General features: G+C 38.5%; 1 long non-coding RNA gene and 1 pseudogene across 1 annotated transcript; one reads left to right on the top strand and one right to left on the bottom strand.

Moving 5' to 3' along the window:
• Positions 1-31,170: 31,170 nt before the first annotated feature.
• On the top strand, positions 31,171-188,979 carry LOC134732496 (uncharacterized). Its single transcript, XR_010115735.1, has 4 exons — positions 31,171-31,345; positions 32,321-32,467; positions 33,509-33,615; positions 188,901-188,979. It is a non-coding gene; the product is annotated as an uncharacterized lncRNA (long non-coding RNA).
• Positions 169,151-186,065, bottom strand: LOC129466400 (14-3-3 protein zeta/delta-like; annotated as a pseudogene).
• Positions 188,980-288,358: the final 99,379 nt, after the last annotated feature.

Below are 288,358 nucleotides of genomic sequence, written 5' to 3' on the forward strand. Positions count from 1 at the left end.
GATTGACTTGGCAATGTGGGCTATTTTTGGTTCCATATGAACTTTAAAGTAGTTTTTTCCAATCCTGTGAAGAAAGTCACTGGGAGCTTGATGGGAATGGCATTGAATCTATAAATTACCTTGGGCAGTATGGCCATTTTCATGATATTGGTTCTTCCTATGCATGAGCATGAAATCTTCTTCCATTTGTTTGTGTCCTCTTTTATTTTGTTGAGCAGTGTTGTAGTTCTTCTTGAAGAGGTCCTTCACGTCCCTTGTAAGTTGGATTCCTAGGTATTTTATTCTTTTTGAAGCAATTGTGAATGGGAGTTCACTCATGATTTGGCTCTCTGTTTGTCTGTTATTGGTGTATAGGAATGCTTGTGATTTATGCACATTGATTTTGTATGCTGTACTCTTTTTTTTCTCTAAACTTCTCACTTTATTTCATTAATTTGATCTTCAATCACTGATACCCTTTCTTCTACTTGATCAAATCAGCTATTGAAGCTTGTGCATGCGTCACAAAATTCTCATACCATGGTTTTCAGCTCCATCAGGTCATTTAAGATCTTCTCTACACTGTTTATTCTAGTTAGCCATGTGTCTAACCTTTTTTCAAGATTTTTAGCTTCTTTGCAATGAGTTCGAACATGCTCTTTTACCTGAGAGTAGTTTGTTATTACCGACCTTCTGAAGCCTACTTCTGTCAACTTGTCAAAGTCATTCTCTGTCCAGCTTTGTTCTGTTGCTGGCAAGGTGCTGTGATCCTTTGGAGGAGAAGAGGTGCTCTGGTTTTTAGGATTTTCAGCTTTTCTGCTCTGGTTTCTCCCCATTTTTGTTGTTTTATCTACCTTTGGTCTTTGATGTTGGTGACCTACACATGGGGTTTTGGTGTAGATGTCCTTTTTGTTGGTATTGATGCTATTCCTTTCTGTTAGTTTTCCTCCTAAGAGTCAGGTCCCTCAGCTGCAGGTCTGTTGGAGTTTGCTGGAGGTTCACTCCAGACAGTTTGCCTGGGTATCACCAATGGAGGCTGCAGAACAGCAAATATTGCTGCCTGGTCCTTCCTCTGGAAGCTTCGACCCAGAGGGGCACCTGCCTGTAGGAGGTGTCTGTCTGCCCCTACTGGGAGGTATCTCCCAGTTAGGCTACATGAGGGTCAGGGACCCACTGGAGGAGGCCATCTGTCCATTCTCAGAGCTCAAACGCCACACTGGGAGAACCACTGCTCGCTTCAGAGCTGTCAGACAGGGGTATTTAAGTCTGCAGAAGTTTCTCTGCCTTTTGTTCAGATATGCCCTGCCCACAGAGGTGGAGTCTATAGAGGCAGTAGGCCTTGCTAAGCTGTAGTGGGCTCTGCCCAGTTTGAGCTGCCTGGCCTCTTTGTTTGCCTACTCAAGCCCCAGCAGTGGCAGACGCCCTGCCCCTAGCCAGGCTCCAGCCTGGCAGGTGATCTCAGACTGCTGTGCTAGCAGTGAGCAAGGCTCCTTGGGTGTGGGACCCACCAAGCCAGGCATGAGAGAGAATCTCCTGGTCTGCTGGTTGCTAAGACCATGGGAGAAGCACAGTATTTGGGCGGGAATGTCCTGTTTTTCCAGGTACAGTCTGTCCAGCTTTCCTTGGCTAGGAAAGGGAAATCCCCCAACTCCTGGCACTTCCCGGGTGAGGCAATGCCCCACCCTCTTTCAGCTCACCCTCCATGGACTGCGCCCACTGTCCAACCAGTTCCAGTGAGATGAACCAGGTACCTCACTTGGAAATGCAGAAATCACCCATTTTCTGCATCGATCACGCTGGGAGCTTTAGATCAGAGCTGTTCCTTTTCGACCATCTTGGAATGGAGCTCCTCACATGGTTTTTGAAGCAACTTCGAAGTGGATTTTCTGTCACACATGAGATACATTCTGAGGGGAACTAGAAGTCCCACCCTTTCAAAATATCTCTGTAGCTGCTTTCCTGATACATGTGCTCAGTATCACTGATGGACATTGGGATCTGTCACATTGTTAAACTGCTTCCTTTATGATGCAGTTATTTTGCATGTAAGGGCTAAGGACAGGAATCAGTATAAAGTATACTGGACTTGATCCATGTAATTTTTTATTACCATTTCTGAAATTTCCAGGCTATGGGGCTTGAGACAAGTTGCTTTGGAGGCAAAGTTTCCCACCTCATCACATAGGTGTGGCAAGTCCTGGCAGGGCAACATGCCTGATGTAGTGACCCAATTCAACTTGTTCTTCAAGGTCAGTGCCTGCATGACACTTTCGCCAGGTGTTGCAGTGATCTCTCCTTGCTCTGAATTCTGAAATTTAGATAGCTTTATCCAAATATATAGGACTCAATTCCAAACCAGCTTCTCCCAAATTGTTTGTATTCTGGAATAGTATTCAGCAGAATGTTAATAGATACTGAAAAAAAGCTGTGGGGTGTGGGTGTGTGTTGTAAATATGTTTCCACCTCATACCAGTCCAAGTAATACAGAGTTGAATAAGTTGCCTTTATTTACTGCAAGACTTCTTAGAGGGTTTGATGTGTTAATATGCCATGTGGACTTCCAAAAGGAGGCTATATACCAAGTGTTCCACTCGGCACTAGAATTAGGGGAGGGCAGACGTGGCATATCCACTATGATTTCTTAGAACACTATTCCTTAAAACATAGTTTGGGAAATGTCAGTCAAGATACTTTCATTTTTTATTCAAATTATAAGTAGTCATATTATCTAAAAAGTTTAGGAAAATAATCAAAGTTACCTAATCCCTTAATATTCTGTTGTGTGAGTTACCTAGAAAACATGCTTTCTAGAAAAGGCCTTTTTAGGAAAAGTCTTCAAGAATCATGGAATTGAGGAACTTTTGGGGATCTTAGAGAATTATTACTGTTGTTTTTACAAATGATGAATTGTAGAATAACTTATTGAGTCTAGAAATATTAAGCAACTTGACCAGGATTATTCAGGTAGCTAGTGACTGAGCCAGGGTGTGAATCCAGCCCACAACACCAGCAGTTCATTGTCTTTCTGTCACTGCCCCAGGACAGCTCATACAGGATCACCTAGGAAGGAATTGCCTTCTGAAACTAGGGTCCTTTACAGATCTCCAGAACGCTGGCCACATGGCTGGAAAAAACTGAACGATGCAAGCATGGGGTCATCTTCTCTCCATGCTCTTCCAGGAATAAGAGAAAGCCTTAGTGCTTTTCCACATGGATGTCAACAAATTCAAATTATGACTGACAAATGAAGAAATCAGATTGGTACTTGGGGACAATAGAATTCATTTACAAAACAATTATTTCTATGTATTGGCTTCATTAAAACACACACACACACACACACACACACACACACAAAGAAAAAAAACCCAAGGCTTATAGGATATAGATTAGAAATAGGGAAGAGTAGGCTTCTGAATTGATAAATGTCTTGGAAATAAATTCCAAAACCCAATAAAATTTATTGTATGTGATAAAGATGGAAAAAAAGTTGGAGGAGGAGGAACTACCTTGGTGCATGATCCTCCAAACAAATAAATAAAAATAACAGCAATACAAAGAGTTTTAGAAAAAGTTGAAAGAAATTAAGAGTTTAAAGAAATCAGGAGGTAGAAAAAGAGTTACAACAAAACTTCTCAATGCTACGGTAATCAAAACAGTGTGTTACTGGTACAAAAACAGACACATAAGCCAATGGAACAGAATAAAGAACTCAGAAATAAAACCACACATCTATGACTAGCTGAGGTTTGACAAACCTGACAAAAACAAGCAATAGGGAAAGAATTCCCTATTCAATAAATGTTGCTGGGATAATTGGCTAGCCATATGTATAAGATTGAAACTGGACCCCTTCCTCACACCTTATACAAAAATTACCTCAAGACGGCTTACAGACTTAAATGTAAAACCTAAAACTATAAAAACCTTGGAAGACAACCTAGGCAATACCATTCAGGACATAGGCATGGACAAAGATTTTAAAATGAAGACACCAAAAGCAATTAAAACTAAAGCAAAAATTGACAAATGAGATCTAATTTAACTAAGCTTCTTCTGCACAGCGAAAGAAACTATCATCAGAGTGAACAGACAACCTACAGAATAAGAGAAAATTGTTGCAAACTATGCATCTGACAAAGGTCTAACTTTCCAGCAACTATAAGGGACTTAACTTTATAAAGAGAAAAAAACAAACAACCCCATTAAAAATTGGGCAAAGAAAGAAGATATACATACTTCTCAAAAAAAGATATACATACGGACAACAATCATATGAAAAAAAATCTCGGCTGGGTGTGGTGGCTCATGCCTGTAATCCCAGCACTTTGGGAGGCTGAGGCAGGTGGATCACCTGAGGTTAGGAGTTCGAGACCAGGCTGACTAACATGGTGAAATCCCCATCTCTACTAAAAATACAAAAAAATTAGCCAGGCATGGTGGCATACACCTGTAGTCCCAGCTACTCAGGAGGCTGAGGCAGGAGAATTGCTTGAACCTGGGAGGCAGAGATTGCCATGAGCTGAGATCACACCATTGCACTCCAGCCTGGGCAACATGAGCGAAACTCTGCCTCAAAAAAAAAAAAAAAAAAAAAAGCAAGCTCAACAGCATTCATTGATCATTAGAGAAATGCAAATCAAAATCATAATGATATACCATCTCACACCAGTCAAAATGGCCTTATTAAGAAGTCAAAAACTCACACATGCTGGCAACGTTGTGGAGAAAAATGAATGCTTATACACTGTTGGTGGGAGTGTAAATTAGTTTAGCCATTGTGGAAGATACTGTGGCAATTCCTCAAAGACCTAAAGACAGAAATACCATTTGACCCAGCAATCCCATTACTGAGTATATACCCAAAGGAATATAAATTGTTCTATTATAAAGACACATCCACGTGTATGTTTATTGCAGCACTATTCACAGTAGCAAAGACATGGAATCAACCTAAATGCCCATGAATGATAGATAGGATAAAGAAAATGTGGTACATAAACACCATGGAAAACTATGCAGCCATAAAAAAGAATGAGATCATGTTCTTTGCAGGGACATGAATGGAACTAGAGGCCATCATCCTTAGCCAACTAATACAGGAATAGAAAACCAAATACTGCATGTTCTCACTTATAAGTGGGAACTAAATGATGAGAACATATGGACACATGGAGGAAAACAACACACACTGGGGCCTATCAGATGGTGGAGAGTGGGAGGAGGGAGTAGATCAGGAAAAATAACTAATGGTTACCAGGCTAAATACCTGAGTGTTGAAACAATCTATACAACAAACCCCCATGATACCAGTTTACCTATGTAACAAACCTGAACCTGTACCCCTGAACTTAAAAGTTAAAAAAAAAAAAAACAAGAAAAAAGATGGTGTATTTACACAGACATATATTATATTGATTGATAGCTAAGTGGCAGCACCATATGAAGTAAAGTTTTTTTTTTTGTTTGTCTGTTTGTTTTTTTGTTTGAGACAGAGTCTTGCTCTGTCTCCCAGGCTGGAGTGCAATGGCAGGATCTCAGCTCACTGCAACCTCTGCCTCCCAGGCTCAAGGGATCCACCCATCTCAGCCTCCCAAATAGCTGGGATTATGGGTGCACACCACTATGCCCAGGTAATTTTTGTATTTTTAGAAGATTCAGGGTTTGGCCATGTTGCTCAGGCAGGTCTCCAACTCCTGAGCTCAAGCAATCTACTGGCCTGGGCCTCCCAAAGTGAACTAAAGATTGTGAATACATTATCTTATCTAATCCTCACAATATCACTATACTGTAGTAGAACACAGTGTGGCCCCCACCCAGACCAGCACAATCAGAAACATGTGATAATGTTTTAAAAATGCAAATTTGCAGTCATCAACTCAGAATTTCTGAATCAGAAGCCCTGGGGTGTGACTCTGCGATTGCCTGGCGCACTGATCCAAATTCCCCAGGTGATTCTGATGCATTCTTAAGTTTGAGTATTCCTGCATTATGTTCATCTTAAAGATGTGAAAATTAAGGATAAAGGAACTTAGACAATTTCCCTTAAAGTCATCCAGCTCAAATGCGGGAGAGAGGGCACTTAGACATGTGTTCCTCTACATCTAATGCCCATGCTCTGAATCAACATAATGTATTGCCCGTCTCTGATAACAGTATTCTTTTGTATTGAAGGCCTTCTCAGAGCTTTGGCGCATAAGCAAATAAGGTATTAGGATAGAAAATGAATTCTCCCAGGGAAAGAAACAAGGGAAAGAAGGTAATAAAGCCTTCCTACCAGGCCACAGAAAGAGACAGCTGCAGAATCTATTCACCTCCATGTAAACAGCTCACCAAGAGGGAGGCGTTCAGCAAGGCAATTGGGGTGAAAGCCCTGAAAAATGCCCCAGTCTTTCCCTGCAGGGTTTATGAACCACTTTGGCAGGCTAACAGCAGCACATTATATGTAATTGCTGGTTTACTCTACCTTGTCTGCCTTTTATTTTCACAAGGAATCCTTGTTATTCAGTGGAATTAGCAGAGGAATCCATTAAGTGGCGGCTACAAAGACTGCACAGTATTTATTCCAGTAATAAAAAGTCTAATTTTGCAACAACATGGCAATCTTTGGGAAATGCTGGCTGATGGAATCCAAGTCTGGCAAAATTAGCCTCTTTTGGTGGTGCTTATTATTATGGTGCCTGTGAGAAGGGAGAGGAGGGGGAGGTTATTTGCCAAGTAAGCCCTTTTGCAAAACAAAACAAATTCTCTTTCACACAATTCTAACATGGAAAAATGGGGAATCAGCCATCAGGCTCAGAGAGCAAAAACAGCAAGGGGGCAGGCTCTTAATTAATGTAGGCTAAGGCTAAGTGCATTTAGAGGCAGGGATGTGTTCTTGGCAAACGTGTGGAGTAGTTTGCCACCTGGTCCTGTTCCTCCCTTCCTGAGCCATTGGCAGGTGCCTGGTGCCATCAACATGCCGGTGGGCTCTCAGTACCATTTATGATTCAGTGAAAATCAAACTTCACTTAGCGATTCACAGAATTTCAGAGCTTAAAGGGACTTTAGACCTTACAGATAGTTAATAGGTTATGTTATTATTAAAGACAAAGCACCAGGACTTTAAATCATGTCTCTTAGGTGTCGTTTCCCCTTTCTTTTCCCACAGTTTCATCAATTAGTGTTGATTTCACATCATTGTTTCTTCATTGTACCATTCACAAGGAAGCTCTAGACCACAGGAAAGTGGAACCATAAATTCAGAACTGCTTATTTCAGAAGCGGAAATCCCCTTGGTATTTACTGATTAGGATGGCAGTTGCTTCTTTCTTGATCCAAAAGATGTTTTAAAATTCAAATTCCAGCCTGAAAAATATTAGCTGTGCATCTCCAGAGTCTGCCAAGTCTAGATTCAGGACAACCTTTTGTTCTCATTCTACATGCCTCAAGAGGCATAAACTACAAACTTACTTGCTTTTGTTTCTTAAACAATGGCTTTGGCTGCTGGAATAATTTAATAAGCTTGCTGCAAAGCCTTAGTTCTTATTGCAAAAAAAAAAAAATGAGACCGATACGTTGTGACTGCATATATAACTAACATTCCAATTAACCCAGAGACTCTAGGATCTCTGAGAGACAGCTTCTTTTAATACACATAGTCTCGCTAAAACACAAACTCAAGTTGCTATCAGTGGGAGTGGTTATCATAAAAATTAGCCAGAGATTACTAGCTGCAGTCCAAAATGGAAAGAACAAACATTTTAAAGCACCTGACATAGTAATTGAAACACATGTAGAAATTTAAATCATTTCTACTTAAGGTTATGTCTTCTATTTATCCTACATACTCCTAATTTAACACCCATCCTTAATATCAACAATGATTAATGTTTCGTATACCATTACTTAGTAAAATGGAGAGTAGGTTCATATTATTTTAGCATAACTAAATATCCCATTTATACAATTTATATTGAAATTGATGAGCCAAAAATTAACTTAGATTTTAGCCAGAAACCATCAAGGGGAAAGACTGACTCCTGGTTTGTGTTTATGATGAAGGATAAATGATGCTTCAGTTTTTGTCCCCAGTGACAAAGCTATTATGTGAGTTTTGCTTGTAAAAGCTTCTTCCTAGGTTATAGTCACTAGTGGTCATTAGGAATTGTTAGTAAATGAACATGTGTTTGAAATTAATAAGTATATTTGTAACATCTAAGTTCATTCAGCAGTTTCACACGTGGATGCCTCTGATAAAGCACGTTTCAGATAAAGAACAGTTTAGTTAACTTGATTTGTGGCTTTGCTTGTTCTTATTCTTATGCCATTGCCTACATCTTTCACAGCCTGGGCCTTAACCCTTTCTCTCCTTTTTGACTTTCCCTGTCACCTTTGGTGGAACAGTATGGCCTTCAATGAAAATTCTAAAATAAAAGGGACATATTGATTATCTAAATTCTACTCAGATTCTTTTGTACATTGCCAGGTCCATGGACTCTGTGTAAGTGCTTATAATAACATAGTGGCAATAGGAAATAAAAAACAAGTGTTGTATTTTCAGGACAAGCTTTTAGCTGTCACTTGGCAGCAACAGTTCAGAATGTAAGTAACATTTAATGGAAAAGACATGGAAAGAAACGTGATGTATGTTTTTTGGTAACTAGTGTCCCTCTAATCCTATCCAATCCTCCTCTACCACACAGACACACACATGCACACAGACACACACACACACACTAAACATCTTAGACTCATAAAGGATTGGGTCACTTTTGTTATTGTCACTGATATTATAATTATTAATATTTCACATGGATTCCAGGGGCTCTATAAGAGATCCAACAAGGATTTAACACCTCTGTGTAGTAAACGCTAAGGAATAGCTTCTTTATTTCTCTTAATTGAGACAGGATAAAAGTACTATTGGTCAGAAAGATGAATGTAAGCTTGGTTTGGGTATTTTGCAAACAACTGATTCTGAAAAGAGGAGATCCTTCCACTCCACAAATCTTCCTGGACAAGATTTTAAAATTTCTTTAAGGATGGAAGAAATGCAATTGTGGATAAACAAGCATTATCATAATGCTTTTCAGATCTTGCTCTAATGTAACCACAACAGAAAGACATTTAAGAGAGCATAAAGTTTTTAAGTCATTGTGCTGTTCTATTTCCCACATTCCTCTTCTGCAACAGCAGTGCTCTTTAACTGTTCATCCTGCCACCCACACAGCGACTTATTCATGTGTAAAGGTTAAAGCTGCATAATTATGGTAGAAACACATAAAAGCTACACAGCCTTACAGCCTGATGTGTTCAGCACATAATATTGGAGACAGTAAGGGACCAAGCACATATATATACACACATACACACACACATATATATGTGTGTGTGTATATGTGTGTGTGTGTGTATATATATATACACACACACACACACGCATTCATGCATATATATATGCAAAACGGGAATAGACAGAGACAGACAGAAACAAACAGATTAAGAGAAATAGGGGTGGGGGGGATTTTTTCCTTTTTGGATAGAATTTTTTCCTGCAGAAAAACAAAAGTTTGCAGCTCTGCATTAGAAAATGGCCACATGTTACCAACTAGACTAAAAGCAAATCTGTCTCTAGGTTTGGAAAGAATCTTTGCTTCCCAGACAACCAACTACTATTTCTCTAAGGACAACTCATGATAATACCTGTGATAGTTTTAACTTACCAATGTGTGCATACTGATTCTATCAAAGATCCAGGTGGTCTAGTTTAGGATTTCTTTTTAGAAAAGGCACTCATTTAGGCACATAGTAGTCACAAAGTACATGCTGGTTGAATGAAATAAATTTTATCTGGGAAATTATGTTACAGATGCATAGTTGCATTAGTTTGAACTAAAATATGTTTCTGGGGAGAGTTCCTGAAAAGTCATTAAACCCTATAAAAGACTTTGCTGCCAATGAATTGGGAATTAATTCTGGAAGATGTAATCTGACAGAAAAGGAACATAGATTGGTAAAAGAGGGAAAATCACTTGTAGAGCAGAAATTTTAGTGGCCGTGATTGCCTTCCTTACAAACAAACAGGAAATTAGTGCCTTGAGTGTAACTTACACATTGTAACTAAAAGAAGACCCCGATGAGATGTTCAGTACTTACATTATACATCCTTATGTTAGATTCTTTTTGCTTTTTAATGCAAGAGGCCTTTAATGGCAAAGTTTCAGATAATTCCTACAAGCATGATCCCAGCAGCACCATTGTGTTTCATGGAATAGCATAATTCGCTTGACAGAAACTGAATAATAATTTTCAACACTTTGACATGACATTTATTGATTTCTTATAACTAGTCCAAGTTGAGAGAGAAAGGAAGGAGAAAACCTATAACCCCAAGGCATTTAATGTTAGAACTGCACGTGATCTTTTGATTTATTTAATATAAAATGCCTATATTATGAATGACATGAAAAAAGCCCTCAGTGATTGCCTAATTTTGTAAGTGAGGAAATGAATGCTCACAAAAGAATCAGACCTGTCTCTTCTGGCTTATCTTTCAGAGCTTCTTTGCCATGTTCATTCCTGAACTAGAAAATCGCAGGCAAAGTTAGTAGCATCCACAAGTCCTAGTGTTTATCAGCGTTACTGCTCATTCTTGCCTAACTGCTAGTCAGTTTTCTTCCTAACTTAAGCCACAGAAATTCATGAGATTCTATCTCCTGGTAAAAGTTATGTGCCGCCTCTAAAAACCGGAAGTGTGGCCGGGCGCGGTGGCTCACGCTTGTAATCCCAGCACTTTGGGAGGCCGAGGCGGGCGGATCACGAGGTCAGGAGATCGAGACCACGGTGAAACCCCGTCTCTACTAAAACTACAAAAAATTAGCCGGGCGTGGTGGCGGGCGCCTGTAGTCCCAGCTACTCGGAGAGGCTGAGACGGGAGAATGGCGTGAACCCGGGAGGCGGAGCTTGCAGTGAGCCGAGACTGCGCCACTGCACTCCAGCCTGGGCGACAGAGCGAGACTCCGTCTCAAAAAAAAAAAAAAAAAAAAAAAACCGGAAGTGTAGGGTTACTTATAGACAGAGACATCCTGGGCTTAGGAACAGTTTTTGATGATTTGTTCATTTATAAAGCAGTGGCAACCAGCTTGAGTGTACAGATCTAAATGAAGACAGGATAATGCTGATGAAGATAGTGATGATGGCTGTAACAGCTCACATATGTTCCTGTCACTGTGCTAGCCACTGAGTCATTACAACTCTATCAGCGCTCTCCATTTATAGTGAAAACCAAGATGTAGAGAGAGATTAAGGATGTGCATGGCAGAATCCAAATCTAAATCTGGGTCTCACTGATTCAAAGCACACAGCCTTAACCACTATAAAATATTGCCACCCACATGGAGAAATCATAGAAATAATCCTCATCCCAAATCCAGCTGGATCACTGGAAATTTCCCCAGAAATCCTCTTCCTGATGCTCTTTCTCCAGAGGAGTTAGAGATGTTCTTATTTATCAATAACAGTTTTCTTGAAAGCCACACAGGGTAGTATGTTATTGGTCTTATTTATTGGCTGAGGAACTAGAAAGAGAAAAACATAGTACGGTCAGTGATGAAGTCTATCATTGAATCACTCAAATCCCCATTCACTTTCCTAATTTAGATATCTTCTCGCTAAGAATTATTTATACCACATTTAAAATATGTGCACATAAAAATATACTTTACTGTTTAAATTTGATTTTAGTTCTAAATTCTTCCATTCTAAAAGTTATTATCAATAAATTGCCATGCGGTTGCTTTTCTTAAACATGCTGATGAGTAACGTATGGCTACGGAGAAAATGAAAGTATAAAAATCACTTAGACAATGTGAGTATGGAGCCATGACAGTGGAAATAAAATATTCAATTCTTATTTATAAAAGTGGAAGTATTACAAAACCCTCTGGACTTTCAGCCTGATCCAATTATAATGAAAATCCAGTAAGTTCCTAGAAATTTGGAATTCTTCATCTTGTTTTAGAAATCTTCTGGATTAACTTTGCCAGTCTATTTTTTTTTCCTTGGCATTATTGCTTAAATGTAAGACTCTATTGGTCTAAAGTTGAGGCAGAGAGAGAAAGCATGGAGTCATCATCCTTTACCAACCCCACCTGGATGGGCTTACAGCAGCACAAGATCCTAGTTTCTGTTCAGCGAGAAACTCTGACATTCAATGGAATGAAAAAAAAAGTATTTTTTAAAATATTAACTTTTATGGCTACTAAAAAACATAAATGTTTCTGTCCTACAGGGGTGGAGTTAGGATAATTCTGAGGTTTGAATGAAGATATTCACTTTTGACTTTTCAATTTTATTAGTATACTTAGTATTGTTGAACACATAACCACAATAAAACATTTAAAAAATGCAAAATTACTGGGAAAACCAAACCCAAAAATAATAACAAGAATGTATTTATTTGACATTTATTTTATATAATTCACTTGTCTATGCACTGTACATGGATTATGTCACTTAATCTTTGCAACAACTTCAGGAGACAGTATTTTTAGTGTTTTCATTTTATAGATCAGAAAATCAAGAATTAGCAAGGTTTAAATGATTCATCCAATATCACCCATCAAATAAATTGCAATTAAGCCCTAATTTCATATTTACATGCTTCCAAAATGAATGCTACCACCATCTTATCCTGTGTAGCTATTTCATGGGAAGAGATGAAGCCTTTATTTTAAAGAGATTCATCAGATTTTCACTGAAGAAAGAAATACAGGCTATTCTAGTCTCCAAAAAAATAATAATTCAACTAGAAGAAATCAAACATAAGAAATTCCAGTCCTAACGTAATATTTAGAAGAAAGTTAAAATGCAGAAATAGAGGCTGTGTGTGTAATAGCCACCTCAGTCTTAACTGTGCTGCCTTTACTTCCTGACTCTAATTTTGTCTCGGGTTCATATTTCACATATACGGAAAATACCAGCTATTCCCAGAAACATGTAATAAATGGATAGGAAAAGCTATGATTTCTTCTTCCCTTAAAGTTTATGCCCCTTTGGACAAAACTACCATTAATTTCCCTACTGCTCTTCTTTTGCTGAATTTCAAGATTGTATGAGATTTTGTGACTTGCTTCCAGAGCAACTGAAAATGGAAAATGTTAAAATAAGTGCACATTTTCAACTTGATCATTTTTCTTTGCTTCCTTCTCTGTATAAGAAAGAGTTTTTTACCTCAAATCTTTTCTACATCTCAAAGACTTTCAGAAAGGTGTGGGGTTGAGAGAAAGAGAAAGTTTTTTTTTTTTTTTTTTTTTTTTTTTGCCACTCTACACTGGTATAAACAGAGAGAAAGTATAGTACTTTCACTTTCATTACAGACACTGCCTCTTTAAGGCAAAACTAATGAATTTGACAGATCTTGCTCACTCCACTACATCTATGAGAGGTTGCTTAGCAACCACAGGACATTGGAGAGAGGGCAATGTTAGAGCAGGTTGCAGAAAGAAGGAACTATCATTAACTCTGCAGATGTTAGATATGATCCATCCGCTATCTCCCTTTCTTTCATGTTATCTATCGGTCATTTCAAATGGCAGGTCCTACTGCTACCTAGAACTCAAGATTTACAATTTCATCCTTTACCTTCCAAGCCAATGATCTGACCCAACCAAAGATCCTGTGAAAAGCCTTCTTTCACAGAGTTGAGGGAGTGTTACAGTTAAAAATAACAATGACCTGTTTCAATCTTATGCCTCCGATCTTTCTCACATTTTTCGGGTGAGAAAAAAAAATTAACTAAAAGCAAAATATTTTCAATGGTTTCATTGGCTAATTTTTGTTTTGCACATTTCACTTTGCTATAGGATATTGGACCTATTCTCTTGCTCATAAGATGGACTTGACCTTATTAGAAACTGATTTATATGAGGTTTTTTAGTCCATTTATATAAGCTCCTGATTCCCTTGAGAGCTTGCTGCCACAGGGTTCTTTCATTATTGGTTTATACATTTAATCCTCTATGTACATAAATAATTCTTATTAACCTTTATTTGACTGATATATCTTAGTAATTTCCAAAAATTCCACTTTTTAGTCCTAGAAATAGATATTCAACTTTTAAAAACAATTCTAAGATCATAAAGTATGGGAGATCAAATTTACTTCCTGAGATAAATAGTGGCAAATAAGAGCAAATATTTTATTCTGTGTTTACTATGTGCCAGGCTCAGAGCTAATTCCGTTAACAAAATATGGCATTTATTTCTCATAGCAACACTATAACGTAAGTACTATTGTTATCAGCCATTTTAAGAAAAAGGAAACCAAGGTTTACTATCTTGTTCAAGATCAGAGTAATGTTAGTCATGAAAGCAGTGACTGAGCCTAAGTCTACCTACACCCAGAAGCCAAACTGGGAACCCAAACGCCATTCTGTCTCTCTAAATGTTAAAGGCTCCACAACTGGTTCTTCAAAAATAATAACAAAAAAGGCAGAAAGAAAGAAAGGAGGGAGGGGGAGAAAGGAAGAAAAGAAAGAGCAAAAAATATTACCACTTAGTATTAGGATCTTAAAAAAGAAGAAAATGGTAAAAATAATAATAATAATAAATGTCCTCACCTTTCAATAGGTGTCAGAGAAAAAGCATCAGATCACTTCTACATGACGAAATCCAGGAAATGTAAAGATTAAAACATAAATCTGAGATATTTATGGTATGGTGAAAGCATTCATGTTTTTTAATCCAACAGAACTGAATTCAAATCCAATTTCTATTCCTGGTTCTGCAGTTAACCTCTAAACCTCTCCTAACCTCTCTAGACTTCAGATTCACAATCTATAAAATAGATATAGCAATACTAGATTTGTTATGAGAAAGTGAGATTACATACCAAAATTGCCTTGTTCACTTCCTATAAGTAAAAGGCACTCGATAAATATTAGTTAATATTTTTAGAAAAATGAAATACATGTGGGTAAATAAGGATCTATAAAACTAAATGAGAAGAGTAGATCTCTGATGTTGTTATGGGAAATCCCACAAGACTGTCCATTATTGATTTCCACGATTTCCTAATTATTTACACCTATTTAATTGTTCTAGAAGTGATACTAACCTATTCTTTAAATCCAAAATTCATCTATACACACTGTAACATCCCTTCTTTTTTTTATTACACTTTAAGTTCTAGGGTACATATGCACAACGTGCAGATCTGTTACATAGGTATACATGTGCCATGTTGGTTTGCTGCACCCTTCAACTCGTCATTTACATTAGGTGTTTATCCTAGTGCTATCCCTCCCCCCGCCCCTCACCCCAGGACAGGCCCTGGTGTGTGATGTTCCCCTCCCTGTGTCCAAGTGTTCTCATTGTTCAGTTTCCCACCTATGAGTGAGAACATGCGGTGTAACACCCCTTCTTAATGACACACTTTCTGTATGCAACATGCTGTGCTATATTTTGTGTTCAATTCAGGTGCAAGCAAAGTCCCTTTCATCAAGGATTATAAAAGGAGAAGGAAGGCACACACACAAATAAATACAACAAGGCAAACAAAACTGCTTAGCAGAGTTTAGAGAGAAAGTTTTCACTTCTGGCTGGGATGTCAGAAAATAGTTCCTAAACGAAAGAAAATATAAACAAGGTCTCCTCAGTAGGCATTTGTAGTTTGGTGGTGGATTTTTCTTTTTTTCATATAGCAACCACTTATCCCATCTGCTACAACAGATTCTTATGATCTCCCTTTCATGTGAGGAATTCCTTCTCTAGAACCCACTCTCGGCTCTTGTGATTTGGTGCTGCTAATTCTATCTAGTGATACTTGAGCACCCAGCAAGATCTGGGCCAGTCAACAGAGTCCATGGCCCTGGCCACAATATTTGGCTCAGTGGTGAAAACATAATCCACAACAAGTCAATCAACCTAGTTCTATCTTTGACCCAATAGGAAAGCTTCTTTTCTCTTCCACAGGATAAATGCCTTTCTATGGTATGGCTGTGTTTCTACACCTAAGCTCTATTCTCACATTACTGTTGATATCATTTAAGCATTGAACTCAGCTATACTCAAAGCTGAACCTACACCTCTGGTCTTGCCTGTGTATTTTAATTATCTAAGTCCATGTATATTTTGTCCTACCTGTTGATTTTGTTTTACTTTTTGTGGGAAACGAAACATAGTTTATATTCCCCATTGATACAGCTTTGAAGAACAACTAAAATTTCAGCAGGTGGAGTGGGTGGAAAAGGGCATACAAATAGGAAAAACACAAGTGAGGGCATAGGCTGGAGAACCTGTTCAGGGAGAGGGAGCCCAATGTCCAGTCACCCTCCTGCTGTCCTCCTGCCTATACCCACTAATCCATGTCCCCTTCTACTGGTGTCACTGAGCTAAGTGAAACCCACTGCCTTGCAGTTTAGGGTCAGGGACTTTTTGACCATCTCTGGGACACTGGCATCAAGCTTTTCATGTGGTTTGTGTCCTCTCCTGTGTAGCCATCTGGACTTCAGTGAAGAAGAGAATACACTGAGTGTCACCACATAAAGAAGCAGCTTTAGCCCTATCAAACAACCCCATAAAGTTAATTAGATGTGATGAGTTCTTTTTGTTCACGTTTATCTACTAAACCTGAAAAGAATGTTGGAGAGACTTGCTTAGCAGAGCTCATCACTCACCCCACAACTCCCATAGATGGGAGGAATGACACATACTGCTGGAAAGTGCGCTCAAATTCTTCTCTTTTCTTATCAAGATATCTCCTCTTGCATACTTTTCTGGAGAGTTTAGTGAGTAAAGGAATGTGTGCAGCAGTTAATTAGACAGAAAAGTGACCCACACTTCTTTCTCCCAAATGTCAGCGCACTGTCTTTCATTCTATTTCATACAATCAGTGTTAGGGTCTGGAGAGAGTGGCATGTTCAACATCTGGCCATTAATGGGATGGCTTTATCCTCTCTTTTCTGACCCACTCATTAAAGGCTTGGTTCAGACCTCACCTGCTCCATATTGCCTTCCCAGAACACTCCAGCCACAACCTGCAGCTATGGGACTCAGACCCTGCTGTGGAATCACACTAAGGTGGCAGGGGTGGCAGTGAAGTGTCACGAGTAATCCATTACTAGTAAGTCACTTGTGAATAATTTATATTTTCACAATTTAGGTCAAATTCAAGCTTATCCCTATGGAAACAATATTCTCACTCTTTTAGATACTGTCAGAAAATTCTCTCATTTCTACATTATATATCTCAAATCCCACACAGCTCTTACCTCCACCATTCATCCTCCCAAGTCCCAGCTTTCATTTGAACTGCAAGAAGTCCTTGTCATTTTGCTTCTACTATCGGTCTGATGCCTACCATGGACTGTAAGCCACACATTTACCTCTGGAATACTTCTAAAATGTAGATGAGATCATTCCGTGTCACGGCCCATAATCCTCCAATAACTTGCCTACACATTGAGACTAAAACCCTTGTCTATCAGCTTCTATGGGATCTGGCCCCTAGCCTTCTCAATATACTCATTTCCCTCACTCTGTCTTTGTTTATTCCACATCAAACCAACTGACCTCCTCACTCATCCTTGAAAACACCAAGTACATTCCAATCTCAGGAACTTTGCACTCACCATTCCTTTGACAGGAATGTTTATCCCCCAGATAGTAACATAGCCTTTCTCCTTCACTAAACCCAGGACTCTGCTCATAGACAAACTCCTCAGAATTATTTCCTGATGGTGCTATTTAAAATGGCACCTGCTCCATTCACTATACCTTTACGATCAGAGCAGGCATTATCGTTTGACATCATCAAACCACATATCTGTTTTTCTGCCTCTCAACAAGATTATAAGTTCCATGATGGCAAAGACTTTGTAATAATTACTACACATAACAGTATCTTGAACAATGATTAAACAAAGTAAGTACTCGGTACTTATTATTGAACCAAATAAATAGCCTATATTATATCTTCCCTATTTCAAAGCCAGTAATGTGTTTAGCATGTAAAGGACAATTGTTACGTGTTTCCTGTACAAACTATGGTACCTGGTTATGCCACTGTCTACTTATACTAACACTTAGAACATAGTAAACACTATGTAAGTATATGCCGAGTATTTTAATACATAATATGAATCTAATTATCACAGCTCTGTCAGATAGGCACTGTAATTGTCCACATGTTAAATATGTGGAATCTGAAGCACATATAGTTTAAAGGTCTTGACTAAGGTCATGCAGTTAGTATATAGCAGAACTAGGATTTGAACCCAAGTAGGCTGGCTCCAGATTCTGTCATCTTAACTAGCAGGCTATATACTATGGTATTACTAAATTGTTTGGAATGATATGATGTAAGACAGTGATTTTATCAGTAGTACTTAATCGGGTATGATTTTTATTTTATTACTCTTTGTACCATATTTTATCTACTTAATGAAGATAATACACTCTGAGCAAGACCTAGGTCTTCTGTAACTCCACTGTGCCACACATACAAGATATACACAGTGAGGATTTGTTGATTGATTGTTTTAAATGCATATACCCTGGAGGGACTAGATCGTAACCTTTTTTTCTTTTTTTTTTGATGGAGTCTTGCTCTGTCGCCCAGGCTGGAGTGCAGTGGTGTGATCTCGGTTCACTGCAACCTCCGTCTCCTGAGTTCAAGCAATTCTCCTGCCTCAGCCTCCTGAGTAGCTAGGACTACAGGCACGTGCCACCACACCCGGCTGATTTCTGTATTTTTAGTAGAGAAGGGGTTTCACCTTGTTGGCCAGGATGGTCTCGATCTCGACCTTGTGATCTGCCTGCCTTGGCCTCCCAAAGTGCTGGGATTACTGGCGTGAGCCACTGCGCCCATCCAGCCTACACCTTTATTGACTCCTGGTTGAGAATAAAATTTTTAAAAATCAGAACTCAATATAAACACCTAGTTGTGAGAAAACAATAAGGAATATGTGAACATAGAAGGGAAGAGAGAATAATTATGTTTAACTTGGTCTTCTTTGTAATTATGTTAATGGAGTTACTGTTTTTTTATCTTTTTTTTTTTTTTTGCTCTTTGGAGTAAACACAAAATGAAGGAACTTCCCTTTTAAGACGTGTATCTAAAGTCACAGTTTCTGAAACAGAACATACTAGGGCCAGTTCATATTTGTACCTTCTCATGCTTCTGTGAGCCAGGAGTATGCCTCCATTCACGGGCTTTCTTAATTAAATGAATTGTCCTGCAACATCACCATGTCAGACATTAACATTACATATATTTTTCAAAATCTATTTTAAGAAGGAGTAATTTTCCATAAAAAATATTTGCAATAACAAATATTCAAAATCATTACTGTTCTTCCATGGTGAAATAATCTAAAATGGTGACATCAATTGAATCAGTCATTTATAATAATGGGATTCATACTGCGTTCTTTGGCCTTTTCCTATTCAGCATACGCTGTTTTATTTGAAAGCAGTCACAATGACATTTATTGGACAATTCAAAGGTCTTTTACAGCTAAATTTAGCCCTTCCTCCTGTTTAAATAGAAAGGATAAAAATGTTTCTTCCTGGGAGCTACTTAAAACATTCCCCTAGATTAACTTACCTTCCTTCTTCTGAAAGAAAATGATATATTCTGTTTAGGAGGTCGTGAGTCAGAGATCTAGAGATTTAAACTAATCCTGATTTGAAAATTTTAGCTGTGACCCCAGAAATCTTTCAAAATGTCTTCCCTTGTTATTTGGAATAGATATCCAAGATAAGAACTGAATCCATCAGCAAGAATTTCCTAACTTGCCCTTAGCTTCCTTCTGACTGGCAAAAGCAATGCTCCCCCAACTCCAGATTTCCTGTCTGTCTTTATTTTTTACACTATTAATATCTCAAGTCCTTAGCACTTTTCCTTCTTTCTTCCTTCCCCTCACTTTCTGCCATTTTAAATAGAAGGAACTTTATGAGTATTGACTCAGTTTCTTCTGACTTAATAGTGCTAGGCAATAACACAATACACAAAATTATCCCCCTGAGAATGCTAAATATCAAGAAAAAATTTAAAACTTAAAAAATGTCATCTGGACAGCTAAATGCAGTAGGAAGATTGTATATGTGCATATGTGTTTGCCTGTGTGCATACACACACACACACACACACACACACACACTGCCTTTCTGGATGAGTAAATTCTAGTCATGTAGTACAATTTAGGTAAGCAATGCTCTCTTTAAACACCTAGGGTCTTATCTAAATGATGACACCGCAGATGTTTGAGTCAATTTAGTGAGAAAATCAGTCAAAGCAGATATTTGGCACCATGCAGACAAAATGATGAGCTGATTAACTAAGTTTTCCCACTTAACTCATGGTTGTTGGGTATCACATAGGCTTGGTCCCATAGCAACAAGCTGAAAGTATAGCCTTTCTGATATTTACCAAGTAGTTATTTTAGTGTTAATCCCCTGAAATTCTGTACATTATCACAATAGCTTTAAACTATTTTGCAATGAAACCTTTATTCCACATAATTGATTTACAGACTACCACAAGATGAAATGTGCAAAATATTTAGTTATAACCTAAAAAATTCATAGACTCCCTTGATACATACCAAGGACGATTACTGTGTTCCTGTTCTCAGCTCGGTCAGGCTATGAGCTCCATTTACCTGACAACATATTGAAACAGTTATCTACATTCCCTGCCTCATATTTTTCACTTCCCTTTTATTCCTTAACCAAATGAAATTTTGCATTGTCATCTCTCCAAGGCTGCTCTCTCAATGGTTAGCAATAATCTTGGCATTGTCAGATGCAGTGACTTTTTCTCAGCCTTTATCTGGTTTCAAGTCTATGTAACTTGACTCAAGTGCCTCCTTTTTGAAACGTTATACTTTGGCTTTTATGGAACAATTCTCTTCTCTTATTCTAGTGCCTTGGCCTGTCTCTCTCAGTATCTTCCACTGGCTCCTTTACCTTAAGCTGCTCCTTAAGAGTTAGTATCAACAGAAAGACAAAAATAGCATTTTATCACTTCTGTGTGAAATCTAAAAAAGTCAAACTTAGAAAACTGGAAGTAAAATGATGGCTGACTGAGGCTATGGGGTGGGGAAAATGGGAAGATATTGGTCAAAGGAGTATAAAATTTCAGCTATAAGATGAATAAATCCTAGAAGATCTAATGCACAGTAATGATAACTATAGCTAACAATGACAGAATGCACACAGAAAATTTGCTAAGTAAATTTTAAGTGTCCTCACCATACATACACACATACATATATACATACACACACGTACGTGCTGACATAGTTTGTATATTTGTCCCTGCCCAAATCTCATGTTGAATTGCAATCCCCAGTATTCGAGGAGGGGCCTGTGAGAGGTGACTGGATCATGGACCTGGAGTGTGGATTTCTCACGAACAGTTTAGCACCATCCTCTTGGTGCTGTCCTCAGTGGCTTCTCTCGAGATCTGGCTGTTTATAACTGTGTGGCACCTCGCTCTCTCTCTTGCTCTTGCTCTCACCATGTGAGAAGCCTGCTTCCCCTTCACTTTCCACTGTGATCGGAGGCTTCCTGAGGCTTCCTCAAAAGCAGATGCTGGCACTGTGCTTCCTGTGCAGCCTGCAGAACCATGAGCCAATGAAACTCCTTTTCTTCAAAATTACCAAGCCTCATTATTTCTTTATAACAGTGTAAGAATGGCCTAACACACACACACACACACACACACACACACACACACACACACACACACACACACACAAAGGTAACTTACGTGAGGTGGTGGGTATGTGACAGCTTGATAGTGGGTATCATCACACAAGGTCTACTTATCCAAAGACTGCATTGTATGCCTTAAATATACACAACTATTATTTATCAATTACAGCTCAATAAAACTGAATAAAAAAGAGTAGATACCAAAAGAAAAGAATGTACTGTTTTTTGACCTCTTCCCTCTTCGCACACACAATTTTTGTTCATGGCTAATCTCAGTCTTTTCTAGATGTAAAATCTATATAGGTAGCCTGTCAAATAGAAACCTCTAGCGTAGATCTCCCTCTAGACTGGATTTGAAAATTTGAACTGCCTGCCCGACATTGATAGTGTATATCCTATGGGCACTTAACACTCAACACACTCCATATCGAATTTTTTATCTTTTCCTCCAGATTTCATCACCCACCTGTAAAGAGTACATAGATATTAATGTACTACCTATTAATTACATCTGAAGATTTAACACATACAAGTTCTTCCCGTGTTCAAAGGATTTTACAAATAATGCCGTTAAATCCTGATAACTACCCTTTAAGATAAGTACTACCATTATAATTGTTTTTAATGAGACACAGAACAGTTAAATAACTGTCTAAATTCATACAACTAGATAGTAGCAGACCTTTACTTTGAACTCAATCTGGCTAACTGTGTGTTCTTAAAATATATACTAAACTAGAGAAAGGAGGGAAAGGCAGAAGAAAAAAAGGAAACAGAAAGCACTTCTTAAGCAAAAAGTTGACAGAAATATACTATTCATTGCATTCTTCACTTTACTGCAGCCTAATTCAAACTGTATTTAGTAAAACCTGTGTTGACTTATACACTAGGAGGGATTCAGTTTTGAGTGATATGTCTTGTAAACATTTGGTTTATTGTTGAACCATCCCTTTGATATAGATGTCTATGTATGTATATGTGTGCATGTTTATAGAGAGATATATATGTAGATCTTTTCCTCATTATTTTTATTCTTGTTCTTAAATAGCAATAGATCTTCAGGAGTTAAAGGTGTTAGGAATCATCTAGGATTTCTTTGTTTTATAAAGGGGCCTAGGGAGTTTAAGTGATTTGTCCACGGTCACAGAGCAAGTTAGTGGCTGAGCCAAGAATAGGATCCAGCTCTTGAACCATTTCATACTGTGTTTATTCAAATACTGAATATATATACATATATATGTGTATGTGTTTCATAACATATGGTACATAAGAAGAATAGTGTCTTCTGTGTTTAAAGTACTAATTCACGATTTGAATCTTATGTTAACTTTGTAGAGTTCTAACCCTTCTTAGCCAGTAGATTGATTAAAGATCTGATTGGCCACCTGTTATGTGCAGAGACTTGTTTTATTCACATCCCAAGCAGCTTTTAGTAGGCTTCTTGCTCCTGAAGAGCCTGTAGAGGATTAGAGAAGCTCAGTGTGGATTCTTCTAAAAGCTGGGCCTGAACTGCCCCTGGCTGTGTCCAGGAAATAGGACCTAGTTGAAGAGAACAGAGTTAAGTATCAACGGAGACAGTGTGTGCAGCACAGCTGAAAAAATGAGGGTAGGAGAAGATAGAGTTCACGTTGGCAGCTCTACCTTTTTCCTGTCTGAATCACTCCCAGGTGGTAAAGGAACAAAGAATGGGCCCTGTCATGCCTGAAGAAAGACAACCATGCATCAGCGCATCTAGCTGATCCGCCACTATTCTGGCTAAGGTGCCCATTCCTCAGAATCAATCATGGGACCAGCCAACAGGCTGCGTCTCCTGTAATAGGAGATAATGACCCTCTCTGCAAGAGTTTATACCCTTGACCTATGCAGATGGTAAATCAGGCAAAAACCATCTCACTTGACTTTTTAAATTTTTTATGTTTTATTTTTATGGATACATAGTAGGCATATATATATTTGGGGTACATGAGATATTTTGATACAGGCATATGATATGTAATAATCATATCAAGGTAAATGGAGCATCAATCACCTCTAGCATCTATCATTCTTTGTGACTTAAAAAAATATTCTACATTGGGAGCTGAACGTGGTAGCTCATGCTTGTAATTCCAGGTACTTGGGAAGCTGAGGCGGGAGGATTGCTTGAGCCAGGAGTTTGAGACCAGACTGGGCAAAATATCAGAATCATATCTCTAAAAAAAAATAATGATGGTACACAGCTACTACAGAGGTTGAAGCAGGAGGATCGCTTGAGCTCAGGAGTTCCAGGCTGCGGTGAGCTAGGATCATACCGCTGCACTCCAGCCAGGGCAACAAGAAAGACCCCATTTCCGTTAAAATAAGTAAAGTCTACATTGCTTTACCGTGGACTGGGTTTGCAATGTACAGAGCCCCTTCGTGAGTCTCCTTTTATTTGATTCCTACAGAAGCCAAAGGATTGCAGCAGGGCAAGGGTTATTACTCCATTTTCACTTAAGGAAATTGGTTAAGCGCTACACTAATGATCAGAAAACCAGAGATGATTCTGGCTTTACCACGAATTAACTTTAGCAAGTCACTTTAGTTCTTCAGAATCAGTTCCTCTATTTCTGTGTACCTTTCAGTCCTAACATTCTGAATCTAGGATTCTCAAGTTAATAGTATAGTAATGATATTCTTATCAATTCCTTCTGTTCTTATTGAGAGGGAGAAATAAAGCAAATGTCTAATAATTTTTATAATTATTTGACTTTCTCTTAGTCTTTAAGTTATTGCCAAAGAAACATGCTCAGAAAAAAGCTGAGTAGTGTGTTCCTTTCCCAAGAAGAAAGCCAGGCTGACAGACTGAGTATTTGTTCCTCCACTATACTTAATACTAGGACAGATTTGTGGGCAAGTCCTCAGGCATTAAAGAAAAGAGTTGTATTTAAAAAATAGTATACCTTCAACAGCATTCTTTGCTTCTCATATCTGATTTTGGTGCCACATCTATTTGGACAGATTAGAGGTTAACTTAGCTAGTTCTGTTCTAGGTCTTGTCCATATGCAAATATTATATTTATATAATAACCATAACACAAATACAACTTTCCTTCTTTTTTTATTTACAATCATAGCAAAACCATGAATGTTAGCGCCATCTCATCTAGCTGCCTAATTATGCAACTAGTTAAGGCAGCAAAATCTAATTGTTGAACATTTAGATTATTTTCAAGCTTTTGAAATGTGTTATTGTAAGCAATCCTGAAATAATACATCGTTTTATGCCTGTAGCATGTATACCTTTGGTGATATAAATTTCCCTTAAGTAAATTCCCACAAGTGGAATTAATGGGCCAAAGGCTATGATTGTTGTTACTGTTTTTTAAATATATTAACAAATTACTTTATAAAAGTACTATAATAATTCGAAAGTTTGGATTCCCACTAAGTCAAGACACTTGACCATCAGCAAATTTAAAAATCTCCTCTAGTTCTTGGAAACCTCAAAAACAAGGAACACAATTTTATTTTCAGGTTCTAATGAAGTGCTAGAATGAGGTCTATCATGTATCACTTAATAGTTCTAAATGGAGGCTTATTCACTAAAAGTGGGATGTGGTTGATTGACTCAACACCTAACACCATGAGTTCAGCCTTATAAAACATCAGAAGTAGGGAGCTTTGCTTTAATACATCATAGATATGGTGTTTTCTTAGGTTCTACACAAGTATACCCTGAGATAAAGACTTAGGTACAATTTGAGAGTAGATCCCAGGAAACTCAAACAAATGGAGTGGGAAAAGTCTGACAGGGAACAGAGGGAGCCAATAAAAGGTGTGCTAATGAGTGAGTGATGCCTTGGGAACTGTTAGTTGCCTTGTAAAATGTTCTACATAATTACCTGTCATAGAAGTTGGGGAAGCTGAGTATTTTTCTATCAACTTTAATCAGGTTGTCCTAGGTGTGTCATATTCCAGTATTTTCAGGATGTTCTGCTCTCCTGGCATTGGAGAAATTTGTCAGGCAGGGAAACAAAAATACAACCCTGTGTGGTGAGAGGCTGTTAGGGTGTTTAGGATGTGTCCACTGAAGCTATAAGTGAGTTGGGAGGTGGCCAAGTGAATACGTAGCATCTGCTGCACCTGGGAACGAGGGCCTCTTGCTAATAGTGTTTAATCCAAAGGAAGAATGAAACAAAGAACTCAGGACCTTCCTGTAGGAATTTGCCAAGCCTACAGCAAGCTCTGGCCATTGTACTATGATCAAAAGTATATAAGCTATTATTATATTATAGATTTGGTATAAATGTGAATATATCAACTGGTCAGAAGACTTGGGAATAGGAGAATCTGGTAAACTGAATTTTCAAGTTAAACAAAAAAAATTTAAAATAAAATTTAAATATCTGGTTTTAATACTTGATAAAAATAGTTTTCCACAGTCAGAGTTATTTTACCTGTGTTTTTAAGTTAAATTTTTTATTTTGGAATAATTGCAGATTCATATGTAATCATAAAAATACAGAAAGAGTCTATGTATCTTTTACCCAGTTTCCCCTAATAATAACTTTTGCAAAACTATCGTAGAGTATCAAAACCAGAATATCAAGAGTAATACAGTCAAGGCACAGCATTTCCATCACCACAAATATCCTTTAATGTTGCCCCTTTATAGCCACACCCACTTCACACTAGCCCCTCCTCCTCCTTAACCCAAGGCAAGTTGACAAGGTTTACAAGGTTTACAAGGTTCTACAGCAATACCACTGTCTAATTCAAGCACATTTTCATCACCCCAGAAAGAAATATCATACCCATTAGCAGTCACTCTTCTTTCCTCCCTTTCCCCAGCATGTGGCAATCACTAATCCCCTTTCTGTTTTGTTTCTATGGATTTGCCTATTACAAGGGACATACAATGTGTGCTCATTTGTATCTAGCTTCTTCATTTAGCATAATGTCTTCACCCATGTTGTAGTATGTGTCAGAATTTAGTTCCTTTATATAGCTGCATAATATTTCATTGTACAGATATACCACATTTAGTGTACCCATTCATCAGCTGGTGGACATTTAGGTTGTTTTGGCTATTATGAATAATGATGCTGTGAACATTTGTGCACAAGTTTTTGTGTGAATGTTTTCTTTTCTTTTCTTTTGTGTTTTACCTGTTTTAAAAAGGACAGTTTGATACATGTGAGTAAATAGTTGTTTGATGTTTAGGACCTGATAAATTATTGAGATTATCTTTCTGAGAATCAATTGTTTTAGTGCACAGACTAGCTATGAAAAACTGTATGGAAGTTTGAGTTGAACATGAGTTAAGTCTAGGATATACCCTCAGGTTTTATAATTTCTTTAACAAATCTTCATTTATTGATATTTGTTAATGTTTTTAATAAGCAAAGTGTACAGATGTAAGTGAATATACACACGAAGTCATACTTTTTATGTTCTAGTTCTTCAAGATTTTTACATTACTGAGTTAATAACACATGGAAATGCTTGGAACTTGAACTGCTCTCTGAGCAGGAATCTAAAGATCAATTACAAAAGTTAGTAGAAATCATTTCACAGAAATAGAGATTTAGGTTCAAGTAAAGCTAAACTAAAAATGTTCAACATACTATCAAAAAATAAGATAATTCTGTTTAACATAAGCAAGATTGGTCTGAAAACAACTAGAGAAAAATCATAATCACAAGAAAAAAGTTGGCTGTGTCTCTTCAAGCTCCACTGGGGCAGACAGAATTAGGTCAGTGAAATTTGAGTATTATATTTCCATTTGAAAGGCTATCCCTGCTGTGGAGATGGACACATCAGGCTGTTTTTGTCTCACACCATTAAGCCTAAAATCATCTAATTCACTCTCCTTATTCTAATTCTATACTAATCAAGCAAGCTTCTGATTATAATTTGGTTTCCAGCACTGGTCTGTCTACAGGGTGAAAATGTGCTGGCCATTCTAATGTGAGTATTCCAGGCCACAGGGTGACTGCATTTCTCATTGTAAGTTAATGAATCATCATCCTGATCTACACTATTCTTGTAAGACATAGTGCTTGTCTTGTGGTGATGTGATCTGGTTTGTATGCCCAGAAGACTGAGGTCCACAGATATCTTTTCACCACGATGCTTCTCAGTGGGGCTTCTCAAGGCATCCCCATTGAGGCCCAAGCCCCAAACTCCAACATCACCCTTCACTGACAATTTCCTATTCAAACATCTATTTGCTGTTGGTCATGACCATTAGGCTGAAAACGCCCACAGGTAAAACTTTTACTGTAAAAATTCAAAAGGTCTTGGTCTCTCATTACCATCTATTTCAATATTTCTTTACTGATGAGACAGAAACAAGAGAAATTAGATTTTTAAAAAATTATTTCTGGACACCATTTCTGAAATCATTTGACAACTTTATACAAACTCAGTTCCCAAACTTCCTGAAAAGAGGAAAGGTCAGAGAGGGAGAGGACAAGAGACTATGTGGCAGCTCAGGGGACTATGTGAGATCAGAGACCCTGGAATCTCGCTGCCCAGATTTGAATTCTGGCCTCACCACATGTGATCTTTACCAAGATACATGAGCTTTTCTATGCTATAATTTCCACATCTGTATTAATAAAATGGAGCATTGATACCATCTGACTTGTAGAGTTGTTATGAGCATTAAATTCAATAAAAAGTGTTAGTTAAATGAACACATAGTGAGTCTTGGCATTTTTTTAAAAACTTATTGTACCTACCAAATATGTTAAACTAGTAGCTTAACCTACCAAGATTTGACCTACCAGTTTTACAGGCCTTGAGTACCAATGTGCAACATTACTTTTCTGGGTGGCTGTTGTAAAGCAGTGTTAACTTTGACTCTCTGTTAAACTCACATTAGAAGCCTCTTTGATTCATTCTCTGGGATTTCAGCTAAAGCAAGGTTACTATGCGGAGGCAAAGGATTTATCTCTGTGCAGTGTTGTTGGACTGTACTCTCAGATCTGCCAAGGGGAGCTTTCTAACTTGGTCTTTATCCGAAACCCTAGTCTACGCTCCCAGATTCAGTGGAAGAACCAAGATTCCTTCCAACTCTGGCCTCTAGGAGCCATGTCTGTTCACATCCATGCAATTTCTTTTCCCTTTTACTGTCAGTGGTCTCAGATCAAGCTGAATCCATGTGCAAACCAGTGGAGATTCTTCGGAGAATGAGAAAACTGATGGCCTGCTATTGCTCTAGGTTATGATGTAGGTTCCTCCAATTTTGGAACACAGAGACCTAAGGTTTGCATTAATGTTGTGTAAGCATTTTATTTTCCTGTAGTCAAAAAAAAAAAAAAAAAAAAAAACTTGTGGTAATTTTTATCTTAATCTGTTGACTGTTGTTGCCACTGTCCTGCAGTGTAGACAACACTAGAAGTGGGCATATTAAAAAACAATAATTTCCATAGCATTCTCTGGACTTATTTGTATTAGAATTTGAAGCAACAATTATTCTATAGGTCTTAAATGCAATAGATAGCCTGCTTGGACATTTTCGAGGTGATAGTGAAATGACTCAAAATAGAAATTTTGTGTCTTCCCACATTCCTATACCTTGCTTATTGTCGGTGGAGTTGCTCCAGGTAGAATCTCAAGTATTAAAATTGGAAGAATGTCAGCTTCACTAGATGTTTGCCAGATTCAGTGTGATGTAAAGTATTTTAAAATCTGCAGTGATGACTCTTTGTGTAATGCACTATTCTATCTCAGTTGAAGGAAACAATTACATTTTAGTGTTAGGTAGATAATTATCTTTTTATGTTAACATGATTCAGACTTATGCACCTACCTTTGCAATTCAGAATATTACTTTTGTGTAGCAAAAGGGAATCCCTTTAGGATTTCTTAATATACAGGCAGCATTGGAAACTTCACTTTAAAAATATATGCAACGTATGCTAGAAATATTGTGATAGAGATATTACTCTTACTACTCAGCTTACAGAAAAGCAATGTATTTGCTTCCTAAGTGCCTAGTTCTTACACTCAATGAACCTAAATCATTCTGTAGCATTCACAGGAAATGAAAATTTATTTTTGGAAAAGCAGTACATTAAAAGTAAGAAGAAGATGAGCCAGAAGGTGTTATCTCTTCATCCTGAGCATCTGTGTATCCAATGTCTTCCAAACTTCTGCCAAGTTCTCAAATTTTTGGCCTTCCAGGTTGTCTTTACTGCATAAATGGAAATAATCTTGAGGATAAAATGTCTCAGCAATTCAGTTTCTATATAAAAAGCATAGTTTTTGTTTTTAAATCGGTGGCTTCTGCAAACAGCACTGGAATACACCTGTGGTCCCCAAACTTCATTCCAAATAGCAGCTTGTAAGTCTACCATTAAAATAGATGCATTTTGTTAACCACTTGCTGTTTCCCATCAAAAACACAGGTCACTAGAGAGACCAAACCCTGCTATTAACATTTTGATGACTTTATTAGTTTATTCAGCAACATTTATTGAGTACTTACTGTGTTCCAATCATTGAGCTGGGGGAAGACTTGGCACTCTCAGTGAGTATGTGATGCCTTTACCTAAAAACATCCTGTTTATTTTGCCTGTGTAGAAGAAGGATCCATATGCAAAGCTTTTATGCAGAAATGTACTCTGGTGTAGTGGCAGAGCAGGCCTTATTTAAATCCACTCCATGAACTGTTTTAACAACTGGCAGTTCCACAGTCTTACCTCCTTGTCTCCCTTGGTTCATTTATAAATAATTTGCATGCTGCTTCAGTTCTGTCTTTGTGGAGTAAACTGAAATCTATTTACCAAAATGATTAATATCCACTCCTACTCAGTGGTATATATAAAAAAAATATTTTTTGCAAATAACTCATTTACTTGAAAAATCGAGTATATTAAAAAGGGTGAAAAGATCTGTTTTTTGTTATCTGTGTTCCATGAATCTTTGAAGTAGAAGAACTCTTGGGGATCCTCAATTCACCCCCCTTATACTACCCATGAGGGATGAAGGGACTGGGAGCTGACACTGCCAAGTTCTCTTTCTATATCCTTAGACAGTTCCTTTGAGATGTGAAAATATTTTCTCCTTAGATTGTTCAATCCTGATTTTAGCAAAGAAGAAGAAAAAAAAAAAAACATAAGGATGTCAAACTATAATAGAATGCCCTTTTTCTTTGGGTATAGTTGTTTGGAAAAGATGCATAGCCCAAACTATCATAAATTTAGAGTGTAAAAATGACTAACATTTACACTGTTAATTATTTGTTTTGTGTGTCTGTGTTCTGTGTCCCACTTTGTGGACTGACTGGGTTAGTTCCTCTTTTTCTTCAGAGATAGGGAATTCCACAACTATAATTCTGATATTCTTTAAGTTTTTTCCTACCTTAATAAGTAGTGTGTTTAGCCCTTGTACTAATTAAAAAACTAATTTTCTTGGGATCTGGGTCCTGCCTGTTCTACCACTGCCTTGCTGTGTGATCCTAGGTACGTTGTTTGTCCTCTCTGGGCCTCCGTTTTCTCTTTAGTATAAAGAGTGACAGGCAATGGCCAATCGCTTCTACAATCCGTTTCGTCTTGGACAGTCCAGTGTTGTGATACCCTGACACCAAGACCCTTCCTTGGTTGTCTGGCACAGTGCTGCCATGTATCATCTCATGAACTTTCATTTATTTCCTTTTGTGTTCAAACACCAGAAAGGCTTTCTGAGTTGCTTGGTAAGGTCAAATCTCTGGGTAAAGGATTTTAACTTGTGTTTTTTTTTTTTTTTTTTTTGCCCCCAGGTATACCATTGCCAATTCGTTTTTAAACATAAAATTTGGATGCTATTTTTATCCCGCTTTAAAACTGTTTTTTTTTTTTTTTTTTTTTTTTTTTTTGAGACGAAGTCTCGCTGTCACCCAGCCTGGAGTGCAGTGGCGCGATCTCGGCTTACTGCAGGATCTGCCTCCTGGGTTCACGTCATTCTCCTGCCTCAGCTTCCTACAGGCGCCTGCCACCATGCCTGGCTAATTTTTTTGTATTTTTAGTAGAGTCGGGGTTTCACTGCGTTAGCCAGGATGGTCTCAATCTCCTGACCTTGTGATCTGCCCACCTCAACCTCCCAAGGTGCTGGGATTACAGGTGTGAGGCACCGCGCCTGGCCCTTTGAAACTTTTTTGAGGACTCCTTAACAAGGCCTCTAAGCCCACAGAATGTCATTCTTGAGTACCTTTCTCCACTCACTTCTCACCAACTTCCTCCTCTCCTTTCACACTCTAGGCATAATTAAATGTTCTCAGCTCTCATATCAGCACCAACATGCTGTCTTCCACCTTATCCCAGGAACCCCCTTGTCCTCTGTGCTTGGCCTGACTCCTACCGATCATCCACATTACAGCTTAAATGTTGCTTCGGGGACATATTTCCTGAATACCTAACACTGCAGAGACAGGTCCAGGTGCTCACTGTAGGTGCTCCCACATCTCCCTGGATCACTTTCTAATATTTTTTACCCATTATTGCAAATATCACTTGTATTTTTCCACTTCCATTTTATTTTCTGTTGCATGCTGTACTAACTATAGGGCAGGATGTAGAACAGGTGCTTTACTAATATTTGTGGCATAAATGAAAGAAGAAAAAAATGGAATTAGAAAGAAACTTATAATTCTTAAGAGTCCAAAAGGTATCTCTCTCTAACTCCCAACTAGCCAAGGTGTTCTTCAGCCTTCCCTAGGCTAAACTTTCTCCACTGGATCAATAGCAGGTGGTCTACAAAGACAAAAACATCATCTTCAGAATGACCCATATCATCCTCTTGGGCAGCCCTTTTTGGATATCTCTATGAAATTCTGCAGGTATTGTACCATTCTCCCGCTTCAATACCCTGATTGTCTCCCTATTTCCAATTATTTCTATTCATAATTTTTCCTCTGGCTGGCACGGAATATCTTCCATGATCACAACCCATGCAGCCTATTTAATATCTATTTCCCTTTCCTCCCCAGTTGGTACCATATACTCCAAATATTGGGACATCTCACTGTCACATCCCCATGTTCATCTTCAGACATGGTTATTTGTTCTACTTGAGATGTTCCCATTTCCTTCCGGAAATCCTAACCCTACTTACTCTTCAAGGAGCATTGTGAGTTTCTGTTACATTATTTGAATTGTGCAGCTTACCGGACTCACCATGTGGCATTGAGGGAACCTCTACATCTGGGGCGGGTCTCAATTTACCTTTGTCCAAGTTCAATCCACAGAAAGATTTTGTGGTACTCAGATTAGGTTTTTAAAAACGTAATTAATTGCCAAAGTTCAAAAAACAAGAGGGCATGCACAAAAATAAGAACTTATTGGGAATTTCTTGTAAAACATCACATCTGGCAATAGCAGGTGAGGCTAAACTTTCACAGAGCAACATTTGATGCTGAGTTGCACCCTTCCCCTTAAATGGACCATGACCTATTGAGTTGCCATCGTCTCACCTAACCCAAGTATGTTACTTGCTAGGCCCCATATGCGTTTGAGTTTGAAGACCCTGTTTTCCCTTTCCCAGTTTGGGAAGGGCATAAAACAATTACCCCCTGAATAAGGAGCAGTGCTTACTATGCACACATAAATTTATCTTTCGACTGATTTTTTTCTCTTAACGTTATTCAGGTAACATGAGTACAGAAAGAAGTCATTGTCTCCATCTTCCTTGTACAGAATGTTCACAGATTCTTGGTGGCCACTGAGATAATAGGGAGGTGCAGACAGAGAGTGATTTCAAAGGCTTCAAGCTATTGCTTAACAGCATATGCTCCTTTAAAAATACAGAAATTCATAAAAATGCCAACTGTTGGAAATTCAATTTTCTTTTATAAATCATTCTCTCTCACTTTTTTTGACAGCTGAAAGCTAACACACATAATTATTTCCTGTTAGATACTGAAGAAAAAAAAGCCCAGGAGATACTGTCAGGGCTGTTTCTGGGATGGGATTGAGGGATAGGAGATGAGTAAGTAATGAAGACTTTCCTGCATAATAGCAATATTGTTATTCATACTGGATGACAATTACTAGTTATTAGTTACTTACATTTTCTCAAAACACAATATCATTCTAATCCATCTGTGCCCAATTTAGAGAGAAGCTCTAACTTCTTCCATAATATTATTGCTGCAATTTTTTGTGAATACCTCCTAGACCATTCAGTGGACAGCAGACAGTGGCCAGCTCAGGAGACACTGACAAGGACAGAGAAGCCACAAAAGATTTACACTTGAAAGCAAGATTTAGTTTATTCTAGAGGTGGCCAGAATCAGGGAAATAGATAGAAATTGAGAGGTTGGAGATTTAGACTTAACATATTAAAGCATTTTAAACTACATCAAGTTATCTGAAAATAGTCTGGGCTTTCTTGGGAGTTGATGAGTTACCTGTCAAAAGAGATGTTCTAGAAGACATTGGGACAGGGGGGTGGGACAGAGGTGGATGAGGAGAAATTACTTTTTTTTTTTTTTTTTTTGAGACAGAGTCTTGCTCCGTCACCCAGGCTGGAGTGCAATGACGCGATCTCGGCTCACTGCAACCTCCTCCTCCCGTGTTCAAGTGATTCTCCTGCCTCAGCCTCCCGAGTAGCTGGGATTACAGGCACCCGCCACTACGCCCAGCTAATTTTTGTATTTTTAGTAGAGACGGAGTTTCACCATATTGGTCAAGCTGGTCTCAAACTCCCGAGCTCAAGTGATCTCCCTGCCTCAGCCTCCCAAAGTGTTGGGACTACAGGTGTGAGGCACCGTGTGCTGCTGATGAGAAATTAGTTAATGGGGACAATGTACTCTTTTTCTGGTGATGGATACCCTAAAAGCCTGACTTCACTGCTAGGCAATCTATACATGTAACAAAATTGCACTTGTACACCACAGATTTATACAAAACAAAATACATAAATGTATTTTTTAAAAAAGAATACATTGAATTATCATCTATAGGTAGTCGGTACTGAAACAACTTCTATAGGTTGGTCCATAACCTCCCAGGTCACAGGTCACTTCTAGCCTAGCGACATAAGGCAATTTTATGCCTCTCAAACTCTAAAAAGAAATCTATTCATATTTATTAAAATTTTAATAATGGTTTACACTGGTTGTTAGAGTTATGGGTCCTTTTAAATTTCTTCTTTAGACCTTCTGAATATTCTAAAAATGAGCACACGTAATTTCTCAAATGGAAAAAATAACAAGTTTCAAAGAGAAAGTATTTCCTTTGGGTTGCCTAAGGAAGCCAGCACTGCTACTTCAGCTTAGACTATCGAAAATATAACTTTGAATCTTTGCAATAGCTAGGTATTACATAAGAATAGCTGAGCTATAATGCAGCTTCAAAACCTAATTTAAAGACCACCTTCTCCATAAAATGTGTCCTGGTTATCTCAAGAGGTCAGGATCTCTTCCTCCAGAATTCCTTATAACTAGCACGTATTTAACTACTTATGGCCTGAAATTAATTGTCATCATCTCCTGTGTGCTTATTCTGTGTACCCAACTAGACTGTAAACCTGGAGAAAGTAAAGTGTCCCATGGCAGCAATTAGCAGAGTATTTAGGGGACTTGTAGATATATAATTTAAATGCCTCTAGAGTATCCATTGCCATTTTCAAACAAAGATAACCAGGTCTCTCTGGCAGGTTTATTTTTGTTCATCTTTATGATATTATAGATTTCATTCCATTACAAACAATAACTAAAAATAAATAATTAAAAACATATGCATGACGTTTTGCACAGATATAATTATAGGGTTTTTCACAAACAAAAATTATTTGATATATGTGTGTCTGTGTGTATGTGAGTATTCCCTCAATACATGGGGGAATTATGGTGCAATAACCTCACACAATAATCAGAAAGTTATTTGCATTGGCTTTTAGAATGGAATATATTTCTTTATAATATATTATTCACTTGCCATTCTCAAGCCATAATATAATATTCACTTGCCATTCTCAAGCTAAACTACTTGTCTTTAAGATAATGTTCTCCCATCCTTGCTATTCTTATTATCATTTTCACTTTTCCTGAGCACAAACAAACTAATGAGAAGAGAGGACAGGAGACATACTTCAAGTGTATATTGTAGATACTTCAAGTGTATATTGTAGATCAGGGCTGTTACTATTCTAAAACACATTAATATATGTTCCCATTGTGGAGAAAAATACAAATTTAAGAGATGTTTTGTGAAATTATGCTTGGGAGCATAGTTATAGTCAAAGGGCACTTAGAAATGTCACTAATTTAGTTTCCATTAAAACATCTTTTTCCAAAATACTGTACTTTAAATAGATGGGTTTTGTGTGCTAAACCAGGGTAATGCAGATATTGGTCATTTTTGGTGTGCTTCTGTTTTCATGATGATAATTGTCTCCAGATAAAACATATTAAGCCAATCAGGCGCATCCAATTTTTCTTTTGAAGAAATAGTATACCAACTGTTTTTGGTGCAGCTCAATGTAGGCAATTTTCAACCCTCCCTACAGTGGCTGTTAGATAATAATTGTTCAATCTGAGGTAGAAAAGCATGGTTCTGTTGCCTCAAAGCTGGGCAAATTCCATGGTGTGATTTACATGTTGGTGCTTCTCAAGGGAGCAGCCTGAGGATAGACCTCATCTGAATCCATGTGTTTGCTGCTCTTTTCTCAAATCGGCTTCTTGCACTCACAGATTTCTCCATGGAACACTCCTTTGACAAATGGCTTGCACACAAATCCCTCTCTCTGGCTCTTCTTTTCAGGAATAAAACCTAAGACAAATAACCTTAAAATTAGAGTGAAGGAAATAAATTATGTGCTTTGACAATAAATATTTGAAAATAATACTTATAGTAGGTAAGTGATATAGTTTGAATGTGTGTCCCCACCAAATCTCATGTTGAAATGTAATTCCCAGTATTGGAGATGGGGTCTGGTGGGAGATGTTTGGATTATGAGGGCAGATTCCTCATGAATGGCTTGGACCATCCCCTTGGTGATAAATGAGCTCTCTCTCTTTGTTCTCAGGAAATCTGGTGGTTTAAAAATGTGTGGCACCCCTCCCTCTCACTCTCTCTTGTTTGCTCCTTTTCTTGACATGTGACATGCCTGTTCCCCCTTTGCCTTCTGCCATGATTGGAAGCTTCCTAAAACTGCTATGCTTCCTGTGTAGTCTAAGAACCCTGAGCCAATTAAACTTCTTTTCTTACAAATTACCCAGTCTCATGTATTTACGTATAACAGCGCAAGAAAGCCCTAATACAATAAGAATGTCTGGGATAGCCAAAATAGAGAAGTAACAAGGGTTTTGACTTTAGAGCAGTGGTTCTCAACCAGGAGAAATTTACCCAACACAGGACATTTGGCAGCATCTGGAGACATTTTGGTTGTTATGAGCCTGGGGATGGAAGTAGATGCTACCAAGCATCTAATGCATCGAAGTGAGGGATGCTACTAAATATTCTACAATGCGCAGGACATCCACCTACAGCAAAAGTTATCAGGCTCAACATGTCCATAGCACTGCTGTTGAGAAACACTGCTTCAGACCCAGCATCCTTGTTAATTCTTGGCATGTGTGTGAATGTGCCATATATAGTCCTTTAGTCACACTACTTTGGCCCCACTTCAGATTTAAAGGGAGTTTATCTACTTTTGTGCCTCTGACTTCATAGAATTTTATGAAAGACATATAATTTAGAGTTCAAAAAAACCTACTCAGCTGGGCGTGGTGGCTCACGCCTGTAATCCCAGCACTTTGGGAGGCTGAGGTGGGCGGATCAGCCGAGGTCAGGAGTTTGAGACCAGCCTGACTGACATAGAGAAACCCTATCTCTACTAAAAATACAAAATTAGCTGGGCGTGGTGACACCTGCCTGTAATCCCAGCTTTTCAGGAGGCTGAGGCAGGAGAATCGCTTGAACCCAGAAGGCGGAGGTTGCGATGAGCCAAGATCACGCCATTGCACTCCAGCCTGGGCAACAAGAGTGAAACTCCGTCTCAAAAAAATCTACCCAGACATAGGTTGGAATGCACTCAGAAAATAGCTATAGGGGACACCTGATGGACCAAATCAAACTTTTCTTTTTGAGAAACCAAACTTTCCTTTTTGATATTTAATTTTCTTCAGTAAGTTAATTGCCCCTTTCTTCTTACTCCGCACCTCCAATGCCTAGCACCATTCTTGTTTGAGAAAAGGACCAACTCAGATCTAGCTTGATTTGTGTCATGTACCTGCAAAGCAATTAACTGGGGTAAATTTTGTTTTGTTTTATTGTATTTTTTAGATTTTTCTGACACAGTGAAGTTAGAATCTTTTGTTCTGAATGCATTTGTGTATCATATCTGTGTAAATATATGTGTGTGTGTATGTATTAATATACATACTCATATCTCTGTATGTGTCATTTCTATAATAATTATTCATATTAATATTCTCAAAGATATGTATCCTTCTTCTCTTTAGGGAAAAAAAGTAAAATTAAGTATGAAATTCTATTTGCGAACTCTAGAATTGGTACATCTGTTATGAACATCCTTGGTAATCTCAGGTATTCTGACCACACACCCAGAAGCAACAGTGAATATGATTTCTGCTACCTTATTTCTTTTCTGGGACAATACACAGTCTCACTGTGTTTGAAATATATTATTCAAATCATCCGATGTGCAGGGGCATTTTGAGTTGGCTGACTCTCTTTTGTGTTGGTTCTGAATCCATCCGGTGCTCCAGTGCGATGGATTTCCTAAGATTATATGATAGAAGTGGAGCTATTAGACCAGCGGCTAACAGCTCCCCTCTAGCTCATCGTGGGGTCAAATGGAATTCAGGAGGCGGCTGGCACACAGGAAGTGGGGCACTGCAGTGGTGACTTAGGCAAATTTGTGAAAAATCCAGGTTTACACAAATGCTAAATAATGGATTATTGAAAATAATTCTTCGCTTTGTGGATTTAATAATAGAGTTTCTTTAAATTGTATTACTCCAAGAACATTTACAATATAACTTAATTTTCTACAAAAAAATTATACAGAATGTTCCAGGAAATGGTTCATTTCAGCACTAAAATTATAAATCACAGACAGTGTTAGGAGAGATCTTATTAATTACATAGCTTAAATTATAACAGTTTAGCTCTGAGGAGAAGCTCTTGAAGGATAATACCCAATATTTGAGATATCGTGGAAACTGATTGGGAAGTTTCCGTTTTATAAATAAGTGACCATATACCTAGAGGGACTTGGCCTGGGCTAACGATGACTTTTCTGCACAGAGCGTTTCTTGGTTTTTTTTGGAGAATTTCCACAGATATTGTCCAATCTGGGAATCACAATTCCCTAAGGACTCTCAAAACTCCTAAGTCTGTTACTAACCTCAATACCAAAATTATCAGCCTTTCTAGGGAGATAATCTGTCAACCTGATGGTTCAATAAATGCTTGTTAAATTGCATTGAACCAGGTTTGTTCACCCATCCATCCCACTGTGATAGACTCTGGGGATACCATGGCGAAAACATACAGAGGTTTAAGTAGACCAGCTACTCTCTGACGGGTAATTGTGGCACAATTCTAAGACAAAGACTGGGAAAGGCTTTAGCACTTCAAAACACTTTCCTCATCTGCTCTCTGAAGCTTGAAATTCTTTAAACAGTAATGGGCTTCTTTAGGAAGAAATGAATTCTATGGAAAGCAAAGTTGCTTAAGCATTTAACTGAAATAGAGAGTGAAAGTGATTCAAGTATTAGGCAAAAGTGCTAGGTTAGTTGTCCGTTGTCCCGGACCTCAATGGTACTTGTCTGCCCTACAGCCCTTCTTCCCTCTTTCTAGCAACAGACACAGGCTACTTGGTGATAGGGGCTGGCCAGAGCCTCCTCTGAGTAAGTGGAATATCTCTACACCTTGACTACGTTTATTTATCCAAGGATGGACTCATGACCTATATTGGGCCAGTCAAGGCATTTCCTGAGATTTTTAAACTGGGATCTGGGATTTTCTCAGAGGCCAGATGTGCCAGTGACCTTACTTCTTGCCAAAAGTAGGAAACAGAGCTGCAAGTCAGCCTTCAGAGAAGGAGCCTTCATGCATGATAATGTCTATATCCAGAAAGAATTAAGGGTGGTTAAGTGGTTAAAAATGCAGGTTATAAAACACCAAAAGCAATGGCAACAAAAGCCCAAATTGACAAATGGGATCTAATTGAACTAAAGGGCTTCTGCACAGCAAAAGAAACTACCATCAGAGTGAACAGGCAACCTACGGAATGGGAGAAAATTTTTGCAATCTACTCATCTGACGAAAGGCTAATATCCAGAATCTACAAAGAACTCAAACAAATTTACAAGAAAAAAACAACTCCATCAACAAGTGGGCGAAGAATATGAACAGAAAATTCTCAAAAAAGACATTTATGCAGCCAACAGACACATGAGAAAATGCTCATCATCACTGGCCATCAGAAAAATGCAAATCAAAACCACAATGAGATACCATCTCACACCAGTTAGAATGGTGATCATTAAAAAGTAAGGAAACAACAGGTGCTGGAGAGGATTTGGAGAAATAGGAACACTTTTACACTGTTGGTGGGACTGTAAACTAGCTCAACGATTGTGGAAGACAGTGGTGATTCCTCAAGGATCTAGAACTGGAAATACCATTTGACCCAGCCATCCCATTACTGGGTGTATACCCAAAGGATTATAAATCATGCTGCTATAAAGACACATGCACACATATGTTTATTGCAGCACTATTCACAATAGCAAAGACTTGGAACCAACCCAAATGACCGTCAACGATAGACTGGATTAAGAAAATGTGGCACATATACACGATGGAATACTATGCAGGCATAAAAAATGATGAGTTCATGTCCTTTGTAAGGAAATGGATGAATCTGGAAACCATCATTCTGAGCAAACTATTGCAAGGACAAAAAGCCAAACACCACATGTTCTCACTCATAGGTGGGAATTGAACAATGAGAACACCTGGATACAGGAAGGGGAACATCACACACTAGGACCTGTCATGGGGTGGGGAAGGGGAGAGGGAAAGCATTAGGAGAAATACCTAATGTTAAATGACGAGATAATGGGTGCAGCACACCAACATGGGACACGTATACATATGTAACAAACCTGCACGTTGTACACATATACCCTAGAACTTAAAGTATAATTAAAAAAAAAAATGCAGGTTTTAGGGCCAGATGGCCCGAGGTCAGACCCATAGCTTTCTATTAATTCTGTGGCCTTAATAAAGTTATATGTTTTCTTTTTAGCTCAGTTTCACCTTCAGTAACATGGGAATAACAGTGTTTTACCCCATGGGGCTGTAGCAGATTAAAGATGTCTCAAAAGCTTTGATACTCCTCCTATGGAGAGTTGGGGTCTATGCCTCCTCTTGAATCTTGGAGGGCTCTGTGACTGCTTTAGAATACAGGTTCTTCTGGCCCAGGCCTGAAGCACAGATTTGTGTGACTTGTGTTATAGACCATCCACATAGAGTTAGAATCTCAGGGTTGATACGCATTGTAAACATCATATTAGCATGAAGCTGAACCCAGTTGAAGACAAGTGGCAGCACCCTGACTCTAAAGAGATTAAAAGGAAACTTAGGAATTTATTAGTGATATAGTTTGGATATTTGTCCCCACACAAATCTCATGTTGAAATGTAATCCCCAGTGTTGGAGGTGGGGACTAGTGGGAGGTATTTTGGTCATAGAGGCCAATGTTTCATGGCTGGGTGCTGTCCTTGCAATAGTGAGTACCTACGAGATCTAGTTGTTTAGGTGTGTGGCACCTCCCACGCCACTCTCTCTTGCTCCAGTTCTCGCCATGTGAGGTACCTGCTCCCACGTTGTCTTCTGCCATGACTGTGTGACTTGTGTTACAGAATTTTCTCTTTCATCTTTGTTGTCTCTTTTTAAATCTGTAATTTTATTATCATGTGCCACCAATCTGTAACCTCGTAATAAAACCAAACATAAAAGGAAACCTCTTTTTTTTTTTTTTTTTTTTGAGAGGGAGTCTTGCTCTGTTGCCCAGGCTGGAGTGCAGTGGCACAATCTCAGCTCACTGCAACCTCCGCCTCCCAGGTTTAAGCGATTCTCCTGCCTCAGTCTCTCTAGTAGTTGAGATTATAGGTGCCCGCCACCATGCTGGGCTAATTTTTGTATTTTTAGTAGAGGCGGGGTTTCACCATGTTGGCCAGGCTGTTCTTGAACTCCTGACCTCGGGTGATCCACCTGCCTCGGCCTCCCAAAGTGCTGGGATTACAGGTGCGAGCCACTGCGCCCAGCCCAAAAAGAAACTTTTTATATCCAAAACTTACATAGGTGCAAGTTCTGCCTTTTGGCTTTTTTTCACTAGTATATAATTTGTAGGGAACAGTACTCTCCATGTTAGCAAACATAGCAATGAAGAATTCACTGCTTACGGTCCTGTGCACTGAAGCAATAAAATAGAGAAATGAAGACAGAGATGGAGAGAGAAGAAAAATTAACTCAAGAGAGAACCAGTAGTGGTGATGGAGATAAGCTGACAGAACCAAATAGATGTCTGCAAGTTTGTGAGGAAGCTAAGTGAAGTGGGTACATAAGTATGTATTGTTAACAAATCCAGATGCTGTCTCCAAACTTAGCCTTGTTTGCAAAGAGAAGTAGGAATGGCAGAGCTTTTATCTCATATTTTTGGAAAATTTAGATGCCATTTGTTTCTGAGGTTTTGAAAAATATTTTCCTAAAAATGCATCAACCTGTTGGCTTTTGGTTGCCCTCTTTTTTAAAAGTCACTCTGAGAGATTTGGGGAAGGGACATCTAAATTGCTCAGACTCTGATTTGGGGATTTAGGAGTCTGGGACAAAATTAAAGGTAATTCTGGTTAAGGGATCAGCAGAAAATACATGTACACCTTTTTTCCTATGTTCGCAGCCATCCAGACCCACAGGAAATGGGCATTCTTGCTGAAAGTCATGAAAGCAACTGATTATCTGCTAAGTGGAACTCCAGGGAGCATGTTCATCCTTACATCTTACAGAGGAGGCAACTTTGCCATCCAATTAGTCCTGTTACCTTCTCACTGGATCACAAAGGCATTTATGAGAACAAGTCATTTTTTAAAGGAAGAGAGAAGTGCATTTAACATGAATAGTTGTCTAATAGCATCATTTCCCCATTTCTCCCATTTCTCCTTCCCAACAAAGAACCCCAGGTAGCCTTTGTGCCTGGAGGTGAGGTGGGTTATTTCATTCACAGTTCCAAAGATAGGGCTGACTGACCTGGGAGGGAGCCGGAGGAGGGGGATGGCGGTGTGGAGGTAATACTCTCAAACAGTGCATGGTCTGGAATTGAGCATTTTATTAGATCTAATAGGCTGATCACTTACTCTGTAATTTTGAGAATTTTTTTGCTTTGAATTTTTGGCTGCTTGAAGTGAATGAAGAAACAGGTAGGACAATTGTTATAGGCAGCCATCTGTCCATAAATGCAACCAGACTGAGGATTAAGCCAATGCCGTAACTGGCAGAACAGGCCCCTGCTAACGCTACTGAGCTGTGAGAGTGATGTACCTGAATCCTGCCCTAATACAGAACTTATACTTTACAATTCATTTCATCATCTTCAAGGCCATTAGAGAAGGCTTTCCTGATACTTGTAGCAAAAATCTTCTTAAATTGAAAAAGAAATGATATTTGAATACTAAGAACTCATTCCTTATTTTCTACAACTAAATTTTAATATGGGGAAGAGAAAGTGAAAGAACATATGAGGATCCACGATGACAGACAGGAGGGCTGGGAAAGGACAGTTGAAAGGTCACAGAAAGCAGAAACTAGCAGAGCTCAAAGAAAAGCTTATTGAATTCACAATTTCTGCATGAGTGTTGTTTGTTTTTTTTGTTTTGTTTTTTGAGATGGAGTCTCACTCTGTTGCCCAGGTTGGAGTGCAATGGTGCAATCTCGGCTCACTGCAACCTCGGCATCCCAGGTTCAAATGATTCTCCTGCCTCAGCCTCCTGAGTAGCTTGGACTACAGGTGCGTGGCACCATGCCCAGCTAATTTTTGTATTTTTAGCAGAGACGGGGTTTCACCATGTTGGCCAGGCTGGTCTTGATCTCCTGACCTCAGGATCTGCCTGTCTCAGCCTCCCAAAGTGCTGGGATTACAGGTGTGAGTCACCGCGCCCGGCCCATGAGCTGTTTTAAATATAGCTAACTCTAGACTAGAGGGCTGCTTCTTTTATTCAATATGTATATATAGAGAGAGAATATAATGATTTAAAACATATACATATATTACATATACATATTCAAATATTATGTTTATGTTTTAAATCTCTACCAAGTACTAAAAAAAAATACAAAAATTAGCAAGATAAACATTTCACCAAGATAAACATTCATTTAGAAATTCACAATATTAAAAGGTCTATAATAATATTTAAATTTGTAATAGCTCCTTAGAATTGTATTACCTCATCTAATCCTTAGAATAACCATGTGGGAATGTTCATATTTCTCCATTTTATAGAAAGGAATCAAAGACTCAAGTTGTCATAGCCATATAATAAGTAAGTTGTGAAACTAGGGTTTCTATCTCAGTCTACCTGATTCTTACAAATCCAACCTCGTTTCTTCCCCAGTACTATCCTCCTTGGAGAATAGGAGATTAGGATTCACCATACCCAACCACTTTGCTTATAGTAATCACATATGACAGAGGAAATTTTTAGGTAATACAGTGATAGTAGGATTCTCTTAAGACCCGAAGCTCTGAATCACATAAGGAGAGGGAAGGATACTTCAACAGGACAAAGTTGTTCATTTGTTAGATGGCTTGAGATGATTTAAAATATGATCTTCAGCCACAGAACTGAAAAAGGGAAAATGGCTTAAAGCAAGATTGAATTCATTAGCTCTGGATTCTAACGACTTATCGCTGTGTCAGAACTAGCACACACTACTCTTATAAAAGAACCAGAACAAGTTCTTTGCTTCATGATGGTGCTTCGTCTTTTCTGAGTAGAGGTGGAAGACACAGTTTTGAATCACAATTCGTAAGAGTTGTTAGTGTACTAACTAACGATGAATATGCTCTGCTGTTTGCAAAAAAAAAAAAGACTGCAAGGAATATGTGCAAATTGCAACATAATTGGCTAATAATCATGAAACAACAAGGGAACTAGTTGGATCATGAACAGAGTGGGCAAAGATACTATGAAGCATCACTAGAGAACCGTTTGTGATTTTTTTCTTACATGGTTCCATATATCCATGATGTCCCAGCTGAAGGCTATTCTGTGGCTGATCATTGTGCATAGGTTAATGTCTAAGCTACTTGACATGCCATATACAGTCCTTATGATCTGGCTAATGTCAAGCTTTATGCCTATGCTTATCACCTTCTTTCTAGCATCATATTTAGTTCTCTAAATTTACCTAATTCTCTTCTATCTCCAGGCTTTCATTATTTCTATTTTATGCAGCTAGAATATTCTCTTTTCTTCTCTTAGAAATGATAACTCCTAATATGCCTTTAACTCCATTCAGATTATAGTAGCTATCTCGTTTGTAGACTACCCTATTGTCAATCCTATTGAAGCCCTTTTAATATTCTTTTAATATTTACTTATTTGAATTCTCTACCACTTTGGATGATTCACTGTTGTACTCCAAGTACTTGATAGATACTTGTCAGAAAGTACTCTTTCAGGAAGAAGTACTGATAGTACTCAATGAGGAAGAAGAGTTTTCTGGACTGGGTGATAGCACAGAGTTCATATCATTCAATAAAATCTTATTGCATTAGAAGTTTATGATTTAATGTATTATTAATGAAAATTAAGTTGCATCTACCTTATAGTTTAAGATGGCATGTATATTTGATCAGACTGTATATCTATATAGATTTATAGATATAGATATAATACATTCCTCAAGCCCCACAAATATGACAAAAATGTGTAAGGCATAAAACACAAAGGAATGAAATAATGGGAGGTGAGACATAAACAAGATTTTGGAAGCTAAAAGCAAATGGGAAAGTGAAAACTGACTTAGCATGACCACAAAAATTTAATTCTGTGCTTGAAGTAAGAAGGCCAGGAAGAAACCTCATGTATAAAGGTGAATCCTTAAAAGGTGTAGGATTTGAGAAAAACAGGTATCTTGGAAGTGGGTTTAACATGGGCCTAAGCAGGTTGTTTGAAGATCTTTCTGAGGAAGGATAAGACTCCCAGATATGCTCCCTGACTCTACACAGTCACATGCTGACCCTCCTCAACCTGGATTGATGACTAAGAATTTATGCTCTGAAGAGAGTGAAATAGAGAGTCTATACTGGGGATTCCAGAAATATTTAATGGGAGAAATCCATATCTAAAAAATAAATATATATATAGAGAGAGTTAAATGTAAGTTTCACAGGGAATATTGAATTCTCCTATTCTAGTCTTCTCCTACATGTCTCCCAAAAAGCTGGCAGCTTCCAACAGGAGTCAGAAGCAGTTCTCCTCTAAGATTATCTGACCAACTGAAACTAAAAGACCTAAAACTACTGACATTAAGGATTCCCCAAAGAAACAGCCCATCCAGATAATGTTAGAGAGATAACGACCATCACCCAAACTTCCAATTGAATGCATAGAGTTTCTAATCAACACTTTGTTTCTCACTCTTTAGTATAAGCAAAAACAGGGATGACTAGACATTAGAAGCAGGCATTGGATATGGAAAACAAAGACAGAAAACAAACACATAACTTCTCAACCTCAGTATATTTAGTTTATAAGCTGAACAGTTTCTATCACTAATATTCTCAGAAATGTAATTACATAGCATCCACAAGAAAAGAACAGAGTGCCACATAAAAGAATATGCAAGGAATATAAATGAGTTCTTGGTGATAGAAAAATAAGTTAAAATAATAAAACATTTATAACAAAGTTAAAGAAATCTTTTAGAGAAAGAACAAAGGAAACATGATGAAGAAAAGAAGGTTGAAAAAAAAAAAAATCCCTGAAAAATTAAAGGACCAATTCAGGAGATGCACTGTTTGAATAATGAATGGCCCAGAATAAAGAGAAAGGAGAAAATGGGGGTGGAGTTTACCATCAAAGATATAATATAATTCAATCTTCTTTTCAGAACTAGAGGACCTGATTATACAGACTGGGTCCATTAGGTGGCCAGTATGTTGGACAAAAGCAAACACCGAAGTGCATTACTGCAAATTTAAAGACATGGTTGATAAAAAGAAAGTTCTAGAAGCTTCCAGGTAAAAAGAAAAAATTCACATGAAGAATTAGAAATGATAGTTGCTTAGGATTTCTCTGCATAATAGCAACTCCAGAACCTGGAACACTAGAGAGAAATATCTTCACAACTCTGAGGAAATATTTTTCAACACAGAATTGTATGTTTTAGGTATACCAGATTGTCAAGATATTTTCAGTTACACCAAAAAAAAAAAAAAAAAAAAAAGCTTGTGTATGCATTCTATCTCAGGAAGCTATTGGAAAGTGAGTTGTATCAATATGAGGGAGAAAACCAAGAGGGAAGACAAAACAGGATATGAGAAATAGGGGAGTCAGCAAAAGAGACAGGCAGAAATATTCCTTATGATGGTATTAAAAGAGTTTGCACAATGGCAGTTATTCAGCAGGGTTAGAGAGCTACTTTCCAGATTAGAGATGGTTGAAAGGGAGATTTAAAAAAAACAGATGAAATGGATAAAAAATTTAGTTTGATGGTATTGAGAGAAGATTTACCCAGCTGTTGAAGATTTGGGAGCTGGGCTCATGATATATACTTAGAAAACTAGGAAAGTAAGAAGAGAGAGAAGAATGAAGAGGATGAGGAGGAAGATTAAGTAAATTATCAATTCCAGATAAAACAAACTCTTCTACAGGGAAGGAAAACTAACTATGTTATATACCACATGTCTCAGCTATGAACAATCTTAAGAGAGTAAAAATGTCTTAAATAATAAATATATTGACCTGAACAATTGTATACTACCATTATGTAAGGTAGGATGGTTGTAAAAGAAAGCTACATTCTCATCTTCCATATTGAGAAGTCAAGAGATAATGTTTTAAACTGAAAAAAAAAATAGAACTAGTAATATAGGCTTGTTATTTAGAGATTCTGATGTAAATACCAAAGTAAGCAATTTACAGGGAAAATATTTGCCTCTGGGAAGCGGATAATGGAGGTGGCAAGAGAGTACTACAGCTGTAAGATTGTGTGTTATTGTCAGGGTAACACTAATTGCTATAACAAACAAACCCCCATGTTTATCATGGACTCAAACACAATGCAAGTTTATTTCTCACTCATTTAACAGCCCAAGGTGATTGTTTCTGTACGGTGGATATGGCTGTCTTTCATGCGCTCAATAAGGAAGAAGAAACTCTGCCTTCAGCTTCATATCTGGGGTCACCATGTTCATCACTGTCCAAGTCTGTCACGTGAACAAAGAGCATGGGGAATTGTCAAGGGTGGGGCTGAGAAAGTCACACCACATCTGCGCCAGTTGCATTGACAGAACTCGGTCATAGGGCTGCTCCTAACAGCCACAGAGGTTGGGAAATGTAGCCCAGCTGTGTATCTAGGAGAAATAGGAGGACGCAAATTTTGGTGAATGGTTAGCAGTCCTGCCAGAATTTCTAAAACTATTGGACTCTTTAAATTAAGTGTATTACAGATTGTTGCTGTAATCGTGGTTTTGTTCTAAAATAAGAGGAAACGATCCAGCGGAAGTCATTAAAATTTAACAATGGTTAGATTATGATAATTTTTTTACCCAGCATTTTTTAAATTATAAAACTTTATTGAAGATATAGAAAGTTCTTGTCTCAATTCACCTTGCTCCAGACTTCTAATAGGGGAAGGTCAAAGGACACTTCCTATGAAGACAAACTCAAAAATCCAGTTGCTTCATCTGTAAAATGAAACCCAGATAATGGAGTAATGTCAGCTTCTCTGCTATTATTTTAAGATTCTATAATGGGATTATTGTTATATGTAATAGAATTATACAGGATTATATGTAAATACATACATAATAGGATTATATAATATACACATAGGATTATATATACTATATTATATATAATATATATTATATATGTATATATGTAATAGGATTATATAATACACGTATAGGATTATATGTACATACATAATAGGATTTAATCCTAAAATATATATTATTTTATATATTATATATTATACATTATGTAAACTATATGTTTTATTTATAAAATATATATAATATATAATAGGATTATGTGATCCTAAAATAATGGCAAAGAAGGTGACAGTGCCTCATTCTCTGGGTTTTATTTTACAGATGAAGCAACTGGATTTTTGAATAACTAAGTGGTGTACCCAAAGTTGGTTATTCACTCATTCGTTACACTGATATTTATTAGAGCATCTACCATGGACAAGTCACTGCTTATGTGAAGATGGTAACAGCAGCAAACAATCTAGACAAGCTCTCCTTTCACACAGAGCTTTAATCTTAGGGAGGATGCCCAGTGGCAGTGAGGACTTTAACCTGGGTCTTCAACCTGAAGATCCCAGCGGCTCATGCTGGGTCTCTCCAGCTATTAGACTTTTCATATATCATGTCTCATCTGTTACACTGAAATAACCTTCCTGCAGCTATATGATCAGATGGCCTCCCTTATTTACAGAGTGAACAAAAGATGCAAATTATATTTGGGAAAGTCCCTGCGAATCAAAAATGACACCCGTTTTCCCTTTACAGCTTTCAGGAGATGTTTCAGATTAGCATGGAAAGAAAGACGTGTGCACATTCCCTGTATAGTTCGCCATTCTTTTCTCCCAGCTATTAGAGGCACTTCTGACAGGTACCTTTTCTGGCAACTTCTAAAACTTGTGAGGTATGCTCTCCTATTTGACCAGGCCTAAAGAAGTCTTGTTTCATGAACTGCAGTATCTATAAGATATTCATCCAGCTGCCTGAAAATCATCTCTGCTTCCTTCATTCAGGAAAATATCACCACTGACATGCCCTGCTTGCACTTAAATGATGTATGCTTAGTTGGTGCAAGGTTTAGTGAATAAGAATGCTTGAAGAAAAACTTTAAGCTTTCACTGGACATGAGGTCAGTTACAAAGAATAGAGGTCCTAGAAGAGTTGTCTTCAAGGGATTGTCATATAATATATTGTCCAAAATGTAACACTTTGAGAGTGGGAGGTGATGCTGTTAACAATGATGCTGAGACAAAAGGCGTAAATAGAACTCCAGACAAACAGGGAATGTTAGCATTAAAGATTGACATTCACTTTCCTTGGTGCATGAGTTGATAAAAGTTGGTATGTATGTGTGTGTTTATATATTACATGTGTGTATATACATACATACATGTATGTGTGTGTATACTGATATATGAATACATATATTGTATATATACTGATACATAAATACATACATACATACGTATGTATATATATCAGTATATATTATTCAACCTTGAAAAGGAAGGAAATTCTGACACATGCTACAACATGGGAAAAACTTCAAGACATTACAGTAAGTGAAATAAGTCAGTCACAAAAGAATAAATAATGTTTAATTCCACTTATATGGTACCTAGAATAGCCAAATTCATAGACAGAAAATAGAATGGTGGCCACCAAGGGCTGAGGGAAGGAGGAAATGCAGAGTGCTTGTGTAATGGGTCAGAGTTTCAGAAGATAAACACATTCCGAGGATGAATGGTGGTGATAGTTGCACAACATTGTGAATGCATGTAATGTCACTGAACTGTACACTTAAAAATAGTTTAAATGAGAGATTTTGTCCTTGCAATAGTTTGCTGAGAATGATGGTTTCCAGCTTCATCCATGTCCTTACAAAGGACATGAACTCATCCTTTTTTATGGCTGCATAGTATTCCATGGTGTATATGTGCCTCAACAGGTGCTGGAGAGGATGTGGCAAAAAAACCAACCTCTAACCTTTCATTTTCCTGTGCCTTCTCAGATATACAGCAAACCTTTTCCTTCTTATTAACACACGATGTTGGGGAACATTGTCTTTTCTTCTTTACCCTGTAGCCCATCACCTTCTGTGGGCACCAAGCAATTTCCCATGTTTACTCCAAAGGCTGTTCACATAAGTGAAACCACTTACACTGCACACTATAAAGGAGGGGAGGTTATGGCCCTTGGATCCAAGTTGAATAATTCGGACACAGTCTCATTCCTACACATCACTCTCCCTTATTTAACCCTGCATTGTTATTTTTATTTATTTTTTTTCTTTTGAAAGGGAGTCTCGCTCTGTTGCCCAGGCTGGAGTGCAATGGCGCAATCTCGGCTCACTGCAACCTCTGCTTCCTGGGTTCAAACGATTCTCCTGCCTCAGCCTCCCCTGTAGCTGGGATTACAGGTGTCCACCACCATGCCCAGCTAATTTTTGTATTTTTAGTAGAGATGGGGTTTTACCATGTTGGTCAGGCTGGTCTTGAACTCCTGACCTCAAATGATCTGCCCACCTCGGCCTCCCAAAGTGCTGAGCTTACAGATATGAGCCACCGCACCCAGCCTCCTGCATTGTTGACTAATTGATTTATATGTCTATGACCCACCCTATCCCTGAGCTCCAACTTTAGAGCAAGATCCTAAAGAGAGCATAGCATGTTGGTTGGCTGTTGAGACCGTCCTTCCACAACAGTCCATGCCAGCACACCCTGTGGATTCCATAAATGCCTATGCTTCTGAACCATTTATTAAGTTTCTGTGCATGCCTAGGGCAGGGGCAGGTCCTTGCCCTGAGGGAACCCATTATTTAATAACAATCTATAGATTCCGGAGCTGCTGGTGGCAGGGATGCTTTCTCACAGGTCCCATGGGCTTCGGGAGGGAAGATTTTCAAGAAGATTAGGAGATGAATGTGTTTTGAAAGACAGTACAGAGTTAGCCTTGACTGCACATTGGACATTTTATTGCATTTGTCTGATGGATAATCACAGATAAAGACTTTGATCTTTATCCCCATGGCAGCAATAAGAAAAAGGCAGGAACTCTGTGTACTATCTTTTATTTCTTTTCCCTGCAGTTCTGGGAAAATCGAGCCTGTTAAAATGCTCAGAAGAGTCTCTCCTTGTGCTCTTAAACGTTGCTGGTCGTTAACCACTCTGTCTTTGTTCCCGACAATACCATGATAAGATGGAGATGGGGAGAGATTGTGAAGCTCTTCTCTCTCAGCAGAAAGACTAATGGATGGGGAAGAATGAGAATGTTGAAAGGAAAGAAAAGGAAGAATAGAGGATTAAATGCTGAGTGTCATGGAAAAGATCAAGGGAAGAATTACAACAGCAGTGCAGCATGGCTGTCCCAATGAATGCAAGAGATCAGATTGGGGCTTTATTCTTCAGACACAAGATGCTGATGGTCTGTGGCCTACGTTGGCAACATCAGGACCTTTTATTCTTCAGATAGATTCTCCCCCAATGATCAAACCAAGTGGAACATTCCACAATTAAACTTGTGAACCGACTCAAAAAAAAAAAAAAAAAAATGGGCATGTGGAGAAGCTGAAATGGAATTCAGGGAGTTTGTTAGTACCAGATGAAGCTTCTTCCCTCCCACGATGTATTTAAATGACTCCACTGGCTATAGAATCACTATGTTTGTTGATCATGTTTATCAACGGCAGAAAGTAACTTTCACTATAAAATGAAGACTATATTAACTCTTATTTATCCTTACAAAGGAGTTGGCCAAATGCCAGGTCCTTCAAGGCTTGAGATGAAGTCTGGTGCACTAGAGCGGATGTGTGCAGGGTGGTACACGTAGGTACCAGGGTGCAAGCACACAGTCCCACCCATTCTAGGCAGGTGGGCTATGCTGCTAAGCCACAAGTGTCTGACCCTATTTGGACAAAGAGACTTAAATGTAGACATTATTTACCACCATATCCAAAGGGGATTACATGCAGAATCATTTCATTTTTATGTTAACTTGTGGGATACTTTATATGATTAGTTTTAAGTCTAATACATTTTAGTCTTCATTCTATGTCTTTATTTCCCCATGTTTTAATGTAACCATAACATTGTAACTAGCCTGGACCTCACTTGACTTTTGAAATGCCCTGTGTGTATGTGTGTGTGTGCGCATGCACATTGGACAGAGCAGTGGAAGGGTCTTAAAGTGAAAGGAATTCTATGTTGAAAATTAAGTTACACGGAAGGTAGAAAGAATTGCCAGTTTCACTAACCAGTCCTTTATTTATTTTTCAACAGTAGCACAAATCCCATAGCAATTAATGCTGTACCTAGCCCCCGGAACCACAGATACACCCAATACAATGTATAATAATAGTTAAAGCTTCTGGAAAGAAAACAAACTTCTAAGTTTGCCTCATAATCAGGTCCCTCTTCTAACATGATTTTGAATGACACATGTAAAAGAATGACCTCTAGTGGTTAGATGCCAAACCTACAGTGTTTTAATTAAGAACCAGATCTTAATGGGTGGGGGTGGGACTGTATTCAAGCAGTTATTATACAAAGCAGCATGAGGCATCCTAATAGAGAACACACACCCACCTAACTTTCTCTCTTATAACTTAGCAATTACACTGGAGAGACATCAAAGTTCGCATATCTCATAGAAGCCTAGAATTAGATCAGGGGCTTGTAGCTTCTTTCTCAATATAACACTATTCGCAGTATTACTTTCAGTTGCTCATAGTTCTACTTAAAAATTCCCAGTCACTAGATACATTGTACTGGTAATTTATCTTTATTTTATTTTCTTTCTGCATAATAATAAACTCTGTTTTTCTTTGAGGAATAATTTTCCCATGTGCCTAATTTAGGGAAAGGGAGTGGGAGATACAGCATATTATTCTACATCTCAATGTGAAAGTGAAATGTGGACAGTCTCTTCCTCTTCCCTTGCAGCTAGAATCTAAGCTAATGAACTAAGAGTAAATAGTCATCTTCCTCCCCAAGAATTCAAATCTGGAATGAGGGGGTTGGTGATTGATAGTGGCAGTTAGGTGCATGCCCAAAGGAAGTATCTAGAAGTAGAGGCAATGTCTAGCAGGTTTTGCAGTGGTTGTGTCCAATGCATCTAGCATGTTATGCATCATTTTCAGGCCAGAGTATTCATCCAGCACTGTATTATTTCTTTATTCTACGTCTTTTTAGAGCCTGGTCTTTCAGACTCCCAACATTCTATAGTATCCCAGCAATTTTATTGCTTAGACAACCAAAGTTATTTTTTCTTGCTTGCAACCAAGAATTCAAATAGGTCAGTCTGTTTCATCAATGGTATACACCTCCTTATTATAGACACTCCCATAAGACCTGATGCTACCTTCTTCTGCAGTTTGATATTACTCCTTTGGTATAAGTTGAATGTCTTAATGTGTTCATATTATTTTTCAAAGCCTTGGTGTTTCTGTGCTAACACTTCTACAGAGAAAGAAAATCATTTGCTAAAATTTAAATAACTAGAAGACAATTGCTTAGCTATTTTAATTAATTTGGGGTGGGGTGTGCTGTTATTGTTTTTGTACCTCCACTTTGAGGTGAGATAAGCAAAGGAAACAAAATGTGCACATTGAGAATTGGGTTAAAAATAATAGACCTCAGACCTCTGTGAGTGGGATATATTTCCTGTATAGACTTCTGTACAGGTATATTTCTCATATAGACTTCCATACAAGTATATTTCCTGTACAGACTTCTAATTTTAACGATGAACTCCTTGGGATTTCAGGGAAATAAAAATATAAAAGAAGCCAGTTTTTCTTGTAATGTCTTATGAAAATCTGTTGATCTTATGGTGCCTCCCAGCACCATGGGAAAAGGCAACATAATGGCCTTAGTCCAGCTCAAAGGTATGAGGTGTCTCATTATTCCTTCCATGAAGGGATTTTTCTGTAATCTTTCAGTTTTCTAACCAGCCACTTTCACCTATGTCCCACCCACTCTTATCACAATAGCATCCCATATCTCACATTAACAGGAAAGACAGAAAAGAGAGACTTTGTCTATTTTTCCCACCAATATATGCCTCCAATAGTTCTATGACTTTCTCGTGTACACTAGAACATTTAAACCTTTCAAATTCAACTGGATTATATACTAGCATCCCCATACGAAAATAAGACCGGGCCAGTGTTATATAAATCCTCCACAGCAAATAGAATGCAAATTATGCACAGCGTTAACATTAGACTTCATGGGAAAGAAGATCAAAAGATTGCCCTGGAAACATATAAAGTTAGAGGTGACATATACCCAGAAAAGTTTCAAGGCAGAAGAAAGGAAGGCTCTGACCAGTCAACAATCCTTAGTCCTATAAGTTGGATAATCAGCACAGCTCATTCCAATTCAATTTGACTCTTTTTTAAACCTGAATAAAATAGTAAATATTTCTACCCAGAGTGATACATCTTTAACATCCTTAATTCTCGTTGTATAAAAAAAAATTCAACTTGAAAATCAACAATATTTAGTAGGTTGAAGGATACAAAGTTGTAGTTATATGGGATGAACAAGTCTAGAGATCTAAATGTACAACATATGGACAATAGTTAATAAAATTATATTGTCTTGGGGTTTTTTGTCAAGTAGATTTTAGCTATTGTTATCACAAAAAAGTAACTATATGAGATGATAGATGCATTAATTTGCCTTACTGTTGTAACTATTTTACTACCTACATGTATCCCATAACACATACTGTAAACCTCAAATGTGCACAGTAAAATTTACTTTAAAAAAAAATCAACAAAATCCAGAACTGTCAGAGTAAAACTCCATTTTGTTCACAATAGTGTAATTACTGTCCAGTTCTCTAGCAAAATAAATTTGAACATGGTAGATTTTATGATGTTTTACAGCAAAGACAGGTTTTAAAATGCTTCTGTTAGCCAGAAAACAAGCGTAAGCATAAAAAGCTTTGCCTGATTCTTCAGATTACCAGTGTTGCCATGTGTTTCCTCTTCCAGTTCTACATACAGGAATTGAACAACCTCTGAACATCTCCCTTTGAATAGGCAGTGTATTCATTGCTTTGAAAATACAGTGTTTATTGGAGATAACCATAGATCTTCTGTAAACATATCACTCATTTTAGCAAAGCATTCAGAAGCAGTCAATTGTCCTATTGAACAAACATGATCAACCTTTCCATAGCTGAGTCTTACTACACATACATAAAATAGTATGTCATCATGAACATTTGTAGAAGTTAGGATCAATTGAAGTTGTTTGAAGGAAAAAAAAATGGCCAAGAAACTCAAGTGACCTTATAAGCAGGAAAAAAAAATACTGCGAATATTGATAGCAAGAAATCAAAGTATCAATCCATAGTAAGCAAGAGGGAGACAGAATAAATTAAATGGTCCCTTAGTTCCTGGACTATATCTCTCTAGAGCAGTGCTCCAATACACACATAAACACACACCCACCAGCAATACTTACCCTCATGTTGGGTAATCTTGACCAACTAGACACACACACGCACACGCACACACACACGCACACGCACACACACACCCATACCCTTAAATCAGGTTATGTCCTGACATTTCCCTACTTTTGCTATTATGGAGGAATAATTTATGCACCGCAAAGTACATAGATTTTCAACATACAGTTGGATCAGTTGTAACACACATTTTTAAGTTTCTCCTGGTTCTCAGGCACTTTTTTGTAGGCACCGAGATTGTTAGGCATAAGTAAAACAAATTCCCTGACTTCAAGGAACTTACATTCTAGCAGAACATGCAGATAGTAAACTTATAAATATATAGAAAAACAGACTATAAATCAAGGTGAAAAGGGGAGGTCCATTATTCACAAATAGGGGTAATGGAACTTCTCCTCAATAAGATGGCATTTCAACATATCTGAAAGGGGTGAGAGATTGAGCCATCCAATTCTCTAACGAGGGCAAGTGCAGGCAGAAGAGAATGTATATACTCATGTTGCCATAACCCAAACAAGATATAGAACATTCCCAACACTCCAAAAGCTTTCTGTACCCTTTTCAGTCAGCTGTCTCCCCTACCCAGATAACTGCTCTTCTGATTTCTTCTATCATAGATTAGTTGTGCCTATTTATGAACTGTATATAAATGGAATCATACAGTATACACTCATTTGCATTGCCCGATGCATTTCACTAAATTCATTTTTAGCTCCCTAGTGGGTTGCAACCCAGTTTGAAAAACAAATTGATTTAACATATACCATACATCAGATTGACTTGGTGGGCTTAAAAAATGCAAATTGTCAGACCCCCACAGAGATTCTGATTAAAATGTAGATTACTGGGTCCACTCCAGACCGATAAAAGCGTACATCCTAGTGTGGTGCTGCAGGTTGTTCAAAGACTACACTCTAATATGGTTTACAGATGAGTTTCTCAATCACTCTAAACAATGCATTCACCATGTCCCCACCTCTATCCCAGCTAAGAAAATACAATGACTCCTTGTTTACTGCTTATGGAATCAAGTCAAGTACCCTTGTCAGACGTGTGAAGCCTTCCATCAAAGAGTCTTACTTTCCTGGCTGACACACCTTCTTGTTACTCAGCAACAGCAATAAGAATCTCATCTGTTTAGTGACCCCTCCTGCCCAGTCATCCCTCCACTGCGGAATCGAATGCTAAATTTCTACTGCATGCAAGAACCTATCATTGCTTGTTAAGTTGAATGACAGCCTCAGATTTATATTCCCTGGAAACTGTGTTGGTCGTGGGTGGATCTGTGAATAATAGCCAAGTCTGTAAGGCATCACAGGTTCATTCAGAGGTAGATTGATTGACTTGTGTTATTAGTTCTCCTCCATGAAATTGTATTCTGTGCTATTTCTCTGTTGAAGAGAGCATTCTTTGGTTCTACCACCTTGTTAGAACATTGGTACTATATGGTCTCCTGGATATATCTGGGAAGAAATTAGCCTCATTTCTCCTTAAGCTTTCTCACTCTACAAATAGGAGGAAAAAAAGGCTCTTTGATTTATAGTTGAAATTTATAGTTGAAACAAATGTTGTAGAAATATATCACTAAAGGCAGGAAATAAGGGGTAGAATAAAGAGAAGGGGCTGGGAAATTAAAGGAAACCTTCCATTTCTAGTCTCTGTGTTTTGTTCTCTTCTCTCTGACCCATATAAAACACTGTAAAAATGTGTAGTTATCAGGGATCAGTGCCCCTTCTCAGTTATATTCATTCATTTATTTTTTCTTTCATTAATTTAACATACATTTTTAAGTTTCCCCAGGCTCTCAGGCACTTTTGTAGGCACTGAGATTGTTAGCCATAAGAAAACCAAAGCCCCTGCCTTCAAGGAACTTTCATTCTATTGGAACATGCAGGTAGTAAACATACAAACATACAGCAAACTATAAAAAAGGATGAAAAGGGAAGGGTGCATTATTCACAAATGGAGGTAATGGAAGTTCTCAATAAGGTGGCATTTCAATATCTCTGGGAAGGGTGAGAGATTAAGCCATTCCGCTCTCTAAAGAGGGCAAATGCAGGCAGAAGAGAATTGCAAAGGCCCCAAGGTGGGGCCTTCTTCCTGTGTTTGAGCAATAGCAGTGAAGCTGTTGTGAGGGAGGTCAGAAAAGGGTTGTGGAAGTAGAACACGAAGGGACAAATGAGCCATTGTGAGAACTTTGGCATTTATTCTGAGTTCATTAAAAATAAAACAGAGGGTTTTGAGCTGAGACACATGTAACGTATTTTATGTTTTCATAGATTTACTACTGTGTTGAAAATAGACTAATGGGCAGAAAGGAGGAATTGGGGCAGCTATTATACTAAGCCAAGTAAACAGTAATGGTAACTTGCAACAGGGCAGTGGGATTAAAAATAGTAGGATTATGATTATATTCTGATGGTGGCAATGACAAGATTTGTTGAAGTGTGGAGTATAAGAAAAAGAGGGTATACCAGGATAATTCCAAGGCTTTTGGCCTGAACAACATGAGATATGAGGTTACCATTTACTGACACTATAGAAGGATTAAATTGGAAGAGGGTCTGGGAAGTCATTTTTGAATACCTTTTAGATATCCAAACAATGATGTCCAGAAGACAGCACATATAAAACTGTAGCATTCACGTGATATGTTTAGTCAGAGATATAAATCTTGGATTTGTCAATTTGTGGATGGCACATATATGCATCGAATGTATATAGATAGATAGATAGATAGATAGATAGATAGATAGATAGATAGATGACATATATAGTGGATTTGTCAATTTATAGATGGCATATCTATATATACATCATATATGTAATCTATAAATTGACAAATCCACTATATATGCCATCTATCTATCTATCTATCTATCTATCTATCTATCTATCTATCTCCATGAGGTTGGATGGTTGTACAAAGAGAAAGAACAATGTCCAAGCACTGAGCTCTGAGATATTTCCAATATATGGCTGTCAGAGAGATGCAGAGAAACAAGTAAAGAAAACAGAAAGGAAATGTTCATTTATAGAAAAGGAGAACCAAGAGGAAGTCAGATCCCGGAAGCCAAGTGAAAAGAAGATTTTAACAAGGAGCATGTGATCATACAACGATGTCAAATGCTCCTGATAGATTAAGTAAAATGAGGTCTGATAATTAATTATTGAATTTAGGAACATGGAATTCATTAGTGATTTTGACAAGAACCCATTCAGTGGAATTAGAAGGGATGAAATCCTCACAGAAATGGGTTGAACGCTGAATTGAAGGAGATCGATTAAGAGACAGGTTTTCTGTCTGAGAGTTAGAAATAACTCTCTCAAGGAGATTTGCTATAAAGTGGGTAGAGAAATGGTAAAGTAGTTGAACTGTATGAACAGATACACACACATGTATCTCATCTTAAATAAACATACAGTACATTTGTGAGCTCAGGAAATAATCTAGTTGAGAGAGGAAAGAGCTGAAGATTCACGAGAGAAGTGGGGGAGTGAAACATATCCATGAAGCGATGTACTTAAGTAGGTGGCAGACAATGAAATCTGGAGCACAGGAGAGGTGCTGGTCTTGGAAGCATGGAGAACTCACCTATTGGACCAGGAGGGAAAGGGGAATGCATGGATATTGCTGTTGCACATATGGTTGGGGTAGCTGGCAGAAGTTTTCTTCTCATTACTACTGTTTTGTCCATGAAATAGAAACTGAGGTCATCAGCTGAAACTGTAGATGAAAAAGGAGGTATTGGAGGAGGAAGAGAATACATAAGTCCTCTAGAAGAATTAAGCCATGCAAGGATGAGGGAGATGCAGTAGAATTTCTAGGTATCGCTGAGGGCCCATGGGAGGGTAGAGTCATCCGAGTAAAATGTGAGTTAGAACTTCACGTGAGTTCATCTTCATCAGACCCATTTGCAGATGATATAGACCCCGCCATGTGATACAATTGCTGGAGGAAACCAGCACCAGAGATATTCCAGGTCCTAGTTCACTGTCCCTACCTATACGCTCTTGTGTTTTGTCCTCAGTGTCGTGTTGGTTTGCTCATCTAAGCAGATCTAAAACCCCTCCTGGACAATGGTGTGTCTCCTATGCCACTTGAGACTTTCACAGGACCTTACACTATAGAGGACATAAACTTACTTAATTCCATCATTTATGTCTTTAGCAAGTGGTTATTTTCTGATTATCAGAATTGTGACAGATGGTAAAGCATACCAGGTCTTATTCCCTTGGTGAATGCTATAAACTGACTATTCCCTAATTAGGGAGAAAAATGAATCTAGGGAAAAGAAAAATCTACACAAGCAAAAAACAACATGAGTGATCACCCCTTCCTCACCATTAAGATTTTGTACCCAGGAAGCAGGGGACTCCAGGTAAAATGAGATCCCTCTTTGTTTTAGAAAAGAATAGCAGTGGAATATTATTTTATTAAACTTGTAATCATAAAACCTTATATCTGGGAGGAACTTTTTGATTTTCTCATGCTGAAAAGAGGTCCAAAAATGTTAGCAATGTGCTTAATTGTTATTGATAGAAAACAGCATTGGAACCTATGATGCTGGATTATCAGTCCAATTCTCTCCTTACAAAATCAAAGAGATAAACCAGAAACTAAAGATGTTCTCCCTCTGCCGCTCTAGATAACCAGACTACTTTGCTCTCTCCCTCTGAGGCTTGGGCTTGAAGGGGTGAATTAAGATGATGCATTTCTTTCTCTCTTCTTTGCTTTCTTTTTTCTTATTTGAAAAAGTGTGTGGGGTATATGAGAAATTTTTACATATATATAATTTGTATATAATGTATAGTACTCAAGTCAGAGTATAAATGTCCATCACCTGAGTACAATACATTTTTTTAAACTATAGTCATTCTACTCTGCTATCAAACATTGAACTTATTCCTTCCATCTTACTGTGTGTTTGCACCATTTAACCTACTTCTCTTCATCCTCTCCTCTTTTCTTCACTTACTCTTCCCAGTCTGTTATCAATTTTTCCACTCTGTACCTCAATGTGTAAAAATCTTCTAAATTCCTACATATAAATGACAACATATAACATTAGTCTTTTTGTGCCTGTCTTATTTCACTTAAGATAATGACCTCCAGTTCTATTCATGTTGCTGCAAATGACAGGATTTCATTCTTTTATGGCTGAATAGTATTCCACTGTATATATGTAGCAGATTTTCTTTATCTATTCATCCACTGATAGACACTTAGGTTGATTCCATATCTTTGTATGATGAGCAGTGCTGCAATAAACATGTGAATTCATGTATCCCTTTGAGATATTGATTTATTTTTCTTTGCGTAGATACACCCAGTAGGATGGAATGGTACTTCTGTTTTCCTTTGGGTAGATACCCAGTTGGATGGAATGGTAGTTCTGTTTTCATCTTTTGGAAGAAACCTTTATATTGTTTTTCATACTGACTGTAGTAGTTTACATTTCCACCAACAGTGTATAAGAGTTTTCTTTACATCTTCACCAGCATCTGCTATTTTTTGTCTTTTTAATAATAGCCATTCTGACTGGGGAAAGATGATGGCTCATTGTGGTTTTGATTTGCATTCCTTGATGATCAGTGGTGTTCAGCATTTTTTCAGATACTTGTTGGGCATTTGTGTGTCTTCTTTTTAGAAATGTCTAATCATGTTCTTTGCCTACTTTTTAATGAGATTATTAGTTTTTTTTCCTGTTTTCCTTTTGAGTTCCTTGCATATTCTGGATATTAGTTCTCCTGTTGGATAAATACTTTGCAAATTTTCTCCCATTCAATAGGTTATCTGCTCATTCTGTTGATTATTTCTTTAGCTGTGTAGAAGCTTTTTTGTTTAATTAAATCTGATTTGTCTATTCTTGTTTTTGCTTCCTGTGCTTTTGAGGTCTTATTCATAAATTCTTTGCTTAGATTAATGTCCAGAAGAGTTTTCCCTAGATTTGCTTTTAGTATTTTTATAGTTTCAGGTCTTACCTTTAAATATTTAATCCTTTAAGAGTGATTTTTGTATATAGGGAGAGATGGGGGGTGCAGTTTCATTCTTCTGCCTGAGCCTATCCAATTCTCCCAGCACCAATATGGTGCATTTCTGAGCTCTCGCAAGAAGAAACATTTAACTTTGGCACACCAAATTGCAACAATTGAACTCTAATGCATCTGTTCTCAATACATGATCTGTCAAGGTCTTCCAGATCACAGATGCACTGGACCTTTCTAGTATTAATGTTATAAGAAGGAGAAGGAGAAAGAGGAGAAGGAGAAGAAGAAAGATGAGAAGGAGAAGGAGGAGGATGAGAAGGAGGATAAGGAGGATGAGAAGGAGAAGGAGAAAGAAGAAGGAGAAGGAGAACGAGAATGAGAATGAGAAGAAGGAGAAGGAAGAGAAGCAGGAGGAGGAGAAGGAGAAGGAGAAAGAGAAGAAGGAGAAGGAGAAAGAAGAAGGAGAAGGAGAATGAGAATGAGAAGAAGGAGAAGGAGAAGGAAGAGAAGCAGGAGGAGGAGAAGGAGAAGGAGAAAGAGAAGAAGGAGAAGGAGAAGGAGAAGGAGAAAGAGGAGAAGGAGAACAAGAATGAGAAGAAGGAGAAAGAGGAGAAGGAGGAGAAGCAGGAGGAGCAGAAGGGGAAGGAGAAGGAGGAAGTGAAGGAGGAGGAAGAAGAAATGGAGGAGAAGGAGGAAAAATGAGAGAAAGGGGGAGGGAAAGGACAAGAAAGCAAAGGAGAAGAAAGAGGAGAAGAAGACAATGATCAAGCTTTCTTCTTTGTTGTAAAAAATTTACTCATGGAATTGAATAAAAACCAGGCTTATCTTTACTTGTGTCTCAGAAGAAAGTCAGAACAGGTCTTTCCATCCAACCTGACTGGATATTTTTGAAGCTGATAAAAATACATTTTTAAAGCACCTACTAATTCAAGTTCCTAGCCTAAACATGGGACTCATAAGAATGAGTTTCCATATACCCTAGTGGCTAAAAACATTGTGTTTAGACTAAACAGACTTGAGCCTAAGCCCCATGCCACCATTTACTTTCTCTGTAATCCTAGGCAATTCCATTTACTTCTGTAAGTTTTATTGTCTGGGAAATAAAAATAATGATATTGTAATGGTCATTAGTTATATTCACTAAATATTTCTCATTCTCTCACCTTTTAGGCACATGGTCAATTATACTTCCTCACCCCTTTGAAGTTATATGTGGTCCTGTGACCTGCTTTACCTATGAATTATAAGTTGTAGAAGCTTTAAAACACCTATAAAAGGTTTGTCTCACTCTTTTCTCCTCTAGCACACCTATTAGTGATATTTAAAATGGATGATGGCTGCTCCATTAGTGTAGGTTCCTGATATGGTTTGGCTGTGTCTCCACCCAACTCTCATCTTGAATTGTAGTTCCCATAATCCCCATGTGTCATGGGAGGGACGAGGTGGAGATAATTGAATCATGGGGGTGGTTTCCCCCATCCTGTTTTCATGATAGTGAGTTAGTTCTCAGGAGATGTGATGATATGATGGTTTTATAAGGGGCTTTCCCCTTCACTGGGCACTCACTTCTCTCTCCTGCCACCATGTGAAGGAGGATGTGTTTGCTTCCCTTTCCACCATGATTGTAAGTTTCCTGAGGTCTCTCCAGCCCTATGGAACTGTCAGTCAATTAAACCTCTTTCCTTTATAAATTACCCAGTCTCGGGCAGTTCTTTATAGCAGCGTAAGAATGGGCTAATTCAGTCCCTCAGTAGGTGTGATAGAAAGGGCCCATGATAGACATGTAGCATAAAGTAAGAAATGGTTGCCTTAAGTCACTGATGTGTTTATGTAGTGTGTGCATGTGTGTGTCTGTGTTTTAATGATAGTGTTACTCATTTAATCCTTATATCACTCACATAAAGTAATGGTATGGACTAACTTGTGTTCCCTCAAGATTTATATATTGAAGTCCTAACTCCCACTACCCCAAAATGTGACCCTATTTGAAGATAAGGCCTTTAATAAGGTAATGCTGAATGAGGTCAATAGGGTGTGTCCTAACCAATCTGACTGGTGCCTTGTAACAAGAGATTAGGACATACAGAGAAACACCAAGTTCGCATGTGCACAGAAGAAAGACCACATGGAGACACAGAGAGAAGGTGGCCATCTGCAAGCCAAGGGAAGAGGCCTCAGAAGAAGCCAAACCTGCAGACATCTTTTTCTTGTACTTCTAGCCTCTAGAACTGTGAGAAAACAAATTTCTGATATTTATGTCACCCAATCTGTGTCATTTTGTGATGGTAGCCTGATATGGTTCAGATATTTTTCCCCTTCAAATATCATATTGAAATGTGATCCTCAATGTTGGATGTGGGGCATGGTGGGAGGTGTTTAGGTCATGGTGGTGGATCTCCAGTGAGTGGCTTGGTGCCCTCTTCATGGTAATAAATGAGTTCTTTCTCTGTCAGCTAATGTGAGAGCTGATTGTTTAAAGAAGCCTGGCACCTCCTCCTCTCTTGTTCCCTTTCTCACCTTGTGATATACTAGCTTCCCCTTTGCTTTCCACCATGATAGGATGCTTCTTGAGGCCTTACCAGAAGCCAAGCAGATGATGGTGCCATGCTTGTACAGCCTGCAGAACCACCGTATTAGTCCGTTCTCACACTGCTATGAAGAAATACACAAGACCAGGTAATTTATAAAGGCAAGAGGTTTAGTTGACTCACACTTCTGCATTGCTGGGGAAGCCTCAGGAAGCTTACAATCATGACCGAGGGCAAAGGAGGAGTAGGCACCTTCTTCACAGGGTGGCAGGACAGAGTGAGTGCAAGCAGGGGAAATGTCAGACACTTATAAAACCATCAGATCTTGTGAGAACTCACTATCACAAAAAAAGCACGGAGGAACCACTCCCATGATCCAATTACCTTCACCTGGTCCTGCCCTTCACATATGGGGATTACGGAGATTACAATTTGAGGTGAAATTTGGGTAGGGACACAGAGCCAAACCATATCAACCCTGAACCAGACAAACTTCCTTTCTTTATAAATTACCCAATCTTGAGTATTCCTTTATAGCAATGCAGAATGGACTAACACACAGCCCTAGCAAGTAAATACAAATAGGTACCACAGATCTCCCCATTTTACAGATGGAGAAACTAAGATTAAGTATTTGCCTAAGGTAATACAATCAGAAAGTAGTGGAGCCAGGGTTAGAACTGGGCACTATTAAGTCTAAAATCCCTGATCTAGAATCCCACTGTGAAAGATCTCTTCTAATTAATTACTTAATTAGATTAAAAATTCCATGAACAAAGCAATCCTACCTGTTCTGCCCACAGCTCAACACCCACCTCCTTGAAAAGAATAAGCAAAATAAACACTTGTTGAATAAAAACATAGAAAGTATCAGACACATAAAATAATAGCAGAATGAGATGGTATTTTAAGGAGGATTTAATGAAAAGACAACCAGCAGAGGTATGGGCAGTTTTCAAAAGACCATCAAACTATGCTAAAGTACCTTGGAACTAGCAGCAGTATTACCATTACTATATCCAGACCTGGAAAAACAAAGAAAGAAAAGAAAATTACTGGGGCTTGATGATAAGAGAGCCAAGGAAGGGTTGTTCCCTACAAGAGAACGTAGTTATGGAGTGCTTCAGCCAATACCAGAAATGTGCACCAAAGCAGGGAGGAAGTGGGGCAAGAAAAAAATACCTGTCTCCTCCTACACTCCATTCTCCTTGTGATTCTCACTAAGCAAACCCAATGGCAACCTAAAAGGCAAGAGTGAGTGATGCAGTTCACAGGAGTCAGTCTCCCAGGATACCAAAGCCGGAGAAGAGCAAAGATTTAGGAAGTGGAGAAGCAGAGGTTGGCTGTGAAGAATAAGCAACACCCTGGTAGTATTAAGTAAGGTATCATTGATATCTTACTATTCGTTTTCAAGAACAAAATGTAAACACATGGAAAGACTTGGAAAGACTTGATAAAGGAGCAGTAGTAAAATGTTTTAGTCTAGTCATTCTTCAGACAGCTCCAACAAATGGGATGCTAATTAACCTGAAAGAAATAGAACACTATCCAGAATTTATAAAAATTGACATCTTGCTATAAAGGATTATCATTCTAAGTTGCTAAGAGTTCAGAGCAGTTTGTCCTTTAGCATCCCCTCTAATCTAAATACGCTCAGCAAGGAAATGATACAGCTCAAATGTTTCCTTCCTCCCCAGCAGCCCAGCCCAACCATTGCTCAGTTCAACCATTAGCAATTTGCAGGGAGAAATGTGAACAAATTAATGCTGATGACTTGGGGCCACTAATTGGCTGCTGGGCTGTCGGAGTGGCAGTAGTTGCTAAATCAAATTGATGGCTAAAGGCTGTGAACTGTTCAGCCGCCTGCTCTTCTCATTTGGGGCTTCGAGGCCGAGGAAGAAGAGTGTTTGCTGTGGCATTTAGGTCAATCTGCCATGACTGGCTCCTCAACCCCAGGACTGTGTATGGCCAGTGTGTTTACTGGTAATTGTGAGGCTGGCTATGAGGCTGTGGCTCTGAAAAGGCAAGAGGCTGCGACTCTTGGAGAGATGCTCTCATTGTTTCTGACAGGCAGCAAGGCATCTGAGGCGAACTGTGAAGCTGACACTGTACAAGAGAAGCAGTGTGAATCCTCAGAGGCCACATGTTGGAGGGCAGGTACAGAGGCTAGAAGGAAAGTAGAAGGAACCGCCAAAGAAGTAGAATAAGGGGCACCAGTCAAAGAAAGAATACAGGCCTCTCAGGCAGGACACCTGGGAGCAAGTTAAGTCACCTCACCCACTTCACTATATGTCCCCTGGGTCCCTTTCTTATTTGAGAAATGAGAAGATTCATAAGAAGCACTGCTGGCCTTTACAGAGGAAGATGTATTACATGACAATGAAATGAGGAATTTATTTTCTTACATGTAAACAAACTCACAAGAACTTCAACATCAAAATCGGTGTTGTCCTCTATGATGTAGTCCTCTTAGAAGGAGTTACTTATTCCAGAGATGCTATTGTTTCTCAAATCATGTCTGGATATCTTTTTCGAGAACTGTTAGAGAAACAAACACTTGCAGCTCATTTAAAAAACAACCTTCCTGATGGTTTACAACAATGATTCTTCCGCAGGGATTATTTTGCTCCAGGTCCCACCAACCATTTGGCAATGCCCGGAGACATTTCTGTTTGTTACATCTCCGGGCTGAAGGGGTTGGGGGGATGCTATTGATATTTAGTGGGTAGAGACCAGGAATGCTGCCAAACAGCAATGCACTGGACAACCCTCCAACAACAAGTAATTATCCAGTCTGAAATGTCCGCAGTGCCAAGACTGAGAAACCTTGATTTACACTAATGTCCATCAAAAGGTAATTTCGTTGACTTTGTGGATTTATCCAAAGATCAGTTGAAACTAAGTCTCATGATTGAGGTGGTTCATCAAGCTAAATAATACCATTCCTGGACTGAAATGAAGGGTGATTATAGAATAATGAGACTGATTTTCTTTCTTGTCAATTTCCAACATGGAGTCCACAAAAAAAGGTTTCAAGCAATATTGGCATTCATGTATTAATTCCTCTATTCATTAAATATTTATTAAACATTTAATATGCACCAGGAACTGGCCGGGCATGGTGGCTGACGCCTGTTATCCCAGCACTTTGGGAGGCCAAGGCGGGTGGATCACGAGGTCAGAAGATCGAGACCATCCTGGCTAACACGGTGAAACCCCATCTCTACTAAAAAATACAAAAAAAAAAAAATTAGCTGGGCATGGTGGCACGTGCCTGTAGTCCCAGCTACTACTCGGGAGGGTGAGGCAGGAGAATGGTGTGAACCCGGGAGGCGGAGCTTGCAGTGAGCTGAGATCCTGCCACTGCACTCCAGCCTGGGCGACAGAGCAAGACTCCGTCTCAAAAAATAAAAGAAAAAAAAGTTAAAAGAAAATTTGTATGTTCAAGGTGTTCTTGATCTAGACGAATACAGGGTAACGAATCAGGGCTGTCTGGCAGGGTACACCCTTTCAACCTCTTCACTGCTCTACTTCTCCAAAGGTTGTGTCCTATAAGGATTACATGAATTAATACAGGTAAAATATTTAGAACACACATACTAAGCACTCAATAAATGTTAAATATGAGTTATTATTACTAAAAATATAATAACCATGAATGGCTTCCTAAATGGATTTCTTTGAGGAATACATATTATCTAGGCGTACACACTTGGGCATCCCTTAAAATTTACAGATGCTGCCAATTGTGCATTTTCTATGTTAGGCTGTGATTAACAATGTTCTCAACCAAAGGAAATATGCTTACATCCTCATTGGAGATGGTTAGTTCAAGAAAAAAATCAAGCATTTTGTAGATACTCATTAGCATTTCTGATCTGGAAGGCAGTATTCAGATTACTGTCATAGATATATACTATTAATATAGTCAACTATCTCTGTCCTCATTTGACTTTCAATAATCTTGAAAGATAAACCACAAGATAATTAACCAGGAGAAATGAGCAAAACCAATAAATGGTGGAGAGGTTCAAAAGAGGAGATCCCTCAAGGCTAAAATGACAGCTTCCAGAGGAATGGCAGTGAGAGAAAGAAGAGCAAAACAGAGGAAGAGACTTTGGTCCTTCATTCTTCTCATCCATGGAGGTCTCAGCAAAATGTAAATGTATTAAATCAGATGATGTGCAAAGGAGGTGCCAGGAAAATTTGTCTCAAGAAGGTTGGAATGGAGCCTTGAGCAGGAAAGAAAATGGAAGTGTTGAGCTGACTGGAAGCTGAGAACTTTGGTCTGACTACTGATTCAGAATTATCTCAGGCTGACTTGATAGAGACAGGGAGGCCTGCAGTGGCTCAGTGAGGAAACTCAAAGCTGGATGCTCTAGGAGCCTCACTGTTATTTTCAGAAACCTGGCTTCTTTCCTAAGCTAGGAGCACCTTGCTGATACTTCCTGAGACTGGGCATAAATTGAATATTCATGAGTATCTGCTAGAATATCTGTTTAGTATTAGGCAAAAGAAAAAGTAGAAAAAGGTGGTATGTAAATCATATCTCTGCACATCGAACCCTACTTGAAATGCACTAAGGAGGTTCATTATTTAAAAGAACTTTGTAGTAAATCCTTATGAAAAGCAAGTAAGACCTTTGGGATTGTCCCAGCTCAACCATCTCCTAGCTGGGAAACTTGAAGTAAGTCATTTCAGTTCACTGAGACTTTCTAGGACCCCATATTATAAATAAAGAGATTTTTTCTTCAACCTTTTCCAAGAGGTTCTTATAAGCCTCAGATGAGTTAATGTATGTGATATCACCTCGTAGAGTGGTAAACCACCTCAATTTCTTGAAGATAATTAATTTGCATCTGACTCATTGTCTTAGAATGAAACTGCTTTCTATTGAGTCAGGTTTATAGGTTAAGAAAAATCTGAATTCTGGCAAAGTCAAGATTTAACCTAATTATTTCAGCCTTCTCTGTACATGAAATGGTATCACTGAAGTCACCTTGGAGCAAGTTTTTAAGACTTAAGCACTATGAGTCATTCCCCTCGACTTAAAAACATCAAGGAAATAATGCCAAAGCCATTTGCTCTATAGAATTTTGGTACAATAATATGTGCTAATGGGTAAGAAAATGTTATTAAGTTAATCCTATTAAATCATTGCTATATATACAAGCAATGCTATTTTTTTCTTCCTATAGTATGAATTTGAGCTGAACTTAAAAATCATAGGGTGGAGGTACATCTCAGTGGAAATTAAGGTTACTTCGATAGAACCTCTTCCCACCCAAGTCCACACACGCAGGATGCCCTAGAATGTGTTTTGGGAATTACTATCACTCCAGTTGTAAAATAACCTTGTAGTAAATCTTCATGAAAAACAAATACAATTTTGGGTTGTCCCAGCTTTATCATGTCCAGGTATGTGAGAATAGAAAGAAAACTCTACTTCCATACTGCCATTTATCTATCAGAAACTACACAATAATAAAATTCCATGGCTGGTAGGACTTTTATCTAAACAAAACCCATATGTTTATGCTTTCAGGTTTCCAGGAAGTAAGGAACTCACATAGTGATTATTCTTAGTGTTCTATTAAATGAGTTCCAGACTTTTTGGTCCCCAGCAGGAATTGCCTGATGAAAAGGATAGATCTAGGATGGCTCTAGCAGTCCAGCAAGCTAATTGCTTTGTAAGTGCTTTAACACAGTTTCAGGAGGCAACGGAAACAGATGAACCATCAAAGGGAAAAGCAGGACTTTCATCGTCCCTCCCTTCTCATTGGCTGAGCTCTCTGCTCATAGGCTGCCTAGAGGCTGGGAGTCAGCAATTAAGTTACACATCCATCTCAAGGGAAGAAACCATCAATTACCAGAAACAAAACAAATAAATAAATAACCAAACCTACCCAAACTTCTCTCCATTAATTTCATGTGTTAGCATTTCCCAGGCAACAATTGCGCCCCAAACAGCATGCCTGATTCTTCTTGACAGTGATTCATTTTAATGTTTAGTCTTCGGTCTCAAATATCTGTGTGTATGAATTTGTGTTTGATGAAAAAAAAAAGGCTATAAGCTAAAAATGCCAAATATCATGAGCTGAAATGAAGGATAAGATACCAAGTCAAGTCAAGGCCAAGGCTGTCATGGAGATGGGGGACAATGATTAACCACCTTGAAATGTGATGGTGAGAATAATCATAGCAATCCCTGATAATAAAAGTGCCTTTTATATTCTACAGAAGCCTTGAGATCCATTGCCTCTTTCATTCAATCAATCTTAGGAATCACTTCTTATGTTACAGACATTTTCTAGGTGCTGGAATGCAATGATGATAAACACACTGAATAAGGTAAATATTTCCTGGGAGCCTAAATTCTAGATGGAAGAATGCACACACAATAAAACAGCACGGACAAGTGCAGTGATGAAACTGAACAGTCACCGTCATAAGCCAGTGAAATAGCTCAAGTGGACAATGGGGATTTCTATTTTGTACAAAATTAACAAAATGTCCTGATTAGCCAATTTCAAATAGCCAGGAATCAAACCTCTGCTCCCTACACCATACTGCCTTTTAGAAGCATCTTATTTTTCATACCTACACATGGCTAGATGTTTGCACACACTGAGATACCAGCCTTATGGGGTCAGCTTGACATCAGCATTGAAGACTCAGGATTGAAATTTACCAGACAATGAATAAAGACTCTAAAGTTAGAGCCAACTTTAAATTCTGGCTTCTTCACTTACTGTCCGTGTAAACTTGGACCTCTCTAAGTTTTCATTTTCCTATCTGTTAATAGGGATGATAGTTCTCTACAGATAAGTTGTTGAAAAAGTTGAAAGAAGATCTTATTTTTATGTTTCAGTATTACCTAGCACAGGGCTGTAGAATTGGTTGAGTAAATCAAATCCTGTAGGATAAAGAGCAGGATGGATATTGTATTAAGTGATTTCCTATTACTCATGCTCTGAGAGGCAATTAAACATCCCTAAGAAACATTTCAGATGTTAAAAGCTCAATGTCAGTTCTCGATATGCTGGAATGTTGGTTATGTACTGAAAATTTTCAAATTTGCCTCTCTTTTTCACAATCTCAAGTTCAAATTATAAGAAAAATATTTTTATCTTTAAGAACTCAAGACTATTATAGCTGTCATCTGAAGTTATAACTGAATAAAAAAAGAACTAAGACTAGCACTAAAATTTCAATCATACTAATTATTTCTGAACTTGAAAAATTTGGATTTCATAAGACTTTTATAGACCTCCAAATCAGATTAAAGATCAGGTCACCTGTATCTAAGAGTGCTGAGCTAAATTGATCAAGCTTCCAGCAAAGTGGACAGCACACTTCCAAGGATATGTAAAGAAATGAAATTCACTCTTGCTGCAAAATGTCTATCAGTTGAGTATTTTTTTGCGGCTTTCATGTATATCCAGTCAGCTGAGGTTCAAAAAGCAGCTTATGCATGGCTTAATGCTCCTTGTCGGGAACCAGTGATTTTAGTATCTACATTTTAGATTCTTTAATTAAATCAGGCTAATTATAAGCCTCAACTTATAAGTAAGTTTGGGATATTTTCCAGCTTCATTGAGGTATTATTGACAATGGAAATTTGTTTTGAAGGAAGTTTAAGAAAGATAATTTACCTCACTTACAGGATCTGGCACATAACAGGCACTCAATAAATGTTAGATATTATTATTACTATGAATCTCAAGAAGTTGAGTCCATAAAAAAATTTTTAAAGTGAAGCTATAATAAGAGTTGCATAAAAACAGAAATTGGTAGGCTAATCATTTTTAGAACTTTTTTCCCCCAGTGGCTGTGAAGTAGTGAAAGGGAATCTGCTTCTATTTATAATATTTTTGTGTTAATAGATTTCTTAAGAAAAAAATCACCTTCTCAACCTCATTTACAAATATTGAATAAATGTTTAAGAAATAGTAAATGGTAATAGAGCTCAATTATTGGCTTGCTTGAGACTTCCACATATCCTGGCAAGCTTTTTTATACAGAATATACTGCTGGAACATCCAGCATTTTATTTTACTCATTTTAACTACTGCTGTCTTTCCCAGTTCCCCAGTTCCTAAACATCTGGTATCTCTTCCAATTGTGTGGTCAGTGTTTACAGGATGCCTATTATAACAATTATTTCTGTACCTGTCTGGATTCCCAACTTCAAGGAATATCCACAAGAGAAATGGAGACAAACCGTATGCATATCTGTAACCCTCATAGGATGTAACACGGGCACCTCCACATTGCAGGGCTAAGTGAATCCTGGACACATGAATAGTTTTCTCTCCAGGGAGTGAAGAGAAGCGATGAAACATTACGAGGAGCCCTAAAGTGCTCTTTAGATATCTTTACCATGCCTTTCTATTGATTAAAAGGGATAAGACTGCTTTTTTCTTTATAAAGCCCATAGAATCTAGAGACTTCCTGTATTTTACCGTAATATTCCTAACTCATGAATACAAATGTAGGTTTCTGGATGGTGACACAATAACTGAATTGTGTAGAAAGTTGAATTCAGCAAGGCTGTTTCCCTGAACCATATTGAACAGGGACCTTGAATGGATTTCTCTGTTTCTATGAGCATTAAGCCAAGAGAACATCTTCCATTAGAATCCAGTTTATTCTGCTGTTTGCTTGTGTGTATTGCTAAAAAGCAAGCTGAGATACTGTCTTAGTGTTTCTTTTAGCTTTCTTCTTTTGTTCCGTTTCTCCTGCTTGTTTATTGTATTTGTCTAATGCTATGTTTTATCAGCATGTTGGAAATGAGATTCCTACTACCGATATTACAGGATGTAAATCAGCTTTGACTGAACTCTTGCAGACACATATTTGCCTAAATACGGTCATTTGCTATGAGCTCCTTTCTCAGGACCCAAGAGAAGGGGGAAATGTGTATGTCCTGGGTTAATCCCAACCTCAGTATCTCTGTTTTAAAAGAGCAGTTAATGACTGCCCTGGAAGCAGGATCAAGGTGGAGGGGAGTTCTATTTTCAGCAACTTCAAAATACACAGCATAACGATCTGCTTCAGCTGTGTCGTAAGCACGGAGTCAGCCCACCTCTGAGCATGCAGGGCTGTTCCAGGCACCACATTCCTCAAGGACTACAAACAGTGCTGTTGGGTTTAGTATCTTATTAGCAGTCATTAGGGCAAATCTAGGTTTGCTTCTCAGACTACACACTCCTTACCTTTAGAATCATGTTTTAAACAATTACATTTTACTTTAAACTTGGAAATTTTGCTGCTGAACTGCAGTGTGTCGTCAGAAGCTAACAGGGGTTTACATCATGAGTGTTAGCCAGGAATCTATGTCCTGTACAGATACTATCAGTCCTATTAATAGCTACTAGCAACATATAAATCTTAGTTAATGAACTGTCTAATCTGTATCCTTTCGCCACATATTCTACTCTAAACTGGAGCCCTGACAACATTTCCTCTTGTCATTGGAGGGGTGTCAGCCATGTGGAACTTTCCAACCCAGTAGGACCCCTCAGTCCCATTATACACAGAGCTTGGCCACCACAATCTAAAATGGTTTGGATTAATGGTCTTTTCGTTAAGAGTCAATAAACAAGTTCCTGGGTCCACACAAGCTTCTTATAGCAAAAGCTCAACGTTGCCATTCATCATTGCCGCCAGAGAACCAGAAACTCCATTTGTTTTCTCTGCTGCTGACAAATGTAATTTATAGGCTTTAAAGACCTAATTATTTTCTGCGATGCAGGATTAAATCTGAACACTTCTACTGGACAGGTGAAAGAGGTAGTGGATATCTTGGAAGTCAGGCCTCCAAACTGTTTCAGATTCTCAGATGAGAGGAAGTAATGGGTAAAAAATTGCAAGTTCGGCCGGGCACGGTGGCTCAAGCCTGTAATCCTAGCACTTTGGAAGGCCGAGGTGGGCGGATCACGAGGTCAGGAGTTCGAGACCGTCCTGGCCAACATAGTGAAACCCCGTCTCTACTAAAAATACAAAAAAATTAGCAGGGCGTGGTGGCGGGCGCCTATAGTCCCAGCTACTCGGGAGGCTGAGGCAGGAGAATGGCATGAACCCGGGAGTCGGAGCTTGCAGTGAGCCGAGATGGTGCCACTGCACTCCAGCCTGGGGGACAGAGCCAGACTCTGTCTCAAAAAAAAAAAAAAAAAAAAATAATTGCAAGTTCAGGCCAATATGAAAAGAGGGCAAAAATAATGTTCTTATAAACCCAGTGCCCGGCAGAAGCATTTACTACTCATGTTCATTCCAGATTCCCTCAAATATTACTGTCCATCCATCTCCTGGCTTTTTTATTTTGGGTTCTATCTCCAAGTCCTACTCAGAGGACTGCCTGAGGGCTGTTTTGCCTTCCAGCCTGGAGAGCTAGAAGTGCCTGGAAGTTTATTTTCTTACTCTCTCCCCTGGGCATTCCTCAGTCAGTGACTAATCAGTATAGGAAAATTAAAACCCACCCCCATCACCTTGGTGAATTCAGAACAAACTCCAAAGTGCAATTTACTCCCTAGAATTCCTCCACAAGATTCAGCTGAGGCCAGCTCTTTGCCTGAAATCTCTTCCTTGCTTGGCTTATTCCCTTTCATTGTGTTTGTTTCACCACTCTCCTACTGGATTTTCTGTGGGGGGTGTCTCCTTAATAAATCACTTGATTATGAATCATAGTCTCAGAATCTGCTTCCCAGCCACCTGCCTTAAAGCTTACCCACAAACCAGCTTTATTATAAGGAAAGTACCCAAATGACATTGAAAAAGAGGGGTGGAAGTAGCTATTAGTGCCCAAAAAAGACACTTGACAATGACAACATTCACAATCTGTGTCTGTCTTGGGTTAATCCCATTTTAAACCTGTGCTTGGCCAATTCTCTCCTAGAAAGAGTTGGCTTGGTAGGGGAGAGCCTGCTAAAGGACCCCACTTATCATTGCAGGTGCTAAATCACCTCACACCTGGGTGTGGCTTTGGCTAGCTGGCCATGACAACAGTGCTCAAACAAAATTGTAGATGCTCGATTCCTAAAACATCAAGTGCAGGCACCACTCTGTGTGCTTGAAGATTTCCATGACCTTTCCTTACCTCCCACTTAGCCAACTTCAATTTCTACATTACTCACCATGCATCCTCTGTTCCCCGAAATATATTGACTCTTTATTGTCCCCAATGTTTCATCCTCACACCAACTCAGTGCATTTGTTCATATTCTTTGTCTATCTAGAATGCATTCTTTCTACCAGTGACTAATCTACCATAAATTAATTTTGACCCCCAACACAGACTTCAAATTCTTTTTGTGACATAAATTCTTCAAATTCTTTTTCCTTCAACACAGACTTGAAATTCTTTTTCCTTCTTTCTTATTGTCAAAGTCCCCTTCTTTGCCAATCTTCTACTTTTCTAAATGTAAGATTTTTCTTTGCTAGATGTTGTATAAATTCCTGATATTTAATTGGAAAGCATTACTTTAGTTTCCTACTGATTCCAGATGAGTTCAATTTCACTAAGTAATTTATTAGAGACCAAGAAATGAACTCAAATAATATCAAATATATATATTTTAAATGTTCCCCACCCCTTAAACTGCAGAAAATGAAAGCCTGGCTAAATCCCTTTGTACATCACTTGAACTTAAACCAGAAAGGTATAAGGGAAACTTGTCAGAAGCCTTAATAAAGAGGTTATATTTATCTAGAAATTAACTGAGAGCACAGCCAATTTGTTTATTGTAAAGAAGACCACCCACTTCTTCCAATTTACTTGACTGAAATATGGAACAACATAGGTGTCTCTTTGGCAGAGAAGTTAACAGTGTATAGAAAACTAGAGAGAAAACTCTTATTTGCAGATAAATAAGTTGTCTTTGACCGGAAAATAAACCAGTCCACCCCGTGTGTATATATCTCTGGGCAGGTAGGAAAATAAGTGAGCTCTTGCACTCTTTGTGTGTGTTTGTTTCTGAGACCTCTGTCCACTGAGCAATAGTTGACTTCATCCATGGAATATAGGCTGGGTAATTGTTTGTTATTAGCAGATTCTAAATCTCTTCTTGGGATCCAAGTCTGTTTATGTGACTTTGTAGCATATTATTTAAACTTTGTTACAATGTTGCTGTTATTTTTCAACAAGGCTAATTTTCTTTTTTTGTTGTTGTTTTTTTAGTTATTATTATACTTTAAGTTCTAGGGTACATGTGCATAATGTGCAGGTTTGTTACATAGGTATACATATCTAAGCAGAATCTAGTTCAATAGGCATGTATCTTAAGGAAATTCATAGAATTTATCATCAAACCCATTTCTCTCTCCTTTTGCAATGATAAAAATTGTTTCTACTTTTAGCAGTGCACTGAGATGCTATAAAGTTTTTATCTTGTTTGGGTTGGATAACTTCACCATATTTCCAATTTTCCTGTCTGGAAAATGAAGGAAATCAAATCTGATCATTTCTTTTTCTTCTTGATTCTGTTGAGAGAGACTAGTCTTAAAATTTCATTTTAAGCAATAAAATATTGCCATAACTTAAAGATAATAAAGAATATTGAGGAATTATTGTGGTGCTCTGATAGTCTTGGGTGACAGCTACTATTTAAATACTAATTTCTTCTCCTAGATTTTCTGTATCTGTATATTGTTGTGGTGAAATATATTTCTCACGTAGAAGATTGGAGTGTATGCTTCCTTTATATATGTGAGAAGAAGCAATTAAGAATTTTATATTACTTTACAAAGACTATTTTATCATTTTGAAAAAAACATATAGATATGGTATGAGCTCATCACATCATTTTAAATGATGGCAACTATCTCTCAGCAACTGCTTTTGGGGAGGACAAGCAATATTTTAAACTTCAGTGTGCTCTTTGCTGAAATGAATAGATGACTACAGTGATTATAGCAGCTAGGTTATGATCACAGAATAAGACACTTACACATTTCATCTGTTGGGGAGCTGTAAGAATGTTTAAAAAACAATGCTCCCAGCTTCAAAATTTTAAAACGAGCTAATAATTATTGATGGCATATTATGTGCCAGATTTTAGGATTTATTTTACTTGATCCCTGCAACAACCATATAAAGTAACTATGGTAATTATCCTCATTTTACATAATAGAAAAAGAGGTCCAGAAAAGTAAAGTTATCCCTCATCTAAAATCACACTGCCAGCAAGAGGCTCAGTAAGAACTCAAACCAGGCAGTATGACATTACAGAGCTTTCACTCCTAACCATTGTACAATACAGTCTCTCATAGGCAGCCACATTTCACCTTCATCCTCAAAGAGTATAGAGTCAGATATTCTACATATGAGACTGTATTATACAAGACATTTTCCTAGCATTTTGGGATGCCAAGTGGGAAGATCATTTAAAGCCAAGAGGTTGAGACCAGCCTGGGCAACAAAGCAAGACCTAGTCTTCACAAAAAAAAAAAAAAAAAAAAAGTAAAAACTTAGCTGGGCATGGTGGCACACTCCTGTAGTCCCAGCTACTTGGGAGACTGTGGCAGAAGGATCACTTGAGTTCAATGCTGCAGTGAGCTGTGATCATGACACTAAACCTGGGCAACAGAGCAAGACCCTGCCCCTTAAAATAAGTTTTTTAAAGACATTTATCCAGGCACTTCTGCATTTCTCTGGGAGAGGGCAGACTAACAATAACCAGAGTAGACAGAAAAGATCTGTTACCTGGAATATCAGGGAATGGGTTTGTAAGATTAACCAACCCCGAAATGAGAATAAATCAGGATATATGGAGAACAAGAGAAAAAACAGCACACAAATATCTTATTACCAATTACTCATGTAAAATAAAGTAAGTCAGCCTGAGATAAACTATCCAAAACATCATAATCCAATAGGGAAAGGGAACAAGTGACTACTGGGTGAGGTCCTCACTCTTGCCTTAATAAGTGCAATAATTATATCTGAGAAACTTCCAAACTTTTCATTTATGTCACGTTCTTTTTTCATAATTATTAAATGTAGGGATAGTAGATATACTGTTTTCAACCAAACCCTAGAAGGTACTAATAAAACCCATCAAAGAGGGTCATTTATTTGTATATCATTTACCCTTTGTACAGAGAAGGAAAACTTGTGCGTAAAATGAGTGTTCCAGATGGATAGGTTCTAGATAACTTAAGTCCCCTTGTATTTGGAATCAGCCAAAAGACATTGCTGCTTTGAAACCTGGAAAAGGCACTTTGATAGTTGAAGAACAGACATGCCTTGAGGCAAGGGAGAGAGAGAACTACATGACTTCCAGCCATTTCGAGCATGGCATGATTTTGTTCCACTTCTCAGTAGAGGGTGGCAATGCAGAAGGACAGGAGTGTACAAAGGAAAGGACATTTGACTGAACATGGTGGCAGCAGGCTAAATAATTCTCCCAATATATATCCAAGTGTTAATCTCCAGGAGCTGTCAATATTACCTTATGTAGCAAAGGGGCCTTTGCAGTTGTGATTGAGTTAAGAATCAGGAGATGGGGGAGAGTGTCCTGGATTATCCATGTGGGACCAGGATCCTCACAATAGTCCTTATGAGAGAGATGCAGGAGGAGTCAGGCCACTCCAGATGATGGAGTCAGAGCATATGATGAAGGAAGCAGAAATTTAAAGTGATGCATTTTGAAGACGAAGGGAAAGGTCACAAGCCAAGGAACATTTCCAGGTGGCTACTAGACACCAAAAAAGACAAGGAAATGGACTCTCCCCTCAGATCTTCTAGAAGAAGCTACTTCTGCAGACATGTAGGGATAGCAGACACCTTGATTTTTGCCCAGTGAAACTGATTTTGGACTTCTGAACTCCAGAATAGTAATAAAATAAATTTGTGCTGTTCTAATTCGCTAAATTTGTTACAGCAGAAATGGGAAACTAATACAATGTTCAAGGAGCTTACTTTGCCAGACCCTTTGCCTCTCTGGCCACCTTTTCTAGCTCCTTAAATTAAGCCCCTACAAAACTAGAAACTTCTGTTTCTGGATCACAGTGATCTCCTCCCAGTCCAGCACTTCCCAGTATTCTAGATCTCCTTAAAGCTGGTCCCTAGTTCGGCATCATCGTCACTCGAGAACTTATTGGAAAAGCAAATTCTCTGGTTCTAACACACCCAAGTGCTCTGGGGCTGGGGGTGGGGGCAGCAAGAGCAGATTAAGCAAGCCTTCCAGGTGATTTTGATGCATGATTTTGAAAGCATGAGCACACCCATACGATGAGGCCCTGAGAGCCACTCTCTACCCACCTTCCCTTTAACCTCTTTCCTCCTTCCCTCCACAGCATGGTCACCTGGTCTTCCATCTTCCTCCATCTTCATCTTTCCCTCATTATTCATTCTTTCTTCATGACTTTGCCCCAGCTAATTTGAGACTTAGATGGACTGGAAGTCTGATTCCTTTTTGTAAATGTGCCGGACCACAGCCCGTCTTTTTGTAGGGTCCTGGTGCAGAAAAGGAAGGCAGGCAAGTTACCACAATTTCTAGAATAAGAGGTAGTTCACTCTGGATGATGGAGTGCTTATTTTATTCCAGGTGGTTTTATCAACCTCCTCCCTCACCTATCTTTTTCCCTCCACCAAGGCTTCATATGAAGTACTGGATCATGTGCCTTCTGAGACCTCATCATCCACACTTAGACTCTTCTCCAGGAAGATCACACATTTTGCTTCGAAAAATAATTCTAAAGTTTTCTTTCACAGGACAAACTTCCTATGTGCATGAACGCATGGGTAATAAGAGGAGGATGTGCCCAATTAGCTTAGTTGTTGTTGTTGTTTTGTTTGTTTGTTTGAGACAGAGTCTTGCTCTGTCGCCCAGGCTGGAGTGCAGTGGTGCCATCTCGGCTCACTGCAACCTCCGCCTCCCAGGTTCAAGCAATTCTGCTGCCTCAGCCTCCTGAGCAGCTGGGACTACAGGTGTGTGCCACCATGCCAGGCTAATTTTTCTTGTTTTGTTTTGTTTTGTTTTGTTTAGTAGAGATGGGGTTTTAAAAGCAGTTCACAATCAGTTATCCTGAGCATTGCCCAAAGCAACTCCTGTCCTTTATGTTAGCTGACAAAGTTTGAGCATCTGACCAGGTGTGCGTGACTTTCCCCTCCTTTATTTTACCTTTTATTATACCTTGAATCTGACTTAGACTGCTCTCTGTCTTCCAATATTTACTGAAAATAAATGATCTTCTGCCGGCTGCTTTTCTTGATTTGCAGCACTATTATAGTGTTATTATTTTTACATGTATTTTCTGTTAATGTCTTCTCTCATCCTTTACCGTTGAATACTATTCACTAGATTTTTATTTTGAGAGCCCATCCTGCAATCTTTTTAAGAGATGAGGTCTGTGTGCTGTCCTTTGGTGATTATTCTGGCTTCAGCTGTCCTCTGACTATTGAGAAACCCCAATTTAAATCCATAATGCTGCCAACTCTTCCCTGAACTTTATATCTATTCATCCAGGTTTTGCTCAGCATCCCTGCTTGTACCCAGATTTTTGCATGTATTGCAAAAATCCGATGTATCTCCCTTTCTTCACATAACCTCCACTTCCTGACCACAAGGGTGAGTCGATGAGAAAAGATCATGACTAAAACATGGATGGTTTTTCTTCTCTCTCACTCATTTTCTTCTTTCTGTATCCTCCTCTCTCAATCACCAAAGCATTGTGCTTGTTTTTCTTCCTGATGTTTCTCTATTTCTGTATTATTCCTTTAGATTTGACCTCCATTACTTTTTGCCTGAAATGTTATGTACTTGCCTACTAAGACATCTTATCTCTAGTTTCGGTATTCATATTCATAAGGTAAAGCTCTGACCATTCTCCAACTTACATCTTTAAGTAAGTTCTCTTATCACTCACTGGCTTTGGATGAACACTGTTTGGCTCAACTTATTCTTCATAATCTAATCACAATTTGGATGGTCTGAAATATAACCTCTATATCCAGCAAACTGGAATTTTTAATTAAAATATGACTGTTTTCTCCCACTTTTATACCTTTGGTGTGCCCTATGTGAGAATTTCCTATACACTCCTCCCCCGTTCCACCTGGAAGAATCTACATTCTTTTTTAAAGTCCCCTTAATACTCCTTATCTTCCATTCTGTATTTTTTCAACTCACCAGATTGAAGCCATTTATCTTTCCTATAATTATAATGCTCCTATGTATTTCTTATCTCATTCTGCCATGTATAATAAGTTTACCTGTCTTAGGAAATAAGTTTCTTTAGGACAGGGACCAAGTCTTATCATTTTTTTAACACCCTAGTGATTTGCACATTTTTAAGAACACAAATTTGAACTGAATTAATTGAAATCAACAGTCGCCTTTAGGCCAGGGTGACTAAAGATGTATAGTTTAGTAGAGTAGTTAATATCTGCTCCCTTTTCACAGGTCATAAAAACGTGCGAGTTAACACATGACCAAAGTAGCAACAAGAAAATTAGAATAAGATAAAAATAGATCCCTGTGAATAGTGTAACATACGTGAGACAGAGGGAGAACTGCTACTCCAAAAGTGAGCTTACGTCTTTTTCCTCTGCAAATTATTCTCTGTAGACATTCCAGATTATGTTAGATCAGCATTTGAATTTACAGGTTTAAGTTCCAGATAATTTGACTGGACCTGCACCATATCTAAGTCCCTGAAAATACAATTATTAGAGTGTGACTATTGTGCTCTTATTAGAAAATACCTATTTATATTAGAATAAATAATATAGATTATCATCCTAAATCCAGATAGACACTTAAGGACTTGAGAGGCCTAATTTAATCCTCCCCAAATTAGCCTCCAAATTTCATTATCAACATTTACATGTTTCTAACAGGCATGGGGCTGATTGTTTTTACAGGTATTAGCTTATTTAATTCTCAAAACAATTTAACTTCATAGATGAGGAAACTGAGACTAATAGAAGTCTGAATATTGCCCAAGGTAGAACAGCTAATGAGCTACAGAAACAGGATTCAAAGAGACGTTTTTCTGCTGCGGAGCCCATAATCCGTAAAGCAATGCCTAATTCACTGGAATTCCTGTTCTCTGTTGATGTTCCCTTACAAATTAGGGACTGCTGAGGTGACACATAAGCCTCTAACTGCATAAGAAAGTTAAAAGGACAGTAAAAACCTCGACTGATTGATTAGAAGAATCAATGCGTCAAATAGATGCAGATCCTCATATTCTATGTAATACTGAACTGTATATTTTCTCTCATCATTAAAACACTCTCAAATATCTAATACAAAACAACAATGTATATTGTGCAATTCTGTGTTAGATTTTTGCTTTAGTTTCTGTTCTTCAAAAGGAGACCCAAGGGGCTCTTGAAATGTCTACACCTGCAGCCTGAAGAAAGTACCTCAGCTCAGACGAGTTCCTCTGAGAGATGATGCTCACCCATCTGTTTTCATAAAAGTTTAATGCCAGATAGCAAACTCATATACTGTTTTGTTTTAACTTAATTTTTATTTAATCTGTTGTCAGAAACCAGACTTCAGCAATCTGGCAGCAGGTGCACAGTAACACACATACAATGTGTTCTCTCTGTGCTTCCCCAAGGAACGGTTCACAGATGCGCTGGCTCTACTACACATGGCAATAATTTGGACCCTTGCTGGGAGGCAGTCATTGACCCTGAAGGTTTATATCTTCCCTTCTTAATCAGTGCATCTCTCATTACTTAACCAGCGCCAAGCACTGTGGTTTTTTCCCTCCCTTTGCCTTCTAAAATCTAGAGCGCAGAACTGCCATCATATCACCACCTCATTGACCCCTAGCCAACAGCAAGCAAGTCATTTGCTCTAGTCCTGCAGTGGAAGCTTCCCTGATGAGTCTCAAGTTTATGTCCAGCACCAATAGCCTCTGACATTATTTTAATAATCCTCATTGTGTAGACAAGGAGACACTTTTGTTCAGTTTTTATTATATGCTGTTACACTTCTGAGGAAGTTTCCCTCAACTTCCAGATATCATACTGTTTCCCTTCCAGTCAGCCATAGCACGTGATGTTAGCAATGATTTGTCATCCTTATTTTTTTTTCTGTGAATCAAGAATAGTAGAATAGCTATAAATTCCAGGCCCCTCCACATAAGAGAGAGACCGTGACCCTCAGCAGATAACTAAATAATCAGCTTTCTAGCAGTAAGAGTTGTGTCTCCTTTCAAGTAACTCCCTGTCAAAGAGGTTCCCATCACACACACACACACACACAAAAAAAAAAAAAAAAAAAAAAAAAAAAAGAAAAGAAAAGAAAAAGCAGTTCCCATCAGGAAAGGTGATGGATCCAGTTGGATGAAACTTCTGTGTATGGTTTTGATGGCCTTGTCACTGAAAGTGATGAGTACTTGCAACTAATATTTAGTCACTATCCATTATCATTTTATTCATTTTTCATCAAGATGTAGAGATGAGATTGGCTCAAAGATAAGGCCAGGATTAACATATGGGTAGAGTGTACATGATCCCAGTTGGAGAGATTACAGCATAAGATTCAACCCAAGGGAACTTGGGAAAACACACACACATAAGAATAGGACTCCGCCAGTACTGATACTTCTTAATACTAGGATAAAGAGAGGCAAAGAAATAAAGCAACTCATTGTTTTAGTGTCATGATTCTCAAACTTTAGTGTGCACCAGAATAACCTGATGGGTTTGGTGAAACACAGATTGCTGGGCCCAACCCCTAGAGAGTCTGATCCAGCCTGTTTGAAGCAGAGTCCAATATTTTCTAAGAGGTTCCCAGGTGACGCTCATGCTCCTGGTCTGGGGCCCACACTGTTCCAGTGATTCTCAAGTCCAGTTGCACATGAGACTCACCTGGGGAGCATTTATAAAGCAGATGATTTGGCCGCATCCTAGGCCAATTAAATTATAATCACTATGGCTGGTTCTCGGCATTATTGTTTTCAAGAGCTCGTTGGGCAATTCAAACATCTAGCAAGCTTTGAGAACTACTCCAATATAATTGTATAAGACCAACTTTCTGCTGGACTTGTTCTCGCTTTGTGCCTTACATTTCCAGGAAGAGGCTCTGATACTTCTTTCAACCTTAGATCACAGTTCTTCCAGAACATGCTCTACTCGGTATCTTCAACTTCTCAGATCTAGGCAGACATTTATTGACTAGAAAACTCCATTTTGTTCTGTGGGCAATGCAGAAAATGGAAATCTCTCTCAGGAATAGGAACTGTCTCCTACATTCTCACATCTCTCTATTTCTTTCCTCCCCGCTTTCCATCTTTACATGGGACAGACTACTTTTATTTTTTCTTTTTTTTAGCTCAGTGCTGAATCTGACAGAGGGCAGGCAAGGAGATTGAGGCTCCTGTTGTGTGATATACAGAGTCCAATACCCCTCATAGAGCACATTCATTCCCTTTCAGGAGCAAAGGGTGTCAGCTAATTGCTCTATACTGGAGAGGCACCTCGAGTCAGAAATTCGGCTGAATTAATTGGCAACTCTGAAAATAATGGCTTGTTGTGATGCTGGGACTCAGCTGGAGAGAGCACATCACAACAGACTAATTAACCATCCCCAGCCCTCACTGTTCTCCGGCTTTTCCCTACAAAGCTCCTTATTGCTTCTCATCTCCCCCACTCAGTGGGTCTGGGATGTAAGTAGACAGTCAGCACTATAGGTAGTTTGAGCAATGCTCTTGATATACTTTCAACTGAGATGAGAAATGCCCTGAGCCTGGGCCTGTGGATAGTCAACCAAATGAGCAAATAAATCATGTAGTCCAAAAGACTGGAGAGTACTCTGTTTTCTATAAAAACTTAGGAGTTAGAGGTTAGAAGACTGCAGCTTCTGGGGAAAGGTGTTTTTCCTAACTCCCTGGCTCATTAGGAAAGATTTATCTGGGTTGAACTAAACATGCCCTGAATTTATTTTGGGCACCTAAAAGACTGGAGATTTTCTGAGTCTGAGTATGTCACCATCTGAAATGTTGACACAATTTTCTTCTTTACCTTAAAAAGAAGCAAGAGAGTAGGAGAAGATGAGATAAGCCTGGTTACAAAAGTTTTCTTTTATTTTTCTTTCCAGCCAATTTGGACCTTTGTCTAAATCAAGGTTTCTCAACATCATCATTCCTGACATTTTGAACTGGATCATTCTTTGTTGTGGAGGCTGTTCTGTGCGTTATAGGATGTTTAGCATCCCTTTTCTCTACTAACTAGATGTCAGTAGCAGACAACACCTCCATCCACCAAGTTTTGACAGCCAAAAATGTCAAACCAGGGAGAGGAAGGGGGAAATCACCACTTTGGTGAACCACTGGTCTTATCCATTTCTTTTGACAAGCTTCATATGGGTTCAGATAGTCTGGCACCTGCAGAGGATTTTAATATTTAAAAGTGTTTTTTGTGCACATTTGCTTATTTGATCCTTACAAGTGATGTACAAGGTTGAAAGGAGAGCAGATAATTCTGGAAACCAGAAGAAATGGAGGATCTTGTTTGAGGCCATACCTCGAATTCAGACAGAGCTGGGATAAGAGCCTAGGTCTCTAGATTTACAGCTCTGTACTGTGTCACTGCCACCATTCTAAGTGAGCCATGAGCTTATCACCATGGTGTCATATTTACACTGAGAATTGTGACTGTCTTGAGACCCTGCTTACTACAATATCCTCATACATTCCCATGGGCTTGCATACTGACTAGAATCTACAGTGGGTAGAATGTATTTATCTGGCTATGCTTAAGGCCCATCCATTGTTGCACTTTGTAGTTTGGAAAGGAAAATGCAGACTAAGGGAAAGTGATGATATATTCTCCTGTCTTTGGGTCTTCGTCAACTATAAAGTGCTTTCCTAAAATATTTGTATAGTCTCCAGTCAAAAACATTCACATACCTTACAACTCTGAGCCTTAATCTTCTCACCCCAAATGTATTGTTGAAGATTAAGCATGACTAACACACTTGTCTAAGAGCCTGGATATTATCTAGTTGTACATACTTGGTTTGTCAATTATGCCCAAGGCTATAAAAGTTGAGTTACCGAAGGTCACTAAAGCAGTCGGGGAAGTGGCATAACCAAGATAAAGCCTAAGAGCTTAAATCAGCTCTCCTTTTTTCCCTAGAGGAAGGTGGTAGAAGAGAAAGGAATAAGCCAACCCAGTTAAATGGATTGCGTATAGTAGTCAAAAAATAAATATTGGGTATATTCTCTGGGCAAGGCATTGTGCAATGCTGCCTCTCTTGAGTTCTGTTTTGTAAACTACTTCAAGGCTGCACTCAAGATTAAAGATGCACTGAGAAGCTGTCAGTCATGTGTTTGTTCATGATCTGTTGCTTCTTAGTAAACCTCTTTATACTTCTGTATTTCATTCTTATTCTATTAAATTTGCAAGTCTTATTCTATTAATTGTTCACAGATATGTGTGTGTCATCACATCTAACCTAGCTCTCCATTTTCATGTTTTCGAATGGTCCATTCTAACTTTTAGTCAATTTACAGAGGTTTGTACATACAAAGAGTTAAACTGTTTTCTAACTTCAATGAAATAGCTTTTGGCTTTATTATTATCATCGGCTACTTCTCCATTGAAAGAGAGAGACTAAGTAATAGTGTTAATGAGCAATGTTTTTTTGTTGTAGTTGTTCAAATAAAGACCTAAAATTTATTTATATATTTATTTATTTTTATTTTTTTATTTTTTTATATTTTATTATTATACTTTAGGTTTTAGGGTACATGTGCACAATGTGCAGGTTTGTTACATATGTATCCATGTGCCATGGTGGTTTGCTGCACCCATTAACTCGTCATTTAGCATTAGGCATATCTCCTAATGCTGTCCCTCCCCCCTCCCCCCTCCCCCCACCCCACAACAGTCCCTGGAGTGTGATGTTCCCCTTCCTGTGTCCATGAGTTCTCATTGTTCAATTCCCACCTATGAGTGAGAACATGTGGTGTTTGGTTTTTTGTCCTTGCGACAGTTTACTGAGAATGATGGTTTCCAGTTTCATCCATGTCCCTACAAAGGACATGAACTCATCATTTTTTATGGCTGCATAGTATTCCATGTTGTATATGTGCCACATTTTCTTAATCCAGTCTATCGTTGTTGGACATTTGGGTTGGTTCCAAGTCTTTGCTATTGTGAATAGTGCCACAATAAACATAGGTGTGCATGTGTCTTTATAGCAGCATGATTTATAGTCCTTTGGGTATATACCCAGTAATGGGATGGCTGGGTCCAATGGTATTTCTAGTTCTAGATCCCTGAGGAATTGCCACACTGACTTCCACAATGGTTGAACTAGTTTACAGTCCCACCAACAGTGTAAAAGTGTTCCTATTTCTCCACATCCTCTCCAGCACCTGTTGTTTCCTGACTTTTTAATGATGGCCATTCTAACTGGTGTGAGATGGTATCTCATTGTGGTTTTGATTTGCATTTCTCTGATGGCCAGTGATGATGAGCATTTTTCATGTGTTTTTTGGCTGCATAAATGTCTTCTTTTGAGAAGACCTAAAATTTAATATGGAAGAATTCTTATTTCCGTTGGGTGTGGCTTGCTTAGATTAAGAGAAAAACAAAAACCCAAAAAAACCTCACAGCTCTTTTACTTTCAAGTATGGTAGGAAGGGATCCTTTAACTTACTCAGTATTGATTGGAAGTGAATTGAATGGTGACAGGAGAGGAATAGGACTTATTAAGCAGGTGGCCTTAATTTATGAAGAGATTGGGATGGATGGGCCAACTGCCAGCCCCGAGTCTGACTTACATGCCCCAGCTACCTGGAACCAGACAGGCCAAAGCAGACTTTTTTCTCTCTCATATTCCTTTTTGATCAAAGTTGGCTGTTCCCGAGTATCATTTGTTATTCATCTTGTGAATTCTCCTAATCACTCATCCTGAGTAGAAAATATCAATCAACAAACCACTAAAATTCACATTACTTTAAAAATTAATTTCAAACTTTAAAAGCATCTGTTGAACTTTATTTTTGAAGGCTACAGTTCTCTACAAAGAGCCTTGGCAGGGGTAAAATATTTTCTTTTTGAAGAGGCTTTTAAAACAAATTCAAGTGAAAATATTGGCAACTATCTCCAAGTTCTTCAGCAAATATAATTTCATTCCTCAGCATTAACTAAAAACTAGAAATGAAGAAATGGCGTATTTACCCTCTTCCTTTAATGTAATAGACAAACAGGGTTTTCACTTTGAGAAATGTCAAAATGTTCTAATGCTTCATTGCATAATTTAATTTACAAATCTCTTATTTGTTTTCTTTTCTTCCTCCTCTATTCTTTAACTAGACTACTGCAAGCTTTGAGTTTTGTATTTAACTACTTAGCCCCCAATCTTTTCCTTTGTTTTTTATTTTTTGTTTGTTTTTCTTTAAGAACTTCACTGATGCTTTTTACCATTTATAGTTGGGAAAATGAGCAAAGCTTTTGTAGATTGTGTCAGCCCCATGTTAAGCTTTAATTTATGGAGTGACTTTGAGATTTGGAACAAGATAATTGGTGGAGTGGTGAACACTGTGGGAAATATTTTACATGAATAAAAAAGGGAAAATTAGTTAACAAATATTTATTTACCAGCTGCTGTGTTCGGAACCCTTTGCTCAGCAGCTCAGTAGATAAGAAGGTGATGAAAGAAACTAGAAGTGCTGAGAGGCTTACTCTATGGGTGGGGATCCGTGGTCAGGAAAGTATTAAAATAACTTACAAAGGCACATAACAAAGGGCAAAGTCACATAAGACAAGCCAGAACAGAATTCAATAAGCAAAATAAAATGTCAGGATGATCATCAGCTCATTCTAATACACTTGTGTTTAAAACATGGTTTCATCATCTAATGGTCACATGAACTTTGGAAATTTACATACCGTATACTCTTCCAATGTCATTACCCAGAAGTAAAATAGGTGTGATATTCTTTAGATAACAGGGTCAGAGATAATATCTGTGAAGCACCTTGCATGATACTTGGCACATAGGTAGGCACTGAAAATGTAATAACTTGTGGAGATCGTGGTGGGGGTTATAATTAACTATGATTACTATTGTTGTTGCTACTACTAGCACCACCACTGCTTTCATTATTACAGTTATTGCTTTGTTCTTCCAATCATAACCCAAACACTTGGAAGGAACTATTAAAACTTCATTTTTTTTTTGGCTGGGTGCAGTGGCTCATGTATGTAATCCCAGCACTTCGGCAGATTGCATGAGCCCAGGACTTTGAGACCAGCCTGGGCAGCACATCAAAACCCTGTCTCTACAAATACAATAAAAAAATTAGCTGAGTTTGGTGGTGTGGACCTGTGGTCCCAGCTACTTGGGAGGCTGAGGTGGGAGGATCACCTGAACCAGGGAGTTTGAGGCTGCAGTGAGTCGAGATCACACCACTGCCTTCTAGCCTGGATAACACAGAGAGACCCTGTCTCAAACAAACAAACGAAAACAAAAAAAACTTCATTTTTGGCTAAAGGATATGTGAGTACACATGGTGTGTTTTAAATGTCACCTGATGAGCAATCTGAAGATTTAAGTTTACAATGTTACATTTTGGAATTTTAGTAGTCAAACTTAGGAAAGCAGTCGGTCTTCTGAAGTCAAGGAGAAAAGAAGAAAGCCAACACAGAAAACTAAGCTAACTTTGTTGCAAGTAAAATGCTAGGCTATCAGTAGTAGCATCTCATATGGAGCATCACTGGGTCAGGTGCTGCCAAAGTCACCTGTACTGCTAGTAACACCTTGCTTTTGAGAGGGGAGAGGAGAACCCCCAGGAGCATGCCTTGGTGGTGGAGATTGAACATAAAGACTCATGGTGGAGTAGAATTGCTACTCAAGTAGAAATAATCTATGTGGAAACTACCTGAGGGAGGCATGGCCTAAACTGAAGGCTCTCAGTTTGGCAGGACAAGAAATGGAAATGTCTCAGTTGATAGAGAAGACTGACTCAATTTAAATAACACTTTAACTTTCCCTATGTCTAAAATTGTCTATTTACTTTTCAGTATACTCCATGGTAATGTCAGAAATACCTGAAAAACTAGTTTGTAATTTTAGGTCTACATTCCTTTATCTTAATCCCCTGATACAAGATATATTTAAGAATTCAGAATTGTTTGGATTTCTAAATGGTGATATAGTATTTTTCATGGAGTTTGCCTACCACCCCCACTGCACTTTGTAGCAGGGGTGGAAGTTGGAGTGAAATAATGACTAAAAATAGTCTTACCTTAGTACAGTTCAGGTTTTTGCCACCAAATGAATTTCTTACAAAAATTACAAAAGAAGGAAAGGAAGGAAGGAAGGAAGGAAGGAAGGAAGGAAGGAAGGAAGGAAGGAAGGAAGGAAGGAGAAAGGAAGAAAGAGAAAGAAAAAGGCAGGAGGAGTTTGGTTTGAGAACTATTGGGATTTCAAATGAAAGTTTGTGGACCTGTAGAATAGTGTGTGAAATGCAGAAAGTCTGATTGATTTACTTAGTGAAAATTTATCCTAACTATAGAAAATCCTGGTGAACAGGTCTGCCCATTGATGGAATATACATCTCTAGAGGCAGAAAACTAACAGAAAATAGACAGACTTTCTTTCACCTTCGAAAGTAGAGAATACACTCTTCAGGGGCTTTTTCTTCTGGACTATACATAAACCATCTGCCTTCTCTGATATTTTTTAATTTAAGCTATGAAAACTTTAGTTTTAGTTAAAAAAATTATGATTCCTTAAAAAAAGATTGTCACCATTTTTGAGCCCTTAGAATGTACCATGATCTGTGATAAGTACTTTATAGAAACTCTCTCAAGTGTCTCATAATAATATTATAAGACAGGAATTGCATTTACTAACAAGAATACCTGTTTACTAACAAGAAATCTGAGATTTGGAAAAGCTAATTGCCAAGATCAGATATCTGGTAAAAGAGCCAGAATTTTAAAATGAATGTCCATCAACAAAATATTTAACTGCAACTCTAGGGTACCCCTGATTAATCTCCAATCATTTTTTAAATGTATAAGAAACCTGCTTTTGTGTGGATTACTTCTGAGGAAGGTCAGTGTTTTGCTACCCTCCATGTTGAATTTCTTCCTTTTCTTTTTTTTTTCCATTTATAAAATAGCTTTTTCAGTACTTCATCCTTGAAACCTGAACTTGCCTTCATCCCATAAGAATCAGAGGGAACTTAAGGTCTTGAACCACTACTACTTCTTGTTATCCTGAAGAGCCTAGTCACTTTATGGTTCTCTGGCATAGAGCTAGACAAAGCAATCCCTTCAATGTTTTTGATGGCCCTAGCTAATGCTGCTGTTAAATACCTGATTTTTGCAATAGCAGCAATCAACACCAAGTCACCAAAATGGTACTATATCCATGAGCCAAAGGGGAAAGGGTGATTACATTGGGCCCCTTCCATCTTGGAGAGATGTCTGATTTGTCCTCACCAAAAATAACTTGTTTTTAAAATTGGTGGCCAGGAACAGTGGCTCATGCCTATAGTTCTAGCACTTTGGGAGGCTAGGTGGAGGCTCGCTTGAACCCAGGAGTTCAAGGTCAGCCATGGTCCCATGTCTGTGGCACTGCCCTCCAGCCTGTGCAATAGAGCAAGATTCCATCTCAAAAACTAAAAATGAAATAAAATGAAATTTGTTATCCCTTTTCTGCCTGCTATGTTTCTGTCAACATTATAATCCACACAATTACAGGATGTCTTACTCATCATTATAGCATCCAATACTATGTCACTTCTAACCAGAAAATCACAGTGAAAGATGCAAAGTAGTTCTTTCATTAGCATAATATAAGGGATAGAAGAGAGCATGCAGTTGTCACTATTCTAAATAAAGATATATTTACAATACTGTTGAAATTATTCCTGTGTTTTAACTTAAAACATATCCATAGTCAGGAGAGAACTCTTCCACCAGACACACACACACACACACACACAAAAACAATGATTCCTTTGAAATGAAGCTGAGACTGCCACCTGACCAGGTATTCCCAACCTGGCAAAAAAAGGCAAAATGGTGAGGGAGTTACAGTGCTCCCTGGGATGGTTGATTCCCACCGGCAAGGGATTTAAGGGACGCTGTTGTACAATGGGAGCAAGAAAGAATATGGAGTCTTAGAGGATCCCTTTAGATGTTAGTACTGCTTTCTTCACGGGTATATTTTAATGGAAGACTGCAGGTAACCCCATATATGCAGAAACATTAAAAGCTCACATCTCTCAGGAAAACTTCCAGTAGGACTTGCTGAGGGCACTTTGAATGTGGTGTGAATAGTAGAGACATTATTTTAAGTACTAATTATGGCTTTGGGCCAGTTACAGAAACAAAAACTGTAACATCTACCTTTTTTTGCCACATATATACATGCATGCATATATATTCACCTGTAGAATTATCTCTTTAAACTCATTTTCCTCTTCATTCTTCTTTGCCCCATCATTTGATAAATGGTGGTATATTGAAGGTTGACTTATGAGTGTAGTCCATCGATTATAGGACATTAAGACAGGATCATTGTAGTGGTTGTAAGAATACCCCCCAAAGATTCTCAACCACAGGGAGTGTAATTGACCAAGGTTCCCAGCTGTTGTGCTCTGAAGTCCAAAACTGCGTTTCTGCTGGGGCAGTGCTTTTCACGGACTGCTTCTAGCCAATGACTAAGTGTAGCAGTGATGCTAACACAGGCTTTTTCCTAGGAGACATGGCTCTCATCTAATGCAGAGCTTCAGCTCAGAGCTCTTCCATGGGCTTGCCTAGACTACACATTCCCCAGACTACACAGAAGTTCAGGATGATTCCACTCAACCTTCCTTCCCACTTTCCTTCATTGTGGGGGCTGGTGGGAGACCTCCACCATACTCTGGCACCTTTCCAAGCCTCACCCAGCATCCACCTCATTTTCTTTTACAAGGGTTTCCTGGGTAACCTCTTGCATATTTAATCCTTGGATGTTTTAATATGCATGAAATCATTGCTCATTAATCTCATCTTGTTCTCTTCTTCCTAGACCAAAAAAAATCTTCATAGAATAAGAAAAAGAATAAGCATCATGCAGACTCTTGTCTCAGAATTTGAGGCAGTAATTGATAAGTTTCTGGGCTGAGTTTTTTTGATAAGAGGGTAAGAGGGTTTTGTAAGGAACATTAAGTTAGATAAGAGCTGTCTTTCTTTATGTTTAATAGGTAGAAGTTGGGAAGAAGGCTATGTGGGTAGCCAAAATAGTCAATCTTACAGATGATTGCCAGCATCTGTAACCTCTTTTCCTTAGGTTCAAGTATGTGGTTGGCAGTGTCCAGGTCTGGAATTGATGGTGTCAGCAGTACAAGTTGGTGTGTCTGCACTTAGTAATAGCAGTACAAGAGTTTCCAGGGACGAGTTTTTCAGCACCATAGTTGGCTTTGTTCTTGCTGCTTAGCCAGTGTTCCTGGCTTTCCAGCACTCACAGGTTGTGGGAGCTTTAATAATTCCTCCTTTGCTTTAAATTACCAGTTTTTCTTCCTGTTGTTTACATAGAAGTACTCTGACTGTCAGTCCAGATTTTTATGTGAAACAAATGACGCAGTCAACAGGATAACTGGTGATAAATAAACAGTTTTGACAAAAGTGTGGATAGTGTTCAGAGAAAACTGCAAAGGATGGTGAAGCCTCTTGCAGCTAGCAATAGCAGGGAGTCAATACCCCTACTATCTCTGAGGGAGCCAGGGGTGGTCACTAAAACTCATAATGAGGCTTGTAGCTAAAGGATATGGCTGTACCAAGGAGCCTGGCCTTTGGGGAGGAATACAGCCATGGACAATCTTTAGCACAGCAGAGAGGCAACTAGGGCAATAAAGAGCCATTCTCTCTCCTTTCACTCCCCACTCTCCTACTGGTACCTTCCAGTGGTTGCACCCAGGTAGAAGCTGGAAGGCAAGTGAGGCTGTCAATGCCATCCATAAACATCAGCATCCCAGGGCAGAAAGAGGGTGGGAAATGATGGAGACATATGGAGAAAAAGAGGATATCCAGTACATTGGCTGACAGAAGAGGAAAATGTTACTGTTTTTCAGCTTCGCTTAATTTAAAATGTAAGTGTATTTTTCTTTTTTTAATTTTATTATTATTATACTTTTTACAAGAAGAATCTTCTGGCAGCATTGATCTGATCAGTTGATTATGACATGAGACTTTTAAAATCATGTGTGGTTTATACCACATAATTCAGAAAGGTCAGTGAGGCTATTGCTTCACCCTTAATTTTGACAAATAATTTCACTGAATGTAGAATTCTGGATTCACTTTTTTTGTTGCACATTAAAAATGTCATTCTCTTGTCTTCTGGTCTGCATTGTTTCTGTGGAAAAGTTGGCTATCATTCATATTGCCATTCACCTATATCTAAGGTGTCTTTTTACTCCTAGTTGATTTTTAAAAATTCTGTTTTTATTTTGGTTTTAGTCATTTAATTATAATGTGCTTAGATGAAGTTTTCTTTACATTTATTGATACCGCTTACTTTTTACTAAGATATTAATGTGTTTCCCATCTCTCCAGATCGAAAGTCTTACATTGCCTGTTGTTGATGATTGTATTACTTCATTTTCATGCTACTGTGAAGAAATACCCAAGACTGGGTAATTTGTAAAGGAAAGAGTTTTAATTGATGACAGTTCTGCAGGGCTGGGGAGGCCTCAGTAAACTTACAATTATGGCAGAAGGGGAAGCAAATACATCTTTCTTCACATGTTGATAGCAGGAAGAAGAATGAAAGCCCAGTGAAGGGGGAAGCCCCTTATAAAACCATCAGATCTCATGAGACCTACCTCACTATCACCAGAACAGAATGGGGGAAACTGCCCCCATGATTCAGTTATCTCCACCTAGTCCCTCCCAAGATGTGGAAATTATAGGACCTACAATTCAAAATGAGATTTGGGTGGGAACAGGGTCAAACTACATCAATGACATATATATATATAATATACACACATACACACACACATATATATATATGTCATTGATGTGGTTTGACCCTGTGTATATATATACACACACACATACATATATGCATACACATACATACACATACATACATATACATATGTATGTATAGATACACTATATATGTATATGTGTGTATGTGTATGTATGTATATGTATGTGTATATGTACACATACATATATATCTAGTATTTCATTTTATCAAATTTTTAAAAACATTCATTTGATTCCTTTTCTAATCTCTAAATGTTATCAGTTACATCCCAGTTGACTATATTCATGTAATTCCTGTCACTTCATACTGTGTTCTAATACCTGGCACTGGCTATCATTACTCCTTTTTTACTAATTTATATGCATATATTTCATATTCCTTTATAAAATCATTTCTAGATTATTTTTGTTAATATTATAAATTATGTATCCCATTACATTATATAATAAAGTGTCATTTGTGATTTTTAAAACTGAAATATTCATTTAATTTGGGGTAAAACTTACTAAATTATTCTATTATTCTATTTTTAACATTTTTTAATTTCATTGCTTGGTTACTCATGTTGTACAATCAAATGATCTGCAGAAAATAATGGTTTTAAACTCACATTTTCAATTTTAGTGTCTCTTATTTCTTTTGTCTAGTTGAGTCCAGCCATACCTCCAGAACTATGGTAAATAATGAAAGTGAAGGTGGCCATTCCTGTCTCTAACTTAGATTAAATGGAAATACTGGCAGTATTTCTCTATTAAGGGTAATGAACATTAAGGAAGTATTGTAAATCCTTATTCAATTAAGTTTCTTTAGTTGTTAATTAACAATGATGTTTGAGTATTTTCAAAATCTTGTAATCATCTTTGGAAATTAATTTATAATTATTTTATTTAATGGTATAAAATACTTTACATATCATTTGTTAAAGTTGGACCATCCTTAGTTCTTGACAAAAACTATAAACATGGTCATTTAAATATTTTCTGTCAATATGCTTTTGAATTATTTTGATAACTTTGTATTTCTTAATCTGCCTCTATTATTCATATGAAAAATTGGCCTTTGTTTCTATGTTTTATGTGATCTTTGTTGGGTTTTAGTATCAATATTATACTGACTTCAGCAAAAGAATTAGGAAGCTCTTCTTTTTCTATGCTCTGGAATAGGAAATCAGAGAAATGCAAATAAAACACATAGTATAACATTTCGCATGTATCAGATAAAGCAAAATTAAAATCTGTCAGTTCCACCTGCTAGGAAAGATGTGGAGCCATGCACCCTGCCAGTAGGAACACTGGTAACACCAGTTTGAAGAAAGTTTAGTAAATTCTAGTAAATATTAAGGGCATATACCCTGCAAGCAACCAATTACACTCTCAGGAATATAACTTACAGAAACTCTTACATATGTTTATAAAATACATATAAAGGCATGATTTTAGAACTATTATTTTAAAGCAAAATGTTGAAACCATGTAACTATCAACAAGAGAATTAATAAGTCAGTAGTGTCTTAGCTATATTTAAAATAAGTTGAAGCTGTGAGTTAAGTATGAGAAATACATTATAAATATTAGAAAGCATGTTACAGAAAGATAGCATTTTAATGTCACCTACAGAAAATATTGAAAATATGCAAAGGAAATTTTTTTGGTAAATATGTAATTAGACTATAAAGACAGACATTAAGTCAGGAATGGATCACAGAATTTAATGCCTCATTGAATTTTAATGTCTTTTAAACATTTATGGACAAGGTTTTCTTTACTTGGACTATTATAGTGAAATATATTAATAAATCTGATTTTGAAAGATTATTATATTCTTGTAAAATACACTTGTGTCAATTATTATTTTAATATGTTGCAGGGTTACATTCATCTGGAATTTTTGTACTGACATTCATAAAAGAGATTAGTCTATTATCATTTTGTAATATTTTTATTAAAATTCAATAATAATATTATGCTGACTTTATTGTCATTATGCTCTACATTAGAGCTATATAGCTTATTTATACTGCATATCTGAAGTTTCATATCCTTTGACCAACATTTTCCCTTTGCCCTCACCCCACAGCCCTTGGCAAACCACCATTCTACTTTCTGCTTTTATGAGTTTAAATTTTTAGATTCCACATATAAGTGAGATCATGCTGTATTTGTTTTTCCGTATCTGGCTTGTTTCACTTAGTATAATGTCCTTCAAGTCCATCCATATTGTCCCAATTGGCAGGATTTTATTCTTGCTTATGTTTGGATAGTATTCCACTGTATATATGTATATATACACATAACACATTTTCTTTATCTGTTCATCTGCCCATGGGCACTAAGTTCATTTCTATATCTTGCTATTGTGAATAATGCTGCAATTAACATATATCTTTTTAAGATGCTGACTTTATTTCCTCTGGGTGTATACCCAGGAGTGTAAGTGCTGGATCATGTAGTTCTATTTTTAATTTTTTAGGAACCTCCATATTCTTTTCCATAAGGGCTCTACTACTTTATATTGCCACCAATAGTTTGTTTATAAGGGTTCCCTTTTCTCCACATCCTTGCCAACACTTCTTATCATTCATATCTTTTATAATACCCACCCTAACAGATGTGAGGTTATATCTCATTGGGCATGTGGTGTTAGATACAGATCCGATTGTATTCTTCTGCATGTGAATATCCAGTTTTCCCAACACCATTTATTGAATATACTGCCTGTTCTCCATCACGTAGTTGTGGAATGCTTGTTGAAAATGAATGGACCATATATGCATGAATTTATTTCAATTCTGTTCTGTTAGTTTATATATCTACTTTTGTTCCAGTATCATACTCTTTTGATTACTGAGGCTTTGTAATATGTTTTAAAATCAGAAAGTGTGATGCCTCCAACTTTGTGTTTGATTTTTTTTTCTCAAGATTGCTTTGGCTATTTAGGGTGTTTTGTGGTTCCATACAAATTTTACCATACTACATGGTAGTATGGATATTGAACAATAATAATTCTTCCAATCCATGAACACAGAAAATTTTTCCACTGATTTCTGTCTTCAGTAATTATTTCTTTTATCAATGTTTTATAGTTTTCAGTGTACAGATACTTCACCTCTAAGTTATTTCCTCAGTTTGTTTTCTTTTTGATGCTATTGCAAATGGCATTGTTTCCTTAATTTATTTTAGTAGTTTTTTGCTAGTATAAAGAACCACAACTGACATTTGTATGTTGATTTTGTATCCTGAAACCTTACTGAATGTGTTTATTAGTTACAACAATTTTTTGGTGGAATACTTAGATTTTTTCTACACATAAGATCATGTTATCTGCAAACAAGGACAATTTTACTCCTTCCTTTTCAATTTGGATGCCTTTTTTTTTTTTTTGAGACGGAGTCTCGCTCTGTAGCCCAGGCTGGAGTGTGGTGGAGCAATCTCGGCTCACTGCAAGCTCCGCCTCCCAGGTTCACGCCATTCTCCTGCCTCAGCCTCTCCAAGTAGCTGGGACTACAGGCGCCCACCACCATGCCCGGCTAATTTTTTGTATTTTTAGTAGAGATGGGGTTTCACCATGGTCTCGATCTCCTGACCTCGTGATCCCCCCACCTCGGCCTCCCAAAGTGCTGGGATTACAAGCGTGAGCCACTGTGCCCGGCCTTGGATGCCTTTTGTTTCTTTTTTTTTTTTTTTTTTTTTGAGACAGGGTCTCAGTCTGTTACCTGAGCTGAGTGCAGTGGTATGATCACGACTCTGCAGCCTCCACTTCCCAGGCTCAAGAGATGTTCCTGCCTCAGCTTCCTGAGTAGCTGGGACCACAGACATGTGCTACCAACCCTAGCTAATTTTTCATTTTTTGTAGAGATGGGGTCCTGCTATGTTGCCCAGGCTGATCTCAAACTTCTGGGCTCAAGAAATCCTCCTGCCTTGGTTCCCAAAGTGCTGAGATGGAGGCATGAGCCACTGTACGCGACTGTTTCTTTTTCTCACCTAATTTATTTGGCTAGGACTTCCAGTACTCTGTTGGACGGAAGTTGTAAGAATGGGCATCCTTGTCTTGCTCCTGATTTTAGAAGAAAAGCTTTCAACTTTCCACAGTGGAGTGTGATTTTTGCTATGTGCTTGTCATGTATAGTTTTTATTTGCTGAAAATTTTTTTCATCTATGTTCAAGTGAGTTTAAATAGCTTTTTTTTTTTAAAGAGATGGAGTCTTGCTCTGCTGTCCAGGCTGGAGTGTAATGATGCATTCATGGCTCACTTTACCCTTGACTTCCTAGGTTTGAAAGATCCTCCCACCTCAGCCTCCAGAGTAGCTGAGACTACTGGTGCATGCCACCACATCCAGATAATGTTTTTATCTTTTGTAGAGACAGGGTCTCCCCATGTTGCCCAGGCTGTTCTCAAACTCCTGGCTTCAAGTGATCCTCCTGCCTCAGCCTCGCAAACTGCTGGGATTACAGACACGAGCCACAGCACCCAGTCTAAATAGCATTTCTTTATTTATTCCTAAAGCTTTAGTAGGAGTTGCCTATAGAACCATTGATCTTGGTAGTCTTTTGATAACGCTTGAATAATTTTTCACTATTACTCTATTTGCTTATTTTATTATCTTCCGTGGATGGATATAGGACATTTTATTTGCTAAGGAATGCATTTATTTCATATGGATTTCAATTATATTTTCACAAACGTGAGCTAAGATGTTGTAGTTTAATAACATTTTGTACCAATAGTTATTTCCTTGGTCCCATTTATTTTATAAGTGTGCTTTCTCCCCCTTTTAATTTTATTTCAATAAATAATCAATTTTTTTTGTTTGTTTTCAAAGTTGTTTATTTTTTTTCTAATTTTTGCCAACACTTAGACACTCCTGAATTCCATAACTTCATAATGCATTGTAAATATTGGAAGCTTTCTGAAGAATTTTTTTTTTTGCCATTTGTTCTTTTATTTCCCCCAACGCAGAAATAACTCACATATCATGAATTCACACCTCTTAAAATTGTACAATTCAGTGTGTTTAGCATATTCACAAGGTTGTGGAACCATCACCACCGTCCTTGGGAGCCCACTGCTGAAGGACTGGAATATCTAATTCCCGAAAGTTTTTTTTGTTTGTTTTGTTTTGTTTTTCTTTTTCTTTTTTTTTGTTTTTGTTTTCTTTTTTTATTATTATTTTTATTATTATACTTTAAGTTTTAGGGTACATGTGTACAATGTGCAGGTTTGTTACATATGTATCCATGTGCCATGTTGGTTTGCTGCACCCATTAACTTGTCATTTAGCATTAGGCATAGCTCCTAATGCTGTCCCTCCCCCCTCCCCCCGGCCCACAACAGTGCCCGGAGTGTGATGTTTCCCTTCCTGCGTCCATGTGTTCTCATTGTTCAATTCCCACCTATGAGTGAGAACATGCAGTGTTTGGTTTTTTGTCCTTGTGATAGTTTACTGAGAATGATGGTTTCCAGTTTCATCCATGTCCCTACAAAGGATATGAACTCATCATTTTTATGGCTGCATAGTATTCCATGTTGTATATGTGCCACATTTTCTTAATCCAGTCTGTCGTTGTTGGACATTTGAGTTGGTTCCAAGTCTTTGCTACTGTGAATAGTGCCGCAATAAACATACGTGTGCATGTGTCTTTATAGCAGCATGATTTCTAATCCTTTGGATATATACCCAGTAATGGGATGGCTGGGTCAAATGGTATTTCTAGTTCTAGATCCCTGAGGAATCGCCACACTGACTTCCATAATGGTTGAACTAGTTTACAGTCCCACCAACAGTGTAAAAGTGTTCCTATTTCTCCACATCCTCTCCAGCACCTGTTGTTTCCTGACTTTTTAATGATGGACATTCTAACTGGTGTGAGATGGTATCTCATTGTGGTTTTGATTTGCATTTCTCTGATGGCCAGTGATGATGAGCATTTTTTCATGTGTTTTTTGGCAGCATAAATGTCTTCTTTTGAGAAGTGTCTGTTCATGGCCTTCACCCACTTTTTGATGGGATTGTTTGTTTTTTTCTTGTAAATTTGTTTGAGTTCATGGTAGATTCTGGATATTAGCCCTTTGTCAGATGAGTAGGTTGCAAAAATTTTCTCCCATTTTATAGGTTGCCTGTTCACCCTGATGGTAGTTTCTTTTGCTGTGCATAAGCTCTTTAGTTTAATTAGATCCCATTTGTCAATTTTGGCTTTTGTTGCCATTGCTTTTGATGTTTAAGACATGAAGTCCTTACCCATGCCTATGACCTGAATGGTATTGCCTAGGTTTTCTTCTAGGATTTTTATGGTTTTAGGTCTAACATGTAAGTCTTTAATCCATCTTGAATTACTTTTTGTATAAGAAGTAAGGAAGGGATCCAATTTCAGCTTTCTACATATGGCTAGCCAGTTTTCCCAGCACCATTTATTAAATAGGGAATCCTTTCCCCATTGCTTGTTTTTTGTCAGGTTTGTCAAAGATCAGATAGTTGTAGATATGTGGCATTATTTCTGATGGCTCTCTTCTGTTCCATTGATCTATGTCTCTGTTTTGGTACCAGTACCATGCTGTTTTGGTTACTGTAGCCTTGTAGTATAGTTTGAAGTCAGGTAGCATGATGCCTCCCGCTTTGTTCTTTTGGCTTAGGATTGACTTGGTGATGCGGGCTCTTTTTTGGTTCCATATGAACTTTGAAGTAGTTTTTTCCAATTCTGTGAAGAAAGTCATTGGTAGCTTGATGAGGATGGCATTGAATCTATAAATTACCTTGGGCAGTATGGCCATTTTCACAATATTGATTCTTCCAACCCATGAGCATGGAATGTTCTTCCATTTGTTTGTATCCTCTTTTATTTCATGGAGCAGTGGTTTGTAGTTCTCCTTGAAGAGGTCCTTGACATCCCTTGTAAGTTGGATTCCTAGGTATTTTATTCTCTTTGAAGCAATTGTGAATGGGAGTTCACTCATGATTTGTCTCTCTGTTTCTCTGTTATTGGTGTACAAGAATGCTTGTGATTTTTCTGCATTGATTTTGTATTCTGAGACTGCTGAAGTTGCTTATCAGCTTGAGGTGATTTTGGGCTGAGACAATGGGGTTTTCTAGAGATACAATCATGTCATCTGCAAACAGGGACAGTTTGACTTCCTCTTTTCCTAATTGAATACCCTTTATTTCCTTCTCCTGCCTGATTGCCCTGGCCAGAACTTCCAACACTATGTTGAATAGGAGTGGTGAGAGAGGGCATCTCTGTCTTGTGCCAGTTTTCAAAGGGAATGCTTCTAGTTTTTGCCCATTCAGTATGATATTGGCTGTGGGTTTGTCATAGATAGCTCTTATTATTTTGAGATACATCCCATCAATACCTAATTTATTGAGAGTTTTTAGCGTGAAGGGTTGTTGAATTTTGTCAAAGGCATTTTCTGCATCTATTGAGATAATCTTGTTGTTTTTGTCTTTGGTTCTGTTTATATGCTGGATTACATTTATTGATTTGCGTATGTTGAACCAGCCTTGCATCCCAGGGATGAAGCCCACTTGATCATGGTGGATAAGCTTTTTGATGTGCTGCTGGATTCGGTTTGCCAGTATTTTATTGAGGTTTTTTGCATCAATGTTCGTCAAGGATATTGGTCTGAAATTCTCTTTTTTTGTAGTGTCTCTGCCGGGCTTTGGTATCAGGACGATGCTGGCCTCGTAAAATGAGTTAGGGAGGATTCCCTCTTTTTCTATTGATTGGAATAGTTTCAGAAGGAATGGTACCAGTTCCTCCTTGTACCTCTGGTAGAATTCGGCTATGAATCCATCAGGTCCTGGAATCTTTTTGGTTGGTAAGCTATTGATTATTGCCACAATTTCAGAACCTGTTATTGGTCTATTCAGAGATTCAACTTCTTTCTGGTTTAGTCTTGGGAGGGTGTATTTGTCGAGGAATTTATCCATTTCTTCTAGATTTTCTAGTTTATTTCCGTAGAGGTGTTTGTAGTATTCTCTGATGGTAGATTGTATTTCTGTGGGATCGGTGGTTATATCCCCTTTATAATTTTTTATTGTGTCTATTTGATTCTTCTCTCTTTTTTTCTTTATTAGTCTTGCTAGCAGTCTATCAATTTTGTTGATCTTTTCAAAAAACCAGCTTCTGGATTCATTAGTTTTTTGAAGGGTTTTTTTGTGTCTCTATTTCCTTCACTTCTGCTCTGATTTTAGTTATTTCTTGCCTTCTGCTAGCTTTTGAATGTGTTTGCTCTTGCTTCTCTAGTTCTTTTAATTGTGATGTTAGGGTGTCGATTTTGGATCTTTCCTGCTTTCTCTTGTGGGCATTTAGTGCTATAAATTTCCCTCTACACACTGCTTTGAATGTGTCCCAGAGATTCTGGTATGTTGTTTCTTTGTTCTCGTTGGTTTCAAAGAACATCTTTATTTCTGGCTTCATTTTGTTAGGTACCCAGTAGTCATTCAGGAGCAGGTTGTTCAGTTTCCATGTAGTTGAGTGGTTTTGAGTGAGTTTCTTAATCCTGAGTTCTAGTTTGATTGCAGTGTGGTCTGAGAGACAGTTTGATATAATTTCTGTTCTTTTAACATTTGCTGAGGAGAGCTTTACTTCCAACTATGTGGTCAATTTTGGAATAGGTGTGGTGTGGTGCTGAAAAAAATGTATATTCTGTTGATTTAGGGTGGAGAGTTCTGTGGATGTCTATTAGGTCAGCTTGGTGCAGAGCTGAGTTCAATTCCTGGGTATCCTTGTTAACTTTCTGTCTCATTGATCTGTCTAATGTTGACAGTGGGGTGTTAAAATCTCTCATTATTATTGTGTGGAGTCTAAGTCTCTTTGTAGGTCACTCAGGACTTGCTTTATGAATTTGGGTGCTCCTGTACTGGGTGCATATATATTTAGGATAGTTAGCCCTTCTTGTTGAATTGATCCCTTTACCATTATATAACGGCCTTCTTTGTCTCTTTTGATCTTTGTTGGTTTAAAGTCTATTTTATCAGAGACTAGGATTGCAACCCCTGCCTTTTTTTGTTTTCCATTTGCTTGGTAGGTCTTCCTCCATCCCTTTATTTTGAGCCTATGTGTGTCTCTGCACGTGAGATGGGTTCCCTGAATACAGCACACTGATGGGTCTTGACTCTTTATCCAATTTGCCAGTCTGTGTCTTTTAATTGGAGCCTTTAGCCCATTTACATTTAAAGTTAATATTGTTATGTGTGAATTTGATCCTGTCATTATGATGTTAGCTGGTTATTTTGCTCGTTAGTTGATACAGCTTCTTCCTAGCATTGATGGTCTTTACAATTTGGCATGTTTTTGCAGTGGCTGGTACCATTTGTTCCTTTCCATGTTTAGTGCTTCCTTCAGGAGCTCTTTCAGGGCAGGCTTGGTGGTGACAAAATCACTCAGCATTTGCTTGTCTGTAAAGTATTTTATTTCTCCTTCACTTATGAAACTTAGTTTGGCTGGATATGAAATTCTGGGTTGAAAATTCTTTTCTTTAAGAATGTTGAATATTGGGCCTCACTCTCTTCTGGCTTGTAGAGTTTCTGCCAAGAGATCAGCTGTTAGTCTGATGGGCTTCCCTTTGTGGGTAACCTGACCTTTCTCTCTGGCCGCTGTTAACATTTTTTCCTTCATTTCAACTTTGGTGAATCTGACAATTATGTGTCTTGGAGTTGCTCTTCTCGGGGAGTATCTTTGTGGCGTTCTCTGTCTTTCCTGAATCTGAGTGTTGGCCTGCCTTGCTAGATTGGGGAAGTTCTCCTGGATAATATCTTGCAGAGTATTTTCCAACTTCGTTCCATTCTCCCCGTCATTTTCAAGTACACCAATCAGACGTAGGTTTGGTCTTTTCACATAGTCCCATATTTCTTGGAGGCTTTGTTCGTTTCTTTTTATTCTTTTTTCTCTAAACTTCCCTTCTTGCTTCATTTCATTCATTTCATCTTCTATCACTGATACCCTTTCTTCCAGTTGATCGCATCGGCTACTGAGGCTTCTGCAGTCTTCACGTAGTTCTCGAAACTTGGCTTTCAGCTCCATCAGATCCTTTAAGCACTTCTCTGCATTGGTTATTTTAGTTAAACATTCGTCTAATTTTTTTTCAAAGTTTTTAACTTCTTTGCCATTGGTTTGAATTTCCTCCTGTAGCTCAGAGTAGTTTGATCATCTGAAGCCTTCTTCTCTAAACTCGTCAAAGTCATTCTCCATCCCGCTTTGTTCCATTGCTGGTGAGGAACTGCATTCCTTTGGAGGTTGAGAGGCACTCTGCTTTTTAGAGTTTCCAGCTTTTCTGCTCTGTTTTCTCCCCATCTTTGTAGTTTTTTCTACTTTCGGTCTTTGATGATGGTGATGTACAGATGGGTTTTTGGTGTGGGTGTCCTTTCTGTTTGTTAGTTTTCCTTCTAACAGACAGGACCCTCAGCTGCAGGTCTGTTGGAGTTTGCTAGAGGTCCACTCCAGACCCTGTTTTGCTAGGTGTCAGCAGCAGCGACTGCAGAACAGTGGATTTTCATGAACCGCAAATTCAGCTGTCTGATTGTTCCTCTGGAAGTTTTGTCTCAGAGGAGTACCTGGCTGAGTGAGGTGTCAGTCTGTCCCTACTGGGGGGTGCCTCCCAGTTAGGCTGCTCGGGGGTCAGTGTCCCACTTTAGCAGACAGTCTGCCTGTTCTCAGATCTCCAGCTGCGTGCTGGGAGAACCACTACTCTCTTCAAAGCTGTCAGACAGGGACATTTAAGTCTGCAGAGGTTACTGCTGACTTTTTGTTTGTCTGTGCCCTGCCCCCAGAGGTGGAGCCTACAGAGGCAGGCAGGCCTCCTTGAGCTGTGGTGGGCTCCACCCAGTTCGAGTTTCCTGGCTGCTTGGTTTACCTAAGCAAGCCTGGGCAATGGCCCCTCCCCCAGCCTCACTGCTGCCTTGCAGTTTGATCTCAGGCTGCTGTGCTAGCAATCAGGAGACTCTGTGGGCATAGGACCCTCCAAGCCAGGTGCGGGACACAATCTCCTGGTGTGCCGTTTTCCAAGCCCTTTGGAAAAGCGCAGTATTAGGGTGGAAGTGACCCGATTTTCCAGATGCTGTCTGTCACCCCTTTCTTTGACTAGGAAGGGGAACTCCCTGACCCCTTGTGCTTCCTGAGTGAGGCAATGCCTCGCCCTGCTTGGGCTCATGCAAGGTGCGCTGCACCGACTGTCCTGCACCCATTGTTTGGCACTCCCTAGTGAAATGAACCCGGTACCTCAGATGGAAATGCAGAAATCACCCATCTTCTGCGTCGCTCACGGTGTGAGCTGTAGACTGGAGCTGTTCCTATTCGGCCATCTTGGCTCCACCCTCAATAATCAATTTTTTATATTGTTCCAATTTTCAAGTGAAAAGCAAATAGATTTATTTTTTATGTTCCTACTTTTTTCCAACTCTTTTTTATTATATCTTTATTACTAGATTCTTCTGTTTCCATAGGTTTTTATTGTTGGTCACTTTTAACTTGCTGATATACATGCTTAATTTTTACTTTTTGTTATTTGAAAATTATTTACGTTTTACATTGCTTTAGCTATATCTCATATGTTGAAATATAAGTCTTTTAAACTTTACCTTCTATAAATCCTGTGGTTTCATTCTTTATTCTCTCTTTGCATTTTTTGTTTTCTAGCTTGTATAGGTTAATTAATTTTTTACTAAAGAATATCATCTGCATCATTTCTGTTTTTGGAATTCATTAAAATTTTCTTCATTATTGTAAGTTCAATTTTATTAATGTCCCAGGTTCCTTGAAATGTAGTGTATTTTCCCTTTTTGTGAAATGTATCAGACCGCATTAGATTATTTTAACCATCTCAATTTTTACTTTTTCAGGCTACATTATCTCTCATGGACATAGTTATGATTTGACATTATTTTGAATGTGTGGTCTATATCCTCTAAATAGTATTTATAGCTAAATAAAAGGTTTTTGAACAGCATAAGTATTATGATATGAGGAAGTAGTGTGATTTTTATTTTTAGAGTATCAAAGATCAGTCAATAAAAATTCCCACTTGTCTCCTACAGTGAATTATGTTATATTTAAAGAAAATATAGAAGTCCAGTGGATTCAGTTATTTCTAGTGTTTGCTCTGGTGAGAGTGAGAAGACTAGTTAAATACATACACACACAAGTATTCACATACACATACAACTATCATATCCCCTGGATTTGCTCGTATTTGGAATAAAGCACTCTTTACAAACTAGTAAACACTGTCATTACTTACAAGGCTGGTTTACATGCTGTTACAAAGTCAGAAAAAGTAAACATTTAAAAGTTCTTTTCTGTTTTGCTATCATATATACAAAATAAAATGGCATGTACATTTTTAGATTCACTGTGTATTTCCCTTGCAAGATATGCTCACTTTATCTGTGAATGAATTCACAGGTGGTTGCATATTTTAAATACACCTGAAGAACCAACACGCATAACTTGGTTATTAGTTGGAGGGTGGAAGTGGGGAGAACAAGAAAGTCAGTGTAAACGTAGTTAAAGAGGAAGAGCCTTGACTTCAGAGCTAGTAGGGGGTAGGTTTTTATTTCATCACCATCACAATCTGAATAACTTTATAAAAACTACAGTTATATTTATATTTATATCTTCTAGTTTTGCCATCTGTATAACAGGTGTAATTGCCATTTTCCTGCATACTTCATTGTATTGGTTCACAAAAAAAGAGATGTATTTTGACAACTCTGAAGCCAAGAAGCCTCTAGACTCAAAATGGTGGATGATATTGGCATTTCCTCCTAACCTCCTACCCCTAGAACAGGTATATTTGTCCTCCTCTCCACTCCACCCTTGAATGCATTGTATCTTAGAGTTTCAGCTAAACTTGTGTTTATCTTCTCCACCTGCTCAGTAAATCTCCTTTACTGTTTTGTTTACTGGCTCAAAATTAGGGGGTTTATATTCTAAGTGTATCTTCGCAGAAATGCAAATGGATTTTATGATAGCTAATGTCAGCTGCTCAAGCACACTAGTTTGCTGACCTTTCATGGCTGCTTTGGAGCTTAGGACATTTGAGAACCAAAATAAAGACAGGTCACCTGTCTGTGCATGCAGTTCTACTCATTTTCAACAAACATTCATTTCTTACACGCTCTAACAAAACCTTTTGTTAGGTGCTTGAGGAATAAGCAAAGCTGATTAAGATTATGTCCTGCAAGAGCTTCTAGTCAATTGCAGTTAATCTTGTTATTTTTTTTCTCCTTACAAAAATACACTATCACAGGAAGCATAATCATGTGGAAACCTCACATTGGAGCCAAGAAGAAAATGAAAGTTTCTAGAGTAACTTTCACAGTTCTTAATATCATTAGCCTATTTCAAAATAAATAAGAAACTACCAGGATTGTGGTGAGCCCATATGATAACAGAAGCCTAAACACTCGTAATGAACTGTCCTAAAAACATGGAAAGTTAGCAATTTCTATGCAGTTTCGGTCAGGCTTTCTCCAAGGCAATGAGTGGAATATAGGAATCATTATGTAGGCAAATGAGGTTGGCATTAGGCACAAAAAGTCCCACTGGGAATGACAAATGTGCTAATGCTCATTAATTATTTTGGCTTATTAGCTTAAAAATATAGGAAAAAGAATTCTATTTCTTTTCCTATGTTTGGGTTTGTTATTTGCTTTATAAAATGCAAAGTGCAAAAGAACCATTATCTAGTGCTTGAGTGTCTAATTAAAGTAATCCCCTATATATTGTATTGTTGCTATGTTTTCATCTTAATATCAAAATTTCCTACTGAGTGTGTGTGGTTAGAGTTGTGTTTGTCCAAGGTTTACATTCAAGACTCATGTCACAAGCAAAACAAAAAGTGTATTTTTATATGCAAGAGCCCAGGCATTACCTCTTTTGAACTGAATCTTCTTACATGTTCCACAGCTATAAGTTAAAAATGGAAGAGCCTTTGTGTATATATATCACAGTGTCTTTATCCATTCATCGTTCAGTGGACATCTAGATTGTTTCTTGGCAATTATGAATAGTGCTGTGATGAACACTGAAATGCTATATCTCTTCAAGATCCTCATTTCACTTCCTCTGGGTAAATACCCAGAAGTGGGATTGCTGGACCCCACATTGTAGTTTTATTTTTAATTTTTTGAGGAACCTCCATACCGTTTTCCATAATGGCTGCACCATTTTGCATTTTTACCAGCAGTATACAAGGGTTCTGGGTTTGTAACATGCTCACCAACACCTGTTGCCCTCTTTTTTTTTTTTTTTTTTTTTTTTTTTAGTAATAGCCACCCTAACAAAGAAAGAAATCCTGCAATACGTGACAACATTGATGAACCTGGGGGAATTATGCTAAGTGAAATAAGCCAGTCAGAGAAAGACAAATACAATGATCCTTCTTACATGAGGTATCTAAAATAGCCAAATATGTAGAAGCAGAGAGTGGAATGTTGGCTGCCAGGAGAAGGGGAAAGGGGGCAATGGGGAATTGCAAGTCAACAGTTACAAAGTTTCAGTAACACAAGAGAAGCGAGTTCTAGAGATCCGGTGTACAACATTGTGCCTATACTTAACAATATTGTATTGTATACTTAAACATCTGTTACGAGGGTAGATCTCACATTAAGTGTTCTCACCACCGTAAAGATAATGTTTTAAATGGCAGAGTCTTGAGTTCACTCTGCTTTTTCTTGGGGTGACTGTAAAACTACAGAACCATTCTGAGGGTCCCCACCATGGTGTTCATGAGCAGGATAGTGTAAAAACATCAGTGCATTTTCAGCTACCATGTCTGAGTAAGAAGGATCTGAAAATATTTAGGTGGCCAAATGCACAATACAACATCATTCTTTATCTCTGTCTACTATTTGGGAAAATAAATCCCTGCCAATTCTGAGCAGCTTCAGGAAAGCTATTTATTGTGACTAATTATTCTGGGGCTCCAGAATATCTAGGCAGCTTTCCTGATCTCACACGTCTCAGCTATTTGCCATTACGTATGACATGCATGGGCACTACAATTGGGTTCTTACTGCCTAGTCTCGTTAAATCAGTTTTATTTTTTGTTTTAGGGTTTATTGTATTTGTAGAATTCTATTCCTTTAAACATGTGTTCCCATGTACCCAAGCCTGGGTGTTCAATAGAACATAGGTGACTCCATTAACTATCTCACTGATTGCATCCATAAATAACTAACATGAAAACAAATCAGTTTTACATTCAGGTGCTTTTTTTCCTAACCCCTCTTGCTCTTCCATTTTTGCTCATAGTTGCTGTTGAACATTACCCTGTCAACTCTTCAAGTATTTGACTACAAAATATGCTTGGTAAATAATATAGGGAGATTAACTAAATGGCACATAATTACCACAAATTTAGAGTCCTGTAAAAGAATATATTTTATCCATGATTAGAAGGCTTACAGACTTTCCAAATCCATTTTAATATATTTGACAGTAAGCCATGGGAAATTTTAAACAGCAGACAACACTTATTCAGAATTTATAATAAGTCGGCCCTAGATTACCGTGTTATTAAAAACTTCAGCACATGGAGCTGCTAATTTGTTTCCTTTCCTAAACACACATTCTCCCTCCCAGCACATTGTTACCACCCCCTATCAGCAACAACTATAAACCTCTCTGTTGAAAGCTGCATGGAATTGAAATGTAAGTCGATTTTTAAACTTTGCCACACTAACAAGATATATCCAGTTCTGGCACATACTCAAACAAGTCAATTAAGTAAAGCAATGAAGCAGTACAAGAAAGTCTAAATTTTTCCTTTTTTTTTTTCCTTTACTTAACTGGTGCCAGGGAAGGCTGGGCCCACTCCGTCTGGCAAGGGAAAATGTCAGTGTAGTAATTGTCTGAACAGCTTTGAAATGTCACTAAAAAAACTTCATCTTGTCATAACATGTCTAGGACCATGAAACCAGCATGCCTATCTAGGAGCAACTGGGGAGCCGCACTAAGAATTTGCACAATTTTTTTAAACTGGTCATCAAATGGACCAAAATTGATGAATACATCTTATCTGTATCCATGCTTTCTCTCCAAAAATGTGTTTTCATGTTGAAACAACAGTGCCATCTTTATCCCACATAGGACTCCTTGGCATTGACTCTTCCACCAGCAGCTGGTGGCATTACTCTTTGCTAAAACCCTCCTTTGCTAAAGCCTTCCATGAGATTGTGCTCAGTTCCCATTGGGCTAGCCATTTAGGCTAGACATGCATGAGGGTGGACACCCCAGGAACAACCCTAAAGAAGTAGGAACTGGTGGGTCAGCTTCCTTGCTAATTGGGTGGTGGGATTCTGATTCTACCCCATCTCCCAATGGGCCCCAGCAGGGTGAGCCCCAGCCCAGCAGTAACCTGCTCATTAATGCATCCTGTCATTGATCTCCTTCCCTTCTCTCTCTCATTCTTCAATTCTCTTATTGATGCTTCTTAGATCACTTCCCAAATAAACTACACTTAAATATTTTTCTCAAGCCCTCCTTCCATGGGAACTCAATCAAAGCCAAAACTTATTATAACTAAGGTGGCAAGAACATGGATTCTCGAGTCAAAATACCAGGGTTTCAACTTTGTCTCCATCAGACTAGCTGTATGATTTTGGGAAACAAACTTATCTTTTCATCATTTTGCCTCAGTTTACTCATCTTTTGTGATTATCACATGGAATAATGTATCCAAAACACACTTAAAATATTACCTGGCACATAGCAAATATCAAACAAGTATTAAGCTAAAATTAATTACTATTATTACTATTATTGTTTTGGCCAAAAATTGGGCTAAGTGCTGGGATAAAACAAATTAATAAATTAGTTGAATAAGATAAAAATCATATCCTCGAATTGCTTATAATCTAGAGGAAAGCTAACATACAAACAAAAGTCAGAATAAAATCAGTAAAAACTGTTGTGTGTTAAATAGAGTTTGCTTTTATCTTCCATGAATATGTGGATGGATTTCTACTTGACATAAACATGTGTTCATCTACAAGAATAATTGAGTATAAATATAATTTTCCTTGTTATTTAAGTGAAATACTATAGAGTTCTTATAAAACTAACACTAAAGGATCCTGCTTTAAATTAAATTTAGCAAACACCCATGCCTTGATTAATCAACTTATATATTTTGTGTGTCATATTCCATTAAAATTAGGCTAACCTGTATTGAAACACTTGTCAACTGCTGCTTGTAGCCTCCATTCATGCCATGGTCCCCCTTCAGTCCAATAAGCAGAGAGGCTGCAAGAGGACGAACAACATGGCCACCTGTAGGCTGATTGATACACTAATGCAAACATTCCATTTCATCTGAACATTTCCATTGTTTATCCCTGGAAATATCAAAAGGCAGTTTTCAGGGGAGTCTTTCATATTGTCCCAAAAGACAACATTGATACAGGATAACAAGGAAGAGGTGGACAGTGGAACAGGAGTGCTTAAACCAACCCCGATAATGCAGTGTACCAGACTATGCTTCTGAATGTGCACTATGCTCACTTTATTAGATAGAAATGTACCTAAGAGAACAATTTTAATGAGGAGAGTTTGTTATCCATTGGGCCAGGACCCAGTTGGCTTCATGATGAACCTATGCTCGGTTCTAGGATAGAGGCCAGTGCTATGTGGTATATGCAGAGTATTGAGAGAAAACTTTGTTCACTGGCCCAAATCCAGAAATGAGTCTGACAATAGCAGCACCAGCTCTAATTAGAAGGGAAAAGTCTGTTTGTTCCTTCTGTATGCTGTCTCCTTCCCTTCCTCCAGTCACCTCAAATAAGGATAATATTAATAATACATTTTAAAAGAAAAATAAAAAGATAATAAAGGTTTGTGACCCTGGTTCTCATCCACAACTTGGAGCTGGTGCTTGCAAAATATCAAGTATCAAAAAAGGACAGGGTGTTTGCCCTTTAAGAAACATCATTTTCCTCCAAGCATGTTTACAGACTGACTATAGCTGACATGAGCTCACAGGTATGGCTGGTTTCTATAGATGATCAGTTCCTTTAGTCCCTTTGAAAACATATGCATTTGAACTGATGAAAGAAGTTTTGTTGTTGGTAACAGGGAGAACTGCCATGCTATAACTTGAAAGTCTACCTGCACTTTAAAATTGAAACCTTGGCCCAGCCCGTGGGAAAAAAATAAAAAGAGCAGTTCTGTTTTGCTTTGAGAAAAATCTCAAGTTTCGAGAGTGAATAATTAGAGAAAATCACAGTTGTACCTTGCAGCTTTTTTTTATTATTTCTGTGTTCTCCTTGGCAAGACCTTCACATTAACCACAGTTTATTCTTTCCTTCTCATCTTTGAGTTACATAAGATTATGTAACTCAAAATGTGGACACTCCCTAATGGCTGTAGCACACAGACCTCTGAGTTTGGCATCAGTGCCATGTGGCTTTAGAAACTCATGGTTGGGCACTTTGTTCTTATTGGATGATATGCCCACTGTGGATCATGAAGTGACTTCATTAGGACCTAAAGGAATTTATGAAATAATTTTTTCTTCAAATTATGACAGTATTTATTTCCTACACCGCTCATTCTGAGAAAGAATTGTCTCATCTTGGATCCAGCCCAGATAGAACTACTTAGTATTCACTGACCACCCACCCTGATACTTTCCTCTTTGTTGTACGTTCTCTTCATCAAGAGTACCAGTCTCAAATATCCATATCCTCTTAAAACAATAGTTTTGTTGTTTTATCCTTCTAAGTGCAGATCAACTTATTTCATAAAGCAATCTTGATTTTTTCAGATATACGATCTTCCCTTCCTCCTATAACATGCTTTTTTTACTTATTTTTAAATGAGCCCTATTCATTTTGTCTATTTGTAGAAGCTTCCTATTTGACACCTCCTGGTTGGGTTAGGAGGCTGAAATAAGCAATTCTAGAAGACAGAATAAAAGGAGATCTAGAGAAGAGGCATGTCGATGGATCTAAAGGAATGGCCAAAAGTGTGCAGATCTTTGAGTCTTACTTCAGTACCCAACAGAGATCTTCAACTGTGTATGAGGGATTAAAGAACCCAGTGGATAAATGACTCATCCAGTGGCTATCAGCCAGCTTCTGTGGTAGGCCACTCCAGGCCTGGTACAATGGGGCTATAAAAGGAACAGTCCTGGTGGCGGAGATAAAAGCTTGTATGGGTTCTCTTGTGAAAGCTGATCTAGCCACTGCTGATAGCCAGTCAACAGCAGTGATAGAATCTGAGTGCTCAATATGGGACTATCCCTAAAGAAGATCAAACAGCCACCTGGTGGCACCTTGATCCAGTTGAAATCTTTCAACCCTGAAGAAGCAGTGATTCTTCCTTACTAAAAATGACAACTATTTCAAATATGGGTTTAGCATGCCTCTATTATACTCTGCTAGGTTGACTATCTGAGGGCTTACAAGTTATTAAGATTATCATGATTTAGTGACATGGATCCTATATAATATTGCTTTGGAACAAGAGACCCACTTTAAAGCAAGTGAAATATGACGATGGACTAATGACCAGAGTATTAACTCTTCCTACCATATAGTTTATCACCTCAAAGCAGATGTCTTGATAAATTTTAATACATTATTAAAGGCTCGGCTAAGGCACCAGCTTGAGAAAGACACACTAAAGGGGTGGGCAGTTCTTCTGAAGGATGCTATGCTATGTATTAAAGCAATCACAAGACATCAAATACATCAGACTGGACACCAAAAGCGAGATGTATGATTGGCCTCTTTATTACTCCAAGCAACCAATTACAAAATTTGTACTTTGTGGCCTCACAGTATTAAGCTTTGCTGGATTAAAAGTCCTGTTTTCCAGCAAGTAATATTTCCAACAAGAGTGATAGTGAGAATTCGATTGAGCTATAAGTTACAATTCCACTTGCTCACTTTGGACACCACATGCAGGTAGGCTGGACAACAGGCAATGAAAGGTTGAGGTTTGCTATGGACAGAATGTTTGCCAAAATTCATATGTTGAAGCCCTAGTCCCTTGTGCAATTTGGAGCTGAGGCCTTTGAGAGGTGAGTAGTTCATAAGAGTGGAGCCCTCATGATGGGAGTAGTGCCCTTATAAAAAGACAACAAGAAAGACAATCTATCTCTTTCTTTCCCTCTCTTTCTTTCTCTCTCTGCCATGTGAGAATACAGCAAGCAGCAGGTCATCTAAAAACCAGTGAGAGGACCTTCACCAAGAAACTAATTGGTTAGTACTTTGGGATCATGGACTTCTCAGCCTCCAGAACTGTAAAAAAATAAATATTTGTTGTTTAAGCCACCCAGTCAATGGTATTTGTTCAGGGATAGCAGCCTGAACCAAGACGGGATTATTAACACTGCATGAGAAGCTGGAGTTGCTACCATATGATGGAGCTGAGAAAGACTATATGTAGAACTATGGGAATTTACTAGAATGTATATTTGGGCTTTATGTCTGGTGTTAACACTGTGAAGAAAAGTGAGGCAAATAGTCTGATGAGTATGAGAAAATAAAGGAATTATCCCTCAAGGATGAAGGATTAGATCACCACAACATGTAAGCAACCTAGTGACTGAATTTCTCCCTGAAGGTGAGGGAAATCTACAACAGGTATGTCAAGCCAAAAGGAAGAAACTGAGGAAAAATTAATACCAGCAGAGAGTTTATTTAGGCCAAGTATGAGGATTGCAACACATGAGTAAAGATTCTTGGTATAGAGTCTTTTCAACCCTGAAAAGACTCTCTGATTACCAGCAGTTACAAGTGGATTTTATTTTATTTTATTTTATTGTAGCCATGAGGTCTCACTGTGTTATCCAGGCTGGTCTCAAACTCCTGGCCTCAAGTGATCAACCTTCCTGCTACAGCCTCCCAAAGTGCTGGGACTATAGGCATGAGCCACCCTACCTGACCACAAGTCAATTTTTAAAGAAAAAGTAGGGACAGTTCCTGAGTAGTTTCCTAAGAATTTACATTAAGCTATTGATTGGCTATAGATTGTTATTTGTATCACACATTCCAGGAACATGAAGATAATCAGTGAGGCAGCTAGTCAGAACCAAGAAGACTTTAAACAATTGCTCCCAAGCATAAAGGAGAGGGCATGATGAAACTGCTATACTCTTGTCTCTCTGGGCCTGCATACTTCACATAACTTGGACTGCCCTAAGATATTTTTATTTTTTCAGGTGGTAATACTCTCAGAACTTATTGTAGTAGGACAGCTGCATTGCATTCCATTAAACTTTGCTTTTTTTTTTTTTTTTTTTTTTGCTACTCTTTTCAGAGATCCTTGCCCACTTCAGCGCTCTTTGCCAACACCAGCACCTTCATAACAGGTCTTTATTGAATTTTCTTCCTTTCCTGTCTCAGTCTCCCCACTGTCACTGCTTCTTTTTGGAATTATTTTCCAAAGAAACTACCCCAAATTAAGTCTTTATCTCAGGTTCTACTCTTGACAGAATCCAAATCAAGGAAAGCACCATTTTTTTTTTTATTATACTTTAGGTTTTAGGGTACATGTGCACAATGTGCAGGTTTGTTACATATGTAACCATGTGCCATGTTGGTTTGCTGCACACATAAACTCGTCATTTAGCATTAGATATATCTCCTAATGCAGTCCTTCCCCCCTCCCCCCACCCAACAACAGTCCCCGTAGTGTGATGTTCCCCTTCTTGTGTCCATGAGTTCTCATTGATCAATTCCCACCTATAAGTGAGAACATGTGGTGTGTGGTTTTTTGTCCTTGTGATAGTTTACTGAGAATGATGTTTTCCAGTTTCATCCATGTCCCTACAAAGGACATGAACTCATCATTTTTTATGGCTGCATAGTATTCCATGTTGTATATGTGCCACATTTTCTTAATCCAGTCTATTGTTGTTGGACATTTGGGTTGGTTCCAAGTCTTTGCTATTGTGAATAGTGCTGCAATAAACATACATGTGCATGTGTCTTTATAGCAGCATGATTTATAGTCCTTTGGGTATATACCCAGTAATGGGATGGCTGGGTCAAATGGTATTTCTAGTTCTAGATCCCTGAGGAATTGCCACACTGACTTTCACAATGGTTGAACTAGTTTACAGTCCCACCAACAGTGTAAAAGTGTTCCTATTTCTCCACATCCTCTCCAGCACCTGTTGTTTCCTGACTTTTTAATGATGGCCATTCTAACTGGTGTGAGATGGTATCTCATTGTGGTTTTGATTTGCATTTCTCTGATGGCCAGTGATGAGCATTTTTTCATGTGTTTTTTGGCTGCATAAATGTCTTCTTTTGAGAAGTGTCTGTTCATGTTCTTTGCCCACTTTTTGATGGGGTTGTTTGTTTTTCTCTTGTAAATTTGTTTGAGTTCATTGTAGATTCTGGACATTAGCCCTTTATCAGATGAGTAGGTTGCAAAAATTTTCTCCCATTGTGTAGGTTGCCTGTTCACTCTGATGGTAGTTTCTTTGGCTGTGCAGAAGCTCTTTAGTTTAATTAGATCCCATTTGTCAATTTTGACTTTAGTTGCCATTGCTTTTGGTGTCTTAGACATGAAGTCCTTGCCTATGCCTATGTCCTGAATGGTATTGCCTAGGTTTTCTTCTACAGTTTTTATGCTTTTAGGTCTAACATGTAAGTCTTTAATCCATCTTGAATTAATTTTTGTATAAGGTGTAAGGAAGGGATCCAGTTTCAGCTTTCTACATATGGCTAGCCAGTTTTCCCAGCACCATTTATTAAATAGGGAATCCTTTCCCCATTGCTTGTTTTTGTCAGGTTTGTCAAAGATCAGATAGTTGTAGATATGTGGCATTATTTCTGAGGGCTCTGTGCTGTGTCCATTGATCTATGTCTCTGTTATGGTACAAGCACCATGCTATTTTGGTTACTGTAGCCTTGTAGTATAGTTTGAAGTCAGGTAGCGTGATGCCTCCAGCTTTGTTCTTTTGGCTTAGGATTGACTTGGCGATGTGGGCTCTTTTTTGGTTCCATATGAACTTTAAAGTAGTTTTTTCCAATTCTGTGAAGAAAGTCATTGGTAGCTTGATGGGGATGGCATTGAATCTATAAATTACCTTGGGCAGTGTGGCCATTTTCACGATATTGATTCTTCCAACCCATGAGCATGGAATGTTCTTCCATTTGTTTGTATCCTCTTTTATTTCATTGAGCAGTGGTTTGTAGTTCTCCTTGAATAGGTCCTTGACATCCCTTGTAAGTTGGATTCCTAGGTATTTTATTCTCTTTGAAGCAATTGTGAATGGGAGTTCACTCATGATTTGGCTCTCTGTTTGTCTGTGATTGGTGTACAAGAATGCTTGTGATTTTAGTACATTGATTTTGTATCCTGAGACTTTGCTGAAGTTGCTAATCAGCTTAAGGAGATTTTGGGCTGAGACAATGGGGTTTTCTAGATATACAATCATGTCATCTGCAAACAGGGACGATTTGACTTCCTCTTTTCCTAATTGAATACCCTTTATTTCCTTCTCCTGCCTGATTGCCCTGGCCAGAACTTCCAACACTATGTTGAATAGGAGTGGTGAGAGAGGGCATCCCTGTCTTGTGCCAGTTTTCAAAGGGAATGCTTCCAGTTTTTGCCCATTCAGTATGATATTGGCTGTGGGTTTGTCATAGATAGCTCTTATTATTTTGAGATACGTCCCATCAATGCCTAATTTATTGAGAGTTTTTAGCATGAAGGGTCGTTGAATTTTGTCAAAGGCGTTTTCTGCATCTATTGAGATAATCGTGTGGTTTTTGTCTTTGGTTCTGTTTATATGCTGGATTACATTTATTGATTTGCATGTGTTGAACCAGCCTTGCATCCCAGGGATGAAGCCCACTTGATCATGGTGTATAAGCTTTTTGATGTGCTGCTGGATTCAGTTTGCCAGTATTTTATTGAGGATTTTTGCATCAGTGTTCATCAAGGATATTGGTCTGAAATTCTCTTTTTTGGTTATGTCTCTGCCAGGCTTTGGTATCAGGATGATGCTGGCCTCATGAAATGTGTTAGGAAGGATTCCCTCTTTTTCTATTGATTGTAATAGTTTCAGAAGGAATGGTACCAGTTCCTCCTTGTACCTCTGGTAGAATTTGGCTGGGAATCCATCAGGTCCTGGACTCTTTTTGGTTGGTAAGCAATTGATTATTGCCACAATTTCAGAGCCTATTATTGATCTATTCAGAGATTCAACTTCTTCCTTGTTTAGTCTTGGGAGGGTGTATTTGTCGAGGAATTTATCCATTTCTTCTAGATTTTCTAGTTTATTTGTGTAGAGGTGTTTGTAGTATTCTCTGATGGTAGATTGTATTTCTGTGGGATCAGTGGTGATATCCCCTTTTTCACTTTTTATTGCATCTATTTGATTCTTCTCTGTTTTCTTCTTTATTAGTCTTGCTAGCACTCTATCAATTTTGTTGATCCTTTCAAAAAACCAGCTCCTGGATTCATTAATTTTTTGAAGGGTTTTTTTGTGTCTCTATTTCCTTCAGTTCTGCTCTGATTTTAGTTATTTCTAGCCTTCTGCTAGCTTTTGAATGTGTTTGCTCTTGCTTCTCTAATTCTTTTAATTGTGATGTTAGGGTGTCGATTTTGGATCTTTCCTGCTTTCTCTTGTGGGCATTTAGTGCTATAAATTTCCCTCTACACACTGCTTTGTATGTGTCCCAGAGATTCTGGTATGTTGTGTCTTTGTTCTCATTGGTTTCAAAGAACATCTTTATTTCTGCCTTCATTTCGTTATGTACCCAGTAGTCATTCAGGAGCAGGTTGTTCAGTTTCCATGTAGTTGAGCGGTTTTGAGTGAGTTTCTTAATCCTGAGTTCTAGTTTGATTGCACTGTGGTCTGAAAGACAGTTTGTTATAATTTCTGTTCTTTTACATTTGCTGACGAGAGCTTTACTTCCAACTATGTGGTCAATTTTGGAATATGTGTGGTGTGGTGCTGAAAAAAATATATATTCTGTTTATTTTGGGGTGGAGAGTTCTGTAGATGTCTGTTAGGTCCACTTTGTGCAGAGCTGAGTTCAATTCCTGGATATCCTTGTTAACTTTCTGTCTCGTTGATCTGTCTAATGTTGACAGGGTGGTGTTAAAATCTCCCATTATTATTGTGTGGGAGTTTAAGTCCCTTTGTAGGTCACTCAGGAATTGCTTTGTGAATCTGAGTGCTCCTGTGTTGAGTGCATATATATTTAGGATAGTTAGCTCTTCTTGTTGAATTGATCCCTTTACCATTATATAACGGCCTTCTTTGTCTCTTTTGATCTTTGTTGGTTTAAAGTCTATTTTATCAGAGACTAGGATTGCAACCCCTGCCTTTTTTTGTTTTTGCTTGATAGATCTTCCTCCATCCCTTTATTTTGAGTGTATGTGTGTCTCTGCACGTGAGATGGGTTTCCTTAATACAGCACACTGATGGGTCTTGACTCCTTATCCAATTTGCCAGTCTGTGTCTTTTAATTGGAGGATTTAGCCCATTTACATTTAAAGTTAATATTGTTATGTGTGAATCTGATCCTGTCATTATGATGTTAGTTGGTTATTTTGCTCATTAGTTGATGCAGTTTCTTGCTAACCTCGATGGTCTTTACAATTTGGCATGTTTTTGCAGTCGCTGGTACCAGTTGTTCCTTTCCATGTTTAGTGCTTCCTTCAGGAGCTCTTTCAGGGCAGGCTTGGTGGTGACAAAATCACTCAGCATTTGCTTGTCTGTAAAATATTTTATTTCTCCTTCACTTATGAAGCTTAGTTTGGTTGGATATGAAATTCTGAGTTGCAAATTCTTTTCTTTAAGAATGTTGAATATCGGCCCCCACTCTCTTCTGGCTTGTAGAGTTTCTGCCGAGAGATCAGCTGTTAGTCTGATGGGCTTCCCTTTGTGGGTAACCCGACCTTTCTCTCTGGCCGCTCTTAACATTTTTTCCTTCATTTCAGCTTTGGTCAATCTGACAATTATGTGTCTTGGAGTTGCTCTTCTCGAGGAGTATCTTTGTGGCATTCTCTGTATTTCCTGAATCTGAATGTTGGCCTGCCTTGCTAGATTGGGGAAGTTCTCCTGGATAATATCTTGCAGAGTGTTTTCCAACTTGGTTCTATTCTCGCTGTCATTTTCAGGTACACCAATCAGCCGTAGGTTTGGTCTTTTCACATAGTCCCAAATTTCTTGGAGACTTTGTTCGTTTCTTTTGATTATTTTTTCTCTAAACGTCCCTTCTCACTTCATTTCATTCATTTCATCTTCTATCACTGATACCCTTTCTTCCAGTTGATCACATCGGCTACCAAGTCTTCTGCAATCTTTGCGTAGTTCTCAAAACTTGGCTTTCAGCTCCATCAGCTCCTTTAAGCCCTTCTCTTCATTGGTTATTCTAGTTATCCATTCGTCTAATATTTTTTCAAAGTTTTTAACTTCCTTGCCATTGTTTTGAATTTCCTCCTGTAGCTCGGAGTAGTTTGATCATCTGAAGCCTTCTTCTCTCAACTCCTCAAAGTCATTCTCCATCCAGCTTTGTTCCGTTGCTGGTGAGGAACTGCGTTCCTTTGGAGGAGGAGAGATGCTCTGCTTTTTAGAGTTTCCAGTTTTTCTGCTCTGTTTTTTCCCCATCTTTGTGGTTTTATCTACTTTTGGTCTTTGATGATGGTGATGTACAGATGGGTTTTTGGTGTGGATGTCCTTTCTGTTAGTTTTCCTTCTACCAGACAGGACCCTCAGCTGCAGGTCTGTTGGAGTTTTCTGGAGGCCTACTCCAGACCCTGTTTGCCTGGGTGTCAGCAGTGGTGGCTGCAGAACAGCGGATTTTCAGGAGACCACAAATTCAGCTGTCTGATAGTTCCTCCGGAAGTTTTGTCTCAGAGGAGTACCCTGCCGAGTGAGGTGTCAGTCTGTCCCTACTGGGGGGTGCCTCCCAGTTAGGCTGCTCAGGGTTCAGGGACCCACTTTAGGAGGCAGTCTGTCCGTTCTCCAATCTCCAGCTGCATGCTGGGAGAACCACTACTCTCTTCAAAGCTGTCAGACAGGGACATTTAAGTCTGCAGAGGTTCCTGTTGAATTTTTGTTTGTCTGTGCCCTGCCCCCAGAGGTGGAGCCTACAGAGGCAGGCAGGCAGCCCTCCTTGAGCTGTGGTGGGCTCCACCCAGTTCGAGCTTCCTGGCTGCTTTGTTCACCTAAGCAAGCCTGGGCAATGGCGGGCGACCCTCCCCCAGCCTCGCTGCCACCTTGCAGTTTGATCTCAGACTGCTGTGCTAGCAATCAGTGAGACTCCATGGGCATAGGACCCTCCGAGCCAGTTGCAGGACACAATCTCCTGGTGTGCCATTTTCCAAGCCCGTTGGAAAAGCATAGTATTAGGGTGGGACTGACCCGATTTTCCAGGTGCCGTCTGTTACCCCTTTCTTTGACTAGGAAAGGGAACTCCCTGACCCCTTGCACTTCCTGCATGATGCAATGCCTCGCCCTGCTTCAGCTCACTCACAGTGCACTGCACCGACTGTCCTGCACCCACTGTTTGGCACTCCCTAGTGAGATGAACCTGGTACCTCAAACGGAAATGCAGAAATCACCCATCTTCTGTGTCACCCAGGCTGGGAGCTGTAGACCGGAGCTGTTCCTTTCGGCCATCTTTGGAAAGCACTATTTTTATACACTTTATAAACACATATACTTCGAAATGTAATACATGTCATGCACATCTGTGTGAAGAGACCACCAAACAGGCTTTGTGTGAGCAATAAAGCTGTTTATTTCACCTGGGCACAGGCGGGCTGAGTCCAAAAAAGGAGTCAGCGAAGGGAGCTAGGGGTGGGGCCATTTTATAGGATTTGGGTAGGTAATGGAAAATTACAGTCAAAGGGGGTTGTTCTCTGGCAGACGGGGGCGGGGTTCACAAGGTGCTAAGTGGGGGAACTTCTGAGCCAGGAGAAGGAATTTCACTAGGTAATGTCATCGCTAAGGCAGGAACCAGCCATTTTCACTTCTTTTGTGATTCTTCACTTGTTTGTGGCCATCTGGAGGTATACATGCAGGCTTGGGCTCAGAGGCTTGACATTCCTGTCTTTTTACATTAATAAGAAAAATAAAACAAAATAGTGTTGAAGTGTTTGGGCAGCGAAAATTTTTGGCGGTGGTATGGAGAGATAATGGGTGGTGTTTCCCAGGGCTGCTTTGAGCGGGATTGGGGTGGTGTGGGAACCTAGAGTGGGAGAGATTAAGCTGAAGGAAGATTTTTGTGGCAAGGGGTGATATTGTGTGGTTGTTAGAAGGAGCATTTGTCATATAGAATGATTGGTGATGGCCTGCATACTGCTTGGGATGAACTGAGAAACTAAACAGAAGACACAAGGTCCAAATAAGAGAAGGAGAAAAACAGGTATTAAAGGACTAAGAATTTGGGAGGACCTAGGACATCCAATTAGAGAGTGCCTACGGGGGTTCAGCGTAATTACTTGCTTGGTTGGCAAGTTTTTAGACTCTATCCTTTCTTTTTTTATGTTGTCATATACCCAGCCAGATTGATTTATGTAAAAACACTTTTCATTTAAAAATATACGGAGCCCTCTTTTTTTAGCAGTGAGTAAGTCAAAGCCTTGGGAATTTTGGAGGAAAGAGAAATGCAAAGCCAGCAATTGTTTGTTAAAGGAGGATTAGAAACAGCTAGGAGAGAGTGAGTGAGATTGATAGTGTGATGGAGATAGCTGGGGAGAGGTAGAGGGTGGCATAAGAATGGGAACGAGAATAAGAGTAAGTATAAAAGTAAAAAATAGGACTTCATCAGGGTGAAAGTATTGGAGTGTATCCTGTCAGCAAAGATTATCTACCCACTTTAAGAGAGACTTAAGGGTGGCGGTTTGAGGTAAAACCAGGAGATATCAGTTATGATGGTTTGAAGGAAAAGTGTAAACCAGCAGTATAAACAAAGGCACGGTATTTACGAGTAGTTGAGAATGGTGAATAGGAATATGAGTAGACAGAAGATAGTAGGGATGACAAGTTTTTGGGGTGCAGTTCAAGTTGTTTGGACAGAAAGGTTACAGGGTGCAGTCCCTGCTCTTGTGTAAGAATTCTGACTGCACAGTCCTGTACTTTGGCTGTGTGTAATGAAAAGGGTTGGGATGAGTTAGGGAGAGCTAGTGTGGGAGCAGCTTTTAGGGCTGTTTTTTAAGGTATGGAAAGGGGAGTGGGGAAAGGATTTAGGATTTATGGGGTCAGCTAAGTTTATCTAGAACAGAATAATGGGTTGTGGAGGGAGGTATTGAGGATAGGAGAGTATATGGGTTTGGCACCATGGGGTAGATAGGCAAGACAATTTGGTTGATAAGGCGCAGATCCTGAACTAACCTGTAAGACTTGTCCGGTTTTTGGACAGATAAAATGGGGGAATTGTAAGGAGAGTTTATAGGCTTTAGAAGGCCATGCTGTGGCAAGCCAGTGATAACAGGCTTTAAATCCTTTTAAAGAGTGCTGTGGGATGGATATTGAGTGGGGTAAGGGTGATTAGGTTTTAATGGGATGGTAAGGGGTGCATGATCGGTCACCAAGGAGGGAGTAGAGGTGTGCCATACTTGTGGATTAAGGTGAGGAGATAGAAGGGGAGGATGTGAAGGAGGCTTTGAACTGGGGAAAAGGGTGGCAATGAGGTGTGGCTATAGCCCAGGAATAATCAGGGAAGCAGATAATTTAGTTAAAATGTCTCGGCCTAATAAGGGAACTGGGCAGGTGGGGATAACTAAAAAGGAGTGCATAAAAGAATATTGTCCAAGTTGGCACTAGAGTTGGGGAGTTTTAACAGGTTTAGAAGCCTGGCCATCGATATACACAACAGTTATGGAGGCAAGGGAATCAGACCCTTGAAAAGAAGGTAATGTGAAGTTGGTAGCCTCCATATTGATTAAGAAGGGGATGGACTTATCCTCCACTGTAAGAGTTACCCAAAGTGTCTCTGATGGTCCAGGAGGCTTCCAAGGCAATCAGGCAGTGTCAGTCTTCAGCTGCTAAGCCAAGAAGATCTGTGAAGGAGTCAGTCAGAGAGCCTTGGGCCAGAGTTCCAGGGTCTCTGGGAGTGGCTGCTGGGTGAGCTGGACAGTCTGATATCCAGTGGGGTCCTGCACAGATGGGACATGGCTTAGGAGGAATCCCAGGCTGCTGACATTCCTTGGCCCAGTGGCCAGATTTCTGGCACTTGAAGCAAGATCCTGATGGAGGAGGTCTTGAAGGAATGCTTGACTGCTGCGGCTTAGGCATTTTGAACTTTTTGTGTGCTTGAGGTGTGGCTGGGTTTTGTCTCACAGCAGAGGCAAGTAATTGTAACTCTTCTCTATTATTGTACACCTTGAAGGTGAGGTTAAGTCCTGTTGTGGGGTTTGAGGACTGGAATCTAATTTTTGGAGCTTTATTTAATGTTGGGAGCAGACTGGTTAATAAAATGCATATTTAGAATGAGGCGACCTTCTGACCCTTCAGGGTCTAGGGCTATAAAGTGTCTCAGAATTGCTGCCAAATGAGCCATGAACTGGGCTGTTTTCATATTTGATAAAAAAAAAAAAAGTGTAAATGCTAACTGATTTGGAAGAGGTCGAATAAAGAAAAAGGAGCATTAAACTTGACTATGCCTTTAGCTCCAGCTACCTCTTTAAGGGGAAATTGTTGGGCAGGTTGTGGAGGGCTAGTTGTGGAACAAAACTGTAAGCCGGACTGGGTGTGATGAGGGGAGGTGATAGAAGGATTATAGGGTTGGGGAGTGGAGGCTGAGGAAGAATTGGAGCCTGATTCAGCCTGGCAGGGAGTGACCTGAGGAGGAGCAGTCTGGGAAGGAGGGGAGAGGTCAGATGGGTCGGTAGAAAAGGAAGATTGAAAAGACTCAGCAATGCTTGAGGTTGGGACTGAGGGGACAGGCAGGAGGGAAAGAAGGAAGATTTGGGATGAGTTGCATTGGGAACAGAGACTAGGGAAGAACTGATGTGTAAAAGAATGCCTCTATATCAGGCACATCAGACCGTTTGCCCATTTTATGACAAGAATTATCTAGATCTTATAGGATGGAAAAATCGAAAGTGCCATTTTCTGGCTATTTGGAACCATTGTCGAGTTTGTATTGGGGTCAAGCAGCATTGCAGAAGAAAATAAGGCATTTAGGTTTTAGGTCAGGTGTGAGCTGAAGAAGTTTTAAGTTTTTGAGAACACAGGTTAAGGGAGAAGAGGGAGAAATGAAGGGTGGAAGCTTGCCCATAGTGAAGGAGGCAAGCCCAGAGAAAAGAGAGGGTAGAGACACGGAGAGAAGGGGTGGGGGGTACTTGACCTCCAGGGGAAGTGGTGCTTGACCCCCAGGAAAGTAGTACTTGCCACTAAGGGTGAAGGATCAAGGCAGGCGTCCCTGCAGTGATCAGACACCTCTGAAACGTGGGTGAATAATCAAGCAGGCGTCCCTGCAGTGATTAAACACCAAGGGAAGGCTGTCTTCCCGAGTCTGTGACCAGCACCGGAGTTTTGGGTCCACGAATAAAACGCGTCTCCTCTGTCTCTACCAGAAAAGGAAAGGAACCGAAATTAAGAGAAGGGAGAGATTGAAGGGTGGCGCCAAGATTGAAAGGAGAAAGAGGTTGAGGGATAGCGAGAGAGTTAGGAGAAGAGAGTAAAAAGAGGCCGCTTACCCGATTTAAAATTGGTGAGATGTTCCTTGGGCTGGTTGGTCTGAGGACCTGAGGTCGTAGGTGGATCTTTCTCATGGAGCAAAGAGCAGGAGGACAGGGGATTGATCTCCCAAGGGAGGTCCCCCGATCCGAGTCATGGCACCAAATTTCACGCACGTCCGTTTGCAGAGACCACCAAACAGGCTTTGTGTGAGCAATAAAGCCGTTTATTTCACCTGGGTGCAGGCGGGCTGAGTCCAAAAAGAGAGGCAGCAAAGGGAGATAGGGGTGGGGCCGTTTTATAGGATTTGGGTAGGGGTGGGGGGTCACAAGGTGCTCAGTGGGGGAGCTTCTGAGCCAGGAGGAGGAATTCCACAAGATAATGTCATCAGTTAAGACAGGAACTTTTGTGATTCTTCACTTGCTTCAGGCCATCTGCACGTATACGTGCAGGCTTGGGCTCAGAGGCCTGAAAATACATACATAATATGATTTTAATTAAAATTTTATTTTGGAAAAAATACTGTGCTTATGGCAAGTTGCTTCTGACTGCCTTGACCAAGTCAACTTTAAGGTTTCCCTCAGCTTAATCAGACTTTACACCCTTCTCTCCCTGTCTCAAGGCCCATGGCCTCCCTTTCCTTAAGTTAGAAAACTTGTAATCGCAAATTCTCTATCTGTCCCTTTGAGATATAAATCTTATTCCAGCCTCTGGTCAGTTTTACAACCCAGGAATATCTTTCTGAAGGACCAGGAGCCACCCTTTGAAATGGAATCAACAAAGTAAATAATGCCTCTTTCTCCAAGTCTCTGAGAGTGCATAAGAGCCTAATGGCCTTGGGTGTCTTGCTCCCAGTTGTAAAAGTATATGATGCCATGAAGACAGGAGAAAGTTTACTTTGCTTTTAGGTATGGCCAATTAGCCAATACAAGTGGAATAAGATTGGGCCCCAACAGCTCTGAAAACCTCTCCAACTTCTTGTTTCAGCTGGATCAAGTTCAGACTGAGTTCTGGTTTCTCCCTGCTATTGCATTACTCTTGAATAAAGTCTTTTCATAACCACTTAACATTGTCCAGTGCAATTTTTGGCTTGCCAGTTCTAAGAAATCCCAGTCTTCTTCTATGGGCAGGTACTGTCACATATTTTTTCTCCTACAAGACCCTGCACAAACCTGTTGACATAATATGTGTCCACTATGCACTTGCTAAATAGTAATATATTTGGTCTGGCTACCACTATCTCGCCTCTGCCTAGCTCAGCTCTTCCAAGCCTCATTCTTACTGTAGCCAGAGTTACATGCCTGCATACAACATTTCAATGCCAGGAAATCCTTTGTTCATGAGGTAAAGTTCAAAATTAGCATGATATGTATGATTTTGCAAGATCTAGCCCTACCTTGCCTTTCTAGATTCTTCAGTGATCATGCTCCTTCTCAAAATGTATGCATGAAGAAAGTTGCACAAATATATTATCTTAGCACATATTGCTCTTTCCATCTTGAAAATTTTTCCTCTCCAGTGTTCATTTGAATCCCATCCTTCAGGTCGCAATAGAGATATTTCCTTTGAGAAGTTTCCTGAACTGCAAGTCTGAATTAGATGCCCTCTTATAGATCTTTGAATTTTTTCTATTTTATTTTGTATTTTATGTATTTATTTATTTTTGAGACACAGTTTTCACTCTTATTGCCCAGGCTGGAGTGCAATGGCGTGATCTCAGCTCACTGCAACCTCTACCTCTCAGGTTTAAGTGATTCTCTTACCTCACCCTCCTGAGTAGCTGGGATTACAGGCACCTGCCACCACGCACACCTAATTTTTTGTATTTTTATTAGAGATGGGGTTTCACCATGTTGGCCAGGCTGGTCTTGAAGTCCTGACCTCAGGTGATCCACCCACCTCAGCCTCCTAAAGTGCTGGGATTACAGGTAACTTTTCCTATTTTAGCACTTATTCCCTGTGGACTTGTCTCCCTGCCACATCCACCCTTCCCTTCAAGCTATGAGGAGCCTGGTGCTCAGCATATAATAAGCACAAAATACCTACACAATGGGAGAAAATTTTTGCAACCTACTCATCTGACAAAGGGCTAATATCCAGAATCTACAATGAACTCAAACAAATTTACAAGAAAAAAACAAACAACCCCATCAAAAAGTGGGCAGAGGACATGAACAGACACTTCTCAAAAGAAGACATTTATGCAGCCAAAAAACACATGAAGAAATGCTCCTCATCACTGGCCATCAGAGAAATGCAAATCAAAACCACAGTGAGATACCATCTCACACCAGTTAGAATGGCCATCATTAAAAAATCAGGAAACAACAGGTGCTGGAGAGGATGTGGAGAAATAGGAACACTTTTACACTGTTGGTGGGACTGTAAACTAGTTCAACCATTGTGGAAGTCAGTGTGGCGATTCCTCAGGGATCTCGAACTAGAAATACCATTTGACTCAGCCATCCCATTACTGGGTATATACCCAAAGGACTATAAATCATGCTGCTATAAAGACACATGCACACGTATGTTTATTGCGGCACTATTCACAATAGCAAAGAGTTGGAACCAACCCAAATGTCCAACAACGATAGACTGGATTAAGAAAATGTGGCACATATACACCATGGAATACTATGCAGCCATAAAAAATGATGAGTTCGTGTCCTTTGTAGGGACATGGATGAAACTGGAAAACATCATTCTCAGTAAACTATCGCAAGGACAAAAAACCAAATACCGCATGTTCTCACTCATAGGTGGGAATTGAACAATGAGAACTCATGGACACAGGAAGGGGAACATCACGCTCTGGGGACTGTTGTGGGGTGGGGGGAGGGGGGAGGGACAGCATTAGGAGATACACCTAATGCTAAATGACGAGTTAATGGGTGCAGGAAATCAACATGGCACATGGATACATATGTAACAAACCTGCACATTGTGCACATGTACCCTAAAACCCTAAAGTATAATAAAAAAAAAAAAAAAAAAAAAAAAAAAAAAAAAAAGCACAAAATAAATATTTGCTGAATGAATGATTAAGAACCTTCATTTTTTTATCATGGTCATATGCTACCTTTGGCTGACTGATATTTGATCTAATAGACAAGTCCTCAAAAATAATAGAAGGAAGAAAAACAAGCTTCACTTTAGAAAACATATTTCCAGTCTGGAAGAAACAAATGAGAATTTGAGGAGGGTTTATTTTATTTCATTCCTATACTTTCCTAGAAATTACCAAAAACATTGAAACTTACTTTCTGGTGTCTGATTTATGTAATTTATATAATGTCTCCTAATACAAGAAAATATTTCCCAAAGGAGAAATCATCCACTGAAGTAGAGGGCTAGGACTCTCCTGTCCAACTTACAAGACACTTGGAGGCTATTAATTCCACCTGCTAATGAAGAAATCAAACTTTTTTGATACAGGAAAGAAAAAAAAATTCAGATTACAAAAACTTAATCTATCATAGCATTGGTTCTCATAGAATGATAGGCAAGTCTTTGAAAATCATAATAGCAATCAGTTAACATCGGGTTATTAAAAATTACTTACATGGAACATTCATATACCTATTTTTTAATGCTGTAACCACATTGTGAAATTCAAATTATCATTATACAGATAAGGAAACAGCTCAGACGATCTATAATACATGGCCTTAGGTCAATCAGAGGCTCTGGCATTGGCCACCACTCTCTGTGGCCGGTGGCTATTCAAAGGAGTTGTGACTCACCTTGACCCTCCTCCTCCATCCATAATCTACATGTCCATGATCAGTTCGTAAGCCAGCTGCCCACCCTCACCCTCAGGTTGCCTGTGATCAGATGTACTTGATACCCTCATAATGGCTCAGTTAAAGAAGTAGGTGGCTTTTCCTCTTAATATGTGGAGAGTTTTTACCATCTGACACAAGAAGCACACACCCGACCCCTCCAAAAGGCTGAAAGCAGCATTCCATTTGGTGTCAGGTCAAATGGTCATGCAGAATTGTTACCAATGTTGAGAGCCTTCAAAGGCCAATCCGGATTGCTACCATAACTTCTTGTTTACAACAGCAATGGGTATTAATAGGCAGAAAAGAAAATACAGAGATGTGTGAGAGATAACCCACCCCACAGATCCGAGGAAGGGTCATTTTCTGATGTCATTAGGCTGTGTTTTATTTGCTGATAAATGTTCACCCTGGCGTGGAGTGGAGGCTGAGGAACTGCATCATACTGCCACAAGTCACAAGCAGTGTGTTTTTTCACAAATTAGTGTATACCATATACTTATACAGTCAGGAGAATCAAACATAGCCAAAAATTGGGGAAATTAACCCACAATTTGTGCTTGATTTTTTTTTTTTTACCTCTTGTTTTACTTCACCTCCCTATCTCCTGCTTCCCACAAACCCCTGTTATATACAGATTTTTTGCACATTATTACTATATATCACTTATTGAGTTTTCATTTATTGGGCACTCTGATAAATATTTTGTTTTGTTTCTTTTTTCAATTAAATTCCCCACAACCCTATGAAGTGATGTTAGTAAATCTCTCATCTTACAGAAAAGGAAAAACTGAGGCCCAGAATGTTAGAAAACTTGGCCAAGGCAACATAACTAGTAACTACTAGGAAAAGGTTTTGAACATGTATTCGACTCTTCAACACTCATGCAATAATATTACCCAGAATCTTCCTCTAAGATGACTAATTCCTGACTATGATATTACTTTGATTACAAGTGTATATATTTTTCCAATGAAATATGATTTTGTTTTAATAGGTCATAATGACTTTCCCTCCAAGAAATATATTTCTGTTGGAGAAAAGTTAGGCATTAAGGGCAAAAACAGTATCTATTTCCAACACTAGGCATATTGATGGCTCTTCATATGGTGGAGGTCTAAGTTTCAAGTTGTGGTATGTGAAGTATTAATCACCCTAGAATTGGAATGCTTATCTAGAGTTGAATCTGGAATTGGAATGTTTATCTAGAGCTCAGCTCAGTACTGAAATGCACAATAACAAAATTGCATCTCTCCATCAGACAAACTCCCTGAAAACCTTAGCTGAATGTGTGAGGTGCTGGATTAGGTGGTTTGGTAGATAAACACATGATTCATATAGAGAACTTTTGGGAGCTCAGAACAAAAAATGAAATGTCTACATATATAACTTGCACAATATTGAAAATAAAAATGCTAAAATGGAAGTTTAGATAAAGAATGGTGAACATTCAGGGTAAGGTAACATTACTTTTGAGGTCACATTTGCAGTGGATGAAGAAGTGATTTTACATCCACACAGACTGAGGTAGGAAAACATCCCAGCTCTTGAACCTCAACTTCATGTCAAGTGAAACAAGTCACTTAACCTCATTGTGCTAGATTTTTTATCTATAAAATGAAGATTAAATGTATTTTTATGTAAGAATTCTGTTCTATATAGGTATAGGTATCTATACATATCCACACACACATCATAGTCCGTGTCTTACTGTAAGAACTCTGTAAATAATGTTTTCTTTTCAATTGTGGGATAAAAGAAGAGGCCATAGAGAAATAGCAAAGTAAGGGGTCTGAAAAGATCAGGAGAATTTGTCAGAGCCAAGATGTGTTTGTTAGACAGGAAGAGGGAGAGAGGATGAATCCAGGAACAGTGAAAATCCTAAGTGAAGCTAAGGGGAAAAAAATACTGTGAGTTGCATCTTCAAGCTAAGTCCTTTCTACATTTGTTAGTACAAAGGTAAGTCAATTTGGAAAGATAGTTTAGAACCAAGTAGGAGAGGACATGGCAATAGACTAAAGAGTTTAGAAATATTCATGAATATCACAGAGAATCACGGGAGCCTCTGGGTGAAGTATAGGGATGTCGTGTTGTCATGATCATGTATATGCTTCTGGAAAACTATTTTAAAAAAGAATTTCAGTAACTGATTAGAAGAGAGAAGGATTGCGGCCCAGGAAATCATAATAGTAGCCAGAGCATTGATCTAGGCAAAACTATTGAATGACTAAATTTGGGAAATGACTCTGTCAATGAGGTAATTAGGTCGTGATAAGATAGCTTTTGGGAAGAGTGGTGTAGTGCTCAGTAGCATAGTGTTCAGATAAAAGATTACACTAGCATTTTGACACTAAAAGATTGGGAATGTAGTGTTATGTATAATAGAAAATTATTTTGGAGTATACAGTAAGGTTAGAGGAAATTATCTGTTTTGGGGTTTGAATTTTCAAGTTCCAGAGAAATTTATAAAAGTAAGTAAGAGAAAAGCAGGAAAAAATACAATCTTTTAGCCTGGGAGAAAGGCTGAAACTCTAAAAACAGGCTGTATTTCTCATTTGCGTAGAGGGCATAATAGAAGTTGTAGTGTTATGTGAGGAAATAATAGAAACTGGTTTATTTAGGGGCAGGTCCATAGAGGCTTACATTGGAAGTGCAGAAGGATAAAAGATTTGAGAGTGAAAATAATCTTGGAAGTCAGATGAAAAGCAGAAGATAGAACATCCTGGGAGCCAATGTAGGTGTAAATCAAGAGGGATTTTTAAAAGCTGGATAAAAAACAAAAATGATGAATATATGCCAAATAGTCATCACATTTGGTGGGCAATAACTTCACAGAGAACTATTACTGACTAATGATATACAAGTCAAATTATATGTAGGAATAAGTGGGGGGAGAGTACATAGAAATAATTAGTGAAGAACAATAGTTCTTAACTGGAGGTGATATTGCTTCCAAGAAATATTTGGCACTATCTGGAGATGTGCTTGGCTATCACAATGGCAGGGTATGGGGTCTGATAGTGACACCTATTGAGTAGAGCCCAATGATGGTGTTAATCATTCTATAACACACAAGACAGCCCCCCACAACAAAGACTTATTTGGCCCTAATGTCAATAGTGCTGAGGGTAAGAAACTAGTGTAGAATGAAAGGAGAGACTTGTTGGGAGTTTGGGAGAACAAGATCAAAGATGAATTTCTTATTGTGCCATTAGGTAATGTTGGCGAATGTAGGTGAAGTAGACATTGGAGAGGAAATACTAAGTGTTCAATTGAGAAAAGTTTTAATTGGTGGAATATTCCAGATGAGATGGCTATGAGATCAAATCAAGGGCATGATTGGAGGACTTTGCCTTAAAGGAGTTTGCTTTCTCTGAGATGCCTAATCCAACAATATTTCAACCACACCTATTTGTCCACTGTTCACTCTCTTGACTCTATTATTCCCCTCCCTCTCTCATTTTCCTTCTCACCCAACTTAAATTCTATAGTCATCATTATAACCACTCTTGCAAACAACCATAACTTCCTGAACCTCCAATTTTTCTATTATATTCACTTACCATACCACCAAATATTAGTAAAATCCTATTGGTCTCACTTTTGACTTATGATGTCAAATTTTAAAATAGGCTCTTAACATTGTCCAACCTTTCTTCTATAGTGTGTTTACACTTCCACTTTTTGAAATGATAATTTTATAACTATCTCTTTTAACTTACTTTACCCTTTTACCTTCCTTAATCTCAGATGATGATGTAGCCCCAAACTTCACTTATGAAATAGGAACAGACAAAAACTTCTCAAGTTTCTATCACTAATCTGTCATTTACTTGCATCTACTTCCAAATCTCTGCCTCTTCTCTAGCTGCAATGAAATAAATACCCTTACCCTCATCAAAGGCCAATCCCTTTACTTGTGCCTGGTTCCCCCCACCCATATGTGTATATACACATTATTATCTTCATAATACTAGTCATTATCCAAAATTATTTATATATTTGTTTTTAGAGGTTTATCTTTTTATATTTAATTTCTAAATAAGCAGAGAATTTTTCTTTTTTCCCTCTTGAATCCCAAGAAACTAGAACAGCACCTGAAAAGAATAGGTTCTTATTTATATGCTTAGTGAAAAAATGCAAACAAAAGTAAGAAAATGATTATATCTTTCTCTTTGTTGTAAAAGAGGTCTGAAAGGATGTATTTTCAGCAAGATTAAAGTTGTAGATATTCAAATTATTTTACCTCTATTTTGGGACTGTGTCTTATTCATCTGGTTCCCTTCCAACTATAACAATGCGTAACTCATAATGGATATGTATTAAATATATTTTAAGGAACTAGAAAACCAGGGGGTGCATTCTTTTTCAGATGTCAGGATTGAAGCAGCAGAGTTAAAGCCTCCAAGATAAGGGCCATGGATAATTGAGAGACCTCAGGTAAAGAAAATGCAGTTGAGTTGAATATCATGGATTTGTAATAATGTCACAGCACCAGGAACCCTTAATGTACAAAGGTCATCAGTCTAAGCATACTTGGCTATCTCCAAACAACCCAGCATGCTTGACATAAGGGAGCTCTTAATAAAGACAGCTCAAGAAAATTAAATATTAATGAATATACTTTTTCCATTAACAATCTATAGTTCCCTTAACACCATTTGAAAAGCCTTTAGAGTAAACAGAATCATCTTCGTCTCTGGAGTCAATCTCAGCCTAGTAATCATTTGCCATGTGCAGGACTGGAGGCCTTTGTGAGGTGCCTGTGTGTATCAGCATCAACCATGGCTCTCACATATGTCCACACAAGAGTTGACAGTAATTGGCATGTGGGGAGGAAGCGCTACTCTAAACACTGAACAGTCCCTTATCAAAAATGTACCTGCCAGACAAAATTGAAGCCTGGCTGCAAAAATTGGAAAAAAGAGAACATCTTTCGTCTCTTGAAACATTTCCGGAAGAGTAGAATTCTTAACAGCTGGCAAAGTTACCCCAGTATTATGAATTATTTGGACTCAAATAACATTGAACTGGGTAGTACAGTGGCTTGAAACTTTATTTATGATTGTCATCTATTATAGACTCAATGTTTGTATCTCTCAAATTCCTGTGTTGAAATCCTAACCCCCAATGTGATGATATTTGGGGGTGGGGCCTTTGGGAGGTAATTAGGGTTAGATTATGCCATGAGGTTCAGGCCCACTTGAATGGAATTCACACCCTTATAAAAAGAGGAGACACAGGATCTCTCTCTCTCTCTCTCTCTCTCTCTCTCTCTCTCTCTCACATACACACACACACGCCCCATTCTGCTATGTAATGATACAACAAGAAGACAGCCATCTGCAAATAAGGAAGTGAGTTTTCACCAGACACCGGACATGCTGGCATCTTAGTGCTGGATTTCCTAGTCTCTAGAACTGTAAAACACAAATGTTTGCTGTTGAAACCAGGGGTACACCATTCTCTGGGCCACAGACAGTACCAGTCCATGGCCTCTTAGGAACTGGGCCACGCAGTAGGAGGTGAGCAGCAGGCAAGCCAGCATCATTGCCTGAGTTCCACCTCCTGTTAGATCAGTGGTGGCATTAGATTTTCATAGAACCCTATTGTGGAATGTGGGTTGCATGCTCCTTATAAGAATCTAGTGCCTGGTTATCTGAGGTGAAACAGTTTCATCCCAAACAATCTCCCTATCCCCACCTCCATCCGTGGAAAAATTGTCTTCCATGGACCCAGTCCCTGGTGCCAAAAAGGCTGGAAACTGCTGGTTTAAACCACCTAATCTATTGTAATTTGTTTTAGCAGCCCAAACCGACTAGGACATATCTTTCTGCATTCCCTACCCTTGTGCTTAAACACACACACACACACACACACACACACACACACACACACACGGTTTGAGAGACCTCTATGTGTCTGGTTTGTCCTCTATGATTTGGGGGACAGAGGAAGGGGGACTCAGAGGAAGCAGAAGACAAGTTATATTTTTTAGTTATGATTTTTTTCCCCAAAAAAGGTTACAAATTACTACAGCAAGACACAGAACTCTGGAAGCCAGGTAGGGGGAATTTGTGAGAAAGTTAGCTATAATATGAGTCAGAATAGTGCAGAGGCAACAGAGTCTGAGCTTGATTCAATAATCAGAGATTAAGGCCAAATAAAGATGTGGCAAATTCAACCTAGTCCTCAGGCAGACATCCAGACCTAGAATGACATGGTTCAGAGAACATGGTGGAGTGAGAAATTGTACAATGGAGGACAAATTGCAGTTTTCCAAGTAGCTCTGGAAAAAAGAAACAGGTAAGTTATCGCTACATAACCAGAGGCATGAAAACATGGTGCCCAGATGGGCCTGACTAATCTGTAATTAGTTCCATGGGGAAGTGAGTACTCTTTCCAGAATGGCTGGGATATTGTGCAGCTGTGGAAGGCTCAGACCAAGAGATTAATAGAGATGAAAAATTAAAGAATAGAGACTCAAATATCAGTCCTGAGCACTGAGACTGTCTTTTAATCAATGCTTTGCCAGATATGAAATGCCTTCCTTTTACTCTGGAAGAATTTCTTTATTGTGTCTCTTAATAGATGTTTCTGAATGAAGATAAACAATTCTTGCAAAACAGCAAAATCATTTATTCAATAGATTTGTATTTAACCCACATTTTATGAAAGGCATGGTGCCATGGGATGGGCATACAGAAGGGAGCTGCAAGTTCAGGAAACTTCTCATGTGGAAGTCTGTGAGAGAAGGAAGTGAGAAAGCAGGTGGTTAGAAAATGAAAGTGTGCTAAAGCAGTAGATAGGAAGGACTCCAAACCCAGGCTCCAGGGGAGGTTCCCTGGAGAAAGTGTTATGTAAACTGATTTCTGAAAGTAGAATTGGATAGCTGGATGTCAAAGAGATTGGTGGATAATGTTCTGTGCAAAAGAAAGAACATCCAAAGACTTGGAGATAATACAGAATTATGGAGCATTTAAGGGATAGGAGGAAGTTTGGTATAGCTGAGTTGTGGCATGAAAAGAGGTTGCAAGGGAGAGGAATGGAGAGAGATGAGATGGAAGAGGTAAGTGGGTATGGATTGTGTAGGGCCATAGAAGTCTTGATCAAGCCAAGGAGCTTGGCCACAAAGTCCCTCTCTTCCTCAGGGTTCCTCTGATATTTAATAATTGCACCAAGACATTTGCACTTGATCCACCCCCTGGTATTGTTACCTTTTTGTATGTGCTCCATATTCCCAACTAGTATATAAGGACCTGGAGGAAAGTAATCAGCATTTGCAATTCTTTGGATGTCCACAGTGTTTAGACCACATAGGAATTTGATCAATATTGGGAATTGATTGGTTAATCCCAGTGAATGTTTCATGACATTCAACCCACTACTGTGAACTAGATGGAACAAGTCTGCACACAGATAAGATCATCAAGGCTTGGAGGAGAGAGGGTCCACAAGAGGAGGCCAAAGGACAAGCAGGAGCAGGCAAGGTTCAAGGTGGCTAGAACAGCCTATACACATCAACATGAACAAAAAGAGTGCTAACATTTTTAGTCCTTGTAAGGTGCTACTCTGTGTTCTAAGTTCTTTTCTTTTTCTTTTTTTTTTTGAGAACTCTGTCACCCAGGTTGGAGTGCAGTGGTGCAATCTCAGCTCACTACAAGCTCCACCTCCCAGGTTCATGCCATTCTCCTGCCTAAGCCTCCCGAGTAGCTGGGACTTCAGGCACCCACCACCACGCCCAGCTAACCTTTTGTATTTTTTAGTAGAGACGGGGTTTCACCGTGTGAGCCAGGGTGGTCTCGATCTCCTGACCTCATGATCTGCCCACCTTGGCCTCCCAAAGTGCTGGGATTACAGGCATGAGCCACCACACCCAGCCATGTTCTAAGTTCTTTACATGTATTAACTCACTTCTTCTCAAAATAACCTAATGAGATCAGAAGGATTACTATCTTCCATAGTAAGATTACCATATTCCATGGTAATATCTTGCCATTCTTCCAGGTAAAGAAACAGAGGCACAAAGAAAGTAAGTAGCTCACCCACCGTCACTCATACGAAATGCCAAAGTGGGGACTCAAAAACAAGCATTCTGACTCTTTCATCCCTGCTTCATCCCTGGGGAATGCTGGATCCCAACACACACACATGCAGAAACAAGCATGGTGGGATGTGCACTAAGCCATTACTCATATCCATCTCTTGGAAATTTTCTTTTTAATTATCTGTATCTGCTACTGTCTTATTGTCTGTGCATCACAGGTGGAGTAGTGAACAATATGAAGGCTGTAGAATTCCAGAGCATCAAATCAAAAAGGCACTTGACAAACCCTAAAATCTAAGACCTTAATTGTAAAACAAAGAAAGAGGAAGGAAGGAAAGGAAGGAAGGAAGGAAGGAACGAAGGAAGGAATGGAGGGAGGGAGGGAGGGGGGAAAGAGGGAAGGAAGGAAAAGAGAAAGAAAGAGAAAGAAAAGAAAGAGAAAGAAAGAAAAGAAAGAAAGAGAAAGAAGAAAAAGAAGAAGGAAGGAAGGAAAGAAAGAAGGGAGGGAGGGAAGGAAAGAGAGAGAAAGAAATCAAGAAAGAGAAGATAAAAGAAAGCAAAAGAAAATGAAAGAAAGCAAGGAAGAAAGAGATACAAAGAAGGAAATAAAAAAAAGAAACTAGACCAAATGAAGTGAGGTGACACAGATCCTTTATGCAGGCAGTGGCTGCTCTGCGCAAGGAAGCGCTAGGCACACTGAATGTGTGGTAAACAAGAGCAATCAAAACAACAAGCCAAAGCCATCCTTGGATAGGACTGTCATCCTCCTGGGGAAGAACAGCAATAACAAGTAAAATAAAAGATAGTGTCAGGTAGATACGAGTCACTGAAAATAGCGTAGAGTAAGATATGGATGGTGTTGGGGGCAGCCCAGGTGGGGAGGGTGGTGAGAGAAGCCTCTCTGAGGAGACCATGTTCCAGTGCAAGCCTTGTGAGGAGCCCAAGAAGGGTGTCCATTGGAGTCCCCAGCACAGGGAGGCTCCAGGCAGAAACCATCTGTTGATGAGCAAGGGAGCCAGTGTGGCTGGAGTCCAGTGAAGTGGGGAAAGAGTGGCAGAAAAAGTGGGAGAGTGAGCCAGGGACTGTGTCCTTTAGGATGTGGTAAGAGTAAGAGTTTTGGAGAATGTTCAAAGTGAGGTTTGAAGCAGGAGAGTAATCTAATTTCATTTTTGTTTTAGAAACAGCATTCTAACCAGGGGCAGTGACCTATGCCTGTCATTTCAGCACTTTGGGAGGTAGAGGTGGGCGATTGCTTGAGCTCAGGAGTTCAAGACAGACTGGGCAAGATAGCGAGACTCCATTTTTACAAACAAACAAAAAAAATTAGCCAAACATGGTGGCACACAGCTATAGGCCTAGCTACTCGGGAGGCTGAGGAGAGAGGGTAACTTGAGCCCAAGAGTTTAAGGCTTCAGTGAGCTGTGATCACACCACTGCACTCCAGCCTGGACAACAGAGTTAGACCCTGTCTTTCTAAAATTAAAAAAATGACATTCACGTAATGCAATACTACACAGCAGAAAAAAAAAGCATTTTGGCGGCTGTGTGTAAAATGATGGTAACATGAACTTTCATGGAATAATGATAAAGATAGTGAGAAGTATTTCAATTTCCTGATGGAAGAAATGAGAAATATTAGAGAAACAGGCATGAAGGGTTTGGGGTTTGAGTAATTGAATATTGGAAATAAACTAAAAATCAGACCTGGGTTCTTGACTTTTCAACTAAAGTTTTTGCTACTACTCCATAATGGCAGAAGCCATAAAAATTATTGTCATGTAACTCTAGAGGAAAATAATGATTGAAAAGCTGCAGTTAATAATGACGCTTTTGTTTTAAACAAAAAGGTAAGAAAACATTAGAGGGATTTTACATTTCCCTACTTTCCTCACTCCACTCCCTTCAGAATTCAGAGTAAAGGGAATTATAACTTAAATGCCATAGAGAGGCAATAACAACTTCATACATAAATTGGAGACTTTGGAATGTATGCTTTTGGCTAAGCAGTGGCTGCCATTTAAAATCCCCTCCTCTCTAGGATAAGAATGGAAATTTTTTTGGGAGGTGGGTGCAGGGCGGGTGGTTGTTGTTTTGTTATGTTTAAGCTCCTGGCTTGGTAAACTCACCTTTTAGCAGAAACATAATGCATCAGCTGTAGCCTGAGTGTTAACAGAACAACCCAGAGAGCGGTTGCTTTCAGATTCCTGAAATAGCTTTTGGCAGCATGCTCACTCGAGCTAGACAGAGTTCATTTGTACACCTTGTCTTCATCTGGCCTTGTCTTTCTTCCCTGTCCTCTGAGATTCTTGTAAGCACAGAAACTGGACTTTTCAGAGCAGATTTGGGAAGAAATTATTATTTCTAGTGAGACATTGCTGCAAGTCCCCATATTAGGGACCTTATATGAACAAAGCCCCTAGTTCCACTCTCTGGTCCAGAGGTTCCACTTTTATGCAGCTGGCACACAACTCCTTCTGGGAAACCATCACTAAGCCAAAAGCATCCAATCTAAGCTCATAATCGTTACACGTGTTATAGTGTGAACTATTACCAATAATAACCTTTTGAATCTCCATTTCTCATGGCTCCAAGAGTAATGACGATTTTTTTCCAGCTCTTTCTAATGCCACCATTATGAGTGCCATTACTGATGTAATAGCTGATGGAAAAGAATGGAAACATTTTATTTCACACTTTTCACTCACCCTCCTTGATAGTGAATACGGGGCTCAATTAAAAGAACGTCGCTATGTGTTAGAGCAGACAATGGGGTCGCCCTCAGTGAACAAGCAAGTCTGGGCCATGACCTTACCCTTTATCAGAAAGTCCTCACTAAGATTCTCTTGCATTGTTTTCATATCACGCTTCTGGGAAGCAGTGAGACTGGGCCAATTTTCTAAGAGGAATAGAATGCAGTTTCTAAGCATCATTCATCAAGTCACTGTTTTTAACAATGTTTTGTTTAATCTAGTGAGTCCTAACCTTTGGTGGAGACTGAGGAAGGGAGTGGGTTACCCTGTTAAAAAAGTAGGCCATGTGGTGAAATGCTTAGAGAGATTATGCAAAGTAAACATTAAAAAATAGATGGGGGTGTTACAAGTTGCTACTCTGTTTGTGTGAAACGCACTCTGAATTTCTACTACTGTTAGGTCTGACTCTACTTTCTATTGCTGTCAAGTCTGACTCTTCATAGTTTCTCAGGCAAGGTTCTCACATGGGTGGGATTGAGGGTGATCAGGTTTTTATTCTTTTGAATGGCTGCTGTAGGCCAGCTGCTCTGAAAAAACAGAAGTGCTGGTGGACTTAGGGACAGAAAGAATGAGGAAGAAAATGTTGAGATGGTTTGAAAGTATCTGACTCTGCCCAAAAGAGTGGGCCAGATAGGGAATTACAGCAGAGTTTCTAGATAGCCACAGAGCCACATGAGTGTTATGCAGCAACAGAATGGCTGGGAGGCAAGATTTCCTAGAGATGGATGAGAAGGAGAGTAGTTCTCAAAGAAAGCACAGAGAAAGGCATGAGTTTTAACATAAGATACTTTTTATTAAGAGTCTTGCTCTGTCACCCAGATTGAAGTGCAGTGGTGTCATCCTAACTCACTGCAGCCTCGAACTCCTGAGCCCAGGTGGGAGCACCTCAGCCTCCTGAGTAGCTGGGATTACAGGCATGTGCCATCACACCCATGAGATAGATTTTGATCAACTGTTGGTTCTGCTATTTGCTAGCTTTGGGACTTTAAGCAAGTAACTTATTTGTTTTAGAATCCTGAACAGGAACAAAAGTACCTAAGTCATAGAGTTGTTATAAATATGAAACGTGTTCATGCTAGAATGCCTAACACTGGATCTAGCACATGGGAAGCATTTAATAAAGGTTACACATCATCATCATCATTGATACTGATAATAGATTTATAGCAACGTTACTTTGGGGCCGGACATGGAAGAGGAAGAATCAGAAGGATTTTTATACCTAAAATGGAAACGGAAAGCCTAGAAAGAGAAAAGCAAGTCAATGTAAACAGTAGCAACGTGCCGGCATATACATAAATGATAAGAAATATGGCACTGACCCAAACCTTGGGAAAGGTTCTTTTAGTCGTCCAGTTTCCAGGGACCTTAGAGTCCCATAGTGAAATAATTTTTAAGATGATATTTCTGTCTCTTTGATTCTGTTTTCATCCACAAGAATTGACAGGGAGTGGGATGCAAAAAAGTTTGAAGAAGTCACCAAACATTTGTAAGTTAACAGCCCATTATTATTAGAGTCATGGCTATATTGAAATTTTATTCAATAAAATATACACTCAAAAGGAGAGCGACACATTGCTTTCTGTTCATCACACAGGGAGAAAGGAAAGCTAAAATTCAGGGAAAGGGCTCAGTGTATTAGAAAGACCGTCAGCTTTGGAAGCCTGGAGAGAGGGATTCCACCGGATACTCTATCATTTTCTAATGATACTCCCTTGAGAAAATTACATTGAATTTCTAAAGCTGAACTTCCTCATCTCCAAAACAGAAGATGATAAAGTAAAGAAAAATAAAGATGCGATATCAATAGCAGATGGAAATAAACCATCAATTAACTTTTCTGGCAGCTTGGAACTGCATGGAGCTGAAACAGGAGGGACAATTCCACAAATGAATTACTTTAGTTTCCCACAGCTGCTGTAAAAAGGACCACACACCTGGTGGTTTAAAAGAACCCACATTTATTCTTTGACAGTTCTGGAGGCCAGAAGTCTGAAATCAGGTTCACTGGGTAAAGCAAAAGTGTTGTCAGGGCTGGCTTCTTTGGGGTTGGGGGTCTGGGGAGAACCTGCTTTCTTATTTTCTCTCACTTCTGAAGGCTGCCTGTATTTCTTGGCCATGACCTCTTCCTTGTATCACTCCAACCTCTTTGTTCCATTATTTTATCTTCTGCTTCCTTTTCTGTAAGCAAATATTTTTCTGCCTTCCTCTTATGAAGACATTTCGGCCCACCCAGACAATCCAGAAAAATCTCCCCCTCTGAAGATCTGTCATTTAATCACATCTGCATGTTCCTTTTGTGATAGAAGTGAACATTCAACGGGCTCCAGGCATTAAGATGTGAACATCTTGAGGGCTATTAGTCAGCCTGCCATAAGAGCCATTTACCTATTTCTTCACCTGCCTAGTCAAAGGAACACTAGGCAAACACACAGCCCAGCGATCCAGGATATAGGAATGAGAAGACACATAAATCATGGGATGAAGAGGGAGATATAGGGCCAATGTTGAGTTTGACTTTAATAAAGATTTTGAGGAGCCTGGATTTGAGAGGCCTAAGATGTGGAGTATGAATATATCATAGGGTAGAAAATGAGGGTTAGCCTCAGTCAGACACATCAGCAGCTGCCCAGAGTGAGCTCTTCATCTCCCAAATTGCCTCAGCTCTGAGCCATCTAATCCACATCAGTGACTGACAGCTATGCCCTGAGTAAGGTTATCATGAAAGTAACGCCTCAGCACTGTCTTGAGACAAACATGAGCATAAGTATCATAACTAATCGATAGTGGAACTGAACTTTCTAGCAGAAGACAACACCATAAAGACTAAGGTTTTTTTACAGATAGACTGTTAAAACAAGACTAGGAGAAAACAAGCAAAAAGTACCATATTGGGTGAACTACGCTAACATTTTGAATTCCCAACTGTTTACTTGATACAGGCTGATAATTTTATTCCTAATTCAATGTCAGATACTCAAATGAGCAGAGCCCTTGAATGTCAGGTGACTTACTTTGTCAAAATGTAGGCATACTTTGGAGATATTGTGGATTCAGTTCCAGATTACTGCAATAAAGCAAAAATTACAATAAAGCAAGTTACACATTATTTTATTTTCCTAGTAAATATAAAAGTTATATTTGTGCTATACTGTAGTCTAAGTGTGCAGTAGCATTATATCTATAAACTACATACTTCAAAAATACTTTATTGCTAAAAAATGCTAACAATCACCTGAGTGGCAGTTTTTTAAAATATGACAACAGTAAAGTTTCCCAATTGACTCTTCCTTTTACAAAAGATTTCTTTGTACATGTGATGCTGTTTGATAGCATTTTACCCACAGTAGAAATTCTTTCAAAATTAAAGCCAATTCTCTTAAACCTTGTCACTGCTTTGTCAACTAAGTTTATGTAATATTCTTTTCTGATGCACTTCTTACGTATTTATTAATGTTTGAAATATTTTTTATTTTTATGGATTTAGGGGTACAAGTGCGGTTATGTTAAATAACTATGTTGCATAATGGTGAAATCTGGGCTTTTAGTGTACCCATCACCCAAAGAGTGATGGGTACACCCACGCATTCTACCCAATAGGGTGGTATTTCATTCCTTACCCTCCTCTCACCCAATTTATGTAATACGCTAAATCCTTTGTCATTTCAACAATGTTCACAGGATCTTTACCAGGAGTGGATTCCATCTCAAGAAAATACTTTCTTTGCTCTTCCATAAAAGCAACTCCTCATCTGTTCAAATTTTATCATGTGATTGCAACAATTCAGTCACATCTTCAGCTTCCACTTTTAATCCTATCTCTCTTGCTGTTTCCACCACATCTGCAGTTACTTTCTTCACTGAAGTCTTAAACCCCTCTAAGTGATACATGAAGGCTGAAATCAACCTCTTTCAAACTCTTATCAATGTCAATATGTTGACCTTTTCCCATGAATCACAAATGTCCTTAATGGCATCTAGAATGTTGAATCCTTTCCAAAAGGTTTTCAGTTTACTTTGCCCAGGTCCATCAGAAGAATCATTATATATAGCAGCTGTAACTTTATAAAATGTACTTCTTCAATAATAAGACTTGAAATTTGAAATTGCTCCTTGATTCATGGGCTGCAGAATGGATGCTGTGTTATCAGGTATAAAAGCAACATTAATTTTCTTGTATATCTCCATCAGAGCTCTTGGGTGACTGGGTGTGTTGTCAATGAACAGTAATATTTTGAAAGGAGTCTTTTTCCTGAGCAGTAGTTCTCAACAATGTCTTTAAAATATTCAGTAAAGCATGCTGTAGACAGATGTGCCGTCATGCAGACTTAGTTGCTTCTTTTTAGGAGCACAGACAGAATAAATGTATCATAATTCTTAAGGGCCCTAGAATTTTTGCAATGGTAAATGAACGTTGGCTTCAACTTAAAAATCACCGGTTGGGTTGGCCCCAACCAAGATCATCAGCATGTCCTTTGAAGCTTTGAAGCCCGGCATTGACTTCTCCTTTCTGGCTATGAAATCCTAGGTGGCATCTTTTATTTATTTTTTTAATAGAATGCTGTTTCATCTACATTGAAAATCTATTGTTTTGTGCAGTCACTTTCATCAATTATCTTAGATCTGGATAATATCCTGTGGCTTCTCCCTCAGCACTTGTTGCTTCACTTTGCACTTTTATGTTGTATATGGAGAAGACATCTTTCCTTAAACTGATGAACCAACCTCTGCCAGCTTCAAACTTTTCTTGTGATGCTTTCTCAGCTCTCTCAGCCTTCATAGAATTGAAGAGAGTTAGCACCCCTTGCTCCGAATTGTGCTGTAGCTTAAGGAAATGTTCTGGCTGGTTTGATCTTCCATCCAGACCACTACAACTTTCTCCATAGCACCTATAAGTCTGTTACACCTTCTTACTATTGTGTGTTCACTGGAGTACCACTTTTAAATTCCTCCAAGAACTTTTCCTTTGCATTCAGAACTTGGCAAACTGTGTGGTGCAAGAGGCCTAGCTTTCAGCCTGCCTTGGCCTTTTGACATGCCTTGCTTGCTAAGCTTAATCATGTCTAGCTTTTGATTTAAAGTGAGAGATGTGTGGCTCTTCCTTCACTTGAACACCTAGAGGCCATTTGAAGGGTTATTAATTGGCCTAATTTCAATATAGTTGTGTCTCAGAGAACAAGATGGCCCAAAGAGAGGGAGAGAGACAGAACACAGCTGGTCAATGGAGCAGTCAGAACACACACAACATTGATTAATTAAATTTGTCGTCTTACATGCGTGAGGTTTGTGGTGCCCCAAAATAATTATGATAGTAGCATAAAAGACCACTGATCACAGATCACTATAACAGATATAATCATTATGAAAATATTTGAAATATTGTGAGAATTACCAATATGTGACACATAGCCACAAAGTGGGCACATGCTGGTGGAATGCAGCCCTAGTAGAATTGCAAGCACTAGTAGAATTGCACTAGTGGAATGCAGCACTAGTAGAATGTAGCACCAGTAGAATTGCAAGATGCAGGCTGGGCGTGGTGGCTTACACCTGCAATCCCAGCACTTTGGGAGCCCGAGGTGGGCGGATCACCTGAGGTCAGGAGTTCAAGACCAGCCTGGCCACCATGGCAAAACCCCGTCTCTACTAAAAATACAAAAACGAGCCGGGCATGGTGGCTGGCACCTGTAATCCCAGCTACTCGGGAGGCTGAGGCAGGAGAATCGCTTGAACCCAGGAGGCAGAGGTTGCAGTGAGCCAAGATCATGCCATTGCACTCCAGCCTGGGTGACAGGAACAAGACTCCATTTCAAAAAAAAAAAAAGAATTGCAAGATGCAGGATTGCCACACACCATCAATTTGTTAAAAAATGCATTTTCTGTGAAGTGCAATAAAACAAGTCATGCTTATGTCATCCCTGGAGTTCAGTTCTTTTGTTGTGTGATCTTCCATTTTGATTAGGATTCAAAGTTTTCTTTTGTGTGTGTTTTTTTTGTAAATATTCTTATTTCTACTTGAATAAGTGACTAGCCTACTTATCTAATGAGCTACATAACTTTGGGAAAGTCTTTAAACTTCTCTGGGTTCCGGTTACACTTTTCACAAAGCAATGGGGCACATACAATGGTCTCTTTAGTCAGTGGTCCCAATCATTATTCACCTCACAACTCACATAGAACAAAATATTGTAATTGCTTGTTGGAGTCAACAGATGAGACAATCCAAGGCCAGTGGTTCCTGGCCCAGGAGCTCTGCTGTCCAAAGCCCTACATGTTGCCCCAAAGGCTAAGAGGATCAATATATCTGCACATCTATAGCCCTCTGTGAGACGAGGCACACAGTGGGTAGCACTGAGTAAAAGAATTAAAAGTCTATGGGGTGGCAGTTTGGTAACATCCTAAACAGATAATCTTTCTTAGCTTTGAAACTTTCTACTTCCTTAAATTACATCATTGCCAAAGTCATCAGTTCTATGTACAGAAAGAGACATATTAGGCACCTTGATACTTTTTTCCTTTTGCTTTTACTTCTTTCTATGCCTCATCCCAACAGACCTATTCTGTAATTCCTTTGCTTAATATTTATGCTGCTGGTCTCCCAAGCTTATTGTTTTGCTTTGTTTTTTTCTTTTATACCTGAATGTTTTGGGATTCACGTCATTGTCAAAATGCAAGCCATCCAAAAAAGTGAAAGGGAAAACTAAAGCACCCCCAATTTAACTACCTGAAAGTGATGACTCTTCACATTTTAGGGAAATCCTTCCAGGCTTTTCTCTATGCCAATATCATATTTGCATTCAATTTTTTATATATGAGATTAACTTTACCCATCCTTGCTACTAAGTGATCTGTTGTAGATGGACATTCATCTTCACTTTTAATGACGGAATAGAATTACTTTGTATATGTTATGTTGTTGAACATTTAGATAATTTATTTTCCCTACTTCAAAACAATATTTCAGATAAGCATTTTTGTGCATTTTTTTTAGTCTTTTGCAGTTAGTAGTGAAATTACAGACACAAAAAGCATGGCCCATTTATGTTTTGATAGATGTTGACTGAGCCTGCTGCCAAGGATGCATGAGCACATCCTCTTGATGTTTTCTCTATTTTCCTAACATCATACTCCTGCCTAATGCCCACAGCTGCCAAGAACTATCCAGCCCTACGCTTCAGTTGTAGTGTTACTGCTTCAGGGAAGCCTTTCTTACCTTGCTCAGAAATTTACTATTTTCTTCTTGTGTTCTCTGACAGACCCTTCTACATACCTCGATTGTGGCATTTATTAAGTGCATACAACATATTCTGCATGTCTGTCTCATCCACAGCTGTTGGTCCCTAAAGCACAGAGATCATAGGAGGCCATATAGGGAACACCACAGTAATATCTTGAGCTCTGGTTTCAATTGTCTGGACTCAAATATTTGCTCTTTCACTTAATAGCTGTGTACTGTTGAGCAAGCTATTTACTCTCCTCAACTTTTTATTTCCTCATCTGTAGAACAGAGACAGATATAGTGCCTCCTTCACAGGATAGGTGTGAGAACTTCAATGAGGTAATGTACAAAGTAGTTAGACTCCGTGACAAAAATAGAGAAGTAAACAAATTTCATTGAATATTCATTTGGTGCCAAGCACTATGTTGATACATAACTGATGCCCACTGTATTGTAGATGAATGAAGAGCTCTGAAATCCTAATTATTTGGACCTATGCTTTTTCAGTTCGCATACTCAAGTTGTAAACCACGCAATTTGTGTATAGTGATGTTTTTACCAGGGCTGATTGTATGTACACATACACACAGGGCATTTATCATTGCCTCTTTTCCCTATTACCTTTCTGCTAGATCTCTGGTCATTGAGGGTTTGCACTCACCCCCTAATTATTCATTGTTTTATTCATACACCTCCCCTGTAGTATTTTGTTCTTCATATAGGGCCTATTCCAGAACAAGGAGGGAAATAATTGTTCATTGGAAAGAAGGAAGAGAGAACAAGAGCTCAAATCCATTAAGTTGTTTAGCTTGACTGTTAAGTTGCAAAGAAGGACAACTACAGCAGCAAGGTCCTTTTAATTTTCTTGTTCTTAGCACTTTATTTCAAAGCAGCATGATGCTCAATCTCTCTAGTTGAGTTAACCATAGTAAAAACTAACAGTTATCTCCTATGCATATTACTTCTTGAGTTAAGCCATGCTTTCCTTACCCTTTTGCCCATTAAGACTTGTACATTTGGCAGCCTCTTTCTCCACTATCTGCTACTGTACCTTGTGGTAACTCAGAGACTTGACCCTACTGGGAAGTTCCAGTCTACTTGGAGGTCCTCCGTTGACTTCCTCCACCTGTCCCTAACACCCACTCAAATTTCTGCCTCCCTTCTAAAATTTAAAGCACACAGTTTGTTTGTTTGTTTGTTTCCTTGTATTTTGAGTTTTTACATGTGGGTCACATCTGCCCACTGGATGTGAGCTTCCTGAGACTAGAGAGAAACACCACATCTTACTCACATTTTATTTTTCTACATGATTAGCAAAGTTACTAGAATGTGGCAAGTGTTCCCCCCAAAATGTAAGCTATTTTATGTAGGTATTGCCTACCATAATAATAGAAGCTAACACCTTTTGAGTGCTTTTTATGTAAACTATGATGTTAAGGACTTTACATATGTATCCTTTCTATTCTTCTCAGTTCTCTGACTCAGTTGCTGTTATTATTCTCACATTCTCTTTATTGCAGAAAAGAACCTAGGCACAGAGAGATTCGGTTAATTTGCCTAATGTCACACAGCTGCTAACTGGTAAAGACAGTGTTCGAGCCAAGTCAGTATGACTCTGGAGACTGAGTTTTAGCAGAAATAGAACGTTGCTGACCAGAGGGGATGTGTCCTTGGGGAAAGTGCATGAAGGTTAAACAAGACACCTGCATCAGGAAATAAAGTATAGCTCTCCTTCAGAGAGCATAATCCAGAGGGACTACCCCAGCTTAAAGGGGGCAAACAAGCCAAAAAGTTTCCAAAAGGATTGTGTCTTGCTTCTTCCAAAAGGGTGATGTCTTGCTTGGTATCCCATACTTGTCTTGTTTGGCTTCTAGAATTCGCATCACCTGGGAGTTAGTGTGCCCCATCAATAACCTCTAAATGCAGACGCTTTTAAAAATGTCAGTACAAATCACAGCTGTTATATTTATGGAGAGTGCAAAAGAATCACTGCACTTTATATAGAAATAAAAAGTAACAAAATTTCTATTGTTCTCTTTATTGATTAATGAATAGAATGATGAAATGATACCTGCAGGCATCCAAAAGACCACCACCACATCGAAACTGATCTTGAGACCTACTGCTTTCACCTGTACACAGCTTAAATCTACAGTCATAACCCACATTTTATTTTAGAAAAAAGGCGAGAAGACAGTGAAATATCACTGCTGCTGATTTTAGGAAACATGGTATTATTAGTTGTTATTTGGGAGGATTTAATCCCAAATTGTAGCCTTATCAAGATACTTTACAAGTGAGTGGTTGGCGGACTCCCCCAAGGGCTCTACACCTATGACATGAAACATTGTAGCAGATATGCTAGAAATTAGCCAGCCCAGACCCAAGAACCACTCTATCAGTACATATGTATTCAGTGCCATGATACAACTACAACAGGGCTGGGCACTGCATTAATTAACGAAGTCTGTGAGCCTAGAGTGTTGGCCCACGTGCTTTGCACTATTAATTCAAGAAGGCATTTAGGAATTATTGAGCGGTAGGTATCATGCCAGGCATTTATGCTCGCAATAACCTTATTGGGTGAGTATGTTTTTAATCTCTGCTTTGCTAATGAGGAATTGAGACTTTGTATCCTTCACGGTTTGGTCAAGAAAACTAACGACTCTCCAACTGGCCCAAGTAAAACTCTTTTTATACAGGAACCAGAGGCTTGCATGATTGTTGGGATCTCTTCTTGGATAAGGGAGCTGAAAATCAGAGAAGCTTCTAGTGGAATTCCAAAATCAAGAAACCTGTGCACAGGATCTCATCACCTGTGGCACTAAAGCAGGAATTAAAGGTGTTCATCCAGAGGAAGGTTTGCACAACAACAATCACAGGAAAAAGCGGCCAGGGATTTTCACTGTCTGTGTCACCTGTGTGGGTACTTCTCCAGGCACCCTAGGTCATGGTTATGACATTCTTGGCTGCCCATGTTTCTGCCTGCAACCACCACCAGAGAAGAAGTGCTCTCCTTCTCATCCAATGTTTAAATCTCACAAACATAATGGAATCGATCTTAGGACCATATAGGAAAAATGTTTCTGGGTATTGTTGTTACAGATTTTCCCTCTTCTATACAGAAGACAATGTAAAAGGGGCTGGTAATGATTCCAAATTGATAACAGAACATCAGAAATGTGCTGGTAAATGTGATGAAGCTTGTCCAACAGCATACAAGTCATTAGTGGCAGGAGTGGCAGGAATGGAACCCACAATGGTCTCACTCTAATGTGTATTCCACTGAATGATTGACATATATTACAAGAAATACAATGTAGGAAATATTATATTACAAATATAATACGAGAACATTAGCCTAGGTAGCCATGAAAATCTTCAAAGAATAGATATAATTTGAGTTGGTCAGTAGAGTTCTTTCTCCCTTTCTTTCTCCTTCCTTCCTTCTTTCTTTTTCTTTTCTTTTCTTTTCTTTTCTTTCTTTCTTTCTTTCTTTCTTTCTTTCTTTCTTTCTTTCTTTCTTTCTTCTTGTTTTCTTTCTTTTTCTTTCTTTCAACAGGATTTTGCTCTATTGCCAAGGCTGGAGTACACTGGCACAATCATAGCTCACTGTAACCCCCAACTCCTGGTCTCAAGCAATCCTCCTGCCTCAGTCTCCCAAGTAGCTAGGACTATAGGTGCATACACCTAGCTAATTTTATTTTTGTAGAGATGGGGTCTCACTGTGTCACCCAGGCTGGTCTTGAACTTCTGGGCTCAAGCAATTCTCCCACTTTGGCCTCTCAAAATACCGAGATTACAGATATGAGCCACCTTGTCTGGCCTCAGTAGGGTTCTAACGGGTAAATGGGAGCACTCTGAATATGCCAAAATCTTGAAATGACCTGAGCAATCCGAGAGGAGTGTTGGTGCATAACAAATCAATTTGAAGGACTGTAAATCTGAAAGTGCATTTTTGTCACTTCTTGTCTCTGTCTCCAGTTCCTGGCCTACCCTGGGCAGTGAATGAATAATTGCCGAAAATAATGACAATGACCTGTAATCAGCCATGTTTAGAAACATCTGGATCCCTTCAGGCAGTGACAGTGGACTGAAAGGGCACATGTTACGCTCCCGCCTTCTGTTATCCCTGGCCAAAAAACAAGGTGAGCTGGGGAAAAAGTCCAGGACCAGCGTAAGTTAATGAGTTGCTTCTAATCTCAAAAATTTGTTATTGTGAGGCTGGGGTATTTTGCTCTTTTTTTTTTCCCACACTGGTTTTTTTTTTTTTTTTAATCCTGTATCTACATAAATATGGCAAGATAGAAGAGGAAGGAAACAAAATGATAAGCAAACCAGATATTTAGATGTAAATATGAAACCCACACTTGTTCTGCATTCAAGAGATACAGGATTTGACAATCATTACTTTGAAAATGGCTTTAGCTTGCTGCAGATTTTTTCTCTTCTCTGCCCGTTTCCAGCGACAGAGCCATCATGAAGAAGGATGTTCGAAGACGTCACATCTATAACCTTTGCCAAAGGCACACACAATCTTTGGAAGGAAGACTTTTATTTTCCCTGTCACCTTTAATGCTGGATATACCAGCTGAAAGCTGAATTCCAAGTATAAGGTCACTGCACGGAGGCTTCCTAAAGACATAGAGCTTGAAAAGAAATCTTTTCTGAATGTCACTCTCATTTCAGCTCACATTTTCCTGATACAGCACAGATGTACTAATTGGCCTTGCTGTCGACAGAAATAAACAAAACAAAACATTACTTGCCAACATCCCCCATAGAGGCATTCATGCCCATATTAAGCACAGGTCTCAGTTCAGGGTAATTAATTAAGATACACACAGGAAATGTCTAATGCACAATTTCCTTGTTCACATATTGTATGAATGGCCGTGTTCGTTCTTTAGAAAAGAATCCTGTGCGTTTTGTCTCACTTGAGGTTTTGAAAGAGCCTCTTAGAGATCAAAGTACAGCAATCGGATGGTGAAAGTTTATATTTTTCTCCACACTTTGAGAACGTTGCTTTTTATTATTTTATAATTTACATTTCACAACACCCCCTTAAATAATGCCCACTCTCCTCTTGCAGTAATCATGACAAGGCCTGCTGTCTTAAACTGGTGGCCTACTGACCACATCTATCTGACAGATGGGTCTCAGAATTTTAAGCAAAAATAGCAAATTGGCTTCTTGCTACTAAAAATTTCACCAAAATTCAGATGATTTGCAATAATAGTAGGCCTCTGTCCTTGCATAGAAACTCGCTGAAATTAAGTCACTTCCACTTCCCTTTAATGAAGCAGACCCTTCAATGTAGCATCCTCTTAGCCCTGTTCACCTTCCTATGTTACTCACAGTGTGGCTCACAGAGCTGCAGGTCAGCATCCCCTGGAAGTTTATTACAAATGCAAAATCAGGGCCGGGCGCCATGGCTTACGCCTGTAATCCTAGCACTTTGGGAGACCGAGGCAGATGGATTACGAGGTCAGGAGATTGAGACCATCCTGGTCAACGTGGTGAAACCCCATCTCTATTAAAAATACAAAAATTTGCCGGGTGTGGTGGTGTGCACCTGTAGTCCCCACTACTCGGGAGGCTGAGGCAGGAGAATTGCTTGAACCTGGGAGGTGGAAGTTGCAATGAGCCAAGATCGCACCACTGCACTCCATCCTGGCAACAAAGTGAGACTCCATCCCCCCGCCTCCCCACTGTGGGAGAAAAAAAAAAAAAGAAAAAAAGAAATACAAATTCACTGACCCCATTCCAAACAATTCAATCAGAATATCCAGGGAAAAGGCCCAGCAATCTGAGTTTTAATAAGATCCCAGGTGATTCATATGAATATTAGAGTTTGACAAATCCTGCTCTTTACTAATCCACTTACCTGCCCAACTTTGGTTAGCATTTAGATTTATGCCACTAACCTGGGCCCAGCAAACACTGTTATTTCCCTAGGTTTCCATTACCTTAGGAATCTCATGAGAAGAGCAAAACCAAAAACACTGGTCTTTATCTGCAGTAGGTTAATTATAATTGATGCAATTTTCTTTTCCCCAGCCTGGATTATATTGCAAGCACCCAGCTGCTTTGTGACTTGCCAGAAAATGTGGACTTAGTGGGTGAGTAAAAGCCATTGACACGTTTGGTTATTAGTCAGTGAGGTATCCCTGATTTGTTTTGCTTTGGAAGATCACTGAAAACTGCCAGATTTATTTCTTTGTTTTCTGGAGCTCAGTTATTTTGCCACTCAGATTTTATCTCCTCCCCAAGGGCAGCAAACTGGCTTCAGGCTAAAGCAAAAAAGAAGGCAAAGCAGAGTGGTCTTGTGTCTTCCCCAACCATGTTTAATCGCACAAGGTCCTCTGGCTAGAGCCATGTCCCTATACTAGAGTATAAAATTAGACCTCTCCCAGCAGCAGCAGCAGCTTAGCGTCCTTCAATCACCATTCAAAGCTAGATCTTCTCTGCCCTAAAAAGCAGTTTTAAATGGCAGCCCCACTGAGTAACATCATAGCTGATAATAGCTCTGTTAGATGCTATGTAAAGCATCTTGGCTAAACTCTTCATTACCATTTGAAAACATCAGATGCTTTAGAATTGCTTCAGGTCTTTAAAAATCCCAGCTTCTACTCCTTGCAGGACTAAGAGATTCAGTAAGCCAGAGTCATGCCTCAGCCCAGAGATTCAAAATCACTATGCCATGTAATAGTAGTTCACATCTCTCTTTAGATCACCCAAAGCTGAATAGTCTAATTGTTCACGCTCAATTTATTTGTGCTCTCGGTTGCATTCATATGGGCAGCGTGGACAGTCTAAAGCGGGAGCAGAGTGTAAAAAGCATTCAAATTAGCAACTGGTAGTTACAGTAATTGAGGAATCAGCCTCGAGGTTAAGGTGTTGATTCATTTTGATAATACTACATATGCTGTGAAATTTTCTGATAGTTAAACCATCACTGATATCTACTGAGGTAATAATACACACAATAATGTTTCACTCAGCACCACAGATTTGAAAATGCATTTCAAAATTGCACTTTCTAGCTCTGCCATAAATTAGCATACAGGGATTCTGTGGATACTGGCATCAGTTCAGAATTTCAGAATTTTAGAAAACATCCCAGCTTCAGCAGAGCCGGCGAGGTTTTCCTATCAATAACTTCAGAATGAAAAAAAAAAAAAAAAAAAAAAATCTGTCTCCTTGTCTTTTTGCACCCAAATGGAACTTAAAATACAGTCACTCTTCTCAGGATCCAGGCCAGAACTGCCACTGTCATCTCTGAGCATGGCAGAAAAAGAAACACAGGAAAACCACAGGGTGCCTCTAGGTACTCAGCACTGGAAATTGGCTTTGCTAATAAAGAGCAAGTATCACCTACAGCAGCTACTGGTGTTTGTCCCTAAATGAGCGAGGATACTCGCCTCCTGGGACCACTGGGGAGGGATGCTGCAAAGGACTCAGACGTGGAGGAAAAGCAACTGAGAATATATTCTCTGAGGCTCTATCTTGAAATGGTCGTCAGCACAACTGAGAGTCCGTCTTAGAGCACAGGGGCTTCAGAGAGCAAATGAAAATGGTGTCTAACTTGTGTTAGGTGAAGTCCAAACTGTTTACTCCAGCATTCAATGGCTACCAGTTCTGGTCTCTCCCTCTAACTTTGTCTCCTATGGCTCTGCAGCAGGGACCATGTGCCCTACCCATCTCCTAGGGACAAACTGTGCCTGTCTGCCTATCTGTCTGCAGAGCAAACTCACAGACTCAGCCCCTACCTGGAGAACATCACTCTTGATGCATCTGAGGCTTTCCTTTCTTTTTAAGACTAACTCTGTCCCATGTTCCTTCTCCAGAAATCTTTTCCTACAGCCCCAGGCCTCCCTCCTTCCCTTCGTCTCTCTGCTGAGCTGGATCACACAGGCGTATGGTGGGTCCTACATAGTCAGTCGCCTTGCTGTCCTTTGCAGGATACATACTCAGTGAGCACTTGTTCTGGAGGAGACGTACCTTTTACTTCTATTATTTGTTCTTGTTGTTTATGTGGCAGGTGGAAGACCTCTGCATATCATACACTGGCTTGGCACTTTCATTCACCATTTTGAAGGCAGCAACATTTCTTCTCACTAATATTACTAAAAACCAAGAGTGCGAGGAGGGGAGTGGGAGACAGGTGGTATGTGTAATGCAGTTCTTCTGGGACTTAGCAATATGTATGCGGTGGAGGGTGGGGAGAGCTCAGCCATCTGAGTCGGTGCAAGCTTAATAAATCAGGGAGCTGAAAAGAAATCAGGGAGTGTTTGGAGAACTCCACCAAACATTCATCCTTCTGAATATGATCTAAGCCAGGCCAAGAAGAGTAAGGGAGCTTATTCACAAAAGCAAGATTTTATTTTGAATAAATTCCAGCATTGATTATTTATTAATTCCACAAATATTTGTTGGGCATTTATTCTATGAAAAGAGCTGTTCGGAGTGCAGGAGTTGAGGTAATTCACAAGGCAAACACTTTCCCTGTCCTCATGTACCATGCATACCAGTAGCAACAATACTCCATAAGGGTGGTAGAGGGATTCAGTTTCTTCTCTGTCTCTAGGATTTAGGTTTGGAGATGGGTTTTGCAGGATGCATAAGAGTCTTTGAGGAGAGAACAGCATACACAAAAGCATAAAATTTTAGGCCGGGCGCGGTGGCTCACGCTTGTAATCCCAGCACTTTGGGAGGCCGAGGTGGGCGGATCACGAGGTCAGGAGATCGAGACCACGGTGAAACCCTGTCTCTACTAAAAATACAAAAAAAAAAAAAAAAAAAATTAGCCGGGCATGGTGGCGGGCACCTGTAGTCCCAGCTACTCGGAGAGGCTGAGGCAGGAGAATGGCGTGAACCCGGGAGTCAGAGCTTGCAGTGAGCCGAGATTGCGCCACTGCACTCCAGCCTGGGCGACAGAGCGAGACTGCGTCTCAAAAACAAAACAAAACAAAAAAAACATAAAATTTTAAAGCCATGTGGCTTAATTGGGAAAATGCAAATAGAGGTTCAAAGACAAGAGCAGATGCTGGAATGGCCAGGACCCTTTTCATAGAGAGCCTCAAATTCCCACTAAACCAGAGCACTTAGAATCACAGTAATAATAGAGTTATTGTAGCCTTTTTCTTCTCCTCTGAATTAAAGCACAAAATAAATTTTAAAATAATCTTATTCTTCTTCAATGTCCACTCTGGCTTCAGAGGTAGCAGATAGTAGGTTGTATATGTTGAAAAAGCACAGAGAGCTCATAGCTCCTCTTTTTTCTGGATCACCCTCCAGGTCTCCTTTGGGGTCCAGTACATAGTAATAAGGTTTTTGCCAGATTATCTAAAAGTAGACATAGCTGATGCATAGAAAGGAAGAAAAAGAATAATCAAATGCCCCAGCAGCTCATACCCACTTTACTGTGATGCTCTCCCCTTCCTAATGGGGAGACCTTAGCTGGAGAAGTGGCTCCCACATTTCCTGTGATCACCATCAGTACGTCTTTATGTTCTGGATAAAATACATCCTTTATCTCATTAAATTCATGTGCTCAATGGTTATTAAAATGGTGCACCAATCCAGTAACTTTGTTTGAGGTAGTGTGCTGGGTAAATATTTTATTTTCTGATGAGTGCTTGAGTTTTATTTGCCAGCATTAAAACTGGGGCAGAGTGACTGGAGATACGAATAGAGATATTTACCAGCACAAGGAGATGATACACAGATGTTAATGAAAGCTCTAGGGGTAGTTTTCCGGGCTGTTGAATGTAATTTCTCACATCCCCAAATGGCTGTAATAGGGAAACACCCTGAAAAGGATTCTCTAATGTCTGTGCATATGCAGCAGAGGATCATTGGGAAGTTAATGTGCTATGCAAGGCAGATATTCATTCATTCATTCATTTGGTATGGTGTAAGGCATAGAACTGAACACTGGATCTTTTGTGCCTCTCTGTCTGTGCATTTGGTTTCCTTACCCCAAATCCCCATTTCTGCCAAGTTAGTTACCCTTTGAAGGTCAAGGCTAAAGCTCTTATTTTACCTCCTCTTAGCACCTTTACAAACCTCCCAGACTGAGTCATCTCTACCATAGAGAACCATAGACACACTTCTGTTAGAATAATTTGCACATTTATTAACTCTTTGTTTATGTCCTTGTGTAGTTCACTGGATTATGGTTGCTTAAAAGCATGCTTATTCTTCATTGTATTTACTCCATAACCGCTTTCCAATATGCCCTGTATTTAGCAAAGAGATCACCATGTGTTAATCTACCCTCTCATTATTCCTAATACCAAATATGTGTTTATTGCATGAAAAATCAGTCAGCGAGGCAGGAGATCTTGGCTGACTCTACAAAAGACACCTGACCTTTTCTGTACTTTTTAAAAGCTTTATGGGCTAGCAGTCATTTATGTGTTCACTCATTTTATAATCATTTAATATGTCCTTAAAATGAGCAGGACACTAGGAAGATACAAGCATCTACTCTCAAACTCCCTGGAATCCTGGAGGAAGTAGTAGGAGCCATTGCCAAACAAATATAAATGTATGTTGTTGAAACTGTAGCTAGAAAATTTTGAGAAAATACAAAGTAAGGTCATGATCAAGACAGTATAATTTTGCTTCTAACTTCTTAGGACTACCCATGATTCTAGAAAATGGTTAGTTGTTCATTGCAGGCACAAGGCACAGAATATGTAATGTACAGCTATTGACCTTTGTCAATTCCCAAATCCAAATTCTGGCACCAAGATGATAATTTTTGTATGGAGGAGAACCTAGCCCAGCAAAATCTCAATTGTTCACTTTATGCTGAATATAAGACTCCAACCAATGATCTGATCCTAATCAGTAGTCAGATCTATACCTCTGAGACTCATGCATCTATTTGTTATGTTTACCAGGGACACTTCTTTAATATAAACCATATTTCCTCCACTCAGTGCACATTAGATGGGTTCAGTCTTCTGGAAACTTCCTGTGCCTGAGAATGGAAGTCTCTTACAATAAAGATTGCAGTTCTCGTCATCATAAAGAGCCTCGTGCACTGTCGATCCTCTCCATTCCTAGATACTGTTCATTACACATGCCACATAGTCTCTTGAAATAATTTGGCACAAACACCATGGCTATTATCTAAAAAGGAAAAGAGAACACAGTAATTGATAACACAACCCTAAGAAAATTAATTATCCCCCTTTCTGATTTTTCACTTGGAGCAAAGTACACAGTAACACTGCAGTCTATCCCCTGCCCCAACCTACTCTAGCAACTCTCTACTGAATGAGCAATTAGAGGAACTATATATTGCATGCCAAGCAAACCCTGCCATGATAAAATAACTTGTTTCATGTTATCTTTTCTTTTGTATGCCAAAGATTAGAAAATATAAATTCAAGTGACTGAATTATCTACAATACAAATTGCTGATAATTTTTTAATGTGCCTTTGACTGCATGCAAGAAGGAGAAGTGTAAAGAGGCTAGAAATGAGTGCCTTATCACAAAAACCCATCTGTGTGTTTCATGCAAGAAAAATAAGATGACATGATTTTGAAAACAGACTGATGAGAGGCCTAGACTTAATTTAGGGTTTGAAAGTAGAGAAAATGCCAAATCATCTCTAACAAAGGTCGAACGAAAGAGCAAGCATGCAGAAGTGCCTGCCTTCTGGCTTTCTCAAAGGAGAGTCTTCATCATTGTAATCTGCTTGGATTCTTGGGGGAAAAAAATAGAAGAAGAAGAACAATACTGGATCAAAGCAATGGGTGCTCTGTGACAGGAGTGCACTTCCAGACTGAAATGTGTAACTATCTCTGCCACTTTGTTTTGCTTTTACATATATTGAGACAGAAATACCCGGAAGACCAGCCTTTGGAACAGTCTAAATGAGTATAAAAAGGATGTCCATCCTTTCATTTTTCTCATAGTCTCTTCACTTGGGAAAGTCCTTATCTTCAACACCATGCATAGCATCCCTGCGTGCTCCCTGCCGCCTAGAAGCCCAAACGTGATTTTGGCATGTCACATGTAGGTCAGCTCTGTCCTCACTCCTCACCATCTCAAAAGGTCCTCAGCTCTCTTTTGCTGTATTTGTCATTTTCTTATTTTATTCCCTTATCCCTCCATCTGGTTCCCTTATCCCTCCATCTGACTTTTCAACTAGTTTTTTGCTCCTATCAAACCACCTTAGCAATAGCCCTTGAAATGATATGTTAAAGTTATAGTTTAAATATAATAATTTAATAATAATCTTTGAATGATAAGGGCCTTCTTTTTCTGCTATTACTACTTAAAGTCATGCCTAATATTCCAAATGTTAATCATTTTGCAATTCTTGCAAAATTTAATGCAAGAGAGGTTGCAAACTTTTGGTGCATGGAAGTGAGACAATGAATAAGTGGTTTGGCACAGTTTAATTTTGACTGTGGAGTGAAGAGAAGAACCACTCAATTCATCTCTGGAAAACAAATGATTATCATGTGTGATGAAGAATTAATATTAGGGGACAGATGTAACACCTTATATATTACTTACTTTAGTCCTTACATATTTTGCAAATGAGGATAGTTCAGAGACAGGTCCAATAATTTGCCCAAGAGCATATTTGTAGCAAATGGCTGAACCAGGATTCAAATTATTTGTCTGCATTGTTGATAGATGTCTATATAATATGAATTCAGTAGGAAAGGAGGAAGGGTAAGAAAGGGGGTTCAAAAGGAATTCATGCCCCATCTATATACACCCCCTACAAACTCTCCAAAAAGACTTGAAATTCCAGAATAAAAGTTTCAATTCCTTTGGTTAAAATATTGTTCTGTTAAAAAGCAAATAAAAGCGATGTTGGAAAGATTAACTTTCAGCTGTCTGTCATTGTCACATTCATGACAGTTACCTTTGGAACTCTTCCTGAAAGCTGACTTTAATAGTCAAAACAGCCAGTGTGCCAGAAAGAGCTAGTACCCTATATAAAGAGCCTCAGGCTTAGGGCTGAGGTGGGACCTGCTTTAGTATTTTAGTCCTGGCACTGTGTAATGTATGCCTTTCCTAGATGTTCCAAAGGAAGTGGCCATAACTTAAGAAAATCTAATTTGAAAAAGAATTAGAGAAGGATAATGATTGAAACACCTCTGCCCTGATTCAGTATATAATTTAACACTATTTTTCCACTCCTAAGGAGATGTTTATGCCATCTGTTTCATGCTGTCTACACAGCCAGCTTCACAGTAGTTTATTCTTGGTCTCTCTGAATATCCTGCATTTCTTAAGGGTTATTAACAAAAAGGCTTTTTGCTTTCAGATATGGCTCCTGGTTCATAACAATTCAAGAGCAAATAGACTGATGCTATAGAGTTTAAAGAGGTGCCCATCCTAGAACCAAACAAGGACCAACCAAAGATCATAAAGAAGGTCTACAGATTTTAAATAGCTGTGTCTTGGAAATAAAAAGAAAAAGAAAAAAAGAGAGGAAGGGAGGAAAGAAAGAAGGGAAGAAAGGAGGGAAGGGAGCAAGGGAGGGAGGCAGGAAGGAAAGGAAAAGTTTATCTTAAAACTCTGTCTTTTGTTCTATACATTGACTTTGCCAGCCTATTTCTAGAGGCTTCAAACAATATATCTACATAGCCCATATAGCTGAGCTGAGCTGAAAGCTACCTCAAGCTCCATGTTTTTTGTTTGTTTGTTTTGTTTTGTTTTTGAGATGAAATCTCACTCTTGTCACCCAGGCTGGAGTGCAATGACGCGATCTCAGCTCACTGCAACCTCTGCCTCGCGGGTTCAAATGATTCTCCTGCCTCAGCTTCCCAGTAGCTGGGATTACAGGTGCCTGCCACCACGCCTCGCTAATTTTTGTATTTTTAGTAGAGACGGGGTTTCACCATGTTGTCCAGGCTGGTCTCGAACTCCTGACCTCAGGCTATCTGCCTGCCTCGGCCTCTCAAGGTGCTGGGATTACAGGCATGAGCCACCATGCCCGGCGAAGCTTCATGTTTTTATTGGGAGCTTTTATTTTCTTGTGTACTATCATCAACTTAATGACACAAACAAAATTTGCTCCCCAATACCAAAGCAGTGGGTTTTGTCTTTGTTAGACCTCTAATACCGGGAACTTATTTCCAACTTGGCTGTTGCCTGCAAAGAAACAAGAGAAGAGTTAAACATAATGAATGACCAATAAATGTCAACTATGATGATGATGATTGATAATGATGATTGAGATCATTTTTGCTAATGGGTATTTAAAAGACATAATTTATATCATGTGACTGTTGTAATTTCCATTTCTGCATGTACCTTTTGTTTACTTAATTTTAAAGTCATTGCACAAGTATGCGTTTGGGTACATACACATGGTCTACAATTTTGAAATTTTTCGTTTAATATGATCCAAGGAACCTAAAATGTATCATTTAAAAAATTTCCGTTTGTCATTTCTACTTTTCTACCCCCAAGAGAGAAGTAAATAATGTTTCTTTAAAGATAGTATTCCCTAACTCACTCATAACTCATCCAGGGCTCCTTCCATTGCAACTCAAAAGCCTCCCAGCATAGCACTGCTCTCATTCTTGGGAACGTCATACCTATGAGGACGATGGACAGAATTTTAGTCCTCCATCCTAGGAGAGTTGGCAGAAACCACATTCCTGTAACAAGTCAGAGCCTCAGAGAAGAACAGCATTCTCAATACTTAGTCTCAATACTCAACAGTTGGTCAGCTTGGGTTGACTTAAGGGTCTGGGAGTATGCTTGGGGAACTTCATGGCCTCTTTTTAGGAAAAAGGTATTATTTGGAGCTATTAAGTAGTTTCAGAACGCGAATTATAAAAGTCCTCTACCCTATGTGTTGCATTGTTGTTGTTTTTTTGTTTTGTTTTTTGTTTTTTTAGCATTTGCAAAAGTCAGTAGGGAAACATACCAAACAAGGTACCTCACATCTTTCTCTGTATCTACAGATCTTATTATAGTGTACGTGACAGACACCTAATACATTATGTCCAATAATCAATTAATGAGATGCTATCCCTAAGAAATCTCATGAGCTAGTGACATCAGATGTTCAAGAGGGATAGAAAGGTAAATAAAGGTGTGTTTGTGGTGAACATGGACTTTGAACCCATTGCCAAATCTTCAGAGTGAGTGAAAATGGAGTTTATTGAGAAACAGAGTTCATGCACTTTAGACGCTTGCATCCATGTAGCATCCTATAAATCAGAACAGTGGTGGGATTTTAAGTTAATTAGGGCATGATCAAGAGTACTCAAAGAAAGTTTACAAAGACCACCTGCTTGAGGTGCATATGATAAATCTGGGAAAATCCTCCCAGTAGAGGGGGCTATAGGCTTAACAGTTGTACCTGTCACAACATGCAAATAGGGCAAATCTTCAGATTCCATTTATCTGTATATCCCTAGGACATTCTTGCTATAGCAAGATACATATCAAATGTATCTATATCAAATGGACACATATCTATTTATCTAGTCATCTACTTATCAATACTTTTATCATCATCATCATCGCAATATAGAAATTGGGGCTTCGGTGTGGAGAGTAAACAAAAGGAAGGTTGTATTTAACTCCAGGAAATGATAAGGGGGAAAAGTAAGGAACCGGGAAGAAATGTTTTATATAGTTTTCCAAAAGGTTGAAAAACTCTGAATGTTTACAGGAAGATGAAAAATCACTAGAGTCATTTATGACAACATAGATGGAATTGGAGGACATTATGCTAAATGAAATGAGCTAAACCCAAAAAGACAAATACTGAATGTTCTCACTGACATGTGGAGTCTAAAACAATTGAACTCATAGAAACAAATAGGGAAGAGGTGTTTACCATAGAAACAAATAGGGAAGAGGTGTTTACCTGAGACTGGATGGTGGAGGATTGGTGAGATGATAACAAAAGGTACAAAGCCTTAGATAGGAAGAATGAGTTTGTTTTTGGTTTCTGTTGTTGTAGTTTGTTTGTTTTTTGAGGTCGATTACACAATGTGGCAAATATAGCTAATCACTGAGTACCGCATATTTCAACATAGCTAAGAGAGTAAACCACAAATATTTTTATCACAAAAAATGCCAAATATTTGAGGTGATGAATGGTTATTAGCTTGACTTAAACATTCCACATTGCATTCAAAAATCATTACATCGCTTTTTACTCCATAAATATATACAACTATAATTTGTCAATATATCATTTTTAAAAATCATTAGAGAGAATGCATTTTCTTGGTCCTTGTAGGATTGATAACAAGCTCATGTTGCACATGGAAAGTTCTGACTTAGGGAACCTGATTCCTGAGGTCAGGGTGGAGTGGGATGGTGGCTAATATGCATATCTATTTCCAAAAATCTGGCACTAGCAAGCACTATTCAGGTTGTTTGGAAGCTAGTATAAAGGACCCCTGTGGAAAATGTTAAGGCTGAGGAAGAAAAACCCAGTACATAAGAATTATGACTCTAAACAAATAAGGAGACAAAAGAGACTTATCCAGAAAAGTGATCGGCAAGGTGCTTGAAGCAAGCTCTAAAGCTGATTGTTAGTGGGACAGACATAGTTAGTTGTAACAATCAATTGTTTTCTGATCCACATGCAATGAGCTGTTGATCCCAGTTCACCAAAGATGGAAAAAAAACAGTAAATCTAAGTCATAGGAAAGTCATTAATAATGACAGCAATGATAGAAAAATGTCCCTTTCTTCTGTCAAGTAGCATAGGGTGCTATAGCCATCAAGGTCCCAGGGTTCAGCATGACTAGGATTTGAAGACAGGACATAACTATTGTGCTAGGGGTTTGAGGTGCAGGGAAGAATAAGGCCAGGAGGTGTCACAATGGAAACCGATAAGCAGCTCTAATTGGACCGTTTTAACGGCTCCCAAGAAGATTGTGTAAGGGCCCAGCAATCTCCCATTGCAAGAGAGAATTTTAAAGTCCTGGTAATTCCAGTGTTGGTAGCTCAGAGCCAAACAGATTCCTATCACCCTCAGTTTTATTATTCATACTAAAAATAAAAACACTTCAAGCTACATCAGTCTAAAATAAAATAAACAAAAAGTGATAAACTGGCTTGTTGCGGGTTCATGGGTTGCCTCTGCCAGTGAAGACATATTGTCAATTTACTCTGTAAACTTTCCACAGGTGAAGTGGCTATTTCAAAATATTTTCAGTGGATTCTTCATAACAGAATAGCAGAAATGTGAGATTTGCAGTGACCTTTTCATATGCCTTTAAGAGATTTTTTTGAATGGATCAAGTAAATAAATGGAAAACTTGCTGTTTATTTCAATGTCACTGCTTTCACTGAGTATGATATCCACACCCTTCTTGCTCCCTGCCCCCAGTGTAACAACAGATTTCATTACACCCATTTTAATAAATGGCCAGCATTTCACAATATATGTTTATATTATCTTAAACCTGTAATCCCTTAAATATTTGGAGCATAATAACTTCATGCAAGAGATAAAATAATTTTAGAGCTAATGTAGATTTTAGGAAACATACAGTTAATGCAACCATTTATAGATTTAAAAAATAGGCTAAGGGATATTATTCAACTTTCCTAAAGTGATTCAGCAGAGCCAGAAGTACATTTTAATCTTTTAATTCCAAGTCTTCTATTTTTTTTTCTCCATTGCACTTTTATTTGAATGTAATATTTGGGACAATTATCCAAAAGGGCCAATAGTCCCCAATTAAATCTGTGGTCATAATAAAACAAGCAACAAAACAGTGTTTGGGATTTCAGTTTCTCACCCTTATCATCAAGACACGCTACCTCCCATCATCAATATTTATTGAGCATTTACGGTGTACTAGGCACAATAGAACATTCAGAAAACATTGTCCCTGCTCTTGAGGAGCTTATATCCTAAAAGAAAAAACACACCTTTTAAAATGGCATTTTTGTCTGGTGTTTCCTGCAAAGTACTGAGGAAATATTTTGTAAAGTGAGCTTTGGGTATAACTTAGCCCCATCATTATTTAGAGAATAGAGGAAGAGAAAGAGGAAGGATTTTAAAGGCAGACAATGACGGACCATTCAGGATAGGTAGGGTTTTAAAAGGAGATAAACACACTGAGGAGAGATTTGCTGCAGTTAATAGGATGAGGGAAGTAGTTTCTGGGATGCGAGCAAAGGAAGCAGGGTGTCTTAGATATTGAGTAGAGCCAGAAAAATCATGCGGCCTTTTTCCAAGTACATGGCCACCAAGTAGGAATGGCTGGTGACAAGACAGAAGGCTAAGAAAGGAAGGTAATCTTGTGTCCTTGACACATAGAAAGAATAAGGGATCAAAATTGAAGGCAAGCTATAACAGTATCAAGAAACTCTTAAAAACCAAAAAGTGATTTGGAAGCACAAAACTTGTAGTTAATGCTACCCAACGTTATGATAGGCCAAGAACACGGTGGCTTCCTAAGTTAGAAAATGCCATATACCAAAATTTTAAATGGAACATATTCCTTTTTTTTTTTTTCCAATCAATCTCCCCCTCTCCCAGAAAAAATAGGAGCTCATTTTTTTCAGGGTGGGGAGGAAGAGAGGGGATCATGGGACATGGTTGGAAACAGTAGTGATATTAGTAGTATTTTTGTTGTTATGATAAACTTTGAGAGGGGATCATGGGACATGGTTGCAAACAGTAGTGATATTAGTAGCATTTTTGTTGTTATGATAAACTTTGTGTTTAAACTTGGAAAAGACCATTAGCTGCCAAGAGGAAATAAGGAATAAATTTCAAAAAATGTACAATTTCCTTTAGAGAAGTTTCAGAACCAAAAGACTAAGTTACATGAAAAGCTGTGGAAAAAGTAGTTGAAAAGTCCATTCATAAAACTTTTATTCCACTTACATGAATTTAATACATGTGTTCTTAACAATTAGGCTTGGATTGTTCATGAAAATTTCATAAGACATTAGACCAAGCTGGCCATCATTTCAAGTTATTTCCATGTTAACTATTTTTACAGCATATGCATGTTAGACAAGTATCCAAAAAAAACATCACAAAAGCAAAAAACCTTAAAAAAAGCTAAATACATGGGTTTTATTTTACTGTTGTGCTTGATATACATGAAGTAACGACTATCAAGCAATTCATTTTTCCTGCATCTTTACTTTTTCGTTTGTTCTTAGGTTGCCTAAAACATTTAAATACAAATAAAATGAATGTAGCAAAAATAATGAAAGCTAACAGCAGGTAACTTTACAAATAATGAAATGTGAACCATTTCTGCCCTTATCCAGAGTAAAATGGGTTACAACTTTGTCTAAAGGAACACTTCTGCAGCTGTAGTCAAATGTGTGCACAGTGAGATTAAGTATTCCACAGATATACATGGTTTAACATGCGGTATCCATGGGATATCTGTTTCTACCACAGCCTTGTAAGTGCTCCAAACCTTAATGTACCCACAATTACTATACCCGTGACTGGAACCAATGATCCCTTTTATTCCCCACCAGGACAAAGCAATACGTAGACAGTTTTCTTTGCTTAGATATGGACGCAGTTTTAACACTCACCCTTGTGAAGCCACAATGTACTGAAAGTACTATGGCAAACATTTACAACTTGTATAAAAATTCCACATCCCCATATTGGCCACCTCAAGATGAAAACAGATAACTCCCTAAATGTTAACTGGCTCTACTCCCCTAATATATATATATATATATGTATGTATATGTGTGTATATATATGTGTATATGTGTGTGTATATATGTGTATATGTGTGTGTATATATGTGTATATGTGTGTGTGTATATATATATATATACACACACACATATATATACATATATATATAGTGTGTGTGTGTGAGACGAAGTCTCACTCTTGTCCCCCAGGCTGGAGTGCAATGGCGCGATCTTGGCTCACTGCAACCTCTGCCTCCCGGGTTCAAGCGATTCTCCTGCCTCAGCCTCCTGGGTAGCTGGGATTACAGGTGCCTGCCACCATGCCCAGCTAATTTTTGCATTTTTATTAGAGAAGGGGTTTCACCATGTTGGCCAGGCTGGTCTCGAACTCCTGACCTCAGATGATCCACCTGCCTTGGCCTCCCAAAGTGCTGGGATTACAGGCATGAGTCACTGTGCCCGGCCACTACTCCCCTAATATTAAACATAAAAACCACATAGGAAATATAGAAATTCAAATACAAGTAACACAAATCTGCCATAAATTGTAAACAAAAAACCATTTGTGGGATACCATGGATGACAAATGGTCTACTGTGTAAATTTTAGAATGAGGCAGACAAAAGTTGGAAGGCCGGTTAATTTTCCCCTCTTTCTCCTGCTACAGCTTTGTCTCCTTGGGTATCCAATGTCCAAAATGTCAAGCTGTCTCTCGGTAATTGCATTATTAGCATGCTGTGTTTGTATGACTCTTCACTTAATGTATCAAGTTCAGCAATGGCTTCATCAAAAGCCATCTTTGCAAGAGAGCAAGCTTTATCTGGGGAGTTCAGAATCTCATAATAGAACAAGAGAAGTTAAGGGCCAGATCCAGTCTGATAGTATGTGTTGGTTGCATTTCCTTTTTGCTGATTTCAAAAGCTTCTTGGTATGCTTGTTGTGACTGACCCGCAGTCTGTTTCTTGTCATCACCAGCGGCAACCTCAGCCAAGTAACGGTAGTAATCTCCTTTCATTTTCAAATAGAAGACTTTTCTCTCTGCTTGTGAAGCACTGGGGATCAAGAACTTTTCCAAAAGAGATAGTACATCATTGCAGATATCTCTTAGCTTCATCTCAATTTTCTCTCTGTATTCTCAAGCCATCTGCTGTTTTTTCTCAGCACCTTCCGTCTTTTGTTCAATACTTGAGATGACCCTCCAAGATGACCTACAGGCTCCTACAACATTTTTATAAGCAACTGAGAGAAGATTCCTCTCCTCATTGGATAATTCAGCTCCTTGCTCAGTTAGACTTCATGCAGGCTGCCATATTATCTTATTGCTCAGCCTGCTCAGCCAGTTTGGTCTTCTGAACCAGCTCATTTTTTTCCATGACTGGATGTTCTGTGTCCAGAGTGGGTGGTGGCGGCAGATGGACAGGGATTCAGCAGTCTCTGGATGGTGGTGACAGCAGCGGTGAGGCTGAGACTGTCCCCAAGTCTTCTTTTATGGTTAATGTAAGTTTTATCTAAATAAAAAAAAGCAGGAATAATAATAGTAATGATTCCAAGCTTCTGATTACTCCATTTTATTTTAAATGCTTTCAGAAATTTAATTTCTTAAAGCAAATGTTTTAATCATAGGCTAAAGTTCTGGTTCTCGGGTAAAATTCATTCAAATATGACTGGGGCTCTGTCAAGGTACTGAATGGCTTGAGCAGAGATTGCATGAATTTATTAAGACCAGCAAACAGAAAGAAAAGTAGTCAAGTAATTCGGATTATTCAAAAAAACGTTAGGCTTTGCAGATGCCGACAGCGCCTGGAGCCCCCTGCCACCAGCCACAGTCAACCTCACTGTGTTCTTTAACAATGCTGTTGCTGGTGAGCCCTTGGGCCAAGTTTCCTTCAACCTGTTTGCAGACAAATTTCCAAAAACAGCAAAAAATTTTCATGCTCTGAGCACTGGAGAGAAAGGATTTTGTTATAAGGGTTTCTGCTTTCCCATAATTATTCCAGGGTTTATGTGTCAGGGTGGTGACTTCACATGTCATAATGGCAGTGGTGTCAAGTCTATCTATGGGGAGAAATTTGATGATGAGAATCCTGAAACATACAGGTCCTGGCATCTTGTCCATGACAAATGCTGGACCCAATACAAACAGTTTCCAGTGTTTCATCTGCACAGCCACGACTGAGTGGTTGGATGGCAAGCATGTAGTCTTTGGCAAAGTGAAAGAAGGCATGAATATCATGGAAGCCATGGAGCACTTTGGTCCAGGAATGGTAAGACTAGCAAGTAGATCACCATTGCTGATTGTAGACAACTCTAATAAATTGGACTTGGGTTTTGTCTTAATCACCAGACCATTCTTTCTGCAGGTCAGGAGAGAACTTCTTCACCCTATTTTCTCACAGTGTCCTATAATCTTTGTGGTCTTACTGCAGTCCCTTTGGGTTCCATATTTTTCTTATTCCCTTCCGTGCCTAATGGAATAGCAGAGTTAAGTTCATGATTGTAAAATAAAAACTAAATAAACATACTCATAGTTCATTTCAGAAAGGTTTCACTTAAAAGGAAGAATAACAATATACTTCCTCATACCATCCATTAATAGATACCTAGAAGAAGGAAAAAATCACTGGGGTCATATAATGTTTACAGATTACAGACTGTGGTAGTGAGGGTCACTCCACCTGATCACTAAATAGAACCTAAGATGGAAACAAATTAGACAAAATATCACATATGATGCGTACATACGCTTTGCTTTTTCTGCATTGGCTTGGTGATTAAGTGGGGCTAGATGAGCAGCTGGCCTATTTAGATTGAAAATAACTACCCTACACCCAGAGGAAGAAAAATGAAGTTCCATGTAGCGGAAGGCAGCAAAAGAACAGAAGGAAATGTTATGCCATATCTGTGTAGGTCATAACCAATGAGTCCAGTGTCATAAGAACAGTGTGATGGGGCAGAAGGATGGAGAAACCAGAGGACAAATGGGAAGCTTCCTTTTCTGTGCAGTGGTGGTGAAGAATAGAAACCTCTTTCCTTCTCTAGATTTTTTTTCTCTCTTCTCTTTTCTTTTTTTCTCCCAATTCATTTAATCCCAAACCAAGGAAAGGATATTGCCATTAGTTGTGTAGATATAAGTCCAGAATAACTGTAACTCAAAAACAGGATGAAGCATAGCTATTATATATACTTCATTTATTCATATATGTATTAATATAATGTAGATCTGTAAGTAAAACCTGTCATCCTTGATAGGGATAGAGATATGATGACTATTTTTAATCTGTTGAAGTTATAATTTTAATCAGAAAATCATTCTAACAAACATGGGTTTATAATGTGAGAAACTTGTTCCAGAAAAATGACCTTAATGAATCCCAAATTGTAATAAAAGTCATTTGCAATTTATATAAACAAAAAAATAAGAATGAGTAAGCAGCAAATCAAAAATGTTGAAGGCTTTCTAAAAGACAGAACATTGATAAGTTGAATGAAAGAAAGAGGCCACAGACCAAAACACATTGAAAAAAGATAATTGAAAGGGAGGATAATTTCAGAGGTTGTTTAGTCTCAGATATGATGAAATTAGAGAAAATAAAAGGGCTCTGGGAAAATAATCAGGATGCTTAACTAAAACTTTTTTAGAGCACAAGGCTGGTGGAAACTCCACTTATTCATGTATTTGCTGATGAAGGATTTTATCATTTGGAAGGAGAATCAGGGCAATGTATCAGGAGAAACAGATTCTTTACCCCAAATGCAAAGCATTGAGCACAACCTCTTCAGTAGCATATCCAGCCAAACTCTCCAAGATTTCAGAAACAGTCTTCTGTAGTCAGAAATGGCATCTACATAAAGTAGAGCAGGGATCCTGAATGGCAAATATAACCAAACATTTGAAGAGGACCTACAACTCAAAAGAATGGCAACTTACTCCACAAATGAAAGAACTAATACGCAAGGAGGCAAGACACATTTTACTTATTTTAAGATCTTCCTATAATTTGTTTTGAATATTAAATATTCTAGAGGATATTACATCCCATCCATTTAAAAGGTACCCAGAAATCACAAAAATAAAAATATAATTATAAAAATGAAAACCTAAGACTTCTAGTTTCAGCTTCAATAAGTAAAGTTTGGAAGTCATCACTCCTGTTCATACCACAAGAAAAGACTAAACAAACTAAAACTCAATATTTTTTCTTGGATGCATTAGAGAACTGAGATTGCCCCAAATCTGGAAAAGTAGGCAAATCCAGTGAGTCACAGCCAAGATCTGCTTACCTGAAGAAAAAGCCACTGTAGCCATAACTTGGTGAGGACATTTAACTTGTAATGTTAATTAACTGCTGGAGCTGAATGTAGACTAGCTTGAAAGTCAGAAATCCTGGGGTGGAGGGATGCTATGCTGCTAGGAGGACCCTACATTTTTGTGGGTTTTATCTTCAGGAACTATACCAGATCCTTACTGCGAAAAACCTAAGAAAGATTCTCCCTTGGCTTTATCAAGGGAGGGGAGGAGTAACCATTGTGACAAACATACCAAGTATTCTCCAGAGCAAAGGCCTTATTCTTCGGGGGAAATGACATTACTAGTCTTATCTTATCTGGGGGAAGGGCATCTCTCCTACCCTGGCCCCCTCTGACCTTTCTGTCTCATCTAAGGGGGAAGAAAAGGCTAAGAGATCTAAGCATAGGTCACACAGCCTTGGGACCCAGGCGCACTGATTAAACTGAGATTTAATTATATGATTATAGAATATCCCTTCTTCCTGACACTTTACCAGCATACCAACAGGGCTCCACTACAACAATAGTAGCTGAAAGAGCTGCAAGATGCAAATTCTGAGAATGAGTTTTTAGGAAATCCCAAAATAACACAGGAGACAAAAATAAGGATACAAGAGAAATATAAAGCCTTTGGCACCCACAGCTACAGTAAACATAAAACACAGTGGAGCTCTTAGCCAAATTAACATAAGACCACACACTAAAGGCCTAGAAAAATATCTAAATTTTTATTACATGACACCTCATGTCCAGGTTTAACCAGAAAATTAGAAGTCACACCAAAAGACAAGAAAAACCACAAATTAAGCATCAGAACCATGCTCAGATTTTGACACAGAACAGGAAATGTAAAGTAATTATGAATAATATGTTAAGGGATCTAATGGAAAAAATAGGTAAAAGCAAGAAAATATGGGGAAACTATGCAAAGACATTGAAATTGTAAGATAGTATCAATAGAAAATGCTGGAAAACAAAAACACTACAACAAAAATGAAGAATGTCTATGATATACTTATCAGTAGGTTGAACACCAAGAAAACAGTGAGCATGAAGATAGGTCAATAGAAGTTTCCCAAAATAAAATACAAAGAGAAAAATAATAATACTAAAACATTATCTCAGAAATGTAGGATACTTTGTTTAACATGACATGTGGAATTAGAATAGCAGTGGAGAAGAGAGAACAGGACAGAAGAAATATTTCAAGTAATAGCAGAGGAGAATTTCTCAAAATTAATGACATATACCAAACCACAGATTCAGAAAGCTTACAGAACACCAGCCAGGAAAAGTGCCAAAAAAACTACAACCAGTCATATCATATTCAAACTGAAGAAAACCAAAGACAAAGAGAAAAATCTTGAAAGAAGCCAAAGAAAATGAAGTACTTTACACAGAAAGGAAAAAATATGAGAATTACAGTAGACTTCTTGTCACAAACCATGCAAGCAAGGAGAGAGTTGACTAAAATATTGGAAGAGTTCAAAGAAAAAACACCAACCTAGGATTCTATATCCTGTTAGATTGCCCTACAAATTACAGATAATTAAAGACTTTCTTAGAAAAACAACAACTGAGGGAATTCATCACGAGCAGTTCTGCCCTAGAAGACAGGTAAAAAGGGATAACGAAATGAAAATTGTATAGGCTGGAAACTTTCATTTACATAAAGAAGGAAGAAACATCAGAAAATAAATAAATGAAGGCATAATTTTATTAAATTGATAAGTAAATTAAAATATGTCTTTGTTTAAAGTAATAATAGTAACAATGTGATGGGTGATTTTAGCATACAGATAAGTAAAATAAATGACAGCAATTTCACAAGGTATGGGAGGGAACTACTAGGGATATACTGTTATACAGTATGTGAATAACATGTGAAGTGGTATACAGTTATTTGAAAGTAGACTAAGATTAGTTTAATATTATTTAATACATTGGAAAACACTAAATAAATTTTTTAATGAGAATAATTGATATGCTAATATTACAGGAAAGGGGATCCGGATCCAGACCCCAAGAGAGGGTTCTTGGATCTCATGCAAGAAAGAATTCAGGGCGAGTCCACAGTGCAAAGTGAAAGCAAATTTATTAAGAAAGTAAAGGGATAAAAGAATGGCTACTCTATAAACAGAGCAGCCCCAAGGGCTGCTGATTGCCAAATAGCCTGTCTGCAAGCACACTAATTCTTTCTTCCACTATTAAAAGACTCTGATGCATTGGTCAGTATACCAGCTGCAATTTTCAGCTCCTGGATTTCTGCTCATTTCTTTTTAATTATTTCAATCTCTTTGTTCAATTTGTCTGACAGAGTTCTGAATTCTTTCTCTGTGTTATCTTGAATATTTTTGAGTTTCTTCAAAATAGCTATTTTGAATTCTGTCTAAAAGATCACATATCTCTGTTTCTCCAGGACTGATTCCTGGTGCCTTATTTAGTTCATTTAGTGAGGTCATTATTTCCTGGGTTATCTTGATACTTGTGGATGTTCGTCTGTGTCTGGGCATTGAAGGGTTAGGTATTTACTATAGTCTTTGCAGTCAGGGCTTGTTTGTACCCTTCCTTCTTGGGAAGGCTTTCCAGATATTTGAAAGAACTTGGGTGTTGCTGTCTAAGCTATGTCTGCTTTAGGGGGAATCCCAAACCCGGTAACACTGCAGTTCTTGCAGACTTGTAGAGGTACCGCCTTGAAGTTCTTGGCAAAAATTGGAAATAATTCTCTGGATTCCTAGGCAGAGACTCTTGTTCTCTTCCCTTACATTCTCTAAAACAAATGAAGTCTCTCTCTGTTCTGAGCCACCTGAACCAGGGGTGGAGTGACACAAGCACCCCTGTGGCTACCAGTCCTAGAACTGTTCTGGGTCTGACCTAAAGCCAGCCCAGCACTGAGTCTCAACAAAGCCCTGCTCTAACCACTTGCTGGTTGCTACCTATGTTTTCTCAAAGCCCTGGGGCCTCATGATCAGCAAGTAGCTCAGTCAGCCACGCCTGTGTCCTTTCCTTCAGGGTGGCAAGTTCCTCCAGGCCCCTGGTGAATCTAGAGGTGCCATTCAGGAGCCAGGGATTAGAGTAAAAAACCTTACATATCTACCTGGTGTTCTATTGTACTAAGGCTGAGGTGGCACTCAAACCATAAGATGCAGTCTTTCCCACTCTTTCCTACCCTTTCTAAAGGCAGAGGAGCCTCACCGTATGGCCACCACCACCTCAAATCAATGGGGAGTACTGCCAGACTACCATCAATGTTTTCTTAAAGCTCAAGGCCTCTTAAGTCAGTTTGTGGTGAATGCTGTCTGGACTGGGACTCACACTTTAAGGCAATGGGCTCCCTTCTGGTCCAGGGCACATCCAGAAATTCTGTCCAAGAGCCAGGTTCTAGAATCAGGGATCCCAAGAGCTCAATGGTACTCTTCCCCCGGTGGCTGAGCTGGTACCTAAAGTGCAATACAAAGACCCTTTTATTTTTCCTTCTATTTTTCTCAGGCAGAAGGAGTCTTTCACCATAGCCACCACAGCTGGGAATGTGCTAAGTCTTACCAGGAACCAGCAAATCTCAATGTCTCACCTAAGTTCCTTAATATACCTGGACATCACTGCTGTTTATTTAAGGCCCAAGGCCTCTTTAGTTAGCAGGTGTTGAATTCTGCCAGGATTGAGTCCTTCTCTACAGGGAAGTGGGTTTCCTTCTGGCCCAGTGTGTCTAGAAATGTTGTTTGGAAGCAAGGGCCTGGAAAGGGGGACCTCACGACTCTGACCGGGGACCTAGTCTGCTATGGCTGAGCTGGTATCCAAAATGCAAGAAAACGTTCTCTCTACTCTTTCATCTCCTCTCCTCAAGCAGAAAGAAGGGGGCTCTTCTGGAGCTATAACCTGTGCAACCTGGAATTAGAGAAGGGGTGATACCAGCACTCCCTTGGCTGTTTCAGCTGGTGTCTCCGTAGGTCATGCCCTCCCTAGTCTATTATCTGTGGGACCAGTTCAGCACTAGGAGTCACCTAGGAGTTACAATTCTTGTGGCCTAAACTGTCTTTCAAGTTTATTTGTTACCCCAGAACACTGTAGCCTGTGGTGCCAAGGCTTGTGGGAGCTCAAGTTCTGACCACTGGGATCTGTGATTCTGTTCTGACTAGGGCTGGTTTAAAGGCTGCCTCCTTGGGTGTCAGCTGAATTTGTTCTTGTTTTGCTTTCTGCTCTTCTTCTCACTAGTGCACAGAAATACTCTCCACACCACACCACCACTGCTGGAGGATGCAGGAGAGGTGATGCTGGTGATTCAAAACTGTTTTCTCTGTTTATTCAGTGCCTCTTTCAGTAATATGAACTTAAAACCAGGTACTATGAGTGCTGTCCTGATTCTTGGCCCTTATGCTGCTGCTTTTTTTGTGTGTAGATAGTTGTTAAATTGGTGTCGTTATAGAGGGACAATTGGTGGAGCCTTCTATCTGCCATCTTTCTGATTCTTTACAGAATTAGAAAAAAACATTTTAAAATTCATGTGGAATGAAAAAAATAGTCAAGACAGTCCTAAGCAAAAAGAGCAAAGCTGGAGGCATCACGTTACCTGACTTGAAACTATATCACAAGGCTACAGTAACCCAAACAGCGTGGTACTGGTACAAAAACAGATATATAGACAAATGGAACAGGCAAGAGAGCCCATAAATAATGCTACACACTTACAACCATCCGGTCTTTGACAAACCTGACAAAAACAAGCAATGGGGAAAGGATTCCCTATTTAATAAATGCTGCTGTGTTAACAGACTAGCCATTGGCAGAAGACTAAAATCAGACTCCTTTCTTAGACCATATACAAAAATCAACTCAAGATAGATTGTAGACTTAAATGCAAAACCTAAAACTATAAAAACCCTAGAAGATAACCCAGGGAATATCATTCTGGACACAGGCCCTGGCAAAGATTTCATGAAGAAGACACCAAAAGAATTTGCAACAATGTCAAACATTGAAAAATGGGACCTAATTAAACCAAAGAGGTTCTGCACAGCAAAAGAAACTATCAACAGAGTAAACAGACAGCCTACAGAATGGGAGAAAAATTTGCAAACTATGCACCCAACAAACCTCTAATATCCAGAATTTATAAGGAAATTAAACAAATTAACAAGCAAAAACCTAGCAAAAACTTATCAGGGAACCTGCCCTGATAGTCACGTAGGTTCTTTTCTATTTTCCCTAAGCATCAGCTGGTTTGAGAAATAAAGGGACAGAGTACAAAAGAGAGAAATTTTAAAACTGGGCATCCGGAGGAGACATCACATGTTGGTAGGTTCTGTGATGTCCCACAAGCTGCAAAACCAGCAAGTTTTTATTAGGGACTTTCAAAAGGGGAGGGAGTGTGTGAATAGGTGTGGGTCACAGAGATCAGGTACTTCACAAGGTAAAAGAATATCACAAGGCAAATGGAGGCAGGGCGAGATCACAGGACCACAGGACCGGGGCAAAATTAAAATTGCTAATGAGGTTTCCCGCACCACTGTCATTGATAACATCTTATCAGGAGACAGGGTTTTGAGAGCAACCAGTCTGACCAAAATTTATTAGGTGGGAATTTCCTCTTCCTAATAAGCCTGGGAGTGCTATGGGAGACTGGGGTTTATTTCATCCCTACAGTCTCAACCATAGAATACAGCCACACCCAAGGGGGCCATTTCAGAGACCCTCCCCCAGGTGCATATTCTCTTTCCCAGGGATGTTCCTTGCTGAGAAAAAGAATTCAGCAATATTTCTCCCATTTGCTTTTGAAAGAAGAAAAATATGGCTCTGTTCTGCCAGTCAGAGTTTAAGGTTATCTCTCTTATTCCCTGAACAATTGCTATTATCCCGTTCTTTTTTCAAGGTGCCCGGATTTCATATTGTTTAAACACACATGCTCTACACTTTGTGCAGTTAATGCAATTATCACAGAGTCCTGAGGTGACATACATGCTCCTCAGCTAACAGGATTAAGAGACTAAAGTAAAGACAGGCATAGGAAATCACAAGGGTATTGACTGGGGAAGTGATAAGCATCCATGAAATCTTCACAATTTATGTTTAGAGATTGCAGTAAAGACAGGCATAAGAAATTATAAAAGTATTAATTTGGGGAACTAACAAATGTCCATGAAATCTTCACAATCCATGTTCTTCTGCCATGGCTTCAGCCAGTCCCTCAATTTGGGGTCCCTGACTTCCTGCAACAAAAACCAAAAAACCCAATTACAAAGTGGGCAAAGGACATGAACAGACACTTTTCAAAAGAAGATATATATGTGGCCAATAAGCATACGAAAAAATGCTCATCTTCACTAATCATTAGAGCAATGCAAATCAACACCACTATGAGATACCATCACACCAGTCAGAGCGGCTATTTTTAAAAAGTCAAAAAATAACAAATCATGTCAAGGTTGTGGAGAAAAGGAAAGCTTATATGCTGCTGTATAGTGTAAATTAGTTATATGGGAATGTAAATTAGTTCAGTCATTGTTTGGTGATTTCTCAAAGAACTTAAAACTGAATTACTATTTGACCTAGCAATCCCATTATTGGACATATACCCAAAGAAATATAAATTGTTATACCATAAAGACTCATGGAATCATATGTTCATTGCAGCACTATTCACAATAGCAAAGACATGGAATCAACCTTAATATCCATCAAAAGTAGAATGGATAAAGAATACGTGGTACATATACACAGTGGAATACTATGCAGTCATAAAAATGAATAAGATTATGTCCTTTGCAGCAACATGAGTGGAGCTAGAGGCCATTATCCTAAGCAAACTAACAGGAACAGAAAACCAAATACCTCCTATTCTCACTTATAAGTAGGAACTAAATATTGAGTACACATGGAAACAAAAAGGGAACAACAGACAATAGGGCCTACCTGAGGTTGGACGGTAGGAGGAGGGTGAGGATAGAAAAACTACCTATGCTGATTAATTTGATGATAAAATCATCTGCACATCAAAGCCCTGTGACATACAATTTACATGTATAACAAACCTGTACCTGTACCCCTGAATCTAAAATAAAAGTAGGAAGAAAGAAAGAAGAAAGAAAGAAAGAAAGAAAGGAAAGAAAGAAAGAAAAGAAAAAGGAACCATCTTCCAATTTTACAGCTTACATTATATTCAGTGGTATAAAACTAAATCCTTTTCTCCTAAGATCAGGAATATGGATGTAAATTCTTTCTTAGCACTTCTATTCATTATCATAATGGACCTCTACCCTGTGGAATAAGAGAAGAAAGGAAATAAAATATATATATTTTGTGAAGGAAGAAACAAAACTGTCTTTGTTCACAGATGACATGATTGTTTATGTATAATATCCCAAAGAATCAACAACAACAAAAAACTCCCACAACTAATAGGTTTCATGGGCATCCCTGTGAAGAGACCACCAAACAGCCTTTTTGTGAGCAACACGGCTGTTTATTTCACCTGGGTGCAGGCGGGCTGCATCCCAAAAGAGAGTCAGTGAAGGGAGATAGGGGTGGGGCCATTTTATAGGATTTGGGTAGGTAAAGGAAAATTACAGTCAAAGGGGGGTTGTTCTCTGGCGGGCAGAGTGGGGTCACAAGGTGCTCAGTAGGGGAGCTTTTGAGCCAGGATGAGCCAGGAGAAGGAATTTCACAAGACAATGTCATCAGTTAACGCATGAACAGGTCATTTTCACTTCTTTTGTGGTGGAATGTCATCAGTTAAGGCTATTTTTACTTCTTTTGTGGATCTTTAGTTACTTCAGGCCATCTGGTTGTATACATGCAAGTCACAGGGGATGCGATGGCTTGGCTTGGGCTCAGAGGCCTGACATTCCTGCCTTCTTATATTAATAAGAAAAATAAAACAATGTTGAAGTCTTGGGGCAGCGAAAATTTTTGGGGGGTGGTATGGAGAGAGAATGGGCAATGTTTCTCAGGGCTGCTTCGAGCGGGATTAGGGGCGGCATGGGAACCTAGAGCGGGAGAGATTAAGCTGAAGGAAGATTTTGTGGTAAGGGGTAATATTGTGGGGTTGTTAGAAGAAACATTTGTCATGTAGAATTATTGCTGATGGCCTGGATATTGTTTTGTATGAATTGAAAAACCAAATGGAATAAAAGAAGGAGAAAAACAGGTATAAAAGATCTAAGAATTGGGAGGACCCAGGACATCTGATTAGAGAGTGCCTAAGGAGATTCAGCATAGTCCTGCCAGCAAAGATTATTTATTTACTTCAAGAGTCTAGAGTGGCGGTTTGGTGATAGCACCAGGAGATATCAGCTGTGATGACTTGGAGAAAGAGTGTAAACTGTCAGTGTAAAGAAGAGTAGGGCATGTATGTGTAGTTGAGAACAGTAAATAGGAGTATGACTAGACAGACGATAGTAGGGATGACAAGTTTTTTGGGGGCACAGTCTAAGTTGGTCTGGTGTCTGGTCTAAGTTGGTCTGGTGTCTGTCTAAGTTGAGACTGGGGCCTAATAAAAAGGAGCATCTATACAGGAGCTCAAATGGGCTGTACCTTGTAGCATTCTGAGGACAGGTCTGACTTCTGAGAAGGGAAAGTGGTAAAAGTATTGTCCAGTCCTTTTTAAGTTGGTGGCTGAGCTTGGTGAGCTGTGTTTTTAAAAGACCATTAGTCTGTTCTACTTTTCCTGAAGACTGAGGACTGTAAGGGATACAAAGGTTTCACTGAATACTAAGAGCCTGAAAAACTGCTTGGCTGATTTGACTAATAAAGGCTGGTCTGTTATCAGACTGTATAGAGGTGGGAAGGCTAAACTGAGGAATTATGTCTGACAAGGGAAGAAATGACTGCGGTGGCCTTCTCAGACCCTGTAGGAAAGGCCTCTACCTATCCAGTGAAAGTGTCTACCCAGACTAACAGATAGTTAATTTTCTGACTCGAAGCATGTGAGTAAAGTCAATTTGCCAGTCCTGGGTAGGGGCAAATCCCCGAGCTTGATGTGTAGGAAAGGGAGGAGGCCTGAACAATCCATGAGGGGTAGTATAATAGCAGATGGAACACTGAGAAGTGATCTTGAGATTTCCACGATGGAAAGGAAATGAGAGGTTCTAAGAGACGGGCTAGCGGCTTATAACCTACATGGAAGAGGTTACGAAATGACGACAGAATAAAATGGGCCTGTGAGGCTGGAAGAAGATATTTTCCTTGGTCTAAGAACCATTTGCCTTGTGTGGGAAGAGATTGATAGGTGGAAGTTTCAGCAGGGGAGTAGGTGGGAGTGACCGATGTGAAGGAAAAAAACTGGCCACGAGGGACAGAAGTTGGAGAGCTAGCTGTTTGTCTAGCCACCTTATCAGCATAAGCGTTGTCTAGAGCAATGGGCTCTGATGCCTTTTGATGCCCCTTGCAGTGAATGACCCCAGCTTCCTTTGGAAGTAAAGCAGCCTTGAGTACACTTTTTATTAAAGAGGCATTAATGATGGAGGACGCTTGTGTAGTGAGAAAACCTCTTTCAGCCCATATGACCGCATGGTGGTGCAGAATATGAAAGGCATATTTAGAGTCAGTATAGATATTGACACGTAGTCCTTTTGCAAGAGTGAGGGCTTGAGTTAAGGCAACTAGTTTGGCTTGCTGAGAGGTAGTGGAGGGGGGCAGAGCGGTAGCCTCAATGATAGATGTGGAAGATACTATAGCATAGCCTGCCTTTGCTGGTGTGTGGCGATTGGTCCCGGTGGAAGTGCCATCAATAAACCAAGTGTGATCAGGGTGAGAAACAGGAAAGAAGGAAATATGGGGAAATGGAGTGAATGTCAGGTAGATCAGAGAGATGCAGTCATGAGGGTCAGGTGTGGTATCCGGAATAATGCGGGAGGCTGGATTGAAGTCCGGGCCAGGAACAACGGTAATTGTGGGAGACTCAACAAAGAGTGAGTACAGCTGAAGGAGCCTGGAAGCAGAAAGTATATGCGTCAGGTAAGGGGAAGAAAATAGATTTTGGAAGTTATGAGAACTATAGAGAGTGAGTTGAGCATAGTTTGTGATTTTTGAGGGCCTCTAAAAGTATTAAAGCAGTGGCAGCCACTGCATGCAGACATGAGGGCTAGGCTAAAACAGTAAGGTCAAGTTGTTTGGACAGAAAGGCTACAGGGTGTGGTCCTGGCTCTTGTGTAAGAATTCTGACCATGCTAACCATGCCTAGGAAGGAAAGGAGTTGTTTTGTAGAAGGTGCTGGGGTTTGAGAGATCAGTCAGACACGATTGGCAGGGAGAGCACGTGTGTTTCTATGAGAATTATGCCGAAATAGGTAACAGATGAGGAAGAAATTTGGGCTTGACTGAAGTAATGGGGGCTGTCTGTGAAATTTTGCGGCAGTACAGCCTAGGTAATTTGCTGAGCTTGATAGGTGTCAGGGTCAGTCCAACTGAAAGCGAAGAGAGGCTGGGATGAAGGGTGCAAAGGAATAGTAAAGAAAGCATGTTTGAGATCTAAAACAGAATAATGGGTCGTAGAGGGAGGTATTGAGGATAGGAGAGTATATGGGTTTGGCACCACAGGGTAGATAGGCAAAACAATTTGGTTGATAAGGCGCAGATCCTGAACTAACTTGTAAGGCTTGTCTGGTTTTAGGACAGGTAAAATGGGGGAATTGTAAGGGGAGTTTATAGGCTTTAAAAGGCCATGCTGTAGCAGGCAAGTGATAACAGGCTTTAATCTTTTCAAAGCATGCTGTGGGATGGTATATTGGCGTTGGGTGGGGTAAGGGTGATTAGGTTTTAATGAGATGGTAAGGGGTGCGTGATCAGTCGCCAAGGAGGGAGTAGAGGTATCCTGTACTTGTGGGTTAAGGTTGGGGGATACAAGAGGAGGATGCAAAGGAGGCTTTGAACTGGGGGGAAAGGTGGCAATGAGGTGTGGCTGTAGCCCAGGAATAGTCAGGGAAGCAGATAATTTAGTTAAAGTGTCTCGGCCTAATAAGGGAACTGGGCAGGTGGGGATAACTAAAAAGGAATGCTTAAAAGAGTATTGTCTAAGTTGGCACCAGAGTTGGGGAGTTTTAAGAGGTTTAGAAGCTTGGCTGCCAATACCTACAACAGTTATGGAGGCAAAGGAAACAGGACTTTGAAAAGAAGGTAATGTGGAGTGAGTAGCCTCCGTATTGATTAAGAAGTGGATGCACTTACCCTCCACTGTGAGAGTTACCCAGAGCATCTGTGATGGTCCTGTAGGCTTCCGAGGCAATTGGGCAGTGTCAGTCTTCAGCTGCTAAGCCAAGAAGATATGGGAAGGAGTCAGAGAGCCTTGGGCCAGAGTCCCAGGGGCTCTGGGAGTGGCTTCCAGGTGAGTTCAAAGTCCAATTTTCAGTGGGGTCCCACACAGATGGGATGCAGCTTAGGAGGAATCCCGGGCTGCGGGCATTCCTTGGCCTGGTGGCCAGATTTCTGGCACTTGCAGCAAGCTCCTGGGGAAGGCAGGCCTGGAGGAATGCCTGGCCGCTGCAGTTCAGGCATTTGGAAGTTGTGCTGGAGATGTGGCTGGGGTTGGTCTCACAGTGGAGGTAAGGAATTGCAACTTTTTTCTATTATTGTACACCTTGAAGGCGAGCTTAATTAAGTCCTGTTATGGAGTTTTAGGGCCGGAATTTAATTTTTGGAGTTTTATTTAATGTCAGGAGCAGATTGAGTAATAAAATGTATATTGAGAATAAGACGGCCTTTTGACTTTTTAGGGTCTAGGGCTGTAAAGCGTCTCAGCGTTGCTGCCAAACGAGCCATGAACTGGGCTGGGTTTTTTATATTTGATGAAAAAGAGTCTAAACACTAACTGATTTGGGAGAGGTCGGATGAAGGAAAAGGAGTATTAACCTTGACTATGCCTTTAGCTCCAGCCACCTTTTTAAGAGGAAATTACTGGGCTGGTGGGGGAGGGCTAGTCATGGAATGAAACTGTAAGCTGGACCAGGTGTGAGGAGGGGAGGTGATAAAAGGATTATAGGGTGGAGGAGAGGAGGCTGAGGAAGAATTGGGACCTAGCTTGGCCTGGCGAGGACAGGAGAGGTCAGATGGGTCTGTAGAAAAGGAAGATTAGAAAGACTCAGCGATGCTTGGGGTTGGGACTGAGGAGACAGGCGGGAGGGAAAGGAGGAAGATTTGGGATGCGTTGCAGTGGGCACACAGACTAGGAAGGGAGCGATGTGTAAAAGAATGCCTGGAAGTCAGGCACCTCAGACCATTTGCCTATTTTATGACAAGAATTATTTAGATCTCGCAGGATGGGAAAATTGAAAGTGCCATTTTCTGGCTATTTGGAACTACTCTTGAGTTTCTATTGGGGTCAAGCAGCATTGCAGAAGAAAATAAGGCATTTAGGTTTTAGGTCAGGTGTGAGTTGAAGAGGTTTTAAGTTTTTGAGTACACAGGCTAAGGGAGAAGAAGGAGGAATGGAGGGTGGAAGGTTGCCTATAGTGAAGGAGGCAAGTTTAAAGAAAAGGGAGAATAGAGACACGGAGGGAAGCAGTTCGGGGGTTCTTACCCTCCAGAAAAGCGGGAAAGGGGTTGGGGCACAGAGATACAAGGTTGGGGCATAGAAATAAGGGATCGGGGTGCAGAGATATAAGAGGTCGGAGCACGGAAATAAGGGATTGAGGCACAGAGATATAAGAGGTTGGGGCATGGAAATAAGGGATTGGGGCACAGAGATAAGAGGCCAGGGTGCGGAAATAAGTGATTGGGCATTCTTGCCCCCTAGAAAAGCAGGACTTGCCGCTAAGGGAGAAGGACCAAGGCAGGCATCCCTGCGTGGTCTGACACCTTTGAAAGGTGGGTGAATAATCAGAGAGGTGTCCCTGCAATGATTAAACACCAAGGGAAGGCTGCCTTCCCAGTCTGTGACCGGCGCCGGAGTTTTGGGTCCACGGATAAAACGTGTTTCCTTTGTCTCTACCAGAAAATGAAAGGAATTGAAATTAAGAGAAGGGAGAGATTGAAGTGTGGTGGCAAGATTGAAAGGAGAAAGAGGCTGAGGGATAGTGAGGGAGGTTGGAGAAGAGAGTAAAAAGAGGCCGCTTACCGGATTTGAAATTGGTGAGATGTTTCTTGGACTGGTCGTCTGAGGACCTGACGTTGTAGGTGAATCTTTCTCATGGAGCAAATAGCAGGAGGACGGGGGATTGATCTCCCAAGGGAGGTCCCCCGATTTGAGTCATGGCACCAAATTTCATGCACGTCCGTGTGAAAAGACCACCAAACAGGCTTTATCTGAGCAACATGGCTGTTTATTTCACTTGGGTGCAGGCGGGCTGTGTCCAAAAAGAGGGTCAGTGAAGGGAGATAGGGGTGGGGCCGTTTTATAGGATTTGGGTAGGTAAAGGAAAATTAAAGTCAAAGGGGAGTTGTTCTCTGGCGGGCAGAGTGGGGGTCACAAGGTGCTCAGTAGGGGAGCTTTTGAGCCAGGATGAGCCAGGAGAAGGAATTTCACAAGATAGTGTCATCAGTTAAGGCAGGAACAGGTCATTTTCACTTCTTTTGTGGTGGAATGTCATCAGTTAAGGCTATTTCTACTTCTTTTGCGGATCTTTAGTTACTTCAGGCCATCTGGATGTATAAGTGCAAGTCACAGGGGATGTAAAGGCTTGGCTTGGGCTCAGAGGCCTGACAATAGTCTAGTATTGAAAAGTTGAAGAATGTAAGGTTAATATTCAAGTCAATTGTCTTCTTTTTATCAGCAATGTATAATTGGATTTTGAAATTTTGGAAAAAGCAACACAATTATAATTGTAGTGGTCAAGGGGAAACTATCCCTTTGCCCTCTGAAAGTTCACTGAAAATCAACTGGCCAAAGGCAAATTAATGGGAAAAAAAGACATACACAATGTATTTACATGCACCTATAAGCACTGGAGCCATACAAAATATAAAAACTCAAAGAAAGAGCCAGATAGTTGATGCTTTTGTACCATCTCGAGGTTACAGAAAGAATGGGAGCTTGGAACATGGCAAGACATGTTAACAGAGGGAGAGAAGAGGAAAGGGATGGCTTGCAAAGGTGCTCTTGTTATGTACCTGGTGCACAGGTAGCAGCTCTCAGAAAGAATAGATTATAGCCTGTGGTTGAGTTAATCTTTCTTAGATGCAGACAATGGGGGAGGGTCTCAGAGGAAGCCTGGCTGTTTATTTCACTAATGCAGATTTTCTCTACAGATGCAAATCTCCTCCACAAAAGGCAGCTTTGCAAGGCTATTCCTGTCTGCAGGCTCTCTGAATAGCCATCTCAAAATATGTCTGAGAAATATATTTTGGGTAGACAATTTTTGGTTTACTCTACAATCAAACTGAAAATAGAATAAAATATCTAGGTATAATTTTTTGTAAGTTTAGAATCTATATGTGAATAACTATAAAACTCTAATGAAATAAACAAAAGACCTAAATAAGTGAAGAGACATACTGTTTTTATACATTGGAAGATCCAATAGTGTTAATATGTCAATTCTTCCCAACTCGATCTATAGATTTTACACAATCCCAACCAAAATCGTAGCTAGCGGTTTTGTAGGTATCAACAAACTGATTGCTATGTTTATCTGGAAAGGTAAAAGACCTATAGTAGTCAACGTAATAGTGAAGAAAAACATAATTAGACTCATACTACCAGATGTCAAGATTTATTTTAAGGCAATAGTAACCAAGATGTAAGAAGCATTTGAATTAGAGCAACTGCATCTTGAATAGGGGCTGGGTAAAATGAGGCTAAAACCTACTGGACTGCATTCCCACATGGTTAATGGACTCTAACTCACAGGATGAAATAGGAGGTTGGCACAAGATACACGTCATAAAGACCTTGCTGATAGAATAGTTTGTAGTAAAGAAGTCGGCCAAAATCCAAAACCAAGATGGTGACGAGAGTGACCTCTGGTCGTCCTCACTGTTACACCCCTACCAGAACTATGACAGTTTACAAATGCTGTGGCAACATCAGGAAGTTACCCTAAATGGTCTAAAAAGGAGAAGCATGAATAATCCACCCCTTGTTTAGCATATCATAAAAAATAACCACAAAAATGGGAAACCAGCAGCCCTTGGGGCTGCTCTATGGAGTAGCCATTCTTGATTTCTTTACTTTCCTAATAAACTTACTTTCACTTTACTCTATGGACTTGCCCTGAATTCTTTCTTGCTTGAGATCCAAGAACTCTCCCTTGGGGTCTGGATTGGGACCCCTTTCCAGTAACAAAGACAGTGTGGTACTTGTGAGATTAGTTACATAGATCAATGGATCGGAATAGAGAGCCCAGACATTGACCCACACAAACATAGTCAACTGATCTTTGACAAGGAGCAAAGATAATTCAATGAAGAAAATATAGTCTTTTTAACAAATAGTTTTGGGACAACTGGATATCTACATTATAAAACAAAACAAAACAATCTACAAGCATTACCCACATCTCTTACAGAAAACAGCATAAGTTGTATCATAGACCAAAATGTAAAATACAAAATTAGAAAACTTTTAGTAAAACATAGAAGAAAATTTGGGTAACTTCAGGTTTGACAACCAGTTTTTAAATTGTTAAATTAAATTTAACCTAAAGCTGCCTCCTTACATATTTTAAGTTTGGCCTAAAGTTTTCTCTGCACACAGTGAATTGTAACCTAACTGGATGGGTAAACTCACTGTAACATACTCTTATACCAATCACCAAGTTTCTGCCAATCAAAGGCAGCAAACTGCTCAAACCAAGTTCAAATAAGGCAAATGCCAAGCTGTAAGCAATCAGCTATTTCTGCACCTTACTTTTGCTTTCTGTACATGACTTTCTTTTTCTGTCCATAAATCCTCTTCAACCACATGGCAGTGCTGGGGTCTCTCTGAGTATTCTGGCTTGGGGGGCTGTTTGATTCATGAATTAAACTCTCTTAAATTGCTCAATTAAACTCTGTTATTGAATTTGTCCAACGTTTTTCTTTTAACAGATGGTGTCAGAATTGGAACATGAAGTAGAGCTTCCAGTAACCCCTAGGAGCATCAAGTGACCCAGAGAGGTAACCCTCTCCACCAGGGTCCATTGCATCCATTGCTCTCTCACAGCAACTGAGGCTCATGGGTAAGTTCGCTCTCAGATTCTGAAGCTTCACAGATTTGTGTTTTGTGCTATCTGAGTTTGTTTTAGCAAATTTTTTATGTCAACTGTGCTCGAAAGTCACAACAGAAACTAGACTGGGTCCAGGATCAGATTAAATCCAATAACTAATTGGATTAGATCCAGCTAGAGGCTTTAGATGTCTGACTGGCTCAGACAGAAACTGGCAGTAAATGGATAATCATACAGAGGATGTAAATTTTGGCTTTAGGAAATTCACAAGGATTTTTGTGTTCTATCCCCTTTGTTTCTTCTTGCATGTTTAGGTAGGGAAAAATCACTGGCTAAATTGATCAAGGGGAGCTCAGAGTCAAAGCCAAGATCTAGAATAAAGATGGAACCTTGGCCAGGGGCAGTGGCTCATGCCTGTAATCCCATCCCAGCACTTTGGGAGGCCGAGGCGGGTGGATCATGAGGTCAGGAGTTCGAGACCAGCCTGGCCAATGCAGTGAAACTCTGTGTCTAGTAAAAATACAAAAAATTAGGCCAGGCACGGTGGCTCACTCCTGTAATCCCAGCACGTTGGGAGGCCGAGGTGGGTGGATCATGAGGTCAGGAGATCGAGACCATCCTGGCTAACACGGTGAAACCCTGTCTCTACTAAAAATACAAAAAAATTAGCCAGGCATGGTGGCAAGTGCCTATAGTCCCAGCTACTCAGGAGGCTGAGACAGGAGAACGGCATGAACCCAGGAGGCGGAGCTTGCAGTGAGCTGTGACAGCGCCACTACACTCTAGCCTGGGCAACGAAGCGAGACTTGGTCTCAAACAAACAAACAAAAAAAATTAGCTGGGCGTGGTGGTGCATGCCTGTAATCCCAGCTACTCAAGAGGCTGAGGCAGGAGAATCATTAGAACCTGGGTGGCAGAGGTTGCAGTGAGCTGAGATTGTGTCGTTGGACTCCAGCCCGGGTGACAGTGCGAGACTCTGTCTTAAAAAAAAAAAAAAGGGGGCACTTAATTTCTGAAGAAGTGAGTACCCCACCTTCCAGCTATGCCATCTTTACAAGTATTAGACCCTGAAGCAACAAACTGTAACAGAAATGGCAAAATATTAACAAAGATAATTTAAAATTTCAGTGGAATATTCCAAATGAACAACATTGAATTTTTAAAAGTGCATTTAAAAATGAGGGCTCCCAAATAAGGGTAACCAAGGAATTCATATTAATGTGCAGAAGCTTCTATAAAGATTTCAATATTTTTATTGATTTTTTGAAAAAGACTTTATTTAAAAAAATGTTTTTTCTGGGGATTGGGTCTTGCTATGTTACCCAGGATGGACTTGAACTCCTGGCCTGAAGTGATCCTCCTGACTTGGCCTCCCAAATGACTGGGATTATAGCATGAGCCATTACACCCAGGCAATTTCTTTGTTTTATATATATAGTTATATATATATTAAATATATATATATATACATATATATGGCAAATAAAAAGCTTAAGCAGCCATGTGACAAGAATAATTAAATGTGCTAACTTTTTGGCTTGGTTACTACCCTCCTTAAAGGTTAAAAGAAAGCTAAGCTGGATAAAGTGTGTGTAAAAGGTAGGCCCTCAGCTAATGTATACTTGCTTCTTTTTCAAAGCTATCCATGCTGAATCCTGGCATAGAGAATGCTTTTTCATCCTATTCCTTAATGGGATCTACCCTGATCTTAGTATTTTAGCTAAGAAACAGTAGCTAAGTTAAAAAAGACTACCTATCTAATGAAATCAGTCTTCCAAATACATATTCATGGCATTTAGCTGTCTACTTTGAAAACCATTTGTAAAAAATAAAATTTTTTAATCACTATTTTAAGAGTGTCTGCCTTTGTACACCATAAAGAGAGGGAGAATTGAATCACTAGAAACTTTTACAATTAGTTTAAATTTATGTCATAAGACTTACCTTTGCTTAAAGTGCTCTTCCTGTCCATTTTGTCTTAATTGCACTTTTACCTACAACTTTTTTCCTTGGTTTGAGCAAATCATTGTACAGTATTTGGCCTAAAATCTCTGCTGTGTGCTTTTGAGATATAAATTTTCTATCTTGTTTCACCAAAGACTCAGCCCTTTAGAAATGCGAATTTAGAGTTGCCCAGCTAACAATTGCTTATGGCAATGAAACAGTAAATTAAAAGGGTGATACTTTGAATGGAGAGAAGAAAATCTATTTGAATGTCAGTAAATGAGAATTATCTATGAAATCAATAAGATCTGCTTCTGTCTGTATGTTTATAGCTTTATACGATTATGTGTATGTGATAATATTTGGTAAGTAAAGCCAGTTTTAAACTTGTTCTCAAAATAAAATAGGAATGTCTTTGGAATTGCCAGTTACGTATAATTCAGACATTTTTGCCTAGGTCTATGGATCAGAGAGTATTATGGTGTCTCTCATACATGTTTTAAGGTAATAAAACTGCTGCTCAGTAATATTTTTGATACTTCCTTGATTTGTCTGTGAGGTTATGTTTTTAGTTTTGGGGACTCTGGATTCTAGGGTCTGAATAGATGGCCATGGTGAGGCCTGGGTTTATGTCCTCAGCACTTGGACCACCAGCTGCAAGGCAGAGGAAAGCACAATATGATTCTATCCTCCTGTCTCACCTTTGCTTCCTAGCCAGGCTGACAGCAATTAGATCCTCCAGGCATTATCTTCATAGCTCTGTTCTCTGTCCTGAACTCTGCACCTGGTATGTCAATTCAGGACCCAAATGTACCATATCCTTCATAGCCATCCTTGGGTACCACATGAGTATTTGGGACCCAGGACAACAGGGGAAGACATTAGGGAGGGTACCTGTGTCATAAGATCAAAATTCTTTTCAGTAATATAATATTTTAAAGTCATGTTATATTAAATTAAGAGAAAATCATAGAATGGCTGAGTCATCTCTAAGTAAGTTAAAACACTGAAATATTAATTATTAAATACAAGTTTAAGTTTATATAATTTGGCATCTTATTTTTATATGGCATAGAAAAGCTAAATATATTTAGATTTGTTTAAAAGTTGAGAAAACATCTTTCTACAAAAATTATGAAATGGTTTTTATCTACAAATATTGATACAAAATAGTTTGAGAATTATTTATTTCCTAGGTTTTCATTAGAAAGTGAGGTTAATAAAAGTTAAAATTGTGGTTATGTAATTAAAATGACTAGATATAAAAGAAACAGTTCTATATATAGACTGTATAAAGAAAAACAAAATAAGTTTTTGATGAGATGAATCATAAAGGCATGAAAATTTGTGTTTAGTGAGAAAAAAATAATTTTGTGTTGTTTAAAAGTTAAAGATTGTTTCAAGTTGAAGGAAGAAAGATGTAGATAAAACTAAATAAATACAGAAAGTTTTGAAAAGAAAGAAGAAAATTTGTAAGAGATTCTAAAAGCTTTATGAAAATCTTGTGTGGTCAAAAGCTGATTGATATTGGATATACTCATAAGGTTTATTAAAATTTATTTTAATATGGATAATACACTAATACAAAAGTAAAATTTGGTTTCCTCTTTTAAATAATAATTTTATGTAATATAATAAGAAGCAGTAAAAATAATTTTACTCACCTTTTGAGTAAACTCCAAAAAATGACAGGAAAAAGGAGAGATGGATATATATATATATATATAACACATATATACGTGTGTGTGTGTGTGTGTGTGTGTGTGTATGTGTGTGTGTGTGTGTGGTGACTGTTCTAAATTGCTAAAATGGTTTATGACCGATGTTTGGTTTATCAAACCCATATTCCTGGGAAGGCTCAATCAAAACTTCAGGTACATTTTTGCTACCTGATAGGCCATTTGAACACTTATAGAGGAGTTTCACTCAATTGTCATTTCCAGTGCATGTTTTATGGTTGTATAGAAGCTTTCTCAAGCAAGAAGGCTGTTGTTATAACAGTAGCTAAAAGTTATACAGAAATGTGTTTTCCTCATGGGACATTCCTGGATAAATCTCCAATGATAGAGGCACTTGTTTCACTGGACAAGTTGTAAAATTGTTGAATAAGATATTACAGATACAATAGCATTAGGAAAATCTAACTGAATTGACTGGATTGTGTTGGTCAAAGGTGTTGCATATTGATGACAATCAGATCCATTTAGAGTGGAAACATAAGTTGACCCCTTATAAAATAGTCACTGGAAGGCCTATGCATATGATAATAGAACTTATGTATCTTCTGCTACTAAACTCTGATATGACTATATTCTGCAAAGCTCTAATGAATTATGTCAAAGTGTATTTTCACCAGATAATGAAAGCTTTTTATGATCCACTGACCAAGGGCAATCAAAGCCTTCACAACCTAGAACCCAGAGATTGGGTTTTCTAAGAATGACATCAAAGAAAGACTCCCCTTATCATCACACTGCAGCAAAACTTCAGGACCTTGAACTTTGGGTTCATAATCTTACAGTACAATTTCCCTATTGGTGAATATTTAAAGGCCCATCTAGACTCTTGGAACTGCATGACATTGGAGGCCTTAAGGTAAAGCTAATCAGGGAAGTTTCTTAAGGCAAAGCTAACTAGGGAACTATACCCAGAGTTACCCATTCTATGAATTTAGCATTTTCTAGAAAACCTTTTATTTTTATTTTATTATTTCAGTATGCCCACCACATTCTTCATCAAATAAATGTACTCAATTTGGCTGAGAGCAGTGGCTCACACCTGTAATCCCAGCACTTTGGGAGGTTTAGGTGGGTGGATCACCTGAGGTCACAAGTTAGACACCAGCCTGACTAATATGGTGAAACCCTGTCTCTACTAAAAACACACAAAATTAGCCAGGCGTGGTGGCAAGTGCCTGTAATCCCAGCTACTCAAGAGGCTGAGGCAGGAGAATCGCTTGAACCCAGGAGGTGGAGGCTGCAGTGAGCTGAGATTGCACCATTGCACTCCAGCCTGGGCAAAAAGAGTGAAACTTTGTCTCAAAAACATAAAAGATTTACTCAACCTCGTACCCATTAATGGAAACTACTTTGCCAAAGCATTCTATCACTGTTTTCCAATCTGGACTGTTTTCTCTGTAGGCCTGCTCCACAGTTTTCATTTTTTTAATTTTAGACATAATTTTAAATTTAATTATAATTAAAATTTCTGCAAATATGTTCTTGTTTTTTGATTTTCTGCAAATATGTGCTTGTTTTTTGATTACTTTTGATTGCATTTTCTGCAAATATGTTCTTGACTTTTGATTATTTCTTTTTCATAACATTTTGTTTTTGTTTTATAGCATAATTTTTAAAATACTTCTGAGTTTATTCATTAGTATACCCTCCCGTAATTTCTTTTATGATGTCTGAGTTATTTCTATTTCCTCTGGTGTCAGTTTTCAATTTCTTAATTTTGGCCATTCTATCTCATTCTGCTGCTTTACTCATATGTCTGGTAATACCAACTATTAAAAAAAACTATCATTAACAAAAGTCCACTACTTTTGTGTTAAAACTAATTTCCACTTGGAATTCTCACCTGGAGTTCTGTGTGAAGTAAGCAAATATGAAACTTTGCTTTAGATGGATCAGTCAGAGAACTAGGAAGCCATCTGTCAGGCTACAGATTCACTCAAATTCAAGAGTGAAGGTTTCACCAGGGACCTGGCAATTTGTTCAGTTTCACTGAGAAAGTGTCAACTGTTTTTGCTGGAGGTAAATGCCTGCTGCCTGATTTTTGTCTGCATTACAGATGGGGGAAACAAGTGAAAAATTTGCTGTTTTCTGTACCTTTGATTAATCCCTTTATCTTCAGTTTCTTTTTCTCATCTGTCTTAAACCTTTTATTTTTAATTGCATTTATCCAATATGGATCTATAAAAACAAACGATTTTATTTCAGATGTTTATTTTGTTCTGTTTGTTTGGATTTGGCTTATTTTGTATAAAGGATATAATCTTTACATATTAATCTGCATGTTTCTTCTTTTTACTGAACACTTGGAGTGAAACACCTTCTCCTTGGATGTCTATCCATATCAGGATATAAACCTACCTCATTTTACTTAACTGCTCTTTATTCCAACATTCTGTTGCTTATCTTACAATTTTCCTATTGATAAATATTATGTTGCTTCTGAATTTTAGGCTGCTGTGAGCATCTTTATGCATGCTACCTTGTGCACATGTGTGACTTATTTCTACTGAATACACAGATACCCGAAAGTGATTGTTAGAATGAAGAGTTTGCTCATTTCAAATGTATCAGCTTACGATATATTGATTTCCAAATGGTTGTACACATTTATCAGTGTAGTATGAGGTCGTATTTTCCTACAGTTTTGCCAACATTTGATATTAAACTAATTAATATTTGCCAAATGATGAGTGAAATCTTATATTGGTATAATTTCCTTTTCTTTTATTATAAAATTAGTCATCTTTCATGTTTATTTTCCACTTGGGTTTGCAGTTTTGTGAATTGCCCCATTTGATATTAGATTTCTCTGTGTTTTTGTTTTGCTTTTTGTCTTATTGGCTTGTAGAATTATTGTATGAATTTTGTAACTTAATCCTTTGTATATTATATGTATGGTAAATAATTTTACCCAATATGACAGTTGCCTTTTGTTTTTGAAATGATACATTGGATCATTCTGCCATTTGGACTTTTAAACATATATATTCATATGTTGTAGAGAGTAATGCATTATAAAATTATTTTGATTATGAAAATAAGACAAAAGTAGGAAGTATCTAAAATATATGTCAACCAATATAGGGAAAAAGGGGCCAAAAGACACAGACACACACAAACACATACACATAGGTCATTGTAAAATGCCTCTGACAATCTCAAAGGGAAAAGAATAACTGTGACAAGGTCCTGGAGCAGGTGGCAAAGTTAATAGACTCAGGTTTGCCAAGGAGAACAGAAGCCTTCTATTCCTCTGAAAAGAAGGAAAGACAAGAAGACTGACTTGGAATCAGAGTTAGACAGGGGAATAGAAGATGATAAAGTAGTGAAGCTTATATATAGCATTACCAGATTTAACAAATAAAAATATAAGATATCCAGTTAAATTTGTATTCCATCCAGTAAGATTTGTATCATGAAATACCCAGTTAAATTAGTAATTTTTTTACTGAAAGTATATCTCAAACAATATTGGGATATACCTATACACAAAAAAGTATTCATTGCTTAAATTCAAATGTAACTGGACATCCTGCATGTTATCTGGCAATCCTACTCATGCTGTGGCCCTGTTATAGATCTAAGAGCAAGATCAGCTATGAAAACTTCGAGCTTTAGTCTGAGAAGTATTTATCTACTGGATATCTTGATGACTGGTAATGACTCACAGACTTCCCAACATATTATATTTAAAAAAAAACTCATAGGCTATGCACAGTGTCTCACACCTGTAATTCCAGCACTTTGGGAGCCTGAGGTGGGAGGATTGCTTGAGGTTCGGCAACCTGGACAACAAATCAAGACCCCATTTTTATAAAAAATTAAAAAATAAAATGACTTCTTGAATTACTCAAGCCAGAAGCCCTTCCTCGATGTCTTCTTCTACCTTATTGCCAATATGTAATTCATCAGCAAGTGCTGACAAATCTGCCTTTAAGATATACCTGAAACCCTATACATTTCTTTCCATCCCTACTTCGCCATCTGTATTGAGGACACGTAATCCCAGGACTGGATTAATCCAGTTGACCAAAGTGAACTTCACACTTTCCCTCACCACACATCCAGAGTGGACCATTTTTCCCCCAACTTATAAACCTTTAGTTGGTTCCCTGTAAATCCATACAAAATCAAGCTCCTTATCACAGCCTACAAGCCTGAATATGAGCCAGCTCCTGCCCTTCTCTCCACTGTTACCTTGTGCTGTCCACCCACCCATCCCAGCTCACTTGATTTCTGCCCCTGTTATCTTTAATCTTAGTTCAGTTTCTTTCCTTCCTTGTTAACCCATTTGCATACACTGCGTTCTTGGTTTTCTTTAGGTTTTAGCTGAATATTACCACTGCAGGACACCCTTCTTCCTGACCTTATTCAATGTTGGCCTTGCAGGTTGGGCACAGATTTTACTTCCTCCACAGATACCAATCTTGAGAAAAAAAATGAGTGACTTTGAAGGATGTAATTCTGAACCCCACAAAAATGAATGACATGAGCACATTCTGGTCTCAATTCTCTCTTATTTTATTTTCCCTGTGGATTTTCTGCTCCAAGCAAACTAGGTTATTCACTTCCCCAGACCATTCCACATGCATGTATTTGCAAATATCCTTTCCCTTATTAGATTGCCTCCTCCAACCTCTCGTTTATCAGGATAACATTTTTTTCCTCGAGTTCAACTGAAGTTCTGCTCCCTCCATGAAATCCTGGGGCATTCCTCCTGCTTTCTTTAATTTTTACCTCCCTTGAACTACTATCATTCTGAGTATTGTATTCTGAGGCAGAGAATCCATGGAGCTCGACATTCTTGGTTTCAGTCCCACCACTGCCACTTACAAACTTTGTTACTTAACTTCTCAGAGCTTTAGGTTCCTCAACTATGAAATATGGATGACAAGATGATGCTTATAGATTTGGAGGAAATAAAACAAGATACAATAGCAGAGTTCCTGGTACACAGCAGACAATTTACATTAGTTTCTGTTTTCTTTTTCCTTCCTTTTGTTTGATATGTAGAATATGCCACCATAAGATCTGATGAGTTAACATAGATTGATAAGAGCATACTGATAAGGAAGAAAATTAATAGAGTCCCAGGACTGGCAGAAATCTTGGAGGTCACTGAACTCTTGGTTAGCACTCTTCTTAGGTCATTCCAGACTATTCCAGAAGAACAGCTATTCTCTTCTAAAATGCCCCTGTCAAGATTATATTATGAACTAATCTCCAAGAGGCTCCTAAAGGAATTAGATAGTGAAATTTATTCTTGTCTCACCATAGGAACCACTGGAAGATGGTCATCCTTTTCCTTCTTATTCGTGCTAAACAGGCATCATCTAATTCTGTCTCAAATATAGAAGATTCTGATAAACTAAAAATATTGTTTTTGAAGTGTTTACTCTTTAAGACAGATACCTTTAAGATACTGATACTGATATCTTTTTTTAATATGTTCTTTTTTTAAATTTTATTATTGTTATACTTTAAGTTTTAGGGTACATGTGCACAATGTGCAGGTTTGTTACATGTGTATACATGTGCCATGTTGGTGTGCTGCACCCACTAACTCGTCATTTATCATTAGGTATATCTCCTAATGCTATCCCTCCCCCCTCCCCTCACCCCACAACAGGCCCCAGAGCATGATGTTCCCCTTCCTGTGTCCAGGTGTTCTCATTATTCAGTTCCCACCTATGAGTGAGAACATGCGGTGTTTGGTTTTTTATCATTGTGATAGTTTGCTGAGAATGATGGTTTCCAGTTTCATCCATGTCCCTACAAAGGACATGAACTCATCATTTTTTATGGCTGCATAGTATTCCATGGTGTATATATGCCGCATTTTCTTAATCCAGTCTATTGTTGTTGGACATTTGGATTGGTTCCAAGTCTTTGCTATTGTGAATAGTGCCACAATAAACATACGTGTGCATGTGTCTTTATAGCAGCATGATTTATAATCCTTTGGGTATATACCCAGTAATGGGATGGCTGGGTCAAATGGTATTTCTAGTTCTAGATCCCTGAGGAATTGCCACACTGACTTCCACAATGGTTGAACTAGTTTACAGTCCCACCAACAGTGTAAAAGTGTTCCTATTTCTCCACATCCTCTCCAGCACCTGTTGTTTCCTGACTTTTTAATGATGGCCATTCTAACTGGTGTGAGATGGTATCTCATTGTGGTTTTGATTTGCATTTCTCTGATGGCCAGTGATGATGAACATTTTTTCATGTGTTTTTTGGCTGCATAAATGTCTTCTTTTGAGAAGTGTCTGTTCATATCCTTCACCCACTTTTTGATGGGATTGTTTGTTTTTTTCTTGTAAATTTGTTTGAGTTCATTGTAGATTCTGGATATTAGCCCTTTGTCAGATGAGTAGGTTGTGAAAATTTTCTCCCATTTTGTAGGTTGCCTGTTCACTCTGATGGTAGTTTGTTTTGCTGTGCAGAAGCTCTCTAGTTTAATTAGATCCCATTTGTCAATTTTGGCTTCTGTTACTATTGCTTTTGGTGTTTTAGACATGAAGTCCTTGCCCATGCCCATGTCCTGAATGGTATTGCCTAGGTTTTCTTCTAGGGTTTTTATGGTTTTAGGTCTAACATGTAAGTCTTTAATCCATCCGGAATTAATTTTTGTATTAAGGTGTAATGAAGGGATCCAGTTTCAGCTCTCTACATATGGCTGGCCAGTTTTCCCAGCACCATTTATTAAATAGGGAATCCTTTTCCCATTGCTTGTTTTTGTCAGGTTTGTCAAAGATCAGATAGTTGTAAATATGCAGCATCATTTCTGAGGGCTCTGTTCTGTTCCATTGATCTATATCTCTGTGTTCGTACCAGTACCATGCTATTTTGGTTATTGCAGCCTTGTAGTATAGTTCGAAGTAAGGTAGCACGATGCCTCCAGCTTTGTTCTTTTGGCTTAGGATTGACTTGGTGATGCGGGCTCTTTTTTGGTTCCATGTGAACTTTAAAGTAGTTTTTTCCAATTCTGTGAAGAAAGTCATTGGTAGCTTGATGGGGATGGCATTGAATCTATAAATTACCTTGGTCAATATGGCCATTTTCACGATATTGATTCTTCCTACCCATGAGCATGGAATGTTCTTCCATTTGTTTGTGTCCTCTTTTATTTCATTGAGCAGTGGTTTGTAGTTCTCCTTGAAGAGGTCCTTCACGTCCCTTGTAAGTTAGATTCCTAGGTATTTTATTCTCTTTGAAGCAATTGTGAATGGGAGTTCACTCATGATTTGACTCTCTGTTTGTCTGTGATTGGTGTATAAGAATGCTTGTGATTTTTGTGCGTTGATTTTGTATCCTGAGACTTTGTTGAAGTTGCTTATCAGCTTAAGGAGATTTTGGGCTAAGACAGTAGGGTTTTCTAGATATACAATCATGTCATCTGCAAACAGGGACAATTTGACTTCCGCTTTTCCTAATTGAATACCCTTTATTTCCTTCTCCTGCCTGATTGCCCTGGCCAGAACTTCCAACACTATGTTGAATAGGAGTGGTGAGAGAGGGCATCCATGTATTGTGCCAGTTTTCAAAGGGAATGCTTCCAGTTTTTGCCCATTCAGTATGATATTGGCTGTGGGTTTGTCATAGATAGCTCTTATTATTTTGAGATATGTCCCATCAATACCTAATTTATTGAGAGTTTTTATCATGAAGCATTGTTGAATTTTTTCAAAGGCCTTTTCTGTATCTATTGAGATAATCATGTGGTTTTTGTGTTTGCTTCTGTTTATATGCTGGATTACGTTTATTGATTTGCATATGTTGAACCAGCCTTGCATCCCAGGGATGAAGCCCACTTGATCATGGTGGATAAGCTTTTTGATATGCTGCTGGATTCGATTTGCCAGTATTTTATTGAGGATTTTCATATCAATGTTCATCAAGGATATTGGTCTAAAATTCTCTTTTTTGGTTGTGTCTCTACCAAGCTTTGGTATCAGGATGATGCTGGCCTCATAAAATGAGTTAGGGAGGATTCCCTCTTTTTCCATTGATTGGAATAGTTTCAGAAGGAATGGTACCATCTTCTCCTCATGCCTCTGTTAGAATTCGGCTGTGAATCCATCTGGTCCTGGACTTTTTTTGGTTGGTAAGCTATTGATTATTGCCACAATTTCAGAGCCTGTTATTGGTCTATTCAGAAATTCAACTTCTTCCTGGTTTAGTCTTGGGAGGGTGTATTTGTTGAGGAATTTTTCCATTTCTTCTAGATTTTCTAGTTTATTTGCATAGAGTTGTTTATAGTATTCTCTGATGGTAGTTTGTATTTCTGTGGGATCGGTGCTGATATCCCCTTTATCATTTTTTATTGTGTCTATTTGATTCTTCTCTCTTTTCTTCTTTATTAGGCTTGCTAGTGGTCTATCGATTTTGTTGATCTTTTCAAAAAACCAGCTCCTGGATTCATTAATTTTTTGAAGGGTTTTTTGTGTCTCTATTTCCTTCAGTTCTGCTCTGATTTTAGTTATTTCTTGCCTTCTGCTAGCTTTTGAATGTGTTTGTCCTTGCTTTTCTAGTTCTTTTAATTGCGATGTTAGGGTGTCAATTTTGGATCTTTCCTGCTTTCTCTTGTGGGCATTTAGTGCTATAAATTTCCCTCCCACACTGCTTTGAATGTGTCCCAGAGATTCTGGTATGTTGTTTCTTTGTTTTCATTGGTTTCAAAGAACATCTTTATTTCTGCCTTCATTTCATTATGTACCCAATAGTCATTCAGGAACAGGTTGCTCAGTTTCCATATAGTTGAGCTGTTTTGAGTGAGTTTCTTAATCCTAAGTGCTAGTTTGATTGCACTGTGGTCTGACAGACAGTTTGTTATAATTTCTATTCTTTTACATTTGCTGAGGAGTGCTTTACTTCCAACTATGTGGTCAATTTTGGAATAGGTGTGGTGTGGTGCTGAATAAAATGTATATTCTGTTGATTTGGGGTGGAGAGTTCTGTAGATGTCTATTAGGTCCACTTTGTGCAGAGCTGAGTTCAATTCCTGGCTATCCTTGTTAACTTTCTGTCTCGATCTGTCTGATGTTGACAGTGGGGTGTTAAAGTCTCCCATTATTATTGTGTGGGAGCCTAAGTCTCTTTGTAGGTCTCTAAGGACTTGCTTTGTGAGTCTGGGTGCTCCTGTATTGGGTGCATATATATTTAGGATAGTTAGCTCTTCTTGTTGAATTGATCCCTTTACCATGATGTAATGGCCTTCTTTGTCTCTTTTGATATTTGTTGGTTTAAAGTCTGTTTTATCAGAGACTAGGATTGCAACCCCTGCCTTCTTTTGTTTTCCATTTGCTTGGTAGATCTTCCTCCATCCCTTTATTTTGAGCCTATGTGTGTCTCTGCACGTGAGATGGGTTTCCTGAATACAGCACACTGATGGGTCTTGACTCTTTATCCAATTTGCCAGTCTGTGTCTTTTAATTGGAGCATTTAGCCCATTTACATTTAAAGTTTATATTGTTATATGTGAATTTGGTCCTGTCATTATGATGTTACCTGGTTATTTTGCTCGTTAGTTGATGCAATTTCTTCCTAGCCTTGATGGTTTTTACATTTTGGCATGTTTTTGCAGTGGCTGGTACCGGTTGTTCCTTTCCATGTTTAGTGCTTCCTTCAGGAGCTCTTTTAGGGCAAGCCTGGTGGTGACAAAATCTCTTAGCGTTTGCTTGTCTGCAAAGTATTTTATTTCTCCTTCACTTATGAAGCTTAGTTTGGCTGGATATGAAATTCTAGGTTGAAAATTCTTTTAAGAGTGTTGAATATCGGCCCCCACTCTCTTCTGGCTTGTAGAGTTTCTGCTGAGAGATCCGCTGTTAGTCTGATGGGCTTCCCTTTGTGGGTAACCTGACCTTTCTCTCTGGCTGCCCTTAACATTTTTTCCTTCATTTCAACTTTGGTGAATCTGACAATTATGTGTCTTGGAGTTGCTCTTCTCAAGGAATATCTTTGTGGTGTTCTCTGAATCTGAATGTTGGCCTGCCTTGCTAGATTGGGGAAGTTCTCCTGGATAATATCCTGCAGAGTGTTTTCCAACTTGGTTCCATTCTCCCCGTCACCTTCAGGTACACCAATCAGATATATATTTGGTCTTTTCACATAGTCCCCTATTTCTTGAAGGCTTTGTTCATTTCTTTTTATTCTTTTTTCTCTAAACTTCCCTTCTCACTTCATTTCATTTATTTCGTCTTCCATCACTGATACCCTTTCTTCCAGTTGATCACATTGGCTCCCGAGGCTTCTGCATTCTTCATGTAGTTCTCGAGCCTTGGCTTTCAGCTCCATCAGCTCCTTTAAGGACTTCTCTGCATTGGTTATTCTAATTATCCATTTGGATATTAATATCTTTAAGACAGATATCAGTTATAGCTAATTGGGGTCGTTACACTTGCTTCCAAATTACATTTACTTTAGTCTAAAGTTAACAGTTTCAACTTCTAAATGTTTTGCTTTCAATGTCTAAAAAATTATTTTAAATATATTTTAACTTGAAAAAGTTGCTTATCCCTTTCTCCTTGGATCATAATAAGAAAGAATTTTCAATGAAGGGAAAGAAGAGATAATTTTGTGAATTTTTTTTCTTTTTAAAGTATCTGTATTCTGAAAACGAAAAACACAAATTTTAATTCTGAAGGAGAAAAAAATCACAATGTAGATTGTATATAAAGTTATTACATGTGCAATGACCAGAAAAACATCATACTACAGTTTAATTGGCATGAAGTATTCATTTCTGACCATTGCCTTTCATGGCAAAATGAAATCTGGTCAGATAATTTACCTTAGTGTGGGATACCTTAGTGCATTCTTCAGTCATTGAAAGTCTCTGGAACCTGAGCATCTTTTCCTTCTAGTCTCTCTAATGGTCCCTATCTGGATGCACTACAAGATGCTGAGCCTCTTCTTTGCATATCAGATCCTTCTTAATATCAGTTGTAAGTTGAACAGATTGGCTGATACAACAATGTTGTCCTTCTCATTTCCTTTTCCAGGGTTTCTTCATTGGCTGGAGAGAAACAGAAATGGAACTTCTTTCAGGTTCTGTTTGGAGGATAATATGGCTTTGAGAAGCCAGATTAGGAAGTTTGAAAAAGGAAACTCCATTTTCCAAATGGATTTGGTCCTAATCAGTCTGTTTCTGCAGAGAAATCTTTAAGTGGAGGGAAGGGGATGACTTGATCAGCTAGGTTGGGCCTATCAAAAAGTTGGATTTATTTGTATTTATTTTACATTTGTGCCAGCAGGGGAACCTCTTGAGGAAAGTACACTGTACATGCATTCTAAATATCAGTTACATCGGGTTCCCACGTTCATGTTCCTCATAAAACATGACTGGAGCACGATAAATATGGAAATACAAAATGCATTGAATTAAAATGTTATTAGTTGAAGCAGTTGTAAGAGTTTCTTATACATAAAGCCGTGGCTCCCATGAGAGCATCAGGCAGGATGTTTCAGGTGATTTTTCCCATGGAGACCTGGAAAGCATTGGGCATTATAAAAATCCTTGCTCATTTAAAATAGATTTATATCAGCCACTGAAAAGATCGAAACTATCGTTACTTTGTATGTCTTACATGATAGACTTTGTTTCCGGGTGAAAAAACTACAAACGCCGAAAGAAATGTTGAGCTCTCATTTTGTTTTGGAATTAACCAACACTAATGCTGGAGAGAGTGATTTTCTAGTTTTTATCATCTATATATAATATATAAATAATAATGATTAGTTTAATTCATTTAAAATTTATCTCTTCAATAAGTAGCTTGCAATGTGACTTTAGGCAAGTCTTACATATTTTCTAATGTCTCTCTTTCTCCAATAATTTAGGACTGGAGTGGACTTGGTAGGAAGGAACAGTCTTTGAAGTTAGACGCACCAGGTTGTAACCCCACTTCCACCAATTAGTAGGTCTGTTACTTTGTGCTGTTTACCTAACTTCTCTAGATCTCTTTCTTTTAAGTTTTAGGTAAGAGGGTAAGTGAATAGAGTAGGATGATAACCGGTGCCTAATAAGTATTAAGGAGATAATAAATATTAACATATAGCATCAGGTTGAGTAGCTATTATTGTAACATTTACATGTGTCATATACCTTGGCAGACATATTACAGGAATATGGATTCCAAGACATCAACTAAGTGCAATTGTATATCAAGCACCTACCAAAAGAAAAACACTCTATGAAATTTTTTTTTTTTTTTTGAGACAGAGTTTCACTCTTGTTACCCAGGCTGGAGTACAATGGCGTGATCTCAGCTCAAAGCTACCTCCACCTCCCAGGTTCAAGAGGTTCTCCTGCCTCAACCACCTGAGTAGCTGGGATTACAGGTGCATGCCACCATGCCCGGCTAATTTTTTGTATTTTTAGTAGGGGGTTTCTCCATGTTGGTCAGGCTGGTCTTGAACTCTTGACCTCAGGTGATCCACCTGCCTCGGCCTCCCAAAGTGCTGGGTTTATAGGCATGAGCCACTGCACCCAGCCTCTACGAAACTTTGTAAAACCACGAAAGTTGTATGGGATAAAGTACTGCACTTTAGGATTCTTTAAAAAAGGAGGAAACAAGTCTAATCCTCTTGAGAACACTGCAGACAAATAAATATTGCTGGCATTACATCTTCAGTATCTAGCAAAGAGTGCTAGATCTTTGGATAGAGGCAGTCAAGCATGACTTCACAAAAATGATGACACTTGAGGGAGGGAAAGATAGAAAGAAACCAAAGATTCAAAAAAAGTGTTTCAGACAGGATGAAGAGCATAAACTAAAGCATTGAGTCAAAAAATATATAGCAGTACATTTGGGGTCTGGCGAAGTAGGCATATCAGCTAAAGAAGAGGCTTTATTTAGGCCCTAGTAGGAAGAAAGCAAGACAGCTAGACTTGGGCTTGTAGCCACATAAATTCTAGAGCTACAGCAGTCCCTAAATTAAAGAAACAGAGTCTGGAGTCACCATAAATCATGGTTATTAGTTTTTTCAATGTAGTGGAGATTCTAGCAAATACCACGTGGGGCTACCCAAGGTGGTGGTTAGAGAAGGGAAGATGTCTGGGAGGGAACTGGGAGAACAGGATGAGAGGGATGCCAGGAGCCAGGCCTGTGGGTCTATCTTTAATTATTCCATTTCATTTCCAAAGAGGAGCATCCACAAGGCATTCATTGACAAACTCTTGTCTTTGTAGACATATGTTATGGGTTCAGTGGTTAGCTTAAATTATTTAACAGGCAAGCTAGATCTCTTCTTGCAAGAAACATTGTTCCTTTCTTTTCTATTCTTTTCTGTTTTCCCCTGTATGAAGATTTACCCTTTTCTTTGCTGGACACCATTAAACTTCTTGGTCTCTTCCCGGAGAGCTTGAGAAAATGTGCTTTTCAAAAGCCCATAAGAGAAAATTGGTGAAATGGCACTGAAAGTGAATGTGTTACACAGCTAATAAGCCCTGTTACTCTCCATCCACCCCCCAGGCAGGAAGGTCAGAGCAAAGAGCCTTCCACAGGAGCCCCCACCCCCCACACCCCGCCACCTCGTAAATGGTGTGAAGTGCCTGCTTAGCACTCAGTCTTTGTTGGCTGAGGTCTGACAGTTTACTTTGAGCACTGATTCCACAAAGGTTGAGAGCAACATAAGGTGGCTCCGGAGACTTGAGGCTTCATCAGGAGTGGAAGAAAGAAGCCAGGCTTTTGGTTGTTGTTATCACTGGGGTCTACTACAGAGAACTAGTCCTGAGAGAGAACCTAGCTGTGCAAACTGGGCAAGCCCATGAGAAATGTGTAAATTCAATTTAATAAGGTAGTCAGTGGAAGAATTTGTAGGCCAGCAGGTTCCCATTTGGCCTTTTGCCCTAAGTTCCTGGTTCTTAAAGTGAGATTCTCATGTCAGCAGCATTAGCATCACCTGGGAACCTATTACAAATGCAAAATCTCACCTCTGCCCGGTACCTGACCTACTGAATCAGGAACTCTGAAAGTGGAGCCCATAAACTAGTTTTAACAAACCCTCTAAGCTCAAGAACTACTGCCCTAGGGAATAAACTCAGCCCCCAGATCTTTTCTTTTTGGTGCTAGGAACCTATGAGATTTAACTTAGAAGTTAGTGTATTACAAGACTGAAGTCAGAATTCTAGGCTCTTCATTTCTGTCCAGTGATCTTTTTATAATGGTTTGATGAGTCTAATCCAGCACTAATGCAAACCAGCATTAGAATGACACTATTTCAAAACTTCCAAAGGTTGTTGACAGGAAGAATTAGAAAACTCATGCTGAAACTTCCTATCTGGTTATGCAATTGCTCCTAAATTCTATTGCATTTTGAAATTCAATCCAAGATTTTATTCTATTTTAGGCATTTTGTTCTATAGTAATAGGCACTTAAGAATCTTGTGGTCTTTTATGCATTTTTGAAGACATGCTTTCTCATCTAATTGATTTTTTGCATTTTGGCAAAGTAAAGGATGAGTTTTTCTAGATAATTATATCTTTAGAACAAGACTGGTCACATAAACTGGTCTGCTATCAAATGACTGTTTCTAATTTTGATTGTGTTGTAGATAAGCACTCAATCAGAATTAGTTTATTAAGAGAATTTTTTTTTTTTTTTTTTGCCAAGGAATGTACTGGTCTTCTGTGTATACTGAATTAAATACAAAGCCACTACCCTCAAAGAAATTTAGATTTACATTAAGATAAATCTGTCAGAAAATATATGAAAGCGTCAGAAAATATACCAAACTATATTCAAAGGTAGCTGATGTAGTACAGCCTGGAAATCACACAGAAGGTGCCAAGATTCCTTATTTTCATTTGATTCTAGTTGGAGAACTAGCAATCTGAGTTCTCCTTTATTTTTTTCTATGATATAAATGCTATCTTCTGTAACTATTATTCTCCCAGTGCTCGATTGTGTTACTCATGCCTCCTCTCACCTGTTTATGCCCGAATCTCTTGATGCAAGTTCACCATTTATTGAAATTACATTGAGAAATCAAAAGAGTAGCTTGGTCTATGGGAAAAAAAGTGAGAGTGGGGGGGGTTAGTGTGGGGTTGACAAGGGTGTATGCAGGTAATTCCACCAGAGACAATTGATGCTCCTCTACAATAGGAAACCAAACGAGATGAGATTTTCCCCAGTCCTCTGGGGAAATCATTCAAATATACACTCTTACCAAACCCTAATATTGTTCTTGCTTTTGCCTGTTTGCTTTGATGAAGCTGATAATAACAGAAATTTACATTTATTTGCATTTTTCTACTAGAAGTCACTGAAGCATCTCAGAATATCATTTTAAAGTGCATATGCCTATAAGTGGCAAAAACATGAAATGTCATACAAATGTAGGCAGGGAAGTTCAGGAATAGAATCATTTCAAGAATGAGCTGTGAGCTTGCATCCGTCTTTGTTTTTGAACTGGGTAGTACGTAAGGAAGCATCTTTTTTTGTGAGTCGTCTTCAGGCTGAAGAGATTATAAAAGCATTTCTTCACAACTAACTAAAGCTTCCCCCGTTTCCGTTTCCATTTCTAACCATCCCCCAAACATATGCACACACACACACAAACTGATTGGAAATAATAGAGAGACAAAGAGTTTTAAAGGTCATCTATTACATTTATTTCACTTTACAGATTTGAACAGTCTATCTCAGAGAAAATAAATGATTACTCCAAGGCCACAGAGCCAAATCAAAAAGCAGATAGAGGAGGAAAGAAGGAAAGCTGCCCCATTCCCATAGTTGTACCCTCCAATACCTCACCATCCTGAAGGCTCCATGCTCAAGCTCAAAACTCATATTAGGGAATCTCACCTGCTTTTTTAAAATTCCATTTCTAATTTTATGCTCTTTCTTGATGCAAATTACCTTTTTCACTTGATTGACTAGTTGTGAAAGAACACTGGTCCCTTCCAGCTCTGAAATGTTGAGATTCTGTGATTCAGGTTAATTTGCGTGAGTCAATTCTAAAGGCATTTGCTGGAGCTGACGCAGAATGAAAATAGACCTTGGCAGTTTCAGAGTCAGCTACTCTCTTCTTAGACATTTGCAATTTTGTGATTTACTTCCTAGGGCTTCTAAGGTGCATTGGTGGCCATGGGGAGGCATGATTTTAAAGAGGAATTAAAATAGAAACTTTGGAAAACTTACGAAAATTAAAGGCAAAACCTGAGTTAACAATTTAAAAAACAAAACAAAACTTTCTGCCACTACAAAGCACAGAAAGTCCCCATCAGTCTCTCAGAAAGTTTCCATCCGTTTTTCAGCTACTCTTAGGGTAGTTGAAAGGAGCATTTAGAAACACTCTCTTATCAACTGGCAGAGAGCCTAGCAGACTGTGTGGCAATGGGTCCCAGCATCATCACCTAGTACACTAACTGGGTGATGTTAGATGAGTAACTTAACCTCTCTGTACCTGGGCATCTTCATCTATGAAAGGAACAACACTAGTACACACTTAGACATTTGTTGTTGTGAAAAATGAGTTCATACTTGCAAAGCTCTTAGAAAAGCATGTGAAATAATACATGCTCAAAGATGTTAGTAATTTTTTAGTTAGTTATTAATGCTGAATATAAAGTACATTAAGTTCGTAAAGCCAGTTTTCTACAAAATAATAAACGATTTTATTGTACTTCTCAGTGCACAAGGTCTTTTCTGCTACCTGATCTTATTTGTTCATCATGCTAAACTTTGAGGCAGGAGAAAAGATCTTCATTATCCCCATTTTATAGATTACATAACTGAGACTAAAATTTAAAAAGAGGAATGAATATACCCAACTTTTACACAGGAAGATGAGATTTGAACTCCTGACTCAAATCCCATGTTCTTTGCATTTACCATGTTTAGTTACTTAAAGGCATATGTTGCTATTTCAAATTCCTGGATTGAAGTTAGAGTGAATGTTCCCAAACTAAAATAGTGCTGATCATATGAACTAGTATAATGTATTACTTATATGTAACTAACTTTCAAAAACTTATCATTCATGCATTATAAAAATTGAAAATAATATAATAGTATAAATGTTTTAAAAATTTAGTCCCTATCCCAAGATTCTGGTCTCAGAATCTACGTCTAAAACCAAGATTATAGTTTCAGAATAAATTCATTCAGGAATTGAGCATAACACACGTATTGTTCTACAACTTGTTGCGTTTGTTTTGTTTGGGGTTTTTAGATTAACAATATGTGTTGGACATCGTTCCATGCAAATATACCTATTTCTAATTATTTTCAGTGTTACAAAGTATAGCACTGTGTGGATATAGTGTATCTTAATTAGTTATTTTCCTCAGTCTTTTACTGTAACACGCAATACTATAAATATGGACCTGAAGGGCTTTTGGAAACACAAATATTTTTCTTTTTGAAGTTTACCTATCAGACTTAATGTGTTCAATTTTCACATTGCAACAACTCCTTTCATGAGTTGACCCTTCCTGAGAAAGTCTTTCAATATTCTCAGCATTTTGGGAGTCTTTATTTCACTCCCACAGGAACAAAGCAACCATTAATCAAGAGGACGATGAAAGGGTAAAGAATGCAGAGAAGAGCTTTCATTCTGTGTTTCATTCTCTTCATGATGATGGGGTCAACTGTGGGAGGAACAGAACATTGTAGTCATATATCTGAATCTTATCATAAATACAGATACTACATCTTATTCTAGGGCCATTTGAACACCATCGAACAGACAAAAAAGTGAAAACAATAAGACAAAGAGCATCAATTTTTTTTAAAACCTAAAATGAAATCTTATTCTGCAGCCAACTGTTTATTTGTTAACATTAAAGGAACTCCCTCAGTGAAGGAAAAAAACTTTTTTATGTCATTTTATTTTTTTATTTTACCATTTAGCTTGTTTAAAATTAATTTTTATTTTTAATCACAGTGTCATTTGTCTGTGGTGAAAAATTATCACTTTTAACTGTTTATTCTTCTATAATCTTCCATCTTAATACATTGCATTTTACTGTGTTTTTTTCCCAATTTTATAATATTTCTTTCTTGTTAAAATAGTTAAGAATTTTTAACTGTACACTCTACATACCCTATACAATTTGTGCAATTATTCCTTCCACAGCTGAAATCTTTCCAACACAATTGTATCACTCTTGAGAGAAACTTAACCAATTAAGTTTGGCATTACTGTAACTATTTGCATGTGGTACTACAAATCTAGACTGTATGTGATTACATTTGTATTCTTGTATTTCTTTTTCTTTTTCCTTTGTGTAATAATGGCTTTTTCCCTCTAAACTTTTTATGTTTTGTTACCAAGCTTTTTTTTTTATCATTTTTTCCCCTAAATGTTCTAAAAGATTTGTCAAATGTCTATAAATTATGTCCAAATGCTCAAATATTTTCAAACACAATATAGGATTCTAATTCTTTTTTCTTTGAAGCCATCCCTCTTGTAGTCCTTCAACTTCCTGCTTTAATGTAAACTGTTTGCTGTCTACTGCACAGCAGTGGACCTGGCACCTCTCATCTGGATGGGATTTCCTGTTTCTTGGATCCTAAATCTCATTATTTTTTTCTTTATGTTGCTAAGTGCACTTGCTAGTAGCTTATCAAGAAAGGGTGCCTGGAAGCACATTTTTAAAGTCCTTTTATTTATAGAAATGTATCAGTTATACATGAAACCAATAGTAATGGTTAGTTAGATAAAAAATTAAAGTTTGAAAATTATTTTTTGTCAACATTTTAAAGGTATAAGTCTCCAGCCTCCAGGCATGTGCCATGACTGGAACAGGTAATGCCATTCTTCCTCTTGGTCCTTTGTAAACTCCATTCTGCTTTTGCTGTTGCAGTGGGGCCTGCTAAGATGTGTCCTGGTGTGGATTTTTTCTCTCTCTCAATGGCCTGTTTCAATCTTGAGAATACATATCCTGCTGTCCTGGGAATTGTTTCTTCTGATTTATTTGAAAATCCCCTATGCTTCATTTTATCTGTGCTCTTTCTTTCTGGGGAATTTCCTTGACTCTATCTTCAATCTCTTTGTTGTTGTTTTGTTTTTGTTCTTGTTTTCTTTGCTATCATATTTCTAATTTCTAAGAGCTCATTTTTGCTTTCTGTTTTCTTATCTCCCTTAAATCTTATGTCATTTATAGCATCCTGTTTTTATTTCATGGCTTGTATTAGTCTGTTCTCACATTGCTATAGAAGAAATACCTGAGACTGGGTAATGTATAAATAAAAGAGGTTTGGCCGGGCACTGTGGCGCGTGCCTGTAATCCCAGCACTTTGGGAGTCTGAGGTGGGCAGATCATGAGGTCAAGAGATTGAGATCATCCTGGTCAACATAGTGAAACCCCATCTCTACTAAAAATACAAAAACTAGCCAGGCGTGGTGACTTGGCAGGCTGAGGCAGGAGAATCACTTGAACGTGGGAGGTGGAGGTTGCAGTGAGCTGAGATCGTGCCACTGCACTCCAGCCTGGTGACAGAGCGAGACTCCATCTGAAAAATAAATAAATAAATAAATAAATAAATAAATAATAAAAGAGGTTTAATTGGCTCATGGTTCTGCAGGCTGTACAGAGAGCATAGTGCCTTCTGCTTCTGGGGAGGCCTCAGGAAACTTCCAATCGTGGTGGAAGGCAGAGGGGAAGTGAGGCGTCTCATATGGTGGGAGCAAGAGCAAGAGGGCAGAGGTGCTATACATTTTTAAGTGATCAGATCTTATGAGAACTCACTCACTGTAACAAGAACAGCACCAAGAGGATGGTGCTAAATCATTCATGAGAAATCCACCCCCATGATCTAATTACCTCCCACCAGGCCCCATCTCCAATACTGGGGATTACAATTGAACACAAGATTTGGATGCAGACACAGATCCAAACCATATCATGGCTATTAAATCTTGCCTTAATTCTCTAAAAAAATTAACAATAGACTTTTCTTTTAAATTGTATTCTTCTCCCTGTGTGGAATCAATTTTTTTGAAGTCTCTTTCCTTTGGACTCCATCCTACATATTGAGGTTCTCATCAAGTATCTGATAATCCTTGGTTATTTATTTGAATTGTAGAGTAAGACATTAAATCTCTGATAGAATCTCTAGATGCAGTGGAAGTTCTTTCTGACTTGAGGCCTTTATAGTAGATTGGATAACAATTCTGATTCTTATTATAAACCCTTCAAATGCTAATATCTGTTTTCTGTAGGGTTATTCTATTTCCCCTAAAAAAAATCCTCAAGTCCATTCCCTGGGTGTTTCTTGTGCTTTGGATGGATGGGTGGGTAATAAATCTCACCAACCTTACTCTGGGAACAGGGCAGCGTAAGAAGATTGAGTGACTTATGATTCACTTCGCATACTTTCCTAATGCTCATATTTTCTCTCTTGTACCTCAATAGAATTTACCTACCACAAACACCAAGACCAGCTACATAATTGATAGGGCCCAGTGCAAACTAAAAATACAGGACTTCTTCAAAATTATTAAGAATTTCAATTTTGACATCAGAGTATTAAACAAGTATGAGGTTCTTCTAAGTGTGGTATTCTGTATAATTTGCACAGGTTTTACACCCATGACTTTGGTCCACACAAACACACATTCTGTCCTCTGCTTGGTTCAGTTTCTCCAGAAAAGAATGAATATCCTGTCTTCTGAGAGGTTATAAAAGGAATAATAATCTGGCTAAAAGGCATGAGAATGTGGATCTGAGGAATGAACTTTAAGCCAATCCATCTGTTTCAGTCTTACATCTGACTCTCATTTTTCTGTGACTCTTGGTACCTCTAAGAATTCAGTCTTTTCAGGACTCTTTGGGACAAAACAGTTCATTTCTCCCATTTTCATAAGGATCACCCTCTGTAGGCATGGTCTAGTCTTCAAAATGAATTGCTTCTTCACATTTTCCAAAACTCTGCTGATAACAATTATCAGTATGGTCTCCATTCTCACGATGTTTGTCCTTATGTGCTTATATCTTTTATTTTTTAATGTAATTTTGTGAGAATATCAAATGGAATAGATATAAAAGCATTTTCTTTCCCAAACTGTCATGTCTAACCAGAGCAATGATATAGTACTTGGTCATTTTCTTCTTTTAGTATATTTATAAAAGATATCTCATTTAACCCTCAAATGACTTAATATATGTCCAGTCTTGGCTAAATTTTACTTTACTGAGTCATTTAAGATTTTGAGATCTAAGTTTGAATGCATTTTTCTCTCAAATGCCTCCTATTTCCACCTCCTCCTCCCAATCTTTAAAAAAAGGTGGGTGGGTGTCAGTTTTTCTGGAAAATAGAATAGATTATGTCGTATATTCATTGACCCAAATATTTCAGGACAGTATATGTCTTGTTCCAACTAATCTGCTGCCCGAAGAAGATAGGATATTGAATTTTTAATTGCAAGCCATTACGAAACTAGCTGTTTTGTATCAACTAACATATAATCAGTAGTTAACGATTCTCCATTGGTTTCAAGACAAAAACCTCAAATTTAATTAGGACTCTGAGGCACAGCCAAGAATTTGGTGACTGATAACCATTCTGACAGAACTAAAACCTGAAGAACTAGAATGGCAGTAGAAACCTTGAGTACTAATGAGGAAATGGATTATTTTGACCTTAGAGTGTTTGCATATACCAATGCAATACCATTTTAAACAGAATTCTTTGTTCAGACTGCAAACAGCGTTATTTCAACTCTTCCTTGCTAGAGCTTCACTTAAAATTAATATAATGTGCTGTGTCAGTACCCAATTTTCTAGCATAACCGAAGAGATAATAAACTATCAAGAGAATTAATTGGACCGGACTCAACTTGTTGATGATCTAAGCCATCTCAGAATCATAGAAGCCTAATAGAACCCAGCTCTCCCAATTGGTTGTGTATCGACTGTCTAATTAAGAAGCAAAACTGTCTAAGGTGATTTAAGATCTAGCCTCATTCTATAGTGAGATGGATGTCTTGTCAAAAATCTGATAAAATATTCACCACCACAACCTTTTCAACCCAGATGCCACTCAGTCAAATGTGGAAAGAAGAGTGGAAGAAAGAACATGTATTTTTTGTGTGAATTTTTTTTTTTTAATTTTTGTAAGCACTGTTGTCCTATTTTATTTCCCTGGGACTGAATGAATATCTTCACTACATTTCTTAGAACTAGGAAAATAAATGAGTATCTATGGGCAGATTTGGTCAGATAACTATTTTGAGGGAAGGTGATTAATATTTTCTTCTTGTAGTATGACCTGCTCTACCCTGGCCTCTTTTAAGAGAAGGAAGCAGAAGTGAAAGTTCAGAATGAAGTATCTTGTTACCCCTGACAATAGAGAACCAAAAACTTTGAAGAGGTCCTTCTTCACATCTCCCTGACAAAGGACTTTCCAAAGTTACTCTCCATGAAATTTAAGGCTGCTGCCTTTAACTCTTATGAAGCCAAAGCACTTCACTTTTATTTTTCCAGCAATGAAAAATACTCTAAGCACTCTTGATTCAACAAAAATAAAATATAAAGAATTAAGAAAGGTGAATTCTCTTTATCACCTTTTTATAGGTGAAGTGTTCCACTGACAACATGTGACTTGATGTTCCCCAAAGCAGGGTAAACTTGTGATAATGTAGAAAGAACACTTACCTACCTGGAAATTTGGGTGTCTAGTTCAGTTCTTTGATCTTCTAGCTGTATAGCCTTAGATAAACCTATTAGATTCTTTGGATCTCAGTAGTCACTTTTTAAATTGAGAATAATAACACCTGCTCAATTGTTTGTGGAATTTATTAGATGTTTCCTCTATGTCATACCTTTTGCTATATGCTCATATTAAAGCTATTATTTTAATCTGCACAATAATCTTACTATTAGATGTAACATCAATATAAGGTTCAGATAAGTTAAGTTACTTAAGGAAGGTCACACAGTTTATAAGCAAGAGAATCAAGATTCATAGTTAAGTCAGTATGGCAATGCAATTTATAACCAAAAGCCATACTGTTCTGTATGACTATAGACCAACCATTCTGTATCTTTTTGACATCAGTCCTTATCTGTGAAGTGGAGCAAATAGAATTACTATTTTATAGGGTTGTGAAAAGATTAAATAAGGCAATGCATGCACAATAATTAGACTTATGCACACATGAAATAAAATCGTTGTTGATATAATTATTATTATAAAAATAATGAGTATTAGTAAATGTTTTTAGCATCCTCAGGGCTTATCACTTAGGATCTGTTGCCATTCATTAGCTGGCTGAGAAGCTTCTAAATTAGCAGTATGCAGGACCTCATGCTACTCACTGGGGCTTAGAAGCCCATTATGCCCCATTATCTTTGGGGGATTTCATCTACCATTCCTAGAGGAAGTCTGAGCACTGTACTCTTTCTTAGTTTGTATCAGCAATAGCAAGCCTTCCCTGTTAGCCAGAACTCCCATGCTGATACCAGAAAGTGTTTGGGACAAAGCAGATGGTTGTTCTCTTCCCCAGTTTCAGGAAATCTCACAGAGACTAGGCAGATTATACATAGTTTGGGCCTGGAAAGGAAGAGTATCCTAAATACTAGAGTATCCTAAAGGTGGTCTAGCAACTGTGATTAATGTTAGTAGGTTTCTTTTTTTATCATGTGAGCATTACTTCTTCCCACTCAGCTCCCCAGCGTGATGATACACCGTATGACTTCTCAAAAACCATACTCTGTAAGGCAACTGCAGGTGGAGCGGCATTCTGGTAACCAGAACCCATTCTAACTCTCTGCAAACATATTGGTTAATTCCTGTAAGTGCTGAAGTGGTGGTGCTACAGACTGTGAGTGGGCCATTTTAGACCGAGATGTATGCATTTTCTCAGATTAGGACTTCTAGAGCATCAACAAATTACGTTAGGGTTTAGGTCCAAGTCCCCCTTTGCTGTTCCTCCCCTCTCCCTGGCCCCCCATCATTACATGAAACTCCGATCTCATCTCAGTTAAACAGGCAGCTGCACAGGCCCCTGGAAAGCCAACAGATATATTGAAGTTTTGGTTTCTGCAGCACAGCCCTCAGGGTGTCTGTGCAACTGTCAGGATTGATGCGCTTTAATGGTCTTCTTGCAAGAAGCCGCCTTGTGTGAAATAGTTGCCTCTTGAACTGGTCAAATACTTGTTACTGGTCTCCCCTGCTGTGAGGTGGGATGATCCCTGACAGATAAATAGCAGCCCGACTTAAAAGGAAGCCTCTTAAAATAAAAGCAATTCATTTGCCTTTTCTATTTGAAAGTGCAGCTTTGCAAGGGGCCCTCGCCTCATCTTCCTTTTCCTTGTTGCAGCAGCCCCCATAATGAACTCCCCACATATAATGAGAATGTATGTATGTAGGGCAGGAAGGCCTGCCCCTATTCTGGGAGAGCAGCGTGACAATTGCTGCTTGTTTATTGCTTATTACTGAAAGGCATAAAAGAGGCTGCTGCAACAAAGCAGCCTCAGAAGAATCATTGCGGGGGGAAGGTCAGAGCCCCCAGAATGAGTCTATATTTATGGAAGGATAGAGATGGTCTATCAGAGGGTCTCTTAGAAGAAAATACAATAATCAGAGCATGCTGGGGCCCATTTTAACAGTTTGTTCAAAATATATATATTTCTTACCAAAGTTGGTGTTTTTGCAGGTTAGTTTCCTAGTGGATTCCATAAATAGAACAGAGGTAAGCCCTTAAAAGGAAAAATCAGAGGCAAAGATTGTGGTGAGGAAGAGGAGACAGGGGACAATATAACAATTTTAAGCATGGCATTTGGAAGAAAGAATAGACTTGAAGAAGGCAAGGAATTCAACAACGAATGGGTTATGTGGGCAATTTCTGTTTGCCAGTGTCTCTGCAGTGCAGTAGGGGTCTTGCTTTAAATATTTTTGCCTGAGGAGTGACCCAAACACAGACACAGTTTAGTTATTTTAGTCTCTGAGCCATTTTTGGCAGAAGAGTCATTCGTACATTTATTCTGGAGGCCAAAGGAAGAGATTGCAAGCAAATACTAAGTTAAGATAGCTAGTCAGGCAAGCTGGGGAAAAATTAAAAAAAAAATTTTTTTTTAAACTACCTTAGGACACTTGCCTGGCTTTGAATAATAAATGTCTTCCAAATAACACTGTGGATTCAGTTAAGGACAAAATTGACTCTTGTCAATAGCAGTAAAAATGGAGAATTAGCAAAATATTTTGTGCTTCTTCTCTTGCATTCAAAGGTGGAATTTTGTGAGTATCTGGAAGTGTTGAGGCAAATGGTTTTGTTTGGAGTACTTTGAGTTAATCTGTGCAACAGTGAACTGCTTTACAGACTTTAAGATACATTTCCAGTTTAATATATAGGTGGAAAATAACTTCCTTCCTCACTTCTCAGCAGGTCTGTATATGCTGGAAACCAATTTTCAATATTTTAGATGTGAATCAGTTAAGCTGTTAAGTGTGAGGATTTTCAATTATATGGAGATTATTCTGGATAAGAAAAACTTGACTGCAGGTAACAGTACTTGGTCTCAGCAGAATTTACAAACTAAAATAAATTAGGTTTATGTTATCAAATAGCTATTTATGTCTTATTAACTATCTTTATTTATTGGGAAATGATGGCATCTGCTAATCCATAGCACATAAGCACTCTTGATAATCAAAACAGCAAAACACTTTTTAAAACATCATTTGCTAGGAGATGATGTTTTAAATGAGTTTAAGATTTAGCAGCTCAGTTTCACTTCCTGTTGTCTAATTTAGGCCAACTCTAAAATTGCAATTTTGGGGGCAATCCCTAACAGCTTTATGCCATGAGATTTCAACAATAAAAGGTCCCTGCTTAAGGATTCAATTTTCCCATCCACTGACATAGGTCTGAGGCAGTTTGAGTTAAATTGCCTTGCAGGATAAGGTTAAAGACTTTTGAATGGGATCAGATGTAGGTTGATGAATTCGGGATTGCAGATATTTTCATTACAAGGAGCGCTACCTTGCTGCAGCTGGAACAATTGTTTTTAATTAATCTGAATAAACAGTGGGGCTTTGACAAACAAATAATAACCATCAAATTAAATAGCTTTCTGGGAGGAAAACCTTCCAAAGTGGCAGTATTGCCTTTGGGCTTTTGAGAGATTATATTTAACAAGAGGCTCACTGCATTTTTTTTTTTTTTTCTTGAGACGGAGTTTCGCTCTTGTTGCCCAGGCTGGAGTGCAATGGTGCGATCCTGGCTCACTGCAACCTCTGCCTCCTGGGTTCAAGCGATTCTCCTGCCTCAGCCTCCTGAGTAGCTGGGATTACAGACACATGCCACCATGCCTGGCTAATTTTTTTTATTTTTAGTAGAAATGGGGTTTCACCATGTTAGTCAGGCTGGTCTCAAACTCCTGACCTCAGGTCATCTGCCCACCTCGGCCTACCAAAGGGCAGGGATTACAGGCGTGAGCCACTGCACCCGGCCAGCTCACTGCATATTTTGAGGAAGAAAGGGAACTCGAGTTCCTGTATTGAGATGCAGGGAGAAGTATGAGATTTACCTGGAATTGCAGGAATGTGAGAACAATGGAATTTTGGAGCTGAGTGGGATGTTGATCATTATGTATACCATCTAGCCCCTTATAATGTCCAAAATGGGAAAAACATTGAACTGTAAAGAGCGAACAAAACTTGCTCAAGGTCTTATGTTTCATATTCATAGGAATTATCATAGATTATAGGAGTGGGGGAATCTATATTCAGCTTATTCAGGAAAGGGATTGTAGGGGGCAAAGGGAATACTTCCCTTTTGCCCTCTACAGTTTCAGTGAAAAATCAACTGAAAAGAGGCAGATTAATAGGAGAAAAGGTATGAAAATTTATTTAATCATAGTTTTATGTCACACAGGAGACTTCAGAATGAAGACCAATAAATACAGAGAAAACTTTCCATTGTTATGCTTAGGTTTAATAAAGTATGGACAGCTGTGTAGAACTGTGATTGAACAAAAAGGGTATGAGCTAATGCTAGTAGATGGAGTGGGAATATCCAGCAAGGCCAGTCTGCTTAGATTCTTCTTGGCCTTCCAAGAAGAAAGGAAGTACAGCCTGCCTTCCTTCTGGGTGTGGGGCTGGACCCTCTCCAGAAGGAGTTCTTATGACCTACAATCAAACTAGTAGGTCAGATAATTTGTTTACAGCCAGCTCTTACACAGAAAGGTAAAGGAAAGTTAGAGTCATATTTTTAGGTTTTATGGCTGGCTTTGGGGAAAACGGGTTCTGGTTTCTGTAATCTGGCTTGGAGAAGAGGGATTCTAGTTGCTATGGCTAGCCGTGGGGAAAAGTGAGGAGCAAGAGATAAGAGGACAGGAGAAGGTCAGAGAGAAACTTTTGCTTCTGAGGCTAGTTCTGAGGCTTTCACTTTGGCATATTATTTTCTGATTCCAAACAGAATGCAATTAAAAACCTTATAAATCTTAATAAAAAGGTTCTGAGCTTCCAATAACTAGAAATTCATGATATCCATGATGTCTCCAGAGGTTTGCATTAATGAGGGACCACTGACCTATGTCATGTATTGGGCAGGATCATTATCAAATGCATTATCCCAAGAGATCTGTGTCTTCCAGATTTAACTCAGATCACCATATTCTAGAATGTGGTGTTTTGAATAGAAGCATTACATCTATCTAATCACCTTTCCCCATCTGTGGAATCCAGGCAGTTTCACTAGAAAGGACTTCTTAGTAAAAGCAGCATTACCAGCCAGCTCAGCCTGCTATGACCCTGCTCACCATTGCTATTCTCCCTGATCTCCCATATAAAAACATGAAAGGCCAGACTGCTGTGATTCCTCTAAGAGGCAGTTCCTTCCATCCTGGGGTGTGAGTTGTGATACAACACCAATAAAAATTCTAATCAGTCATTTTCCACCTTCAGTCACCTCCTCCAGCCCCAGACTCACGTCTCCATTTTGGATGGGATTTATTGGCACCTTTTGTTAAGCTATGGGCAAGGGGAAGGATGATGACCAAAATCTAAAGTGAAAAACAAACTCTCTAGAAAACCTAAAAGGGTGCTGTAAAGGTGCCACAATCTCTATTTGTACCTAAATTATTATTTTGTTACCCCTGTAATTATTATTTTTTGTTTTATCAAATGTTTCTCTTGTCTTTTTTGAGACAAAGTCTCACTCTGTCATCCAGGCTGGAGTGCAGTGGCACAATCTTGGCTCACTGCAACCTCTGCCTCCTGAGTTCATGCAGTTCTCATTCCTCAGCGTCCCAAGTAGCTGGGACTACAGGCATGTGCCACCACACCCAGCTAATTTTTGTATTTTTAGTAGAAACAGGGTTTCACCATGTTGGCCAGGCTGGTCTCAAACTCCTGACCTCAGTTGATCTGCCCTCCTCAGCCTCCCAAAGTGTTGGAATTACAGATATGAGCCTCCACAACCAACCAAATGTTTCTTTCTTGAGGCCAGCAGAGTCTTGGTATGTCCCCAAACATTTAAGTTGGGCTTATTGGAAGGTTTACTGTACAGACAGGATATAGATGCATTATTTGGGTGATAAGTGTATTAATGCAGTAGCTAAGACAAACGGCTTCAGTGATTTTTTTTTAATGATGCATTATTTGGGTGATAAGTGTATTAATGCAGTAGCTAAGACAAACGGCTTCAGTGATTTTTTTTTAATGTTTCATTGTGTCATGGTGAAGTCCTTCTATGTGAAAAGACATACCTTCTCCCTTAAGATGAACATAAAATACAGTTGCAGCTCTTAAAAGTTTTTTTTAAATCCTACCTTAATCACAGGAAGATAGATATAGAGTATCTTGGAAGGAGGAGAAATGGGGTGGAGGCTGGTAGTAATGAGGGTCTGAGGCTGGTAGCAGCACGGAGGAGAAAGACACAATTCAGCTTTCTCACGGAGGAGAAAGACACAACTCAGCTTTCTCATGGAGGAGAAAGACACAAGGAGCAGCTTTTTTTGCCTCCCTGTTTTTCATAAATACCCTCATTGTACTTTGCCTCCCACATCAAGATATTCTTGCTGGCAATTTATGCCATCCTACATGCATGCTACATGCACACACGCATACATACACACATACACACAAATATGCACAATCTTGCATCCACGGGCATTCACCTACCAAAAGAGTCACATATATCTTCTACAGAAACATCCCAAATTTTTTACCATTTTCACAGCCAACCCTTAACTTTCTCCCATCTCTGTTATCTCCCAGAGTGCCTAATAAAATATATGTGCTGATGAATGTTATCAAATATTTCCATGACCATCTAAGATTATGTGCTAGTATTCATCTGGTGACAGCAGCCCTAGAAGTTTTTGGCTCATTTAAAAAAGGAGACATCTAGAGAAGAAATATTTGACTAAAATCAAGACCCAGAAGGCCAGTCCCACTCTTGAATGTTGCAGCCAAAGTTTGCTTCACTGGCGGTGAAGTCAGTTTGTGATTCTACATTCCTCCTGTGTTGTCCAGTAAAGAGCATCCTGGGAAGAGCTTCCACAGTTTGCTGACCACAGGCAGAAGCTTCCATCAAATCCTCAGATTAGACCCCTGGAGATGGTGTGTGTGACCATGAGCACGTGACTGTGTCATTGAGTTTGTTAAACTTTTTCCCACTGCAGAAAAACAAAGAGAACCTTCCACTGGGAAACTTTTCAACAAGGATTAAGCAATAAAAGTATGATAAACAGGATTTTTTTTCTTGCTCTCAAAGACAGCTGGATGATCGTTCTCTACTGAGAGTTCTCCACTTTGCAAAATGAGATGAAAAAACTACATAATATATTTTTTCTCCCCCAAAATACAAAATATAGGGCATGGAGTAAGTAATCTGACTCCAACAGTGAGATGTGGGAGAGTGAATTAAAAATAACTCATTTGCATTTATTTACTATCTACTATGGATGACATACTATGCTGAGCATTATATATTCCTTGTGTATACTTCTCATGTGAACCATGTAAAATGGCCAAGGTTATCCAAAGCTGGGTCAGCTGGTTCTGTCATCCACCTTTCCCACTGTACTGTTAGCAGCCTTTGCTGGAACACACCTGTATTAGTCAGGGTTCTCTAGAGGGACAGAACTAATAGGATATATGTATATATGAAAGGGAGTTTATTAAGGAGAATTGACTTACATGATCACAAGGTGAAGTCCCACGATAGGCCATATGCAAGTTGAGGAGCAAGGAAGCCAGTAATGGCTCAGTCCGAGTCCCTAAACCTCAAAAGTAGGGAAGCTGACAGTGCAGCCTTCAGTCTGTGGCCAAAGGCTGAAAGTCCCTGCCTGGTAAACCATTGATATAAGTCCAAAAGTTCAAAAGCTGAAGAATTTAGAGTCTGATGTTCAAGAGCAGGAAGCATCCAGCATGGGAGAAAGATGAAGGTGGGAAAACTAGGCAAGTCAGCTTCTTCCTGTTTTTCTAGCTGCACTGGCAGCTGATTTTATGGTGCCCACCCACATTGAGGGTGGGTCTGCTTCTCCCAGTCCACTGGCTCAAATGTTAATCTCTTCCAGCAATGCCCAGAAACACCCAGATACATCCAGAAACAATACTTTCCATGCTTCAATCCAATCAAGTTGATACTTAACCATCATAGCACCTATTAAAAATGACAAGTCATGTCAAAGAAATGGAGGATTTTTATATAAAAGGCTTCCCAAATAGTAACTCTTCTTGAATAGGAAACATTTTGTTCTCTTTTACAGCAGAGTTCATTTAGGATGAATATGAGGATGTATGTGAGAAACAGACAAAAACTCAAAAATGAGTTTTTAACCTATGAGCTGCCCAGCTGTGGAACAGGGACAGCCATGGGAAAAACATGACCATCCGTTCAGAATTCTGTAGAAGAGGATTGTTTGTCTGTATCTGAGCAACTTGTTGTCAGGGAACTCCCAAGTTGTAAAATTCAGTGATTCTGCTAACTGGTGATAGTGTTTCCCAAGCTTGGGAGATTTTATTTGCCTGCCCTGCACCTTCCAAGCTAATGTCAAATTTACTCTGAGTGCATTAAATAACTTTTGTGTTGCAGATTTCATGCTTGCTATTTTACAGTTAAATAGTAATGAATCCATATTTTTATTTTTGAGTGTTTTTGTAAGTAGCATTTGAGAAGCCCTTGGGGCAGTATAGTATGTGCTTCTGTGGTCACAGTGATAATATTATAATCATTGCTTTGAGATCAGAACTTTAATCAATAAAATGAGCGCTCTTGAAAAATTTAAAATAAGAGATGTATAAACCACCAGAATCATCAAGTCTTTAGCATGCAATATTCCATGACTGTTACAGGAAAGGGGTCCCCATCCAGACCCCAAGAGTGGGTTCTTGGATCTTGCACAAGAAAGAATTTAGGGCAAGTCCATAGAGTAAACTGAAAGCAAGTTTATTAAGAAAGTAGAGGAATAAAAGAATGGCTACCTTACCGGCATGGTGGCACATGCCTATAATCCAGCTACTCAGGAGGCTAAGGCAGGAGAATCGCTTGAACCCAGAAGGCAGAGGTTGCGGTGAGCTGAGATTGAGCCATGCACTTCCACCTGGGCAACAAAAGCGAAACTCCATCTCAAAAAAAAAAAAAAAAAAAAAAAAAAAGAATGGCTACTTTATAGATGGAGAAGCCCCAAGGGCTGCTGGTTGCCCATTTATATGGTTATTTCTTGATATTATATAAACAAGGACTGGATTATTCATGCTTCCCCCTTTTAGACCACATAAGGTAACTTCCTGATGTTTCCATGGCATTTGCAAACTGTCATGGTACTGGTGGGAGTGTAGCAGTGAGACTGACCAGAGGTCACTCTCATGGTCATCTTGGTTTTGGTGGGTTTTAGCCAGCTTCTTTACTGCAACCTGTTTTATCAGCAAGGTCTTTATGACCTATATTTTGTGCCAACTTCATATCTCACCCTGTGACTTAGAATGCCTAACTGCTTGGGAATGTAGCCCATTGGGTGTCTGCCTCATTTTACTCAGCCCCTATTCAAGATGGAGGTGCTCTGGTTCACACACCTCTGACATGACCTCCAACAAGTTGTGAACATTGGTAAGAATGAGGTCTAGCTTGTTATAAGAAATATCTTGAATTTAGTGCACTTTGGGTCAGATGTCGCAAAAATAATCAGAGATTTGGACAAAACAATGTCTTTTATCCAGGAACCATAAGTTTACCTTAGAAGTTCATTTAGAACTTATAAAGACCACAGACTTCATTACCTTCTTTATCTCCTTTATCTGTACACACATACACAACAGCATTTTACTAGTTTCATATAACACATTCCTTATCTCTATTTTGCATACATTCTGGTATATTCCCATAAGATTAAATTATTTGAAATGTTGTGCTATTTATCAATATTAAACACTATTAGGCTCATTTTGGTTCTCAGTAACAGAAAATTAGCTGAAGCAAAATAAGGAGATTAAATTTAGGATATGTGTATTTCAATGACCCACAAAGACACGACCTCAAAAGTGAGCTTAGGACCTTCAGTGTTGTGAGGAAGATCTCTCTTTTTCTGTTGTTTTTTAGTGTGGTTTGTTGGTTCTTTGGTTGGTTGATTTTGCTTTGATCTCATAGGTATGTCTACTTCATCCATCTCATACTTTCTTCAGGTCAGTTTTATATATCTCCATTTCACTTGGAAACAAACAAAAAAATAAAAACCACTGCCAACAAGCCACAAATCTACTCATACAAATCTAACAATTCTAAGAGAGCCTTACCTCTCTCAGACTCAATTGCAAAGTTTCAGGAAATAAAAGCAGATGGGCTAGATTGGGAGAAGCCAAATTGATTCTGGCCAGAATGATTCATGTTTTGCAAAGATGGCTTCTAGGAGCTACAAAGTAAGTATGTGGGTTGGAAAATAAGGCACAATTCCCCGAAGACCCACAGAGGTCTGTCTAGACAAACCAAGAATGACAGACAGACAGCATAGTGCAGTAGTCTTAAGCAAGGGTTGTATAGACATACTGCTTGAGTTAAAGTCCCAGATCTGCTACTTAATAACTGTTGTTATGGACAAGTTATATAATCGCTTTCTTCCTAGCTTCTACCACTTGTCATATGCAAATAATAAATATCTACCTCATAAGGTTAAATTAATGAATATATGTAGAATGCTTTGAAGAGTGCCTTTCATATAGTAAACACATAGTGAACACAGGGTAATGTTAGCTGTGATTCATCCCAAGTTCTGATGGGGAGAACACATCCAGAGATTGTCTTGCCTCCCATAAGAGATTGTCTTGCCTCCCATAAGGTTGGGTCTGCTGGTAAATAGTAGGCCCCCCCCCAAAATAAACAGATTCTAATGTTAAAAACTGTATTTAAATATAAATATCTCAGTCATTCTTTGCTCCCTCTCCCCATCCTTTTTTTATCTCAAGTATAAATTAAGGCAAATCCAAGAAAAAAAATTCACAATAAATCTGGCACACAAACATTCCCAAAATGCTCATTTTCAATGTTCCCTGCTGTAATTCAACCATAGATTGAAATAATTTATGTGGCTTTAATTCCAGTATAAATATAATTGTTTATTCAGCTTCTCTTCCACTTACATCAAACATTTTTTTCATGTTACTTCATTTTAAGGTTGTTTTAATGGTTAAATGATATTTTAAAATGTTAATTTGTCATAATTTTATTCCATTTTTCATTCCCCTATTGGAATATTGCTGGATATGTGTACATTTCTTTTTGTTATAATGAAGATATAATGGTCAAATTGTTTTCTAAGACAGGGTAGGAACTGTATAAATAATCATTGACTCAAAATCAATCAGTTTTTGCTAATTAAAATGTTGCTTTCACAAGTAAATTGAAGAATCAGCTAAGAACAGAAAATTTGAGGAACAATACAGACAATAATGTAAATGATAAAGTTTTTTTTAGAGAATTCACACAATTTTTATGTAAATGTGAGATGTCATAAAATGCTCCATATTATAAATATCTGCTGAAATTTATTATTATATAAAAAACATGAGCTTTAAACATCAGTTTCACTGATGTGGATTTCTGTGAGTAAGCCTAAATAATATTTATAAAATACGTTTTAACTAAATTTATTGCTTTCAGATACCTATAGCAACCAATTATAAATAAGTGCTTTGGAGCAAAAACGTGGTGGACCCTAATTACTTGATAACTAGTTATAAATAAAAGTCCTTTGCATACAACCAATTAATGAACTTAAGTCCTTAGAACAGTTGATTCTTTTTAGTAGGTTACATATATTTTTATGCAATGCCATTTATACTAAGCAAAACTTAGCAAAGCTTTTCTTCTTATTGAGAGTCAAAAGTAAGTTTAAGCCCAAGCTAAATCAAATGAGGACTAACTTCCCAATTATTACAATGTGAATTAATGTAAATTTTTTGTGTGGTACCATAGGTGGAGAAAGAATGTATAATTATTTGCTTCTGAAGGCACTTTTCCTTTTTAAAAATAAGTAGTAAGTACAAGGTCTGATGCTGACTTGAACCCTATTGGGGTTGGCAATGACTCAGATAGCCTCTGCTTCTAAAATCTAGACTCATCAGGTCATCTTTATATAATTATCATCTCATAAATGAATATAAATATTTCTTATTAGAGTCAATGAAGTTACAAACAGATATTGGGGAAAAGACAATTGGGTTTAAACTCACAGGGTCTCTTAATAAATCTAGAGGTAGTCTTTATTCTCTTGTTAATTCGAAGCAGTGATAAAGATTTTCTTATTGAGGCTATTGAACATTCTCAGCCCTGACCTTCTTGGGTAGTGACGCTAACATGTTTTGAAAATGTGGCCCTTTTTTTGCACATAGATACATTATGCCATAGTAAAACGGATCCAGGAGTAAAAAGTAGTCTCAAAATGTGTGCCACACCTTCCCAATGATGATGAAAATGATGACGATACAAACAATACTATTATTATGTGCTTACTGTCTTCACTGACATTCATCTAATGGCATTGTATGTTTTTCATTCCGTCAATGAGGTTAATAATGTTTTTATTCTCATTCTACAGATGAGGAAACAAGCTTAACCTCATGATTATCCAGATATTATGTATTAGAGACTGGATTGGCTCCAAGGCAGTCTGGTTTCAGTGTCTACTCTGCTTTTCTGCTATTGGTAGAAATTAACCATGAAACTACCAAGTTGTCTGAAAGTGCTGAAAAAAAGTCATTTCACTTAGCACTTATCAACTACTTATAGGCTCAGCATTCAGTATATATGTATAGAAGTCTTAGAGAGACAAGTCAAGCCACAACACCTGGTTTTGTTTATGCAACTGTCTTAGTCTGCTTGGGATGCCATAACAAAATATCATAGGCTGTGTGGCACAAACAGCAGAACTTTATTTCCTACAGTTCTGGAGGCTGTAAAGTCCAAGATCAAAGTACTGCTAATTCAGTTCTTGGGAAGGCTCTTTCTCTGGCTTGCAGATGGCTGCTTTCTCTCTATATGCCTGTATTAGTCCATTTTCACACTGCTGATAAAGACATACCTGAGACTGGGCAATTTACAAAAGAAAGAGGTTTAATGGGTTTACAGTTCCACATGGCTGGGGAGGCCTCACAATCATGGCAGAAGGCAAGGAGGAGCAAGTCATGTCTTGCATGGATAGCAGCAGGCAAAGAGGGAGCTGGAGCTTATGCAGGGAAACTCCCATTTATAAAACCAACAGATCACGTGAGACCCACTAAACACCACGAGAACAGCATGGGAAAGACATGGCCCCACAATTCAATTATTTCCCTCTGTGTACCTCACACAACATGTGGGGATCATTGGAGCCACAAGATGAGATTTGGGTGGGAACACAGAGCCAAACCACATCAGTGCCCATATATCTTTTCCTTGTTGGATAAATGTGTTTTGTCTCATCTTATAAGGGCACTAAACCTATCATTAGAGCCCTACCATGGTAACTTCATCTAAACTTCATTACCTCCCACAGGCCCCATCTCCAAATACTATCACTTTGGGAGTTAGAGCTTTAACATATGGATTTGGGAAGGGACACAATTTAGTTGATAGCAACAACATTTGAAACTGTAAATTTCTGTTCTCTTTCTGTCATCATCTCCCAGTAAATTAATCATCTTATCAAGGATGTAATAGAAGATAGTCTGATTTGGAAGGAGTTGGACTCTTTTTTCTCCAAAGTCCTTTTTAATTCTAGAATGTTGTAATTCCATCAAGTTACCTCTCTATAGTCAGCACCTGTGGAAGTTCGCCCTTTTGGAGATGTAGATGATTATAACTCTAGATTCTTCTAAAAATATGAGCCTGATGTAGTAACTTGGATCTCTGAAGCCTTTTTGCCATATCTTAGAATCATGTGCAAGCACATGCCTTCTTACTAACCTTGCCAATGGTTGATTCTCCAGGAATACCTACTTGTTGGTGGAAACAGAAAACTTGGTATATTGGCAAAATCTGTGTACCATTATTTTATTAATTTATTGGTGCAGGGCTTCTTTAAGGGTTCCATGGCACAGTTGAATGTAGGATTAAAGACTATTAGCTCTTTAATAAAATGGTGAAATGCGAACCATAGAAACATAGCACAGGTTAGGATATCTTTTGTGGACATATGAGATGAAAATGTCATTCTTGAACTTCTATTGCAAATTAGTGCACAAAACAGTTTCAGTTTGTAGAAATTAGATTTATATGTGTCCCTTCAAGAGTACAGATGCTGCAAAAAGTGAAATATGCCTATGTCAATAAGGCAATGGTTGCAGAAGAATTTAATGATGTCAAAATCTTGTTGTGCTTTGAAAGTCTTCATGATGATTTGATGTCAGTTTCTCAATACAGGCCTGCCCAGAAACTCAGATTCTGAATAGGCATAATCAAGAGTCCAAGGGAACATGACCTTTGGCACATTTTTTTACTTCCTTTAAATCCCCTTATATTTTTATGTAAAATAGACAAATATTGTTACCTTCTTGTTGCACCAGCCACAAACCTTAGGTTTTTTTTTCTTAGATTAAAAATAACCCTCTAAGAAATGTGAAATAGTAGAGATCAAGGAACTAAGCCAACCCAAACTAATACCTCTGTGTGAATTAGAAAAGATACCCCCTTCTCGCAGGACAAAGTGAAAAACAAAAAAAACAAAACAAAAGGTATTCTCTTGGAGTTTTTACTGCCTTGACTGGAACAGGGCTATTGGAGAACAAGGCTGGATTCACCTTCTACATGCTATCTTGGTCTGAAAGCGCAAGCAAAACATACACTTTACAAACAAATGTTATGGCTTTATACAGGATTACAATCTTGCTACTGGGCTATAATGAAGCCAGTTCAGAGGAAATTCTACTACATATAGTGACATGTACTGAGTATTCCATAGTAATTAGGAAAAACAACTATTCTGTAAACTCAAAGTTCACCTCTGTCTCCTTTTAGATGTTCCAACCACTCCTTGCATGAAATGTTCATGCAAGACAGAAGAAACAATTGTCCAGAGGCAGGGTACTGTTTTTCTAGTGATTGGCATAAGGCAGTTAGAAATTCTCCAAACCAATGGTACAGGTCTGTTTAAGAAGAGAGTCTCAAGTGCCAGCTCCAGAAACAGAGCAGGCTCTACCAGGTTCTTATATTCTGTTTTGCAAGAGACGGGGAGAATCTCTGTATTTTAGCTATTGCATCTATTGAAAATTTTCATGGCATTGATGAAAGCCTACTTCTAACATTTGTTATGTCATTTAATAAACTTATAATTTTGTCAACAAAGTCTACTTCTGAAATTGCTAACTAATGAAGCATTTAGTGTTTTATTGGATATGAATAACAAAAATGTTTGGAGTAGTTGCCTCTGAAGCATAAGCTTCCTGATTAGATGGCTAGCTCACTACTGCCAGAGTATGTATTCCCATTAAAACCAACTAAACCTAAGTTGCTGCTTAAGAAATAACCATAGACACATAAAATCAAAAACATTCATGCACACATAACGCACTGTCATACTCAACGACACAAACTACAAAGCAAGTGATACCACTCAGACTGTCCTAGAGGCAGAATTTCATATCATTTATGCAAAGGTTTACCATGGTTGCTAGTAAAAATAAGAACTTGAACTTGAGAGATTTTCATATTTCACTGAATAGAAAACATTTATTGTAAGATGCACCATTATTTTATATATTTTAGAGAGAAAACCCAAACTGCCCAAGATGAGGAAGTTAGTGAGAAAGTGGTACCTGAAGCCATGATACCAAAGAGCTCTATGCTTCTTGAAAGGGTAAGCAGAAATAAACCCACCATGCAGAAAGGGATCACAAGAGAACATGCATATCTCAAACTTGACACCAAGTAGAAGGAGCGGAAAGAAAAATCTCCACTGAGTATTTTTTTTAACCAAGCGTGTACTCATGCAGGTTTAAAGTCTGAATGCAAACTACCAGTACAGTTCCAAAACCTTAATTTAATTTAAAGTGATCTCAACTGAGCAGTGCCCCTAGCTAACTGACAGCAGCCAATGTAAATTCTCTCTGTAAAAAACAATTTCTGTCCCAGCAATAGAAAGAGAATTGATTTTTTTCCTTTCTTTCTTTCTTTCTTTCTTTCTTTCTTTCTTTCTTTCTTTCTTTCTTTCTTTTTTTTTTTTTTTTGAGACAGGGTCTTGCTCTGTTGCTCAGGCTGGAGTGCAATAGCATGATCATATTTCTCTGTAGCCTCAAACTCCTGGGCTTAAGCTATCCTCCTGCTTCAGCCTTCCAAGTAGCTGGGACTACAGGCATGCACCATCACTATACATGTAGTGGTACGGCTGTATACCTACAGCCTGGAGTGGTGATGCACACCTGCATTCCAGCTACCTGGGAGGCTGAGGCAGGAGGATTTCAGAGATATTAACATCCTAATTTCAGAGATATTAACATATAAAAAAAGTGCATATTATAGCCAATGAAGATATGGTTTATTTATTTATTCCTTTGTATACTTACTGCATTGAAGAGTCTGTAGACAATGGGTTTCCTTTACAATGGCCATTGAAATGCTACAGAGTAGTTTTCTGGGTGCAGTCAAATATTATTGGCTATACTATAGTGCCAAAGGAATTATGATGAGTGTTGTGGACGGAGATAATTTCAAAGCTGTATTCTATCATCTCAGTGGCATTAAAAGTCACCCGGCTCAAAGAGAAAGACTTTCCTTTTGCTGACTTCTCATCAGTCTTCTCTAATGGAAAAGAAACCCTTTGGAGAGAAGGCCTGTAGGAAGCCTCTTTTATAATATTAAGTTCTTTTAGGCTCATCCTTTGATTTTTTCAGTAGATCTCTAGCAGACAGTTCTGTGCCTCTGAAGTACAGTTGTTGGGAGTTTTAACTTGATTAAGCTGTCACTCAAAATTGTTGTTTATATTATTGATCCAACATCAAAAAGCTGCCACGCCATGGATCTGATGTCAAAAAGTTTCAGAGTGACAGCAGGAGCAGATGGAGTGTTAGAGCTTGGATGCTCATTTCTAAACCTCTCTGAGGTTCCCTCAACTACCTGTGGGAAACTCAGATGCTAGATTAACCTCAGGACATGTACAGAGAAAACTGAATGAAGTTTGAGTTGGGAGATCATTTGAACTGGTAGGCTTCTCATCCTTATATTTGAAAAAATAACTGGATATCAAAATATTTTTTGTAATAAAACTTCTATGTTGTAATAATTTTAGATTCAGAGAAAAGTTCCAAAGATGATTGATCTCTCATTTACCCCTCATCTAGTTTCCCCTAATGGTTTCATTACCATGCTACATTTGTCAAAACTACGAAACCAACATCCACACATTTAAAGCCTTTGAAAATAGTACCCACTGTGAAGCTCCAATAATACATAAATACAACAAAAAGCTACAAAACAGCCAAGCTTCTTATGTATGCTAAGCTCTATTTATTTCTCACTTTGTTTATGCTAGTCCCCTCTCTACCCACTTCCTCCTACCTAACATTTAGATAAAGAATCTTACTAAGGCTCAATTTAAGACTCAGCTCTTCCATGCTCTACTCTTACTATCAGGGACTTACTGTTCCCCAAACTCCTCTTCTGTATATGGAGTCCTACACAAATTCACAACTATTTTATTTTTGATTCATATAAACATGTTTTCATTCATAAATATATTCTAAGCTGGGAGTTTGGGATATATTCTAAACCTGGGTTTTTATCCTGATTCCTCCACCTCCCATAGCTACATAATCTTGAGCAAGTAGGAATAGTATTACTGCCATCTACCTGATAAGAAATGTTAATTTTTAACTCTTACAGTGTTTAGTACTTGGGACATAGGATAGGGCCAATAAATGTTAACTATACCTACTAATACGGTCATTACTACAATAACAGGGTTCAGCAAACTATGATCCGTGGGCCAAAACTTTCCCACTGTTGGCTTTGCAATAGTCCATAAGTTAAAAATGGTTTTACATTTTTAAGTAAATGAAAACAATTTAGAAGAAGAATATTTGGTGACATATGAAAGCTATGTGAAATTCAAATTCAATGTCCACAAATAATTTTATTTCAACAGAACAATGCTCATTGGTTTAGGACATTTTTATTGATGTTTTTGAGCTACAAGGACAGAGTTGACTAGCTGCAACAGATACCACATGGCCTGCAAAACTTAAAATATCTACTATCCAGACCTCTTCAGAAAAAGGTTGCTGTTGCTTTCTTTACAAGCTTTGTTTCCTATGTTCCTCATATTGATCTCTGTAGAAGAATAATGATGTCTTATTGGTTTATTTACTTTGTAAGCTCTGGATACTACCTGTCTTAGTCTAATGGGGCTTCTATAACAAAATACCATAAACTAGATCACTTAGAAACAACAGAAATTTATTTCTCACAGTTCTGGGGGCCAGGAAGTTCAAGATTGTGGTGTCTATAGATTTGATATCTGATGAGGGCTCACTTTCACCTTCTGTGGTCTCACTTAGTAAAAGGAGCAAAACAGCTCTGTGGGGCCTCTTTGACAAGGGCACTAATCCCATTCTTAAGGGCTCTGCCCTCATGATCTTGTTACTTCCCACAGATCCCACCTCTTAATGCCATCACATTGGTGATCAGGTTTCAATATATGAATTATGGGAGGAAACAAACATTCAAACCATAGCACTACTTAAGGGGAGCATAACTAGATCATAGCACCACTCTGAACCAGAGTTTCTTCATCTTAAAATGGAGGCAATAATAAATATCACCTGTCTCACATAATTAATGAGGATTAAATGAGAATGCATGTGAAGTGCCTTTCAATGTTTCAATCACAAAGTGCTCAACGAAAAGAGTGTTTTTCTTTAAACCTCTCCGGGTGACTTTCCTAGATAATGGAAACCCCTTAGAGCTATTTATGACAAACCCACAGCCAATATAATACTGAATGGGCAAAAGCTGGAAGCGTTACCTTTGAAAACCAGCACAAGACAAGGATGCCCTCTCTCACCACTCCTGTTCAACCATAGTATTTAAAGTTCTTGCCAGGAAAATAAAGCAAGAGAAAGAAAGGATATTCAAATAGGAAGAGAGCAAGTCAAATTGTCTTTGTTTGCAGACAAATGATCCTATATCTAAAAAACCCCATCATCTCAGCCCAAAAGCTCCTTAAGCTGATAAGCAACTTTAGCAAAGTCTCAGGATACAAAATCAATGTGCAAAAATCACAAGCATTCCTATACACCAACGACAGACAAGCAGAGAGCCAAATCATGAATGAACTTCCATTCACAATTGCAACAAAGAGAATAAAATACCTGGGAATACAGCTAACAAGGGAAGTGAAAAACCTCAAGCAGAGCTACAAACCACTGCTCAAGGAAATGAGACGGGACACAGAGAAATGGAAAAATATTCCATCTTCATGGGTAGGAAGAATCAATATAATCAAAATGGCTATACTGCCCAAAGGAATTTATAGATTCAATGCTATTCCCATCAAACTACCATTGACATTCTTCACAGAATTAGAAAAAACTACTTTAAAATTCATATGGAACAAAAAAAGAGCCTGTACAGCCAAGACAATCCTAAGCAAAAAGAACAAAGCTGGAGGCATCAAGCTACCTGACCTCAAACTATACTACAAGGCTACAGTAAGCAAAACAGCATGCTACTGGTATCAAAACAGACATATAGACCGATGGAACAGAATAGAGAGCTCAGAAATAAGACTGCACATCTACAACCATCTGATCTTTGATAAATCTCACAAAAACAAGCAATGGGGAAAGGATTCCCTATTTAATAAATGGTGCTGGGAAAACTGGCTAGCCATATGCAGAAAACTGAAACTGGACCCTATCCTTTCATCTTATGCTAAAACTAACTCAAGATGGATTAAAGACTTACTGTAAAACCCCAAACCATAAAAACCCTAGAAGAAAATCTAGGCAATACCATTCAGAACATAGGCATGGGCAAAAATTTTATGATGAAATCACCAAAAGCAATTGCAACAAAAGCTAAAATTGATCTAATTAAACTAATGAGCTTCCGTACAGCAAAATAATCTATCATCAGAGTGAATAGATAATCTGCAGAAAGGGAGAAAAATTTTGCAATCTACCCATCTGACAAAGGTCTAATATCCAGAATCTAGGAGGAACTTAAACAAATTTACAAGAAACAAACAACCCCATTAAAAAGTGGGCAAAGAACATGAACAGACACTACTCAAAATAAGACATTTATGTGGCCAAGAAACATGAAGAAAAGCTCAACATCACTGATCATTAGAGAAATGCAAATCAAAACCACAATGAATACCATCTCACGCCAGTCAGAATGCCGATTATTAAAAAGTCAAGAAACAACAGATGCTGGCAAGGCTGTGGAGAAATAAGAATGCTTTTACATTCTTGGTAGGAATGTAAATTAGTTTAACCAATGTGGAAGACAGTGTGGTGATTCCTCAAGCATCTAGAACCAGAAATGCCACTTGATCCAGCAATCCCATTACTGATGTAATGGGATTCTCAAAGGAATATAAATCATTCTATTATAAAAATACATGCACACATATGTTTATTGCAGCACTATTCACAATAGCAAAAACTTGGAACCAACCCAAATGCCCATCAATGATAGACTGGATAAAGGAAATGTGGTACAGGACAGGTGCGGTGGCTCACGCCTGCAATCCCAGCACTTTGGGAGGCCAAGGCAGGTGGATCAAGAGGTCAGGAGATCAAGACCATCCTGGCTAATACAGTGAAACCTTGTCTCTACTAAAAATACAAAATATCAGCTGGGCCTGGTTGTGGGCACCTGTAGTCCCAGCTACTTGGGAGGCTGAGGCAGGAGAATGGCGTGAACCCAGGAGGCAGAGCTTGCAGTGAGCCGAGATCACACCACTGCACTCCAGCCTGGGTGACAGAGGGAGACTCTGTCTCAAAAAAAAAAAAAAAAAAAAAAAAAAGAAAGAAAATGTGATACATATACACCATGGAATACTATGCAGCCATAAAAACGAATGAGATCATGTCCTTTGCAGGGACATGAATGAAGCTGGAAGCCATCATCCTCAGCAAACTAACATGGGAACAGAAAGCCAAACATTGTATGTTCTCACTCATAAGTGGAAGCTGAACAATGAGAACACATGGACCCAGGGAGGGGAACAACACACACCAGGGTCTCTCGGGGGTGGTGGGAGGTAGAGCATCAAGATAAATAGCTAATGCATGTGGGGCTTAATACCTAGATAAGGGTTGATAGGTACAGTAAACCACCATGGCACACTTACCTATGTAGCAAACCTGCACGTTTTGCACATGTATCCCAGAACCTAAAATAAAAATAAAAATAAAAGCTCAAATCTCAGACAGTTCTTTCTTAAGCTCATCTCCATACCATGTCGAATGCCAAATGATCAGTGTTCAGTATATATAGGGTCCTAATATCTACAAACACTAAAACACATTCAATATAGCTCATAATACAGTACTGCCACTGAGTACTTTTTCAGTTACTGCCTGTTGATTAACATTCTCATTTCCAAGTGGCTTATCAGAGACTAATTGGTAGAAAATAATTACTTTTTATATTAACTGAAGTTAGTATGGTTCTTGTTTAATCTTGATCACACACCTAACACATTTGCATTCATTGAATCCTGGACTTTTCAGAATTAATCACGTGTTTGTTATTTGAAATTATTCAATGAGTGCAACACTAGGCATAGTACTATTTGCAGGGGATAAAATAATGAAACCAAACAGACTCCATAGAATTTACAGTCTAGTGAGAAAACAGGCATTATTGATATGTCACACATGGGCATACTATATCGTCCCTGTGTTAAATGCTATGAAAAAGAAGTATAGGGAGTTATGAAAACCTTTGATTCAGTCAGAGACAGGAATAAAGGATGACTTGGAGTGACTATGCTGCAGGAGATGAGATTTAGAGTAGAAATAGCATTATATACAAAGGCCCAGTGGTTTAAGGGAGGACAGAGAACATGAAAAGTGCCAGGCTGAAGGACAATTAAAAGGCAACAACCTAGTACTTTGTCAAGTCTTCTTTGGTCCAGTCCCTTGTTTCTTCTCCAGTCGCACCAAAGAACTTGACCAAGTGCTAGGTTGTTCCCTTTTAATTATAAGAGTAATAGATATCAAGACACTGTCACCATCGCCCTGGGTGTCTCTGCTGCAAAGTAAAACAATTCATATATTTAGTAAATATTTGTTAAGTACCTACTATGTGTCAAGCGTGCTCTAAGCACTGAGGGTACAGCAGTGAAAGAAAAAAAACCGGCCTAAATTCTTGTGCTTAAGGAACTTAAATTCTAGTGGATTCCTACACAAGACTTAGGGAAGGATTATATCGCACATATGTTTGTCAACGTATTTTTTTTTTATTACTATCCCCTACCCCCAACACACATACAAGGAGCCCTTGAGACATTTTTTTACCTGATTATTCCCTCCATGAAATTTTAATACCAGAGATATACTGTGTATCTGTTTAGGTATTATATGCGTTTCTGTGTTTATACGAAAAACAAGTAAGAGATTTGGCCCTCCAAGAATCAATTTTTACTCCCTTGAAGGCAATATCACTTGCATGAAGAAGGCATGATATACAAGTATGGGCTTATGATAAACAAAGAAATTTCTATTTGGTAATAGCTGACCAGAGCTTATCTATGAGGCCACTTGACTAATATTAATTCTGTATATTTGTCACTGCCTTGATTAAAAATGATAAATTAGTAATGTTCGTATTAGCTCCCTGTTATTGCTCAGTTTGTTTTCCTGACCCATTTCCCTATTCTGTGTATGTCTATTTGTCTCAGTATCTCAAAGCATCCCATCATCCTTGCTTCCTTAGTCAAAACCTTTTTACTCTTAGCACTATCTACCTGAAGACCTACTTTCAAATTATTCTTTATTAGGATAAATTTATAAAGTTTAGTGATTCTATAAATAATTTTATGTCACTAGTCTAATTCTATGCCCCAACATCTTCATTTATTTTATTTAGTTTACATTATTATTAATGAAAATAACATGTAAACAACAAGACTATGGGTGGTTTAGGTGATAAAGAAAAGTTCAGGACTATGGGTAGTTCATTTGTATGCAAATATGTTAGTCACTGTGCATATTTCAGTGAAAAATTAGTAAATGACTTCATAAAATACAAGATAATTGGGAAACACCAAAACGGGTGAATTCTAAATTGTTTTGCAAACTTTATATAGATGTGTTGAGCAAATCATATTTTAGGCTGCCAGTTTTTAGTGCTGTAAAATGCATTACAAAGTGCTGGCCATATATCTTGGATTTTGTTTTCTCTTTGTAGAATTTAATTCCAGATTTGCTTTGATCTCGTTCTTGTATTTACATCTTGCTCCTTTGTTTAAACTGTCTTCTTTTATTTACAATATGCAGAGAGGGAAGCAGGTTTAAGTCCAATTACCATAATTTCTGCCTGACTTACGTGCACTTAAGCAGTTTAAATCTTGCTTTGGTGACAGGAGACTTTTCCTTCAGGATTCCACAATAAATCCTTCCAAACTGATGAATAATTGGATTCACAGTCAGTCCCTTCAGTGCACAAAATACTTAGGTTCCTGGGTCTCACTAAGTTTGAGGAGCAGGCCTTGCATCTGGAACACAAGTCAACAGTAGAAACATCCCTTGGCTGTGCCAAGTCCCTAACACATCAAACTGCTATGCACAATTCCCTTTCTCTCTGAAAATATCATGAATTCTCAACTGCTGAATCAAGTGCAAATTCCTTAGCTTGAAATTTCTTAAGGTTCTTCATGAAGTGGCTCCTCACTTTTACTGACTCCTGTCGTATTACCCTCAGATCAAATGTTTGGCTTCAGTGGGGTCCTTCTCTATTCCATCTCCACGTGCTTTCTTGTACTGTGCACCCTACTTGGTTTACTATTCTGCATCTCTCTACCCAAATCCCACTCATCATTCAAGGGCAAGCTCACATTTAAGCTCCCTTGGCCACTTCAGCTCCTGTCCATCTAATCCTTCTCTAACTCTTATGGAAGTTTATTGATATTCATTTATTTTCACCAAAATCCTCACATAATTTTGTTTTATTATTATTAGAATGTTCATTGTGAGTCCGTAAAGGCAAGCAGTGCCATTATGCAAACTTGAATCCAAAAAGTCACCTGTCATAGTTTTACTATGTATGCACAATTCTTTGGGGCTCTTGTCTTCAAAAGGTGAAAGTAATTCCCACCCCCTTGAGTATGGCCAGATTAATGACTCATTTCTCGTGAGGAGGACATGGTAAAAGTCAGTGTATGTGACTTCTGAGGCTAGTTTATAAAAGGTTACTGCAGGATCTAGGCTAGTTTATAAAAGGTTACTGCAAGATCTAACTTGCTCTGTCTTTTGGATCACTTATTCTGGAAAAAACAGCTGCCATTTTATAAGGACATTCAAGCAGCCCTATGGAGAGGCCCATGCATGGAGAAATAGGAGGCCCCAGCCAGCAGCCATATGAGTGCACCATTTTGGAAACAGATCTTCCAGCCCTAGTCAAGCCTTCAGATGGCTGAAGCTTCAGCTGATGTCTTGAGTGTAACCCAGCTGAGTGCACCCAAAATTCTAACCTATACAAATTATGATATGATAAATGTTTGTTGTTTTAAACTGCTATGTTAGGGGGTAATTTGTTATGCAGTAATAGATAACAATACAGCATCCTTTACTCTTCCTCTCTTACCTTGCTACATACTTCCTACCCATCATTAAGGCCTGCCTAGTTTTTCTCCAATATATATCTATAAACCGTGAAATTTTATTCACCTCCACTGCCAGCATCAGCTCTCACTATGGCATTATCTTTCCGACTGTTATTCCTGTTTCACTATTTATTTTCTCTCACTACATTTTACTCCCCAACCCCTAGTAGATCCTTCCTACTGCATTCAGAGAGATCTTTATGCAATCCAGTTGTATAAAGTAGCTGTATTTTGCAATGGCTGAAAAGCATACTGAAATACGTAGGATTCTAAGATGACCCCAAAGATACTTGTCCCCTGGTATATTGCCTTGTATGATCCTTGCGGTTTGAAGGTGGCTAGGACAGTGAATATGAATATGGCTGTCACTCTTGTGATTAAGTTATATTGTAGGAGAAAGGTAAAGGGATTTTGAAAATGTCATTAAGGTCCCAAATTAGTTGAGTTTTCATTAATCAGAGGTAATTATCCTGGGTGGGGCTGCCTGAATCAGGTGAATCCTTAAAAGGTACTGAGTCCCTCCTAAAGGGAGAGATTTGAAGCATGAGAGATTCTCCTGCTCAATTTGAAAAAGTAAGCTACCATATTGTAGAGCGAATCATGTGGCAGGAAACAATGCGTGGCCTCGAGTTGCTGAGGGCCTCCATTCCTACAATTAGAAGAAGCTAAAGGCTGGGTGCAGTGGCTCATGGCTGTAATCCCAGCACTTTGGGAGGCCGAGGTGAGCAGATCCCTGAGGTCAGGAGTTCAAGACCAGCCTTGCTAACATGGTGAAAGCCCGTGTGTACTAAAAATACAAAAATTAGCCTGGCATGATGGTGGGTGCCTGTAATCCCAGCTACTCAGGAGACTGAAGCAGGAGAATCACTTGAACCCGGTAGGTGGAGGTTGCAGTGAGCCAAGATTGCACCACTATACTCCAGCCTGGGTGACAGAGTGAGACTCCATATCAAAAAAAAAAAAAAAAAAAAAAAAAAAAAAAAAAAAAAGCAGCTAAATTCTGCTAACCAGTGAGCATGACAAGCAACTTATGCTTAACATAAGATCATAGCTCCAGGTGACCTCTCCATTTGAGCCTTCTGAGATCCAGGCAGAGAACCCAGCTGTGCTATACTTAGCCTGCTGACCTATGGAAAATGTGAGACAAAAAATTTGTCTTGTGAAGCTGCCAAATTTGTTATGCACCAATAGAAAACTAATGGATGTATAGAACCCATCACCACCCAAAAATACACAAGTACATCAGTAATCCGTTGGCGTAATTCTTGATTCATATATTGGATCCAGCAATTTCTTATTCACATTACTGCACTTAAGTCTAACTTGAAAAGGCATTTATCACTCAATTCTCACATTCTTCACAATAGACTGTATATTTATTTAAGAAGCAATTTTATAGATCTTACTATGTTCTAGGCACTGTCTAAGGGCTTTAGAACTATTATCCCTTTTAGGAGAACTAAACTGCTGAATCAAGTGCAAAGAGATACTATTATTATCCCTATGTCAAAGATGAGAATGCTGCCATACAGCTGTAATCTCAGTTACAAAGCTCTGGGGCGGAAAAGAGGCTCTTGTTCGTTAAGAGCCGCTATTTATTTAGGGAATGAGGGTGTCACTCCTTTCTGGTAGTAGGGATGTGGCCGAAGCAGTGAAATAAAGAAAATTGAGAAACCTGGAAGATGTGAATCTAATAAAGTTCCCACTTGAAATCTGAAAGTTTTTTTCCTCAATACATTAAAGATAAAATCTGAAATCCTTATTTTGCCTCCATGCCAATGCATAATCTTGTCTTTTCCTCTTCATTACACACAATATAATTAGCAAATTTCCATGCCTTAGTTATATTGACAGATCTCTGTATACAGAGCAAGTGTATATGGAAAATTTACTATGTGCTAAATCAAAGGAATTCAAGAATTATGACATGGCCCCTACTCTCAAGCCATCAAGTAGAGTGGATAAGCACATAAATGCTTACGGTATCGATTGATAAGCACAAGCTGGAGAAATGCGAATCTCTGCAGAATCAACTTTGGTACTTTATATTCATATTGGTCCTAATGCAAAAACAGAAAGATTGTGATAACTTTTCAATCAGTGTTTTTTACACTCCAAAAAAACCCCATAATTCTCAGTAAAAAAAAAAAAAAAAAAAAAAAATAGAGCAGCTATCCTGGTTTCACTGAGAATCAGAGGTTACGCGGGAAGTGGGACTTTCGGAGCTAAAATCAGGATAGTCCTAGGCAAACTGAGATGTTCGGTCATTCTGCATTTATACCACACCAAGTCCATACACATACATTCAAACATATTCCATATGTTTCTACTTACATGGATATAATTGGAATACGTTTTATCAAACTAATTATTCTTACAGCATGTATTAAATTCCAACATTTTCCTTTCCAACATTTTCTTTTTTTAAATGATCTTCATGGCTTACTAAATTAATTTTTATAATATCTTCCTTGATTTTGATTTGAAATTTGAATAAAAGAGCTCTCAAAGTTTTGAATTTATTATTTTTGTCCCCTAATTTATAAGTTACTTGTATGTACAGACTGAGCATTTCTATTTTATTTTTTTTTCATGGAGCTTGACGGTGCAGGGTTAGATTTATTGAGGTATAGTTCACATAGAGTAAAAATCACACTTTTTAGTTAAACTATGAGTTTTAGCAAATACATAAGAGTCATGTAAACACCACCTCATATCAAGATACAGCACAGTTCCATCATACCCCCACCTCCATAAATCCTCTATTTATTTTTTATCTTTCAAATGTATTGCATTATTTTTCTTCATTGCACTATTCTTAATATATATTAAGTGCTCAAGAGATGGTAACTGTTGTCTTTGTTTTTGTTAATTAGCCTTTGTTGTTAATTTTACTGCAAATTACTCTCTGTTGTTAATCTTGCAAAAACAAGGGAATGAATTGTTGGTTGAGCCAGTAGCAGCAATCAGGCGTGTATCACTGTTACGGTCTTTTGTAAAAATTAGGCTTGGTTTTTAGCAGGAAAGAGGCTAGAATTTTGAAACTGCCACCAGAGATTTATTGCTGTGGCACTGCAGGGCATTAGTCCTTCTCCATGTGTTGGTGAATGTCACATTCAGAGAATAGGATCTTCACTAAGAAAATACTAGATTTTGCCGGGCGCGGTGGCTCACGCTTGTAATCCCAGCACTTTGGGAGGCCGAGGCGGGCGGATCACGAGGTCAGGAGATCGAGACCACGGTGAAACCCCGTCTCTACTAAAAATACAAAAAATTAGCCGGGCGTGGTGGCGGGCGCCTGTAGTCCCAGCTACTCGGAGAGGCTGAGGCAGGAGAATGACGTGAACCCGGGAGGCGGAGCTTGCAGTGAGCCGAGATTGCGCCACTGCATTCCAGACTGGGCGACAGAGCGAGACTCTGTCTCAAAAAAAACAAAAAAAAACAAAAAAAAACTAGATTTTTATTTACAGTAGAATCAATCCCAAGTATTTCCTGTGGGGTACTATGGCCCAGCACCTCACCTAGGTGCTCCAGAGCTGCCACAAAATAGCATTACCAATGATATTTTGTCCTCAGTTTACAGACACACCAAGAATACAAGGGTAGCATACAAAAGAGCAAATAATATATGGCCCTTAGTTCAAGATGTTCTGAGGAGAAGGAACCATTGAGTATGAGCTGGAAGAATCAGAACAAGCTTCTTTGGAGTGAGGTTGAAACTGACTGCACCAGGCATGGAACCCTTGCCCTCTGCTTGACAACATCCCATTTAATCTTGGTATCAGTAACAATTCTCTTTAGCAGCATACAGCAGCAGACTTTTTAGATGCCTTTTAAATAAGAAAGGGGCTTGTTTTTTTCCTCACATAATAACAAATCCATAAGTAGAAAGTCTAGGCAAGTTGTAGTACCTCTGAGATGTCATGAGGACCCCATCTTCTGTGTTTCTTGCTCTGCTATAATTTACATGAGGCCTTCATCCTCATGTTCTCAAGTTATTTGCTGCTTCCACTCCTAGGTATTTACCCAAGAGAAAGAAAATATATGTCCATGCAAAAACTTGTATGCAAATATTTATAGCAACATCATTTATAATAGCCAAAAAGTGAAAATAAATCAAATGTCCACTAATTGATGAGTGAATAAATAAAATATAAACTATCTACACAATGGAATAGTATTCAGTCATCAAAGAAAATGATGCACTGATGCATGCTACAACATAGATAAATCTTAAAAATGTGCTTAGGAGGCCAAGCATATTGGCTCATGCCTGTAATCTCAGCACTTTGGGAGGCTGAGGCGGGAGGATTGCTTGAGGCCAGCAGTTACAGACTAGCATTGGCAATATAGTGAGACCTCACCTCTACTAAAAACATTTTAAAAATTAACTGCATATATGGTGGTGTACACCTGTAGTCCTGGCTACTCAGGAGGCTGAGGCTGAAGGATCACTTAAGCCTAGCAGCTCAAGGCTGCAGTGAGCCATAATAGTGTCATTGCACTCCAGACTGAGTGACAGAGCAAGATCCTACCCTTAAAGAATGAGATCTTCCTTTTTTTTTTTTTTAAATATTACTTTAAGTTCCAGGGTGCACGTGCACATTTGTTACATAGGTAAACATGTGCCATGGGGGTTTGCTGCACCTATCAACCCATCACCTGAGAATTAAGCCCAGCATGCATTAGATATTTTTCCTGATTCTCTCCCTCCCTTCATGTGTGTTGTTCCCCTCTCTGTATCCGTGTGTTCTCACTGTTCAGCTCCCACTTATAAGTGAATATATGCGGTGTTTGGTTTTCTGTTCCTGTGCTAGTTTGCTGAGGATAATGGCTTCCAGCTTCACCTGTGTCCCTGCAAAGGACATGATCTCGTTCCTTTTTATGGCTGCATAGTATTCCATGGTATATATGTACAACATTTTCTTTATCCAGTCTATTACTGATGGAAATTTGGGTTGATTCTACTCTTCACTATTGTGAATAGTGCTGCAATGAACATATACATGCATGTATCCTTATAGAATGATTTATTATTCTACTATATTATAAATATAATATATTCCTTTGGGTATATGCCCAGTAATGGGATTGCTGGGTCAAATAGTATTTCTGGGTTCTAGATCTTTGAGGAATTGCCACACTGTCTTCCACAATGGTTGAACTAATTTACATTCCCACCAATAGTGTAAAAGTATTCCTGTTTCTCCACAGCCTCACCAGCATCTGTTGTTTCTTGATTTGTTAATAATTGCCATTCTGACTGGTGTGAGATGATATCTCATTGTGGTTTTGATTTGCGTTTCTCTAATGATCAGTGATGTTGAGCTTTTTTTATATGTTTGTTGGCTGCATAAATGTCTTCTTTTGAGAATTGTCTGTTCATGTCCTTTGCCTACTTTTCAATGGGGTTGTTTGTTTTCTCTTGTAAATTTGTTTAAGTTCTTTGTAGATAAACTTATCCACTGTTGCAAACATTTTCTCCTCTTCTGTAGGTTGTCTGTTCACTCTGATGATTTTTCTTTTGCTGTGCAGAAGCTCTTTAGTTTGATTAGATCCCATTTGTCAATTTTTGGTTTTGTTATAATTGCTTTTGACATTTTCATCATGAAATCTTTGCCAGTGCCTATGTCCTGAATGGTATTGCCTAGGTTTGCTTCTAGGATTTTTATGGTTTTGGGTTTTACATTTAAGCCGTTAATCCATCTTGAGTTAGTTTTTGTGTTAGGTATAAGGAAGGGGTCCAGTTTCAATTTTCTGCATATGGCTAGCCACTTTTCTCAGCACCATTTATTAAATAGGGAATCCTTTCTCCATTGCTTGTTTTTGTGAGGTTCGTCAAAGATCAGGTGGTTGTAGATGTGTGGTCTTATTTCTGAGTTCTCTATTCTGTTCTTAAAAAACACCCAAAAATATGTAAGGGAAAGAAGGTAGACACAAAGGTCATATATTGTATGATTCTATTTATAGGAAATGTCCAGAATAGGCAAAGCTATAGAGACAGAAAATACATTAGTTGTTGCCCAGAGTTGGGGTCAGAAGTTGGGAAAATGAAGAGTCACTGCAAATGGGTTCAGGGTTCATTTGGGGGTGATGAAAATGTTCCCAAATTGATTACGGTGATGGTTTGCACAACTTGTGAATGCACTAAAAACCACTGAATTGTATGCTTTAAAGGTCAGTAGTATGGTATGTGAATCACAGCTTAATAAAGCTATTACAAATATGTGGTAATATGAATAAATATGCACATATATATTAATTGCAAAATTCATTTTCATAATTGAAATAAACAGAATATACAATAGTTTTTTTAAAAAGATATTTGCTGTATCTCTTATCATTATTTTCACCCTCTGGGCAAGTTTAGTGGAGTAAGGGAAAAAGGCACATCCAGCCAAGTCTGACCCTTTAAGAAGCTTTCTGAGAAACCTCACCCAGAATCTTTGACTTATATTTCATTGCCCAGAAGGAGGTCATACGGACACTCCTAGCTGCAAGGGAGTCTGGAGAATGAGTGTTTTAGTTGAGCATACTGTCATCACTTTTCTTTTAAAAGGAAGGAGAGGCCAAGTGTGGTGACTCATGCTTATAATCCCAGCATTTTGGGAGGCTGAGGCAGGAGGATTGCTTGAACCCAGGAATTCTAGACCAGCCTGGACAAGATGGTGACATCCTGCCTCTATTTAAAAAATAATTAAAAAAAAAAAAGAAAAGAGAGAAGAGACATTGAGAAGACAACTAACAGTGTATGCCACAATTCTCTAAGCAGACAAAAATCTTGAAAAATGTCACAGCCAGGAAGAGCTAAGGAGACATATGATAATTGAATGTAATGTTGTACCTGGATGAAATCCTGGAACCAAAAAAAAAAGGCTCTTAGGTAAAAACTAAAAAATTCTGAATAAAATATGGATTTTAGTTAATAATATAATATGTGTGTATGTATATGTATATGGAATAACATAATATCAAAACAATATTGGTTCATTAATTGTAAATATGCACTATAGATGTTAATAATCAGGGTACTCTCTGTGGGTATATATGGGAACTCTATTATTTTTGCAACCTTTCTGCAAATCCAAAGCTATTCTAAAATAAAAACTTATTTTTAAAAGCAGTCAGAAACACACTCTGATGTCACTTTTATTGCCTCCATTTTACTGTTGCAAAAACAGACTCCAAACATTGAAGAGGTTTATCAAGGTCAAATAGCATAGTGGCTCATGCCTGTAGTCCCAGCTACTCAAGAGGCTAAGGCAGGATGATCGCTTGATCCCAGGAGTTTGAGGCTGCAGTGAGCTATGATCATACCACTGCACTCCAGCCTGAGCAACAGAGATCCTGACTCCAAAAAGTAAAATAATAATAATAACAATTTTAAAAACAGCAATTAAGAGCAGGATCTAAGCACAGTCTCAGTGTATTACATTGCTTTATTTTCTTAAGAAGAATCCCTCTTGAGAATCAGGGCAAGTTCTCATCAAATTGCTAGAGTCCTCAGTGGATGAGCTGATTTCTCTTGTGACTGCCCCAAGTGTTTTAGATGGCAAAAGGCCTGTACCAAGCTTGCCTTAGAAACAGGTGCTAAGAAAACCTAGGAAATCCAAGCCAGAGTAATTTATAAGAGAAATAAACATTTATAACAACAAAGTTCAGAGCATTTAAGGCATATTGCCTGCTATTAGATGTTTGCTAACACTGTGAACTCCAGGAGGACTCTGAAATTTGGATTGTGACTTATACTCTTGATAGTACCCACAGCATTTATTACAGATTAGACACACTTAAATGTGCTCATTGATTGAACACATCCATCCTAAACACCATATCGGTAAATCAAATACTGAAATGTACAGTGAGAGAAAACTCAGACTGAAGTCCAAAGATTTCATGTTCTATCTGAGATACTGAGTGCTTAAACTTCTTTGGCTGCCTGCTTCCTTCATCATACATTTAGGCTGTTTGCTGTCACATTACAAATAAAATCTAATTATAATTTTTTCATAAAATAGTGCCTTTTGATTCTTTTATATAAAGAAGCCAGGATATCAATTTTATTATCTGCTGCAGAGCACCAACTTTTCGTTATGGGGCAATGCCTGTCTGAAGTGGCTGCTCTCTTGAGGTCTCCCTGGCCTTTCCTGTAAAAAGAAGCAAATTTTTCCATGTATTCTAGCAATGATCATGTTATTAAAAAAAAATTAATTAATTTACAGACAGGGTCTTGCTCTATTGCCCAGGCTGGAGTGCAGTGGCATGACCATGGCTAACCACAGCCTTGACTCACTGGGCTCCAGTGATCCTCCCACCTCAGCCTCTTGAGTAGCTAGGACTACAGGATGCACCACCATGCCTGGCTAAATTTTAAATTTTTCGTAGAGATGGGATCTTGCTATGTTGCCCAAGCTGATCTCGAACTCCTGGCCTTAGGCAATCCTCCCACCCCAGCCACCTAAACCACTAGGATTACAGGTGTGCGCCACTGCAGCTGGCCTCGACAATCATTTTCTGACTGCTCATTCTGCGCCAGGCTCCATGCTAGGCAGTAGAGATAGAATGGTGAAAAAGATGAAGTATCTCCTTCACAGACTGCAGCTTTTTGCAGGGCAAAGAGACAATTCACATATGTTAGACAAATAATGATATCAGTGTCACTGTGACAAATGCCATGGTGGAGAGGGTACTATGGAAGGCTTTGAAAGCTTGTAGTAGATGGTATAATAGGCTGGCACGTTGTACATTTAGGGAGCACATGGAATGAAACCCTCTCTCTCCTGTGCTTGTGATTAATTGCAACTGAGAGGTAGAAGAGTCATAAAGATGAAGAATTTTTTTAAATTACATTTAGTAATACAAATATCAGAGCTGATATGTGGCTTCTGCAGAAAGGTAAGTCCCAAGCAGTCAGAGGGGAAAGAACGGTTGAGCCACAAGTGTCCGGTTTCTTTTCCCAACTTTCCCAATCAGATAAGTGCATCCTCCTCTCTTAGGACAGGATGAGTGAGGCCATAGAGAAGTGAAGAACAGAATTCCAGGGAATGAAAGCTGAGGAGAGGGCAGGAGAGGAAAGGCCCACAGGAAACTCAGTTACGTTGTGCATGGCAGCTTGAAAGGCATATGGGCAGCAAGACCTGATCAAACAAGGTTTTAGGTCTTAAGAAAATAAAACAAGGTTTTAGGTCTTCTTCTTAAGAAAATATAATTTTTGACTGGGGAACAGAGTGCACATCTTCAGATTTGCTTTTAAGATGTGGTTCTTTGGTGAAAGAATAGAAAATTTTGATTTTTTTCATGGTACAGTGAGAAATGATAGTGGTTTGAACCAGATGATGACTGTGAAGATCAAGAAAATTTGTCAGCCTTGGAAATTATTTACAAGGAAACTATAAAGAGTAGTTTATTGGATGTCAGTAGACTGGTGAGGACAAGAAATGTACTAAGCACGGCATCTGGGACTTTAAGCAATAAAGGGAATGGTGTTTCCATTCATCAAGGTGGGGGCCACTGGATGAAGTCTGGATATAAAGATGTGAGCTTTGATTTTGACTGTTTAGCTTTAAGTGCCTTATGCTATCCAAGGAAGATGAAAGGTAGGCAGTGGGTTATGCCCATCAGGATTTTGGAAGACCCACTGCTGCTTCTTGCTATTGTGAATTTCTGGGTTGCCTTGCTATCCTCTATTTGTATCCTTTGTGCTTTAAGCACTTGTGTAACAAAATCAATGTATTACTTTTTTTTTGTCCAAAGCATTTATTGTGGTTTCTGTTTTAATGTTTGGACCCTGGATGAGGTTCAGGTTTGAACACAAAGCTGTCTCCATAAAAAGCACTAGGTGTAGTGGAGAAACCCAGAAGACACTGAGAAAGTCTAAAAGAAGAGCGAACACTTTAAGTGTTTGTTTTCATGGACGCTAAGAGAAAGTACTATTTCAATAAGGGAATAGGTAAATATATTAAAAATGATGATGTAGAATGAAAATGCCCTAAGTTCGGTAAGATGGGTGTCATTGGTGATCTTAGCTGTGACAGATTTGGTATGATGGTGAATGCAGAAGCCAGATTTAGAATGGAAAGAAGGCCATGGGAAAGGAAGTACAGGATGTGTATATTCAACTATTTTGAGTAATTGTGCTATAACAGGAGAGGGAGAGAGAGAGAGATTGAGACTGCAGGAGAAATAATGGAGGGAAGGAGAGAGAGGAAGAGAAGCAACGTATAGGGTCTGGGAATGTTTCTTTTGGTTATATTTGTGTTTGGATTATTTCGTTTCGTTTGGTTTGTTGGTTTGATTGTTGATTAATTTTCAGTTTTCTGCTGTTACTAATTACCACAAATTCAAACCAATAAATTGCCACAAGCTCAATAAACACAAATTATTATGTTACAGTTGTGTAGGTGAGACAACTAATGCGGGTCTCACCAGGCAGAAATCAAGGTATCTCTAGGGCTGCATTTCTTCCTGTAGGCTCTGGGTAGGATGCCTTCTTCCTTGCCAGCTTCTTAAGGCCACCCACGTTCCTTCGCTCGTGGCTCCCTTCCTCTATCTTTGAAGCCAGCAAACTCACGTTGAGTCCTTCTCACAGTGCGTCACCCTGACCTCCTCTGCTACCTTTCTTGTCCACTTTGTAAAGAACCTTTATAGCTATGTTTGGTTCACCTGGATAATCTAGGATAGTCTTCCTATTTCTGGGTGAGCTGATTAGCTAGCAACTTAAATTCTACCCACAACCTCAATTCCCCATTGCTATGTAACTTAATCTATTCACCATTTCCAAAAATTATGAGCTAGCTATTTGGCAGATGGGGGGAGGAGAATTATTCTGACCACAACAATTTTTATGTGCTGGATATAAAAATAAAAATCTCATCTGATCATTTATCTTTTTTCTTTTTATGAACAATGAAGCCAAGCCATTGACTGAAGGAGAAAGGTGGAGGGAGGACTTGGATGTCTGAGGGGTGTAGAGAAAATATGAAGTCATCATTTAGGAGAAGCTTAAGAGACAGATGGAGAACAAGCTACAAAACACGGAAGTATGCTAAGGGTCAAATAGCCGATTCCAACTAAACCTCAAAACTAGAAAAATAATTTTATAAATTCCTTTTTTATGTTCAGTATTTACTTTTGATATGGACCAACCTAAATTATATACAAAGTGCATCTTAATTTTGTGAAATGCTACTAAAATGTAGAAGAAAGAACATTAGAGTAAAATGAACATCAGAAAAAAATAAAAATGAATTATTAGGTAGAAAATGAATATTTCCAGATATACTAGATAGTTACATTTCTAGAAAAAGGGAATGAATAAATATTCCACTGGCATTACAAAAACATATATGATGCCGCATAATTATAAAAATTGAAATAAAAAAAGAAAAAACACAAATGTATGCAGGAGGGAAGAGGGTGAAACATGAAAAGATGTGAACTTTATTTTTTAATGTTTGCCCTGTCTGAGCAAGTTATGATCCAGAAATCTGATTATCCTCAAATACTATAAAAATGCTTTCTTTAGGAGTCCAAGGAAAGGTGCCAGGACATGCTCTACCAGGATCTCCCCTTATGTGCTTTCTCTAGCATTCTCCTTCTCCTCTTATTGAATTCTCTTATTAGCTTCACTCTCAGTGGTGACTATGGCCCATTTGACTACGCTCACTTGAAAGGAATGGCTGATCTTCTTGATCACTGAAATGAGCGTTGCCTAAAAACCTTGATCTGTAGACAGGCTTGGCCTCAAATCCACATAAATAGCGGTAAGAAACATCAGCTGCACGCCACTGAATCTTTCATCTAAGAGAGAATAAATTGTTTTAATACCAGGAATGCAGAAAAAGGGACAGAAAAAAAAGAAGGTATTTGAACAGAAGGCCAACAAAAGTTCCTTTGATGCAGTTCCTGCTGACACACTGGGCAAGATGTTCACGGTGTAAGAGAGATCACAAAATGCATTAAGAGATATTATGCCATACACTCCAATTAGCATCACCAGTATCCTTTTGCTGGCTCACTGCCCAAAAAATTAATTTTATTGCTCCAGAACTTTGAACAAACTCATATAATCCTTCAAGCAGATGTACGAGGCATTAAAAACCACAATTACATTACTTCGAAGCCATAATTAAAAAGTTTGGTCCTCCTTCCAGGCCTACCATTGATTTCTAAGAGAAACATACTTCAGATCTGATGTAAGCCTTAATAAATTACCAGCTTTGAGCAAAATAAGTTTAGCTTCCCATAAAGAATAAAACAGGGTTTTATTGTGGGAAAAGGGGAAGACTAAATGATTGTAAATTTGTATTGCATTTTTATAACCACTTGGGTTTGAAGTCAAGTATAATTTGACATTTTATTGATATTTCCAGTGTTTAAAACTGACAAGAAGTACATTAAATTTTACCATGTAAATCTGATATGACAATAAAAATCCTTTTGCACTTCTCATTGGAATTGTTGCAGTAAAAATGAAATAAGAAGTGCCATCAAAAAATAATTTTTTTAAAGAAGGTCTGAGCTGTCAGGAGTTCAGGTACCCATTTTTTGGTAGGAATAGACTTTTCCTCCAAAGGCGTGACACTTCCAACGCTTATAAGTAGGCCCCACAATTTGCCTTACACCTAGCTCATCCCTCGGTGGCTCTATTCTTCTTCTGATAATAACAATAAAAATTGTAACAATGTATATTAGTTTCCTAGGGATGCTGTAATGAAGTGCCACAAACTGGGCGGCTTAAAACAACAGATTTTTTTTTAGTAATTTCAACTTTTATTTTGGATTTGGGGGGTACATGTGCAGGTTTGTTACATGAGTATATTGTGTGAATGCCAATGTTTGGGGTAAGGATTCTGTCACCCAGGTTGTCAGCATTGTACCCAATAGGTAGTTTTTCAACCCAAACCCGCCTTCCTCCCTCCCCACTCTAGTAATCCCCAGTATTCCCCAGTATGTGTTGTTCATATATATATATATATTTTTGTTTGTTTATTTGTTTGTTTTTTTCCTGAGACAGAGTCTCACTCTGCTGCCAAGGCTGAAGTGAAGTGGTACAATCCCAGCTCAGTGCAAACTCCACCTCCCTGGTTCAAGCGACTCTCGCACCTCAGCCTCCCAAGTAGCTGGAATTACAGGTGCACGCCACCACGCTTGGCTAATTTTTGTATTTTTAGTAGACACAGGGTTTTGCCATGTTGGCCAGGCTGGTCTGAAACTCCTGATCTCAAGTGATCCACCCCTGTCGGCCTCCTAAAGTGCTAAGATTACAAGTGTGAGCCACCATGCCTGGCTTATTGTTCCCATCTTTATATTCGTGTGTACTCAATGTTTAGTTCATACTTATACGTACGAACATGCTGTATTTGTTTTTCTGAACAACAGAAACATATTGCCTTACAGTTCTGGAGGCTAGAAGTCTGTAATCAAAGTGTTGGCATGGCCATGCTCTCCCTGACAGAAATGGAACCCTTTCTTGACTCTTCCTAGCTTCTGGTGCTTTGCTGGCAACCTTCAACAATTCTTGGCTCACAGCTGCATAACTCCAATCTTTGCCTTTGTTGTCACATGACATTCCCTCTGTATGTCTCTGTCTTCACATTGCTGACCTTTTATGTGGATAACAGTCACATAAGATTAGAGCCACCTTATTCCAATATGACTTCATCTCGAGGTAACCAATCACAATCTGCAAAGACCCTATTTCCAAATAAGGCCACATTATGAGTTACCAGGGCTTAGTTTCTCAATATATCTTTTTTGGGGGAAAGTGTACAATTCAACTGTACCACAACCTTTATTGAAAATCAACAATGCAAAGAGAGCAACTTCCATTGCAGCACACAGATATGGTCCTCAGAGAGGTCTCTGCACTACACATGTGTTGCTGTCAAGCTGTTTTTAAAAAGTTATACTTAGTAAAAGCAGAACCTGAGGTTTCTCTTGCCTGGTGTTCACAGCCTGTCACATAGCCACCCATCTGAAGCCACACCAAAAACATCGTTTGACATTGATGAAATTAAACATGAAGTAGGAATGTAATGCAATATACTGGGCAGCAGTCTCAACCAGAATTGGCCAGGTCATATGATCTAGCAGGGTTGAGCGGGATCAAAAATTAAGCTTATTCCTGAACACAAAGGTAATATTTCCCTCTTACCAAGACTAACAACAAAAAAATCCTCAATCTATGATTAAGGTTGCCAAATAATATACAGGACATCAGGTTATATTTGAATTTCAGATAAGTATCAAGTAATAGGATTATTTTGTTATCTTTTTTGTGACAGGATATATTTCTGTCACCGAGACTGCAATCCTCCAAACTCAGCCTCCTAAGTAGCTGGGACTACAGGCACGTACCACCAGGCCCCATTTTTGTCGTTGTTGTTTTTGTAGAGACAGGGCCTAACTACATTGCCCAGTTTGGTCTCAAACTCCTGGCCTCAAGCCATCCTCTCACCTCAGTCTTCCAAAGTGTTGGTATTACAGGAATGAGCCACCATGGCCAGCCCAAATAATAGGTTTTCAGCATATCCCAAGCAATATTTGTTTATATAAAATTAAAACTTAAATGGTATTTTTTTTTTATCTGGCAACCATGTCTGTGATGCAATGACTGCCTACTAAGTGCTTTTTAGTTTTTTCCTGGTGTATATGTAGAGTATGGTGGTGGGTGAGAGGGAGCACATAAAGGAATAAACGTCTGCAGGGTTCACTCATCTTTTGCAATGTTTCACTTCAAAGGTCACACATTTACCAAGGTTGAGGAAAGAAATATAAATGTGCATGTGTGAGTGTGTGTGCGTATGCATTCATATACATGTTACGCACTGAATTGCATCCCCCTGAAATTCATTTGTTGAAATCCTGACCCCCAATGTGACTATATTTGGAGATAGGGCATTTAAAGATGTAATTAGGCTAAATTAGGTCATATGAGCAAAGCCCTAATCCAACAGGACCAGTGTCCATATAAAAAGAGAAAGAATCACCAGAGAGCTTTCGTTCTCTCTGTGGCACAGGGAAAAGGACAGGACTCTGCAAAAAGAAGCTCTCTGCAAGCTCAACCTCACCAACCCCTGACCACCTTGATCTTGGACTTCCATCCTCCAGAACTCTGAGAAAGTAAATTTCTTTTTTGAGCCACCAAGTCTGTCAGTGGTATTTTTGTTAAGGCAGCCTGAGCAGACTAATACATTAGTGGCAGCCATCAGAAAGACATTATTTCTGGAATACACTGCTTTAAGTTTAAAAAGTACTTATTGATAATCAGTGACATTGGTTTCTGATGTTAACTTGAAATTATTTGTTATCTATATGGATAGTTCTTACCTTTTTGTAAGCTGAAAACTTACCTTTTGGGATGGATTAGAATACATATATTTTTGTACTTCCTTATACAATTTTAATGTCATCATTTTGTCTCCTCACATGAATTTTGTGTTTATTTCGCATATGAGATTCATAAAAAGATATATTCAGTAGAATGCACACTGGATTAAAGAAGAATTTATTTGTATGTTTAACTGTAAAGATTAGGTATAAAGATTTGGTTTAGTAGCTTTACAGTGGTGGCAATAAGGACCTACTTTTCTTCTGCTAGGTTTTCTCTCATCGTTTTTAAATGACTCTCAAAAAATTTTAAGTATAGCCTTCTTCTTCTACAACCCAAGAGAAAGATCAGATGGTTTCAGAAACTCTCCAAAGAGTGAGGAAATTTCCTTCCCCTGAAGATGTCAACAGACTTCACTCAAATCTTAATAGCCTATCTTTGTATATATCTTCTTACTTGAATCAATAACTATGGCTAAGGGATTGGACTATCTGATTAGCTTAAACTTGAGCTGACTGTCTTGACCTATATCCCTAAGTACAGAAAAATACCAGCTTTGTACAAATGCAAGAGCTATACAAGTAAACTATATGTCCTGGATATTCTCAGCCTTCCTGAGGAGACATATTACATTGTTTTTATTTACCAATATTTTATTGTGAAAATTCTCAAACATAAAGAAAATTTGAAAGAGTTGTATAATGAACACCCATATACCCACTATATAGATTCTGCAATTGATGTTTTGTTATATTTGCTTTATTACATATCTAGCCATTGCTTGAGATTTTGATGATCAAATAAAAGTATTGGTGCTTACAAAATCCAACATATTTCTAAAGTCGATTACATTTATATGAGCTTACGTTTGTTCTCAAACTCCTTTCACAAGATAAGTGAAAGTTAATCATCAAGCTGCACATTTTGCATTCAAAGCTATCTAAACATGTTACAGCTTCCAACTTATCAAGGTTCTGCTTCAACATTTGATCACTTTTACTGATTCTAATGGGTTTCAAATATTTGCTCATTCAAAGCTCAATTCAATTTTCACGTCCCCCCATAGAGTTCCTAGCCTTAGGCTAATCTGTCAGCCTGAGTATAATTGTACATTTTGTTATGATAACACTTATCATGTTATAATTATTTGTTTATGAGCCTGTATCCTTGACAAGATACTTTTGTTATCTAGCTCTGCCTTTGTGATTCCTGTCACATGGTGGGTTGTCTGTAAAGGTCTGTAGAATTAAAGTCAACAGATACATGTTGGATATGGGATTCTTCAACATTTGAAACTAACAAGAAGGAAAGCTTCATACTTAATTACTTTTAAAAATCCCCATTAGATGCTTCACAAATCAAAATCAGTTTGGCAGTATGTCAACTTGTTATAAATATCACTCTTCCTAAAATCATGTAAGAAAAAATTACCCTAGGTATTGTACTTTTTTTCAGCCACAAATGGCATAGAGAATACGATTAATCAACATGGAAAAGTGGTGGGTCCAAGAAATAAAGTGCTGGAGTTCAAGTACAGGCTGTGCTCCTTTTTAGCTGTAAGACCTTGAGCAAATTACTGAAACTTTTGCTGCTCAGTTTCCTCCTCTGTAAAATGAAGATAACAGTATCTACTGCACAGGATTGTTAGGAACGTTAAGTTAATTCAGGAGAAATGTACAGTGCCTGACACACAGTAAGTGTCCAGTAGACACTGGGTTTTAAAAGAAAAGGTATGGTAGACAATATCGACTGTTTAAACAACATCCAAACCTCCCAATCCCATTTCTCTCTTCTAACAAAATCCACATTTATTCAGGTGGCAGAGAGCCCTTGAACTCAGGATGGCTGGACTCCTCTCAGAGTATAAACCATGATGTTTCAATCCAGCCTTGCTACCCTCCTAACAGTTGGCTGTGATTTGAGTTGGAGTGGCCAACAGCTAAGTGGGAGGATCTGAGTGTGGCATCAAGGAAAGGTTATTCTTAGTTATTAAAATGGATAGATATGACTCTCTTGGGCCTCTCCCTTTTTCCCTTTTTCCTTGCTGCCTGCATTGCCAAGGGAAGTGACTATGTGGTCACCATGAGGAAGCAAGAAGGAGGAAAAATGTCAGCATTCCAAGAAAGGTGGAGAAGACAAATGGAAAGAGTCTAAGTCCTCAATAACATCATTGAGCCAGTGCAGCAACACTAGATCACCCACCTCTAGACTTCTTGTTACATGGAAAACAATACCTGTATTTTGTAATCATTGTAGTGGAGTTTTCTAATACTCCTAGTTAATACAGCCTGACTGGTACAATGCTATACAGCCCAGTTTGGTGCTGAGAGACTTTCTGGGTAGTCTATGTATCTTTACATGATAATAACATTCTCAATGATAAGAGATTTTTCAAAAGCTAGACTAGTAGGCCTGGGGCGCTGGCTCACACCTGTAATCCCAGCACTTTGGGAGGCCGAGGCAGGTGGATCACCTGAGGTCAGAAGTTCGAGACAAGCCTGACCAAAATGGAGAAACCCTGTCTCTACAAAAAAATACAAAATTATCCGGGCGTGGTGGTGCATGCTTGTAATAGGAGGCTGAGGCAGGAGAATCTCTTGAACCCGGGAGGCGGAGGTTGCAGTGAGCTGAGATCATGCCATTGCATTCCAGCCTGGGCAACAAGAGCAAAACTCCATCTAAAAAAAAAAAAAAAGAAAAAGCTATACTGGTAAATACCATGTTTTAAATGCTTTATTTTGATTTTGTTAGAGGTTCATTGGTCATTAAGAGTTCAGTCCCTGCATGATCCCTTAATTTCCCCTCTGCTACAGATATATATACCATCAGTCTTAGAAGTCTCTTGTTTTCTCAGCTTGGCCTTTAATTACAATGAACTAGAGAGGAGGACAAAATAAGTGACTTGGAACAGATTCCCCACCCTTGACTGAAAAGATAAACAAATAGCCTCCTGTTTGAATGCATAAATAGCAGTTTGAAGTACCCAGGAAGACATTTTTAAAGTGACATAATAAAAAATTTAGGAAATTGGCATTTATGTCAGCCAATGACAAAACCATAAAACAAATGTGAGAATATTCAACTTTGAAATTTGTTGAAAATTCAACAAATATTTCCTAGGTATGTATTACATGCAAGGCACTGTGAGCAAAACAAACCTCATCTTTGTGCTCACTGAGGTTACTATCTTATGAAGAAGAAATGTGGATTCTAGCTCCATCACCTAGGCTGGAGTACAGTGGCACCATCTTAGCTCACTGCAACCTCTTCCTCCTTGGTTTTTAAGCAATTCTTCCTGCCTCAGCCTCCCAAGTAGCTGGGATTACAGGCACCTGCCACCACATCTGGCTAGTTTTTGTATTTTTAGTAGAGACGGGGTTTGACCATGTTGGTCAGGCTGGTCTTGAAATTCTGACCTCAGGTGATCCACCTGCCTCAGCCTCCCAAAGTGCTGGGATTACAGGCATGAGCCACCGTGCCTGGCCAAAGGTTTCTTAGTATAAGCAAGGGACACATTAAGGTTGAACCCTAAGTTATGAGGGAGGCCAAGATGAGGTTGGAGACTAGCTTTTTTTCACACAAATGAAAGATGTGATCATAAGACAAGCTGTTAATATTGATGCCAACAGCAGAGAAAATGTTTGAACCTCTGATAGGAATCAACGTCTGAAACTGTTTCTATTTATAGAATCAAAAGACCCTCACAGAATTTGCTCTCCACCTGCCTCAGTTAGTTATATACATTCCTCCTATTTTTTGGCTCAGTTTTTTGAGTTCAGAAGTATTAAGTCTAGCCAGAACTCTGGCTGGACCTTTAGGGAATTTACAGCTTGAAAGTACAGGAGCTGCTAAATATTACAAGTGCTATTATCTTAAGGGGGATAGCAGTGTGTGGCAGGCTGTGCAGGAGGTTCTCCAGTACCAGGATAAACTGCAACTACATAATTTGTAGAATTTTTGGCTTCTTCAAATGCACTTACACTGAAAGCAATATTTTGTTAAGTTTTGTTAAAGAAAAATTATACCAGTCCAATTAAAAGGCAAGGAAGACTTTATTCAAGACTATTGCAGTAGAGGAGAGAGATTGACCTTAAGTCCACAGAAATAAAAACTAGTGGTAAAGTAGTAAAGGATATTAGCGGGAAGATTGTCTATGTGATTCAGCCCCCTGTGTTTGCTAATTGGTGTTCATCAAAGTTATTCTTCTACTCTGTCACAGAGCCTGGGATGTGGTGGGTCTTTTTCTTGATGATTGCATTTGCAGTTGATTTCTCCTGGGTCCTTAAGAAAGACACAATTTGTAGAAGATTTACATTTCAAAGGGGCAGAGAAAGAATTTATAATTTCACGTTTTCTAAAGCAAACAGTCTAAGTAAAGGGAAGTTAGGTACTTTTAGTCAGGAAGAAACCTGTCTAAAGTTTAGTCAGTCTGAGGGAACTACTAAACTTAGAAAACCATTTTAAGGATGTCCGGTCAGTTTCTTACCATCATCAACAGAGTTGGTAGCACCCAGCACTGTCCAGTGAAGGAAAGGTATCATCCCTTTTTATTTATTTATTTTTTATTTTTTTATTTTTTATTTTTTGAGAGGGAGTCTCGCTGTGTCACCCAGGCTGGAGTGCAGTGGTGCAATCTCGGCTCACTGCAAACTCTGCCTCCCAGGTTCACGCCATTCTCCTGCCTCAGCCTCCTGAGTAGCTGGGACTACGGGCACCCACCACCACGCCCGGCTAATTTTCTTTTTGTATTTTTAGTAGAGATGGGGTTTCACTGTGTTAGCCAGGTACCTTCCCTTTTATTAAGCCACTTGCCCAAATTACTTTTAAACTTATTCGTTTAAAAAAAATAAATGTTCATATCTTATCTCTGTTACAAAGGTTTCCTTTCATGTTTTCCTTTACCTTTAAAACAGAAGTTTAAAGCAGGGTAGAGTCAGAATGGAAAAGATATATTGATACATGTTTAAATGCCTCAAAATAAATGAAGACATAGGTAGAAAAAGAAATATCCCCCAAAGCCAGACTTCTCCCTATTTCCTGCCCATTTTCTCCACGTATCTTCAATTGAATTAATTTTGTCTCTTCTATCGCAATTCATTCCCAGCATTTAGAACAAACACATAATTTTGTTCAACAATGTCAATTATTAGCTTATGTTAGGTTACAAACCATAAAACTATAGTAATTAAACAGATGTTTATGTCCTTCAGTTAGGTTTATACAGGATTAAATACAAAGCAGTTTTATAAAAGTTTTCTTGATGAGTATTCTTATCAATCCTTAATTTTCTTCTTGGCTAAAGACAAATAATTCATAGGGATCTCTACCCCTTCTTTGTTCCTCTATTACCATACACCCAAACTGTTGATCACAACATACCTCTATCGTCTGGGGCTTGATCTGACTTTGCTCGCTCCTTTTTTATCCCTCTCTGGCTCCTATCGTATTCTGTTCTGGAAAGAATATGGAAATCTGGGCCAGGCGCAATGGCTCATGCCTGTAATCCCAGCATTTTGGGAGGCCAAGACAGGTGAGTCACTTGAGGTCAGGAGTTCGAGACCAGCCTGGCCTACGTGGCAAAACCCTGTCTCTACTAAAAATAACAAAAATTAGCCGACCGTGGTGGCACATGCCTGTAGTCCCAGCTACTTGGGAGGCTGAAGCAGGAGAATTGCTTAAACCTAGGAAGCAGAGGTTGCAGTGAGCCAAGATTGTACCACTGCACTCCAGCCTGGGTGACAGAGCGAGACTGTCTCAAAACAATTTAAAAAAAGAATATGGAAATCAGGGCCAGTCGCAGTGTCTCACGCCTGTAATCCCAGCACTTTGGGAGGCCAAGGTGGGCAGATCAGGAGGTCAGGAGTTTGAGACCAGCCTTGCCAGCATGGTGAAACCCCATCTCTGCTAAAAAAAAAAAAAAAAAAAAAAAAAAATTAGCCGGGCATGGTGGCACACGCCTGTAGTCCCAGCTACTGGAGAGGCTGAGGTAGGAGAATTGTTTGAACCTGGCAGGTGGAGGTTGCAGTGAGCCGAGGTTGCGCCACTGCACTCCAGCCTGGGCGACAGAGTGAGGCTCCGTCTCAAAAAAAAAAAAAAAAAAAGAATATGGAAATCTATACTTGACTGTGGGAAGACTGACAGTTCTATATGTAGCTATTATGAACCTCTATAAACTCAAGGAATTGGAGAGTGTGATGAAAGACACCGTTGCTAATCCTAAACAGGTTTTCTACTAGCTCTGTCTCAGAAAAGAGAAAAATCACAAATATAACCTCTGGCAGGGTATCATGCCACATACCCATGCTTTTTTCTTACAACATCTGCCTTCTGGCAATGCAATTCTCATTTGCATTTCAAAAGCAGCTCCTATTGGCTTTGACTACATTTCTAAAAATACTTAAGCTCTGTCTCCATTTATCTGTGAACCCAGATGACTCTGCCTACCATGTCTAGGGTTCCTCTCAGAAGGATAATGAAGGGCATATCCCTTTACAAGATAATGGACAAAACATATATTATGCTTCTGTAAAAACATAGAGAAGAGCAGTTAGACTTGCCTAGAGATCAGGATTTTGGTAAAAGTTTAATATGTTTAAAAAGAGTAGTAGGGGGTGTGATTTGCACAAAGGATTCCTAAGAACTGAACTGATCAGAAAAACAAAGACATTTTCTTTTGTCTCATAACGAGATGTATTTCACAAAAACCAGCCATAGTTGCTCAGGACTATGGAACTGTTAAAGGCAACATAAAAATAGAGCTGAAGCTAGGAACTTGCAAAAGAGAACATATGATAATGAAGATTTAACATTTGGCATGCCCTAGTCATTTCTCCAGAGTATTCACATCTAATCACAGACTGAGGTGATGAGTTCTCCAATACCCTCCAATAAAATTGCCTAACATGTAATTAAAGGGTGTAGCATTAACTTGCTGACGAGAGTCAGAATTTCTCCTTCTCAAGGAATGTAAAATCAGTGTTACCATTAATTCTTAAATAGCTTATGTTTATATTTGTTAAACTATTCATTGGAAAATAACATATATATGTATCTTTGTGGCTTTATAGTAAGGCCACAAATCATAAGCGTACTCATATACTCAATGAAGTTTCATAAAGACAACACACTCATATATAACACCCCCCAATCAAGAGATAGAACATTCTGCACACCTTGGAATGGCACCTGTTGTCCCAGGCCAGTCACTACATGCACCACTTTTCTTAAGGCAACTACTAATATCCTGACCTCTCATACCACAAATGGGTTTTACTTGATTTTGACTGTATGTAAATGGAGCCATACAATATGTACTCTCTGTCTGGTATTTTCCGCTCAATGTGACATCTGCACATTTCAGCCATATCGTTACATAGGACAGTAGTTTATTCATTCTCATTGCTTATATTTTTCTTATAATACAATATATTTATGTATACTACTATCATGGACATTAGTTTTTTTCCCCAGTTTGGGGCTGTTAAAATTAATGCTGCTATGAATATTCTTGTTCATGCCTCTAGTATTCATGTGTTTGTATTTTTGTTAGATATATCCCTAGAAATTGATGATCTGGGTTATAAGGTAAAGCAGAGGCTCCTGGTATTTCACTCATAACCACATGGTTCTTTCCATTTCTATCCTTTGCATGAGGGCTTTCTGTGGCCACTGGAGCTGGCTGAACACCCTGCTCCCCAGACACATACGCACATATACACACAGTCACACATGCACACGGTGGTCTGGAAGTCAGGGGATTAACATCTCTGGTAGCAGCCCTTAAACAATGACTGCCTCTAATCCCAGAGCATCTTCTACACTGTCTCCCAAAGCTCTCTAGTCAACTTCAATTGTCAACCCTGGTAATTTGCTTAAGAATTCACACACTCTTTTTAGTTTTCTTCCCTACCGTGTCTACCTTATTCAAAGAAACCTCTTGCAATAGGATCGTCTGTGTTTGATTTTAGGGGAGTGTAATCTAAAACAAAGGGTATGGATATGTTCAGTTTTAGTGATAGTGCTGGTTAATAACCCCACCAGTACTAGAGTGTATGTGAGTTATAGGTGTTCCACATCTTCACAAAATCTTGGCATTGAGTCTTGACAGTCTTTTATATTTTAGCTATTATGATTGTGCCACTGCACTCCAGCTTGGGTGATAGAGCAAGACTTTGCTGCTGAAAATAGATAGATAGATGAGAGATAGATAGATAGATAGATAGATGATAGATAGATAGATAGATAGATAGATAGATAGATAGATAGATAGATAGATGATAGATAGATAGAGATAGATGATAAAGTTTAGCTATTTTGGGGGCATATGGTGTATGATTCAGGCTTTTTTTCTTTTCCATATTTGTGTTCATGAATGATGCTGAGATATGTACACATGCATGTGTATTTGTTGTGTGTGTGTGTGTATGTGTGTGTGTGTGTGTGGTTTAGATATTCTGTTTTGTGAAATGCCTATTCAAAACTTTCTTTCTCTATTGAATTTCTCACTGACCTGTAAGATTTTTTACATGTTTTGTTTATAATCCATTTTCTGGATATTTGTGTTACAAATATGTTTTATTTTGCAGCTTTTTTCACACTTGGAATGGTGCTTTTGAATGGATAGAAATTTTTCCTTTTAATCTACCTAATTTGTCATTTTTTTAAAGTTTAGTGCTTGTTGTTTCACATATAAGTAGTCTTTGTCTAACTTAAGTCTTGAACATATTCACTTTTATTACCTTCTAGAAGCTTTATTGTCTAATTTACACCTATAATCAAGTTGGAATTGATTTTTTGTGTTGTATGAGGTAGAGTCAAGAAGTATGTTTTCCCTACTGGTATCCTATTGACCCAGCTCCATTTATTTAAGAGGCCACCCTTTCCCAATGCTAGGTACTCTCCTCTTGGTATGATGTCCCATTGGTAGCATCATAAATCAACCAATTATATGAGTGTGATCTATTTCTGTACTCTCTATTGTGTTCCATTGATCTATTTGTTTATCCTTATGAATGCAAGTGTTTTAACTATAGCTTTTCAATGTCTTAGCATCTAATAGTGTGTTCTCTTATTTTTTGTATATCTAAAAATGTTTTCATTTAACCTTATTTTCACTACATAAAGAACAGTAGGCAAATTATTATTTTCTTTAAGCATTTAAAATTGTTATTTTCTCATGTTTGGTTTTGTCATTTCTATCAAACTCAATCAACTGCCAGGCCTATTCTTTGAAAATAGTATATCTTATTTTTCTCTGTCTTCTTCAACTAGAAGTAGAGAGAAAAAGTCTCTTTTTTCTTTTCTGATTGTCTTTGGGTTCACTAGTTTTACTCTGATTGTCTTAGAAATGGCTTTGCTTATTTTTCTGCCTTGAGGTTTGCAGCACTACTTAACTATGTACCTTAGTCTCTTTCAATCTATTCAAAAATTTTTAGCCATCATCCCTTCAAATATCACATTCCCCCATTCTCTCTCTACTCTTGTCCTGGGACTCCTACCACAGCTTTTCACCACAGCCCACTTGTCTTTTATGCTCTTCTGTATTTTCTGTCTTTTTTCTTTTTTCATGATTCAACTTGGATATTTCTATCAGTCTTTCATCTAGTTCACTGATATTCTCTTCAGCTATGTCTGAACTATTAAACATGTGTAAATTCTTCATTTCAATTACTATATTTTTCAGTTCTAAAAGTTCCATTTTATTATTTTTATATATCTCTTTTCTCTGTTGAAATCTCCCACTCTCTCACATATTTTATGAAGATATAAATTACTGATATTATAAATCTATGTCTGAGAACTCCAGTATCTGGCTTGTAGCTGGATCTGTTTATATTGAAGACATTTTTACCTGATTTTCAGTTGTTTAGTTTTATCTTATGCTATACATACTAAATTAATTAAATGATGAATATTGTATATAAAAATTATAGAAATAATGTAATACTCTGGATGATATTGTGTTCCACCAAAGAGGATTTACTTTTGATTATTGCAGACTGATAGAGAAGGCATAGGTCAACTTACTCCAGTCTGGGATTGGGCTGATTTAGAGCTGGCTATAAGTCTTTATAAGGGCTGCCCTAATTTTGGCTGATTCTTAGGCCCTACTTTCCTAATGAAAGCTATGGTACTGCTAAAGTATTGTCCAGAATCCTTCCCTATAGGCCTTAACCCTCTCTCTATACAGATAGATAGATAGATAGATAGATAGATAGATAGATAGATACAGAGACAGATAGATGAGAGATGATAGAGTTGATAGATGATAGATAGAATATATATGATACATTATACATTTACATATATACACAGTCATCCCTCAGTATCCACAAATTTTGCATCTGTGGATTCAATCAACCACAAATAAAAAATTATTAAAAAATACAGAATAACAATACAATAAAAATAACACAAACAATGCAGTATAACAACTTTTTTTTTTTTTTTTTTTTTGAGACAGAGTCTCACTCTGTAGCCCAGGCTGGAGTGCAACAGCGTGCTCTCAGCTCACTGCAACCTCTGCCTCCTGGGTCCTGGTTCAAGCAATTCTCCTGCCTCAGCCTCCCGAGTAGCCATGCCCAGCTAATTTTTGTATTTTTAGTAGAGACAGGGTTTCACCATATTGGCCAGGCTGGTCTTGAACTCCTGACCTCAAGATCCGCCCACCTCGGCCTCCCAAAGTGCTGGGATTACGGGCATGAGCCACTGTGCTCGGCCAACTATTTTCATAGCATTTACAATGTATTAGGTATTATAAGTAATCAAATGATGATTTAAAGTATATGAGAGGATGTGCATAGATCATATGCAAATGCTGTGTCACTTCATATCAGGGACTTGCGTATCTGCAGATTTTGGAATCTGCAGGGGTCCTGGTATCAGGCCCTAAGGCAAATGCTAATGTATACTTCCCTTAGTATTTGCCCTTGCAAATACTAAGGGAAGATGGAATATGTATACATGTGGAGAGACAGAGAGAGAGATCCAAGACTGCTGTTATCTCTGCTAAGTTTTTCAGTTTCTTAGCTGATATTATTTGTTGGTATTGTTTGTTCCTGAGAAAAGACATCTAAGGTTAAAAGGTACCAAATATTAGGTTCACCTCGATGGGATTCGGCTTTCTCTGTAATAATAACCCCCAAGTCCTGGCTGTCTGAAGCTCTGGGCTACAATTTTTGTCTTCCCAGCTGAAACTATTGACAAATTATTGGTTTTCTCAGTTTCTTAGCAACTGCTTTCACCTTGATTTCTTAGCCTCTTGGTTCTACTTCTCTTGGAGATCTTGTTCCTTCAAGCCTTGGATCTGTAGTTAGTTCTCTGAGGATATCATGCCTTCATGCATAGTTTTCAAAATTTTATTTATCTTGTATAGTTTATCTTGAAAGACCACTTTCTCTGCTACAAGCTAATCTGTCATAATTTAAAGAAGATGTTTTTTACAATGTAGTATTTATTCAGAAGAGTCTGCAGTACCTAAATGGATAGCTTCTACTAATTTTCAAACCTGCGTATTCAGTACCCAGATTAAGAAATATAACAACCCCCATGACACAAGTTTACCTATGGAACAAACCTGCCCTTGTACCCCTGAACTTAAAATAAAAGTTAAAAAAAAGAAATATAACATGACTGGAATGCAGAAATCTTCTTTGTGCCTTCTTCATGTCACAACATCCCCCAAAGGACCTTTACACTGACTTCTAACACCTTTGATTCATTTTTCCTGTTTTTGAAATGTATGCCAATGTTATTACAGAATATGTATCCTTTTTTGGTCTGGCTTCTTATTAGGGATATGAGATTCACTCATGCTTTTTGTAATATAGAATCATCGTTAGTATTACGTATAGTATTTCATTATATGTTTATACCACAATTTATTTATCCTTTCTGCTAAAGGTAGAAATTTGGATAGTTTCCAGTTATTGGCTAGTTTCCAGTTATTGGATAGTTTCCAGTTTTGGGCTAAATCCAAAAACTATTTCCAGTATTTGGATAGTTTCCTGTTTTTGGCTACTAACAGTTCTGCTTTATTTATGATTTAATAAATGTATTTCGATAGATCTACATATAAACTGCATTAGTTACACGTCTCTCATTTATATTTGATGCAAAGAAACACTCCTAAGTCTCTTGTTTGCAATTAGTTAAAGAATGCTTCCCCTCAGCTTTGGTATCTGCTTTTGTGATTGTGTTCCACAGGACCCTATTATATGATGCGCTGGTTTCTTCCTAGAATTCATCTAGCATCATGTGAAAGAAGCAACACTTTTGCTTGTGCCACTGCATTTCTAATTTGGCAAAATAGTTTAGAACTTCACATATCTCCCTGAAATGACCACCCCTCTACTCACTTCATCACTTCAGCCTACGACCCATCTCTTCATTGTCAGCACAGATGGATGTTTTTCAGAGTGAAACGGGTTGTTTTTTAGCAAATCACATCCTAGGGGGTCAGGATAGATATTCTACCTTTTCTACCTGTCCTAAAATATTCCTGACAGTACCCCATATCTGCTAATCCTGAATAATTGTTGTTAAACATCTTGGTCTCATCATTTCTTGACTTTTTCACCTTGGTCTCTCTTCTATGTCTATGTCAACAGCCTAGAACTTATCATCACTGAGGACTGGGACACCTCAGACATTCCAGTCTCATTTGATGAGCCTTTAAATTCTTCCCTCTCCCTTGGGGACTCACTCTCACGAAAATTTCCTTGGGCTTTTTAGTGTCCATAGCTCATTGACCTCTTGATGTTCTCAGGTCCATCAGACTACACAAGGATCATTATTGTTACCACACTCTACACTTGTATTCTTGTCTCAGCACTTCCTTTCTTGCACCCCTGTCCTTTAAACATATATCTCTTGCCTCTTCTGCCACAATCTACATTCAGTATAGTCCTACATAGTCTCTTGGCATTGTTCAGCAAAGGAAATATGTAAGTAAATAAATAAATGGATAAATTAAAAAATTTCACAGCTCCACAGCTCTTCAAATTGCTGCCCTGAATAATTCATGGCCATCACACCAGCCAGGATCCTGACATCACTCAATGATTATTTGAATTATCCATTTCCTCTGCCATTCCATTCAGCAACTCTTTAAAACTTCACTACTCTTCTCAAGTTCCTACTTGAGACCCAGTTCTCTCACTCTTACCAGGTAATTTTTTTCATAAAATTGACAGTGGTTGAGACAACTAGGAATGGATTTCCTTAATTTACTACAAACATTATATTTATTTTTATTCAGACTATCGTTTAGTCTCAAAAAACCTGATATCTCTCTTGCAACTCAAGATCAATCTATTGTTAAAGTAGATCTGATACCATCTTAATTTCTCCATGCCTTTCTTTATCAGCTACTATCATTCTCCCCTCATTGTCAATATTTTAAATATTTCTGACTCTACTTGACTATGGAAAAGTTCAAATCAACCTAATAATAATTCTTTTAAATGGTGGTTTAAATTATTTTCTTCACTTTAGCTCCACCTTTCATTTTTCTCATTAACTTCATAGCCATGTGATTTGGGAACACGGTTTGTACTTATTATTTGTGCTTCTTCCTTACCTCTTAATTATGCCTTAGCCAACAGCAATTTATCTTCTGCCCCTAATGATTTCACTGGAACTGCTCTTGTCTATGGAAATGGCTTCCTCGAAACCCTCTCAGCACTCTGGGTTTCCATAAAAACATATTATTTTAATTATTTTCCTAGAGTTTTTAATGCCATTCTTTCCTAAGCCATTCTTTTCATTCTTTCTAAATATGTCCCTTGAATACTGATGCTTCCTAAGGCTCATGATTGGCCCACTAATCTCATTTCAAACATTCCATGAAACAACTCACTTATCATCAGGACTTTTTTTTCCTTCTTCTAATTATAAAATAATACATACTTATTATAGAAAAAATAAGACATTAATAAAAATTTAATGAACAGACTTAATTAACTGTAATCCTGTCTTCAATAAATAACTGTAATTATTATTTTTACTATAATTTTTCAGTCTTTACAGGTCATTCAGGTGTTTTGGATTGAGCAGAGGGAGAAGTTGAGCTGCCATGCAGTTTTAAAGGAAGTCTCAGCAGACTAAGGAATTCTAAGGTTTATCCCTCAGAGTTGTTCCAAGTGGGCTGGGGAAAGTAGGCTTTTATGCTCCCGTATCACTTAGTCACTGGGTGTGGGCCATTCCAGGAATGGGGCATAATCTTGATTGAAGCAGCTCTATTCAGTAGAGGCAGTCTCTGCAAGGAGGTAACAGTCAAGGGATGGGGCTGCAAGTCCTTCACCCCTGAAGAAGATCTGGGCCGTGTATTGCAATGTCAGCCACAAAAGCATATAGTCATTTCTTCATGTTTTTTGAAAACCATTGCCATCAAGTTTTACATTTTAAAAGTGAAAAAGTTAAGTACTTTTAAGACATAGTCTTGAAAGATAATTAAGTACCTAGTACTCATTTTAGAAATGGAAGTTCCAGTTACCTCAGTAACCAGTGAAACATTTCAACAATGAAATTATTTCTATTGTGATCCATCATTCACATTTCCTCAGCATTTTGAGGTCATTTGTAAAATAATCTAAGAGTCTTCTTTGTAAATGGAACTCGGAACCCACATCGTTGTTACCAGTGAGAAAATATCTGTTCTTCCTAAACTAAAATGTCCAGGTATCCTTGTGAAATCTTGTTCTTTTTCTTCCCAATAATTATAATGTTTCTGTTTCCTTATATGCTTTTCTGCTTAGAAATTTTAGAAATTGCTATGAAAGTTTGTACCCTCATTTGTGGAAACATATATAGAGAGTGTGTATTCTTTTTTGCTATGTTCAAATACAGCAAAATGTAATTTGACAATCTTATTTCCTAATGAAGGTACTTACAAGTAATCCCTATGGTGTGTGCATATTTATTTATGTATTTTCTACAAGAGTGTAAAAAGGGGAGAAGAGAAAGCTGAGTGAATCTGGGGATGTAATTAGTCTTGGCATACCCCTGGGACACAGCACTTGCTCACTGTACACTCAGTTGGGAGATATATAAATAAAGCTAGTATCCCTACACCAGTGATTGCACTATAAAATAAGCCTTCACATAAATTTGCCAAGACTGTTGTACATGTGAGTTACACGCCTTGGCTTTAACCCAACTAAATCAGAAGTGTTTGGTTTAGTCACCAATTAAGTTATATGGGAGGTCCAAATTCATGTACGGCTAACAAAACCATAACCCCTCCCCACTCCAAGGCATCATAAGGATGATGTACAGGACAGAAATAATTTACATTCCTATTTTCTCTTCACTCCTATTCAACAAATAAAAAAAATTCCATTGAGGCATACAGAAAGTTCCTTCTAAGAGATACAGACAAGAGCATTAATAAATTATGACCATCATTAGAATTCTTAAGTCAATATTTGCAATCAGGCGTGCTTCTTGTTATCAGTTTTAGAATTAGATAGAAATATTGCATATATGGAATGTTAATTAATGAAATCGTTACAGTTGACTAGTTGCCAAAGATTACTAGCAACACAATCATGGTTTAGAAAACCGTCAAGAAATTTGACTTGCAAAATGTCTGTGGAGACAGTTTGCTGCTAATAAATTTGCACATCTCGTGCCCATACGCACAACCCTTGGGCAGAGGGAGGTGACCCTAATTGTTTTTGTGTTTGTGCATAAGCTCTCCATGCGACCCCAACCTTAATCAACTGTGTCTATGAATTCATATGATTATATATGCAGATTGTGCACAGCAAAGCCACATAGGTATAAACTAGGATTTGAAGAACCAGATGAAGTTGTATCATTCTAAGTGCTGTGCAGCTTATAGCAGATGCTGAGAGCTAAAGTTTCTACACAAATAGCATTAGAAAATTAGTGATAGTCACAAATATGACACTAATTACATCAGCAAGCTCCACAATACCAACCATAAGTTTCTGATACAAGATTTTAAAGAGGCCACACAATCAAATTAACATTTTAGCAGCTTCTGAATCCTTTAGTCTACCGAATCCTTCTTAATTCTAACTGAAGTGGAAAATATTTTTTTGTCTATTCTAGCTCTAGCTATATAGGGAACAATTTTAGAAAACTGTCCAGGCGTGGTGGCTCACACCTCCCAGCACTTTGGGAGTCCGACGTGGGAGGATCACTTGAGGTCATGAGTTCGAGACCAGCCTGGCCAATGGGGTAAAACCCTGTCTATACTAAAAATACAAAAATTAGCCAGGCGCAGTGTCGGGTGCCTGTAATCCCAGCTACTCAGGAGGCTAAGGCGGGAAAATTGCTTGAACCCAGGAGTCAGAGGTTAAAGTGAGTGGAGATCGTGTCACGGCACTCCAGCCTGAACAACAGAGCAAGACCTTGTCTCAAAAAAAAAAAAAAAAAAAGAAAGAAAAAGAAAAAAAGAAAAGAAAAGGAAATTGTATTGATGTTTGTATTTATTTATTTAAATTTATTTTTATTAAAGAGATCACGTCTCATTCTGTCACCCAGGCTGGAGTACAGTAGCGCAAACATGGCTCACTGCAGCCTCGAACCCCTGGGCTCAAGCAATCCTCCCGCCTCAGACCCCAAGTGGCTGGGACTACAGGCACAGGCCACTATGCTTGGCTGTGTCAATGTTTTAATAAGAAAAAATTATATGGGAAATAATAAACATGCATTACATGAAAGCCACCCATCCCTATCTGTCCTACAAGTACTGAAATGATTTTTTAAACTTTATTTTAAAAATTTTTGTTTTAAAATATGCTGATACCTTTAACTATTTATGACAAGCACTTAAAATATTAAGGGGTTTTGTCTAAATGCATTTTTCCTTGGAAGGATGGTATCTTCAAAGGCTCTTAACAACATGCTGTTATTCAGCCCCTTGTTGTGTCCACGTATTTGTCAAGTGAACATGTAGTTAGGACCACAGTAAAGTGAGCATTATTTACTCAATAAACCTTAATAGCTTTAGGAAAACACTCTAGATTTAGTTCTTATGAAATAAAGGTTGTTTACAGCATGGGAGCTTTGTCTTTGATGGACTTTGTTCTAACAGAATTCAAGTATCTGTAGCAAAGAGTTGTTTCTGCAACAATTTGATCATAAGCATAAATTGTCATTCATTTTCGAACTGCTTAAGGAAGTGAGGAGGTGATGGTAGTTTATGGTTTAACTTTAAAGCAAATTCTCTGTCATGGCAGGCTAGATTTTGGCAATTCTTTGAGTAAGATATTAAGGCCCTGTTAGACTGCCCTTTTCATGTTAAAATCATTCCCCCTTTCTGGGAATAGACTAATGAAAACATTTGTGCACAATGAAGAGTAACTTTTTAAATTTTAAGTCAGCTGGTGCTCAATTCAGAAATGATGTTTTCAATCGTTGTAAGTATAGACTCAAGTACTATCACCAAGTGCAGTATCACCCTAGCTGTGGGAAGACCAGTACATATTGTGCAGACTCAAGTTGGAGTTAGTTATAAAGATTAAATCTAAAGAGATGTCTCTTGTCCTAGATCTTAAAACTTATTTTGTCCTCCTGTCTGAAAAGTTGTTAAATCTGTCTATATCTTTATTCTAGGTTACTGTGCCCTTGCTCTGTAATTTTTTTCTAATTCTTCCTCTTTTCATTGTATAAAGAAAAGGGCTCAGTCTTTAAGTAAAAGTAGATAACGTGTTGAGGTGCCCTAGCCTTGCTAACAAATTCTATCTTCTTCCTTTAATTGTAATCACCTTAAAGTGAATGGGAGCAGGGAGAGGCTGTTAGTCACTGAAGAGTGGAAAGGGAGAGAATTGCAATAAATTCTGCAGAAGAGAGAAAGAGGTTAAAAAAAAAAAAGGGTGATCACTCCAAATAAAGCGAGGTGGCTAGTAGCAGATTCTTATTATAATTAGAACTTACTGTTTCACCCCTACAATGAAACAGAGACAAAGAAAATCTAAATTTTAAATTTGGGAAGCAATTCAAAAAATACATATCCAATAATGAGTGTTGGATTAATCATCTAATGGAAGTATCTTGACTCATATGATTAATGCTATACTTTGCTAGATAAGAGAAAAATCTGAGTGTTATTAGTGATGCAGAAAATCTAGTTTCACCTTTAGCTAAGCAAGGTTTCATTACCAGTCTTTTTAACTGACTCATTCATTATTCATTCATTCAAGAACATTATTTATTAAGGACCCACCAAGTGCCCAGTATTATTCTGGACACTGTGGGTAATAATAGTGAGCAACAAACTTTCTGCTGTCAATGAGTTTCTAGTTTTGTAGAGGAGAAGACAATAAACCTGTATACAAATAGATGATTTAAATTTTCAGGTACTGGCCAGTGCCCTGGATGCTAAAGTATAATTGGAAGTATGGAGACAACGTAAGATTATGTGACCAGGGAACACCTGTCTGAGGAAGTGATGTTGGTGGTTAGACTGCCATGATAAAAAGGTGAAAGGCAGGGAAAGAGTGTTCTAAGTGGCAGAAACAACAAAGGACTTGAGATGGGAACAACCTCAATGTGTTTGGAGGTTAGAAAAATGGCCAGTGTGATCAGACCATGTCAGCAAGGGAGGTGGTTTGAGACAGATGCAGAGGCAAGTAGAAGCCAAGGCATATAAAGCCTTGGGCACATGGTAGAAATGTGGATTTTATTAAAACGGTGCTTGAAATCCATTGAAGAGTCTCATTTATTCTTTTTTTTTTTTTGAGACGGAGTCTCGCTCTGTCGCCCAGGCTGGAGTGCAGTGGCGCAATCTCGGCTCACTGCAAGCTCCGCCTCCCGGCTTCACGCCATTCTCCTGCCTCAGCCTCTCCGAGTAGCTGGGACTACAGGCGCCCGCCACCACGCCAGGCTAACTTTTTTTTTTTTTTGTATTTTTAGTAGAGACGGGGTTTCACCGTGGTCTCAATCTTCTGACCTCGTGATCCACCCGCCTCGGCCTCCCAAAGTGCTGGGATTACAAGTGTGAGCCACCGCGCCCGGCCTATTTATTCTTTAAGAAGAACATTTTCGCTAGCTGTTGTGTGGACAATTAACTATAGAGAGAGCAAGATTTGAAGTGAAAAATCCATATGTAACAGTACTTTTGAACCTAGGAAAGTCCATGGTTTGAACTATAGTGATAACAACGGAGATGAAAAAAGCAGGCATATTCAAGAAAGATGTTGGAATTAAAGTCAGTGGGAAACTCTGGTTTGAGGGGGTTGGATGTGGGGCATGTGATTTTAAAAAACAACAATCACAGCCAGGTGCAGTGGCTCATCCCTGTAATCCCGGCACTTTGGGAGGCTGAGGTGGGTGGATCATAAGGTCAGGAGATTGAGACCATCCTGGCTAACATGGTGAAACCCCATCTCTACTAAACATACAAAAAATTAGCTGGGTGTGGTGGCATGCACCTGTAGTCCCAGGTACTCAGGAGGCTGAGGCAGGTGAATCACTTGAACCCAGGAGGTGGAGGTTGCAGTGAGCTGAGACTGCACCACTGCACTCCAGCCTGGGCAACAGAGCAAGACTCCATCTCAAAAACAAAACAAACAAAACAAAACACCACAACAATCACGTATAACTTGTAGGTTTTAAATCTGTACACTAATTAGTTACAAAGAAATATTACAAAGGAGAAATTAAAGTGCAGATGCTAAAGACATTACTAAAAGTCCCACAGCTGGCTAATATCAGGGCTTGGACTACTACAATCCCCTGAGAATCTATTCCAGTTCATTTTCCTCATTTCAGGTAGCTCTGCAGTGACCTTTTCTTCTACGATTTCCTCCACTTTCTTTTCTCTAGGTAGAAAGAAAAAAAATCATTCTAATAGGTAAACATTGTGTGTTCTCAGCAATTATTTCCTTTACTTCTCTCTCTTCCCCACTTTGTTCATGTTTTGTTCGATTTCCTCTACTAACATGAATCATTTTGCAAGATCAAACTAAGGCTACAAAGGAAAAGAAAGCATTTATATCAAATTTATGGCAAAATATTAATTCACTTTTAATAAATTAGTAGAGCCCATATGCTCAGGACAAGTGAGTCTCACATAGGGGTTTGCTATATACAGTTCTTTGTCCCAGAAGGATAAGACCAAATTCTCAATCGTGTTTCCTTTGTTTTTGATCACCTTTCTCCTTTACGTGTCTTTCATCCTTTTGTGGTCTGACTCTGCCATCTTTACAAATTAGTAGCAGTATGAGTATAGAAAGCCAAAAGAAATAGAAGGTGTGTTGCAATATTTCCTGTGTCTTCTTTTATCCCACTAAGGAGTTCTTAAGTGAGTGAAGGAAAAACGTAGGCATGCCACTAAATTTATGAACATAATAATGACTAGGGTATGTTCTTAGGGAAGACTTAACCAGTCCATGAAATGTGAACAGTGGCTTAAAATTAAGGCAGTGATTAAACATGCATTTATGTTAAAGATATATAGAATGTTATGCATGTAAATGTAGATTTGACATGTATTTAGCACCCTTTGGCCTATGTCTACTATAAATAATGTTTTTGAGATGCAGTGTTTAACCCATATCTCGAGTCTTCCTTTTAGCACATCTCTGTGAAACAAGTTGTTAGACTTTAAGAATTTATGAGAACATAAAACATTTTCAACGAATCTACAAAGTTTTGGGCACTATTCTGGGAGTTAGTATTTTAACAGTGATAGGAAGATGTCTGGTCATAATGCAGTCTGTATTTCAGTATAGGGACAGACAGGAAACATATAAAAATTATTTTTAGAGAGGGAGATTTATCAGTAAAATATAGTAAAAGAACAGACGGTTCGTCTAGGAGAGCTACTTTAATTAGGAGGGGGTAGGGAAGGACTTTCTGAGCAGGTGATCTTTCAGAGGAGACCTGGATGAGATAGAACAACAAAAGCAATTTAAGGAACCACATTCCAAGAAGAGTCTTTTGGCAAAGTTAAAGCCAACATAAATGACTTTTGGCTGTGATTTTCTCTTAATTGTCTTACTTCACTTTCAAGTACTTCCTGTCCTGTATCCCTTAACACTTGTTACTCTGAAATTTGAGTCCACTCATGACCCAGACTTGAAAATGACATCTCCCTCCTCCTTCCTCCTCACGGCCTCCGCACAACTGCCTACTGCCTGAAAAGGGAATTTAATCTCAGGAGTTAGGAGACGGGCTCACTGAGTCTATTATTTACAAAAAGTTCTAAAGAAACAGAAGTCAACTAAATAACCCTCCACCCTATTTTTAAAAGAGTCTGTTAACACTAAGAAAAGGGTTAACATCTTCTATTGGTAGAATCTGGGAATCTTTATTTTGGGGTGGTGAAAGGAGAAAAGAGGCAGGTTCATGTGTACTTGTCTGGTTATATTGTATTGTGTGGGCGAATGGCTCGTTGATTCCATCTGACTACGCTAATTCCCATTTTTTGAAGATATTTTCCTTTACACCCTTCCAGATATCTTCTGACATGTATTTATTACAGGAAAAAAATGTAATACAGTCAACAGTGGAGGTAAACAGAGTCAAAAAATCCAAAACAGACACTACCATAGTTATTTATGTCCTCTTGAGTTGATTTTATGTATAGATGCTTTGTTTTTACATACACTGAATAAACAAGATCCTTATCTTAAACATGATAATTTAAATTTTTTAATATTTATCTAAAAGTGGTAGGAGTTTTGTTTCAAAGAGTGTCCTCTTTACTGCAACCAATGTGAAGCATTGGATGTCATGCAATTATTTTAGTTTCAGCCAATTTATTGTTAACCTATTGGGTGTTTGCTGCTTAGGCTTAGTTTTAGGCTTTTAAATATTTTTAAATGAATCTTATGGTGTTAACCATCATATCTGATAAGTGAAACAGCAGTGAGAGCACTGAAAGAGTTTATAGGTAAAGCCTGAAATTACAATAGAAATTTTGAAAATGGAGGTGACTCAAGGAGCAAACCTATGCGATGAAGTGTTTGGCAGGAGCTTTGTGCTTGCTCCAGGACTAAGTGTGTTCGTGATCAGTCCTATAAGAAGTTTCCCAGCATTCAGCCCATATGACTGCACTCCACCTCACACTGTGTGCAGATGTCCCCAGGATTTCTGTAGAACAATAATGTATTGGCATTTCCTATGTTAAACGTTGAAGAGTCTGAAGGAAAACAATTTGAGGATCCCTCCTTAAGAGAAAGAATACAAAATTTCAACCATCAAATGTGATACAAATGTGATGACTGAGACAAATCAGAATAAAATCAGCAAGAATGTTTAAAGCTTCCATTGTTATCGAGAGGTTGGAAAAAGTGTTTTCAGTTTTAAAACATCATTGGTTATGCCATGCTCACTTTAGGCTTCTTAATCACGTTTCTTTCATATGTGCCCTATAAGATTTCAAGGCACTTTAATTGTTCTTAGGAATGACTAATATTAAATAATCTTTCAATGATCATACTCATTAACCAGTTTGTGAATGACACACTTGTTGTCATAAAGCATCATGAATTTAATATATTCATTTACTTTAGTCATTTATTTTAAATTCGCAATAAACCCAAGCCTTTTTCTTTTACATTTACATGATTCACTCCTCTTCATTAACTGGGTTATCAAACAGTTCAAGAGCTTTATTTATTCATTTAATTACTCTTTAAAATTCCTAAAAATCTGAAAATAAGGTACACACAAAAGCAAGAGTGTGTATAATAGTTACTACATACTATTGAGCCACGTAATTGCATAATCAAATAATTATCATGTTACATACATACATTAACTTACTGGTGAATATATGTGGGAAGTTTTGTAATTGGCACACTTGTTTTTTCAGGCTTTTCCCCTTTGTTGGTAGCAATGTTGTTTGCCTTTTTGCCTGAACTAACAGAATTCTTTTCAGGATAAACTATGTCAGATATGCTCAAAGTCTCATATGTTGGGATGCATCAATATTGTGGATACACACAAGCAAACATACTTAGCTTTTGCAGTATTTATGTAGCTTCGTGCCTTACAAACACAAAATTTTGATTATATTTCATGTGACTTCAATAAAAAGTAATAAGCTATGTTTTTAATTGCATATTGTGTACATTATCAAGCATATTTCTTGTAAATGTGAACCCTTGATTGATGAAAACTGATTCTGTCACTTATACTTTCACATGTCTACAGATTAGAAGAATATTCTACAGACTAGCTTCTGGTCTGTACATTTCAAATCTGGTTTCTTTTCCACTATGTATGTGCTTCTAGTGCCTGGCATCAAAGAACATATCATATTCCTACTGTACAACCTCTGGCCCTGTGCTGTCGTGCTACCATACCAGAGAAGTTGGTACAGTGGATGGTAGCAATATCCTTAGAAGCCATTCCTATACCAGAATAACTAGCAACAATATAATTAAACACAGTCACTATAAACTTCATAGATGCATCCCACTAAACCAAAACTAAATGTATCTTTATTTCAACTTTCTCAGTTTAACTATGGTAGCCACTAGAGTCTCTTATGACACTTGGAAAGATCATTAAGAAAGAGATTACATCATTGAACATATTTTCAGAGTACTTTAAATTGGTCTATTTTGAAAAAATAAATAACCCTATTCGAATTTTTCAGCAATAGAAAAGAATGCCAGATTTTAAATTGCATTTAAACTCCTATTTTCTTTTCAACTTATGCGTGTCAAAGACATCATTAAAAAAATAAAAATGCAAGTCACAGGCTGAGAGAAAATATTCACAATGTACATATCTGACAAAGCGCCTGTATCCAAAATATATAAGACTATTATAACTCAATAATAAGAATACAAATAACTCTACATTTAAAAATGAGAAAAATATTTAAACAGACACTTAATGAAAGCAGATATACAAATGGCCAATCAGCTCATAGAAAAGATAGTCAACATCACTAATCATCAGCAAAATGCAAATTAAAATCACAGTGAAATACTAGTAAATATTTACCAGAATGGCTAAAATTAAAATGACTAGCAATACCAAACTTTGGCAAAGATATAGAAGGAGCAACTAGAATTTTCGTATTTTGTTAGTGAAATTGTAAAATAGTATGAAAACTTTGGTTTAAAAAATCTGGCAATTTCTTATACAAATAAACACGCCTATGTTATTACTCAGCCATTTTACTCCTAGGTATTTACCCAAGAGCAGTAAAATATGTCTACAAGAAAGACTTTTAAAGAAAGTTCAAAAACTTTATTTGAAAATAACCAAAAGCTGCAAACAATCCAAATGCTTATCAATGGAAGAATGGATAAACAAATTGTAATACACTCACCAATTATAATTCAGCAAAAAAAAAAAATGAATGAACTATGATACTGGCAACAACATGCACGAATCTACAAGGCCAGTTTGTTAAGCAGAAGAAGGCAGACAAAAAAGAGTACACGCTCCAAGATTTTAACTAAATGAAGTTCAAGAACAGGAAAAATAAACAAACAAAATATCAGTCATGGTATATATTAGAAAAGCAATTACCATGAAAGTGTAGGGGTTAGGGCTGACTGGGAAATGGCATAACAGTACTTTCTGGTTTAATAAAAATGTACTCTATTTTGACTTGGGTGGTAGTGACGAGGGTGCATACGTTTGTCAAAACTTATCAAACTGTACTCTCAAGATCTGTGTTTTCCTATATATCCATATTATGCCTTAATTTTTTAAAAAAAAAGTATTTGGAGATGGTCAGCCTGAACAGTTTTTAATCTCCTTGAACTCACCAATAAATGCATTGATGCCTTTGAGATCCCACCCTGCTTCTAAGAAAAAACAAAAAAAAACAAAACTTCTGTTTACAATTTCAGAGGTACAAAAGTGGCAAAGAGAAGTCTAATTTGTATTTTACAAGCTTAAACGTATAATTGCAAAGAGTTTGCTGTCTAAGCTATGATATCTGAAGTGGCACCTACCAATAACATTTTAGGCTTTTCTACTAGCTTTTCTCATACCGAGGGTGGGGGCAGAGGGAATCATAAACAAAAATCACTGGAACACAATACCATAAATCAGGATCTTGTCCTCTATGCAAAATAGATCATGGGGAAGAACAAAGAAAAGAAAATGGCAGAGATAGATTCACATCTTTAAAAATGTCATGAAACACGGAAATACCCTCAAAGTCCTATAGAATTACTTTTGGTAGGAGAATTTTTCTAAGGTCATTATTATGAGATATAGTAACATAGATTTCTCTGAGTTGCCCAATATTCCCCTATTTCCTAAGAGATTTTGGATCTTTTAAGAAATAATCTTTTTTACAAAAGAAATAATCTTTATTGCTAGAAAACTTAGATAGAAAAAGCAGTTTAAAACTGCAGGTAGAATCAGGCTGCCCCCTGTGAAAACAGAAATGATGAATTTAATATTTAAAATTCTGCTCTGGATAGAAACATAATTGAGATCAGAGACTCAATTGTTGGCTAAGAAATTGTTAATGAAGACCTCAAAAAATGTGAGAATGTTGATACACTTCTGAGAGAAGCAATCCTGGGCTATTATTATATCTTGTTAGATCAGTAGAGAAAAAGATCAGGTGTACATTTCCATACCTGTTTTCATAGAATTTCAGATAAATTTATATTTATTTTGTATCTTGTAAACATAAGTTGCATTTCTCTCTGAATTTTAACTAAGAAACACAAAGGTCTTAGTTTCCTTAGACAAGAATCATTGACTTTAAACTTAAGATCAAAATTTGTTATAAGAAGTCTCACAGTTATTATGAAGAAAACCATCCATTTATATTAATCTATGCTTTTCATAAGAAGTTGACTTTACTGACCAAAACTTTGGTAGTAATTAAATTTTCATAACCTTATTATCAAGCTCTAATTAATTCAAATATATGTTAAAAAGACTGTACTTAGTCTTTTAAAAACGGTAACATAGCTAAAGGCAGTTTCTTCTTGTATAAATATAGTTTATAAGTAAAAACACAGTGACTCAGACTGAGAATCTCAATTTGCTTTGACATACTCTAGTCTAAATATTGGAACCAATGAAGGTTGAGAGTTGATTCGTTAGTTTTACAGAAATGATCATATTCACCCATTCAGCCACAGGCTCAGAAGCTGAAGAACTGTATTTCAACTTCCCAACCAGCTCAGCTTTCACCCTTGGCACCATTTCTATCACCTCAAAAGTGACTGCTAACTCCGTGTAAAAGACTCCATTTCCAGTTAACAAGCAGGAAGATCCAGAAGAGACAGGTGGAGAGAATGTGCTGCCAATGCTCAGAACTCTTCTCCCTGTATTACCCACCATTCAAGTCATTCCTCCTCTGTTGAGCAGAAATGAGTCATCGAGAGGGCAGAAACAAGATTTTCATACTTCCCACATGGTACAGTTCCAATTTTATGGACCTGGGCAGGATAACCAAGAAAGAGGATAAATTTTTCTCCATAAATTTATCTGCCTTAGATGTGTTTCAGAAAATCTCATCTCTCTGTGATACAGACATCTATGGAAAACAGACTTACTTTAAAACTGATAATGGGAGAGATTGTATTTGTATTTTCCAAAATGAAGATTCGTGCATATTTTATTCATATTTATTTTGCAAATTATTTTTCATTTAAGCTCATTTAGTTTGCTTTTCCCCAGAACATTCAAAGTGGGAAGCAAACAAGGAAACCTAAGACCATGCTGATTTAATATAAAATTTTATGGAGCATCTACTATGAAAAAGAGAGAGAACTGATATTTGTAGACGATATTCATTGATTCAAGATTATGCAAAATAACTCCTGTATTCTTTCAGAACCTTGCAAGTTAGATTCTTTTTAATTGTGGGATTCTGGAAAAAAAAGAGATCATTCCTTGTTCAAATGATAACAAAGACCCCAGTGATGTTGGTAATTGAGAATAATAACTCCTGGCATGCTGTAGCAACAAAATTCCTGTAATACTCACATGTGATGGATTGGGACGATGGAGCAGTGGAAGGTGAAGTACTAGTTTATACAGTAATGCAGGAATGTAAAGACCTTCAGGAATGTAAACATAGTTGTTCTGGAAATCTTAAATAAAGAAAATGACAAGCTATGAAAATCAGAAGACATCCATAGCAGTGTTTGAAAAGATCCGTATCTCCCACAGCAAGAGAGCAGACTGGGCTGAAATTCACACCCAGGATTTAATTGTAGAGGTGGCAGAGCTGCAAAGGAGACTGAACATATAATAGGAATTGGTCTCTTAGGTTATACAGTCAGGGCTGTTATAGGAGGATGTAATACCTGTAATCTGAACTGACGACACTTGAGTGACAAGCCTGAGAATCTTAAATTTCCATCTTGCTCTGACACAGGGGCCTAGCAGAAGTAGACCTCATCTCTTTACCTTTTTACCGTGCTTCTACTCATGGCCTTCAGACCACTAATGAAGTTCAGGTTTCAACATAACCTGAACAGGAAAATAAAATTCCTGTTTGGAGGAAAAATAGCTTGATTACCAAAATAACTGCAGGGCTTGGCTGATCCAGGGACAAGTGTAGGAGTGGATCATGACGGTGAAGAGGGGAGAGTATTACATGGGAACATTCTTCTATGACTCAGAATTTAATGTCACAGCAGACACACCTGGAGCCTATTCTAATGTGTTGTTGGGATGATGGCTTATCCAGGAAATGAGGTGAAGACACTGCAACAGCCTCTTAAAATGAATTAACTGAGAGCAAATAAACCAAAACGACTAAATTTCCTAAGAGGGCCCTAAGAACACCTCCCTCATCAAGACAATAAAAAATATAATGGGGAACCACTAGCTCCCAATATGGAAGACCTCAACAGTCTTTTTATATCTAGAAAGGGTAAGATTTTACCCTTGGAGGCAAGAGAGAACAAACTATTTACAATTTCAACATTGCTATCATAGATGATACAATTGATTCGTTCTTAAATTAGAAAGTTAAATTTAACCAAATTGGGGGCAGTGGTAGTAGTTAGAATTTAGAGACTTATTCCCCAAGTGAAAGAAAGCTATCAGAAAGATTTTGGGACACTGAATAACATTAGCAGACTGTTTGGGAAGATCCACTTGGCAATGATTATATTCACTTGCAAAATATTTGATGGGTAGGTCTTAGAAGTAGGACGATTATAAAATTGGCTTTTGGATTAGCCCAGGCTTGAGGCTTCCAGATCCTGAATTAGAATAGGAAGTGTAAATTTTTTAAAAATTATGCATTTATTTCAAGTAAACCATTTTCCAATGAGTTTTAACTATGTTCAAGACATGATCCAAGATACTAAGATACTATAAGTTGTGCTCTTGATTTCACTCAGATAAATATGTTTATATCTAGAGGTAGTGGTTTATATTGAGAGGTAATCATTTTTTAAAAAGGATTTAGTGAACCTTTATTCTTCAGTGGGCAAAACTACCACTTAAATTATATTTCGAGGTAAATGCATTATTACCTTCATCTCCAATTTCCCTGCATTCATTCTCCAATCTTGAAGTAGAGCCAAGGCAGTCTGAGACTGCTACCCCTCAAAAGACTTGCTTGCAAGGTTGGCCCTTGGCTGGCATCTGAGAACGTGGCTCTTGGAGTATTCCCAGTCAAGAGCTAACTAAGAAGGGTGAATCCTTGTGCCAGGCTGTTTGTGCAAACAAATATGGTTTATGCTGAACACCTGCTTTATTTCTGGGCATCTGGAATTTTGGTACATGTTAGGCAGACAGTGCCTTTGGGACCAGCCTTCAGTAAAAACTTTGGATACTGATTCTCTAATAGACTTTCCAGGGTAGAAACATCATGAACATGTTGCTGCATTTTCATTGCTGGGGGGAAAGTGTGCTCTGTGTGACCCTTCATGGGAGGGAGAGAACATGAGGAAGTCTATACGTGGATTCTACCCAACTCCACCTGTGTCTTTTCCCCTTTTCATGCAGCTGTATATCCTTACTACTAACCTGCTATAATAAATCTTAGCTGTAAGTACAACTATATGCTAAGTCCCAGGAGCCCTTTCCAACCAATCTCCAAACGTGAGGGTGGTCTAGTCTTGGAGACTCCCAACACAACCCCGTTCTCATGGATTTAATGATTCCAGGCAAGGGCATTTCATCATCTGCTAGAGTGAGCAGTAGCACTTTTTGTATCCAGCTGAAGATCAGCTTTTCTTTTTTAAGTAGAAAAATAGATACTTCTTAAAGAAAAAGCCAACGTTAGCCAGAAGTACAGAATTTATTTTTCTACCTACTTGGGTTGTAAAATGCTATCCTCATTCACACACAAATGTTTAATTGCTTCAGTAATCTTCCTTGGCAATCTGCAGCCAGTCTCTTGAGTTCATTATAGGCTGTGAAGTTTCCTTTCATTTGTTTTAAACGTGCAGCTTTTTGATTTACCCAATTGAGTGAGTGCCCTCTTGTTGTTCTGTTATGGGAAAGGGTAAATAAAAATGCCAACTGGACTTCCTCAAACCATCTGTCATGCTTTACTACCTGTGTCATAATTCTTTCCTCTTTTCAGTACCTCTGAATGGTGCTCAATTCCCTCTCCAGAAAAAAGCTGCTTTCCTCTTCTTCCCTGAATAGCATGACTAGAGATGTTGTAAGCTGTTTCCAGGTCATCATTTGGGTGGCTTCAGAGCAAGCTTTTAGAACAATTATAGATTACAGATTGGCAGTCAAGCAAAGCATCTGGGTACAAAGATACACTATTAAGGTTAAAACAACTTCTACCTTCCCCTCTTCACCCTTCATCAGATTGCAATCAATTTATTTACCAAGGGTGCTGAAAGCTGACAATTTTGTCCAGGGTTCTCAGAAGCTATAACCAACAAAAAATAGAAGTCCGTCATCTCCACTCTATATTGCTACTTCTGATCATCCCAATACCATTAACAGAATCTTGAAACATTGTCTAAACAAAGGATGTTTATATATTAGTAATTGTCACATATGTATGTTTAGCAGAATTTTCTACTAAATTTTGAAACTATACATTCTCAGCTCACACTCTCCTGGGACTCTGCTTTTGTACATCTAAAAAGGGACCCAGAAATTTATATTTTTTAACAAGTTCCCCTGATAATGCTCTATATAAAGGGATGTGATACAAATGTAAAAAATCTTAACTGTAATTTGAGAAAAATGTCAGAAAGAACAACATTTCCATGTATATCTCTTGCTCTTACATGGTAATCTTAAAGAGATGAAAAAGAGAGGCAGGGAGCAAGCTGACCGGCCATGGCTTTTAAACCCAAGAGCTTTCTGCAATATGTATGCAGCAGGAAGACACAGAGAAATGAACTGACCTCTTTGGGAATTATCTTTTCTTCCCCTTCTCCTCCCACTCTTCTGTGAATTTGCATAGATTTTCATAATCTCTCAATCTCTAAATAGAGCTGTTTCTTTTTATTTTTTTTCTTAAGCATTAGCGATGAACACAGTTTGATGAGCACTGATGGTAAGGAAGGACCTGGAACGGCAAGTCCTCAAAGGACTAAACCTAAGAAACAAGGGGCACAAAGAAATCTAATCTATTTGCCTTCTTGTTTGGTGGCCTTTAAGGGAAACATGCAATGCACAAAACTACTTAGTAATTATAATGCATAAAAACAGATCAGACTTAATCCATCCTGAGCCACAAATGACATGACAAGCATATTTTATAAATACCTCTGCTAAATTAATTTGAGATTCTTGAGACACTAACCTTTCAGGAGTTGGTGCAGATGCTTTCAAAAAGAAGGAAATCTACTTTTTCACTTTTCCAATTGGCCATCTAATGCATGAAGACAGCTGCCCAGGATACACCTCATTTAATTGCAATTGTTGTGGATAAGTTTACAATTCTCTCTGAAATGTGGAGCCATCATTTAGACTCTCATTTGTTCCCACTATCTCTCAGACACTCTTGGTAACCTTCACTTAAGTTGTTTATTTTTCTCCCTATGTCCTAGTGGCTTGCGTGCTCTCTCTCTCTCTCTCTCTCTGCTCTCAACATTTTGTTTTCTTCTCTCTCTATTACGTGTTCTTCTGATTTTGGATGGAATAATAGAATAAGGGAAAGAGCTGCCTTGACTATTTGACCTGAGTACAGACCCAGTCCAGATATCCATTGCATACTTCTTCCAGTATCTCTTTTGTTACTTCCATTGCCAGGGAGCTTACTAACTCTTGAGGTATTTTGCTCCACTACTGGGCAAATCTAACTTTTTTTTTAAAGTTGAGTTGAAATATATCTCACTAAAATTGTCAAGGCTTGCCTTGGTTCTGCTGTATGAATAATAAAGATTCGAAAGATAATTAAATAAATGACTTGGTTTAGGCATAAAATAACAAATTATAGTTAAAGTATGGGGGAAGGGAGACTTTGGTGAAATGAAATATGCATTTCCCTTCTAAGGGAGCTACCAGCCCCAGTAATTATTATGAAAAAGTGTGGCCTAGAGTCATCAGATTTTCCATTTCCTTAAGAAAGACCAGGAAATTAGATTCATACATTAAAAATCTCAGTTTTTGAATACTGGTAATAAATTCAAATTTGAAACACTATGTAGGCTAATACTACTGGCCAAACAAAGTGCACTGACACCTGGATTTAACCACTGCCATTTCCCTTAAACTCTGTATCTTGTCTTGCCCAACAGCTTTAAAATGTTTGGAAAGACAGCTCTCAGATTCTAACTTCTTTTTTTTTCCAGGCTAAGTTTTGTACCATTTCTTCTGATTATCAATATAAAAGCTCATTTCTAGAATCGTTATTTTCACTGTGGCCCTTCTTGGTCTCTCTTTTGTTTACCACAATTTCTTAAAATGAACTAGGGCAGACTCAGTACTAATGAGGAATCTGACATGTAACCTTTCTAACAGTGCATCACACTCTGCATCCATCTGGGAAGAATATCTATTAAGTCAGGAAATCTATCCTTCTCTGTGCATGCATTTACAAGTATACACACACATATATGCAAAAACAATCACATGTATATATGTGTGTATGTACTTGAACTTAATAGACAAGTTCATAATTTCCACTGTTAGATTATATCTTGTAAATATGACCTTTAATTGTAGTGTATTTAATTCATATGAACTCTGATTCTGTCATTCCCTATTTGTACTTAATCATAGCTTTATGTCATCCACAAATCTAATAAAATATTTCTGATGGCAGCAGTGAGCTGTCTTGAGCTGCTGCTGCCATCATACCAGCTGCAGTAGGGAGGTGGGGCTAGGGCTGCAGGCTCCATGGAGCCTTCAGGTACCAGGGACAAGCAGGAACTGTGCCCCTTCCAAGTTGGGGCAGGAGCTCCTTGGGTGCCACTACAGCTGCCAAAATTACAGCTGGGGACCCAGGCATCCCTGCATTCTTGGGGGCCAAGGAAGGCCCCACCCAATCCTGCCCTCACAGGCTCAGAAGTGCCTGCTCCCATTGCCTGGCTTCTCCGTGCTGTCAACACCTGCTCAGATTTTGGAGCAAAGTCAGGCCAAGCCCAGGCACCATGAATGGCAGCAGGAGGCAGATTCCTGGGTGGAATTGGGAGGGTCCCAGTGAGGATCCACCTTCAGGCCAGGGGGCACCTGAAGGCTGGGGCCAAGCTGCCAGTCCCATGGACTTGGGTGGGGACTTGCGGTGCCTTTTCTTGGCCTGCCTATGGCTGCCCATGGACCAATCGGTGCACACTTCCTCCCCTCTGAGGCCTATAAAAGCCCCAGGCTCAGTCAAAGCTGAGCTTACATCAGTACAACCAGCTGCAGAGAGGAGCTTCCCACTCCAGGCCCTGCTTTGGGCCATTGTAGCTCAATAAAGCTCCTCTTCATCTTGATCACCCTCCATTTATCTGAGTACCTCATTCTTCATGGGCACAGGACAAGAACTCAGGGCCTGCCAAATGAGGCTAAAATAACTGTAACACAGACATGGCTGAAACATGGCCTTTGCTCACCATGTTGCAGTCAAATAGGAGAGAAGAGCTATGTCCCTTTGGGAAGCCCAGACCTGGGAGCTCCCTGAGTCAAAGCTGTGACTCCCTCTTTGAGCCCTGTGGCTCCTGGTATCTTCAAGCTGCTGGGTGCTGCCATGTTCCCCGGTGCCAGCTGTGGAAACTGCTTGTGGTGTGCCTGGTCTGGCTGCACCCTTGTAGAGAGCTGGTGTCCATGTCAGCACCTGGAGCTGCCT

The sequence above is a fragment of the Symphalangus syndactylus genome, chromosome 2, assembly GCF_028878055.3.
Source record: "Symphalangus syndactylus isolate Jambi chromosome 2, NHGRI_mSymSyn1-v2.1_pri, whole genome shotgun sequence".
Lineage (NCBI taxonomy): Eukaryota > Metazoa > Chordata > Mammalia > Primates > Hylobatidae > Symphalangus > Symphalangus syndactylus.